Raw genomic sequence first — 288,358 nt, 5'->3', positions numbered from 1 at the left:
GACACATTTGTTACTTGAACATTTGATTTGTAGTGCAGTAGAGGCTTGACCTGGGGGAAAAAAAAGGGACTTCTTTTGATAGAAATAACAAAAAAACAAAGGACCTAACTGCTGAAGGAAGAAAATGAAGTCTTGTGTCAACACGTCAGAGCCTGAAGACGGACAGTTTGTTGGGTTAAAATGTCAATGTGGGACATTTGGGTTGTCTGCTCTAATTTCTTTATATGTGCCATTCTTTTTTTTTTTCTCCAAAGGACTTCTCTTCCTTTTATAATGCAGTCGCTCATGCTTGGACGTCACACGGGAGGACTGTCTGTGTGGTCGGTTTCTGCTTGCAGTATTCTTCAAAAAGGAATTACACGTCTTTTCATTTTGACCCACGTCAAACCCTCTCTGCATTCAGAGAGCCAAGGTTTCTTTTTTTTTTATACACAGCCACAGCTTTGTTGAGCTTCTGCAGTAACGTTAAGTAGGTGAGACTTCAGGTTTGAAACGTTTTGAAATCCTATGGATCTTAAATAATAATAATGAATCGTGTGTGAATGCTGTGTCATTGTATCTTCAACAGGCTATTCATGCAGCTCCAAACTTTACTGATCTCATTACTAATTTAACACAAACGCGGTCTGAACCGAAAAAAAAAGGTGAGCAAAATGAAGACTGCACAAGAAACGATTTCATTTTCTTTTTTCAAAGCGCGTCTTTGAAAACTTGCACTTTTACTTTTTTTTTTGTTTACTTGAAGAGCCACTCCACATGTTCTCCACTCCTGAAATGTTACTGCAGCCCTCCAAAGACTCTTTCACAAAGTGTGTCTTTGAAACACGGGGAGCACAAAGGCTCCATCTGAAACCTTTAAAGGCAGGGTTGGTCATTTTCAAAAATTTGCATGATTTTGAAAGTAGCATTCCCTCAGTGCTCCGTCTGCACCCCCCCCCCCCCCCCCCTCCCCTCTGTGCTCCCTCAAAAGCCACGCCCCTCACTTCCATGCACAAGCGCCATTGGTCCAGAAGCGGAGCTCAGCTCATGCTTTGAGTGTTGGGCTCGTGCATGCAACGTGTGGAGAACGAGCAGGGAGACAGGGAGGCGTCTGATTGGTTCTTCAGATTGGTACCTCGTTGGCAGACATTGGTCGTAGTGTTGACAGGTTTCAAACTGCTTACAGATGACGGATTTTCTTCGTTTCTTTTTCCGAGCACAAGTTATTAATTTCGGTCAGGAACTAAAGACAATTTAAACCAAAATGTGAAAAAAGATGAACCCTGCCTTTAAGTTCGAGGGGAAAGTACAACTTTGTACACGAGGACAAGTTAGGCACACAACTGTTTACCTACAAACAACATTGGACATCTCCAGCACAAACTTAAGTTATTTTATTGATAAAATTAGAAAATGCTCAACTGTGTGAACCAAATGTGACCGGCTCTTTGTATTTAAATGATTTGAGTGGATCTTTTCTTTTCTGTTTTTTTTTTTCTTTTTTGGGTTTTCTTCTGTTTGTGGCTTCAATTTTACTGTTGCCAAACCGAATCAGCCGATATGCTAAAGCATATTAAAATATTGACACAATCCAAGTTTGTTCTGTCCTCTTGATGTACTGCTCTCTATCGTATCGAGACCATCTCTCCACCCCGGTACATTACATCGTCAGAGTCAGTGGATATTACTTTGTAGACACTCCAGCTCGCCCGGTCACGCCCCACAGCTCCTCTATAAAGCACCTGTGCTGGCGTGCAATCACTGATAGTTTGATCAGAACCTGTCACTGAGCGGCCTAGCGGCTGGAGAGATAGTCCTTTCACTCAGACAACCCGAATTACAATGTAACCTTACGACACCGTACCTACATTTTCAGACTCCCACATTACCCATAATACACCTTTGGATAAGATTACAGGTCAAAGGCTCTGGTTTGTCATGTAGCAGTGACATCACTTCAAGAAAAGTATCCTAACGGCTCGTTAATCCTTCTCATACACTGTTGGGTCTTTGTCAAAAATACAACACGCTACAGATAACATTTGAGAATTTGCGTTATACAGATAAAGCCTGATGTTTTAAAATTGGTGGAGCTCATGCTCAATAAACATGTAAAGAACATTAATACTCCTGTGATACCAGAGTGAAAAAATGAGTCAAAATTCAAGCAGTCGTTGCTGTCAAGTTTTCTTTTCTTCCCAAAAGCAGTTCAAAAGAAAGTCTCAATACAATTGTCTGACTGGAAACATCATGGTACAAAGACAGGAACTGTACATCACTGAAACATTCTCACACACACACACACACATCCATGTAGGTGCTGTTTGCTCCAACCTCTCACACACCGTGCACTGGGCAGACGTCGTTTTGTTACAGCACAGAGGGAGAGGCTGAATCCAGAAGAGTTCTGTATCTGTGTTTTATGATAAGAATCTTGCAGTGCAATAGTCCACTCCCTTTACGCTCACTCTCAGCTGTGTCGCCGGGAAACAGTCACGCTGTTACGTACAGGTGTTTCATCAACAGTCTGCTCAAAAGCCTTGCGTGTCCTCCAAACTGTCTGCTTCCACCTCGATGGACACTACGTGGTGACCGGGGATCATTGCCAGTCCCAGGACTCTCGGTTCACCCTGGGAGAATGTGTCTGTGGACATAAAAAAAAAAATAATAATCACCTCATTAAGTATTCAGATGACATGGAGGTTGTTGTTGCAAGTAACAAAGCAGACAATACGCATGTTCCAGTTTCACAAACACTCGTCTCAAGAGGAGACAAGAAAAGTGAAGACGTTTGGAAAAGATGCCGAATGGAGTAACTTTTGATTTTAAAAGCTTAAATTGTAATAAGTACACCAAGAGACTACTTCATTTGAGTTTTAGATTTCATTTTGAAAATAGTCCAACACACCAACCAGGAGTGCTACAAACCATCGGATGCATCTATATCGCATGCCGAAAGGAAATGTTAAAATGTTGACCTGGCCAGTGTATTAGGCTGTTTCTAATTAGTATATTTAAAAAAAAAAAAAAACTTATTTACAAAAATAAAACATGCAGTATTGATGTTATACAGTGGACAAAAAGGTAGTTAAATATATATATACTAAAAGATATTAGAGCCTCAAAGTTGTAGCATTTGCTAATTGTTTGGCATCCTTTAGTCTTGACCCACCTGTAGATTTAAGAAATTCCTGTGCAGATCCTAGGATGACGTTGCAGTCTCTGTCTGTGCAGAGGAAAAGCCCGACCAGAGTGCGTCCATCCGTCATGCGGATCCTCATGTTCTTGTTTAGGAGCCCATCCAGTTTCAGCCGAGCCTGGGACGACGAGGACACTCCAGACTGCTCCTTAGCGTAGACAGGAGGGTAACAGAATCCAGGGCCAATACAGAAAGAAATAGCAGAACAATCGAGACACATCATCAATTATAAAATGATGAAAAAGAAAATGTCTGACTTCAAAATGTACATTTTATAAAAACAGACAACAACAACAAAAAGTTCCACGTCTGGTTTTTAAAACAGGTGTGTAGGAGAGGAACGTGTCGGGACATCTTCAATAGGAAGTGGTTACAGGCGTGCAACCAATCATGTTCGGATCTGAATCGGTATAAACAACAAATATGAGCTTCCTGACAGAGACAACACACAAACAAGTTACCTAGCGCCTAAGAGGTAATTAAAGACATTTTAGAACTCATGACTTTAATTCAATGAGAATTAGAATCAGGCATGTTTACAAGGAATTTCACTCTGATAAAAAAAAAAACCCCACAAACAAACAAAAAAAAACAAACACTTGAATTGTTAACAGAAAACAGAGACGTGACAATAGAGCAAAAGTCCTGAACAGTAAAGCAGCAACACTCCTTTTGTCCACACGAAGAATAAGTCAAGAAGTGTAGTTTACGGTTGATCGTCGGTGGATGAAACAAAACTAGATCACCTTCCTCTGGACTTCAGGAAAAAAACTAATCGTACAGAATAGAGACAACAAAACAGGTCTCTTGATTACATTGTCCATGTCTCTGCATCACTGTGGTACAACACTGCCTCTCTGCTCTTTACACGACTTATCATACCAAGTCACTTTAATCACTTTATCTTGTCATTCTCTGCAAATACTGTCTCAAGTCTCAATTCCTCCCCAGTTAACTCCATCATTCATTTTGTACTGTGTATATACCCCCCTGTTTTTATTTTTATTTATCTTATCTATTCTGTTCAATGTGTAATTTTTGAGCTTTCTTGTCTGTGCTGCTGTAACGCCCGAATTTCCTCTCTGGAGATCAATAAAGTGTTATCCTATTATCCTGTGTGCATACTTCATATGTAGGCTACCACTGTCTGCAGCTGGGTAGGGAAAAAAAATAAACATGTAGCAAAGGAAACATTGAAACTAAAACAAGATGTAACCATATTAAACAAAAAGAGGTCACTCTTAATCACTGTAGAAAGGCGTGTTTTTAATCTGAATTAAGTCTTTTTAGAGTTAATCTAAACGTTTTTACAGCAGAATTTATTGTCCCAATATATTAATATTTAAGTATTGGAAAAAGGTACATTATATGTTTAATTAGTCAACCTAATAAATCACTTGTTTCAGAGTATTCGTTAGCTACAGGCTAAAGACAACATCATGTTAGAATAATTGTTTGTATATTAATACGGCGAAGCAGTTGCTCCATAATATGGCACGCCTAAATAACATGTATACTCATATAAAGATTAACAATAAGATATAAAGTGCACATACATGAGTAGAAGGACCGTTTTCCTCAATCATTGATGCCATTTCTACGTCTTCTTCTCCAACGTTTGCTTACGGAGCAATTTGACTGACGGACCAGAAACACCGGAAACACACTGCAACACTTTTTAAAGGTGTATTAGATGTCACCGTGGTGATTTTGATACAGGTCCACTGATCCAATTATCAGGTTAAGCATGACAATTTAAAATTATGTAAGCAATTAAATAAGGGATGGATTAAAAATGAAAGAAGAGATATTGTTTGTGCCCCTCAAAATTGATGCTTTTTATTTCTTATCAATTAATCAAAATGGATAGATTGTGTAATTTCATCTTTGGAAAAGTGGATTAATGTAAACACTATAAAAGAAAACACACAGCTAAAGTTCCTTTTGCGTCATAAACATGATTTGGTTGTGTTACCCAACAAGGTGGGTTTAAATCTAAACTTGATCAGAAAGTTTACATAGCTCATATATTCTAGTTTTTGTGTCTCCTATGTTGTCATTTTGATTCAAACTGAATTGACACCGCATGATTTGTATGTTACTCTTTTAGTAAAAGTTAAACCACGTCCAGGGACGGAGTGGTTAAAGTCTTTCACATCGTTATTTTAGGGGTTGCGGGTTGAAGAGTTTGGGAACCCCCATGGTTTGACGACTCACACCTTTGTGTGTTCTTTTTGGAGTAAAACATATACTTTCATTGTCATGCTGTAGATTCCAGACACCATGATTTGTATGTTACTCTTTTAGCAAGAGACAAAAAAAATACATATCGTCCCTGGGTGGGCTCGAACCACCAACCTTTCGGTTAACAGCCGAACGCGCTATCCGATTGCGCCACAGAGACGGTGATAACGTTCAGTGAGTGTTGTTACAATTTTAACATGAACTTTGGAAGAAACGTCATTCAAGGATTTTTTTCTTTATTTATTTCAGCATTCATAGGCAATCAAAAATAATCAAAGAATAATTACAAACGAAAATGCAATTGTATCAAAGGCCTGCATTTCAATTGTAGCCTATAACCTAAAAGTAATTTTTGTAAAACCATTACAACATTTTACTTCCTAGCAAGCTTAACAGATACATAAGGACAATAAACCAATCGCCCTACAATCATATTCCTTTAGCCCAGAATAGTCAACTCACATTTAGAGTTGTCACATCTGCATAAGGCTTCTCTTAGCCTATACTTGTCATGCTGAGCCCATCTGTTTTCTCCATGGATGGATCTGTATCTTTGTAGTAGGCTATTTCATAAGGTTAAGGTATGTAGTGTGTTATATTTCGGTGTTAGGGTTGTTGTTTATGGTATCATTCATTGTAGGATTAGGAGTAGGGGGATAGCGGGTCACATATGGGCAGAGTTGTTAACTGAACTCAAACATGCACTGACGCTTCCACCCTCATCACACACAGTCCATGCATTGCAGTCCTATTCCTCTCCTTGTATGTATGACTTTTTCTACCTGTACTATCCATACACTTTCTACATGAACATGCATATAGTTATTCTCTTTTGACCGTACAAATCATGTTTTTCCAATGAAGATCACATGTTTCTTACCCTTGCAATATTTACATTTCTGCAATACATATTGATATTATTTACTTGTTGTACAATTGAATAATGACAATAATGGTTTTCTATTTCAATTACACCCTTTAAATGGGCTCATATAAGAATAATTCAGTAGTGCTGAAGTGCTGTTGCCCTGAAGACAAATCAGAAAACAGAACAACAAAAATATAAAACATTTTTGTATGTTTTGTAATTTGTCATTGTGTTTTTTTTTTATTTGCTGTTGTGTTTTATTATTCAAAGTAGTATTTTTGCACTTCGGGGGCCACTCTAAAGTATATTTTTATGTTTACCTTTTTTTGTGATGTGTAAAGCTAACTTGGAACTTTGGATCTCCTGCTGCAGGTAAAATGATTTCAGCCTCATCTTCTCTCTAGGCTGTCTGGGATTCAGTCAGCTCGGCTCTGAATGCAACACAGGCGACAGTGTCTCCTCTCTATGTCACACTGTATAAAATCTGGGTTAGCTGGAGCGCAGCACCCAGGGGAGGCGCTTTTCCCTCTCATCCTCTCATGTCTCCATGCCAAACGGACACACTGAGGGGGTGTGAGTAAAGGGGGGGGGGGGGGGTAGTCACAGTAGTGCAGTGTGTCAGGCCTGAGGCGTACAAGACAGAGTCCTGGCTAAGTGAACCGCTGCTTTTCTTTTCTTTTTTTTTAAAGTCATAAATACAGACATATCATACACATGGAGCTGGCCAGACACACATTTCCTCACACTCTCTCTTGGCCGATGTGTTGCTCTTGCAACAGGTGCCAAAGAATTCCTCTCCACTTGTTTGATGGCACCAGGGCATCAGACACCTGTTGCAGCAGAGGGGGAAATATCATTGGAATTCTTGTTTACAAAAGATCCAGGTATTGATTTAAAAGCTTCCGCTGACGTGACAGAGAATCAATCATCTGAAAAAGGGGTAACATCCAAACCCTTTAACCCCATGCCTGACATGCCTTTTTTTTTTTTTTTTAAATAAACACCTTTAAACTCGAAGGTGATCGATTGTTAGTACTATATTTCATTTATATGAAAGAACCCTCCCTCCTTAGATTACTACAAATAAGCTTTACAGAAGCCAAATATATCATTTTAGATTTGTGGTTGAAATAGATTTAGTTTAAAAGTATTTTTTTGTTTCATTCTTAGTTTAAAACAAAAAAGTGCCAGGCTTCAATATAGTGTATTAACATGCAGACAAATATTGAAAATTCAGACACTGAACTTTTGAAAGTACTTGCTTTTCTTTTAACTTAGTGGTTCCCAAAGTGGGGTCGGGGGGTCGCAAGACACTGGGAGGGGGGTTGCAAGATGCCTTCTAAAAACAGAACAGAAATTAGAAATTAGGCGACTTAAAATTGCATTTTACTCATTGTTGTGAAATAGTCCTGTAATGAAAGTAAAGCATTCGACTGTAAAAATATTTCTTCTTATTTTGTTGAATTATTTTAAAGCCCTGTTGTGTTCTAGTGTTGTTCTAATGTCAGTGTTTGGATAGACAACGTTGAAAGTTTTAACCACGTCCAGGGACGGAGTGGTTAAAGTCTTTCACATCGTTATTTTAGGGGTTGCGGGTTGAAGAGTTTGGGAACCCCCATGGTTTGACGACTCATACCTTTGTGTGTTCTTTTTGGAGTAAAACATATACTTTCATTGTCATGCTGTAGATTCCAGACACCATGATTTGTATATTACTCTTTTAGAAAGAGACAAAAAAAAATACATATCGTCCCTGGGTGGGCTCGAACCACCAACCTTTCGGTTAACAGCCGAACGCGCTATCCGATTGCGCCACAGAGACGGTGATATCACACTAAAGGCGTGGTTACAGTTTTAACCCCCACCCACTTTTAATGGCTTTTTAGGTGGACTGAGTAAATGCGCTCTCTGTGCAGCAGTGTGTAGCAGCCCCTCTCTGACATCTCTCCACTGGTGTCCACAGGTCCTGTTTGTGCATGTGTGTGATTTGGACCCCTCTGTGTGTGAGAAGCATGTCTCTCAATAACACAGTGTAAAACCAGAATGTCACTCAGGGATTAATAAAATATTTCAAAATCCAAAACTCCTCCAACTTGTGATCGAGACATATTTATTATTTAACAGGTAATTAACCCATTGAGATCAAGATTTCGTTCATCAAGGGTGACCTGGCCAAGAGGGCAGCAGCACTTCATAATAAACATTACATGATCAACACTGCAGGCAGGGCCTTTCTCAGCTTCCATAGAAAACCAGCTACAACTATCATTTAAAAAGAAATCAAACATCTTCAGTTCTTTTTTTTGTTTAATGGACTGAATTAGTTCATTGAATCTTTGTAACGACTTCAGCCAAAACTGTTAGCACAGCAGAGCTATGTTTGAGGAGGCAGGGACAAGGACCTGCACAGACATTTTGAATTTAAGTAAGAAAATGTGTTGTCACAGTGTTGTGAATAAAATGAACAACTGCTTTTTCTTTTCAAGTAAATCATGGCATTGAACTAGCACCAATATTTCTTCTTTGAAAGCTGTGCAGGTCCTAATGACATGTCCAATCCTCACCAGTGAAAAACACCTGTTAACCTCTGCAGACTATACACCACTTTTTTAGCCTTTTGGTTAAAAACAGCTTCAAACTTTTGATTTTCCTCTCAGTGCTGCTTAAAGCTCATGAGGTTGCTGCTATGTTAGGCCTAGGCCTGTATGTTTTCTTTACTTGGCAGGGTCAAGTGTAACTTTTCAGCTCTATCGCAAAAATGATTTAAGACTTGAAGGTTTGTTTTTGTCCATATGCAGGCGATTCAAAGGGTTAACACAACACAGTCATAGTGTGAATTAAGAATACTACATTTTTTTAATGAGTCATTTTCATGTTGCCGTCTGACTCATAATATTGCATTTTTTTTTTAATTTTGGTAAATGATAATTCAATGAATTTACTTTTATCTGAGCATCAATGATCGTGATTTTCTGCAAATAGCTTTTCTTCTGTTAAAATTAGAATAAAATAAAAAACATCCAAATGTGGATCCTTTTTCATACTTTATCTTTATCCTTGCAATTTTCTCCAGTTTGACCCTTATTTCAGCTTTGAATGTGAGCTGCAAATCTAAATTCTTTTTTTTCTTTTTTTGTCAAAACAGAAAAGTGGCCCAGAGCAGCCACTGAGGGCTGGGATGGGATCTCAGAACTCCCTTGCCATCCTCTCAGCCTTCTGATTTTACAGTAAGTGTGCACAAAAAAAAAAAATGCTAGTGCTTGCTTTTAAAAATCTCAGTCACAGAGATGAAGTGTGTACTTTGAGCTGTTTGAAGTGCTGCTTTTAAAAGAGGGGGGGGGGGTGTAGTTTTGCTTATTCTGAATTGTTTTCATCCCCACCACAAGTAGTTAATTTTTAAGCAATACAATCTGATGTAAGTCTGGGCATGGCTGCGGCAGATTTTCCCAACCCCCCTCTCTCAATCCCTCCCCAGCACTCACACACACCCGCAGAAACACACACACACACACACACACACACACACACACACACACACACACACACACACACACACACACACACACACACACACACACACACAGCCCCGCTGCTACAAAATACTTTTTTAATACAACGGTGGGGGCTCCCGAGAATCTAAGGTGGCCATATTTGATAGATTTGTGTCGGGCTCTGCAATGCAGAAAGCGAGAGTTTGTGGCGTGTGATCTAAGTGACAGTGACACCGGGCAAGTCTTGTCGGATTCGTGACTGATCCGGATTTTGATAGAGAGGGAGGGAGGGAGGACGGGGGGGGACACACAGAAAAGAAACAAACAAGTAACAGTGTAACTTACATGCAGCCACACACCCCTTTTTCTTGTAACAATGTGTACGTTTTAAGGAGGGAGGGGGCGCGCAGAGGGAGAAAGAGAGACGGGGAGAGATAGGGAAAGGAGGAGGGGGGTGCGCTCTGAAATAATATAGTCAGCCATTTTTTATGTAAGGGGATTTTTTTTCTTATTGGGGGGGTTGTTAAAAAATAAATATAAGAGGGCGGCCATCTTTGTAGCTCTGCCTAGTGTAAAATATTTCAAAACGCCCCCCACTTTTTTTTTTCCCTGTGCCGATTTGAATATTAAATAAATATCACACATTCGAGCTAGAATCCGCTTCTTTTTTTTTTTTTGCATACAAGGACGGGAGCCAAATGACAGGAATATAATGTCCTCTCCTCTCCGGTCTTGTGAGGAAGACGAGGGCATGGTGGTTAATTCCGAGGGAGGAGATTTTGATGAAGAAGACGACGACGGAGACGGAGACGGGAACGCAAGCGACATAAACTCGCCGGCGGCGCCTCGGGAAACTGCAACAGCGGCAGCCGCGCCAGGTACAGTAAAGAAAAGCTGGCGGACAGGTCGGGAGCGCGCACACGGGGGGATAAAAAACACTGAAAACGTGCAGAAAATGGCTTTTTAGAAGTAGCCGCAGTTTGAGCCCCGCGTCTGCTGCTTCTCCACTTCCAGTGTGGTACAGTAAAAACCCAGCGAGGAGTCGGGGCTTGCCTGCGTACAAATTACACTTGGTAGTGGAGATTTTTTAAAAACACAGGCAAATGTTTTATCCAAAAAAAAAAAAAACCCGCTACATGTCACCGTTATCGCGCCTGTTCATTTTGCTGTAGGTGTCATGGGTTAAAGCTAGCTGCAAAAACACACTTTACAATAAACTGCAACAAAAAAAAAAAAATACACAACTGGCTAAAATGTAGCGCTTCTTCTGTGTTGTTGTTGTTAAGGGGGGGGGGGCTCATTTTCTCCCGCTCCACTTCCTCTTTCACCTCCTACACATCCCAACAAAGTTTACACCAACTTGCCACCGCTTCCCTTTTTTTTTTTTTTTTTTTTTTTTTGTTTCCCATCATCCAAAAAAAAAAAAGTTGTCCCTTTTTTTTTTTTTGACAGCTCCCCCCAGTCATGTCACGGCATGTAAACGTGCTCGGTGTGCGGGTAATGAGGTCGCCATGAAGGGTATAGGCATAAACATGGACTCCGCTTGGCTGGAGGCTACATGTATTTGATACATATCATGGGCAGGAGGTGATGCGTTTTGCTGCTCAGACATGAAAGCTGGTGTGAAATTGCGGTGAGACAGAAACTTGCCCCCTCGCTACCCTCATTGTCTCCATGACAGGTCAAAATAGGACACTGCTGCTGCTGCTGCATGCTGCTCACTTTTCAGGCTGGGAAGAGGGGGGGGGGTGGGGGGGAACATTTTGCTCCCTTTTAGCTTAGCGTTTTCATGAGCTCAAGTAGGCTACCATTCTTATGCGCAATTCATCTACTTTATCTCACTCAATGGGACTGTTATTACTGCTGCAGGAGTAGCTTCTGTCTGTAGCATTGATATTGTCAAAAGGTGATCGACTGGATGTGATTTGGGAAGTTTTGCTGTGACAGTGTCAGTGAAGGGTGCAGAAAGTAAAGGGATGGTTAACCACACGCAATGATTCAAGTAAAAAAAAAAAAAACCAACTACAGCTGCCTTTTGTACATAATAACTTGAACCAATGTGGTTTGGATGCAACGCTGAGGTAGCATTCAGACTTAATTTGAAAGCCACATTGTGTGTGTAATTAGGGAGATAATATAAGATAATTATAAGCAAACGATTGGCTACGCAAGTGTGATTTTCTATATGAATGATACAGAGGAATCATCCATTGTCTGTAGGCTTTAATAAGCTCCACTCCGGACCTGCCGCCATGCCAGTGCCAGACTGATACATTACAGTCGTGTTTAATACAGAGGAGGACCTTTATAATTAACCCCATGACGACCTCCTGTGGTTGACGGTGTCCCCACTGTGGGACTGACACAGTGTGTGTGTGTGGGGGGGAAAGTGGTTTCAGTTCAGCGCAGTGCACCGAGTGACGGCCTCTGAATCACCGAGCCCTGCGTGCGTGCCGCTGCCGCCCCCGGCGCGTCTTCGTCGGCAACGGGCTGCACCGATACGCGGGGAAGCGGGGTTTATTTTACTGAACGGGAGGGGGAGGGGGGGGGGCTTCTGTTGCTGGTGGGTTAGCGCTAAACAACAAAGGCAGGCAGACAATAAAGTAAGAGAAAATGCAGCCTAGCTTACAGGCTGGTTGGTTTCACGGTGGAAACCGCAGCCCATATTTCAGTTCTACTTTAATGCTCTGCTGCAGCTTGTACAGTGAAGCAGAGGCTGTGTCTCTTTAATTCTCCAAAAGCCAGGTCAGGTAACAGGTTAAATTGTTTTCCTTGTGGTTGTGATATTGCACAGGCACCATTGGGGATAACCGGCCAGATATTTTCGCCCTACAAGCAGAGATGAAGTGATTTATTCTTGACAAACTGAGCTGGAGAGTTTACCATGACATAAGATATGGGTAGAGGCTTAACCCATGATATACATATTTCTTATATTTCATTTCTTCCTTCATCAGAAGTTTTGAAAATGCAACTGTAGGTTTTTTTCATTTTGCATTTACACATCAGGATTAAGGATTATGTTTTTGAGTAAAAGAAACACATCAGACAACATTGCCATTGTCACACGTTTAACAACCATAAACCAATTATCTCCATTCTATGGAAAACCAGCTGTCACACATACTCTGACAAGCTGTGTCTAATGTAGCTTGTGTCACAGTTCAGGAGAGGTCAGAGCCACCGTGGCTATCATGCAGCTTTTGTTGGGTAATTATCCTACAAAGGGGATTAGCAAGGGTGTTGGGAAGCATTTGAGAAGATTATCACTCATCTGATCTTTCTTTCATGATTTCTTCGTCCCCCGTCTCTTCTGTTTTTTCTTCCTTCCAGAGGAAGAACCAGAGATATCAGACAGAGAGGTCCCAATCCGGAAGAAAGGGCGACCGAAGAAGAAGAAGGACACAAAGAAGAAAGACAAAGAAGGGAAACCAGTGAAAGCAAAAAAACGCAAGAAGATTGTAAGTAAGATTCCTTGGATTATTTGGCATGTAAGCATCTTCATTACTTCAAGTGATCTCTCCCTCTTGTCACATCTCCAGGACAGCGATGTAGAGAAAGACTCAGACAGAGAAAGGGACTACGGTGAGAACTCGGACAGCGTAGCGAGCGACTATGGCTCCGGAGAGAAAAAGAAGAAGAAGAAACATAAAGAAAGGAAAGAGAAGAAAACCAAGAAGAAGAAGAAAGACGATGGGGACAGAGACAGCAGTCAGGAGGAGACAACAAAGGTAAAAGCACCTAAGACATCTTCAATAAGTTCAATATAGTTTCATCTGTTGTCTTCCTGCTCGGACTGATGTGGTTTTTTCCCCCCGCAGCAACCAACAGAGCAGAAGACCTCAGCTCAGCTGGCAAAGGAGTGGGGTCTAGAGGATGTTGACCATACCTTCACAGAGGAGGACTACAGGGAACTCACCAACTACAAAGCCTTCAGTCAGTTCATGAGGTACAGATGCTGCAAACTGTCCCTACGTACACGGTTTGAATTACGTTTGTTGCAAGGGTTATGGGCACTTTGATAGAATTTGAGCCATGTCTTATTCGATCTGACTTTCAGAAACCATCAAAAGTAGGACGTTATTTTATAAATTTTTACTTTCAAAACAGCTAACTTGGGCTTTATTCTACTTTCAAAGTAGCAGAATGTGCTGTTAAAACCTGACATACTAGCACACAAGTGTTATTTCACAGTTTCTATTAATGTTTTCGCAGTAACATGCCGATTGGTGGCTGGCCACGTATTAGCCTGTCAGAGTTACATCAGTATGACCATGCGTGCATTTTTTTGGGTACATTTTACTGTTTTTTTTTTTTTTTTCATGTTCTGGTTATAATGCAATAAATCATTTTTTAATAACATATAATTGCACAAAAAAATGATTGCAGTGATTAAGAATTAATTAATATTCTCAGTTTAAAATTGTTGCACAATCTACAAGGGGTGGGAATCACCAAGACCCTCGACTCACTGCTATTATATACTTTAGTTAAAAATTGGCTTTATTGTGATTTTAGAAAAAGAGGTAGTTACACGCACATCAGGTAGGTGCAGGGCAGTGCAAAAAGCAAAACTGAGAAAGAAGATAGGGCCGCTCAATTCTTTATTGGGATTTTAAACATTTTGTGGTACTATGGGTATTGGGTTAATATTTAATGTAATTTGATTGGCATTCATGAACATGGCATTTGAACAAGGCAACTTGTATAACCAGTATATTGAGTTTCTTCATCATCTGGGATCATTCAAAAGTTAAAGGGGACATATGATAAAAAATCCACTTCTACAATGTTTTTGAACATATATTTGGGTAACCTGAGTTTCTACAGACCCACACAATGTGAAATAAACCCATCTAGTCCTTTGTTTGTTGTCTGCATAAGTCTTACAACACAGAGAAAATGCTCTTTTTCAAATTTGCGATGTCACAATGGGATTCTGGTAAAAAAAAATCCCCTCCCCTCCCCTCCCCTGATATCTCCACCCATGGACTCCATCCCCAGCCTAGAACAAAACTTTTGCTCAGGTCGGCCATTTTTATTCTCGCTACAGAGCAGTGATGTCTACGGGGAAAATTAAGGGCGGGGGCTCATTACATTTAAAGAGACACACACACCAAAACGGAGCGTTCTGAGGGAGCTGGTTTATACAGGGTCACAAACCTCCTCTGGTGCTTGATTCATGTTATATTTTGACCAAAGCACAGCACAGATGTTTCATTTAGACCACAGAGGACTGTTTGAAAAGGTGGAAATGCGGTATAATATGTCCTCTTTAACTGATATCAGTTGTAATGAAAGCGCAAATTTGATCAAGTTGCAATAATGGAAATGTTTATTTTCAATATTAAATCAATAATGAATAATTGCACGCTTGATATACTATATCATTTGGAAAGACAATCCAAAAGGGCAATTTTCTTTCCAGTTCATAAATCTCCATTACATCCACTCCCTATTTGTTATCACTATTTTCCCTCTAAGATCTGTATCAGTCTAGAAAGTCATATCTGTCAGGCTCTTGTTTCGAGATTGACCAGCCTCCCTCTATACTTGCAGAACCATTCAACAACATATTTCCCTGCCTACAGATACACGTGTCTCATACCTGATCTGACTCTGATAACATTAGGTAAACCATAATGTCTGCTGCATGTTGATGTCAGGAAGTAATTGTTCGTTTCTGCTCCGCTGGCAGACAGAGCTTTCCTAATAAACTCTTCTAAACCATGCTGCAGATGATAAACAAACGTAGCCTTTAACCACAGCATGTGAATCTAATTTAAATATCTGCCAAAATCAAATGGAAAAAGAGCTAGATTGCTTAGTTTTGCCTGGATGTTTTTGTCTCTCTAAAACATTTGAACAATCCTTACTTTGTCGTCCCATAGGCCAATGATAGCCAAGAAGAACCCCAAAATCCCCATGTCCAAGATGATGACCATCCTGGGGGCCAAGTGGAGGGAGTTCAGCTCCAACAACCCCTTCAAAGGCAACGCCGCTGCGGTCGCTGCCGCCGCCGCCGCCGCTGCTATCGCTGTCGCTGAGCAGGTCTCTGCGGCGACGGCCTCGCCTGAGCCACCTCCACAGCTACCGCCACCGCCAATCAGAAAGGCAAAGACAAAAGAGGGAAAAGGTCAGCTGCCATCTTTAACCTTCCTTTTCCCTGTGCCACTTATAAAGTAGCTTACAATGAAAACTGTCCCCAGACCAGGAAGTTTGGCATTACTAAAAACAGAAAAAACAATCATCTGTACAGATTCTGATGGTTTGTGAACAGCTTTTGGTTGTTGTTTACAAGCTCATTTACTAACTGCAACCCAAAATTCTTTAAAGTTGTGACTTTTTGTTTATGAAAATGAAAAAGACAACTTCATAATTTGAAAGTTTTTTCATTCATTTGAAAATGATCTGCCCCACCTTAAATTTGATACCAGCAACACCTTTGAAAGAAGTTTGGACAACAACAATAGACACTTTCTATTAACGGTGGCATGTTTTGCCTTTCTTGCTTAATGTAGGATTTCAGCAATTCACAGGTACAGGGTCTCCTTTGTCTTATTTTACACTTCCTAATGCTCCAAACATTTTCAATGGGTGACAAGTTTGGGCTGCAGGAAGGTCAGTTTATCACCTGGACTCTTTTACCACAGAGCTCTTGTCTTGCAAGGCCTTTCCTGAAAATGTAGTTGCCTATTTGGCAGGATATGTTGTCTCCAAAACCTGTATTTATGGTTCAGCATAAATGGTGCCCTCACAATGTTAAGGTTACCCATGCCATGTGCACTAATGCATCCCCAGTATCATCAAGGATGCTGGCTTTTGAACTGTGCGCTGATCACAAGCCAGAGGGTTAATAAGCTGTGCCATCTAATCAGTGCATCCGCTCCCAGTACTTCATTTTTTAATTTGAGGTCACATTGGAGGCTTTCCTGAGACTGCTATCTGGATAACTTTGGTCACAAAATTCTTATTTACTGTCCTTTTTTCAAAATCTTATGTTAAACATTGCACACAATTTCATCTGTGTAGGCCCTGGCTATAAGAAGCGTAGTAAAAGTCCTCGAGTTCCAGACAAGAAGAAGGCTTTGGCTGTAGCAAAGGCTAAAAAGATGGCACCCATTAGGATCAAACTATCGCCTATTGGTGCCAAGAGGAAGAAAAGTTGCTCAGTGAGTTCAAATCTTCTGCAATCTTTTTTCTTATTTTCCCAGTTTCTGTTAATTGTTTACCCTTTTTTCCTTGTTTGGCTGACTTCCTCTCCGCTGCCTTGCACTAGAGCGAGGACATGGACGAAGACGAGTCGGAGCAGGAGGACTCTAGCGTTCACAGCTCCTCGGTCCGCTCCGACAGCTCCGGCAGGGTCAAGAAGAACAAACGAGGACGGCCGGCAAAGAAGAAGAAGAAAAGTAAGCACGGTTCATCATTTCGAGACTCTTGTATCAAGTATACTTAACAACTTTTCCAGTCATATTTAAGACCTCTCTTTCGACCCCAGATGTCTCGCTGCCTCCAGTCCCAGGTGAGGAGGAGGGCGACGGCTACGAGACGGATCATCAGGACTACTGTGAGGTGTGTCAGCAGGGCGGAGAGATCATTCTGTGTGACACTTGTCCTCGAGCTTACCACCTTGTCTGCCTGGAGCCCGAGCTGGACAAAGCCCCTGAGGGCAAGTGGAGCTGCCCGCACTGTGTGAGTACCACCTGCTCCTGCTTTCCATGTTTGACCTTATTTCCATATTTATTTGTACCTGCTTGAGTGAAGCAGGAGTGCAAAAGTGGTTTGTTTATACTTGCTCGAAGAAGCACATGAATTGTAGCTTCCTCACAAATCTCAGTGGAAAGCGAGCTGCAGTCATACATAAACACAGCATAAAGATGCATCCCTGAAGGGGAGCTGTGGATGTAGATCTTTCATTTTATGTTTCCATGACACGTTGCTTTGTTTTTATGCTGAAACTAGTCTAGATTAATCAGCTGTATCCGCACCTCCAGGAAACATTCATTGCATTTTCTACTTTGTTCTGATGGTGTAAAGTTGTATTCGTTATACTTGAAGTATGAGCCAGACAGTCCTGGGTTCTTGTTTTCCCCAAAAATGAATATACGTGAATTTAATGTGCCCTTCCCAGATGTTTGGATCTTTCTCTATTTTATTCACCTGTTCAAGCAAAATGCTAACACAGAGGAACAAGATAAAAAGACGTGTTGTAGTTCAGACCTTGTGAAGTACAGAAAGTGATGATTCATAGATGTGAGTTGTTCTATGGGCTGCAGTATTTTCTGCTGTTGCTTGAGATCATGGTGATATCATTTGTATTAAGGTCTGCGTTAATAAACAAACATGAACCTCTACATTTTAAAAAAAAAAAAAAAAAAAAAAAGAGCAGTAGCTCATAAAAATGTTCTCTTGTCACATATTTTACCTTTATCCAAAAACTGCAAATTCTGCAATATGATTGTGTAGCTCTACTAACTTAACATACACAAGCATGTAGTAAGACCAGCTGTTACAAGCAACAGTCACTTGTGAAGAAAGGGACAGCCGACACTAACGATCTGTTAGGAAGTGATGATGGCATATAGCATTTGAAACTGAACCAAAAGCTAGATCTGTTGCCTCCAACCTCATTTCCATTTAAGAAAATAAAAGTGTCTGAGGGCTACTTGCTACACATCACTTACATTTAATCTCACAACGTATCAAAAATGAATTAAGCTTGTGGCTTACTTATTGTTCCCACGTGTTTATACCCAAAGCTTACAAAGCATAAAGACACATGCTGTGCCTCTGTGTTAACACCAAACTGTACATCAGCAATAGCAAACATTTCAGTTTGACTTTCATGGTCCCTGAATAACTCAATTCTTGTTTCCTTTAAAATCACAGCACCAGTAAAAGGTTAACCTCATTGAATAGAGGTTGCTGTTTTTCAAGCGTTGCTTCAAGGTAGTTCACCTTTTCAGCTCATAGTGTTTCAAGTCAGTCCTGTGCAACAGTGGACTTCCGAGTTCCAACTCAGCACTGCTTATTCTGCTGACTCAAACGCCGATACTGCAGATGAGGCACAAACACTTCCAGTACATTTAAATGTGTGAAAAACTTTGCTTTCCCACTCTAGACTAGTTTTTGTCTTGCTCTTGTTGTGGCATCCTCACACCGTGTCCTAACAGCACGCAGGCGTTAGATATCACGCATGATTGCACATTCGCTGTCCACACTGCATCCGTTTAATATTTCAGTCTTTGCTCTGTGAATTTCAGTTTCCCCGTGCAAACATGAGGACATCTAGTGCTTTTGTGTTGAAGGTGGACAAACGGAAGTGTGGTGCTCTGTATTGAGGAGCTGTTGACACAAATCACAACACTCAAAAACTCGTCAATAAACAGCTATGTTGAACTGATTAAAAAAAAAAGTTTTTCTCTGGTGACACAAGTCAAAGCTCAACAGTTCAATCACGGATGTGTATATTATTAATGCACTGTTATCTCCCTTTTGTATAATAAGCTAACATGTTCTGTTGAGAGAAAAGGGAGTGACAGTGCCTTATAGAGCCCCCACCTTCCGTGTTAATCGTCCGTCTACTCAAGCCACAGAGAGGAAAATAAAAACAGGGCGTCGAGGTAAAAATGGTGCGCCACTTCGGGCTACTACAATAGAATCAAGCTGATTTTGACGCTAGCTTGTGTCGCATACTGAGAGTTGTCCTTAAATATGGCTTAAAGAGGACATATTATCCCGCTTCTCCACCTTTTCAAACAGTCCCCTGTGGTCTAAATGAAACATCTGTGCTGTGCTTTGGTCAAAATATAACATGAATCAAGCACCAGAGGAGGTTTGTGACCCTGTATAAACCAGGTCTCTCAGAATGCTCTGTTTTGGTGTGTGTGTCTCTTTAAATGTAATGATCCCCCCCCTGAGTTTTCCAGGTAGACATCACTCCTCTGTAGCGAGAATAAAAATGGCCGACCTGCGCAAGAGTTTTGTTCTAGGCTGGGGATGGAGTCCATGGGTGGAGATACCAGGGGAGGGGAGGGGATTCCTTTTACCAGAATCCCACTGTGACATCACAAGTTGTGATGAAGCAAATTTGAAACAGAGCATTTTTTACAGTCCCCTTTAACAGGCTTGTTAACGGTACCATGAATTTAAAATACATTATCCAGGTTTTAATCCAGCATTGCGGTGTTAATTTTGCATTTATCCGCCGTTATCTGAAAAACATATTTAACAAAAAAAGTGTTTTACATTTTGATTTTGATATCAAAATAACTTCCTATTCTCCAACTTTTCAAATGTCTGATGAGTCATCCTGCACTCAAGGGCGTTTACTGATTTTAACGACCAATTAAATTGCTATTTTGAAGCTGATGATCCAATCAAATTCATCCCAACGTTATTGTCCCGCCTTCTGTCTTGTGATTGGTTCAATCTCTTTTCAATTAATACAACAGGACAGTTAGACACAAAGTCAACCTTTACTGGACTAGTTTTGCATTAATCAGGTCGTTACCTTCAGATAAATGCATTCCTTCCTTGAGGGCATCTTTCCGTTATGATGAAGGTGAAAGTGCCAGTGTTTCAAGTTCCAACCTCAAATTGATGTTGCTCGTCCAGGAATCGAAAAGCGTCTCCTCCTCAGCTTTGAGACTTTTGCTCGATCAGCCGTCAATGTTTATTTTTCCCAGGAAAAGGAGGGAATCCAGTGGGAAGCGAAAGACGAGGACTTTGAGGATTACGAGGAGGACAGCGAGGACCGAGTGATATCAGAGGTCTGTGCGGGGCTCCCTAGCGGTGCAGGGGCCGAGGAGGAGGATGACGACCACATGGAGTTCTGTCGGGTGTGTAAAGACGGAGGAGAACTACTGTGCTGCGACACATGTACCTCCTCTTATCACATCCACTGTCTGAACCCGCCGCTGCCGGAGATCCCCAACGGAGAGTGGCTGTGTCCACGATGCACGGTTAGACGCTTTAGTTCTTTTCCTTCAGGGTTGTTTTTGACAGATTCTAGACTCCTCGTCGTCTAATTCAAATTGATCTTTAGTACTCAACAATTTAGTTTTGACTTGTTTTTCTTCCAAAATGTGCACATCATCGTATTCTTAGACAAGATATGAGTAATAAATGAGTATGTGTATTTCCCTTTTAGTGCCCGCCAATCAAAGGTCGGGTCCAGAAAATCCTCCACTGGCGATGGGGCGAGCCTCCGCCTCCCATTCCTGTCCCCCCCGCCCCTGACGCCCCACCCGACGCTCCTCTGCCGCCTCCAATGAAGGGCCGAGCCGAGAGGGAGTTCTTCGTCAAGTTAGCCGCGCAGTCGTTCTGGCACTGCACCTGGATCACCGAGCTGCAGGTAAGAATACATCATCGCTAATGCTCCAAAATGATGCTGTTTGTACGGGGGGGATACATACAACACAATGTGCAATCAGTACATTATTCATCAGTCTTGCATCACTTTTGGACACCAGATTTGTGTTGTGGTTTAGTTGTAGTTCAGCAAAATGAAAGAGTATCTCATGTTATTCATCATAATTCAGAGTCCTGTTCATGCAAGCAATGTTAGTATTACAAATAATGTTTCCACCTTCTTGCTATGTTGAAGAATTTTTCTGTACAAATACATCTTTTTAACGTCTTTTTAATGTCTTTTAATTGATTTAAATTAATAAAAAATCATTCTCTATTTTAAATGTTCCATACTGAGCTCACACAAAGAGACACAAGGTTATACTTTTACATTTAGAAACATTGTAAATAACATCTACTTGAATTGTATGAGTGAATTGTTACAAGCTTTTGTTGTTGCCCTTGTGTTCTATTATTATTTTCTATCTTTAGATATATACATGGATACTTAAATGAAGCTGCTTTTGTTTTGTTATTCGTTTACCTTGTTGAAAAAAGGAGTCATTTTGGAAAAAGGTTGGCAGCTGAAACTGAAGCATTCTAAATAATCTCTAGCTAATGTTAAGGACTTCCTCTCTCTCTCCTTCCCCAGCTGGAGATCTTCCACTCTGTGATGTACAGAAACTACCAGAGGAAGACGGACATGGACGAGCCGCCCAGCCTGGACTACGGCTCGGGCGCAGAGGATGAGAACGGAGTGGGGAAGAGCGAGAAGAGGAGGGCCAAGGACCCCCAATACGCCATCATGGAGGACAAGTACTACAGATACGGCATCAAGCCGGAGTGGATGATGATCCACCGCATCATAAACCACAGGTAGAGGGGTCTGCCTTTTGTAAAAAAGCCTATTAATACTGAGAAATAGAAAGTCATACATCATTTGTCAGACAACAGGATTCTGTTTGTTGGTTAGGAAAGGGTTTAGAAATAAGATGCTATATTTCACACATGATACAAGCACTGTATGACGCCTCTTTATCAGTGTGGATAAGAAGGGAACGTACCATTACCTGGTTAAATGGAGAGACCTGACATACGACCAGTGTACCTGGGAGAGAGATGACCTGGAAATCCCTGACTTTGGGATTTACAAGGGCAACTACTGGAGACACAGGTAGGACAAGTTGGGAGCAAATGTTACCATTACTGACAGAACAAAAGTCTTTCTGGCGTTTTGTTGATTAACGTATTGACTCGTGTGTGACCATAGAGACACGATAATGAAGGAGGATCCGGACAAACCGAGGAAGATGAGGAGCAGGAACCAGGAGGAGGGAGAAGAGGAGGAGTCTCCGGCCTCACCAGTCACTGATGTGAGTTTACCCTTTTCTTCAGTTTGACTTTCTTCAGCTGGGTTTGTGATAGAAATAAAAAGAACTCAACTTTAAACTCTTTAGATTGAACTTCTACACACAGTCTGTCTCTGTCAAAGCTGATTTTCAGCTTCTTAAAGTGTTAGCTACAGCTTTAGTTTCAGTATCATGAAGTCAGATTTATATCTACTTCCTTTCTGACTTGTGTTTTATTTGCTTTTCATCATGAGGTTAAACCACATAAACCAGGAATACAGACTGTGGTGTCAATTTACATTAAACAATTAAGCCTCTTATTAAATAGTCAATTCTCTACAGATGTTGTCAATCTACTTTTTCCATTTCCCATATCATGAAGATTGTTGTAGCCTTAACTTATGTGTAAAGTTCTCCATATCATGTAGTTCTCTTTTTTTATTTTGGTGTGATGAAAAATCTAACGATATTCCTAGAGCAGAATTCCCTCCACATTCTAGAGCTTGTATTTTTATGCTGTGTCCTACACATATCGTACCACTCTGCTTTGGGTTTTCTCTCTTCAGTTCCTTTTCCCATGTATCTCTAATGTACAGAGTTGAAGTTGTTTGATTTAACTGAAATTACTCTTTTGACTAGGCCACAGTGTTGCGGTCAATCTGTTTAATTCACACGGGGAATCCGGCCTGATGTATTTCTTAACACAATTAACTGAGTCTTGAACCCAAATTCCTCCAAGCAGAGGTATAAAAAACTTCCAGCAAACACTGTCAAAAGCTTTTTCAGCATCTAGACCAGGGTCATTCAATTAGAATTAGCAATTCTAATTGAATTCTCAAGTAAAGGTCCTGATAAAGAAAGTTTGATTCAATGGTATCTCAATGTTTTTTATTTTACTTATTTATTTTTTAATTAAGGAAAAGCATTCTCTTCACATTCACAATTTCACATAATAGCATAATAATTGCAAGACTCCTCTCTCAGACTTTCAAACATTGGAGCATGTTTTTAGCAGAACGAGATGGGTTTGAGGATTGCAGTATATTTAACAATGTAGCTCTTCCAAAGATTTTTCCATGACACAAAATTATTTTCAAAAGAACACAGGAAGCCTTCACCTTGGAGGGGTAGGGAAGGAAAATAAGAAAATGAAATACAGAGCAGGTTAACGGATGAAAAGTAAATGACAAAAATATGGAAATATCACCCGTGTTCTCTAATAAGTCAAATAAAATCCTTGTCTTGAAGGTTTGACATGTTCAGTCCATTTGGTCCATATTCTGTAGCATCTGTCCTTTTGGACTTTGAGGGAAAATGAAAGCCTTTCCATAAAATCTATTTCATATTATTTTGTCGATCTGAATGTTTTTATAAAAAAAAGTGCACTTTGATAATAAAGTGAAAGATAAAATAACAATCTGCTTAATACATACAGACGACTTTGAAAAAAGGAATATCAAATAAAAAAGGCTTTTATTTTGAAAAAAATAATTAAAGGTGTAGTTTGATTGACCTTTTCTTCTTTTTAGTAACTCCTTTCCAAACAGATTTTTTGATGAAAAAAAAAAAGGAAGAGCATATAGACCTGCTTCTGTCCATCTTATAATTTCACACTTCCTCTTAAGGGAGAGAAATAAGACGACAACTCCCAAAGTCAGTAAATTAGATTTTTACGTTGACCCAAAACCGACTTGAAGGGAACATTGTTGGCACGTTGTTGGTCAGTGAATAATTGTGTCAGGATTCTGGTGGATCAATCTTATTGGGCTCCTAGTTCATTTCTTTTGTGTCCACAGATCAGATTTGAGTTGGTAGGATTGCTGAAAAACATCATGTACTTTGTCTCATACTGATGTATGACACATGCTGCTGCATGATCGTTAGCTGTTAAATATGAGAATTCTCAGGTTTCAAATCTTACATGGGATGAAATGTATTCTTGACTTTTAGTCACATTGGCCTGTAGTTTTCACATCATTCTTTGTCTTCACCTCCTTTGTGGATTGCTGTGATGATGGCCTCTTTCCATGAGGGGCGTCGGCTTCCTTTTTTTTAAATGTTTGATTTGTGCTAGTAACACTGGGTTTAGTTCCTTTCTTAAAATGTTGTACCCTTTAGACGAAAAGCCATCACTTCCTGGGGCCTTGTTTTCAAATGTTGTCGTATTAGAAATGAGAAGTGCCACCCCTCTTTTGCTGCCCTTTCTAAATGAGCTAAATAATGTATTTCTAACCCCAAAAGTCTTTACTTTTTCATGTTCCTGTTGTGATAGGTGAGTCTTCTGCTAGCAAATGATCTGTGCTTTCTCTTTTTAAAATGTTTTTAAGACTTTGGCCCCTTTTTTTGGTGCTATTATTAGAGGGTCAAGTTGAATTATTTCCATTGTTTTGAGTATTTCTTTGTTTTTCTGACACCGATTACGACACTAATTGTCAAAGCTAATAAAACAAGAACAAGCACAAACACACTTTCTTCCAGTAGCATAGGGGTCCAACTCTTGGCCCCAAATTCCTGTTGGGCGGCAAGTGGAAAGTCCTCCTGCTTAGGAAGGGCCCCTTACTTGAGGAAGGCTCTCTGAAAAGTCTTCCTTTCCTTCTAGACAGGCCCCACATTTATCCTGCAAACTTTTCCTAAATCTGAATTTCAAATGAGGGAATTTGGATGTGGAGGATTGCTGTCGCTTTGCATCAAGTCATTGTGTTCAGGTTGAACAAACCCAAACATTTGGAAAACAAGTTGATCATGTTGTCTTAAGACAGCAAAGCTTTTTTTTCTTGGGACAAGATAAGAAACCAAAAGTCTTTAGATAAGGTAAGGATTATATGTTGTGAAACACATTTGCAACCACTGCTATATAAACTCTGTATTTCAAAAAAATATGATTACAACTTGAAAAACAATTAACTAAAAAGTTTGCTAAGTGTTACTCTTTCTTCCCTTCCTGTGTCCTTCCAGCCGACAATAAAATACGAGGAGCAGCCGGACTTTGTGACATCAACAGGTGGGACGCTGCACCTGTACCAGCTGGAGGGTCTGAACTGGCTCAGGTTTTCCTGGGCTCAGGGTACAGACACCATCCTGGCTGACGAGATGGGACTTGGCAAGACCATCCAAACCATTGTCTTTCTGTACTCGCTCTTCAAAGAGGTACCAGAGCCCCTTAATGTAAGAAGTATTCGTTTTACTCCAGCGAGTTGTGAAGGTTGATGCTGAAGGGTTTATGTGAATCCTCAGGGTCACACTAAGGGTCCGTTCTTGGTCAGCGCTCCGCTCTCCACCATTATCAACTGGGAGAGGGAGTTCGAGATGTGGGCACCTGACTTCTATGTGGTGACGTACACAGGAGACAAGGACAGCAGAGCCATCATCAGAGAGAACGAGTTTTCCTTCGATGACACGGCAGTCAAAGGAGGGAAGAAGACCTTCAAACTGAGGGTAAGGACCATGAAGGGAGAAACTGCAGAACTTTGTTGTTTATTCTTAACATAAAGATATTTCTTACTTTGAAGGGTGTTACACAAATAGACTTCCTAGACTTACTAACAGATCCATCAGATTTATTTGTAGAAAGTCCACGCTACACCGTAATTTAAAAAAAGCCCCCAATCTGACCTGTAATAATTTAGCCTTTTATTCCATAATATTCCATATAAATTGATTTCCTCGCGATTGTCCAGTTTTGACACACTACCTACAGGCCTGAAGGATCTAGGGAGGAAAAACACAATTTGTATTTGACCACTTTCAGTGCACATGTCAAAGTTCAACCATAAACACTCCATAACATGAAGAAAATAAGTCAAAATAATAATCTTGACATAACATGTGATCCAATCCTCCCTCCTTTCTTTCCCTCTTCCTCATCCTGCAGAGAGAGGCCACAATCAAGTTCCACGTGCTGCTGACCTCCTATGAGTTGGTGACAATCGACCAGACGGCGCTGAAGTCCATTGACTGGGCCTGTCTGGTTGTGGACGAGGCTCACCGCCTTAAGAACAACCAGTCCAAGGTACCTGACACATTTCTTCATGTATTTCATTGATATTTTTATGTTGACTATCAAAGAATTATGACCAGGACATGTACTGACTGGGATATTATACTGCTGTAAAATCAACTCAGCAGCTCCCTCTGGTGGACAAACTGTGTAATGGCAACCTAAATCTCTAAATTCTAGTATTGTTGATTTTTCTTTGAGAAATCACTTTGTGGTCATTTTTGTATTTTGTACGTCTTCTTAAGTCAATCTGATAAGATTCACAAAAATAATTTCCATGTTAGTCTTTAGTAGTCATATTAGATAAAACATAAACCCTTAGGGCAAAACATTTTAAGCTCTTACATTACATCAATGTATAAATGTTCAGAAATAGTGACAAATGTGATTCTACTGTACATAAGAGTTCAATCGTGTTTTTAATTGATTATGGAATTATGATAACATTTATATTGACAGCCATAATTACAATAAAGTAATTCATCAACCTCACTCTGATACTTAAACCATGCATTATACGCAAATACATGAAAGTGATGTTTCTTTTTCTTTTCTTCTGATGAAACTGCTTCATATTACATATGTAGAGAGCGATTTTCACTGTGAATTACATGATGGTGTTTTTTTTGTATTTGCAGTTCTTCAGGCGCCTGAACGATTATAAGATTGACCACAAACTGCTGCTGACAGGAACTCCTCTGCAGAACAATCTGGAGGAGCTTTTTCACCTGCTCAACTTCCTCACACCCAACCGCTTCAAGTACAACTTCACACACACGCAAACACGAGCTACATTATACACACACACACACACACACACACACTGACAGATTTTACAAGAATGTTTTCTTAGTAAACTCAAATATGAACTTTACAAAAAGGTTTTTACTTTACTCTACTAACTACTGGCAAAATAATAAAAAAGTCATTTTCAATAGTATATTGTTTTAACGTTCTTAATAAAAAAAACAAAAAACTCAGATGTTCATTTATTTGCTAAAGACGGAGTTCACTGGTTATTCACCCTGTCCATCTTTCTGCACAGTAACCTTGAGGGCTTCCTGGAAGAGTTTGCAGACATCTCCAAAGAGGACCAGATCAAGAAGCTGCACGACCTGCTGGGGCCTCACATGCTGCGGAGACTGAAGGCCGACGTGTTCAAAAACATGCCGGCAAAGACCGAGCTGATCGTCAGAGTTGAGCTGAGCCCCATGCAGAAGTACGATACACAGACACAACTGGAAAATTAGGGAAAAATTCAGTTATACTTACATCAACACATCATAGACTTATAGTGAGATATATAAATAAATATTATATATCACTTTTTGACTGACTTTGTTGTTTGGAGCTAAAAACATCCCGTTGAAATCATAAAGCTTTAATGATTCGTCCGAGTTATATTGAATTCACAGTGGATGAGACGAGGACTGTAGCCTCTGTTTGGGCGCACTACATAACCAGACCGCCCATAAGGGGGATAAAGGGGAATGCTTTCTTGGGCCCGGTCACATGGTGGGGGCCCATGGAGGTCAGCATAAAAAAAACATCGTCCTTATTTCCAAATTTAAGCAAAAATGACCACATTTTATTTTACACCTAAATACTCATCATTACCTCTTAAGGGAAGAATGTGCAACATTTTACCTATAAATCCAGCAGACATCAATTGTATCCTGTTTAAATGTCTGTGTCATGTCTACAATGAAAAAGAGGATTTTCTGGCACTACCAAGGTGCATGAAGAGTGAAAGGCTTAGAAGAGGTCAAAATGCTCCAGCAACACTTGTAGTAAGAAGATCAACTTTATTTACAATTTAGACCTAAATTGTAAATAAGCATTTTGACCTCTTTCATGTCTACAATGAGTCAGAAGCGTGAGTCCCGTAAGCTGTACTGTTGTTAGAGCCGTGTTTACCAGCTCCTTCTCTTAGACTATTTCTGTGTTGTATTCTCTTGTTGGTATTCTTTAAGCGTCTTTGAGTACTCAAGAAAAGCCTTTTTTTTTTGTCTTTGTGTTTTTAAACAGGAAATACTACAAGCTGATTCTGACAAAGAATTTTGAGGCTCTGAACTCAAAAGGTGGAGGAAACCAGGTCTCCTTGCTCAACATCATGATGGACCTAAAGAAGTGCTGCAACCACCCCTACCTCTTCCCCGTTGCCTCCATGGTGAGTGCTGTTCCACACTGTCTCTGTTCCAAGGCCCGGTGCTTTGCTTTTGTTTCTGTACACTTGCTGTTTCTGCTTTTTTATGTTTTCTTTTAGAAGTTTTTTTTATAAGCCATCAACCTCTCAGTGACTGCAGATTAAAAATAGCTTGTAAGTCTAAAAAACTGGCTATTTTTCAGTTGGCTTTAAAATAGATAGAACTTAACGAAGATACACAAAAACAGGCACCACAATAAAAGAACAGTACAGGATACAGGGGCCCGTTTCAGGAAGAAGGTTTTGTACAAACTCTGAGTCAGTTAACCCTGAAATGAGGGAAACGCTTGGTTTTCCGTTTCAGAAGAGGAGGTCACTCAAAACCGAGAAAGAGGGGTAACTCCAGCCCGTACCAGAGAGAACTGGCTTAATGAAAATAAATTGTATATGTTTAATAGCCTACCAGTCCACCAGTTTTGACCTGCAATATTATAATTCTGATTAAATATTAAATTAATAGACTTTAGGCGCTGACGCAAGCAGCCGTCTTTCTCTCCTCAGCAGTGTTACTTTTGTTTCCTTCTTAAAACCTGTTCATATTCGCCGTAGCCTGTGGCCACATGAAGATATTGATGTATTCTGAGATGGTGAAAGTACGAGGATCTCTTTTTTGTCACCTGTTGTCATGGTGAATCGTAGAATCGGGGCTCCATTCATGTTGGCTTTTTATTGTGGCGGTGCACGCACTGAACACCGAGTGGACCTACTCAGAGTAAATTTAACAAACTCAAATCTGCTGATCTGGAACCAAAAACATAGAGTTTCCCATCTGACAGTAAATCAACTCAGAGTTTTTTTTTGGGGGGGGGGGGGCTTTTTGTGCCTTTAATGGAGAGATAGGACAGTGGAAAGAGTCAGATGTCAGTGAGAGAGAGAGAGAGAGGAGAATGACATGCGGGAAAGGAGCCACAGGCTGGGCCGCCCGCTTGGAGGACCACAGCCTCCATATATGGGGCGCATGCACTAACCACTGCCCCACCAGCGCCCCGACTGAGGGTATGTTGAACCTTTGTTCAGAAACAGGCCCCAGGTGAAGCATTCCACATGTTCATCCCCTGAAACAGAAAAGGCTGTTCTACCAAGTGAAACCTTGTGGTGAATTTCAATTGTGTTGCAAATGATTTTTATTCATTGTGTATATCATCAGTGCAGCTGCAGCATATATCATAATTAAGCATTTTTTGACCATATTACACTGTGTGTGTGTGTGTGTGTGTGTGTGTGTGTGTGTGTGTGTGTCTCCAGGAAGCTCAAAAAAATCCCAATGGCGCTTACGAGGGCTCTGCACTCACAAAGGCGTCGGGGAAACTGACGCTGTTGCAGAAGATGCTGAGGAAACTGAAAGACCAGGGGCACCGAGTGCTTGTCTTCTCCCAGGTAAACACACACACACACACACACACACACACACACACACACACACACACACACACACACACACACACACACACACACACACACACACACACACAGAATCCCCTCAGCAGATTTAGAATTGTTCCCACTTCAGCACTGATTCCAGCTGCACTCACAGACTCTCTCTGTCTCTCCTCTCATTTACAGATGACTAAGATGTTGGACTTGCTGGAGGATTTCCTGGACCATGAAGGTTATAAGTATGAACGAATTGACGGCGGAGTCACGGGAGCGCTGAGACAGGAAGCTATCGACCGCTTCAATGGTGAGATACCAATCTGTGGCCTAGATCAAGGGTCGTGCAACAAACAACTTTACCTGCTCAGACCCACTTATCCACGCACGCTATAAGAGTTCAGCACATCATCATCGGCTGTACATTAACATGATTAAAACGAAGCCATGAGAAGCTTCAGTTTTGATCCGAGCGAAGGCATATCAATCGGCCCGCCCAGGTAACGTTTATGTGTTGGAAAAAAATCATCGCAAAACATGTCGAGGTTTTGAAGAAAAGACAGGACATTTAAACACTTAAGAATTCAAAACAAATGATTTATAAAATATAACATCTCTGGCTCTTCTCGCTCCTCCTGCAGCTCCTGGTGCTTGTCAATTCTGTTTCCTGCTCTCCACTAGAGCCGGAGGTTTGGGCATTAACTTGGCCACCGCCGACACGGTCGTAATCTTCGACTCTGACTGGAACCCTCACAACGACATCCAGGTGTGACACGGTGTTAGCTCAAGAGGAAAGAAAATGAACCAACTTAACGTAAACTTCATTCCTTTTCTCGTTCATCCTGCACTCAGGCGTTCAGCCGCGCCCACAGGATAGGGCAGGCCAACAAGGTGATGATTTACCGCTTTGTGACGCGGGCTAGCGTGGAGGAGAGGATCACGCAGGTGGCCAAGAGGAAGATGATGCTGACCCACCTGGTGGTCCGGCCAGGTCTGGGATCCAAAGCCGGCTCCATGAGCAAACAGGAGCTGGATGACATCCTCAAGTTTGGAACAGAGGAGCTCTTCAAGGACGAAGTAGAAGGTGAAGACAGGTTTTTTTATTTGCTTAATTCACCTTGAAGAGCGGGACGAACAAGTGAGCGCTTTTTGTCTCCTTCGTGTTCCAGGTATGAAGAACAGTTCAGGGGACAAAGTCGAGGACGAAGGCAGCGTGATCCACTACGACAGCGTCGCTATTGAGAGGCTGCTGGACCGAAGCCAAGACGACTCGGACGACTCGGACGTCCAAAACATGAACGAGTACCTCAGCTCCTTTAAGGTGGCCCAGTACATGGTCCGAGAAGAGGACAAGGTGAGAGCAGTTTACTCGTTTCTGTGTGTTGATGTCTGACGTAGAGGACAGCAGATTCTTCTTCTGAGAGTTCTCTCATTTGTTTCGATTGTTTTGTGTCAGTTTATTTTTTTGTCTTGGGTTCATGAGTAGAAATGTCGCTGAGCTCCTGATGATAAGTTTAGGATTAAAGGAGCAGTATATAAGATAATTACTGAATAAAATGATAAAGTGATCTTACTATATGATCAGACATTAAGGAAACATGCTGAAGTGCTGCTTACTTGAAAACAATGCAGCAGCCAGTATGTCCTCCTTCTAAATTAAGATTACGGTCCTGAATGCTCTGGATTTGTTTGGACCAAGAGAGTAAGCAATGTTAAGGCACCCCCACGCGGGCGTTTTTGACACCCCTCAGTTGCCGGATATGATCGTGCCCTAAAGCTTCCTCGTCCACGACATGGTAGCCCGCGTGAGCAGATCAGTTGGAAATACAAAAAGTGTGTCGTTTCTGCTGCTGAATGCTGAAAGGTAGTGCTGATGCTCTGGTTTTATTTATACTGATGATACAAATAAGAACGTTTTTTTGGAGGATTCTATATTCAATTAAAAAAAATCCATAAAATAACCACAGAAATGAAGGGAAATTAAAGTTCTAACCTGTAAGCTAAATAAACTGTATGCATGCTTTAGACATTTGTTCAATTTAGAGTAAAGAGATCTTTGCAGAGAAATCTTCAAATGTTTTTTTTTTTTTTATAACCTGCGTTTCTTTTTTCCTTTGTTGCAGATCGAGGAGATCGAGCGAGAGATCATCAAACAGGAGGAGAACGTGGATCCAGATTATTGGGAGAAACTGTTGCGGCATCACTATGAGCAGCAACAAGAGGACCTGGCAAGCAAGCTGGGGAAAGGGAAGAGAAATCGCAAACCTGTCAACTACAATGATGCTGCACAGGAGGACCAAGGTAGGAACCAGGTCTGGACCTGGTACTGTGTGGACATCTTAGTCTTTCAAAGTCAAGTAAGCCGGGAAAACTCCTTTAAGCCGTTTTATGTAATACGATCATGTCAGATTCTTTTGGGAAGCTCTGCGTTTATGAAGATTTATCTGTATTCCTGTGATCTTTGCAGAATAAGTAATTCTCCTGTTTGAGTTATTGCTTGCACAGTGGAAGTGAATGGGCCTGGCCTATTGACAGACCACCATGTGCTGTTTCAGAGTGGCATGCTGACATTTCAGATAACCAGTCCGAGTATTCAGTGGGCTCTGAGGAGGAGGACGAGGACTTTGACGATCGGCCAGAGGGTAAGAAGAGATTTAAAAAAATAGACCTCAAATGGAGCTCATGAAAAAAGAAAGATCGCCTGTTGTAGCACACACACACACACACACACACACACACACACACACACACACACACACACACACACACACACACACACACACACACACAGAGGCAGGTCTGTGTTGAATTACAGGTTGAAATTGATTTAGTTGTTACAGTTGCCTGGCGGGTCGAATAAGTTACGTTGCCAAAAATGCAGACCGCCATCCCCCCCTTCTCCAACCTTTACTTTAGACCGTTTGTGAAAAAAAAAAAAAAAAAAAATCCTTGAAGCATTTCAGGAGTTTTTACAATCTCACTGTACGGTCAAGAAAACTTCGGAAAATGAAAAAAATGAAAAATGTCATCCCCAGGTCGAAGGCAGTCTCGTCGCCAGTTGAGGAATGAGAGAGACAAACCTCTGCCTCCTCTCCTGGCCAGAGTTGGAGGAAACCTTGAGGTTTGTTGGACACCCTGGAAACAAATCTGTGTCATCATTCAGTGGATTTTTGTTTTTGAATTGTCTGTAAGCTTTGTTTCAAGTTGAAATAAAACCCATGGATCAGTCATAAATCAAACTTCCAACAACTTTGAAACCTTACAGCTCATTTAAAATCCTGCTAAAATGGACATGACTAAAACCCCCTACATCTTTTAAAAGCAAGGCTGTAAGGTATATTTAAACACTAGGCAGCCAATAATGCCAATTTAAGTTTATGTTCAATTTAAGCTTTTTGAAGTTTAGGAAACACAGGATTAACACATCCTGATACTTTTGTAAAAGCTTCACCAGAATATCCTCTCAATCTAAAGTTTACTTCAATCTTCATCAAAAGGTTTTAGGTTTTAACACCAGACAGAGAAAGGCTTTCCTGAACGCTGTGATGCGCTGGGGGATGCCATCTCAGGACGCCTTCTCCTCTCAGTGGCTTGTCAGAGACCTCAGAGGAAAGACGGAGAAAGAATTCAAGTAAGGGAAACATTTGTCCATGTAAAGAATTTTGACATAATCATTTGTATTCGCCTTTCACCAAACGACTTCTCCTTGTTCCCTTCTTCTTTTCCAGGGCTTACGTGTCCCTCTTTATGCGTCACTTGTGCGAACCAGTGGCCGATGGCGCGGAGACATTCGCAGACGGTGTTCCAAGGGAGGGCTTGTGTCGCCAGCCGGTCCTCACCCGCATCGGCGTGATGTCACTCGTCAAGAAAAAGGTAAAAAAAAAAAAAAACAGAAACAACACGAAGAGTTATTTCACTCAACATTTGGGTCCTGGTTGTTTGAGAGTTTGAGAATTACTGCTGCTAATCCCTGAGGCAGGTGTGTTTTTTGAAAGGTGCAGCCTAATGAACTGAAAGACCTTCAGTAGAAGTGAGACATGCACCCTGACAAAATGGGACATTTGGTTGACATCAGAAGCTCATGTTGGATTGAGGTCAAAACCTGATATTGAGCTGACATCATAGCTCTATATTGTGTTGACGTCCAAAATGCTGCCGTTGAGATGACGTGAACACCTGATGTCGTGTTGATGTAAAATCCTGTGAAAAGTCCGGTTGGCCCAGAAACTGCTGGTTTTAAAATTTTGTCTTAAAACTCGTTTTTATGCCTCGTCTTTAAACTCTGAATGAGAGTGGTGTGTTCTCGTGTCCTTGCTCTTTGGGTCAACAGTTGGGGTGATGGCTACACACTGTTCTGCTTACCGACAGCTATAAATAACTGTTAAATAAATATATAAATAACTGTTGACTTGCTTTGAGAAAGCTTTTCACTTCAACTTGTAGCGAGGGCTCTGCCTAATGCATTGTTTCTTGTTAATAATTTAAAATAAATGTTTTTCCAAACCAGACACATTTAATGTGAAGCAACAACAGTAAAATGTATTGTGCTGACTTCATTTATAAATTGAAGGAACATTGCAAAGTATTTAGTTGCAGCAACATGACAGACTAGGATCCTCTCCATTTGTAGATTTTAAGTGCTGATTCAATTGTAACAAAACACAATCGCTTTTCATTTCAGATGATTATATAGTGATAAGAATGTACCTACAACTACATTATTCCATTTCTTTCCATAGATTACTTTAATCATACCGATGGTGCTTTGAAACAGCTCTCATTTGTTGTTAAGAGAGCAGAAACCAACAGGGGGGGGGGGGGGGGGGCAGCACATGTGTAGTGAAAACATCATATATTTATGAGAGGAATTTTAAAAAAGTGTTGCTGCGTTATACTCTTAAAACATTCCCTGTTACTCCTTTATATGAAGGTAGACAGTTCCCCTCCACTAAGCATGAAAACTAATAAAAAAAGAAAATAGCTAAATGGCTGTGCATATGCCAACCGTGGAAAGTTACTCTAATGAAATACTCAAGGATAATCACTGCTCACTTGTTAAGTGGTAAGATATCTTTAATTTATCAATCTAAAAAGAACTTTCAGTCTTTTGGTCTTAAATATAATGTTAGAGTTATTTTAAATAACTTCTGGAGAAATCCCCCTTGACATGTTGAAATATGTTCTGATTACCCCACTACTTTCAATTTGAAAATTTAATAGTTCACTTGACTTTCTCCAAACATAAATCTGGGTTTCAGTCCAACTTGTCAAAACCTGCTGACATCCTGATCTGCTATCTGTGCCAGAGGAATTTAGGAAACACTGCCAGGTGAACAGGGCATGTGGGTGGGTGGTGAGTTTAAATAAGGTGCTATGTGGTAAAAGGAGTGTGTGCCATGATTTCCATTTCACTGTGTCGTCTTTACTGTCCAGATTCAGGAGTTTGAGCACATCAATGGCCGCTGGAGTCTTCCTGAGCTCAAACCTGAGGTCAGCATAGATAAGACCTCTTCCAGGGCCTCCTCTCCTGCTGTGAAGACCGCCACGCCCACCCCTGACGCCAGCTACAACAACACACCGTGCACCTCCAAGCCAGGTGACCACACACACATGAGCACACTCCTGACATCCAGCAGGGGGCGGCCTATTCAAAGAAGCAGAGAATATGCAGGAGTTGAATCTACAGTAATGTCTGTTCATTTTATTGTACTTCACCAGCGACCCCTGCTACCTCAGATAAGCTGGAGAAGAACGGAAAGGAGGGAGAAAAGGAGGATGAGAAAGAGGAAGGAGAGGCGATGTCTGAGAGAGAGAAAGGGATGGAAAAAGAGAAGGATGAGGGGAAAGAGGAGGACAGCAAAAATACCCCAGAAGTTGAAGAGGTGGGATACTGTTGATGAAGAACAAACACATAACTATGAAAAATATTCCAACTGCTTTGGTTTGTACAGAACCAGTGTTTTCTAAAGGCCACTATTTAGTTACATTTTCATACTGTGACAATACCACCATCAGTTTTAGCCGACTTAAAACATTCTTATTGCACAGGGAGCTTTGCCTACTTTCGAATAATCCATGCTGAAATCTTGAGAAAATGTCAATCGCCGGTAGAAGATGCATGTATGCTAGGAAAACAAACAAAACCACTACACTATACTTTAGAAAGGGCTCATCCAAGATTTTAAAGAGGACATATTAAACCAATTTTCAACCTTTTCTAACAGTCCCCTGTGGTCTAAATGAAACATCTGTGCTGTGCTTTGGTCAAAATATAACATGAATCAAGCACCAGAGGAGGTTTGTGACCCTGTATAAACCAGCTCTCTCAGAACGCTCCATTTTGGTGTGTGTGTCTCTTTAAATGTAATGACCCCCCCCCCCCCCCCGAGTTTTCCCGGTAGACATCACTCCTCTGTTGCGAGAATAAAAATGGCAGACCTGTGCAAAATTTTGTTCTAGTTGGAGTTGGAGTCCATGGGTGGAGATACCAGGGGAGGGGAGGGGATTATTTTTTTTAACAGAATCCCACTGTGACATCACAAGGAGAGCAAACTTAAAACAGATAATTTTTCTCTGTGTTGTAAGACTTGTGCAGACTGGACTGGATGTATTTATTTCACATTGTGTGGGTCAGTAGACACTCAGGTTACACAAATATATGTTCAGAAACACTGTAGAAGTGGATTTGTTATAATATGTCCCCTTTAAATAAATTAAACTGGTTGCAAAAAATGAAACAACATACACATATATATATATCTGTAAAAAAAGACAGATGAATCGTGCGCTCATCAGTCATTAAAAGTAATCAGTGTCTACGATTTATCACATTCCTATCAAAACGGATGTATGGTTGACGATTGAACCAAACACATAACACACTCAGAAAACTGATGTGTGACTTTTCGCAGCTTTCATCTTCAACGAAAGAGGCGTTAAAAACATCGTCCCCTGGTCAGAAAACCGAAGGCAAAGGAGAGAGCAACCCAAAGGAGGAGGAGAAGAAACAAACCGATGACTCTGCTGCTGCTGCTGCTGCTGCTGCGACAACAAAGGAGAGTAAAGAAGAATCAACGCAAGACACAGACGTTAAAGAGGAGAAATCAGGTAAAAGAAGAAAGTGTTGAAACGGACAGAACATATAAAGAAGATTTGTGAAGAGAAAGTTAATCCTGTGTTGTTGTTGTTGTTGTTGTTGTTGTTGTTTTTGCAGCAGGAGAAAAGTCTGTGGAGGAGAATGAAAACGACAAAGAAAAGCAAGAGGAGATACAGACGGCAGCAGAAGCGACAGACGCTAAGGATAAGAGCGACGGAGCTGACGTAAAAAAAGGTAAATCTTACTGCTATGCTGCTCTAAATACATAAGCGCAATGTTTCTGCTAATTGATACGGTGCCGTTACCCGCTACAGAGGACGTTAAAGGTGAAAAGGATGCTGGGAAAGAGGTGAAGGCAGCGAAGGAGGAGGCGCCAATTTTCACCAGGGGGAACGGGAGGCCGCCGATTGAGCGACCTCGCTTTATGTTCAACATTGCAGATGGCGGCTTCACCGGTGAGCACGGATTGACCTCTGGAGGCTGCTTGTGGAAGTGACTTAAACTGATCAATGAAGCAGATTTGGTCTTGTGCACACATACATGCATTTCTGGAGTGAATAAAGGGTAATTAAGTTACTTTTCAACAGTCACTGCTGGACAAAAATCTTCAAAAACACATTTATCATAAAGAAAAAGTAACTCAAAGGATCCCTCAAACACTGAGAAAGTTGCTTTGTTTTCATAAATGCTTTGAACTGTAGTTGATACATGACACAAGTCTTGAATATGTCCTGAAATGGAGGTCATTTAAATCCTGAAAGGTGGGTTTTTATTCTAGAAAAGATGTTTGTTTTGTACGTTTTGCCTGAAGTTTGTGCTGGTGACCCTCATTTCATTTCTGAAAAGACCTTGCCTAGACATTTAAACAATCACTTGAACTGTTTCTCAAGTCTTATAATAGAATGATAATAAGTAGCTCTACACATAAATGTAACAAGGCCTTTACATCCCATTTGTATGGCTGTTTTCTATCAAAAGCTTTAAAAACAGATTGTGTAAGAGACGAGTCGAGAAAGGTTCAAAGGTGGAAATAAATGAATAAGTCATCAAGAGAAGTTCGAAAGCAGTCCAAACAACTTAAAATTCACGACTAATACAAAAATAGCATTCCCCTCTCACTTACCAGAGCTGTGCTAAAGCAGCAGGCAGTCAGAATTATCTCCACCTTAATCACATACCCAGAAAAGCCTCCCGTGCTGCGGAAGCACCTGCAGCCAGGTTTCAGCTAGCTAAGCAGTTTGAGACAAAGCTCTTGTTCTTTTCTTTTTTTTTTTTAACCTGTTTTGGCTTCACTCCTGCAGAGCTGCACACTCTGTGGCAGAACGAGGAGCGCGCTGCCATCTCCTCGGGGAAGATGAACGAGATCTGGCACCGCCGACACGACTTCTGGCTACTGGCGGGAATCGTGATGTATCCTTGACAGGTGTACCCAGACGATGACCCGGCTCTGTTTATTTTACCATCAGACCTCAGAAGCCCAGCGTAATAAGTCAATAAGCCAGCAAGAGTTCAGTAAACAGCAAACGGTGTCTGGTGGAGACTGATGTAGTGGGTCATTTAGTTCATGCTGTTCTGTCTATTATGGTAATGAAGGGCATGCAGCACTCACATAAAACTCTGTTCATTATTTTGTAAGCTAATGCTGCAGGGTAGTTAGACTGAAATAATAAGACCGAAATGTTTTCTTTCAGGAGCTGCCTGAAACCTATTTTGTGAAAAACTTACTGCAACACGTATATTAAGACAATAAAACACAAAATAAATCTGTTTAACTCAGAAGTAGAGCTCAATGTTTTGGGGTTTAAACTGTTTTCCTTACTTGGCATTCAGATTCAAAGTGGGAGTAAAAGGTACAGATCTCTTAACCAAACCCTTTTCTGAATTTCTTTTTTTAAATCTTAAATATTTCTTTGAATATGGAGCTGGAGCTGTGAGGTTCTAGGCAAGGCTAAGCATAAAGACTTGCCAGAGCAGGAAAAAGCTTGCTTGGTTTAAACAACCAAACATCGCTTTCTATAGCTCACATTTTTAAAGTTGTATCAATGTTTTTTTCATTTATGCAAAAAAATGTAAATGTCAGTTAAAATTGGTTTTAGAAGGAGCTAAGTGCTGTAGCTTTTTTTTCCCACAGGTGTAGCCGCTCTGCTAATATCCAACCATGGCAAAGCAAATCAAAAAGCTGCAGCATGTCGACAAATCTAGCTGGAAAATCTTTTTTTCTTCCTTTTTGAAAATGAATGCAGAAATAGCAGTGTAGAAAGAGCTACTTGCTTAGTCATGCTAACAGCGTCTTGGCTCAAGCACCATACATGAAGCAAACGTTTCAGCGCAGTATCTTATCTTATCAACAAACTGTAATTGAGAAAGCAATGCTAAGTTTTTTTTTTCCTCTTTAGCTTCACTGTAATGTTAGCTTTATTGTGATACTTTAGAGCGATTAACCTTGACCCCTGTACCAGTCACGGCTACGCCCGATGGCAGGACATCCAGAATGAACCTCAGTTCGCCATTGTCAATGAGCCTTTCAAGTCGCAGGCAAATAAAGGCAACTTCTTGGAGATGAAGAACAAGTTCCTGGCTCGACGATTCAAGGTAAGAGAGTTTCACCATGACTTTCTGAAGTAGAGTCACACAGCATGTATTTGTCCTTTAAAGAGGACATATTATACTAATTTTCCTCCTTTTCAAACAGTCCCCTGTGGTCTAAATGAAACATCTGTGCTGTGCTTTGTTCAAAATATAACATGAATCAAGCACCAGAGGAGGTTTGAGACCCTGCATAAACTAGCTCTCTCAGAATGCTCCGTTTTGGTGTGTGTGTCTCTTTAAATGCAATGACTCCCCGCCCTTAGTTTTCCCCGTAGACATCACTGCTCTGTAGCGAGAATAAAAATGGCCGACCTGAGTAAAAGTTTTGCACTAGGCTGGGGATGGAGTCCGTGGGTGGAGATACCAGGGGAGGGGAGGGGAGGGGATTTTTTTTTTACCAGAATCCCACTGTGACATCACAAGGAGAGCAAATTTGAAAAAGAGCATTTTTCTTCTGTGTTGTAAGACTTATGCAGACAACAAACAAAGGACTGGATGTATTTATTTCACATTTTGTGGATCAGCAGACACTCAAATATATGTTCAAAAACACTGTAGAAGTGGATTTTTCATAATATTTCCCCTTTAAGCCTTTTTTTGTGTTTATTTTGTAACAAGAAAAACCTCTACAGATCTTTTATTTTTATGTGAGCTAAAGTTTTCAGGCATATACAGATACAAGTAGTTTGATTATAAACAGACATTCAAAGCCAACCTTTCAGCAGGGGGACATATTCCATGAAGTGGTACTTGTCCTTCAGACATTTTGCAGTTGCCACCACAAAATGATTGAGGTCCAAAACCCAGCCTACTTCCATGCAGACAAACTATTTCAGGAACAATTGGCAGCGTCTTCAATCACCTGACTTGTTTGATCGTCGGATGACGGATGCCCCTAGACCCACATATTTGCTGGGTGGTTTTGCTGACTGCTGCATTTATGGAGAATCTCTCATCCTGTTTTGACCGGCTCACATGTTTCAGATCCTGCCCTTAACATCCTCATTTACTCTATCTCTTTCTAGCTCCCTTCTTCATTTCTCCTAATCTTTTTTGGTGAATAATTTCAGGTTTTTGTTAAATATAATCATCAAGAACAACCAAGACAGAAATAAGATTCACACCAATCCCCCAATGTGTTTTATTTATTTGTAATTAAAATGAATAATGCTTGTGTTATCACAGTTATTCAATGTCTTTGTCTTTAGTTCAAAACAGAAAAATAACACACTTCAGAAAACAGTTTGATTGTAGTAACAGTGGATTACTGAGCTAACTGAGGTATAAAGTGCAAATCTTCAAAGCTGTGGGAACATTCAGAATCTAAAAGATCGCAGGACTGCTTCCATAAAATCCAACATGCACAAACGTTTATTTTCAAACGCTGGATGCTTTTTGTCTTCAGCTGTTGGAGCAGGCACTGGTGATCGAGGAGCAGCTACGACGGGCGGCCTACCTGAACATGACCCAGGACCCGAGCCACCCGGCCATGGCGCTGAATGCTCGCTTTGCTGAGGTGGAGTGTCTCGCCGAGTCGCACCAGCACCTCAGCAAGGAGTCGCTGGCGGGGAACAAGCCGGCCAACGCTGTCCTGCACAAAGGTGACGGACTGATGGCGAAAAATCTGTTTACAGAGTCATTTCAAAAAAACAAATCCAATGTGTGAGAAACAAGCAAACAGGTCAACTCATAAGGATTGTCAGACAGATAATCATAGGCAAATGTGAAAAGAGGTACAAAATCAACATATTTCACAGTGCTGTTGTACTTTCTACCGTTCTGTCTGAAGCTGACTTTGGTTCATTGAACAGATAAGTTGTTTATTGACAGCTCCAAACAGTTCTTTACTATGTTTGTATTCTTTCTCTCCACTGAGTACATCACTGCACTACTGTTTTTGATCCTGTCTTGAAAAAGTTCATAATCTTACATATATCACCTAAGATGTGACGACTTTTAAACAAACTTAGTTAAGACCCTATAAGAGATAACTACAATAATAATTAAGTCTGTCCTGTGTTTTGGATTGTATTAATTATGTCTCTTATTTATTTATTTTTACTCCTGTGTTTGTGAAAGCACTTTGTAACCGATGTCTCAGAAGTTTTGATTTTCTCACGCACTTACTTCCTCAATAAGCTGCAAAAAATTGATTGTAATAACTTAAAACCTTCTTCTTTTTTTTTTTAACTTTCGCTTATCATCACTGTTATTCCAGTATCAGGTCAAACAGGGACAAAAAAATGTATTATTTGTGATATCTTGCTTTTTTTTTACCTTCTGAGAGAACATATTCTTGTGGTCATTCTGTATTCAGGGATGTATAATAATTTTGTATCCAATTAAGTTTCTTCCTCAGCTGATGTGCTCTATGTGTTTTTGTTGTTGTCTCACAGTGCTGAACCAGCTGGAGGAGCTGCTGAGTGACATGAAGGCTGATGTCACCCGGCTACCGGCCACGCTGTCCCGAGTCCCGCCCATCGCCGCCCGTCTGCAAATGTCCGAGAGGAGCATCCTCAGTCGACTGGCCAGCAAGGGCACTGAGACGCACACACCCCCGGTCAGCAGCCTTTCCTTCCCTTTTCACAAAAACAGTACACGAAAAGATGCCACAGTCACAAGTTAAAACCTGCTCGTGCTGCCTGCGTTCAGTGGAAAACTAACTGTTGGAGGACGGCCAATGAAAATAAAGAGCCCATTATATTGTCACCCACCTGTGGTTTTTCTCTTCTCGACTGTTTAGTCAGCAGATTGTTTTTTTTTTTTCTTTTTTCAGTTACGTAACCTTTAAGAGGCTTTATTGTTATGTTTTCTGTCTCCAATATCCCTGAAAATAAAACCTCTCTTCCTCCATGCAGCCCATTCCTCCAGGACCCTACGCAACCCCTCAGAACTACGGCGCCCCCTTCACCCCAGCACCCCCCAGTGCCCTACATATGGGAGGGGCCAACTACACTCAGATGCCACCTGGATCCTTCATATCAGGTTAGTGTTTTGGGGGCTCAAACTAAGGGCGCACTCACAAGATTCAAGCTAGATTGCCCCCCCCCCCCTCCACATTCCCCCGGTGGCCTGCGCTCACACTGCTCCAGGACTAACTGTGACCTCATGTACATTACGTCTTAATACAACACATGAACGTCTTTACGTTATCATGAAGCGTGCTTAGTTTACAGTACGGGCGGAATCAAACATTTTAAAATTTTTTAAAAGGGGCTCTCGGACAAGTTGGTATTCCCACATCAGAGAAAATCACAGAGCATTTTACTGACTTTGTGGCTTATTTTGAGTCATTTTATTCCGATACAGCCAGAACACTTCTTTTTTCTTGATCATGGAAGTCCGTCCACGTTGTGTACCCCCGTGCTTGTTCTTGTGCATGAACCGAAGCACACATCAGAGAACTCACACTAGTCAAATGAACTGGACTTTAGGGGGAGGCGTGCTTAGGCATGGTACGGATTGCCTGGTGTGAGTGCGCCCTGAGTTATTTTTCTTCTTCTTTTTTTTTCCAATATTTTTCTTCTTGGGGCTTTTTTTTTGTGCCTTTAATGGAGACATAGGACAGTGGATAGAGCCGGAAACCAGGGAGAAATAGTCAGGCATGACATGCGGGAAAGAAGCCACAGGTGGGACTCAAACCTGGGCCGCCCACCCGGAGGACCACAGCCTCCGCACATGGGGCGCGCACACCAACCACTGCGCCACCAGCGCCCCGCTTAATTATTCTTCTTAACTGAATTACAGGCAAATATCTTTTTAAAAGATGCCTCAAAATTGATAAATAGATTTGATTATATATATTTTGAAGGCATTCCACAATGAGTTTAAATAAATTGGATTTAAAGTGTAAAGAATAGAGACGGAGAGTAGGCTTCACCTGCCGATGCCAGAGCTCTACCTGTGAATCTGTGAGTGAGAGAGACAGAAAGGTGAGTGTGTTGCAATCAGTGATAATAACGAACACCATGAAGTATTGAGGCGTCCATAATTATAGTGTTCAAGTTGATTTATACAACAATAAAAGTGTGTTTGAGCTGTTTGGCACTTGGCGAGCTGTACGATTTAGACCAGATTGATGCTGTTAGATGAGTTAGTGAAAGATTCCTGTTTATAAACTTCATTTACATGGTCGTAAAAGATTTATAAATGTTGTAAAGTCTATTCTGTTGAACTGGAGGAGAAAATTACCCAGATGATGTCAAAGTGACGTCATCAAAGTAGTTTCTTCTTGAGCTTTGAGGCTAATAGTTAATAGCAAAGACAGCTAATTACAAACTCTGGGTATTTGACAGATGCAGGTGTGGAGTGTCAAATGAAAGACTGGGTTGCGTTATAGGAAATGTAAGATTCAGCTTTTTGGAACTTGAACCACTGTTTGGTGCTCAAAGCAGGGATGTATTTGGCTTTGCTGCTCTGATTATGACTGTTCATCTTTAAAGCATCTTTTGAAATTCATACATGTAATGTGAGAGTGAAATACACCTTTATATATTTTAAAGCATTTAACTCTACAGAAGTCACTATTTTTATGAATAAAAAAAAGGGATAATTTCTCTAACATTCCATTATTTCTTTAAAAAAAAAGACAGGTTGCCATCTTTACAAGAACCTTTATGTTCATCATCAAAACCCAAAAAATGGTCTAAGATAATCTTTTCAAGTTACTTTTCGTTATATCTGTGAAACAGATGGCTAATAAAAGTTTTAGCAGTTAGGATTTTCTTTTTGCCAGGATCCTCTTTCCAAATAAATATTTCTTTTCACCTGGAAAATGTTTTTTTTTCATGGACCTTGGAAATATTTTCCCAGCAGAAACTTTCACCTATGAAAAATGTTGGTGGGTAAAGAGAAAGGCAGACCTTGATCACCACATTTTTTTTTTTTTTTTGCCTCTTGGGGCTACCATAGAAATGTAATGAAGAAAACACGTGCAGATCAAGCTCACTAATGACAGTTTTTTTTTTTATCTGTGTAGTTAACAGAGAAACACAAGTCCTGCTTTTGAAGTCTGGACTTGATTAGTTGGCAACTTTCGCTGATGACGGGTCAAACCAGTCCAAAAAGAGTCTTCTATTTTAAGATATCATCAGAAGAATTCCAGCTTTATTTGGTTATGTTGTTGTGGAAAAACATTTGTTCAGGCTTCATGAAAATGACTGACTCTGGGAAAGTCTATACACTTAGTTTTGTCCTCAAGTCCAGGTTATTTGACTCTTTCATTTGAAAAGTATCTCAAGTGTTGTAAAGAACTATCTGATGACTAAGAAGCAGCACCCAATTAAACACTTTGAAAGGACACTTTATCTCCCAAGCAGCTAAAGTTGTGAAACCTTAAAAACCCAGACAGGACTCCATATTGGAGAAAAACACATGTAGCACAGTTTCTGATGTGGCTGCCAGACAGACACCTGAAATAGACATTACCCAAATCAAACACATAACGTGCTGTGCTACTATATTAAGGCATTTTCATCTCTTAACATGTCCAACCTTGAAACCTCAATGCTTGGCTCAGCAGTAATGACATATTGTGCAACAATAAGAGCACAGTCTGGATTGCTATCAGACCTGTCTGAGGAGTGTTTTCTTTTCCAAGCATGTTTATTTTCTCTTTTGAAGTTCGATTGTGGCTCTCATTACTCTTGAATCGTTTAAAAAAAAAGAAGGTTTTGGCCTCCCCTGGCCTGTAGTCTATCAGTGCATACAGGAAGTTTGTGAATTTAGTTTCTCATAATTAGTTTGTTAACAGCATATGCTCACCAGGCGCGCTCTCTGCTTTGTGTGTGTATTCGTGTTCGGATATGTTTAGATAGCAGAGATAACTGGTCAAACCTGATATTACCCAGTAGCTTTGCCCTAAAAAAAAAAAAAAAAAACCACAACACCTAGCTCCCTCCTTGCCTCTCACTCAGTGAATCTTGATTTATGTAATTGTAGACCGAGACATCTGTCAAAGGCATTGCATTTTAGTGAGCCAGGGCCTATCTCTGAAAATGTCATTATGCTCAGCCCGTCTGAAGCCGGCGGTGCCAAGAAAACATTCAGACTTTGTGCCGAGGTATTTTGAGAGGGACGCAAACCACAGAAGGAGTTTGGTTGTGTAAACGTCGTGTTGTGACTTGTGAACCAGCAGAGGGTTGGGCTGCGCCGAAATAGTCGTGCCAGTTGTGTTACTTTGGGGTTTTTTGTTTTTTTTTTTGCTCCTGGGGTCCTCGATCTGAACATCCTGAACTCTGGCACGGCACAAGCATGCAGCAAACGAGGCCACATTTATGGTCCTGATTGGGGTCACAAGGTTCCTGACCTTTGTGATCTCAGCAAGGGAAGGAAAAAGAAAAACAAATATTACGGAGTTACAACAACAACAAAACTCTGATTCTGTGACCTTTTAGCTTCTATGCATTAATAACCCTCCAATGAGAGAACAAGTACAGAAAACATAACCAGAAATATGCATGTCTGCTGTGGCACTTTTTTTTTTTTACTTCACTTTCACTACTTAAGCTGCACTCTGTGAACTGATGAAAAATGTGAATGATGCAACAAATGCTCCAATAAAGGATTGTTTTGTGCTGTTTTACACATGGCGAAATTCAGCATTTGCTCTTGAATTGCATTTTGGGGAAACCTGTTTCTGCCATCAGTACTGCAAAGAGGAAGCTACTCATCTGCACACAGAAGGAGTTCCACATTCTAGACAAAAGTTCATCCGGTAGGGGCGTAGAAATTAGGGACATTGACCTTCGAGTGGAGTGAGCCCTCATGACTGCAATCGCCTTCTCCACTGAAGAGATTCTTTAAAAAGAATCCCCTACAGGGACAAGTAAAGTGTCACATTTTCCTGCCTCCCCCTCTCAGAGTCTCCACTACAGTCTGCCGCTTGTCTGCCCCCACAGAAGCCGCCGCCGCTGCCGGGGCCACCGGGGGAGCCGCTGGAGGGTCGGCCGCCGCTTGCCAGAAGACGAAGGAGCACGATGTGGGGCAGCGGCAGCGGGTGGTGGACCTCTGGAAGGATGGCAAGTCGGAGGGCGCCATTGGGCAGGAGCTGAGAATGCCCAAGTCGACGGTGCACAGCATCATTGTCAAATACCGCCTCAGCAACACGGTGGAAAACCTGCCGCGCAACGGGCGACCCAAGAAACCCTGAGGCGAGAAGGAAACTCCGAGGAAAAATCGACGACAAAGAAGAGATGAAACTTCCTGACGTTGACAAAAAAACAGATATAAAAAGGAGAGAAGAATACCTGAACTCAGGAGAAAGAGAGTCTAAAAAAGGACCCAAGGACAGAGCACAGTGACTCTGCTGGAATGTAAGGAATAAAAAGGGAGACTCAAAAACTGACTTGATGGATCGATTAAGGAGGGCAGGCCAAAAGGAGAGGGCATTAAAAGTGGCATCCATTAAAAGAAAACACTCAAAATGAGAGTGGAAAGGTGCTGGCCATGAGATCAGGCACTAATGATGCGTGGGGGGAAAATGAGGCAGAGAGAGAGAGAGAGAGAGAGAGAGAAAAGAGAAGACCTGTCTGGAACAAACAAATCCTCTTGCAGAGAGAAGACGCTGCTGAAAAACTTCTGATGTTAATGGAAAAGATGCTAGACTTAGCAGGGTAGGAAAAAAGATGGTATGTTAATGCAATCACAAGTTTGTCAAGAATTTTGAGATGAAGGCAGACATGCAGGAAAATGCAAAGGAATAAGGACTTTTTTTTTCTTTTTCTAAATCTTCTCAGACAGACTTCTTTCTTCTGTTTCTCCATTTGCGCCTAAAAAAGATTTCCCCCTGGATCAATTCTTCATCTGCCGGCAGACTGAACAAGCAGGTCCCCTTGCTTTGACCCTGTACTCCCTCATTCCTCCACACTCCTCCGTCTCATACACACATATACAGTATATATATATATATATATATATACACACACTTTGGACCTCACACACAACCTATAAACCTGAAGAGAACTTAATTTATCTGCGGAGTAGAGGCAGATGAAGTCCAAACTTAAAATAGAATGGAGCTTAGTGGACTCAGGATACCATGCAAAAAACAAAAGACTGCAAAAAAAAAGAAGTCTAAGTATAAAGCACAGCTTCCCATGGACTCCTTTGCCCCTGAATTCCTGAGCCCAAACAAAAAGTGAAGCAAGAACTCTAAATATAAAAAAGAAAGATGTTGCCTTTAACTATTACAAGCAGATTTTCTGACGGACTGATTTGGAGGATTGAAATGTATTACAAAGCATATTTACTAACACACCTTTATTACAGGGGAATCATGCTCCAATGATTTTTACATATCCTGTCTTTATGCCTCATCACATACAATATCAGTATTTAGGAGAAGAGTCAAAGGCTGTAATCTGTCATCAGGAGATAAGGAGACTCACTTTGAAGCCTGAAGAGACTTCTTTTGGTTCTTTAAGCTCCTTTTATTGTGACAGCGTGATGGATGCCACGCTGGAAAATGTCCCCCAAACTCAGAAAATAAAACACTCTGGACTGTGTCATGAGTTTTCCAGCTCTGTGTGTGTCTGTCTGTCTGTGTGTGTGTGTGTGTGTGTGTGTGTGTGTGTGTGTGTGTGTGTGTGTGTGTGTGTGTGTGTGTGTGTGTGTGTGTGTGTGTGTGTGTGTGTGTGTGTGTGTGTGCACTGTGTGTGTGCACTGTGTGTGTGCACTAGAGCTGTACATTAGCGTGACATCCCAGACGAAAGAGCTGCACAAACTCCTCTGCCTCGAGACGTGAAAAATCGGTTACACAGTTCATTCTTTTCCAGGACATCTGAGTATTTCTAAACTCAATCGTAATATTTCCCCTTGTGCTCGACGTACAAAAGACGAGATAGGTGGCCAGCAATGAGAATTATACTTGTGGGTACATTTAGGAATGCTGTGTGTGTGTGTGTGTGTGTGTGTGTGTGTGTGTGTGTGTGTGTGTGTGTGTGTGTGTGTGTGTGTGTGTGTGTGTGTGTGAAGGAAGGGCCTATATTTTCATCAAAACTTTGTAACTTATAAGCCAAAACTAAATCCCATTTTCTTTTGCAAATTCCCAAGCAGTACCTTTTGACACCTTACTTTAATGAAGACAGGCTCTTACAAAAGCTGTTTTAAAACTTCACAAAATCATCTAAACTTTAGAAATCAGTCTGGGTTTTTTTTTTTTTCTAAATTTCAGAGTTTCATCGTAGTAGAAAATTAGCGAAATTAAAACTTAAAAGTTTAACTTTTTTCATAATAAATTGGTCAAACTGGTTAATGTGATGTAAAATGAGCTGCAAACCGACACACATACCTCTGTAGTAGCAAAACTTAAAGGTGCACTATGGCGTTTTGGTGGTGACATGCAATGCTAACATTAGCCGCGCTCTGTAAACCAGTTTGACACAAATTCAACCCACAAATGCACTGTTTTTTGTTTTCACTTCCCTTGAAAACACCCCAAGGAAACAGTCAAAATTGAGCACATTTTATCTCATTGGTTTGCAGAGTGTGGCTAACGTTAGCAGGGCTAGCACCACTAGCCTTCGGTCCTCCCTGCAGGTTAACATCCATATGCTCATGCTTAATGAGGTTATGCATTGCTCCAGTAGATTTGCATTTAAACCTGATATAGCCTTCGAAAATGTTATCTCAATATCTAGAGCAAAATGTGCTCAAACATATGAGATGTGTTCTGCACACTGTGCTCGTTTACATCTGGGTTGTAAAGAGGAAAGCAGGCCTTGCCCTGTATAGTGGGGTTAGGCTGCAGTTTAACTGTCATGGAGGGCCAACTTATACAAAGATTATCAATGAGTTTAACCGACTAGTAATTCTGGTGCCAACTACTACTGAGGGTTACTACTTTTAACTCTTTAGGGCAGGACACACAAATCAATTGAACTGCTTTTGCAGACGCTAAAGCTTTGCAAATGAGAGAAAAAGATAGGGTGGATACAAACTGCGATGCTGAGCAGATAGCATCCGGGGTGCACCTGTCTCATTTGTATCAATGTAAATGAGTGAATATTGAAAAACTGAAAGTTGCTCACTTAGTATGCGTATAAACTTTGTTGTAAATACCATCTCATCCACAAAGACGCCAGTCTGCTGTGGAGCTATTTAACACCAGACCTGTATTAAAGAAATCATATTATGTTATATATATATTATATTTAATCTATGTACCTACTTTTGTATGTTCACAATAGCTAAAGTTCTAAAAAAGTGTCTGTTTTCATGAACTGCCGCTCCATGCACCGGCTCACTTCTGACTCTCTCTCTAAGGCTCTGAAGTGCCCACATTCAGAGTCCCCACGTGTGCCAAGTGTGATCTGATTGGTCGGCCTGTCGGCTCTGCCGTAATTGGTCAGTTGCTCAGCAAGGTTCTTGGAAATGCCACACCCCTTTTACCATAATGGGAATGCAGCCACTTTGGCTCTGAGAGGAGCACAAACATTAGCACCTTAGCACTACTGTGCTGCTGCAGGCTGCGGCATATCATGGGCGTGCTACAGAAGTTAACGGGCGTGCAACATGAGCTGCATGGCTTGCCACAACGAGCCAATGAGGGCTTAGATCAGTGATCTCACACTGACAAGACGTCACACTGGCAATTTTTTTTCGAGGGGGGCTAGAACCGAGCGTTACATGTGGCTAATGCTACAGCTAACAGGAGGACGTGGAGAAGCCGCGTTTCCACAGACTTTGAATTTTTGCAAATAGATGTGCCTAAACATGCACAGGTCACTTGGAAAACACACTAAAGAGCATATAAAACCAGAAAAAACATAATATGACCCCTTTAAATCGGCAAAATTTCTCCTCTTTTTTTCTCTCTCTGCTCACTCAAATAAACGCAAAATAACAGCACAATGCACTCAGCTGGTGGTAAATAACAGTACATATTAAACATGTCCTCACCTGTGAATCACTGCAGGGAGAGCACAAGGGAGCGATGGGTGAAGAGGTCAACATTTTGATACGTTCTCCCATTTAAACTTCAAATTGTATTACATTTTTTCTGTTGCTCCAGAAGTACGATGCTCTGGTTGCCGCTACAAGTTTTGCTTTATTGATACTTCACTTGGCCTGAGCAGGTACAGGGCAGCTATTAGAAACCAGGGTAAGTTGTATACATAACACAGTATCCCATTTTCTACAGGTAGCAACATCTGGATATGATGTTTACATGCACAAACACACAAACGGGATAGGCTTACTTAAACAAATTAAAAAAAATTAAAAAAAATGGGATTATCCCAGATCAAAACAGGGATATAGATGGAGACTCAATTCCATTTTAACAAAGTCATTACTATCCGATCCTAAAGAGTAAAAAATGATAGAAATTGATTAATCAAAGTTTAATGTAGGAACTATCTGATCACAGAATAAATGACCATTACTAAGTGTGTGCCTTAAAAAACCTTAAATATGTTTTTTTTTAAGTAATGAGGTGTATGCACGTTTTAAAAGTAACTACAAAGACAAACGTAGACATGTTAAAATAACCTCCCTTAAGTGAAATACTTAAATGTCAATTTTACCTCCAATCCCCTGAAGCTCACAGATTTATGAAAGTAATCTAAAATCAAGCCGGAGCTTCAAGTTCCTGAACAGTCGACGGTTCAGACCCAGAAAGTTGTTCCTGATGAAAGGTTCTGGCATAGAAAGACTTCTGCAAAGCATTGCAGCATGCAAATATGTGGCATTTCCTGCCAAGATGGCAGCGCTCACTTCTATTTGATAGTAGGCAGGACCTACAGGGGAGGGACGGACACAGGCTGTCATGTTGGCCAGGAATGATTTTTAATAACTTTCTGGCCTGGAGATGATCCCCGCGGTGAAATGATCAAGTCTGAGTCGTAATGGAGAATAACAACGAGTTAAGTTAAGAACCTTTCTATCTTTCTAACAATGTCTGCGTCTATCATGAAGCTGCAGAGTGAGGAGGAAGGAGGAAGCTGCAGAAATAAAGACCGAAGAGGAGTACGGCAGAATGGATTTGGCGTCAAAATGAAATGAAAAAGTTGAACATGCCAAAAGGAACTCTTATCTTGTGTAATTCAAGTGCCTCACTGAATTCCTCCTCCTGGTTTATCTTCACAGACTCTTTACCTTATTCGCCCTACTCTTTGTTTTTACAAGACATGTATTGATATTAAAAGTATTGTTTACAAGAGGCAGTAATTAAGTCACTTATGTTTATTTCAGATAAAGTGCAGCCAGACTTCAACAGAATTCTAAAAACAGAAAGTAAAACCTAAAAGACAATATTTATTGAGATTTAACTTCAGGTAGTCGCTCTGTACTATACTACACCATTTCTTTCAGATCCTTTATTTGTAAAAAGGTCTTTTCGATCACAGCTGAAATGGTGACCTTCACCGCAAATTAAATGAAATAATAGTGACATAATTACTAATATTAGTAATATGCAAAGTTTGGGTTCATGAATATCTGAAACAAAAACTAGTTTGATCAAAATCTACTGGCGAATTCAGTTCGATTTTCAGGTAAGGATCCTTTATTTTTTTAAACAATTATGACTTGGGAATTTACTGATTGGGATATTTTCCAGTTGAAAAATGTACTTGTGAGCGCTCTCTGATGGACAAAGTGTTTATTGTGAAAATGATTCTAATATTTATACAAAAACACCTGCACATTTTTACAGAAATGTCAGTTTTATAAGCTCTTAGACTTTGTGCTTCCAGAACACTTTCCTGTTTTTTCTAATCCGTCTTTTTTATCGGCCCTTTCTTCCTCGTCTCTATCTCCGGTTTCTGCATCTTTTCTTTTTTTTTTTTTTTACGCTTTACTCTCATAATTCCTCCTGCTCTTTCACCCAGTCTTTACCTCGATTTGTTTTGTTTCTTATCTGATTTTGTCTGGCCCCCAACACACTCAAACACACACACACTCACACACTTAATAACCCTGTCTCTCTTCTGTCTCTACATTCCCCTCTGTTGGCCTCCTCTGGCCAAATGCCATACGTTTTCCCAAAAGTGGTCCCCCTCTGGTTCTAGACACACATGCAGTTACCCCCCCCCCCCACCCAACATCTCCGGCTCAATACACTCTGTATCGTATCTTTGATCTGCACAGGGGTGTTATGACAGTTTATCTTTCCCTGTGGTGAGAGTGAGAGAAGTACGCTGTTGGTCTATTCCTGGCTTTGTTTTGAAAGGAGCGCTAAACTCGCCATTCCACTCCCTGAGCAGTTTTATGATAGCGCACAAATGTGGAAAGCACAGATTCTTTGGCTGGCCAGCTGTGCAGTTTTGTTGAAAAAAGTGAATTTTCATTTGTGTGTTTGTGACCTCATTCGCTTATTTGTGTAGGAGAGTGGATGTGTGTTTACTCACTCTCTGTTTTTTTCTCTTTTTTTTAAATCTTAACGGGATTCTGTACATGATATGTGAAATATTAATGTAGGTAATTTTCTCATTAAAATAATTATCAAAGAAAGTCTGGATGGAGTTTGTTTGCTTGTCAAATCAAAGCTTCATTTTAAAAGTGGCATAATATCAATAATCAATCATTATTCTTTGGTGGTATTATTTTATACTTAAAGGTATGTTTCATCTAAATAATGCTCAGCTTTATTTCCCAAAAACTTTGCATATTGAGGATGTAACCTCTCCTTGTCATCCGTTATCACCCCGGCCAAGATTTCAATTGATTTCAAATCATATCACTTCTTAGACTTTGATCCAGATGCTCCTAGAAGTGTTTGTGGTGCAAATACAGGATTTACACTAAAACTAGCACATCATATTAGCTTCAAATTAAAATGTTAGAATTGGGGTCTTGAACGGCCACCTTCCACCAGATGCGTGTTCAGTCCGTCTCTGCTCCGCTCCAGCAGTGGAGCTGATAGGTTTTCACTTTATTCAGTGTGTGAGCTTCCACTGGCTCCGCAGCAGATACACAAGGCTTCTATTTTTGCTGGATATATAATATATATGTGAATCTGACATTGCCTTAGTTATGCTTTAATTATGACGTAGGTCTAGCAGATGAAAAAATGCTTTTCACTACATACTCCAATACAGCAGGTGGATGTATGCACTTTAAAACACACACATAACCATTATTATGTCATCATGCATAGGCATAAGGGTGGTACGCATTTCTATATCTCTATCCTGATTGATAAGTTGTTTTGTTACGGACTTGGTAACCACAGGGAGCGACGCACTAAACTTCACCTTTACTCTAAATGGAAGTTTAAATATCATATAATGCTGTTGTTGGAGATATGAACCTAGAGACTGAAAAATATTTACTTAAGTATCAAATCATATGATAACTGGGGATATCATTTTTTCATCTTATCTTGTGAGTTGTGATACAATCAAACTTATTTTTAGAATCAGTGAAGTAGTCCCCTAACGTCCATAAGCACGACTGCAGTTTTCAGGCACATTGGCTTCACTTCTGAAACCAGGACGCTACGCCCATTTGAATATTTTATCCATCTGCAACTGTTTTTCGATGAATGCTTCAAATTAAAAAGTCGGAATCGGGGCCCTGGAAGCCCAGGGGATATGTTGCAAACCCAACGTCTGAAGGGCTTTTGTTCTCATGTCAGTTGGCTGTGGGTTAGAATCTGTTACGTTTGATTGATGTAACAGTCAGTCACATTTTGAAATGCGGTTTGTTGAGGCTGTAGGGGTCGAGTTATAGCTGCATTGTGTGCTTCTCTTATTTTCAGTATAATGGTGCAGCGTGTGCACTGCAAATGATGTGGGATTAACGCTGTTTGTGCTTGTCACTGAAATGTGCTTCTCTGAATCTCGATTTTTGTTTGTTGTTGTTTGTTTTTTTATTTATTGACACTACTGCAGAGGCAGTGAAATGTTTGCAGCACTTGAGTCCGAGACCAAATTTTCATACAAAGGGTTTCATATCATATTGATCTTCTTGTATAGTATTGTACTGTATCATATCATGCTGTTATGTACAATCTGGCATTGTATCATATCATATGTTGCCATAGTATATCCTATAGTATCATATCATCTGGTATCTTAACATAATGTATCGCATCACATTACATTTTAGTATCATATTGTATCTTATCTTAAAGGGATGGTTTGGTATTTTTGAAGTGGGTTTGTTTGAGGTACTTAACAATAGAAAGTATATTAGCCACCAGAGATGTTGTTCAGCTCAGTGCCTCTAGGGGGAAAACAGCAGGAGTGCAGACACTGAAGTTAGGCTATACATTCAAGCAGATGGGGACGTTTGCTCCATGTAGTTTGGCAAATTTTAAGGAACTCCGAACTAAAAAACATTGGGGTTACACTACTGTATATTGAAAAAAATCACAGCGCTTTACTTTTCTGATAGCCTTTTGTTATAGCACTGCTTCAGCACACACCACATAGTCTACATATTCTTCCACTGGCAGCTGTTTTGGTTCTGAAGGCTTATAATATTTTGGATTTGGATTTTTTCTGTTTTCTGTCTGCGAGAGAAACATTAAAAAAAACAAAAAAAAACTCTTTGCTCTCTTTCTTCCCCTGCAGTGTTGAACGGACCTCCCATGTCTGTGAAGAAGGAGCGGGAAGCGGAGCTGCTGATCAACCGGCGGGAGCAGCGCATGGGAGAGGTCATCTGCATCGACGACTAGACTACACACACACATAAACTGAAACCCGTCTGCTGCAAACACATCTTCAGTTCCTCTCAAGTTCTCAAACTTTTACTCTCTGCTGACTGGTACTCCATGAAAAGCTACAATCTCACACATACACACAAACATTATACACACACGCGTAACCCCTGCAGTACATAGTCTCATAACTTCTTGTGACCTTTTCTCGTCTGCCTCAAACCATTATACTCCTCATACACGGCCTCCTAACACAGGCCTCCTCCTCCTCTTCCTCTTCCTCTTGGGATGTTTCTAACCTCGTCTACACACACTTTACACACACACCACCTCAGTCCTAAAAAACCTTTAGATCTCTCAATACACCATGTAACCCCTCCTCCCCCCCCCTCTTCCTCCTCCAATCTTGACAGGAAGCTGCATGTGAAAATCATTTCTCCCTCTGCACTCCATCCCCTGAAGCATGCTCTAATCACAATAACGCTGAACGTGGAAAGGAAGAGAGTAAAAGAAAAAAAAAGAAGCTGTGCCTAATGTTGACTATTTGGAATTCTCAAACAAATACTGGACCTGTGGTCTTTGCAACTCCTGGCTCCAGCTTTTTGTGTTCAGTCAATAAACACATGCAGCAAGTCGTGATAATAATAATAATATTCAGGAATTGTTCGACCACGTTAAGTATTTCCCGCCATCCCCTCCCCACTTCTACGTTCGAGTATATGTACAGAGCTTTGAGGTATTTTTTGGGGGGTTTAGTTCCAAGAAAGGGCCTCGCGCTATTTTCTGAGGAACCTCCTATGAATGTTTATAACCTTTCATAAGCAAGTCAGTGTTATTAAAACGGATCGATCAACCCCCGAACACTCCTTCTCTCTTCTCTCTTTATCAACCTTTTTCCTTTTTTTTTTTTTTGTTTCCAATTTTTTTTTTTTCTTTCTACAAAAAAAACCCTGTGATATACTTTGCATATTTAAACCGCTCATCCGTGTTCTCTTTGTTTCTACTCTGGCAGTTATGAGTATCGTTGTCGTTGATGTTGCTGTTGTTCTCGCTATTGCTATTTGAGACAGAGCTTCTACCAAAAGAGACTTTTTTGTATGTATGACACACAATGCACCTGTTTGGTCTATAACTGCGAAAGAACACAAACAAAGAAATTGAGCTAACTTCAGAGGTAGATATATCACTACTTCTCTTTGCTTGTGTTTTAGATTTGGGGCTTGCAAATGACATATTCATGTATAGAAAATAGGCCATATGTAACCCTAGATGCTTCCCTAAGCAAAAAAATAAAAAAATGCATTCTACCTAAACTAAGTGAACATCCGTGGTTATTAATCGCCGAAATCAAAGGCTGGAAATCCATTTTATAAACCGCATCATTAATAAACGCCTTAATAAACATTGCTGAGGAAAGAAATGTAAAATCACAAACCTGATTGAAGACCCTGATGTCAACTGTAAATTGTAGCTTTAAGTTCAAGGTAAAAAAAAAACATAGGAGTTAATTTATTCCCTAAATCCCAGGCATAACGCTAATCTTTCCTGGAAATAATCAGTTCTTTTTCTAAATTACGTTTCATACACAAGTTTTGCAACCCCTGAACTAAAACATTGTGTAAAAAAAACAAAAAAAAACAAGCATTTTTTCTTTGTCCTCTCTTCAGATTTTTGTGTTTATTTCTGGGTATCTTGTGTCACCGTGTATGTAGTGGTGCCTATCAAATGAGTGGCAGTTAAAACATGTCAATGATGACGCAACTCCTTTTTGTCTTTTTTTTTTTTTTTGTTTATAATAAAACTGATTGAAATCATAAAAAGTACTGCTTGGACTGTTTGTCATGGCCTTTCACACAAGGTCATCCTTTATATCCACCACTTTGGTCGGGTTGTTAAAGTTTGTTCAGATATTCGCAGTTACTTACTGGCTTTGGTGATCCAGTTGATTTTTCCTCTATCACCACCCTGAAGTTACAGTTTGGGATTTGGAGTAAACATTTCCCAACCACATTTGGATGCATTGTCATTAAATTAAATGTGCCATACATATTATGGGCTAAATTCTAATCACTATTGTTGCTTAACAAATCCTTTCAGCTTTTACTTTGTGTTAAAAGCAAGCGGCAACCTCCAGTTGTGGACAAATGAAGCCAATGTGGAAGGACAAAAAAAACTGCAGTTCCTCAAGTGTCCACATTAGGCAGGATCCAAAAGACCTACATATCCCATGTCAACATGTACAAAAAAAAAATATTTTAGTCTGAATAGCTGATGTCTGTACTGACACACACTGTATACAGTTCCATGTCTCTGTGCGACTATATGGCAACCACCATTAAAGAGCTTCAAAAGTCCACTCCAGAGTTCAAGGGTCAATGTTACTGAGACAACGCCAGTCTATGGAAAATAGGTAAGGGGCTAACATTAGCATGCTAACATACTTACATAGTAACTAGCCCTAAGCTTTTATACCAGCTTAAGATCCACATTGGCACTGCTTAGCATGCTAGCATGGCCACCTTTGCATTTCAACCTAAGCAATGCTATGCTCAGCATCAGAATGCTAGCTTCAGCTGTACAGACTATAACCCTTCAGATATTTTTCAGATAAGGTAAGGCCTATCTGGTTTAAATGTGTTTACTTTACAGAATAAATAAAGCTGTGTTGTTGTAAATTTAAAGAGGTTTCATTGCAATGCCTCTGAAGAAACTTTTTTTTTCCAAAATATGCTCAGCTAGTCATGTGGAAGAGTATAGTGTTTTGTTGTTTTCAAAATAATAGTCTTTAACTAAAGTACCACAGTAATAGTTTAAAGGTCCCATATTATGCTTCTTCTGGTTTTATATGCTCTTTAGTGTGTTTTCCAAGTGTCCTGTGCATGTTTAGGCACATCTATGTGCAAAAATTCAAAGTCCACTCATGGCCTTTCAAAAGATTGAGACTGGGGTGCTGGTGGCGCAGTGGTTAGTGTGCACGCCCCATGTATGGAGGCTGGTCTTCCCAGCTGGTGGCCCAGGTTCAAATCCAGCCTGTGGCTCCTTTCCCGCATGTCATTTCCTACTCTCTCTCCCTGATTTCCAACTCTATCCACTGTCCTATCTCTCAATTAAAGGCTCAAAAAGCCCAAAAATAAATCTTCAAAACAAAAAAAAAGATGGAGACCAAAAAACTACATTTAATGTTACACAAGTTTTAATTAAAATCTCAAAGATGTAAATCCTGAGGAATAAAAACAAGCAATTCAATTGGCTCAGAATATTTACATTTACGAAGGATCAACCTGTGTTTGAAGCTAAGCATCTGAAAAGTTGTGATGGCTTTCGATGATGCTGAAGAGGGAAGATGTAGATGTGGGTGAATGTGAAAATGATGGAAGTGTCTCTCCTCTCTTAATGGTGATAATCCCTGTTATTTCTCTCTCAAGCACACACACACACACAACATCAACAACATCGAAGAGTAGATAGTGATTTATGACTAAGTGTGAGGAATCATACTGTTCTGTTTAACAGATTGATGCAACACAGTTCACTATTTACTGTCACCTTTCCTTTGAGTCCTACTCTTTTATTTTTAACATTTAGGCATTAAGTTGACGCTTTTATGTGTGGAAACCGATTAGGCTAAAGTAACAAAATTAAAACAAATTAAAATGTAAACAAACCAGTTCATAAGGGACTCACAAATTCACAAAAGTAAGCAAAAGTCCAGTAATCACTTTTGTTTGGCTTGGCTTTGGGCTTCACCAACTTTTGACAGCTTCATACATTACATACTCACCTTCACACACAGGCTGTTTATCTGGACTTTTTCATTATATTAGTTAGAATCACTTTTTCAAAAAAACCAACCAATAACTTTTATTTAACATGAAGAGAAGCAGGATGAGAGGAAATGAATATAAGAAATGTCCACCCATTGCATACATCATCATTTTTAAGAGAACTACTTCACAATGCTTCACACAAATTTCCAAAGTGTTAACAAAGTCATTTACAAAAATAGGAATCAGGGCAGGGAAGTGTGCAAGACTATGTGTGTATTTGTGTGTGTGTGTGTGCTTGTGTGTGTATGTGGAGGGACAAGGCATGTTTTTCCTCAAAGGCCTTCAGCTGTGTGGTTTAGGTTCAGATTCAGGAAGTGAACATTTAGATGTCTGCTGGTGTGTGCCTGTGCATGCAGAGGACACTCAGGAGAGTGAGTGTGTGTATGTGGGTGTGCAGTATGATCGGTGCTGACACTGGTATTTGGGGTGCATGGGGGTGTGGGGTTGGTGTGTGAGCATGAAGGGCACCAAAAGGGAAGAGGAAAACGATGAGGAAACGTCTAAACTTCAAAATCATACTTTTTTTTTTATCTGAAAACATGAAGGTTTGGCTCCAATTAAAAACACAACGTTCACTTCAGTAAAGTGCTGAGCTGAAAACCAATGTGGTCCGTCCACAAAAACTACTTATAAACAAGAGTGGGCGTGCATAACCCACTGCTAGAAATATACACGTTTGCATTGTAGCGGAGAATATTACAGAAAGCAGAAGCAGCAAAATACAAGCGAATGAAAGGAGTTTCCAAAATATCATAAAAATTAAAGATGCAACAATCTTCAATTCAAGATGTAACCATTACATAGTAGAGAAATTGGGGGTTTTATTCTTTCCATATTATTTCAGATAAGTTGTTGGTTTGGACAAATTATTCACATAAGATCTACTAAACGATCTGATTAAAAAAATCAAAGGTAAAAATTGGGATTCCTTAGTTATTTTTAAACCAAGCAAACAATGTCCCCTGGCATAGCAAAGTTATGTTGTTTGACAAAAAAACTTTTAGACATGCATGTAATTCACTGAAGCAATCCCAGTTACCTTGCCTTTCATTTCCCAATCATTTGAAAGGTTTTTTTCTTTCAAACTTCAGTAAATGTAATTTGTTTATGACTTTTTATCACTCTCACCACCCTCGGGTATAGGTGTTTATGGTTGATTGGCTAAAATGCCTTTAAAAGATTAGCCAGGTTAACAGTTTACCTGCAAAAATTAGCATGCTAGCTTTGCGGTCATGCCAGCTTGCTGACATTAGCATTAAGCTCAAAGCAGTCCTTGGCTTCATTGCAACCTCAGAGAGGTAGTATAGTTGTAAACTGTTAACCTGGGGAACAAACCTTACAAACCATGTTAGATTTGTGATCATGCTAGGTTGTTGACATTAGCATTTAGCGTTAAGCAGCAACGGGTTCAACTCAGCCTTAGAGAGCTCATGGTTTTAACATTGTCCTACTGAGTAAAATATTTGTTTAACTTTGAATTAATATGTTAGTCAGCAGCTAAATGAACAACATGTTGGCTTTTTTTCTATGGGCTGTTATAAAGCTTGGTCTTACTACACTAGAACTGTGACTATTTCTTTGGATCAGTTAGTAACTTTTTCCAAGTTTAAAATCAAAATCAATTTAAATTCACACTAGAGCTTAGGAGAGCATTTGAAGGCCATAAGAACAGTGATTTCATTATTTACAAGACAATTTGCTGATTGTGATTATTGGCCATAAAACATAGCCTATCAAAGGCAGAAAAAAGAGACAAAGCTATAATTAAAGATGTGTGCTTTGCTGACTATAACAAATTTCCATCATTAAAGCACACAATATACAATGCAATACCTTACAATCAAATTTCAAGCAAAAGAGCACAAATTCACATCCATGTTTTTCAAAATATACCCATTCTTTACTCCAAACTTACACATACGGAGTACTTTAAGAAAAAGGCTTAGAGTAATGTCACACTTCTTTGACACACACAGAACACACACACATAACACACACTCACACACACACATTACTGGTAATGTGGAGATCATAAAATCAGTATACAAAAAATGCTTGATTCAAACACACAGATGCTGCACTGTATAAAATATCACTGACAACTCATGTAGGCTGTTAATAGTGTCTGGATCTGACGCTTGTAGAAGCTTTGAGTTTCTTGAGGCTGTGGTGATATAAAAAGTGGAAAGTGCAACTTTACTATCAGTCTTATAAAGAGAGTGTAAGCACATTTTATGACTTGATAAGAAGGCTATTTTCTTTTTACAATTGTGTCTTTATCTGTAGAACAGCTTCCAGCCATCATCTGTTCTCTGCAGACGTTCATAAAGGCATTTTTTTTTCCACTTTGTGACTTGGTTTTAATCCAGAAGTCTGTTTTTCTCCAGTCCAAAACAGCACAGCTGTCCGGAGAAAAATTCCACAACAACTTCCACAAATGTTGGGTCTGTCTTTCAAATTAACGTCTTTGGGAAGAGGCTGTGGCACGATTTTATGTCCCCATTGCTTATGAGTGTTTTACCACATAGAAAAGAATGTCATCTGCGTAAAAAGTTAGTTTTTTGGTCCCGGATGAGACTAAAAGCTTCAGTTAACTTTAAAGATGCTGAATATGTGAGGGGAGGCTGAAGGATTTCCCACAGTATGGAGTCTGAAGGACGAGCCTGTGATGGCCTGCAGCTCTGTGCCTCTATCCAGTCGCAGCAGGCCGGACACCTGGCATGGCTTCAGGAAGTGGAAAGGGTGTGGTCCGGCGGAGGGGGTCGTCCCGTATCCCTCCATGCACTGCAGCTTCTGAGGCCTCTGTCCACTGGTCACCACGTCCAGCTTCACATACTGAGACTGCTGCTCATTGAACAACACCTACAAAGACAGAAAATATAATCCTCAGATTATCCATCAGACTTCCTGGCTGGTATGGCATTAGCGCGGTTAACTTTCCACCAGTTCTTTTGCTATCTACACAGACTGTTTACTGCATACACCACGGACTGCTGATACCTGAATGGTTGATTCAGATCTGGCTATAAATACACTACAAACGGAAACCAGAACACTTTCCATGTTGAAAACCCAGACCCCTGTGTACAGATCCTACATTTCTATGTTGAACCCATGAATAGAGATTACTTGTTGCCTGGTAAGTCTGAGCTAAAAGATGCTAAAGGAAGTACAAATTTAAGGGATAGTTCTCTATGGGTTTGTCACTAACCCATAGAGAAAACAGTAGCTAAGTAACCTTTGTGGTAAATAACTAACTTAATATTACACACATTCATTTGATCCTTTGTCAAAATAAAAATATCATTTATGCATATTTAAAGTAGAGATACAAACACAAGTAAAAATAATGTTAATAAGCTGCAATTCTCAGCACAAACTCACCTGGCAAAACAGGAAGTAGACCCCCGCTTTCTCCACTGTGAAGGTGCCTTGTTCCTTGTTGTACCTCACCGCTTTACTCATATTCAGCATCCTCTCCTCCCAACCTTTTATCACACCCCCCTCTCCAACTAAGACACACAAACAGACAAATAGCCAAGGTTAAATCTCTCATAGGTCAAAGTCTCACAGATGAGCCTCTGTCCTTTATTCATTTCACAAATCCTACCTTGTTGAGAGGAGACTTTGGTAACTGATGAAGAGGATAAGAGACATTGAAAGAGAAAGAAAAAGGGAAAGTCAATTAAGATTTTACGACTGCAATTGTATAGGGGTCTATGATTGAAACCACTTCAGCAGATGCTACATAAGACGACCATAACTGATCTGCCAAGATACTTACTCTCGAAATGAGACGCTGCTTTCTTTCCGTTTCCATTCCTCCCTCGTGCCGTCCCCCCTTCAGAAGGCAAAGAGAGACACAATATTAGTTTGACTGGCACATAAAAATACTTGTGGCTTTTTGATAAAACAATCATCCCTGTCTGTGTGTGTCTAATAACACAGTTTGTTAATTTGCTGGCATTTCAATTTAACCTGGCTCATTTTAACGCGACTAGCAGATGGATATAGGATTTCCTTTCACGTGCTTCAATATATTTCCTCAAACTGTTATTTTCAGGCAGAAGCGTGTGCCTCTTAGACTTTTTTTTCTTTCCTGTGGGGGATAATCTTAGTGCCAGCTGGTTGCAGTCATGTAGAAAATACAGGAGATGGAGAAAGAAGAGGAGAGAGATGGAGTGAAGGAAGACGGAAAGCAAGGGGGGGGAAAGTAAAAGCATTAAATGTAGCCTGAGAGGCAAAGCTAGAAGTGCTAAATAAGATAAATGAAGTGCCGGAAAGAGAGAGTCAAAAAGGTCTTTGGCTCAAGAACAGAGTGAAGCAATATCTTTGGATAAATACAATAAATAAAACACAACACTTAAAGGCCAGAGCTGCAGAAAGGCTGCTCTTGTTTCTCTCTAAAGAGCTGTTTTCTCTTCAGACTAGAGGGAGTCTTTAAACACAGATACATCTCGTATACTGTGCGAATGAACTGTGAAATAAATGCTTTATATGTTGAGTAGCCCAAATATTGAGCCCCTGCTGAAATAACTCACAGGTGGGTGACCCTGTAGTTGCAGGATTCGCTATGGGTGAGAGTTAAGCCCTCAGGCCGGCCAGAGTTTCCTGACTGGAGCTGTCAGTCATCCGGAGAGAACATAACAGCAGTGTCCTGGTGGTAAACTTTGCACAAACTGAAAAAAGCTGTTTGGATTTTTTTTCTCTCTGAATTTCCGAACTTGTTTAATGCATTTTGGAAGAAAAAGTGAGATTTCACACTCATATCTGCAGGATTTCTCGACAGGTATTTTGGCCGGGCTTGCAGATCTTAAAATGGATAATTTGTCAAATTGTTTTTTTTTTTCCTTCCTTCTCCGGCAGAAAAGCGCATCAGAGTTCACCCTCGGCCAAATGTGAACAATCAAGCCATCCCGTGATGGTGACGCAAACAGGGGCTATAAATACGGCAATGATAGGTCATCAAATATCACCGCTTTCACAACAAATCATAGCTGTGTCAGTGGTGTGCTCAGGGGGGGGTGAAAAAGAAAATCAATTTCACTGTCCAGAAGCGTGCAACAAGGCCTCGCTCCCTCGCCAGCTGGTTTTGTGGGCTCCGAGGGCCGCTTTGGTCAGACCTGTAATTTCTGAAAATCCAGCTGCCTACTTTTTCCTGTGTCAACTTTTAGCAGCGGGTAGTGCCTGCTGCGGCCCCGCTAGACCTGACCAAAGTGGCATGTGGGCCAAGAGTGGCCGGCGTTTGTGTTAAATGTTCTTCCCAAAAAAACAACACAGTGCACTTGGTAAGTATTGTGTCTTTTCAAAGCTCTGGGGAGGACTTTTAATTTGAAATACCGTCTCTTTTCACTCTTTGGCCCACAAGCAGCTCTCGCTTCTCCAGAATGAGCTGCACGATGGCTTTCCTCTGCGTGTTGACCTGTCCAAAGAGAAAAGCACCATTAACACATTTCCAATACATTTATTATGCCTTTGTATCTGGCTCTGGTCCCACACAGTCACACAGACGACAACACAAACAGGCCTGTCTTTTCCAATGATCCTGCCCCTGCTGCAGAGCTAGCTTTAGCATCAGCCCACCACTTCCTCTGAGGCTGCAGTTGCAACACTTAATGCATGTTTTTAGTGCTTTGCATTCCTCACATGTCTTTACTCCCGTTCTGATTTTTTTTATTTATTTTTTTGTCAAGGCAGCAAAGTTTTAAATCCTCTGGCTGGGGGCCCACTGAGTGACCGAAGGAGGCCTTTAAGAAGTAGGAAAAGGAGAAGCAGCTCAAGAGGGGGGAAAAAAAAAAGTGTGTTTAAATTTACTGCTACTGTGGAAATAAAGGCAGCGAGTTGCTCTCCAGACGTTAGCTTGCTGGCTCTCATCAGGAGTTGGCCAATGGTCAAATGGACAGAACGGGGGCCCTTGGGAGAGATCCAGCATCAACACTCCACGTGGCCAATCTTGGGGTGTTTGTGTGTGTGTGAGGGAAAAGGATAACATGTGTAGCTAATGTGTGTGTGTGTGTGTGTGTGTGTGTGTGTATGTGTGTGTGTGTGTGTGTGTGTGTGCGTGCGTGTCTTCTGCAACCTGTCCTCCTGATCTCAAATCCAGCACAACCTGGTTTGGAAATATCTTGAGACAAGAAGAATTTCCATCAGCTCCTTTTGGCTGCTTTTAGAAAAAATAATTTGCCCCGTGATGCAACTCATGCTGGAATCTAACATTTGCTGCAAGTGCAAGCAGCTTTAAAGCTGCACTTTGCATCACTTGAATAATGCAATGCATGTGACAGATTGTGGCACATTTAACCCTCCTAAAAAGGATAACATCCTACACGTTGCACATGATTTACACTTACTACACTTCACTCTGCAGCCTCTGTGCACTCAGTTGGATATAACATGCTCACGTGCCAAATAGTTGAGGCTTTCCAGTAAATTGAGATAAAACTGGAGCACAACTGGCACCAGACTAATTAAACATGGCGGGAGGGGGGAAGGAGAGGGGGTCAAAAATAAGCAGTAACTTCACCACAACTTGACTGCACTTATTGGTAAGCAATAAAAGTGCCAAGCAGAGAAATGGTGCAATAAGAATGGAGTACGTGCAAAGGGGGAAGGGGGGGGGGGGGTGTCAAGGAATTGCATTTTTCCATACACCCCCCAAGAAGATTCCACAGGAGCGAAGTTATTAAAGAAGTTACGTAAGGGCACTTTAAGGTTTGCAAAAGTCAAAGCGCGTAAAAAAAATTTCGACACAAATATGCATGCTATTTTTCAGTTGTAATTGTTTGTTTGTTTGTTTGTCTGCTTTAAAAAAACCTTACGAACCTGCTCCAGTCGGTCTTGCAGGACTTTAAAGGACTGCGACAGGTCCCGCGTCTGCCGCCAAGTCCACGCCGTGAACAGCGCGCTGCACGCGGCCAGGGACAGCGCCACCAGGGCCAGAGACGCCCAGACGACCCGCAGCTTGCGCACTCGCCTCCTCTGCAGGATCCGATGCATGTTGCTGCAGACTGCGCCGCTGCTGCTACTCCTCGCCTCCGCCGCAGACCATCCGAAACCCCCACTTCAACTCCATTCCAGCAGCGCGTCAAGTCCCTCCAAATGCATGCCTGTCCAAATGTCCATTTTGGCGAGAAAGAGGACACGCTACAGCTGCTTTTTTTAAGGACGCGCCGATCTCTCTGATTGATTTAATCTGACAGATGATGGTTATAAAGCAGCAAAACATCCGCTCCTTCCTCCACACACATCAAAGCCACCGTGCTCCGTGTGCGCGCGCCGTCTCCAAACAGCAGAAAAGTGTGCAACTCGCGCACATCAACTGTTGCATCCTTCTCCTTGCGATTCGTTGACTCAGCTCTCTTGTCTTCCCTTTAAACAGCGTGCTGGGGGTCACTCTATTAGGCAGGCTGAGACACACACACACACACACACACGCACACACGCACGCACGCACACACGCACACACACACACACACACACACACACACACACACACACACACACACACACACGAGGAGTCTCCGAGGGGAACTTTCCGCGTCACAGCTCTGATGTTGTGATAACAGCTCTCGCCGTGGAAATCAACGTGGGAAGCGCAGGTTAAACATTCGAGGTGCACCGGAGCTTCCACTGCTGCTCAGATCACTTTCATCAACTTGAAAATATGTGCCATTCACGCCAGTGACAGTTCCGTTCGTGACCACACGGCGGCAGTATTGTATAGGTAGACCACCATAGATTTACAACAGGCTGTTCTGCGGATAATGTGTAAACCAGGGTGATTAACAGGTGAGCCAAAAATATTAATATCAACAGCCAAGGGAAATCTCCCAAACAAACTCAAGTTATTTTAAAAATGAACTGTACAACTTTTTTTTTTTTTTTTTCATGGATGATTTCGATCGTTTAATCTACAAAAGTTATTTATCATCTGAAATATGTTGTATTGCTTTTGTAGACTTATTTCATTAAAAGTGATTCTTAAGCAACTTTAAAACAGAAAATATTTCACTCTAATTCAGGACATGTGAATTATCTCAGGAGTTTCCCAATCCTCTGTGCTTGTGATCAAGTCACACACTAAGTTCCTCGTGACTAGTTTTGAAAAGATGCAACGATTTCTGACATGACACCTTCTCTTACCCTCTCTCCCTTTTATACTTGTTAGGGGCCAAAGGGTGGGAAAGCATTATACAGCAAAAACTCAAACTTAGAATATCATCTTTAAAAGTAGCAGGTTCATAACAAATATGTTCAGGGACCTTGGTTTTTTTTAAGTTAGCTTAGACTTCATTATTTGCTGTATTTTCATTTTTCATTGTGTTATATTGTCTGGGTAAATCATTTTTTTTACCAAGCACTTGTTTTAGCCTTCAATGCATCACTCTCCTGAATGACGTCCAAGATTCCTATTTCTAACTATATATTTTTTTGGTAATCACAGATAATCACATTCATATTTAAATTGTGTTTATAAAGGAAAATATATAAGCCAAGAATCTGATAAAAAATGTTCCTCTTACAAAACAATGGACTCAACACATCTGAAAATTAAGTCTGACAGCTTTTAATCCTCAGTGCAGAAAGAGCAGAGCAGTCGAACAAGGGCGAAGGTAAACATTGAAACACGCTCCGTTTTCAGGAATTGGTGACAACAGGTGGCCTAAAATATGTGACCATCATGCAGGTTTGAGGTTCTCTACATGTGACATGGTTTACGACAGTTCTAATATTTATCACATTATGTGGAAAAACTCATAAATCCCCTTTTGGCACAAGGGAGGGACTTTAGTGGTGCTTTGTGAAGTGAGGGAAGTTGTAGTATGATGTTATGAAGCCCTTTTAAAAACTCAGTGGACGAGGTGATTTACTAGTTGACTTCTTGGATTCACAGAATTTAACCGAACAATGACCAGCTTTAACTTCAAGCATTTCAGAGACTAAATGAGACACATTAAAACATGTGAGGAATAGAAACATCAAGTCAAAAGAAACGTTTGAACACATTGATAATATCTCACCATATGATTTGAACACAGTGTCCCTATGGCTCTCCTAACAACTTCAGAAAGTTGTGGAAATAGATGGCTGTCTTTTCTACTCTCTCACACTGACACATTGTCAATTACACACACACAAATGTGAATAAGCATTTCGAATATTTAACTTTCATTTTTTTCATCATTTGTACAGAACAAAAAATGTTCTTCTCGTCTGAGTTATTGCAATTAATCGATAGGAATCATGATTGAACTTCAACAACAAGCATCACTGGGAGCAAAGTATCAAGTTGTGTATTTCATCGCTCTGGGTTGGCATGGAGTTGGAGTATTCAAACAATGGCAGCTTTAAATGTCTCTTTCTGTTTCCTTGGACTGTATATTGATTTCTGGAACATGTTCCAAGCATATAAAATGTACTTGTCTGTATATATTGCACATTTCAACAAATATACAGGAGTATTTTACAAAACAATTTCCTAAAGACTTTTAAAAACAACCCTGCACATTCTTTACTCAATTATTTTGCAAACAAAGTCAGAAAAGAAAATTGCAAAACCTCTAGAGGAGGGTCAGTGGTTCTTACTTGTTTAGAGCTAGAGAAAACAAACTTAATATAACCCGCAGCTCAGATTGTTTTCATTAAATTGCTGGAAATGATACAAGGAGTTTAAAAAAAGTATATAGACTGGATATAAAACAGAAGTGCAGACCAGAATTATTTCCCTTTTGTTTCAACAGGACAGGGTCAAAGACTTAAACTGAGAACGGTCCAAGTCTAACATTTTTTTATATCCCTCCCAGATGCTTCTTTTCTTGTCTCATTTAAAGAAAGCCTTTCTATTAAAACAGTCCTAAAGTAGGTTGAAATGGCGCCTAACCCATTTCTTCACCATCTGATCTCAAGAACTGTCAACACATAGATATAGTGGATGAAAACCTTGCTAGCAGCAGCATTGTGCTTCACAACATCTGTGCAACAACAGTGCTCCATGTCCGGAAGACGAGGGTAGAAGTGACCTTATTACTCTTTGGTCGCTTTTGTCATAGTAAATAATTAATTTAAAAGGGATGCGATATCAAAAAAACTCCCCTCTTAGCAACACTCACACACAGAAACATACAGTTTGTCTACCCAATGCATAATGTTTGTCTGGATATTTGTGCAAAAAAAGGTGTTATAATTTGTGATTCATACACAACTGTTAGACCCTTCTAACTGCCAACCTTTCGTTTTCCTTCTTATTTGATTAAACACAAAATCAAAAGGTGCTCCAAGTCATTAAGCCCCACAAGGGAAAACACAAAACACACATGTCAGCGCCTAAGTTTTGTACTATTAAATTGTATTGCATGGGCCCCATTCCAATACTTTAATTTGCATTCTTAACCCTGAAGCTAAGCTAATTGACTGTTCCTCGCCCCCCTATCTACCTGAACAAGGCAGCCTTCATGTTGAGGCTCTTGCATTAACTTCATGGTTTACATGTATTTTAAGTAGACTGTGGTTTAAACAGCAGATGTAAGCAGTCTTTTTTATTAATGTTTTTATTCGTGGTAGTATAATACCTAGGTTATAAAGCCAAGCTAGACTGCAAGAAAAAACTGCCTTGTTTTTTCAATATCCGTCTGGCTTGTAGCCTAGCTTCAGTGCTATTTTTTCAAGCCATGAATCGAGTATATATCCATCTTGGGATTTCGGTAGAGCGAGTCAGCTGGACTGTCACACAGACGTCTGTAGAAGAAGCTTTCAGCCAAATATGCAATTTAGTATCAATTAGCTAGAGCTGTCCAACTACAGCTACTAATTATGCTATTTGTTGTCATGTCAGCTGACAAAACAGTCATCACATATAAAGAGGATGCTGATTTAGTTTTTTTTTAATTGAAGACTCATATATATATATATTTTTTTTTAAGTTAACCAAATCAGTGAGTTAAGCCCTATTTCCACCAAGGGGTCCGGTTCAGCTCGGTTTGGTACGGCTTTGTGCGGTACGCATTTATTGGCATTTTCACTGTCTGAAGTTGGGAATGGTACCAAAATAAGAGATTCGTACCATCCTACTTTCATGCTACCCTTCTGTTGGGGTAAGAGTACTGATCTGATCCTGAAGGCCGGAGACACACTGCAGTCCGTCAATTGGTCGAAGGTATCATCACTCCCCGTGGGTAATAAAGGACAAACACAAAACGGGCCATGTCATTTCAAGGCTATTGTTCTTTTTTTTTGTGACTAATATCAGCACCATGGACGACTTTGGAGATTCTTCTGCGTTGAATTTATTGGCGGGCTACACTTGCGCCAAGCTACATGTGTTAGGAAGCTGATGCGGCTGTCGTCATGTTGCTCACACTTTGCTTATCAAGTAAGGTTGGCTGTGGAAACACCAGCCAGATCAGGGTTTACAAACTGTACCGAACTGTACTGAACCGGACCTGACGGCTTGGTGGAAACGGGGCTTTTAGCTGCAGCCTTTAAGCTAGCATTATCTAACTACAACTGAAAAGACTCCCAGCTGTTGACATGTTAGCTGACTAAAATGTCTCCTATCAGCTCCAAATGAGAGTTCTTACAGTAAGATCTGCATGAAATTGAAGACTCACAGTGCGAGAATTCCAGGAATTAATAAACAAGCCATTTTTTCTTATATAATGCTGCTTCTGTGCTATCATTGGAAAACAAGCGTAGCATGGGGCAGGGCGAAAACAGTCAATTATCTTTTTTTACTTGTTTTGTGCATTCAATGGAACGATTGTCATAGTTACGTTTTGGAACGGGGCCACTCTATCCCTGTACTGCGTATGTTGACCCTGTTACTTTCAAAGGTCGTGTCTCCATGAGCACGCGGTCGGGTTAGGGTTGGGCCAGGTGCTCCAGTGCTTCTCCTTTGCAGCTCATGTAGTGGTAGCCCATGTCAGTTGTGACATCGGTGCAACCCTGGTTGAGGTAAAAGTCAAGGGATGATTTGTTCCAGTCGAGGACTGTGAAGTTGAGCTGACCACAGCCAGCAGCCAGGCCGAGCTACAGGAGAGCAGAGAGACGCGCATCAGTACTGCCTTGATTACATAGGGACAAGAATTTCCTCTGATATGCAAGAAAAACAAAGTGCAAGTAATGTCCAACTTTTACAGAACATTTTAATTTCTTAACGTTTAAGTCGGATAATATTTTGGGGGTTTCACTCACCTGTGCTACCTTGCTCATCAGTGCTTTCCCAATGCCCTTCCCTGGAAAACACGAAGAGACGAAGAGCGTATTCATTAAGACTTCCTGCTAGCGCAAATCATCAACCCAAAGATACAATATGTAGAATTTTTACACTCAAATATCTAAATGAATTCAAAATGTTGTTTTAAGGGTGTACAGTTTCTGTGATCTTCTTTTCCCTTGCCATGAACATGGTCGTGAAAGCTGCTGAGGTGGAGTGTAGAGGCCCATTGGCCAACACCGGAGTGGGACAGCCCCCCCCCCCATCAGAGCCTACATGGATGACCTCACAGTCATCACACCCTCTGAACTAGGGATACTCCAAGGACTGGTCCTGGACCGGTTTACGTCAAAGACTGCTACATAAGGAAGCGAGAATCACGACTTAAAGCTGATGTGCTGGATGTGCTGCTGTGACAAAAACGTTTTGTAGATTATACTTGGATACATCGTCGGTGAACAGATTCTCTTCCTCAGGTCTGTTTAGTACGTTAGTTTTGAAGACAGTAGACTCTGGGTGCGTTTTCATTTGGGGGGTGGGGCTGGAGTAGTATAGAGAATCACTCCCATAATTCCCTGCAAGCCTCGACCTCATCTTCTGTTATTGTTTCTGTCGAGAGCCCCCTGGCGACGGAATTTACATTTCGTGCCTAAAATAACAACAATGACATGTTTATTCTGACCACAGTTCACTTTACCTCTGAACTCAGGCATCACATACAAGTCCTCCATATAAATGGCTCTGCCCGACCATGAGCTGTAGGAGTAGAAGTAAAGTGCGTAGCCTATCTTCGTATGGCCTGAAAGCAAACAGTCACAATGTTAACTCAATACATCAGAAAGACAGTTACGAATATTAACTTTAAAAAGCACTCTAAATTATGTTTATTTTTTTTAGGCCACTTGGAGGCATTGAATCCAGCATCAGCATTGACATATTATACATACATATTAAATTATAAATATGTCACGGCTAGCAAGACTCTTTTTTTCAATCAATATCAAGCATTGTCCAGTCATAGTTCTTGTTGGCTTTTTATCGTCTTTCGAGTATCTTGACTAAGTTTTGTTAAAAACTATGTTGTTGAGATCAAATGTGTTTTTGTAAGGCACCAATTTAAAAAAAAAAATGACTAAAGTTTATAGCGGATTTGTCTAAAATAATCCAGACCTTTCACTGACCCAGAACCAAAATTTAACTCGCCATCTGACCTATATAGTAGAGGGCAATGATTCACTCATCATTGCATATTACCATTTTACACGAATTATTGGCATGCAGCTTTAAGGATATCAAGCTTTATTTTTATAATCTGTCAAATAAAACAGTGAAGAAAAATCATAACATTCATGATATTGTTGTTTTTCCCCTGTAGAAATGACCACAGATATATGTGGGTTTTTTATTTTTATTTGGTGGTCTTATTAGAAGTACTGTCAAAAGTTTATTGTACAAAAGTGGGGAAGCATTTTGGCCAGGAGTCAGGTATCTGAAACCAGCAGAGAGCGGGAAGAGGTGACTGTATTTGGGGGGGAGGCGGACTGTGTCATGGAAGAAAAAGACCCAACTGGGCAGCAGAGCGTACATTAATGTTTTTCAGTACGCTATTCCGGGAGCAGTCGTGTGTTCGCCTCGTTATGCAAGTGGTGAAAGGAGAGTAGACATTAGCTTTGTGCTGTATCAGGTCGTAAAGATGAACTAATGAACCTGTTGACTGTTAAATGTAGCTGCTGTAAAGCAAAGTCATGGACTTTTGGACTCTTATAGCAATTGATTATCTTCAGTACACTTAAGAGTGTGCTACAAGTGCTGTCTAGAGATCTGTAATGGCTCTTTTTTTAAATCCATCAGGCAAACAAAACCATAAAAAAATAGTTTTTTCCTCCTTGCTACAGTCCACATTTCTTTCTTGTGTGCTAGCGTTCTCATTAATCTGTCAGGATTTGGGTTTCTTACAAGACAAAATAACAGTATTTATATCCAGTAACAGTTTGAAACAATCATTTTGTTTGGCTAGATTCGTGGTTTATCCCAAATGAGCTGCTTACAGCTTGGGAAAATACTCAAATATCAATAGCTGCCATTTGGCTGAAGGCCTTCAAATTGAAACAGTTATATTTGATTAGAGAGGAAAAAAAACAGAAATAGTTATCACAGATTTCACACTAATGGACAGAAACTGTGCAAACTATTTCTTGGCTGACATGTGAGCGCGTGTTGTACATTTACAACAGGTGTGGGATTCTGTCTCTACAACGTCATCGCTCAAACAATGAAAACATTATGTTTGTCACAGCTGAAAGTGGTACTGTTGGTCACTTCTCACCGTCTTTGGTTCTGTGCTGTTCTGGTACCTCAGCAACGATCCCATGGAAGAACGGGTTTTTGGAGAAGCCATCCTGCTCCAAGTCTGCACAAAACACAAAACACTGGTCATTTATATTGTATGGGATATGCTACATATTCCCTTCAGTTAAGGCCACACTTTTAAATCCTCTTTCCACGGTCTGAAACGTATGCTGAAGAAGAAGTGTCATTCTCTCGGTTTAACAGCTCCTGCAGGAAGAGAGCCGCTTCCAGGAGGTCGGACCGGCCTTTCCACCTGAACAATCCCAATGATTTGAAGATGCCTGTACAGCGTTGACTTATATGAAAGCCAGTCACATTAAGTGGCAATAATATTTCACAGTGTCTCATTTGGAGTATGAAATAAAAGCAGATAGGATCCGATAACGTCATAATCGCCCACTGTCTTATCCTATGCCTATGAAAACTTTTCTCATAATTCCTGAGATCCTGAGCTCATAGTTATGAGACAATGTGTCAAAAAAAAGAAAAAAAAAATGGTGAATGCAATTCGCTTCTGTAATTGTGTGACTTAAATGTTCAGAAAAGCTACTTTAATGATCTTGAGCTCAACCTGTGTTGTCTACTTTTCAAAAGAGCGTTTCAATCTCCAGTTGATTTGATTGTTTTTTGTTTTTTTTGGCTCTAAACAGAAAACACAGTCTTGTCATTCTAACTTCTCATGTTTTTTTTTTTTTAAAAACAATTTTACAGTTTTTATACATCCAGGATTTTTTACGCTTCTGATAGTTTATGAAGGTCACACACATTGAAGGGCAAGGTCAAGGCTCTGAACTCAATAAGAACATGTAGCCTATAGTATCCATTTCTGTACCTTTCTGTGTGATTTTCACGTGATCGACGATTTTCTCATATTCAGCCAATTCCTGTGAACACATAAAAAAAAGAAAAAAAAAAGCATCAGATCTTATTAAGGGCCTGAAACATGCCACTTCCTGTATGTCAGGAAACAGCTTACATTACATTGTTTGCACAGACACGCACATCTCCTGCTCTGATATTTATCCAATAATATCTGAACAATGTCGTTACAACAACGCTGTCAACGTGCAGACACCTTCTGACGTCAGCCTGTGAGTCATAGACTGTTCATGCCCTCGAGTCATAGCGGCCCCCCGTACAACCACAACCACACACACACACACACACACACTGCACACACACTGCACACACACACACACACTGCACACACACGTGTCCCCTCACCAGGATCATCCTCGCGATGTCCTTGCAGTCCTCCACGTTGGCTGCTCTGATGGAGAAGTCCATGTTGGTGATTGAAATGCTCACAGTGTCCGTGATCTCCGTGGGATCCGGCCGGCGGGAGAAGAGACGAGGAGGTATGCAGCTGTGCGGTTAAAAACACAGCGTCCAAATCAAGCTGAGCAGCGAGCCGAGAGCGCCCCCTTCCACGAAGGAGGCGAGCGGAGGAACCAGCCGTGTGTTATGAAACAGCACGTCGAAACAGAGCTTACGAGTCCCTTCTTGTGTTAATCATTTACTCTTTCTACTGTTGTCGCTCTTTCACCTGCAGGGGTTAAATTAGCCTCTGTTGTGGGGTAAAACTCACAGGTAAAAAAAAAAAAAACCGATGTGACCCCCCTTTTCGACCCCAAATTCTACACAATCACTATGAGTTTGTTTGTGACAGATAGCCTTCTGATTTTTGGACATGGCAGTTGACTTAATTTTGATTAATTTGCAAGTTAAACAACCAAAAGTGACAAATCCTTGAGCAGAACTAAAACTCTAACAAGCTTGTAATTATGATTAATATTGTGCATTTAAGGGACTTACCCTATTGACTGATAATCCAGCATCAGCCTTTATCATATTAAGTGTCACAATCAATTCATCATAAGCCTTTTAACAACTGTAAACCTGACAGATGTACGACGGACGATGAGGGCCACGTTCATTTTTTTTATTTTCTTTAATTTCGAGATAAAACTCGTAAATTAACGACTTTATTTTTACAACTTTATTCTTTATTTATGACTTTATTCTCGTAAATTAAAAAAAAGCATTTCTTTTTTAACATGGCTCTAATCCTCCGTCATATAGATGACTGAATGGCTTCTATATTTACGTTCATATTTCGTGACAATGCAATAACTTTTGCTCATGGCAATTTACAGAGTGGCCAAACTAAACCCATTTGTTATTATTGTAAAATAAGCATTAGAAATACTCTACTAACCCACCGGGGGCAATTCAGTCAAATATGGAGTTAATGTTATGTGAATCAATATTTAGACAGCTTTACAGATAACTGGAGAAAACCACTAATAGCCTATAAGTAAAGATTTAAAGCAAAGCTCATCCTCTTTAATAATTTGCTCCGGATCTTCTGCAACTCTTTTAAAAAAAAGGCATCAGGAGACATTTTTCACAATCTGGCAACCCAAAGGTTATCTGTATTAATCCATTTAAAAGAAATAAGTTAAGTAACAAAATGACACAGGATGAAATATCATGAAGTGGTAAAGTTGTGGGTTTTGTGGATTGTGTTGTCTTGCCTTAGTCACTGGTAGTCTGTGAAAAGAAAGATGTGTCAGAGATCTACATATATAATAAATTAAATTCTAATTTAATATAAATATCCACAGATTGTAGAAGACCTAAAAAAAAAAAAAAAAAAGACCTAAAGGGCACAAATTGAGTTGGACGTTTTTGTACCTTTTGTTCGACAAACTAAATGATTCTCTTGAACATAAGTGTTGGGTTGTAAGTCACTCTGTTTGTTTTTCAGCACTGGGGATTAGGGTGACAAAATAACTTTGTCCAGAATGACATGAGATGGTTTGAATAAAATAGTACTCCGGGGTGTATTACCAAAAGTAATACTGGTCATAGTTTTTTTTTTTTTAATGACACACAGCTTTTTGAAATTAAAGTAAGAGAAGTAAAGCCAACAGTAAAATGTTTGATTCATGTGATCTAAAAAGTTCTTTAGTTTTGTAGTTTGTAATACACGTTGCAGCCTCTAGGGGGCCCTAGCAAGGTGTATGACTCGAGGTCTTTTTAGTCTCTGTGCAGTTCAGACAAATGTCTGCATGCTGGCTGTGGGATGAGCAGCAGAAACGGTTTACTTCCTGCGTTTCTGAGGTTTCCATGTGCTCAGAGTCATGCTTTTTTTGATCAGTTGATTCATTTTTCAGTCCATTAAAGTACTTTTGTATATCTCAATTTTTCAGAAGTATTACTTTCTAAAATTGAGTAGAAGTTGGCAAAAATTTGAGCAGAACAATATTACTCTTTATTATGCATAATAGACAGAGACACAAAGAGGAATATAAAGACAGAGCCATCTTTGTTGGTTCAAGTTTGCAGGTGAAGTTCTGCCTCATTATATTCTATAATATTTTCTGTCTTCCAGAAATGCATCAAACTTAAACAGCTGCATTCACAGGAAGTGTCTGAGCTGGACAGGTCATACTGAGTTTAAAATGTCTCTGATGACGCACATTGTGGACATGTCATCAAACTGTGAACTTCAGCCACAGAAATGAGAATGAGCTCTTAGATTTACAGTGTTTCAAAGGCGCAAGGTGCAAATCCCCAACAACCAGAGCAAAGGTTTTATTAATTAAGAACTCAGAATTCCTTGAGAAAAAGTAAAGAAAAACACATGGAAAAATGAAATTGACACATTACTCATCTTGTGAGGATGAGTGTTTTCTTGCAGAGGCTGAAAACAAGAATACAAGAATCAACTTTATGAGAATGGAAATTACATTTAAGAAGAGGCAGCTGTATTATTATTGAACATTCAAATGTATTATTGAATATCACACAATAAAAAAAACCCATAAAATCATTTATTACACTTTTAAAAGGTGAACAAAATAGAATAAAATACAAAAAGATAAACCTGAAATACATTTTGTGTAGGATAATTTCATTAGCAAATTAAATGTAAGAAAGGAAATCAGAGTATAGAAAAGACTGAATCAAGAATTGTAATAACAGAATTTATTTTAAAGGTTTGTTTCTGGCAAAACAACAACAACAACAACAACAACAACAACAACAACAACAAAGCTTTTAACCTCTACTTACAACTCTTAATAATAAATATTATTTAATTAATTTATCTTTTCAAAGTTTACAGCACTCATGGTTGAGGGGATAGAAAAATGGATGGTATGTTTCCCAGCTGAGTGGGAGACGTTGTGATTACATGGAATGCATGTTTTACCAACGGGCTAAGGAGCCGCCCCTTAAAATAACAAGTGTTTATGTTGTATGAGACCCATATTGTGAGTCAGTGACACCTGTGCGCAACCCTTTTGAGCTTCTACATGTTTTCTTTGAACACAAAAAAACAGCCTCAAACTAAATTCAGCACAATAAAATATGGTATTCTCTAAGGTACCACAGTGATCATAAACTACTGTAAGGGTTGTGCTTTGGCTCTCTGAGTAAAATCAAACCTTTGCCTTTTGCATCTTATCACATAGAATTAAAAAGCATCTTATAGTATTTTTAAGGTATTGTATGGTTTGTATTGTATTGTATGGTATTCTATATTGTATGTTGGTATATAGTTATATCCAAGGAGCTGTACCTAGGTGAAGCATTGTGTGATTCTTTGGTTAAAGACTGGTGTAATGATTCTTCGTGAAACTACTCAAATCCACAGCTGGTTTAGCCATGTGTGACGTCTGCGTTGGAGGCAAAGGCAGTTAAATATCTCGGAGAGGGTCTGTGGCATTTCTCACATGAGGATTTTACTTCTTAATGTGTAGAAGAACAAAGGTCTATTTCTCTACCTTTGGTTGTTTATGTGTTGATTCTATACTTAAATCACAGTATAAATAGCAGAATGTGGTTGCTCTGGGCTAAAAATAACTTTATGAGAGATTTGTCACAGTACATGATATTCTGTAGAGCGCAGGGTGGGGAGGAAATGAGCAGGGAAAGGGGGGATTTTAGCCAGCTTTCTCCTGAAGAAAAAAAAAAAAACTAAGGCTGAACTGTGTGGCTATTAATAGCTCCAGGAGGACGGTGTGGCTCTGTGAGACTGACTAATGGCTCCTTTTCATACAACGCAAGCAGAAAAGGCCGAGCATTGCTGCTGTTTTCATCAGCAACCTCCCTCACTCGGCTGATGACGTGCGTGAAGCACCCCTGACAGTTTGTACAGACGCACAAGAGAGCTCACTGGCAGCTATAGAAGCAGAAACGTTGTAGGCAATATTAGTCAGTGCTGTGACTAAGAAAATGTGAGGCTTCTCGCTGGGGTTCATGCTTAACAAATGCTACAAAAATCATTCAAAAATAAAGGATTATGTCATATCTCTTCACTCACAGGCAGTGACAGTTTCTTCTGAGCTCATAGTAACGTTATTATATTGTTTGTGTGGGATGGTGTTGCATGGGAAGCAAATCATGCGTCCATTGTGAGGGTGTCTGATGTTGAAAGAAAGAAAAACCCCGGATAACTCAAGACTGATGACGTAAGAGAGAACCATTTCAATTTAAGTTTAGAGGGATGACCGTCTTTGACTTTCGGAGTTTTCCTGTTTAAAACAGAAAAAAATCATGTTTGAAGAGCTCAAACTACCTGCTCAGTTTTTGCCTTGATCACCTGCAAGGGTCTTCTAGAATAACAGGATTTGCAAGATATTCCTGAACCACATGGCATTAGTGAGTTACATCGGCCATGTTGATTTTGAAGACATTTTTTGGACCACTTACTACTGCTGGCCAATTGATGACAGTGTATGGGCTGACTCAGAGTCCACTGGAGTGGCTGATGTGAAACCATTCCATCAAAACCAATGCATTTAGTAGAAAACAGTTTATGAATAGCTGTCCAGTGTAGTGACCAGTATGTGTGGAAGGGCTAAACACAATAAAATATATGAATATGAATCCAAGCATCAGGTATATTTAGCACTTGTTAAAAGACCACTTACATAACACTGACATTATTAACACCTCCTAAGACCTAAAAAAGTGGTGTTATGTGTTCCAACTTTAGAAGGTCAATTTACAGACTTCACTTTACAGCCAACTTCTGCTAGCGTCATTAAAACGACCTCATATTCTTTTGAGTTAACTGTGCTGGCAAACTAACAGAGGGGGGGGGGAACTTATATCATATAAGTATGTCATATATCATGCTGTAATGGTCTGCTCTTATGATCTAATAGACACCCACAAGTCTAGAACAAGCCTATAATTATGAGAAACGTTATAGCACATATAATAGACTATTTAAAGGTAGCTTGGCTTAAAAAAGCCTCCTAAAACCAAATCTTTTCGTTTTTACACTTCATTTTTAGAATAGGTTAATCACGGCAGATAAAACTTGTTAAATGATAGGCTTTAAGGGCGGTGGTAGGCATATTTTAGACAGTCTTAGGTTGAAGACTTAGTCCCATACTGGATCTTGTTACTCCAGGCATGGACAGGAAGCTGCCTCCTCTTCCTGTTTAGTCTAGCTTCTGATTGGTCACTGGGCTCAGGAGCATTTGCAAAACAAAGCAGTCAACACCACATTCATTAGCTGCTAAAAAATACTAAAAGTGGCAAAAAAAAAAAAAGAGGATGTGGAAGGGAGTCAAAATACAGAGAGATAGCTGCTGATAACTTCCAGTCTCCTTCTGCTTCCATTGATACCATTTTAGGACATTATTTCACTTTCAAAATAAATGGCCACCATAATTAGCTACGAGCTCTGTCTTAATACAAAGCATTGTAATAACAGCTGAAAAGTAGCTAAAAACGAAACGCTCGCTTTGGGGATACTGTAGCCATAAGAGAATAGCACATTTTTGTATTTATATCTGGATGTTATTTTACAGGCGGGGCTCTCTTTGGCATATTTTCTTGTCCAAAAAAAGCTGTAATAATAAGAAAACCTTTATCAGAATGAAACCACAACTTGAAAATAAGTCGTATGATTTGAGGAATTCCCCCAGACAGACCCTTCCGTCTGTCTCAGAACGTACTAGCCAGCTCAGGGAAAAGGAGGAAATTAGCTCATCAGCAGACTGATGCAATTCTCCTATAAAGATAACTTAGAGAAAAAAAGCAGACACGCTGTCATTCCCTTAGCTCCACATGGGCCCATTAACATGCCATATTAGGACATCTGCAGCCAGAGTGTAGGACCAGTTAGGGTTGTTTTCCTTTTTTTTACTGCTCTCACTGCCTCTTAAAACTTCCCAGTGACAGTCGTTATCATGTGATTCCTGTGAAGGTCGGGTCACTCAGACACTTACTCACCACGGTTAAGTGGGATATGTAGCAGAAGATTAAACAATAACCCTGCAGGTACTTTTTCCGTAAAGATAATAAACAACTAGCTTTCCCGTGTGGACAAGTGAGGAGTTTCTAATTCTGGCTCAGCTCCATGTCAGTGTCTACACTCCAGGTTCACTTGTTGTAAGATCAGTGTGTCTAATCATAACTCAAACACGACTGATAACACATCCACTTGAACACAAAACTTCCCTTTTTGATCTAAACATTTACCAGTCCTGAGTCCTGTAATCCTTAAGGGCTCGTTGAGGTTTACACATAATACAGATTTATGTGTAAACGTATTGCAACTGTAAACATGCATTACCTCTGCATTGTCTTAAAGTGTAACAGTACTCCTTAAAGCCTAAGGGCTACTTAGTAGATGAGCATCTGGTGAGCATATTTGCACACAGTTCAGCACACAGATCACTATGTCCTAACTGGTTTGCTGTTTCTGATATGACATAATGCAAATATGGAGCCAGGAATTCCTGAAGCAACAAAAAAAAGTCAATAAAAGAACAAATTTAAGATAGCGATATGCTTGTGAACTCTGAGGCTGCATTGTACAGCTGGGCATTGATACAAGCAAATAAGCAGACTAATATGCTTACAATGTCAATGTCAGCATGCTAATATAATGTTAATGTTAACCTTCTTAACTAAGCATACAAGCACGCTAGCATTTTCTCTTTAGTACTTATTCAGACCATGGATTGAGAGTGAAGATATACAGACATAATTCTGGATTATTAGGCACAAGGCCTGGTGTACAACTTGTAATTTGCATGTTGTAATTATGACTTGGAAAGGAATATAATGTTTTATTAAACAATGTACACAAGTTAGAAACTCAAAAATGCAATAATCTGAGATGACATGAAAGATCTAATTTGTTATACACATTAGGCAATTTATGTGGGAAACAAGATTATTTGTGTCACATTGGATTGCAAGGGAGGCTTCAGGGTGGTGCGTTGGTTAATGTGGTTGTCTTATTTCACAAAAGGTTCCTGGTTTCGAACGCCCTGTCAGAAAAAAGTAATTTCTGTGAGGAGTTTGCACGTTTTCCAAGAACCCTGGCTTCCTCCCACAATCTAAAGACATGCTATTTAAATGTATCAGTGACTCTACATTGCCCGTAGGTGTGTATGTGAACAATTTTTGTCCCTGCATGTCCGTCCTGTGACTGACTGACGATGAGTCCAGGGGTCAGCCTGCCTCTTGATCAATGAAGGGATATAGATAATGGCTGGATGGATCATAATTATGTACCAACTTGGAGAACCATGCAACCGTCCAATAACAGCAGACAAAAAACAAAACAAGTAAGAAAAAACATAGAATGTATGAGTACTAAAAACTCAAATCCAAACCTAAAAATGTGATAAGAATTGTAATAATTTTGTTGGTGGAACAATTGCACTTCACACATAAGAAATGTGATATTATTTATCCATGCATGGGTCCAAGAAACTACACTCCCAGTACCAATGGAGGTCTAAATTTAATCACATATTGTCCCGGGGCTGTTTAGCAAGCAAACAAACTTCTATTTTCACTGTACACAGACACTTAACAAAGGGCTTTAAGGTGTATTACATCCACTCTGACCCAAATTCCTGTATTACTACTAAGCCAGCCGCCTATGAAGTGAATGTAGCATATCTAAGAATCCAAACACAGAGAAAACCGTATTGTAGCAACATCCTGAGGAAACCGCCTCTCCCCTAAAGCTTTGCTGTAATAAGGCATAACAAGCTTGGGCTACCAATAGATATGGGATGTAATTTTTAAGTGGATATATAAGCACTCAGGCTATTGATTCTTAATCACAAGTATTTTAGAACTTCCTGTTTATTAAATGCAGCAGTCTCCTAGTTCTTCCCTTTCTCTCTTATGAAGTCATATCCTCAGATTTGATTCCTTTGAATAAAGGTGAATAACAGGAAAACCTGACTAGAACCCCTATTGATGGCTTTTCTTTTGAGCAGCTGAGCCATTTCCTTCTCTGAAACCAGAGGCCTGTTGTACTTGTTCAGGAAGGTGGAACCAGAGAGTGGATAACGACCTGGATTTACATAATTCAATCTGTTCTCGTGGGAAAGCAGCTCTTTTTTACTTTAGACAAGATTTATCTCTCCCATTCACTCACATTCATGTCTGTCTTTCTAACACTAACATGCTGTATTGTTTTGGTTATGTCATATTTCTGACGCTGATGAACGCTCTTATCTTATAATCAAGACCTCTATGTACAAGCGTTCTTTAACCCACCTACTTGCTGGAATTTCAGCCTTTTTTCCCCCGCTGTATTTTTCAATTAAAAAACAAGAAGTTATGCTTACAATCAAAACAAATAACTGCAGAAGATTGACACACAAAGTTATGCATTGCACGTTTGTTGCATTTACCCGACCCGGTTTGGATGACACTTTAACACACCTGTACGGGACACATGTCAACTACTCCTATCATGTTCTCCACTCATAAATCTGCATCAGCCATTCCTGTTTTCATATCTCCACGACTCATCAAACTTCCTCTTACAGGTTAGCCATGGTCATAATGTGCATGGCAGTCAGGTAAACAACAACAATAGCTGGTGTGAGTACAAATTATGAAATCTGAGCGTTTGGCTTGTATGTATATTGGATTGATAAATGACCAAATCAATGTTTTTTGATATTCATGACGAGTTGTTATAGTTAATGTGTATATGTTATATTTATAGTAGTAAAAAGTAACTTAACAAGGTTTACAAATGAAATATTTATAATCCATCAACTATGAATTTGTTCAGTACGTTTTCTCACATGACAGGTCTATAGCTCTTAGACAATGCAAAGTTGAATTGACAACTAAATGTTAAAGTCAACATCCTCCTTACTGCAATGCAAACATGCTTTTGCAGTTATGATTATGTACATAGAATACATGAAGGTGTAATGTTCAGCGTATTGGCTAATTGTGTTAGCATGCCACCGTATGCTAGGCTATCTAGCGCTGAACCCAAAGTAAAGCTAAAGGGGACTGTTTCTGTTTTCTGTACAAAACAGAAGTATCGGACATATCAAGTAGGTCACCGTACTATGGAACTGAAAAATGAAAAGTTAAGAAATAATGAATAGAATTCATGGAAATGAGGAACATGGCCATCTGGTAAAGGATGTCTGAGATATTTTGCTTAAGGCCCCAAGTATTAGAGAAAGGCCAGGGCATTGCCAAATTCAGGGAGGACCATGAATGATACTAAAACATTTGTGCCAATTCAGCAGTTGTTGAGAAATGTTAGTTGGGGCCAACTGGGGCCAGCCGACTGACTGACGCGTACTGTATTCACACTGGAATACTACTAAAAAGTGATTGATGGTTCTGATAATTATCGCCTGCAGGTAAAGAGTCAGGACATCTTTTTATAGCACAGGTTGTGATGGTTGCCAGGGACAAAATGTTACATGCTTTCTGCTGCGATAGGACTCAGAGATATCGACTGGAATGCTGCTTTCATTGTTGACAAGAGTAACAACTGTAGATCAGCCACTTTGATTTACAGCAGTTTATAAAAAGGGAACTGGGCATAAAACATTGTTACAACAAATGGGTGGCAACCCAAGTGGTGTCAATTTACTTCCTAATTTTTTTTTACTTTTTGCCATTTTCCCACAATAGGAGTGTTTCATCAAAGCCTGAGGTCACAACCCTGTTGATCAAATGACTTTAAAGAAGTATAACCTAACTCTGTGAACCTCCTTTGAACAAAGCTCCTCATGGACTCTCAGGTTCACTAGAGTTGTAATAACCTTTTCAATGCAAAGCTAATCTCATTAACAAAAGCTTTGTTTTCGCTTTCCCCCTGGCTGGCTCTTGTCTTGTTTAAGGCACTGTGATTTTGTCCCTGCAAATTCCCAAATTTCCTTGCAGCTCAACTGTGAAATGTTTTGACTTTTGACCATTAAAGGAGCTGTTTTGTCATGAAGTTTAAGCGTGTGCTTTCATGATCCAACTGCTTTACTTTCTCCCTGCTTCTCGTCTCGCCTTGTCTTGCTTTCTCACACTGACTTGTAGCAGTCTTCTGAGAGAGTTGTGGTTTCAATCACAAGTAGCAGTCAAAGCACTGAATAAGTGGTTGGCAATTAGTTTCTGAACAACTGGGTGTGTCTCTAATGGCGGCACACCCACAGATGATAATGTCTTTTGGATCACTGTAGCTAAAAAAAAAAAGTTTTTCGCTCTTTGAATCAAAGTATCTCAAATTGAACTTTTTATACACTTCGTTCTCAAGGAAATAAACAGGACCAGCAGTCTAGTTGTGACATCTATGAGGCTGTACTTCAGCAGAGCAATTCTTTTTAATTAATCTCTTCAAGCCTTTTTGAGATGTAGGGCACACAAGAATGTGGCAAAAAATGGCAGAAAGGAGTTTTTCTAAGACAGCACGATACCTCAGTTAAGTTGATTATATGTTTAAAGGGTTACAGCAGACCTTGACCTTTGTCCTTGAAAAGCAAAAGTTATCCGTTTGTCCATATTCCCAAGTGAACATTTGGGCTAAATTATGGATATACTGCCTCAGCGTTATATCAAATATTGCTTTCACTAAACTAGAAGGATACAAAATGTTGTTTGCACATTTTTTTCATGCTGTTTCTGAATAATTAAGGTTAATCTCATGATAAAGTCAGTCCCAAATTAAGTGGGATTCATGATATGGTGACCATGAATGGCGGTACCAAATTTCCTGCCAATACATCAAATAGTTTTCGACCAAAATCTATACAAACAACATTATGAATAGTGAGTGTTTTGACTGTACTTTTGTCTGAGCAGGGCTTTAACCCTGTAATCTTTACTTTAAAAGTGGTCAAATGAAGACATCAGTCTACATTCATATAATGAATGGCTCTCTTAATGGGAGCACTGAATAGACTATACCTGGAAAGCAATATGCCACAACATGCTCTCCCATGCCCGAGAACCACAGCTGCACTTCTGCCTATACCACAGTTTGGATGCTGACTCTGTTTCTGGTGGCCGTTGTGAGGTACGTAGGGAGGGTGTGTGCCTGTCTGAGATGGTCCATTATGTCACCGGTGACCCAAGAATAGTTCCAGTGTGTCCTGTGAGGCAGTGAGGCGAGTGTGACGTTCAAAAACTTAACTGTTGTTGGGCCAAACCCAGAGAGAAAACAGGGGCCTTACTGTTTCCCCATGTCAGGCACACCCCGCTACACACACACACACACACACACACACACACACACACACACACACACACACACACACACACACACACACACACACACACACACACACACACACACACATGCATGGACTACAAATGTATATAGGACCAAACACACATGGAAACATTTAGGCTTTTTCCTCTGCCACTGTTGCCCCCAGAATAAGCACTAGAAGCAGATCTGAACCAGTGAGGCCAGTGATCCCCATTAGAGACAGGCTGTGACGCAGTGTTTTGGTAATGAGAGGTAGTGGGGTTCAGATGTTTTCTTTCCTCAGCCCTGTGTTGTACATGTAAAGATAGGAATGTGAAAATAACAGTAGGTACAGCTTGATGTCAAGGATTTGTTTTCAACATATATTGTCATAAACAACTATTGGCTATTTTCTGATGTTTCAGTCAAATTTAGAACCAACTTGTTCATTGATTTTGGAAAACAAGTTGGTTTTTGCAGCTCTACTAACAAGATAACAGTATTAATGGATATAAGTAACGGCATAATACAATATTTTCCAAAGTTTCTACATGTTTCGTATCATTCTGATCTCTTACTAAGGTTTTTTTTTTTTGTTTTTTTTTTACTGATATTGGTTAATTAAAAAAAAAAAAATCAATAGCCCAGTTATATTTTGTACAAATTTAAGTTTTAACACTATAACAAGCATTGGCCTACTGCTACGCCTTTCATTAAAATGTGCAGTCAAAAATGTTTAAACACACATTTTATTTAATTTCACTGAAGTGTATAAGTTAAAAAAAAAAAGTGAATATTTCAAGCTATTATGTTTTTTTTTTTTTTTAATCGCACAAAAACCTGCACAACATACAGTACCATGACTGAGGTTACTCTATTCTCTTAACTTAAAGGGACAGCAACAATTAGACATTTTATCATGACCAAAATAAAATGCAAAGTAGTATTTGTTCATTTTTTTTTCAATCAATCTGAACAAAAAATGTAACTTTTGTTCAGGTGTGCTGTTAGAAAACGTGCTGTCCTTTAACTTGTTTGTGTAGCCTAGTATTTATATTAACAGGGCACCATAAAAAAAAACATATTTCACTCAATGTAGCTTTAACATCATATTGTATTCAGAGAAAAGCAGATAGAGTTTATATAGTAACGAGATGAAAGGAGATGATTTACAGCAAATTAACTAGGCTTTGTAAATATGTACACGTGATACCTTTCCCGTAAAAAAAAAACAAAAAAACAATGTCAATCAATCAAACATGTTGATTAATTGTTAACCACCCTCTTCTCTTCTCCCACACAGAACCTGCCTCCTCACTGCGCAGGCGCACGCGCTCGTCCGCGTGTGACGCCGTGACGCTGTTTAAAACGCTCTTCCCCACGAGCCGTCTGAATCACTCACCTCACACAGGCACCAGCGAGAGGAGAGCATGATCCAGTGCACACTTCAGCTCTCTCTGACTGCTCGCAACGTCTCACTGAAACGACACATATTCTTTACAGGCAGATCTATGTGGGTGACGTCACTTCACCGCCGGAGCGGGTTTGTGTGAGCAGACGTCCACCTGAACCTTTCAAATATCGCCAAACGAGGACGTAGTTTGCATGAAACTGTGGCCAGGTAAGACCAATTTCAGGACATTTACAAAAGCAAAATTGAATAACACGCCTTTTTTATAAGCTTTTTTTTGTAACATGTTTTACCTGCTGTTTCATCTTCATTCTTTTTTGACTGTGTGGAAGTTGTTTCTCCCCCTGAAGCGTGGAGTCGATACATGGCCGAACCTCAATCTAAAAACTATCACTTTTTAAGTTGTCTGTTTTTTTTTTTGTCATGTTTTTTTTTTTCTTAGAAGGGAAGGCTACACAACCCACTTTTGAATATCAACTTTTTTAATTTAGCATCAAATTCAATTATAACAGAAATTAAACAATATACATGTTGGCCATTACTCCATTAGTTGTTAAACGAGATGAGCCAAGTCCTTTTCTTTTTCTTTTTTTTTTGTGGTCATCGAAATAAGTTCCACAATGAAGATGAAAGCTTTTTGCTGCTGATTTAGTGTCTTTTGTAACACTCTTTTAATCATATTTGGTAATAAGTGGTCAAGGTTAGTACAAGCAGAAAATGTTCTGTGGACTCCCAAAAGGAAAGTCAAGTGATGCAGGGTTTGGACTTCTTTGCACATGTCAGAAAACTGAAGGGGTTGTTTGTTCAGCTCACAAGACGTGACTGTATTTTTCATGCACTTGAGACCTTCCATGTCTGCCAATATGGATTATAGATGTTTGAGTTTTCAGCTTGGCCCAGTGCCCACTGACAGGGAGATCCAGTTTTTTTTGTTGTTTTTGTTGTACAGGCCATTTTGTTATCATAACTGTGTTGCCACCTGTGCACCAGTTTCCAAGTACATTTAGCATCCTCCTGCAGTACTTGTTTGTAACCCACACACGTGTTGTTGTTGTCCGTGTCCATGTCCTGGATTCAGCTCTCAGTCAATTTGCATCCCTTATGTGATGTGACACACACTCGCAGAAGCATGCTATTGTTTTGTGGGAGAAATATTTAGCAGGGAATGCGAAGCTGTTTCCTGCACAAGGGCTTCTGAAGATGGAGCTAGGATGTTAAAAGAATGGTGAAACAAGAGAAAGGGAGGAAAAACTAACATTGAACACAATGGAGAACAGGCGGTTGTGTGGGTTTGTAGGATGGGAGACAATAGTGGTGGTGGGGGTGGGGGGGGGGGGGGCAGATGTGGTTGCATAAGAGTTGAGTTACCAAGGTCACGGTTTCCTTCAAGTCCTGGAGGGCTGACCGTAACATGTTGAAAGAAAGGCTATGCGCTTGTGATTGCGTTTGTATTAACAGTGAACTCTCACTTATCCTGGCCTTTCCCCCAGTCCGTCTGTTAGTGTGCGTGTCTGTCAGGAGTCTGTTTCTTTTTTTTTTGTTTTTTTTTTAAGGGCAAAGTCAACCTGATTGTAAATATTTAATGGGCAGTGTCTGCGGTGAATGAACACACCTTAACCAAATGCGTCACATTTTGTAACCGATCCTGTTGGGTGGCCTTTTGCGTTTCCATGCCGTTGGACGAATTGCGCAGACTGCATGTTGTTTTTCTTTTTTGGAGTTTAAAATCATTACATTGCAACAAATGAGGAGGCTTCAAATCCTCAGTAGAAAAAGAATCGGTTATTTAACTCCGGACAAAGCCTAGGTACCTGTACACGCATCCATGAAATGGGTCTGCTAACCTCTTATCTCTCTATCCAGATAAAAGCCGTGGATGCAACTGCGCTCCATTCATAGAAGAAATGTGGAAGGGTGACAGAGGCTCTGAAGAGGTCCAGCTGACCACCGGCTCTGCTAACATTTCCCCAAAGCCCAGCCCGACGCGCACCATGTCCCTCAGCACCTTCCACCTGATGCAAACCCTCAAGAACTCCCCTGCCGCTCTGCGTCGACGCTTCCGCCGCGACCGCACGGAGTCCTTGTCACACGGGGACCCTCTTTTCAAGGTGCACTACCTGGGCACGGAGAAAATCTTCTCCCTGGACCGAGAGCAGGCGCAGTACGCGATCCGCCACCTGCTCGACGGCATCGCTAATGGGAAGAAGCTGAACAAAGATCACGCTCTGGTGGTGCGGCCGAGGTACGTGGAGGTGAAGGAGCTGAGCACGGGCCGGCAGCTCACCAAGACGTACCTGCAGGACATCGCTTACTGCGCAGCGGACGCCAACCGGCCTAACGTCTTCCTGTACATCTGCAAACATCAGGGCCAGCAGCTGCAGTGCCGGGTGTTCTGGTGCAGCCGGGCGGAGCGGGCGCGGGACATGACGGCTTGCCTGGCGCACTCGTTCCAGCGGGCGCTGAGCGACTGGCAGCAGGACGGCTCGAGCACTTTGCAGCCGGGAGAAGTGACGGCGAAGCTGCTGGAGGAGTCGTCCAACTCGCCCGCGAACAATAAGAGTTCCACACTGCCTGGCAGTCTGGGGAAAGGTGAGAGCACGGCACGGCTTCACGAGGGCGGAGAGGCAGTGAAGTTTAGCTTTTGCAGTCATTATCAATAACTCTTACCAAACTACACCTAAAAAAAAAAAAAAACCTGAAGGTACAGCTCCGTTGTTTTTTAAATATTCAATATTTAAGGCAGCTTGAACACACTGAATCCTTTGAATCCCAGGTACAGCACCCTGCTAGCATAGGCTAATGACTTGTTAGCAGGAATTTGCTGTTTTAAGTCAGAATTAGTTTGATATAAAATTGACTGCAAATCCACATTACAAATATTGACGCCCTGTTGCGAACATAAGTACTCACTTTTTCAAATGATTTGTAGTTCTGAGAAATGCTCGAAAAGCAGTTACGCATATCATTTAAGCGAGCTTGAATTTGCTCGAATGTCAGATTGGAAATAGTTCTTTTCAAATGAGATAACTTTTTTCCTCTAGACAGAACACATTGCAGAGTCAAAATTTAATTTCTAAACTGATGTGAAAGTTTCTTAATTGTGACTAGGCTGAATTAACTAGCCAAAAATATCAAAGCACTTTTTAATTTATTTAAGATATAAGACTTGTTAAATAACTTTAGCGCAGCGTAGTTCAAATTTTATAGCCTGTTTTCCCCCTCTCCCCCCAATGAAATGTTTTAATGGCAAAACGTATTTTAACATGTTAAAATCTCAGACTCTGGTTTAGGAAGAATTTTATTCAAATAAGCAAATCTGATCCAAGTTGTTTTGACAAAATAAGATAAAGCAAAATCATTAAATAACAAAGAGTAAGGTCTGTTACCTGCTCCTTTTTTTGGAAAGTGTCTCGAGATAACACTTGTTGTGAATTGGTGCTGTACAAATAAAGATTGATTGAACATTCAGTAAAATGAATTGATGTAGTAAATGAGAAGCCGTACCAGGACACTTTGGAGTCCAGTATGTAAAGACTACTGTTGGAGTTGTGTTTGCTGCTGTTATGCTAACATCACTGTCTCTTTCTTTTCACTCCTCAGTTCGCTGGAGGAAGAGAGGCTCGGTGTCTCGCAGCCCACTCAGGGCCATCAGCAGGCGAGGGTCATCCTCTGACAGCTGGAGCTGAACCGCAGCTTTAACCCTTTTTGAACATGGGGACTACTTTAACCTGACGACTACCTGAAGGACGGCAGCACTGACCAGAGGGAGGGAATGTTACGACACCGAGGGAATGACAAAAGGGGATAAAACCAGGAGGTGGTGGTGAACATGTGAGGACTCTGCTTGTGATGGGACGACGTCATAATCAGCGAGCGTATGGACTTGAAGGTTTTTGATGCATCAAAGTTCTCTTGACTTTTGCAGGAGTGGCGTCGATTGTGGCACTAAATACTTGCTGACAGCTGCTACACGTGAGGACTTGTAACCGGCTGCAGGCCATTTCGAGGAGTGGACTGGTTCATTTCCTTTGCTCTGTTTTGGCTGCTGGAAATACAGTTGATGATAAAACTGACATCTTTTGAGCTGTTTCTAAACTGTTTGACAGATTGACAACCAAAAACTGGAGGAAAAAAAAAAGACGAGAGTCTTGATTTTTATTTTATTTTTATTTTTTAAAGACTGACTTTTATTTAATCGATGTTTGTGATAGGTTGCTCGATTTTATTTCTAAGCATGTGGCACTAGCAAGCATCATCCCCTCATATGTTTTTAATGTAGGTTGTGTGAGAGTTTTGGCCAAGAATACGTAGATGACAAGCCACAGACGAGTGTACGTTAAACTGGTCTGAAAAGCGAATTAATGCAGTTAATATTTTCTGGGCGCTTTGTTATTTCCCACCTGTTAAATGTGACACATGAACACAACACAAAATGTAAAAAAAACATCAGAATTAAAATCCTCCTCACACGCACCAGAGCAACATCCCCGCAATAAGGGACAGATTCTGACTGTCCTTTTTTTTTTTTTTTTTTGAAGTGAATTATTTGCATTTATGTGGAAAAAAGCACACCCGGCCATGACTTGCAGGGTCTGTTTGTGTCCGCACACTGGGAACGCTGTGTTCCTCATGTGGAGCCTCTATGTGGAATGCGCGGCCATGCACCTGCATTCCAATGGAGGGAAATTTGAGTCGCAAGATCTTCTCTAAAAAAAAAAAAAAAAGACACAAATTCTTCTCCATGCTCGGCTATGACTCTGAATATTGAGCAGCAAAGTCAATCGGTGCTTGTAGCGCTGCACCCTTCACTCAGGCACATAATAAAAGCTATAAAAGGTGCCCTAACTGCTTCAGTTAAAGTCGAATATGTGCCAGGTTGCATAACAAGCTCTCCTGATGGCACACTCTGTCTTAAGGTTTACAAATGAGAGAGTTGAAGACTAGTTGTGCGCCCTGAGGCTAAAATTGCTAACCAAAACGTAGCTAGGAAAGTAACTTTTTTTTTTTTTTTTACATTTTGTTTGTGCCAGGAAAGTGTTTTTGACTGATGTGCCAATTGTTATCTGCACATTTTAACATTTTAAACTCTTAATGTATTTTTATTACAATTACAAACGGCACAGCTCCTTTCTCAATACGGGGCCCTAAAGCGCCTGCTTAAAGCGTGTTTTATAAATGTGCTGTTTTATGTCATTGTACATATTTAATTAAATATGTATTTTATGGAGTATTAAAACTTTTTTATACAGCATTTCATGTGTCTTAACATTTTCTCTCGCACAGCTGCGTTGTTTAAATGACACGTTTTGAGAAAAGGCCTCCGCGTCTTGCAGCTTTGACCCTGATGAATGATTCTGTTTACAGATTTGCTGAATGTTATATTTGGCCCGAGGAAAACAGAATCCCTGTCTGTTTGTGAGCGGGAGGGCAGAATTGAAGGATTCGGGGGTGGCAGGGCAGGAGACTTCCAGAGAGGTCCTGGGATGCTTAATCTCAGTCATGTGATTGGTTTCCCAGGGTTGTTTCTCTGCTGTTTTCACATTCAAATACATGTGACTACCACTCATACTGTAGGAATGATGCAGACACGGCTCTTAAACGGAAAGTGCAGCCTTGAGAAAATCGGCTTGTAGAGTCGGTATGAGGGAAACTAAATCACAGAAATCATTAAAGACAAACAAAAATGCCTTAAACAGTCCTACCAGCAGGTGAGAGATTGTAATTACATTCTCTCTTTCTGTCTTTTTTCTTTTTACGATTAGTCAGTAAAAATGCACAGAATGTCTCCTCTTAGTCTTTATTTACTCCTCTCCAGAAGAGTTCTGTGCTGTGGGGACAGACAATCCAGTGCTCTCTCTGTGTCGCTGTAACTCCAACAGGGACTGGACATGAAGACGCCTCAGAGGCTTCACCTCCTCAGTTACTGAAAGAAGAAAACAAAACATTTATTACTTGTACCTTTTAGAAAAAAAAAATGTAACTAGAGCAGTGGGAAGGCTCTGTCTTCTATCATTTGTTACACAGCTGAAGAGCACCACCTACTGGATTTATAAATACTTGAACATAAAATATGAACTCTTACCTTTGTCATAGTGCATCTCGTCCCGGTCCCCATACACCACATACATCTCCAGAAAATTTAGAAGCGCACCAGTGACCAGGAAGCGTTCAGGAAGGGGAAGGTTTTTGATGTAACGCATGTCCAAGGCGAAGGGGTTGGAGGGAGAGGGTACGGTGCACAGACAGACTAGTTCACTGACCACATCCCAGACACGAATACCTTTTTTTTTAGAAAAACAACAATGAAGAAACAGATAAAAACACAGAAAATTGTATGAAATATTTGTGAAAAGTTGAGTACTGTAAGTTAGAGTTTTAATCATAAGCACCTGGAGCTTTTTCCACAAGCCTAATCCACTTCTAACAGACTTTAAAGCCAAGCATCTGCATCTCGTTAAGCTCATGGAAAGTGGTGTAATTATTTAATCCGTGCAGTGAAACAATAACTTTCTCCTGTTTGGATTCCTCACATTGTTTCCGTACCTCTTGTCTGCCAGTCCCCGATGGACTTGAGTTTCATGGGTGTATCCTTTACCATCGAGTCAGTGCCTCCGATGTTGACAAGGCGCTCGTGGTTGGAGCGTATCCAGGCGTAGGGGCGGCCGTACTTGACGTAGCCAGCCAGTAAAAAGAGAGTGCAGTTCACCTCCTGATGTAGGGGTAAAGTCGAGGTTAAAGTTAGAGGCTTTCTGAAAATCTGACTCACTGTCTACAGGTTTTTCTTTCTTGTTGAAGTTCTTACCGGCACTGCTATCTCTCTTTCACTCGGGGACGCTGGAAGGAGATGCTCCTCTCTGCTGAGTTCCCTGAGGGGACAAATGATGCATTTTAGTGTCTAAAATCTGCATCAACAACAGACAACATCACACTCCTCGGAGTGAAAAGTGATGACGGCGACATAAAAAAAATGAAAAAATTGTGTAGCGGGCATCACCCACCGTGTGTGCGTCTGAGTTTTGCTGTGCGTGTGCAGGCGGGGGTCTCGAGGGCCAGCGGGCTCCCCGGGCAGGGGAGAGCTGCTGCGGCTGTCCAGGCTCGGGGAGCTGCTGCTGGGGGAGACGTCGCTGCTGTTGCGGCTGTTGGTGGACGTGAAGGAGGAGGCTCGGGACACCGCGAAACCCGGGGAGCGCCAACCCTGCAGAAAAGGGTGGAGGGGACAGTGTCATCATCTATTAACTCCTTGGGAATTTGTAATAAATGCTAAATGTGTTATCTCTAAATAAGCGTACCAGATCCTCATTAACTACCGTCAGGAGCAACTCCTCCTTCCCTCTTAGCCAAGGCTGGAAGTATTTGAAGCCCTGCAACAGAAACGAAGATCACTTGCAAGAAATAGGAAACAATCACCACTTAAAATGTGCTTGAAGTTGAATTCACTGACCTGCAACGATCCAAGCAGAGCCAGGTCACTGAGGAAGTGGTGTAGCTTCCTCCTCTGCTCCCTCTCTCTTTTCTATTTGAAGAGAAACTACATTGATTTAAAATGCAAGCAGCTAACACCATCAGCACCTTCCCTGTATCTTAGCAACGCAAAGAAACGCCCACCCCCCCCTCCTCAGCATCCCTGTTCACAACAAAGGCATCGTTCATTTACACTACAAGATGCCAAAAACAGGGACAATGTAAAGCTGCAGCATTACATCTCATGCATCAAAACAGATTGCTTCCAATCAATTAGTCAAAAAATATTGCAGCTGATTTAAAGAGCAAATGATGAAGGAGACGACTCACACTGCACATTCTGTCCCAAATTGCACTCGTCGTCTTCCCTGGCAAACATGGCGTGATACAAACTACAACATGCCGTCACTTAAAGAGCTAAACATCGTCCTGTTTCTCACGTCGTCGTTATCTTGTAAACTGCTGCAGTGACACACACACAGGACGAGGGTTTGTTGTTCTTGCTGGGTGTTGCCTTTTGCATGCTCACCAGCCAGTCTGTTGCAGTGTGAAGTTGGTTTAGTAATGGGTATTTGAAACCCCCTAGCGGCCACTTCGGTGAACTACCATAAAGCTGCAATGTGACAGCAAAAACTATACTTTGAGGATATGCTTTAAAACACATAAAGATACAGATATTAAATGTTTCAAGATGAAGCTTTAAGTAAACCACATGATTTTATTATTTTATTTTAGACCTGCTCTCATTCAAATCTAAGTCGGCAGGCTACCAACGAGAGAAACTAAGACCAAGTGAGAATCAGCCCCTTAGCCATAAACATGAAGTGTTTGCACAGGTGTTGCAGTCGTAGCCTCCAATCTTTTACTTTAAAATAATTCAACTACATCATTAAAACCAATAAATATAATATTAACTTATGTAGCCTACTAAATGTTTTGTAAATCATAGCCTACCTTTAAAACTTTGAATAAAATTTGGCACCCTATTTAAACCAGCTTTTGCTCAGCTAAGAACATTTGCCCATCTACAACTATCAAGTGGGAGGACTTTTTTTATTCAGTGTTTTTGTTGTGAAGGTAGATATTATTATTTGTCATGTTGCTGTAAGTAAGCTTGTCAGGCAACATGGTTTTTTTTGGGGGGTCCAAACAAATATAAATGAAGGGTACATTTCTGAGTATCCTATTGTCCAAGGTTGAAAAGGGAATGAGACAATACTCAGTATAAATCTAACAAACTCTTTTAAAAGTATAATTTTTTGTTTTAAGGTCTGTGTGTGCCTGAATGCACACAACATGTGTCCCCTGGTTTGTGTTACATATGGACCAATATTGGTGCTGATATTTTGTGCAAAGAGAGCCTATTTAACATATAACTTTTATCTGTTCATAAGGTATTTTGGGGGCCCAAGGCATGATTTCTCTGAGCATTGTGAGAGCTACCTGAGAGCAAGCTAGCAACCCTGGCTAAGCTAAATGTCCCTTTGCATTAGCCTTTTATTGAGGATAAATGCATGATATCAATCTTATGTTTGTGCCTGGTATGAAAATGATTTGTATATGTTTTTCAGAAGTACATTACACATAAGAAATCTGGTCATTTTTCATTGAGCTGCAAATGCAAAGTTCACAGGAGCGTCCTCCCTTCTGTTCACAAAAACATTTTAAAAATGTCTCTCGTGAAGAAATTGAGTGACTTTTAAAATGCTTTTATTACAATTATGTGGGTTTCAGTCAGCCAGAGTTGGCTTTCATTCAACAAGGCTAAAATTTCCTTAGAAATAATTCTCCTTTACATTAGAAGAAGAAAATGCATTGATGGTACATTTATTTATTGATTTTTTCACAAATGTTACTGTGCTGGTGATTGGCCTGTATAATTGAATCAGATATTCAAACACAAATAATCATGATTTTAGTGAGAGTCAACAGGGACTCCATATTGGAGCTCTAACAACATTATCGACACATCAGCGCTTGTTCACAAATTACCAAAAGGTGCAAAAAAAAAGCATTAATAAACAGTGCAGCAAAGGTTTAAATCTTTCAAAAATAACTGTCATGGTGTTTCTAAAGATCTTCATAGAAGACAAAAAGACGGCTCAGTCTAAAAGATTCTCGAGGCAAAGTGGACAAAAAAGGTCCTGATCTCTTTGGGTGAGATGCTGACAGTGAAGGCATCATCTCCATAACTCCAACACCCGTCTTCGTCTGAGAGAGAAAAAACGAAACACAAGTCATGTTAGAAAGCTATTTCACAACACGTGAAACATATTGTCATGTTTAAATCTATTAAAATGCCCATGCCCTCATTTTTTTTGGGGATCTCTTACTTGTGTCCAAGTTATCTGTAGTGTTCCACTTCCACCTCTGCAGACTCTTGATGTCCCAGGTTCCTGTTAGAGAACGCTCCTCCAGCACTTTTACTTCTCCTACCCCCTGCAAAACTTTCTGTTTACACAAGACAAAAAAAACATTGAAAAAAAGAAAGATAATGCAGAAAGCATTTCAAAATGATGAATATTGTTGCTGTAACACTTGACAATAATATGTAGAAATGAAGTTGTATTTTATGAAAAACACCTTCATGTTTATGGTGACCGGTTTTGATAGCTCAGGGTCTTCTCCCTCCTCGAAGAGATGCATGATTCTTAACAGGACTCGATTGTAGTCTGGCTCAGAGTGCAAATCTTGACCTAGAAGTTCATTATAAGTATTACGTTTTCTGTATTTCACTCACATAAATCAGCTTTGTGCGAGAGGACAGGTCTCACCTGAGTGAATGTGGCCGAGGTGAACATTGTGGTTGGAGCTGTAGTTCCATCCAGGGACACTGAAGCTGAGCAGGTGGAGGTTGGGTGGCAGGACCACTAAGCGCACAGAACCTCCTTTTGTTTTCTCCTCCTGCCAGGGCCTCTCTTAAAGTAAAACAAAAACAAAAAAAACATTACAGACTGATAAATTGGATGGCCGATAAATTGGATGGCCGATATGATAAGCCGATATCGGCCTTTTACAGATATATCTGAATTGGCGTTTATGTTTTCTAATGTGCGAATACGACATCATTTTAAAATATAGTGCAGAAATAATGCTGAGTAATGGAGTCATGTAGTTTGTGAAGTATAAATCTCGCAACACTGTAAAGTCATATGTAGCAGAGCAACACGGCTAAGCAGTCTGTGGTCAGCACTAGACTTGGTTTAAAAACTGTTGAAGTTGTATTATTATAATACATACTCTTTCATTTGGTTATTTGTTTTAGAAAATGTACTCAAGAGTTCAGATGAATAGTCATATCAGCGTACAATCCACACAGAAAAGGTCTGTTTTCATTCCCGCTCAAGAATTCAAAGCTATCAGGTTGCTAGGTAAGATCAGAGTTTGTATTAAGCACCCCCACTGTGTTGTGTTAAGCAGCCCTGAAAACGTTTGATTTACGTGGTTGGTCTATTGGCATGACGACAGGTCTGTGCTGCAGCTCTATCGCCTCCCTGTGGTAGAGCTTGGTAGTGGTACTGATGGAGCCCAGCATCAACCACAGAGTGGGCCTCACGACCGAGCTGTCGTTTAGCGTCAGGTTGTAGCCGAGGTTCCAGGGTAAGTTGTTCCAAAGACGGCGATGGAGCATAACCTGGGTGGAAAAACACATGATGAAAACATTGCTTCTGGTGTGATTCAGCATCTTTAGATATTTCGCTTTACCTCTAGTTCTCCGTTAGCTTGGCTTGACACGCCATGAGCTCTGTCACTAACCAGAACCAGTCTGCTGAGGCGGTCCTCAATGTAGGCAGCCCGAACCATGGGGAAGTAGTTCTGCAACAAGCACATCATGTCACCGACATGTTGAGTAAACACCAGGTCAACTTTAATGGATTTGAATCTCAAACATTGATTCAAACTCTTACTCTCGCTAAAGTGTTATTCGTGAACTTCCTGTATGTTCTCTTCATCATCTGGTAGCCGTTGTCATCCGTGTACAGAGTCCTGTTGTTCTGCAAGGAGGAGCCGGTTCGGAGGACGACCTCAGTGTTGAGATGGAGGGGACCCAGAGAGTACGTCTGCTCCAGCCTGTGACACCGAGGCCTGCTCCCAAAGCATTCTGGGACACGGGTGGTGATGGAGTAAGCGTAGTCTTTATCGTTTTTCTCTCTGGAAGGAAGGTTGCAACAGTTGAGTTTTAATGTCAAAATATGTATTCAAAAGATAGACAGATAAAAACAAATGTTAGCCACCTGTAGAAGTGTTGCCTGATTTCTGTCACGACCTTCCCGGGGACGATCTCCATTTCGACGGCCTTGTACGCCCGCACAGCTGAACCGTTCGCACTGAAGATGTAGTTATCAGAGATGGGTCCTGCTTTTACATCTCCGTTAGCGTGGTACTCCCAGAAGTCCTGCGTCATCCTGACTGTCGTCTTTTCTGGACTGCCCAAGAATGAAGTAAAGAGTGGAAAGTTAGAGAGCCAAAGAGGGAAGAGCCACAAAGGGGGAACGACTAGAATTTACAAGAACAAGATGCCAGTTGGGCTCAAATAGAAGATTTCTAATCTTTTCATTCGTTTGATTTGTTGTTGATCTTTTCATAGTTATGGTTTCTGAATATAGAAAAGAAAATGAAAGTTAGCTAGTTAGTAAGTTTAATAGGCTAAGATAATTTACTGCCAAAAAAAGAAGGAAGAAAAACAGCAGAATTTCAAACTTGATAGAATACATTTTTGATTGAACATAGCTTTTATGCTAAATTTATATTAATTTACTTTCTCTCAATTCAATTCAATTAAATGACTAATAATCAGCTCTAGATTCATCTTATAACTCAGAATTAAAGTGTCATGTTCATCAAAATATCTCATATGAATAAAAAGCATTACAGTGTGTTACCAGGAGTGTTGCAGGTAGAATAAGCTCAATAATGTTTCCATCTTCAGAAACGTAACATAATTAGTAAAAGTCTGATTAACTTACAGATAGGTTGTGCTGTAGAGAAGATTTGTATCCTGGTCAAACATGAGCTTGTAACAATCACTCAGAACAGGGAGGAGTCTTCTCCCGGTTTGCGTCGAGCTGGGGGTGAATCGTCTCTCGAACTGGACCGCTTCAGCCTCGTACGTCCAGTCGCACTCCAGCCGCCTCCCGGAGCATTTCTTCTCCGAGAACTTAATCAGGTATTTCCTGTGCTGAAGGCCTCCCAGTTCAACCACGATGAAAAGATCATAGGTCACGTTGGACTCTGCCGACCTCTGGATCTAAAACAGAGATGTGTAGAATAGATTTTGAAATGCGTAACAAATGATTTTTGAATTAATATTTATAATTATCTGTCACCTAATCATTGATTAATTAAAAATAATACATTTTAGTATGAAAGACACATCAACTGTAAACTGCCTGCACAACAAAGTAAGATATATTTCACATATTTCAAACTGCTATTTGAATTAATGGGTGATAAACCACACTCTTGCTTATTTTAATACAGGCAGTGATACTATTAGTATAACCTTTCTTGGACTGGTAAGAGCAGCAGCTAGCCTAATGCTCATCTTTAGTTTAAATGCTCTAACTTTAGGCTAGCAGTAAAAAGACATTGCTGTAAATCTGTCAAAGTGACAGTGTTACTGTTGAGTAGCTAAACCTCGAGTCCGAGTCTGAGTCTTGACTCCTAAGTGTTCAAGTCAATGTCAAAAAAGAATCGGAGTCAAGCCTTCAGTACCTGCTCTCGCATGTGCTGCAATATCTTTGAAAGCAAAATGCACGACTTGCAGTGTCTCTTTAGGCATTCTGTCAGGAACTATTGCTGAACAAGACGGAATGAGCATGCAGAAAAACAGATGTGCCAGTCCTTTACTCGAAAAGAGAGTAAATTATTCGGAAACAGCCCAAGTCCTACTCTCCATCTTCCAGAAGAAGTCAATGCTCAAGTCTTAAACTCGAGAACGACAACACTGCAGATTGAGACGAGCTATCATATCGTTAAAAATGTGTTCCTTTAATTTTATTGTTAAAACAACAGAAAGTGCAGTACCTGTGCAGGCACAGGATGTCCTTCATCATCAAAGACAGCAGCTGAGGGGAAAGTTGCATTGACGTTGATAATAGTGGTGATGTTCCACGCTAACGGGTTGTAAACGATGACGTGTTGCTCCAACGTCTGATGACCACCTGTCATGAAGAGATACATTTAAAAACGAATATCAACATTTTTAGAACTAATAACTATGAAAAAATAAAAAGGATTTGACATGTGTTTTAAATTCTTAGTTTGACACATGTCACATCTGTTGGGTAGGGTTTATAACTATACAGCAGCCTGTCAGCGGTGGGAGCTCCAAATGTTTTGGCTTCACTCTCAGGAGACTTTTTCCATGTCCATTTTAATATACAGTCAATGGTATAATGCAAAACACAGGAGGTAATTAGCCTACTTAGCCAAGCCTTTGAAGAAATGGTAGATTGTTTAATCCCTGTAAAAAATAAAAACAAAAATTAAGTCATGATTTTGAATTTTAGCTGCAGAATCTACACCTTTTTTGTGGTTACGGCTGCCAAGGATGCTGGGTGAGTTGAGGTTGTGAGGCAGCAGGAAGAGTGCAGCTAGAAGCTCCTCGACCCCCATCATGGCCTGCATGAGATGCTGCAGGTACATGTTTTCCACTTTGGGAGACTCGGTGCCAGTGATGCCATCATGGTGCTGGACCTAAAAAAAACAAAAAAACCATGTACAACAGCGTGAAACATTTTGTGTTTAGAATAAAGCAAAATGTTAAGTATAGATTCCTGATAAGATACGTCAGGTAAAGGTGTTAAATATGTTATTTGTTTTACCTCTGAGACAGCCCAGCGAAGTGCTCTAAGTTTGTCTAGGGCCCAGTCTTTAGCCACAGGTCCATCAGGGAAGCTGATTCTGTACCGGGTGAAGAGAGTCTCTGCTGCGTGAAGCTGGGAACTGGCCTGTCTTGCCACTCCTTTTAGGATGTTTCTGGAGGCGTAAAACCCTGTCCATGCCTGGTACGGCTCTGGGAGAAGAAAATAAAACACAGGAGAAAATGTAAACAAGAAAACTGACAATGCCTTGTTCATATGTGTTGTATTTGTTTTGTTTTTTTAGGGATTCATACCAGTGGAATACGGTAGAAAATCTTCACTCCCACGGAGGTCCCAGACCTGATTTGATTGGTAGATGGCTTTGAAGTACTCACTCAGAGTGGCATACTGCACCGTCACACCTAACTCTTTACTGTTCTGGTTGATATATTTCATTAGAGGGTCCATGTTGTTGAACTGGACGGATGAGTTGTAGAACTGCTTGTCACAGCCCTGAAACAAAAGCAGCACAGAGGTGACGAGTGACACTGACGCGCCGTAACTTACTCTGATTTGTGTAAATATTTCTTGTACTTATTTCTTGATATCTTACTCACATTCCTATTCTAATTGATTAATATATTTTTTTTTTAGGATTATGATTTATTAATTACATACTTTCCATCAAAAAGTCATACTTACAAGTTTTTACAAACCAGAATAACCTTTAAATGAGTTTACACTTTTCAAGAGTGAAATCAGGATCACATGAGATATTTACATTTATATCCCAAGACACAGACAAGATTGATTAATATTGTATCACTATATTTCTACTGCTATATTTTATATTTTGGAGCAACTGTAACGATCACATTTCCCTCTGGGATTAATAAAGTATTTCTGATTCTGATTCAATGTGAAACCTCACACTGGAACAACCAATATTACACCTTAGAGTACACTCAGTTTACTGCACATTGCACAAGTTTACAGAACTCTGGATTAATAACTCTGAAGCTAACTATTCAAAAGTACACTCAGTTTACTGCACATTGCACATACTGCACAAGTTTACTTTTTCTTTAAATTTTATTTTATTTTATTTACCATTTTGTACCTTTTGCACAATTTAGAATGTATTACTGTAAATATTATTTATCTTATTTTTACCTCATTTTTATTTGATCTATTTTACCTTATCTTATTTTACCTTATTTTGATTGTATTGCACCACGGGACGGAGACAAACGCAATTTCGATTCCACTGTATGTCTGGCATATTTTGAAATTGACAATAAAGTTGACTTTGACTTTGACTTTGACTTAGAGGATGCACTGTGGACGCACAAAGGCATAATGATGGCGGACCTCATTACTGAAATATGCAGAATCTTCATCTGTAAGCATCTTCTCACAACGTTAAACTAGCTCTACTTTGAAAAGGAGCGTCTTCTGAATTAAGATAGAAAGTTAATTGCTGGACCACTGGTACAAAACTTATTGGATTTGATATTTAAGAAAATGATTTCTGTCTGCTCACCCAAGGCCAGAGCACATGCTTGGTCCTGAACCACGCCGCTCTCTCTTTGATGTTCTCCACCATGGTCTTGGCGTAGGCGTGTACGGTGTCCTTGGTTACAGGCAGGCTCATGTTGGGGTACGCTCCGTTTTTAGGAGGATCAGGAAACAAGGCGACCCCATTCCAGTAGAAACCAGAGCTGAAACGTAGATGTTCTGCTTGTCTTATTGAGCAACACTCATTTCTACCAAGAGCGCCCAGAACACAAACTTCAACGGCCTGAAGATGAGGCACATACACATACGCTGATTCTGACTCACAGCAGAAAGAGAGAAAAGTGCTCCCAGTGGAGGTACCTGCACGGCTATTTATCATTTTAAAATACATGATAGCAATATGTATCTTTGTATGCTTACAGGAAATGTGTAAATGGGATAATCACTATCATTATTTTATGTTGGATAGCTTTGATTAGTTTGTTTTATTTGCACATAATATTCTTTTTACTTATGTATTTATTTCTATTGTTGCAATATTTATGTATTGTTCCGTATTTATGTACTTTGGTATATGTTTAATTAAGAATATATTTTTACACACGTGTTTCATTTGACCTCTTATTTTTTTTAATTGACTGAATATTGTTTCCTTTTCTTGTTGTTGTTAACATGTGGGTGAATACCTAGATGTAAAATACGCCGACCTGCCATGTTGGAGGTCTTGGAAGAAAACAACAGCAGTCCTGTTGAAGCAGAAAAAGAGAACCTGACGTGGACTAATAAAGTGTTTCACATGGTCTACCTGTTGGAGAACGGCAGGTGTGATGGGGTGCAATAGCTAAACTGGTCCATAGTGTGAGTGAAGATCTGCTGCTTCTCTTTAAGAGAGGGAGAGCCTCTCCAAACAAACTGTAGATTCTGGACAAAATGACAGAAACACAACATGTTCTCATTTTAAGGCTGGATGTGAAGATAAAAGTGTGTAATGAAACTCTTTTTTTTTTTAGGGTTGTCATCTTATACCTTGCTTTTCTGCATCGAGTCTTTGAGGTCATAGTCAATGCGGGAGATGAGGTGGGCGTTGAACCCAGCCAGGGCGAAGAGGACCGGGGTGGTGGCTGAAGCTCCGAATGGATCCACGTGCCAGGAAAACTGAGGACGCACCCCGAATGTTTCATACAGGAAACCGTGTCCCTCTAAAAACAGCACAGAAGAAAATGAAACAGGCGACATACAACCCCCCCCCCACCCCGACTACAAAACTATTCTCTCAAAGTGAAATGTGCAAGCGCAGGAAAGTGTGTGTTTGTACCTGTCATCTGTAGTATCTCATCGTTTAGGTCAGTTACAGCCTCGTCATGCATCACTTGTCCCCCGATGATGAACTCAAGTCGACCCTCTCTGACAAGCTGTCGCACCTGGATAAATGGAGACCACTTTACTGGGTTTTCTTTCTTTTTTTTTTTTTTCTTTTTTTTTTTTTGTGATGCCAGTGCAGTTTATTGGCCTATCATGTGTCTCTTACTTGTTTCTTATGGGACTCTGTGGCCACAGTGTCCCACCAAAGTCGAAAGAACTCCTGCTCCACAGCGATGAACCTGCGCTCTGGAGCCTTTGACAGCTCCTCAGTCACTGTGGTGTAAACATTAGCAGCATAGGCGTGCATGCTCTCCTGTTGGAAAGAGACACATGTGGGAACCATAGACTGTAGATGGTGACGTCATGAATACAACTTTAACTCATACACATATGGGTAACACTGGTGTGTGTTTAAAAAAAAAAAAAAAGAACAAAAATAGCACACCATATGATTTACAAGTTAAATCCTAATGAAGGAACAAGGTGCCATAGATCTACCTGGATAGTGTACACCCAGCCAACATCCATGTGACTGTGAGGGATCACAAATGTTTGAATGGGCTCGTTTTCTCCACAAGAGAAGAAGAAACAGAGTAAAGACACGACCCGGGCCAAAAACGTCATCTTTTTAAAAAACCCTTAAAGGCGACTAAGCAACTTGTCAGGTCATCTCTCAAACTTCCTTATTATTGTTGTTGTTGTGCCGCAGCATGTGACGACGACTCACGTGTCTCGACTACGGAAGCCCTGAAACGCCAAGCGAACCCTGACGCCGCTTTTTGTGTACGCATGTTTTTTTTTTTAAGCATAGGCGACCTTTAAACCGGAAGCTCTACACGTAAACACTGCTCGTTTGGAGGTGAGAGTGGCGCTTTCAAAACCCAAACTTCAAAAATGTCAAAAAATCAGAAAATAGCCTTGATATTTGGAGGGTTTGTTACGGCTATAGCTGCTGCGTTTTACCCGATATTCTTCTACCCTCTCACGCATAACAACGAATACAGTAAGTGACCTCAATGTGAATGTTTCTTTTACACAATGACACAGTTTACTATGTGTTTTCATACCACCTGCATATGAAGATTAACTAAACACCTCGTCATTGTTGAAGTAAGGTTGTAGTTTAGCTAGACACATTTAAACACACGTAAATAATTCCACTTTCCAAATCCAAGCTTCGTGTAAGTAGTTTTTTTTTTTAGTTGCAGGTTTTCTGAACTTTTATGTTGAAGCTGGAAAGCTGCAGTCAGGACAGACAGTGGACTGAGGATGAACCTCTTCTGACAGTGCAGACTGAAGTGTACGTCTTTTAAAAATGACAAGCTTGTTGTTCTGTCTTTGTTAGGACAAGTCCAGAAGATGAACCGCACAGGAATCAAGCAGGCAGATGTTCAACCTGTGGGTAAGAAGAGCACAAAAGCAAGCATGTTCATGGGTAACCACACCTGGTGAAAGGTTCAACTTTTGTGACAGTTAAATAAATAAAAACCTTATTTCCAGACAGTGAGGATGCATTAGACCTTCTGTGATGGTCTGTTTGTGTTTATTCCTCAAGAGTTCACGTTCATCTTTTTATATATCGATCCTCAATTCAGCAGGCCAGTTGCACTCTCCTTTTTGTTGATTGTTTAGCATAGTATTACAACCATAGCGTATAACTCGACTGCCATTTCCATCTAATTAAACACAAATATGTACTGAGCTTACATTTGAAAGCAGCCTCTACGTTTGAAATCCCTCTGAGATAGTGCTTAGTGTGTCATGAAGTGAAATTGTAGTTCAGTTGCACAACAGAGGCGCAATAGAAGTCAGCGAGTCGTCAAAGCCAATGAAAGAAAAAAGAAAAATTGTAGCATTGTACTGGTTTCCGCTTCATGTATGTTAGAATGCATCGATTTTCTTTGTCAGTAAAAATAGTTTTAAAGACCAGAGACTTTTGGCTTTTGTATTTTTGGTTAGCCAGTGCAAAAAAAAAAAAGCAAAAAAAAAAGTGTTTTTTTTTTTCTAGAGCCCGATATTCAGAGATTCTAGAGTACTTTGAGTTTTCTGTTGTATCTTTCATCACTACACTGATTTACACAAGTATGCCAATATTAGCATATCAAGTGAGATGTGCGCCTATGTTTGCAGATTTATCCTCCAGTCCAATAGCATTTCCTTTGAGTATCATGGTGTTATCTTAGCAGTTCTCTTTGTGGCTGAAGCGTGATGACGCTTGTCGTAATCCACACAGCAGAGTGTCAAACGCTGCTGCACGTACAGAACATGCACAGTTACTTTCCAGTTGTGTTGATGAATGCATTTGAGGGATCAACCGGTATATGTGTATGTCTATATCTACGAATCGAGGATAGATCTAAGAAAGATATCGACAAATATATCGGTATCTGATGGTTTTTCCCCCTAATATCGATATCTGTATCGGGACCCAAAAATCCCATATCGGTCGCATCCTATTCCCCCCCCCCCCACAGATTTCTTGAAAATTGATTGAGCTTTTCACAATATTTGAAATGTTATGAACCACAATAACAACAAAAAAGTTAATATACTACTACAGTACCTTTAAAAGAAGTGTAATGTTGGCGTGTCATACTTGCTGAAATGTTTATATCATGTTCATTTGTTTATTTCTGTAGGTGTAAAGACGTGGTCAGATCCATTCAAACCTGCCGACAAATGACGTTCCAGTGACTGTTTGAGCCTTCACTGATTCCACAAAGGGATGCTGATGAAGACTATGAGGAGAGAATGCCGGTCATTTGTGTGTGTGTGTGTGTGAGTGAAGCTTGAATGTGTTTTTGTTGTTGTTGATTTTTTCTGAAATGAGTCCTTTAAATACTATAAATAAAAACTGAAAGCTCTTATAACTTAACCATGATTCTTTAAGTGACTTGGGTGATTTATTCTCATCTGAGAGAGAAAATGAATCTGAGAAAATGTCTGATGGCCTTTTCTGCCATAAAACCGCTTGTCGGTTCTCTTTTGTCCACAAGGGGGAGCTCCTCACCTTTCTGTTAGGACCAAAAAAAAGGCCCTGAGTGTGTTAGTTTTGTTTGTGCATTTTAGATATTTTGGAAAAACTTTCGTATTTCCAAAACCCTTCCTCTGGTATGCAGCCTGTGGGAAATTATAATAAAATACAGTGGTTTGTTTATCCATCCATATTCACAAGAATCTGTTTTGACATTTTATTTTGATTTAGCTGGTATGAGAGACTTAAAAACGGTTCAGCAGATGAGGGACAATGTCCAGTAATGTGCGGTGTCCTCTTCCAAAATGGAAACAGTGGAGACGGAGTTATTCCAGGACACATCACTCTGTATTATCATCTCCCCGTCACAGACACAGGCTTTAATTGTTGCCCGGCTCTTTAAATGGCATGTGACTCTTTTTGTGATTTGCCCATAGGCCGAGCTCGGCAATTCTTTGAAAAAAAAAAATCGACTCAATGTGATCCAGACTCCCCTTAGGAGTCTATGGGTGCTGTAAAGCTTTTTTTTCCTCCCTGTACTTTTGCGGTCTCCTGACATTGACCAGTATCCTTTTTTGCAGAGTTCGGTCCATCAGAGTCCAGTTTGGAGGAAAGATAGATTAAGAAAGAGCTAAAGCATGTGTTTATTGTCCTTCAGAGATGGTGCATTTTACAAGTTACTCTTAAATGTCTCTGCCCCTGATCTAGCCTGTGCTTTCAAACTTTTCGGAGCATTGGTGAGGCTCGCTGCCAACAAAACCAATCGCACGGGCCAGCAACGGCCACTCTCCTTCTCAACCCCCCAATCAACAATCCCCATTGTTTATGAGAGGTTGTTATTGTTGGGCCGCATTCAGAAACAAGAGAAAACTCAAGAGCCCGGCTGTGCTAGAGGGATCCAAAGTAAAGAGAGAAAAAGGGGTGGGAGGGGGGTGTGGGGGTGTAGGGTGGGGGGGGGGGGGGGGCTGAAGGGGAGAAGAAAAAAAAAAAAAGAAAAGAAAATTCCTCTCATTCCCTGCTGGTGTTTTCCAGATTCCTCAAGCTGCGACTTCTCGGCAGTGTGAGTGAAGTAAGCGAAGCAGAGGGGAAATTGAAGTGAGCGAAGAGAGGAAGAGAAGCACATTCTTGAGGGGACGCGTCACCTACACACAGAAGAGAGAGAGAGAGAGAGAGAGAGAGAGAGAGAGACACTCAATCTCTGCTTGTTTGCCTGGCAAAGTATGCAGCAGGTTGTGCAGCATGGCCCTCAGTTTTTATGTTTGAATCACTGTGACGTCCCAAGCTTTTACTGTTCTGGGCTGTCTAGCCGCATTAACTGTAGCTGCATGTATGTAGATAGACACCCTTCACTATAAAACCTTCAATAGGGTCACATCGCTCTATTAACCAACATCAGCTCAACAATGTCGCCTCTGAAGGACTTTTACGATCCAACCATTAACCTATCACACAAATCTCTCCAAGCTGTTGAGACTTCTTTTTTTTTGGAGAGTTGTGGCACATCGTCAATCCAGGCGTGTGTTCAGGGTGCAAAGGTTGCTACCTCATTTCCATGGGAACAAGGGTTGACAGACAGGTCACGGAGTTGGAGTATCAGCAGAGAGCATTCGGGAAGGGGTGGGATGAGCAGAGCAAACGCCTATTCCCTCAAATGTCAGTGTGGTATATGCTAACAAAACAACATGAACAAAAAAAAAAAAAAAAACTTTCAAGAGCTCTAAAGAGTCTTCATGATGACACGTGCTGTAATTAAAGGCAGGACTGTGGCTTCATTTCTATTTCGAGAAGTGTGACAGTGAAGGGGGAATTCTTGTTCTTTTTTCAATGTTAATGTCAGTACACAGTTAATTAATGAGCTGCACGCTCACATGGAAACATCAAACCAGAAATAACGGATGCAGCACATGTTTTGGTTACACATTAGCCGATTCCAAAAAATCAAATCAAACCAGACCATCTTCTCTGCCTGACTTGTGCAGAGTTACATTCATGGCGATCAAAGTCGACAAAAACATCGATTACACCCAACAGAAATGTCCCTAGCAGCTGATAAAGGCATGACAACAAAACGTGTGTGTGTGTGTGTGTGTGTGTGTGTGTGTGTGTGTGTGTGTGTGTTGGGGGGGGTGATGGTCATACATTTCATATAATGGCATCACTCCTAATTTAATTCTGTTTCAAAACCAGTTTAAATCTCCCCACAGGGGCTTTACAGTCCTAATTGTTTCTTTGGTGTCTGTTCTGTGTTTCTAATCAGTGTCATCTAACAGCAACAGTCTGAACAGTTCATAAAAGCATTCTTGGTCGTAAGAAGAGGAACATTGTATCACCAACCTCTGGAACTAACAAACTTCCACTCGTACTAACAGAATTAGCATTTGAGCTTCTGTTAGCGTGAGAAAAAAAATAATGGGAAAAAATATCCGACTTAAAACAAGCAAAAGAAACTGGATATAATAACAATGAGACAGAACCAGAAATCAGCTAACTACTTTACCTCCAGTATAACTAAGCTCACCTGACTGAAGTGACTTAGCTGTAGCCTCAGACACAAAGAGGGAGCATACTGCAGTCAAGCTGACTTCCTCCAACAAAAGACTTTCTTTTAAATCTACGCTTAAACCTGACCAATGCTGACTCGAGCGACATTACTGAAGGCATTACATTTTGCAAAGCTCACTCTGGACCCTGTGAAGGCTTTAGAAGTGTTTACACAGTGTGTTTGGATGAATCTCTAAATCAAAGGAGTTCGAAAACACCAACATCTTCATTCTTCATCAGGATGACGCATTATATTGACAGTTCATTGTGTGCAGCTCTGTGAAACGATGACTACATTTCACCAAAGATGCAGCCAAAAATGAAAAAACAAAATCAAAGAATGTCACAGTTTGTCTCTTTAAAACAAATTCATCACTCAAGGGCAAACACACACACACACAAGCAAAAGTCTATATCTCAAACTCTCTGCTCAGCCTTGTAAAACAATGCACCGGAGTGCTGTCCACATTCTTGGGTCAGCATGCTCAAAGCTGTGGAAACAGATAGTATAAGTCTGAAGCAATGTCCAGGAAAAAAAAAGGCACAGGAGTGTGTGTTTGTGTGTGTGTGTCATTCAGGAACGAAAAAAAAAACGTTCATAAGAGGAACTCAGTATCCCCTGGAGCCTGAACTGTGGTTGTGGAACTTACTGGAACTCCAAACATCGTGTGTGTGCTGTTGTATTATGTTCATGTTTGCCTGAAGCGGGACCACAAATAGATAATTATGGTTTGTTTTAGGTTGCATCTCTGTTGCCCAGTCGTGAAGGCATTGCAGTTCATTGCTGTGGTGTGTCAGTTCGTAGTTAGAGCTGTGTGTGTATGCATATAGAAACAATGCTAAACAGTAGATGATGTCTTGATGGTGTATATGTACTTTGCTTCTTCTTAGATATCATTTTCAGTCGTAATCAAGAGGTAGAGATATTTAACCCACCCAGCCATGCCCGTGATTCAGCTGTGTTTCACATGGCATGGTATTCGGTTTTTGCATCTTAAAATCACATTTTAGCCGATCTTATTTCAAACGTAAACCTTTTAATCAAGAGTTAAAATTTCTTAAAATCTTTTTTTTTTTTTTTCAAGATTTAAAATGCTAGTTTATGCTATTCTTGTTTTTGATGAAAGTGAAAACTTCCACGTGCTGACAAACTTTTTTTTTTTTTTTTTTTACGTTGGCATGTTAGGATGTTCTAACCATGCTAAAAGATACAGATAGTCATCAGTCTAAGGATGACAGCATAGGTCTCTTAGTGGCTCAATCAGGTTTTAGTCATGATAAAATCAAAGCACGATATGGTCTTCATTATAGCGTACGTTTGTCTCTTGGTTGAAGAATTGGCCCACACCTTTGCTCAACTATGAAATTACCTAAACAACTTTTGGATGGGACGCTGGTGGCCCCCCATGTATGGAGGCTGTGGTCCTTCAGGCGGGCGGCCCGGGTTTGAATCCGGCCTGTGGCTCCTTTCCCGCATCTCATTCCCAACTCTCTCTCTCTCCTTGATTTCCGGCTCTATCCACTGTCCTATCTCTCCAATGAAGGTACAAAAAGCCCCAAAATAAATCTAAAAAACTAAAATCTTTTGGATGGGTTGCTACAGAATCTTAAACTGACTTGGTCTGCCCTTAATAGATCTGTTGTTCCATTAACCTTCAAGGTCCTCAGCGTTTGAATTCCAACATCTACCTAGTGTTTTAGAGGAAACTTCTGTGAAGTATCCTGATGGCCTCGGTGATCCTGTTAGCTTTGATTTACGGCAACGAGGTTAACATTTGTGTTATTTTGTGAAAAATGTCTAAAAATGTACAATGGATAACCATTAAATTTGGTAAACATATTAATCTTCCATTGGCGATCCCTTAACTTTTAATTTAGTCCTATTTTGTCCACCAGTCTGCTCCATACCTAACTCCTTTTAAACAAACCTGACCTTCTGCTTGTGCTCTTTAGCCGATGTAAGCGAACACGCTGAACAAAGATTCTGCACACGGGCACAGTTCTCCTGCTAAAATCCAGCATTTTTGACCATGTTTGCATGCTACTGTTAGCATTTAGCCCAGCGCATTGTTGTGTCTAATCACAGCCTTACAGAGCGTCATGACTGTTAGCCTTGTTTACCGCATTTTGCTGCCATCACTTGGGAAGAAGACTTTCACACAGAGGACAAATTGAAATATTAATCTAGGGAGAAAATTCAGCATACTTATTTGTTATTGCCCACACTTCTTTTCCTGCCTTTTATTCCAGAGAATGCCTGATCCAATGAAATGTCTTGTAACCCAAACACTGTTGGCTTACTTCGTCTTTTTTTTTTTTGGCTTTTCGAAATAGAAAAAAATATAACTAAGTACAATAAATAAATACAAAACAAATACCACAAAAGCATACTACAGCAGTGAAAAGTCAAAATGGTCCCTACTTTGTTTTTTGCCAAACTCAACATATCCTTCTTTCTCCTTGGCTGTTCAGGCAGCCAGTGGATGTGATTAAACAACACCTCTGAATGAGGTGAGTAGGAAATTCTCAAATGTTTCTTACCACTGCCAAAAGGACTGGTGATTGGCTGATGTTCCACTTGTGATCAGTAGAGGAAAGTTCTAAGCAATTAGTTGGAGTTGAAGGCTGGAAAAAAAAGTTATTATTTTATCCCCTCAGTATTTTTTAAATGAGGAGGAAAATCTTTGTTATGGACCGACCTCATCATGCTAACCATCTTTTCCCCTCTTTGTCCCACGTTCCACTGATTCTATGGAAGCAAAACCACAATTACATCTACTGTTTAATTAACAGAGACCTACAAAACCCCATATACACATGCACACAGACTGATTGAAATAATACGGTCAAAGATTCTAAACGCATGGCATTACACCACCACCGTCTGAGCCTCAGCCGTCAATCATGTTATACAGCAGGTTTCCGTTTCACAGTCCCATTATAACCTTAAAAATGTCTTATATGCACTAAAATAGCAGGGAGGCTGTTGATTTAGGCACGCTTACTGACAAAGAGGGCCAGAACTGTAAGCAATCATGCTGTCCTTCCAAACCTCTCAGAAAGGCTAAGAAAAGAGTGCAGGAGAAAGTGATTTACAAGGCACCTTACTACTTGACACGTTTGTGAAAATACGTCTGCGGCCTATCAAAGCCTTTGCTAGCATTAAAATAAGTATGGTAAGCTCTTTAAAAAAAAGGTTTCTTATACTCGGCAGGCCCATTTTCATGTATATTTCCTGGCATGGGGCTTTATTTCCCCTTAGTCTTATAGGGACAAAATCAAAATAAACACTTTAACCCCAAGGCAGCATTTCAATGTTATATTATAGTGAACAATACAGAAGGTATGCAATTTCAGAGAGCTGTTAAACAGCAGGCGATGCAATAAAAGATTGATAAAAATGCATGATATTATGATCTAATAAGACATATGAGCCGTGTTTTAGTTGGACACAATGTACAACTGGGCTGTATGATTCACAGTGTTGAAAATACCCATGATACCCTGCTATTTTCATGGCGCTAGATTAAGTGTTTCCTATCATTAGTGGTTTATACACAGGGTAAGTTAATTCAATAAGTCAAACCTATAGCCTATGGCGTATCCACAGCTGTATATGAAGAAGTATTTTTGATGGATATTTAGCATCCAAAAGTAGTGCGGGATGAGTCATGTTTGGTGTGCATTTTCACTTTAGTGTAAATGGGGTGTGGGTGAGCAGACACTGCGTGCCTCCGGGTTCCTCGTGGGTTTTCATTAGGGCCTAGTGGATGACAACTGAATATACGACTTGGCTCGAGCAGGGAATTCTGGGAAAGTCGTGGAATTTTGGACGCCATGATGGAACACAGGCCGTCCGCTCTTGGCCCGCTCACCACTTAAGAAAGAGGAGGGATCCTTCTGTGCAGTGTGTGTTTTTGTGTGTCTTCTTGTGTTGTGTATGTGTGGGACTTCAGGACATCCTGAGGGAGCTGACCCAGAACAATGACAGGTTTATAGCACAGCAGCAGGCAGCCAGGTTCACATGTGGCTAATATCAAATAGAGACAAGGATCATTCGGAGCACCAGAGCAGATTTGTCACAATTGAATTGTCCATTTTATTAGCGAGGCTGTTTTATTTTTTTATTTCAACTGTATCTGTTCAATGCATTAACCCTTCTCACATGTTCAAAAACTCTCAAGGCTCTAGAAAGGAAAATCTGCAATGAGTCTCTTAGTCTCATGTATTTTTCAATGGGTAGCCATTGCATTTATTGATTGATTGATTTTTGCTGATGAGCAACATACAAAGTGCTTCAACTCCTTTGGAATTCCTTTTGGAATTTCTTCTATTAAAACACAGTGTTATACAAACGTGGAAAAATTATAGTCACAAAAATGAGGACATGGCGAGATTTTACCTTGGCCGAAAAGATAAACGTTCAAGTCCCTAATGTTGGTAAAATCAGGGGAAACTGGTTAGTTCATGAAGCAGTACTGGAGGAGAAAAAAAGACACAATCATAAAAAAGCGAAGTTTCATTTGAACTTATCCTGACGGACTTGAGATGATTTAAAACTTGACTTACAGTGCCTTGAATTACTTTAAGCTTGGTCTCTAGACTTGACCTTGGCCTGTCACAAATGCTTGAGAACTGACTGGGACTTGTCTTAAGGCTCGGTATTAAAAGCCATGACAAATCAAGCTGATTCCTCAAATAATGTGAGACTTGATTTTTGAATCTTGCACGTACAAAGATTGAGACTTGACTTCTTCAAAATGATGTATTGATGATGTATTTAATATTTAACTTGCAAAAGTCTTAAATGTCTTGTACTTATTTGACTTAAAACCTTCCATAGGAACTTGGAACTTATCAGAAGGTGGCACTTTTTGATCCAGTAGAAGTCGCCCTTGAGCACCAGCAATAAACCAAAACAAAGCTGTTTGGCAACACCTCTGCCATACTAAAGCCTCCGCTCTCCTCCAGCGACACCCCTCCAACCCCCCTCCAACCCCCCTCCACTCCAGTTTGCATGAAGGAGTTTAGCTCAAGAGCCGGACAAAACTGTCCTTGGCTTGAGATGCAATTGCCTTTGGCTTGCATTGTTGTGTTAGCAGGCTAAGGTTAGCACACTTTAGTTAGCTCGTAGCTTCACATTGCATATAAATTGATACGGAATTACCATGATCTAAAAACACTAACACAGCAGAAAATCAAGCAGTCAGTAGGCTATGTTTTTTTTCTAGTCCTTGACTAAAACTGCTTTTATACGCGAGAAGAGTCGGCCGTCCCGTCCATGTTAACCTGACGTAAACACAGCCAGTGGGACTCGTGCTCCTCACTCATTGTCGACAGTAACGACTCTGAGAGACATTTACAGTGCATATACTTGATTTCTGCTGTGTTTATGTGTAAAATATCTCACGGTCTTCCTTTAACTTGAAACCTCATGACTTGTGAATCGACTTGTGATTTGCTATTGAAATTTCTGAGACATGATAAAGACTTGTCTCAAATGGCATAAATAATTTGAGATTTTGACTTTCATTGTGTCAGATGTTAAATGAATAGGTGTGGTCTTGCATGGACTTGAGACTTGCCATCAAACGACGTTGAATCTACTCTCAAATGACTTAGGATTCAACTACCAGTAGCCTCACATGAGCTGTAATTTTACATGAACTTCTACATTAGGATATAAAGAGAGGGACTTGCTATTGTATTCATTTTGATTTGTGATTTTCCATTAAAAGCTTTTGTACAAAAAAAGACTTGACATGGACTTGTTTTGAATGAATAGTGACATAAATTAGACACATCCTTATTTAGATTTCATGGAATTTTTGTTACCACATGACTTGAGATATTGATTTGATTTTCTAAGCAGACTTAAAACTTTTTCAAATTACAAGACTGAAGACCAAACGTTTTTTAAATGACTAAAGATACGACTCAACTGACTATTTTTCATGGACTTTTTCATAAAGATGAGCTATTGACTTGTGACTTGTTACAAGCTTTAAGATGTTATTTACATTTCTGTCAAATGACTTCAAATTTGACCTGTAATGACATCAGAAACAGCGCCTGCTTGCTCGGTTTTCACTAAGTCTCAGCCTCTCAGGGCAGCAACACAAGTTAAAGTTAAGCGTGTGGAAATTGTATTATTGTATTCATTTGAATCGCTTTAAAACCTTGGAGAGGATTCTCTTTCCACCACTGTTTCAGAACTTCATTATTTCCTACATTTGTACGTCTCCACTGTACGTGCAATTGCGGGTCAAAAATAAACCATGGCCGTGTCGTATGCATAACCCTAAACCTAACCACAGGATTAAATAGCACCCATATGCACTGATGTCAGTAGGAAATTTGCAGAAACGATTGAGTTGCATTTATGAACCTCATCCTCATATAATGCCCAAAGGGTCTGCTTTTTAACGCCATCCACACATGAAATCCACCCCAAGATGAAAGCAAAATCATATCCCACCTGAGCTACCAAGATCTCTCCCTTTAGGCTGCGAGCTTACATTGTGGTCTCCCTTTTTCCTGCTCTCCTCATCCATCCATCCCTCCAGTGCCTCTCCATTCAGAAAAGAGCGAGCGCAAACCACATGTTTCAGCAGAGGCATCCTAAACGGGCAGCATCCCAGACCAAAGTACCTCCAGCTCTCCTGCCCCCCCTGGCATCACTTAGCTCTACCCTGTCATTAAGGACAGGGCTGGATGATTTGTATTGGAACACTGCGTTTTGTTCGAGTGGGAAGGGTGCGGAGGGATAAAAAGACAGGGAGAGAAGGGGGGAATAAAAGGATGATGTCATGTCAGGTCGGCACTAGAAGTGAGTCAGGACCTGTCGTGGCAGGAATTCATTATATTAGCACGGCCGCTATTTTCCACTGACATGCCGTGTATCTGGTTTTCAGTTTTATATGGAGAAATAAAAAATAAATGATTGTGGTAATACTGGTTCTGATTGTTCGGCAAAAAAATAAAATATTTAATAACATACCTCAAACCTTAATTTAAATTTAAACACTTTATTTATTAACCCATTCACCGTATGTGATATGATAGTACAGCTGTGGACTCAGAGCCTAAAGTATACAATGATGTTAGTCCTAAATCACTTCCGAGTAAGGATTATTGTTTGATTGGAATTAATGCTATGCCTGTTTTATCATTTAAATGTTCTAGGCTAGGAAGTAGTTGAATGCTAAAATACATTTTTGAAAACGTATCATACATTATAATAAGAAAGGGATACATTCCCAGCTCATGGGAATGTAAGACCAGAGCTTGAGTACATTCAACCACTTGCTAGCTAACATCAATGTTAGCTTGGAACGTATGGCTTTCTTATCATACAAAAAATGATTTGTTAGCAACTAGCCAAAACAGCTAATATTAGCAAGGAAGTGGCCAGATACTAACATTACTGTTTTAAAAAAATAATTAGATGAGAAAGTGAACATCCGCTGGAATATCTACAGTATTTTTAAGTACTGATCATTGACAAGCAGTGAAGTAACATTTTGTCAGATACTCTATGTTTATTAAGTGAATCACATACTTTAATATTAAAACAACAAATTAAGCTTCCAGCATGCAGTGTTATGGCCAACATGTGAAGATGGTGAATGATGTTGCCATAGTGAATTTGATAAATAATCTCGCTTTTGTGAATTTGCTGAATGATGTTGCCCTGAAGGCGTCGCTGCAGGAAACTCCAGATGTCGATGGATATTGTGGGATACTATGAAAAAGAGCATGTCATCTGGAGTATGTGTATCTGGATTAGTGAATACGTGTCTTTCTATGTTCTGGACTGCGGGTGCGCAATACTTGACTACATGTGGTTCAGGAAAGCACAGGCTGTTTAATGTAGCGAACTCGCTCTTTGTTTCAGTGTTTCTTTAGTGGGTGGATGGTTGAATGAATCATTTGGACAGAGGCTGAGGTATCAGAAAGAGCGGTTTGGCTTGGGGTTGAGGGGTGGAAGACAAGAGAGAAGGAAAACCAACATGTACTTGTGGTTTCTGGATTCCTAATGCACTCTACTGCACAGTGTTGTCTGCCTCCTGCCTGCTACCTACAGTGTAGTGTGGAACATGTCAGATACACCACAGACAGCTAGGACTGAAAGTAAATATCCAAATTACTACTGTTCTAAAGTAGCGCTGAGCTGATAAAGCGTATTTACTTTCCTTGTTTGTTGTAATAATTGTGTACTCACATACATGCCACATTGCCATAAAGAAAGTGCAAAGTAAGCAAAACCTATTTGAATGAATCCATCAGTCCATTATTGATACCGCATTTCCCGTTCCAGATCCAATCACATCTGTCATTGGGCTCGAGACGGGGTACACCCTGGACGCCAGTCTATCACCGGGCTGACATATTGAGACAGACAACCAGCCTACGGTTAATTTAGAGTCACTAATTAGCCTAACAAGCATGTCTTTGGACTGTGGGAGGAAGTCCAGAGTAGCCGGAGAAAACCCACGTATGCACGGGGATAACATGCAAACTCTACACATAAAAACCCTGTCAAACTGGGATTCAAACCAGGAACCTTCTTGCTGTGAGGCAACAGCGCTAACCACTGCACCCTCGTGCAATCGTCTTGAAAAAATTATAAATAGCATAACATCGAGCTTAAGGTAAAATTAGTGATGAATCTTTTGGTTGTACTTTTTTTTTTCGTTGATTACACCAATATTGTTCATATTTTGTCAAATCATCTGCAAAGTTGAGATGGAAATAACCATTAAACTCCTAAATGTAAGTCACAAAACCAACAGACTCATTGGCTCCTTTTGGTGCCAGCTGATCTGAGAAGATAAATGCAAAAGACCACCGTTAAACATTTTTAAAGAAATCATTTCACATCAGACTTGACGTTAACGGTTTACTCAAAATAACTTTGCTTCCTCCTGCAGGTCTAAAGATTGTTTCAGGACTTGGGTCCCAAATCAGCAGTTCAGAACCAGCCTCAAGGGGTTCATAAAATAACTGTAAGAGTCACAAGACGATAAATAAAATAAAAATAATAAAAATAAAAATCTCTTAATGTTTTTTCAGAGTTTTTGGTCATTTTTGCTTTTTTTTTCCTGCAACCTTTTTCAACATTAAAATGGTATCTTACCAAACAGTTTGGTTTGGCAGTCATAGCTTTTGAATGCACAAGCTGATGTCAAACCGCATAGCCACCACATCAACCACCAATTTTAGGAATTTTAAACTACATGTTATTTTCCCCTGCTGTACAGCTACATGTTTACGTTATTTCTGCAGGTTACAAATTGGCTTTTCTGTTTTTATCCATGTGACTTCTGCATCTTTGGACTCTCTGCCACGTTTGTAAGCAAGCAATCAGATCAACCATATGGGCCGTGGACAACTAAGCTTGACGGGTAACTCTCTGGATGTTAGAAGAGTGAGACGAAACACTCTATTGTACGAGAACTTAATTGATCGTTTGCATTTCATTTCAGCCACATTTAACTTCATCTTCCACAGAATTTGTATGGAGTCTTTATTTTCATATATTTGAGCAGAGATTCCATAAAATTCCATAAATTCATCAATACATTAGTTTCAAATGTAAAGTGAAAAGGAGATAGACTTCTTCTACACTCCTGATGTTATTCCACATATTAATGGCATCTCTTATTGTCTCTGCCTCCAATAATATTTAGATGGAAGAGGACTGATAGGAGCCGAGTTCTAATAACAGAGATTAAGTGCTCTGGGGGTTGATTGTGCAGCACTTTTTGAGGAGCGAGGAGTCTGCCTAAGTAAACCCAGCTCAACACTGAGGAATTGCGCTCTGGAACGTGGTGGTGTAACCGGAGCGCAGGTTTGGGAATAGCCCAAGGGAACTGGGCTCAGTTTTCCGAAAACCTCTATCTTCTCCTGCGATATGTAGTGTGATGTGAGGAGAACGGCTAAGTCAGGAAAACAAGTATTAGGAAACCCTATACCTCGCTCTGGCACCAACACAGACGTTCTTTCTTTCTCATTTTCTGTCTCAGTCCCTCTTTCTTTCTTTCTTTCTTTCTTTCTTTCTTTCATTCTCAATGCTCCAGTCTTGCCGAATGTCTCTCTATTTTTCCTGCTTGCCTATATAGGCCTACCCTAGAAATTGGAGTGCAAGCAACAGCAGCCAGAGCAACAGGAAATTCAGCACTCATTGCTGTTAAGGTCACAAGGATGGCCTTGTCCTTGTTGGGATTTCAAACCTCTTTGAAGGGAGACTTTTTCGTTCTTTTTTTTGTTTTTGTTTAGCTGATTTTTGGTCCCTTTTTTTGGATCAATATTCAAGTCATATATATAGTCAAGTCAAACAAACATCGTTCTTTTCTGTGATTGTTGCAGCACAAAAGTCTAATTATGTGCTAGCTTATCTAAAAGTTGCAATACAAGATTGAATGTTTTCATGCTTAATTATTCTTCCTGACACAGCATTTACGTTGATCTACTGACCTTTCGACTTTGACCTCTACAAGAAACACCCCACCACCCTCCACTTTGCTGGTGAAAGGATTGAATGGACATTGGTCAGTATTCATTACAAAATGAGATAAAGTCATTTTGAACCTTAAAGATATCCAGTGCAGCAAAAAATAATAAAACATGAACGCGTGAAACATGAGGCGTTAAGCAAATATGAAACTGACAAAGACAACTGGTGGAGTGAATAGTTTGTCTTCTGAAATAATTAGTGATCGATTTCCGTGTCAAAATGCCAAATAAAATATGTAATAACGGAATGAAACGAAAAACATATAGCCATGTAATGCTCATTTTGCACTTGGTGTTGTACTGTTTATGTTATCAGTAAAATAGATTTTACCCTTTTTTTTTGCTGCTGTGCATGTCATTTTTGGGTGCATTGCTAGTATAAAAACCAATGATAAGAGACAGGGAGATTGTCATGTGATTAGGAGATTGACTCAACCTCATGCATAATGGGATGGCTAAGATGACAGCAAACTGTTTTCAACTTGGAAACATGGATAAATAATCACAAGGAGACTTTAAGGTTGTGTTTACTGTCATGGATTTACTGTAAAATGTCTAAAAAAAGAGACTTTTTGTTTCTAGATTCTTGCCTGTGTTGTCTGATGTATGTCGCTTTGGATAAAAGCATCTGCTAAGTAGCCATGTTGTAATTTCTTTCAACATGGCTACTCCCTCGAGGTATTCTTTAATTTTTCTTTGCTATCTCTCTGCTTCTCACACATATCCTCTGCCTGCACTCATTTTTCTTATCCACTTTCCAGTCGGTCCCTCCCACCCATTTTGCCTTTTTCCACAGCTTTTCTTTTCCTTTTTCTATCTTCCCCCCTACGGATGACCCCCCCCCCCTTCTCTTTCTATATCTATGAACCCCTTACTGCACCTCCTACAACAAACACAACACAGCCATCTTCTTGTCCCTATTTCCATTTTCTTCCTTTTCCTTAATTATTTCCCTGTCTTTCTCGTCATTCTGTTCACCTCATTATTAGCCTCCCCCCCCCCCCCCCCCCCCCACACACACACACACCTTATCAGCTGCCTCCCGCCAACTCCAGCTCTTCCCCCGTTCTCCTCATCCTCTCTCCTTTCTTTTTTCACCTCTTACTGTGTACGCAGTGTGTCTGCAGTGGCAGCGAGTGGTCAGACCTGCCTATGGGCATTGACAAAATCACAAAAAATGTGTGTGTGTGTGTGTGTGTGTGTGTGAGGTTGACTGGCACAGTGCCCAGATCCACCTCGTGTGGTAACTCACTCCTTTTTCTCCTTAGCAGTCTGGACTACTGCCCAGACTGACCCTTGCGCACACACACACACACACACACACACACACACACACACACACACACACACACACACACACACACACACATAGCCTGACCCACAGAGCAGAAAATCTCGTCTTTATCTCTGTCAGTTGTAGTAAATGCATTTCAATGTGTTACTATTTGCCTCCTCTTGTATAAATTCATGTATACGTGCCTACATTTAGCATGTGTGGGTTTGTGTTAAAGAGTTTCCTTGGCAGTCAGTGTGTGCACACAATAGGCCCGATTTCCAGCAACTCTTATTCCTCAAATTGTTGTGTATATAATTTAATTTAGGATGTTTGTGTTAGATCAAAACTGTGCATGCCAAAAAGGGTTCTACATTATAATGAAGGAAAATTGCACTTAAAAATAAACAACACTTGTGCCTTTTGGTTTCCAGGAGTTAGTTTCCAAGTAAGGCCAGACTCAGACTAGAGTTTTTATAATCCGAGATTATTGTAAAAATGGATTTGCATCATGCACATAAGGAAAAAACATGTCCGTAGTTCTTCCAATTAATCTTGAATGGGGACACATAACAGATTTTATAAGATTGGCACATCATTCATACAGGACAATATTAAGATAATCATGTGTGCTGGAGGAATTGATGTACTTTACCTGATATGAACGCAAAGGGAAGCAGAAGTACACAAAACTAAGACTGACTATAAAATTTTGTTTTATAATGAGTAAAAATCAGAAGCAGACAGCGATACATTGGAAGTCAAACTTATAAGTTGCAGTTCAGCGTTCACACAAAAACGCTCTCAGGCCTAGTCCACAGATGAGTTGATTTGAAACCTTGAAATCTCCTTCTAGCAAGCTCCGCTGCACTCACGTTTAAGAAACAGATCCAGTGGGGCAGGGCGCGCGCCGTCCGACGGTGCAAAACCGTGGCGATGACGGACTGCAGCGTAAAAACTATTCAAAACAAGGACTAGGGGGCACTGGTGGCGCAGTGGTTAGTGGAGGCAATAGTCCTCCAAGCGGGCTGGCCCAGGTTCAAATCCAACCTGTGGCTCCTTTCCCGCAAGTCACTCCCCACTGTCTTTCCCTGATTTCCGACTCTATCCACTGTCCTATCTCTTCATTAATGCCCCCAAAATACATCAAAAACAGGACTTGGCCTCGGTGTTAGCTGTTTTTTTTCACTGCACTCACCACCTTCATTTGAAAAAAAAAAAAAGTCAACTTTTGGAATAGTGCTGTGCTCAGCGTTGACGATCCTATCTCACCGACCAATAAAAATCAAGAAGAGGCGGGGCTTCTGATATCAGCTTCTTTAACAACAATGGTGGAGCAGAAACTTACCTGTCTTTTTAAGGGTCCATTATTTTCACGTTTTCTTGGGGATATTTCCTTTGATAAAAGCAAATATTAAGCACATGGAGATACCTAAAACATGCTTTTGATGTAACATACTTGTGATGAAAAACTTTTAGCATCTGCATCTATGTAAAAGTCCACAGAAACTGTATTACTTTAAACTTGAACTACTGGGGGAGAGCAGTTGGTGTTTCATCAGTCCTCTAAGACATCTTGCATGACAGTGTCACTCTTTCCAAGTCATGGTCAACTAGCCCGTAGCTGCTGGCCACAAATAGCCAATTTGTTCCTTGACACAAATGAGCCAAACTCTGCTGTCTTTTATCATATATATTTTTTTTTTTCCTTCCCCATCATTTCACTAAGCTTTCTCACTTATGCATCCCTTCTCATTTATAGCTCCTTAGAATAATAGATAAAGGGTAATAGATAGAAAGACAGAAAGAAACATTGAAAACCACCAGAAATTTTCCCGGATCCTTTCCCCAGATGTAATGCTAACAAAGGCTAGCAAAGGCCTGGCTGCTTGTTCCCTGACACTTGGATGCCAGCGCTTCTGTGGTTTCATCCAATGAGCTCACCCGTATTGAAAATAACAGTGACATCACTGTTTTGGCCCATCGCAGCTCCCACCCAGTCAGGAGTCCGAGGTAACCCACAGCGAAGGCAGGAAAAGGCTAAAAATGAACAGAAAGAAACAGAGAAAGGGGAAAAGATGGGAAGATGTTTTTATTTAAAGGTAATAAGGTTGTATTATTGGCAGAAAAGGGGGAAGAAAGAAGTGAGGTCAGATTAAATACAGACAACCAAGACACATATGCATGTATATAAATAGATTCACATTTCACTTTTGGCTTCAGCTATATTGTGAGTCTATCTTCGTCTATGTCTCCTAACATTTAACATCTGTTGGGTGGTTTTGTTTAAGTGAGTTTTTATCCTAACCTCTACACACAGCTTTTTATCTTTCAGTCTTTTTACCTCAAGGTCACAAGCTGACATACAAGCTGCTCTTCCTGACAGAATAACGTTGATCTACTGACCTTTCGACTTTGACCTCTGCAAGAAACACCCCACCACCCTCCACTTTGCTGGTGAAAGGATTGAATGGACATTGGCCAGTATTCATTACAAAATTAGATAAATGCATTTTGAACCTTAAAGATATCCAGTGCAGCAAAAAATATTAAAAGTTACAGGATACAAGTAACAAGATATTATCAATGTATATGGAAAGCAGCAGAAGCCCTAGAATACATCCCTGGGGAACACCTTGTATTTCCATAAGGAATAATGCAATATGACATCAACAAATATGAAACAGTTAAACCGTAACAATATCTACATCAGTTGATATCTTTTTAAACTCAAGAAGAAAAGTCCTCTTGCAGCTGATTTAATTAAACCAGGTGTTAAGAAAGAAGTCAGATGACATTTTAGTCATAGTTATATCCATTATATAATTTTTCATATCTTGTCACTGTTTATAATTGTGAAAAACTAAGTTCAATTTGAGATGCCATGTGCAATATTAAGAATCCATTACACTTATTAAGACTATCTGCAATATTACTTTTACTTCCACTTTCATGTGAAACCTTACTGAATGGAAATACTGCACTACTTGTTTTCTCATAACCATAGACAATGATTAATATCAGTTTTTATCATTGGAACATACTATAATAAGTAACATTATTTCTCTTTATTTTGAACATTATGTTCAAATATCTGCATTTTGCAGACTAAACAAAGGAAGAAGACAATTTTCATTCTTGATTTGGAGAACAAGGCTTTTTCAGAGACATTCGCTGTTGTGATTTGAATTGTCAGCCTTGAGGTCACAACCTCACTTCATTAACCTTGAGTGGGTTAATGTCAACCTCTCCTCCCAGTGATGTCATGTTCAATGATGGGGCTCAGGTCGGGGGGGAGGGGGTGGGGGGGGGGGGGAGGTGGCTCAAGGGGGATCTTTATTCATGTGTGTGTGTGGACTTGGCGGTAGAAGGGAGGAGGATGACGAGGGGGATCCTATTTGTTTGTTTTGCCCTCCAGACGTGTCCGAGAGCAGATTAAGGGATTTAGCTTTGTGGGGCCTTGCATAGGAGGGACTTAAACTCCTCACCCATTTACATCTCTACGACACACACACTCGCTCACACACACACACACACACACACACTGAAGAGGGCAAGAAAATGAAGAAGTTTTCCTTTGTTGAAGATAAAATGGGCAGCAATGGATGGATGGATGGTTTTAGACAGTGAAAGAGAGAAGTAGAGAGGAAGTTGTGTGTTGACACAGTGATACCTCTTCCAGCCGTCTGATCTTCTCTTGTTTTAGGGCTAATCCCAACATTAAGCACCAACAGAATTAAAGACCCCAGAGCTGGTGGCTTTGCCAGGTTTTGCACGCGATGGTCTGCATAGAGAACAGGAGCTTCTCAGTTCTACTGCGTTTATACAAGTATTTAATTTGGGATTTGACATAAGAGGACTTGTGGAAAGCATCACTAAGTGCATTTTACTGTCCCAAATATTACTGTGAGTAGTTAAACACACACGTTAACATAAACAGAGAAAAAAAAACACAAAACAAATAGCGAATAACGAATAAGAAGACAAATAACACTAAACCCCATAGAGCAGATAAAGCATAATCAAGTTTAAGTGGGGCAATCTCAGAATTTGGACTCATAGTTAGTTGAAACATGCTTAATAGGCACAAGAGACTTATCAGATCATGCCATAGTGACATTCAATTTAAAACTTAACATAAAGGAAGGGGAAAAATTATGGAGGTTTAATAACTCCCTCTTGCTAGATCAAATATTTGTAGGTAAATGAATAATTTACTTAAATAATACTTAGAGATAAATGATACTATGAATCCAATTACTTGGATGGAACTAAATTATATGCCCATGTTACATGGGCAACATCATACGTGGCGTTTAAAATATTATAACATTATAGAGCAACAAATGCAATGTTTGGAAGAAATGTAAAAATAACAATGAACTAAAGTTAAAAATTGAGTTAAAAAAGAAATACAAAGAGTTTGGATAGAATCCGAACAGAGGAAGTGGGGACATTAATTACATGTGCAAAACAGAAAAATTATGACGGTGGTCCAAATTCCTTAAATTTCTGGCATATAGACATAAGAAGCAGAACAAAACAGCATAAATCACTAAACTGAAAACTGGAAGTGGGCTAGAACTTGTAACAGAAAAAGACAAAATAGCTGAAGAATTTGCTAAATATTATGAAAGACTCTATAAAGGAGAAGCAAAAGATACAGAGTTTGAACAAATTAAAACATTTCTAGATTATTTAAAACAGGTTTGAGAAGATAAAACTAACTAACGAGATAATTAGGGACATTACAGCAGAAGAGATATCACAACAAATAAAAAAACTAAAAATGGGCATAACACAAGGATATGACGGATACACTAATGAATTCTATAAAACATTTAAAATACAGCTGATACCATTACTTCTATGGGCCGATATAATTATTGAATACTGACCATAAAATACTAACTTCAATTATAGCCAGATTAAAGGATATTGTACCAGATAGACAATGATCAATGTGGTTTCAATCCTTGATAGGTTGTTGTCAGATAATATCAGATGGACTTTGAATGTTATAGACTCTGCAAAGAATTATGACATAAATCTTTTACTTGTCACACTGGATGCTGAGAAAGCATTCGACCAAGTTCTGTGACCATTTATGTTTGAGATCTTACATTGTTTTGGGTTCTGTGAAAAAGGTATTCAAGGAATGTATAAAAATCAAATGTCAAGAGTAAAAGTTAATGGCACACTGTACAGGAAGTTTTCAGTCCCTAAAGGGACAAGACAGCGAGATCCTCTCGCCAATTATATTTACAATTTGCATAGATATTCTTGCAAAAAGTATACAGGAAAATGAAAACATTAAAGGAGTAAGTATAAAAGAAGAACAGCATAAATTGCCATTATATGCAGACGATTTGATTGTTTATCCCCAGACCAATCTTTACCTTACCTTACCTTAACTTAATGGAAACAATATTAGAATACAGTAAGCACTCCTGCTATACGTTAAATGAAAGTAAATGTGAAGCACTGAAGTTTACAAAACAGATATCTGCAGAACTCAAAACTAGGTACAAATGGAAATCGGACTTAAAGTATATTAAATATTTAGGAATCTACCTTGCTGGAGACATACAAACTCTATAAACAGATAGTTATCAAATTTTAGAACATAAATGAAGACGATGAAGATTTAAATAGATGGAAAACTGTACCAGAATCAATACTCAATAGAGTAGATATAGTGAAGATGATGATTCAATTCCTGTTACAAGACTTATATTAGGCTTTACCAGTACCCATCCCACAAAGCAGTTATTAAAAAAAAAATGGATAGAATGCTCTTAAGTTATATTTGGAATTACAAAATGAAATGGAAAAAAACTTAATATGTTAACTCAACCACCGTTAATAGAAAATATTGTAATCTTACTGCATGACATCTGAGACCTATGGTTGATTTTAAAATCAAGATTTTTCATTTAAAATCAATCTATTTGGCTTTTATAGAATACACCAACCAAACACTATTAAAAAAATGCATCGCCATATCGCAGCTATTTCCCTTATTGCTTTAACCAGTGGATATCTGACGCTTTGCCTTAAAAAAAAACCTTATCAGCAATTCTAATTGTTGCTGATTAACTAAACTAAAACTTAAGTCAAGGTGCAACTCCTCCATCTCCTGCATCTAACACCAGCCTGCCACGCGCACATATGTGTGTGTGTGTGTGTGTTTGTGTGTGTGTGTGTGTGTGTGTGTGTGTGTGTGTGTGTGTGTGTGTGTGTGTGTGTGTGTGTGTGTGTGTGTGTGTGTGTGTGTGTGTGTGTGTGTTTGTGTGATTTGGGTGGGGTTTAAGAGGAGGGAGGTTGTGTTGGGTTGTGGGGGAGTTCAAACTGCAAACAAACGAATGAACGAACGCCAAGCTCAAATTCAACCGCAGGTCGGCGGGGCCGGGCTCTGGGCCTGCCTCTTTTGTAATGTATATCAAGTTCACCAGGGGCCTTTTCATGTGACAGGCCATTGTTAAAGAGAGGCTAGTCGGCGTTGCACTCCCTTCTTAACCCCGCCCACCTGACACGGGAGCAGGTCGGCCCACAATTGTTTTATGGAAATGCACGCGGGCCAGGCCGGGTGTCTGCCAGGCGAGGACGGAGTGGAGGGACGAGGGGGGGGGGCAGTATCTTCTGTATAAGTGTGCGTGCGTGCGTGTGTGTGCTGATGGGTGGGGGGATTGGACGTGACGCCGACCCCTTCGAACGCCCCTGACCCTGAGCAGATGGCGAGGCAGGGTCTCTCCGCTGAGCCAGAATTAATAGCGTGTGCCATGTCACATTGTCTGAGAAGGGTCTGCCCCCCCCCCCCTCTCTCATTCCCCCCTTTCTATCCTGATTTTTGCTCTCCCCCTCCCCGTCTCTCCCTCCATTTACCCCACCTTTCTTCCATTTCTCCTTCTTTTTCTCATCCCCCTTCTTTTTCTTTTGCCCATCCCATAAATCCTTCACCTGTCACTAGCCTCCTTCTTTCCTGATTTCTGCTCCCTCGATTCCTCTCTCATCGCTATCTCTTTTTTTCTATTTTATCTTCAAATGTTCTCTTTTTTCTTATTTTGCCCTGTTCCCTGACATTTTTTAAATATTTTTCACCACTCTATGCATCACCCTGCTTCCTCTCATCCTGATTTACATCCCCCTCCTTGCCTCCTTAATCTCTCCCTTATTTCTGTCCTTTTTTTTTTTTTTAATCTCAAGTGCCTTTTCTTTCAGTTTTAATTACCATACATACACATAGCCTGTCCCTCCCCTCCTTCTTTCCAGATTTTGCCTCCCTCCATCCCCTTTTTCCTCTCCTCTCTCTCCCTCTTTAACCAACCTTTCTTCTATTTCTTTTTATGTTTCTTTGTTTGTTCCCTCCCTTCTTCTCTTACTTCCCATCTTATCACTTCTTTCTTCCCTTTTGGGTCCCTCACCACTATTTTTTTTACTTTTCTATCTTACATTCTGTTTTAATTCCAACTTTACATCACCTTTTTCAACCTTCCTCAGTCCCTCACCCCTATTTTTTTTATTTATCCTGTAGTCTGCTACCCGCCCCCCATCTCTTCCTTCTTCCTTTTCTTCTTCACCATTATCTATTTTTTTCAGTCCCCCTGCTCTTTTTTCTTCTTCTTTCTACCTCCCATATATCACACCAACTGTCTCTTCTTAAGTCTCGCCTCTCTCCCACTTATCTCCTGATTATGACTCCCTCCACCTATCCCACCTCTCTCTCTTTTTTACCAACCCATCTTCTATGTTTCCTCACTTTTTTTTTTTTACTTACAATACATACATTACTTTCCTCCCCCCTCCACGTTCCTCCTGCTTCCCCACAAAGTGCTCACTCTTCCAGCCACTCATTCCTCTCATTCAGTCACTCGTTCACTCTTTCATTCATTCACGTGCCGCCTCATTCATCCCTCTTTTTAACAGACACTCATTCACAGGTTTGCCCACTCGCCGAGGCTTTATGGGAGGACAATTAAGGCACCTGCGTTTCTAAAGCTCCCCTGCTGAATGCCTTCCACCCCGTTTCCTCACCCGTCTGTTCATACTAGGGCCACTGTTCACTCGCTCACTCCTTCCAGTATCCGGCCTTGCTCACTTGCTCATGTACAGAGCTGCTGGCTCAGCACAATCACTCCATGTCACTTAGATAAAGATGTCTTTTCTTCATTAGTTTTGGTCTATATTCAGAAATAAAGCGGCTGTATTTGAAAATCCTGGGCTCACATAATATTATATTATATGTTTGGGGATTATTTTTTTGCATATCGGGATTTATGACTTTATGATGTTGCATTTTTTTGAGCTGAAATAGCCACTTTGACGTGTAAATTGAACTGTAATTTCAATTTTGTCTTCCATTTTTTTCTTTGCATAAAATAACCCATTGACCTGCGTGTTAAACATAGTTTAAGTTGAACATGTCCCTAAGTCTTAAAGGCAGAATGTGCAACATTTTGCACATAAATATAGCAGAACTATCTCTCGGAGTCAGGCTGTGATCATGTCTTAGCCGTATTTACGTTGTGCTATCCCCTTTGCGTATCAAAGCTGTTTAAGTGAGGGACCAGAGAAAAGAAGAATATCAAACTGTACTCACTGCTTATTTGAATGTCACGTTAGTGTTTTTAGATCACGGTCATTCTGTGTAAATGTACATGCAATGTGAAGCTACAGGCTAACTATTGAGCGCTACCATTAGCATAGGAGAGCGGTGGATTCAGTGTTGCTGAGGCGTGGCCAAACAGCAGTTTGTTTTGGTTTCATGCCGGTGCTCAAGGGCGACATCTACTCGATCAAAAAGTCGCACATTCTTCCTTTAAAGTGATGAATTAAAAAACGAACTGGTCTTCTGCAATGGCTCTGTTAAGCTGCATGTTACATGTTAATATTATAATGCTAATAGTGAAATGACCCTGCTGATACACTGATGCGTATTAGAGGATGAAAAGTTTACCATGTGTGCTAGATTTTTAGCAATATTGAATCCAACAATTGCCCCCATGAAGCATCAGAGGATCACTTTGTTAAACAGATTTATCCTCAAGGGGGACATACATTTCTCACAGCTTTCCACGGAGCACCTAGTTGTCTTACTTCTTCTTACTGGAGCTCTGTGTGCGAGTGTTGACGTCCACTATCTAATCTGTGGGTGTGGATCCTGTTCAAATATTTGCCAGGCCTCCCCTCTCTCCCTTCTTTTCCTCCTGGAGTGGCACGATTGTTGCCAAGAACAGGGTCAGGGGTACGTTCGCCCTCCCTGATGCCCCCCCTCCCCCCCATCCTAATCACCAGTCCTCTTCCTGCCCCCCTCTGACCCCACCTCCTTTGCCTCTATCTGCCTCCAGACAGACAGCATGGAAGATGGAGGAGGAGGCAGGCGCAAAGGGTCATGACCTCTGTGGTGCAGTCACTTGGCCAGAGTGTGTGCTTTTGTGTGTTTGTATGCAACGTGTGGGCGTTTGAGTTGTGTGTATCTCACTGTATCACCTCTTCCTCTCGCAGAGCATTTATTTTTCGCGCACGATGTAGCACTGTTTGTTAGTGTGTGTACATACATTTGTGTGTGTGTGAGGATAGAGAATGAGTGTGTGGGCGTTAGGGAAGTAAAGGTCAAGGTTTTAGAGGTTCACTTGGCTGAGGATTGTCCTCCCCCACCCCAACACCACCCCCAATCAAATACGCTGTGGTTAAAGTGAAGCTGTCTATCTAAAAACTTTGTTTTTTAAGTGGCAACAGCAGCCTAGAACAAAAAAATAATTATAGTAGTAAAAAGTATCATGTTTTACAAGTTCATGAGTGCATTATGTGTGTGAAAAACTAGAGGAAACTTCCTTCAGTTTCAGAGCTCAAGGTTCAAAAAAGTGTTTCTTTCAGTTTTCGTTTGAGCCTACCAAAGTGTTTTGCACCCACTAATAACTGTTCATCATTTTTTTCAATGAGAATATATAGCCTGTCAGCCGCTCTTGTTAAAAAAAACATTAACATCCAACATTGTAACATTATCAGTCTGCTTCTGCTCCGAGCCTTCACTGAGCTTTGGCTTTTTTAACTGACAGAGGCAGCAGGCCAAGCTAAACGAGTAATGCTCTGAGTGTACTAGATGTGAAAAACCATTGAGGGTTTTTTTTTTTTTTTTTTTTTTTGTATTTGCAAAGTGGCGCTAAAAGCTACTTTTGTTTGAAGGTTTCATTGTCTTGACATTTTGACCCTTATTCCTGATTAGTCTCCTAAGGCTCTGGATTTCCGTTGTGCACTTTTTTAGGGGGGGGGGGGCAACTGACTGCGATATCGAATCTTTAGTCCCAGAAGATGATGTTTCAAACATATTCTGATAACAAACAAAATGCCTCAAGGGTTCTTGAAGCCAGCAGTCCTTTTAGCTTCAATAAATCAAGATTTGAATCCATGAAATTAAAAAAGGGATCAAGAAAAGGCTTTGTTTTGGGGCTGCATACATCGGCTCAGATTTTCTGTGCTGAAACCTTGACACCACTCACAGTAACGCACAACTGATGAAGCATTTCAGAGACAGCTAGAATGCCAACACCATGTCACTTAATAAGAAAATAAAATCAAAAATCCTATAGCCTAATATATTCGACCCTCTCTGATTTATCAAATGTGTTTGCATGGATTACAACATCTTGTCACTTACTAAAAAATCAAATCAAAAATCCTACCCTGTTAAGATTGAGTAGTTATTGTAGGTTCTTAATATGCAGTGACGTTTCTAGGGTCTGTTGGGGCCTTAGGTAAAAGTTATTTCAGGGGCCCTTTCACCAGCGCTCAGTGGTTAACCTAGTTTAGTGAGAAGATGGAAAGCTGGGGGGAAATAAGCCTTGCTCTGCTTGGTACAAAAAGTTACCATGTTAAAATGCTCAAAGATACCAAAATTGCTGACGTAGAGCTGGTAGTTTACTTTAAAAAAAAGATGTAAATATGAATTAGCTGTATTCATTTATAAATATTATTTAGCCGTAGCTTCGTGTTTAGCACGAGACCAAAGTTTAGTTTCTATCTTTCCTTCTTCCTCTTGTCCATACAGCAATTAGGGGTGCTTATTAAAACATATAATACGAACATCTATAATGTTAGCACTGTATGTTGGATTACTATTTACCTTAAGGACACCCTTCAAATCCTCATTATGTACTTTAAAGGCTTCTTTACAATTCTTTAGATATTATTCTTTATCGGTGAAATTGTGTTATAAGACTTGTTTCTTTTTAAAAGAACATATATACAGATGTAAGACATCAAATGTAAGATTTCATTTAAGCTCACCAACTTACTTTAACTCCCTCGAACGATGTCATTTTTTTTATAGGAGACAGTTTGCAGGGGAAGATAGATACAGGCTGCTTTAAAAAAAAAAAAAAAAAAATGTAATGCATTGAACATATTTTCAGAGCTCATGATCAAATCTGTATTTTTAATCAAGGTACAAACCCCTAAGGCAAAGTCAGGCTTAAAAAAAACAAAAAAAAGGTACAGACAAATCAGCAATTATGGAACCTTTCACAATAGCTCCCCGTCCAGTCATTTCGGTTTTTCTGTTTATCTACTCCTTTTCTGTTGATAACCATCGTTCTAATGGATTAATGGCTCCTTGTTGTGATTGTGTCTTGCATGTGAGAGCCTATAATCTAACTCTATTATTACCGTATTTAAAGCTGTAACATATACTGCGGATTGATTGCTCTTGATAATAAATTTAATGGAGGTGTTATCAGTCATCAAAGATTGTAAAAGGCTTTCATTGAAGCCATAAACTGTCAGATTCTTCTCCTGAAGTTCGACTCCAGTCAGTCATCTCATATTGCTTATTTTCTGATGTCATATACCGGCTGTGTAAAAGCTGCCAAATAGCGTGTTGGAGCAGCTCATGCCGTGTATACGTTTGGCAGCTTGAACTCACCGTGAACCTCTCCGGTCCAGGAAAAGGGGAAATGTCTCTTTCCTCATGACTCCAAGTCGCCTCTCTTTCAAAAGAGAACGCTTGCAAAACAGGCGCTGTAGTTCCCTGGACAGTCTGCAAACTTATCACCCTGTCATTCTTTCTTTTTTTTTTTTTTCTCCCCCTCTAAGGCTCTGTGATGTCTTTGGGACATAATTGAAATGACAGTCATGTGATAAAAGTGGGAGGCTTTGATGAAGGGGAGAGCGGGAGTGAAGGCGTGCACCCTCTCGTCCTTTCCATTTGTCAAGCTGTCTGCGTCGTCCACCCCTGGGTTTCCCCTTGTGGTTGGACAGATGGACATAACGAACGGATGGACGGGCAGGGACGCCCTTCCCTCGGCTGTGAACCCAGACTAACACGAGCCAGACTTGATTCATTCCTGACTTTTCATCTTTTTATGTTCACCAAGGGATTCATGATATAAAAAAAATAAATAAAATGTTTTCTCCTTCTTTTGAAATGTTTATTTGCAGCTTAGAAGTTGCGCTTTGGATTCTCATTTCTTGCTCTTGTCTGCTGGCACACAGCCAGTCCTTCAAGTCAGCGTTATCGGCTTGTCTGACATCTGACCCAGTGTCTCTCGACCCACCTTTCTGTCTGTCTCATTTCAGGAAGTTTCACCACACTCACGATGAATCAAAAGCCTTTGAGTCAAAGAGCTGCTCATCAGACAACTCAAACTTCACTTCCTTTATTCACTCCCTTTCTCTTTACCTTTTGTCACTTGTTGAATTGGCAAACATAATATATCAAATATATATTTTATTTTCATAAATGCAACAGTGGCCGTGCTTTTGTGGGACGAGCTCGATGTGAAAATTGGGGGAACAAAACTTGCCAGTTTAAAATTGGACAAAAGGCTGCTTCATTTGTGACCCTGAAGGCATTTGATGACGAACAATACATTGGAACCATGTGGGTTTTGAAAGCCGAATCTTTACAGATATAACAGAGAGTGGTGATCTACTGTTGGGGGGCGCACATAGGAGCAAAGAATCGTTCTATCTCAATCGCTCTCTCCGTCTGAGCCACAGGCTTAAGCGGTCAAGTGAGTGGATTTATAGACCTGAGGCTTATGGCTCAGACACGATTGCTTGAATTGGCTTCGTCTCAATTAAAATAAATGGTTTTAACTCCTAATGAGGGAATGGTACAAGAGGGCAAGAGTGAGACAGTGGCTCCCTGCCTTATCGATTAAAAAAAGCAAAGAAACATAACTTTTTATCAAGCTGACGGAAGAAAACTAAACAAAGAAAAATCCAGTTTCTAGATGCAAATAAAAATTGTCATGGGGTGCATCAAGGAAGCCTTAAAGTATATGTTTGAGTGGTTTTTAATGCATGTTGTATGTTTTGCAACAGCCACTAAGTGTAATAGTTCAAACTCAAGACTGCTCTTAATATAAAGGGTTGACAAAAAAAAGGACACCTCTTCTTTTCCATTTCACCTCCAATTTCTCTAAAAAGCTTTTGCACTTGTGTCATCTCTCCTCCTCCTTCTTTTTCTTTTTTTTTCCGAGTTCAGCTGTAAAACATTTGAGGAAACTTTATGCTTCCCCATTCAGCCCAAGAGTGTAACTGGAGGTTATCCGACGACGATAAAAAAGAAAGGGAAAGGAAAAATGGTTGAGGGCAGGATGAGGTCCTCGTCTTTGTGTCTTCATAGCTCGGGCCGCCGGCCAGGCACACTCTCATGCAAAACCTCATGCATAAAAGTTGTTCCCCCCCCCCCACCCCCCCTTTTTTTTTCTTTAAGGCAGAACAGTGAAGCTCCATGAAAATAAATTACACCTGAAAAAGTGATTTCTGTAGTGTATTCAGGAGAGCATAGTATCCACAAAAAGTACTTTGACCCATGCATAAAAACAAAGTTTTTACACTTCGACTTTGCCCGGTCTTTTTTACTGCCAGCCCCCTAGTTAATGTTCCATGTGAAGTTGGGGTAAGCTCATGTGAGAAAGCAACAGGAAATATTCAGGAAAGATGGAAGATGATGAAATGGTTATCCTGTGATCAACTGACCATAGACTGTATGCGTGTCTGGGGCCTTTTTTCAGGAGCGTAAGGAAACTGCTTGATTATGTTTTCTGTTCTCTGCTCCAAGTATATACAGTAAGTGCTACATGTAGCTCCACAGATTCCCTGTGTTGATACAGTGAATATGTTGAGCTACATGTAGCACTTGCATATAAAGGCATGAATTATCATCATAGCCTTTGACTGTGTTGCCTCACCTGCGACTTCCGCGTTACTGTTTTGACTATCATAGACTTTTTCAGGAGTGCATGTGTGAATATGGCTAACGTTTTAATTTCCTAAGTGCTCTTCTAAGCTTTGTTACTGAGACATAGATGAGAAGTTTTCTACCTTCATATACTGTATGTAATGTATGTTATGTATATGTCAGAAAGGTGAAAATAAGAGAACAGCTAGCATGGCGAAGTCCAAGTTACCAGCGACCTCCAGGGCCACACGCAAACCGAGGCAGATGAAAAATTGCCCAAAAATGCAGTTCCTACAGCAACATGAGGCTGGCTCTAAAAAAAAAAACAGTCAACACCAACGAAGCCCAGTATTCAAAAACCTGCAAAAATAAAAAAGGTACAGTCTGGATTTACCTTTATCAGAAAACTACACAACCATGGTTTTTTTTAAACACCAGTTTCATTTAAAGTGCTGCTTGAAATAATCCGTCAGAACATGATCGTCATTGACCGGTTAGCGCTGCTAGCTGACTTTTGTGCTTCAATTTGCTATGAGTGATTGAATTTGACATATTGGCTGTATTTGTAGTGTGTATTTGTCATATCAATATTGGTGTCTTGTTGTAGGGTTGAGTGTACTTTTTCACCGTCCAAGAAGTCTGAGTTCCCAAAGTTTCAGTGAGCAAAACATCATTTTAAACGTTAGCATATATTAGCATATCTTTTTTCTAAATACCTGGTCAGTTAGTTAAGTATTTATAAGGCTAGCTAAGAAATGGCTTTGTTCAAAACAGACTTAAACTATCATTTTGATATAGCTGCTTTTTTTTTTATTCCTCTTACAAAAACTGAGATTTCCGCTCATCTACATAATGTTTACTTCCAGCTACAGCCAAACCAACATGGCTTCTGTGAAAATGCAAAATTAAAGGCGTTTTAACAGCATTTCATGTGAAAATAGGTGACTTATGGTGGAATATGCATTTTTTTAATTTAGTCTGTGATCCAAAAGAAACAACATATACTGTACAGGCACGCCGCTAAAGGCTCTCTCTAAAAAAAAATGTGTTTTATTTTTTTGTATCCATTAAAAACTGAAGTGCCAGCAAAGATTAAAAAAAGAAAAAAGAAAAAAAAAAAGTCAAACACTTTAACCAGTCATGTTCAAAATATTGACTGCATTTTAACATTGTGATTTGTATTTGACAGTTTTGTCTTTTCACTCAGGCCACAGCCTCTTTTTCCCATATGAAACGGCTGCAGGCTGATCACACACACAGCATCTAACAAATGAGAGCTTTGACTCTCATTGACTCGCAACAAGTGTGGTCTCAGAAGCCTTCACTTTTGCTTTGAAGTTGGAAAAACTCCCACTCGAAGTCACTTGAAAGGTGAACAAAGATGCCAAACATATTGAAATGAAGGCTGCAGAGGCAACAACACACAGACCTACATGAAGGTTTGTGGCTTTCTGACCCCTCCCAGATAAACAAGTATGACCTGACTCGTTTGCAGAGGTGCTGGTAAAGCACGCAGAAACCTTTGAAAATGCTCTGTGGCTAGGGGAGAAACTGAGGCAGACACAAACAGAAGGGCTTATAAATCCCATGCTACATTTCCAGGCATGATCATTCTAAATAATAGCCTCCCTTGTGCTTAGACTGAGGTCTGGGCTGTGTGGAGGGTGGTCATGGGGCTCCCCAATGTGATGGCGGCGCACTAATCTGCCCTGTATGGCCCATTCACATGTGTTCACACCATTGTTTCCACATTCTAAACAGGAACTGCTATGTTACCCAGAGGAATTATAAATTTGGTGTGCAGAAACCCTCCATTAATTCCTGCTCTTGTTTAAAGTCGGCGTGTCCTTGCAGTTTTATCACTTCTTGTGCTTGTTGACGAGAGGGGAGACCACGCAGTTACAACACTTTAGAATTCAGAGACTATTTAGACACTAGTCCAAGTACATTTGAAAATACTGAACTTGTCTATTTTTCATTGAGATGTTTAAGTTTCACAAATTGTGAAAAAAAAAAAAAAAAGTTATGGAAAAAGACTGACGTTGCAGTTAACATTGGGTTAAGGTTATTGTTATGCTGATAAGGATGTTTGTACATTTAAAAAAAGCTTCACTACTTAACCTGAGTATTCGTCAATATGGATAGTATTGTAAACATATATTCTGAGGAATAATCTTAAAGAATAATCCAATAATATAGTATTATTTAAGCATAATACATATTGTATGTGTAGGCCTAACATGTTTCCTTTTTAAGTTTTGTTTTTAATTCACATTAAATGTAGGCCTTGTTTTTATTTGATTGTATTTTATTGGTCGGATGCCTCTATATCTGCTTGTGAAATAGAAAAAAAGGGACAATTTGCAATTTGATACACCTTTATTTTACATCAGTGGTACATACAATACAATAAATCACATTGCCCATTACATAAGTGTTGTGTTAAGCTAACTTAGAATTTAACAAAACATAAAATGTTATGCACCTCAATTACAATTAAAGAGACAAATAAGAATTTAACAAAAAGATGGATCCAAAGTGAATCATTTATGTTTGATTTAAATGAAATGTTGTACATGAACAAATACAGCTAATCAAAAAAACGTTTATACCTAACTATAAAGAAGGGGCATTTGGGACAGGGTTTGCATGAAAAAACAACTTATCTAAGCCTGGGAAAAACGTCCCTTTCTCTCTCCAAACCAATCGGTGCTGTAATTTATTACCCGGTAAACACGTGGGAATAGTATTTCAGCACCACAAGATAAACAACTACTCCGCTCCTAGCAAGTCTCGCGATAGGGGACGCTCCCTGTGTGCTCGCCTATTGTGAGAGTTTTCCACCTCTCGCGCGATGTTGGAAGTTTCCCACGCCTGTTGTTGTGGCGTCTGCCCTTTTCGCTCACTCTCTCCCTCTCTTGCTGCCGCTAACCCGCCGCCTCCCCCTTTTTTTTTTTTTTTTTTTCTCTCTCTCTCCGTCTTCCTCACCCACCCCCTTTCTCTCCGTCTCCCTCGTCCCTACACCTCCAGTCTGCTTCTGTTGTCTCGGCGGATTGTTGGTCGCTTGTGGGAGAGAAAGGATATCGCGAGTATTGGAGTTTTGGTGAGAGTTTGTTGAAGATGGCGCCTGTTGTGACAGGGTGAGTCTGAGATTCGGGGCTGGTGGTGGGGAGCAGAGTTGGAAGAGAATACAAGTTATTGACATGAAACTGCTTGATTTGAGTGTGTGTGATAAACGCGTAGTGATGCGGCAGTGTTTTGACCTCGGGTCCGGACGCTACAACTCATTTCTTTGTCTCAGTGTGTTTGCGTGTGAGTGTTTTTTCTTTGAGCAGTGAGCGATACTTGGGGCTGACTGTTGCTGCAGTGTTGTGTGAGCTAGCCCCCTGCTAACACATACTTCACCCTCGGTGGTCTTCTCCCTCCCCCGCCCCCCTCCCCAGACAACGGAGAGCTATCAGCTATCAGCTAGCCACACAGCGAGCCACTGAAGCATGATTTTAAAACAATTTAGCCTCAGTGAAAAAGTGCATTTTCTCTCTTTGCCTGGTAGAAGGTGAAAGCAGATTGTTGTATTCCTGCTGCTGCATTTGTTTTGTAAACGCGCTCACCTCTTAGCCGGGCAGCACGCTTCACATCGGGTTAACACAGCTAGCTGTCCGATAATGGACGCAAGCTAGCGATATGTAACAGAAACACGTTGCGGCTTTGTGAGCAAGGCATCCCTCCTGGCTGTGTTTAAAAAAAAAAAATGTTGACTTTATTTACTGATTTATTTATTGAAGCTTGTATGTAGCACATGCACGTTAAAGCGTGTGCACATCCGACTTCAGACAGTGCAACGATACACAGTTTACTTCTCACTGCTGCAGCACTGTGACTCTGATCGTCCACTGCTCATCTTTATATCTGCGATACACACACACACACACACACACACACACAGCCATGTGAACTTAACACTCTCATGACTGAATCATGATCTTAAACAGTTTCGTCTCCCAGGTCCAGTCTGAAGAATATGAAAGTCACCACATATGCACTGAAGAGCTTGGATTTATTCTCCCAGATGAGCTCTACATTCAGATAATAACCAGCTATTGTCACAAAGTCTGAAAATACACTTCCCTCTAAATCTAAATTAAAAGTTTTTTTTTTTATCTGTAAAGATGGTTTGCATTTTCCAACTTTCAAAGACCCAATTAGGCTTAGTGGCCGTTCTGTAATTGCTACTAGATCATACATCAGTGATAAAGTGTTTCAGCAGAAGCTTTTATGGGAAAATGGTCTTTGTTAACATTTTCTAACTGCCCATTGAATTTGACAGAAAATGTCAAGGACATTTTTTTTTTTTTTTTACCGAGTAAAGTGCTTTGCATCATCAGTGAAGTGACCATGTTAGTCAACATAAATGCACTGTAGTGTGAAACCCGAGGCATTAAAGGAAGCGTTTGTCTCACTGCATCGGTTGATCTCGTTTGAAATGATTTGCCTGCACACCAGCGAGACACAGATCTGTTTTTTTTTTTTTTTTTTTTTAAACTCTTGAGGCTGTAATCCCCGCAGACAGCTCAGTGGGTGACAGACATTTGCTGGGCTTGTTGGAGGTGTGTGTATGTTGGTAGGAAAAGGGGGGTGGGGATAGATGTGCATGTTCATTTGGGGCTTTCCAGCAGACCTGAACTGATTTCAGTTGGGGTGGGGAGGGGGTTGATGAAGGGAAGGAGGGAGCAAGCTAGAGGGCAGGCGGGTCAGGTCTGGGTGGCTGGCCACCTGTCCAGATGATATCTCCAAATTCATGTTGTTGTTTTTTTGCTGCGGGTGGAGGTTGGGGGGAGGGGGGGGGAATTAAAGTGCCATAAGGGGTCTTTTTTGCCAGAGGCAGGCTGTGTTCGCAGTAACGGTTGGAGGCATCACTGATCCTGACCACAGCCTCCATGTACTCTTTGAATGGCTTTAAACAGGGAGGGGCTCCACAACCAGGGGCTTGTTAGTGGTATCATGACTCTCTGGCAGAAGTATTACAGAGAGGCTGCGTTTCTTTCTGCCTTTTGAATCTTAAGTTGAAGCTTCAAATTCACTTCACAGTCAATTAAGTCGCAAGTTTATACTTTCTAGAGCTCGTCTTGTCTCCGTGTTTCAGTTTAATGCGTCTGAATGCCATTCTTATTGTGGCAATAATTTCTCTTTGTGCACAATTGCTATTGCGAGTTAATAAATTGTTAAACACCAAACTTTTGTAGAGAACTGTATTTAACTGCCTAGAGACCATTTGTCATTTGATTTGATGTCAAAAGTTTCAAAGGGCAGGTGGTCTGCAGGTTAGGTGACAAGAAGAGACTGCTATGATACCCAATCTAAAAAAAAAAGTACTGTCTTTATCAAGTATCAAAAGTTGTGTGTGGGTGGGAGGTGTTACTTTTTTTCACTAGCTGATGATAAATGTCAATATCAGGTTATTTTAGTCTGAGGACAAATGCCCTCTTTACTCCGTTTCATTTCTCACACACACACACACACACACACACACACACACACACACACACACACACACCTGCTCCTCTCCTTCCTTTCTTACACACAGCGGATCGTTTTGTCTTACCTCATTCTGTGGCTTTGTTTATTGTGTGTTTTTGACAATATTCGCCAGCAAGTACGTTAAGAGACGCTCAAGTTGAGCACATTACTCCCTTTTCGAAAGCGCTTGACTCGATATTCTATGAATCACGTCAGGAGGTCGTTGCTCATTGAAGATGAGTTGTGTGCCGCGCATCACAACAATAACCGCAGCGGAAGGAAAATATGAAAACAACATTGTAAGAAGCTACAGTCTTAAAATGTGACGTTCTGGCACCACAATCAAAGGATGGACTTCTCACTCTGTTTTTTTCTTACTCTCTCACTCTCATGGGTGTTTGTCTCGCTTGTCTGCTGTGATTTGATGCATAGACTTAAAGAGTTTGGAAATATACTTGGATGGTCATAAATACTGCCAGGTAACTAATTACTATTAGTGTCTACTTCCTTAAAGTGAATTCTATGCGTCATGCTTGACAATACAAAAACAGGGTAATTATCCATAACCCTTTTGATCATGGTAACAGTTTCGCACAAAGTATGTATTGTGTCCAGCCAGTCCAGGAATAGAAAAACGTTAATTTCAGTTCCCAAGACCCCAACGTGGCGTCCTCAAACACAAAATTCTCACATATGATAAGCCCTAACATTTGACATTTTGCTTGAAAAATGCCTGAAATTATGAATTAACCCTCTAGAACAGTTGGCAAACGTGTTGATTCCGTTGACTTGGCTTCTGCTGATCGTAATAACCTTTAAATATCATCATCATGTCATCATTTTGCTTATTTAAGAAAATGGTGTTTTCTTATCATAAAACAGATTCCTTATGTTCCCAGTAATGTCAGCACTGTTCATTTCCCTTAGAGGTGTCCTTGTTGGGTTGTAACTCTTATTGTGTTGTTGCATCTCGTTCTTTAGGGTTGTCCTCTTTATTGTCGTCGTCGTTGTTGTTGTTTTTTTGTAGGGATGTTAAGATTAACCGTGAGGCATTTCAAAATCGATTCAACGGAGTCAAGGTTCACATCGGTAATCTGAAAAAGGAATCGTAACAACAAGGTGAGCGTCAGCAGCTGTAGAGCAAGATTTTGAAACTGAGGACGCACCGCCGTCTTTTAAATCGGAGCTGTGGAAGCGTTTTGACTTCCCCAAGACCGAAAATGAAAGAGGTGAGAAGATAACAGACGAGACAAAAACTGCGAATAAGAAGACAGGGAACTACACAAATGGCACAACCTACGTGATGCAGCATCACAACGAGACGCTCCAATCACCTCCCTTTGTTGTGAGGAAAAAAAAAACCATTAAAAGGCCAAACCACACTGACAAGTGGGTCTGCAGCCCTGCTCGCCCAAACGAGTCCAAGAGCCAAAGAGATTACGAGATGTCTCATTTTGTCAGATAAATCGTGTGAGAATCGTATAGTGAGTTGAGATAATCCTTACACCCCTAGTTTTCTTGTGTTTTGTTTTTTTCTGCTTGCTTTGTCTCGAGTGTGTTATGTATTGTCTTTTTGTATGGCTGTGTTGGTCTAGGAGATCATCCTGATATAATAGATTTTACAACTGTAGTTTTAAATTAAATGCAATAACCAATAATGTTTCCAGAGCGGGTCAGTCAGCACTCAAAATACTGCAGAAGAGTGCTCTTGAGTGTTTCTAAATCCTGTTCTTGCCCAACACACAAAGAAAACACGGGCGAATCCGAGAATCTTCTTCAAAAGAGGCCCATTGTTTGCAGTAGTAAACACATTTTCTGGTACAGCGTGGTCTTCCTCAGGTTAGTTGTAGTGTGGCACAATAACAGCAACTATCAGAACCCTCTGAATCTCCACCCTTCATGTCGGCTAGTTATGCGTTTTTGTAATTTTTTTTTTTTTTTCCTCCTCTGTGCCAGAAAAAACTGATGAACCCATTGCTGAAAGAGCAGCACTGTTCACCTGGGATGATAAAAGCATGAATCACTTATTTCAACACCGCTCTGGCTTTGCCGTGCCCCTGGGGGATGGGATTCCATTTGGCTCTCCCCCTCCATCCCTCTGCCAAAAAAAAAAAAAAAAAAAAAGGGGGGGGGGGGGGGGGGGGATTGAGTCTTTTAGGCCAAAAGCCGAACGTCTATGTGCCGGTGTAATGATACCAGCAAGCTTTTTTCTTTGCAAATGTTGTGTTCTTGCATTTGTCAGCGCCGGTGTGTGGTTTTAACTCGTCGGCTGTGTGGAAGGTGATCAAGCCTGTGTGTGTGTGTGTGTGTGTGTGTGTGTGTGGAATTTACCTAGACATAAAAGTTGATCTGTGTGTTTAAATGTGTGTGTGTGTGTGTGTGTGTGTGTGCGCACGTGCATCCACTCCCCAGGGTCCTCTCCTCTTCCCCGCTTCCTCTTATGAAAGGAGAGGTTCAGAGGGAGCAGCAGATGTCGAAGCGCTGACCTTTATGGTGGCAAAGGCTGGGTTGGAGTTAAAAGACATGCCGAGTTACCCCCCCCCCCCCCTCCCCCTCCCCCTCCCCTCCCCTCCCCTCCCCTCCCCCTTGGCCCTCAAAGCGGCAGCTCTGTGTCCACCAACACACACACATGCACACTCTGCTACCTTGCTGGATGGATGGTTGAAAGCCACCTGATCTGTGTGTCACCTCAGTATCCTGAAGCGACCAGAGCTTTCCTCTATACACACAGAGCTGTGAAAAGCTTCAAAGTGTGTGGCATGTTGGGCTGTTTTTTTTTTCTTTTAGTGATGGTGGGTGGGTGGGGGGGCTGTACAGAAGTCACAGGCAAAGCACCAAAGCGAATGCGCCACCGCCAGACATCTTTTGGGGGGGATTTATTCTCCTGCGTACAGTAGCCTATTGTTTTGGAAGTTCATGCATATCCATTACTTCACATGATTGAAACATCCCCCGGAGCCTATAGTTGCATTCAGGGTTCAGATTCAACTTGTTTGCTCGAGTGACGATGGGCCTCTAAAAGCACCACACACGCCCTCGTTGACTCAGTTGCTTCATTCTCTTGTTTCCTGATTCAGGCTGTGTGTGTGTGTGTGTGTCAGTCTCAGGGGAACAACCACAGGAGACACCCAAGGGGATAGAAATGCACATTTCTGGCTTGGGTGGCTTTCAGTTTGGCAATCCCCGTTCTTGGTACACAGCCATGTGCTTTAGTGTTCATGAACCAGTTAGCGTTTACCTGCACAGCATAATGATAATACAACATGTATAAGTGATGAAGCAGGCTTAATTGTTGCACAAATGACTGACTTCTGACATCTTGTCTTATCCTATTTGTCAAAGCTTCGGGCTGGATAAGAGAGTGAATTTTTACAGAACAACCGACAACAAGAAAGTCGTGTGTTCACTTGTTCTAGACTTGAAATGCATTTGAGTGAGTTCATCACTTTTTTTTTTTTTTTTTCTAATCTCTGGCCCTTCCAGACCTCTTGCTGCTGTTTTCCTCTGCAAGAATAAGAAAGAACATTCTCGTGTAAATCTAAAACCAGTGCGGTTTTGAAAACAGCCCTGGCGTCATGTTTGATAGAGGGCCCAAGTTCTCTCCGTGTTGTTGTTGGCATCCCCTCCGCTGCTTTGCACAGACACGAGAGGCAGAGCGCTTACACGAGGCAAACGCGTCAGCCGCTGGAAGGACGTACCTACCCGCTGACTCTTGTTTTGGAGCGGGGTCATCGTCTTTCTCTAATCATCTCCTCTTTCCAAAAGTTTCCTTCGCTCCGGCTATGGCCTTTCCTTGCCCCCTGTTCTTCTGCTGTTTTGTAGCGATTGCAGCTTCGCCAAGGGAGCTGTGGTTTTCACAGTGTCAGCAACTTTTGCCCCCGCAGTCCCTCTACATTCAGGATGTTTCATTCAGAAAACATGAACTAATTCCCTCTGTCTGACTTCTGTTTTCTTTCATTCAGCTTCAGTGAGCACACTCTTACCTACTTCCTATGTCGGGGGCAGCTGAAATTGAGAGGGAAAAAAAAATATGAAAACACTTGTGCTTCTTCCGCTTTCCTTTTGTTTTTCCTTCATGTTTTTTTTTTTTTTTGGGTCTCCTGTGCGGAGACAGGAGGCAAAGAATGAAGAGCCAATAAAAGAGAGAAAAGCTTTATTCTCTCCCTCTGTCGGCACAGATAGTCGCCTTGTTATTCTCAGCCATGGCGGTGAGTGCTCAGAAGCATTGTTTGAGTGTCTCACTGTTGTCAGAACGTTCTGTCTGTTCCCCGATAAGCACACAGGACGGCTCATCCATTCAGAGGGAGGTTACAAACATACACAGGATCTCCCGTGTTGGGAAAGCCCCCTAACCAAGCTGCTGCATCCCACGCCTGTAAGCCACCAGCACTTTTACTAGGGCTGCTCCGTTATGGAAAAACATCATACTCAGGATTATTTTTGATTGATATTGAGATCAAGGTTATTAAACACGATTACTCATTGATTTGTAACTTCTGGATCCACTTGCATTTATGGAACTTGAAACCTCCCAACACTTAAAACATGCTGAGCACTTCGAAAAAACATGCAATACAGGAAAATAAATAAGGGAAGTATATAAGGAAAAACAAGGTGATGTACTCTTGAAGTCCAGAATGGAACAACTAACACTTTGAAGCATTTCCCCACACATGACAAAACCTCTGGAAAAGACAAGCGAAACACAGCGATTTTTTTTTTTTTTTTGTCTTGATGATCTTGTTCTTACGGTCTCGGGAAGACAAAATTGAAAGTTGATCAATAACTATCCTAACTATCACTGTATTTGATAAGAAGGGAATGGTGAGCAGTATGAATGTCTGAAGTAGAACATTTCACAATCATAAGCACAGTGTTTTTGTGAGTTTTTGGTCGTTTCTTGCTTTCGGGGTGATATTGTTTCAAATGGTGGGAAGGGTTTCTTTCATAGCCCGTTTTAGCCTCAAATGTCTCTAGCACAGTTTGCAAGGTAGGCAGCTTTGTTGTCCCCAAACTCCTGAAGTGGAGTGGTCTTTCTTGTTGACAATATTTCCTCCCTGCTTCGCGCTTCAGTGTTGCTATCGCTCATTTTGGCTTTGTTTTCATTCCGCTCAAAGCATCTGTCCTACCCGTATCCCTGCGACATGATTGGCTGTTCATTGTCTTCTTCTCCTTCTTCTCTGTGATGTAGGATGGCAACTAGCATTTAAGGCATATGAGCCCCTCCCTTTCCCACTGTTTGGGTGGTGTAATTACAGGTTAAAATCAAACTTTTATCTAACATTGTTATATTTACATTCTGAAGAATAATACCGCGATACAAACGATGTCACCATAATAAATCATATTGCGATAATTATCGTGATCGTTTTATCCCCCAGGCCTCGTTGGAGAAACTGATTTTTTTTAAAGTTGTGATACATTTTACATTACCTGCTAGCCACACCCTGCTGTTGTGTGGTTTGTCACATGTTAGACCTAAAATAAATGCACTATGAAACATGATTTACTTCAAGGTATCAGGTAGACTTGCCTTTGCTACGAATCAATCTGGTATTTGGGTGCATCAAAGGCATTTCTTTGTGTGCTGGTTGTGGTATCAGAACACATCATATTTTAAACCCAGACACAATATTTCAGCTGCAATGGTTCCTGCAAGCTCGCAGTCTCCAGGGACTCCACCACTGCAGCTGGCTCTTGCCCAGACAAGTGATGGCATCCCGGGGGAAGACAAACGGCATGAATCCCTCCCTCTGCAAGAGAGAGAGAGACAGAGAGAGAGAGAGAGAGAGAGAGAGAGGCGTCAAAAAGGAGCAAACAGGAGTTATCAAGTGTCTTGGAAAATATTTGGGGGAAAGAACAAAGAGAGAGAGAGCGGGGTTTGGATTCCTGGAAAGACACGCTGTTATCTCCAAATGTTTCTTTGCATTGTCTGCTTGTTTAACTGCGGCTGCCGGAGAGTTTTACTGAAGAATCCGCCTGGTGGCATTCCTGTGGTTGTTGACGTCAGGAGGTTTTGGCCTCTGCCTTAGAATCACAATGAAGTAATAGACATGTGTGTCATTATGTGGAACAAGTCTATCGATTGTGGTTAAGGAAACAATGCGTTTTTTTTTTTTGGTCCCGAAGAGAAGATTGTTCATGTTGCGGTCGATCATCTTGCACTTCTGGCTGCAGTTTGATGTTCCCCAACGTCGCTGGAGATGATCTGTGAGGTTTAACATGAGCTCATGGAAGGAAACTAACTCGAGTCTTTTCTATCCGCTGGTCCACACAAAAAAAAAATCACCAGAACAGTTTCCTCATTTATCAGTCTGCTTGTCTTGTTAGAAATGGCCTTAAATAGTCGTACCTCAACTTAGGGCGGGGCGATATGACCTCAAATCAATATCACGATTAACTGAACTTTTTACCTCGATTACGATTTCTTTTTTTGCCCTCATAGTTCACTGACATGGTCTCTACTGTAAATATGCTCAAATATTAAAGCTGGGATATTTTTTCTAAGCAAAGAGTGCACATCTGATGAACTACTTTCTGGTTATTTATTCAATTCAAACTGAAGTAAAAGTATCGCTTTAAATGAAAACGCCACATTTTGGTTTGAAAGTAGAAACAAACGTCTCGATTGCAGTAGAAAATAAATTGTTAAAAATAAACTGTTTTTCTGCAGTGTTTACATTTGACTTCTTTTTGTCCGGTGTCGTCTTCCCTAAAGACAAAATGTGTCCAAAAGAAGGGCATTGCTTCCTAGTCGAGGATTGGACAAGATTACTTCAGTTCAGAGGTTCTGAATGTCGGCTTCGATTCATTTTTTATTAATTGGCCAGCCCTACCTCAACTGCAACTCAACAAAAGTGTCTGGTAGCGCTGTCGCGGGGAAGGAATTTTCTGGTGGAAAATTTGGTGTGAACTGAAATCGGACGTTTCCTAGTTTCACAGCGATGTGTTCCTGCAGATTTTACATATTGCGTCATCTAAACTAGCTGGTTCTCTTTTTTGTAAAAAATTGGATGAAAACCTAAATGTTCCCTAAAAGTTACATTTGGTTTCGGCGCCAGTGTAGTTGCCTTTCTGTCTGTCTAAGCTTTAGGTGGGGTGAGGTGACTTAAAGTTTGGTTAGGACGGTTGCCTCTGTTCACCGTGGTTGGCTTGTTTATACCGCGCTGATTCATTTTTGCGGTTACCGTGACAGCCCTACTGGTAGATGAACAAACGGAAAAATTTGCCACAATTTACTCGTTAATTATTCGGTAAGATGAGAATGTGATTTGTCTTTGTTGTGTTATAAAGTGTTCTAGCCCAAAGTCATTTACGTATGTGTGCTGTTAAGATTGAGTAAATCCCTGTTTGTTTTATATCTCATTAGTGTCAGACTGTTTAGAGAAGGTTGCATGTTTTGAAGAGGAACAATCAGCGAGAACAACTGAAACCAGACAGCACTGCTGCACGCACGGTCATTGCAAAACAACACACACACACACACACAAGCACAAAGCGTGCTGTGGTCTATACTTTTTGGTTCGTGGAGGATCATCTCACAGCATGTGGGTTAAAGGTCATGTCTCACCCCTCTCTGTCTCACTCTCTGTTTCTGCCAGGAATTCTATTTTTCATGTCTTGGTGCTGAGCAGGTCGTCTTGGTGGTTTTTTTGAGGCGAGGGCAGGGCAGGACGGTGGTTAGTTTTCTTGAGCTGAACGAGGTCCAGAGAGAGTGTTCAGTAGTTAGAACAGTCATGTTGTGCAGTAAATGTTTGACAGCTATCATCTTAATATTGCACAGTTTTAATGATCAGATCATCAATATGTGTTCACTTTCTATGTTTCCTGTAATTGGAAACTGAATACCTTTGGTTTTGGACTGATGGCCAGATAAAACAAGATATTTACAACAAAAAGTTTTACAGACTAAGTTACATTTAGATCGATCAAAAAGATTAATAAACAATAAAAAAAAAATCTATCTGAAATGTTATTATATATTTAGTCACTATTATTTGATCAAATATTGTATGCTTCCTTTTTTTTCAAAGAAGTATAAAATCATTTGGCTTTCTGAAACGTGATTATTAAAGATGCAGCGATTGAACCAATAACAATACCGATGTTTATGATAACAATTGAACAAAATGTAGACTGAAGGTTCTCCCCCATTACTATAGTATAATATTACTAGTATACTAGTCATTTTTTTGTGTTGGTTCTTCAAATACGCGATGAGATTTGATGTTTTTAAATAGTTGCTTGTAGCCCCCCCCCCCCACACACACCTGAAATGTCAATGGAACATGTCCTACACACTGCATGTTGCTGATCTTCTGTGAATGAGCAGCAAGGTTTGTAGTTTCAGAACTACAAATGGACAACAGAACACTTATTATCATCAATTAGCTTTTTAGCAAACTTAGGCAGTTTACTGGATATTGTCACTGTTATGTTGGGGGAGGGGGAGAGCAGGGACATTATTAATGAGGCTGGCAGCAGAGGGGAAGAAACTGTTCTTGTGGCGAGAGGTTTTGGTCCTGATGGACCGCAGCCTCTTACCAGAGGGGAGGGTCTCAAATAGCCCATGTGTGGGGTTAGAGGGGTCGGCCACAATCTTACCTGCACGCCCTCAGGGTCCTGGAGGTGTACAGGTCGTGGAGAGATGGCAGGTTGCAGCCAATCACCTTCTCTGCAGAGCGGATGATAGGCTGCAGCCCGCACTTGTCCTTTGCTGTGGCTGCAGCGTACCAGACTGTGATGGAGGAGGAAGAGGATGGACTCAGTGAAGGTGGTGTAGAAGTGAACCATCATGGTCTTAGGCAGGTTGAACTTCTTCAGCTGCAGCAGGAAGTGCATCCTCTGCTGTCCTTTCTTGATGGACGGAGGTGATGTTCAGCTCCCACTTCAGGTCCTGGGTGATGATGGTCCCCAGGAAGTGGAAAGACTCCTCAGTAGACACCTTGGAGTCGCACATGGTGATGGGGCTGGGGGCGGCTGCGTTTTTCCTAAACTCCATTGTCTTCAGAGCATTAAGCTCTAGATTGTTCTAGTGCAGACTCATCCCCACCAGAGATGAGTCCAATGAGGGTGGTGTCGTCTGCAAACTTTTGGAGCTTTGACAGACTGGTGACTGGAGGTGCAGCTGTTGGTGTACAGGGAGAGGAGCTGATGGTCCTGCTGTCCGAGACACGCTTCCCCAGCTTCACCTGCTGTCAGACAGGAAGTCTGCGATCCACCTGCTGGTGGAGTCAGACATGTTCATCTGGAAGAGCTTGTCCTGTAGCAGAGCCCATTATTGTATTAAAAGCAGAGCTGAAATCCACAAACAGGATCCTGGCGTAGGTTCCTGCTGAGTCCAGATGCTTGAGGATGAGGTGGAGGGCCGGGTTTTGAGGTCCTGGGTGATGATGGTCCCCAGGAAGTGGAAAGACTCCTCAGTAGACACCTTGGAGTCGCACATGGTGATGGGGCTGGGGGCGGCTGCGTTTTTCCTAAACTCCACTGTCTTCACTGTCTCCACTGTCTCCACTGTCTTCATCATCTAAAGACCTGTTGGCGATGTAGGCGAACTGCATGGGGTCCAAGGAGAGGGTCTGTGATGTCTTTGAGGTGGGAGAGCACAAGGCGCTCAAAAGACTTCATCAGCACAGAGGTCAGGGCGACGGGTCTGAAGTCATTAAGTCCTGTGGTCCTTGGTTTTTTTGGGGACAGGAATGATGGTGGAGGTTTTGAATCAGGCCGGCACGTGGCATGTCTCCAATGAGGTGTTAAAAATGTCTGTAAAGACTGGATGATTCGGGTGTCATCTAGCAGGGAGGTGTAAACAGTTTAGTGGACGCGCACATCCCCTAGTTTCTAGGGATGTGCATTCTCGCTTCTCAAGTTGATAGACTGTTAAAACTGCCAATGGCAATACATGGAAAAGAATCTCTGGATACAGTGTGAGCCCAAAATAGTTGGCATTGCTCCTGAAAGTTATATTTCCATGAGACAATTGGTTCCAAGATTGGAAGAAATGCAATAAATAATCATAGTGACATTTTCATATCGGAGAAGCTGTAATTGTCAGTCCTTTTCAATTTTAATCTTAAAATAGTGAAATGAGGATTGCATAGATTGTTTTGGTTTCTTTAGGGAGTCAATGATTGTCAATCATGTTTTTTTTTTTTTTTTTTCACAAGGACTTGTGGTCTGTGTTTGTGATTCAGGCTCAGGCTAAAGGCCTCGACAAAGCAGCCATCAGAGTTATCATACCACCTGCTCCCTCATTGATGACTCTTCTGCTACAGAACGCGCTGTGGCAGTGTAGCTGTGGTGCGCTCGATCTCAACTACTTCCCCCCCCCCCCCCCCCCCACATACACACACAACCACCTCTAGATTCCCTCTCGTTCCAGCGGTGAGTCATCGGCTCAACAGCATTGAGAAGGGGGGAAAAAGGGGGAGTGGGAAAGGGTGGTTCATTCAGGGTTCAAGGCTCCCTCGCCTCGTCCCCTCGCTCTTCTCTCTCTCTCTCTCCTGACAGTTTCCCCCCCCGAGCACATGACCCACTTCAACCCCAAACCCTCGCCATTCTGTGCATGTCTTCAGATACAGTCACACCTGTCACTTTAGTGCAGCTTTTTGACTCTGAATGTCTAATTTTACGAGATCACATTGCTGCGTGTCTTTGCACTTGCGCTGAAACGTTTTCTGTTCTGCGTCTCCTGTGGCTGTGTTTACTTTAAACAGCCCACGCGACTTTGTACTCTACCTCTGTCTTTTTTATATTTCTGATCAGTGTGAGCAGAAAATCAGGGAGCAGTTAAAACGTAATTTTACGAGGCAGCACCTTTGTCTGATTTGTCCTTAAACTCCATACTGTTGTAGCTTGATTGACCTGATAATTACCCCTATAAGTTCAATATGAGCTAGAAATGGGACACATCCAGTCTTATAAATCGGTATCAGGATATCGGATAGCTTTTATGCATTTTCATTTATTATTATTTTCTAAAAGGCTCTTTTCTTTATACATATAAAGCCAGGTTAACTACAGCTTTGTTTAGCCTTACACATGATACAATTAGCATTAATACCAATGTCACTTATGATGAAAAAAATATCGGAGTCAGTATCGGTATAGATTGGAACTGAAAAAAAGTTCATCGGTGTATCTCTAATACAATCGTATGTTCAGACATGTTTTTAACTGAACCAGCTATTTAAAAAGGCCAGTAGGGAATGGAACAAAATATTGATACAGCAATACCGATATGAGATTTTTGGGGCTGGGAGGGGAAAATAGTCACTGGATATGTCAAAATTGGCTATTATTATCAGCTGGCCAATCAATCGGTCGGGATCTAATATAATATAAAAGATGAAACTGACTCTGAATTGCACTGATACATCAAACCTGAACTTGACCTTTCAGGAGCATTCTGTTCTCTTAAGTTCATCAGATACTGTGATGTAATGGTATATGCTTGTCCTGCGATATATAAACTATCACAGAATGACACTATCGTTATTTTATCCTCCTCGTTGGCCCCATATTGTGTTGTGTGGTCTTGTATAGTGTGGCATGGTAGCATCATTATCATTGCACTGTATCAAAGAACGTTGCACTCTTAAACCTCTGCAGGTGATCCAAAGCACGACTGGTTTTCAACCTGCACATGTCACTCCACTGCTCACCTCCCCCCTCTGCTGCTCGCACCAAATTCAAATCCTCGCTGCTCCCTACGCTCTGCCTATGAAAGGCAACTAGACGGTTCTACTCTGTAATCCCCCAGAGGTTAAATGAATTACCAAACTCCATTCGATCAGACGCTTCCCTTTCCTTTCCACCCATTCTGCTCTTTCCTTTACCTTACCTGCACACTTTATAACCATGCTGTGATGATCGTGATGACGATAATGGTGGTGATATTGAGGATGGTGTTAATGCTGGTAAGAATAGTCAAGATTATTTTGATGATGAAGCTGTTAATGTTGTTGTTAATGAGAAAAAAACACACAGAGAACCAAACGTAAAACCAAACACTCCAGCCACTGCTGTCAGCACCTGCGCCTGAGACTTCAAGTTGTTTGTTGGCACTAACTGACATTTCTCCTCGTGTTGTAATTACACTCAGATGAGGCTTTGGACAAAAGCGTCTAATGAAATACATTGTAGTGTTATAAAAAAGTTCAAAAACAAAGAGCTTCCCTTTTTTTTTTGTCTGGTATCTTGAAAGTTTGACTTTATTACCAACATTTCAACTTCATTCCAAACATCTAGACTTTGATACTGACATTTTGACTTCCTTCTTAACATGCAATATGCTTTTTTCTTATGCCTAGCACTTATGCCCTTCTTTATAAAACATTTTAAAAGTTGACTTAAACCAGTTCTTTGCTGGCCTGTTTTTTTACACAGTCACCAATACTTTCAAAGTTGCAGAATTGTAAATTAGTCATTTACAGCCATATTTGCGTCAGTAGAAAGACAAATGTATATAAGATTTTCTCTCCCATGTGTTTTTTTTTTAGATATCATAGTAAAACGCTTCCTCAGCTGTCTGATGAGTAAAACTGAAATGCTGAAAAGCCTTTTTATGACGTCTGAACAGAAAACAACAAGTCCACTCATGAATTGTAGCCTGAAAAGTCCTCCTATAGCTGAAACGCAGTGCTCGTGCTGTATTCCAACCTTTTGTGAAGCGATTCAAACTCAACTTTAATATCACCGCGTTCTTTATTGATTGTAGGGACATGCAGGAAAAATCAGATCAGCTAGGACCTCTTTGTGTAAGAAGTGTAGGACTATCTCAGGACTCGGGAGTGTTATCGGAGGACTGAATGGAGCCAGGTGGCCGGCAGCACAGGGCATCACAAAGGAGACTTCATTAAAGATAGAACAGGCATCAAGTGTGGGTTTTTGTGTGTGTGTGTAGGGCTACACACGGGAAATTTCATTACTCCAGACGTATTGTGTATAATGTACTTGCTCCGTTTGTTCCAGCTCCTAAGCCAGATTACACTATGTACAGACGGTGTGCGGGCGTGCGACGTCTAGATGTCTTATTGATTTTGTGCCAGACCAAGTTTTTAAAAAGTCCGAACATATGGAGCCGTTGATGTTGGAAGTGTGCGGTCGAGAGAGGGAGAGGAGAGAAGGGAAGGGAAAGGAGGGGAGAGCAAGGAGGCCTTTTTTCTTTGGCTTTTCTGCCTCTGTCATTAAGCGCTCCCATGTCAAAGACAGATGGAGCTGGTGCCCTTGGTGTATGTGTGTGTTTGTGTGAAGGCAAGTGCAGACTGATGTGACCCACCCAACTCTACACACACACACACACACACACACACACACGCACACACACACACACACGCACACACACGCCCTTGATTCTGCCTCCAGCGGGGCATCTTGGGGCAGCTACCAGACCTCTGCCATCTGCAGCCAGTCAGCCTTTCAGGGTCGGACAGCTCATCAGCAGCCACGTACAGACGTCAAAGTTTCTCTCCTTCTGCTCATGCGACATTGAACTTCGTATAAAGGATCGTTTTCTAGCTCTTTTGTGAGTCCAATCACATCGTCCTTTCATTCGTTTGTTTCGCCCTTCTTTCAAGCAGTTTTTAAGTTAACCATTGGGGATTCATCAGAGGGAAAAATAGATCCTTTTTTTTTTTTTTAATAAATGATTACAGCTATCTGACTCATTTTCACTCTGTGGTTTGGCACACCCGCCTCAGAGCAAAGAAATCTGAGGTGTCGTTTCACAAGAGGAAGAGGAGTCAAACAAGGTCATGTAGTACAAAGTTCAGGTAGTTCTTGAATTATTTGTATTGGACAAGGTTTAAAAATACTTATTAGGCACTATTATACCCTACAATATAGATTCAGAAGAGTCTTTTAAGCAGATAATTAAAATATCCTGATTCAATTTGAATCATGGTTTTTTCGTCATATATGGGAGTGTATTTTGGATCAAAAGTCAGGACCCTATTTTTATTCTAAGGAGTATTAAATGAATTTATCTGCCACCTAATTTTTATTTTCATCGCATTTTTTTTTTTCATGGAGACTGTGTTGTTTTAAAACACAAAGGCATCAGACTTACTGAAATTCTGACAACCTTAATTTCCCGCGACTCGGTCAATAATAAGAAAGATCAGTCTCAGTGCTGCAGTCTAATATCAAAAGCTGCTTGTTTTCAGTATCAGTAACTGTGGTGCCCCACTTTAAAAACAAACAATACAAACACAAAGCATAAATCCTTTTGTGGTCCATTGAGCTGTACTCTTGAAGAACAAGTTACACATAGCAGATTAGGCTCGCACAGTTCATTAGCTGACGTGTTTGGGTCTAAGCACTGTCTGCACTTTGCAGAACACACGAGTCAAACACAACAGCAAGTTCCACTGTCGAGAAAGATGAATAGGATAACATAATCAGCCAAATAAAAAAAGGACATAGTGTACAAACAATATATAGATTATTAATAAATATAATCATACTTAAAGGGTTTAAAATGTGATTAAATGAGATTTAACAATACAAATAAACAGTGCATATAAGTTAAAACTTCAGTTTCCTCATCACGTCACACTACATGTATTAATAACTCTGTCGCTCTTGAATCTAAAAGTATTTAGATGCAGAATGACCTTTTTCCCCTTAAAGGATCTTAATCAACCACAGTTTCTTACTCTCGTCTCCTTCCTCACGCAGTGTGCTCGCTAACCTAGCAGTTTTTACCATATGGGTTATCGACCTTATTTGCTACTACAGCTACTTGTAATATGTAAGAAATGACTTTGTCGGCCTGCAGCGTGGCTATTCTTCAAATGATACCTTTGAAAAGAAAAAGCAAGAAATGCATCCTGTTTTCTTCCTCTCTTGTTGTAAGCTTTAAGGGTCTTTGCTAATAGGCCAGATTGAAAGGGTATTTGTCGTGACTCTGCCTCCTCCTCTCCTCGCTTGCTGCTGTGGTTGTTGGCATGCACTGTGGCACATGGCATGCAGCGGAGCCAAGCAGGGAGCGAGCCTCCAACTTCAACCACATCTTAGCTGCAGTAGTCCCCACTTCTTCCTCTTCTTTTTTTTTTTTTAAAAGGTTTTTCACATTGTCCCTCCTGCCTCCACCCCCTCCCGGGGTTGACTTAGGACACGAGTTAAGTGCCCAAACTTGGCTGCTTCCACTGTGACAGTTTTTTTTTTTTTCTCAATGATTAAATACGTGCCTGAAAGATGCGTGTGTAATACGCTGACTGCAGGCCACACACAGCATGGCACGCTGCTGCAGAGGAAGTGTATGTGTGTGTGTGTGTGTGTGTTATAAAGGCAGATGTTTATGCTTTCTGTGTGTTATAACAGTATTAAAAAACCTATTGTGGCTGTGACATCAGTACACAAGTATTTTTTTCCCGAAAGCCTGCCAGGCTTGATTCAGCTAGAGGATTTGAATTTCTAATGGTGTCTCCACTTTTTTCCTGACTCGCTTGGTGAGACTCGTTGCACATTTTTCTTTGTCCGATCACAAAAGTTTTAAGAACACGTCATGCACAGGTAACCGAAACAAGGAGCAACACTGCTGGTTCTGTTCTTCACTTTTAAACAACGCCGGCTGTTTGCCGAAGAGCTTTCAGGAAGTAGTTTGTAGGACTGAAAAAAGTTAACAGCCTTGCAACTGCAGCCAGAAAGTTTTTTTTTTTTTTTAAATTGATTTTGTGTGGTGAAAATCAACAAGCCTGTTGTCAGGTGTCAGCTCATGGAGGCTGTGGAAAAGGTGGTTTTCAGCTTCCTCCTTCCTTTACTTCAAAAAAAAAAATGCACATATGTCATGAAAGATACTCTTGCACACCTGCTTTAAAAAGTCTATGCTTTTGCAGAATGATGCTTTATAACTGTAAAAAAAAAAATGTATTATGACTTCATATAATCTTAAATTCTGTGAGGAAGCCCTACCTTACACTTTCTGCTTCAGTAAAGTCATCAGACCAACAACATATCGGCTCCACTTACACCGGTGAATCACTAAATCAGAAATCTGACAAAGGACACCTAAACTTTAATGCAAAACTGTTGCTGAAGACAGGAGAAAGACACTTGTACACTGCCTCACAGAAAAAACAAACAGTTACTCATATTTTTAAAGATTGATAAGAATTTCGATGAACAATCCTTAAAACATGTTCTTGGACCTCGTGTCTTAGTGCCTATTTTCACACTTTTCAATCTTACCCACCTGTATTTAGCTGCATTTCAACAGCGTTGTGAAAATATGGCTGTTGTTCACTGTTGACAAATTGCTCTACAAATCGTAAGAAAACATGAATCTACCATTGGGGGAAAAAAAAAAAAAAAGCGCTCTGTTCCTATCCCCGGTCAGAGCGAGGTTCAGTGTCAGCGCGATGGCCTGTGGCTGTAGAGGCCGGTGTAGCCGTGGGGGTGAAGCTGAGCGCTGTGTTGATAATGAGGTGTACAGCCACTCGCAGGAGTTGTGATATCTGCTATCAGCCCTCAGGCGGGGAAACCAGACACCTTTTTATAGGCCCTAATCCCTCTTCTTCCACACACACACACACACACACACACACACACACACACACTGCAGTTTGTGTGCTCTCCTGGAGCCCTGTGTGTGTGTGTATTATGTGTGTGTACAAACCACATACACACACTTGTTATGTGGTTTCATATTCACACGGGGGCCTGTGAGTGCAAGTAAGCCACCATTGTGCGTGAGATGTGCAAACTACAGTTTAATTAGGTGCAGATGCAAGCTCGCACTCATCAAACGCGGCATATTTTACATCACAGTGTTATCTCATAGTTAGTTATAGAGTGCGATAAAGTGGGAAGACCAAGGCTTTTGTGCCATATTTTTCCTGTGCATGAGCCCCAAACATACTCAATGCTCATTTTCAGTGTGTCCAAAGAAGTGGAAAAATACCAACGATTGGATTGTTAGGCCAAATCTACAAATGCAAACACGACTGGTGTGTGAACACTCTGCCTGCAGGGTGACCTCAGGGGTCACAGCCTGACCCTAGAGACCCCGAGCAGATGAACGATGGCGTCTGGTGTCTGCTGGTTGTGTTTGAGACGCCTGGGAAGCTCAACATTAACAAAAGATAAAAGGAAATATTGTCTTTTTTTTTTTTTTTTTTTTTTTAACATGTCAAACCTTTAATGATAAATTGGCATATTCCAGCTGATTAAAGCGAGATGTTTTGATCAAAGGGAGTGTCAAAAATGTCCAGTTTTTGTATTTTGTCAGACCACAGGCCATCAAGTCATTTCCTTTAAGGGGATGATGTATTTTGTAATCGAACACACAGAAGATGCTTTTCACTAGCACGTTAACAGTTTTTCTGACATCAGTTGTATTCTTGAGCAACAAAGAAAAGCCCAGTCACTGCACATCAGTTTGGATAGGAGCATTCAGCTGTCACTTCCTCGTATCTAAATGTAACCTGGTGCACGTACATGATGTTTTACTGGGATCAGTCATTTTTATTAAGAGTTATTTTCATCAACTAGTAGCATCAGTAGCATTCCTTATGCTAACATAGATGGATAAATGGATGTTTGATTGATTCCTAAATTGGTAGGTAGTGTACAAAGAACATGGAACATCATAGTCAGAGGGGGGGGGGGACGCTTCTTCCTATTTGTCAACTTTGGCCATAAAAAGTCAACCGTGCTGAAGTTGACAGCGAGGTCACAGTGCCTCAGTTTCCTGTCAAATGTCGCTCTGCTTCCATTAAGAGCGGGGTTTTGTGTAGAGCCTGCAAACACTGTAGTCATCTAAATAACACATATTTTAGTGCTTTGTTTATTGTTTGACCGACTGCTGTATGACACAAGTTCATTCTTTTTGTTGTTGAATTTTTTTAACCGGAAAAAATTACCTTTTTTTTTTTATTACGGATCAAAAACTAAATGAAAACAGCTAAAAAAAAAAAAAAAGAACAGTCATGTAGTGAAATGTTTGACGTGATAAGGAGAATATTGTTTTAGAATTGTCGGGTGAGCTGTCTCAAGGTTTTTTTTTTTTTAAATGAAAAAGAACCATTCAAAAATGCAGTGGCGACGCCCTTTTTTCATCCCTGTGGCCACAGGGAGACACTGTGGATGACTATAAAGGCACAAAATGTGATTAATAGTGATTAATAATAATGGATGCATTAGTTTCAGACCTTTTTTTTTTTTTTGATTAACTAGTAAAAGCTGCACTGCTGAGGACATGTCAGGGTGTGTGTTTCTGAGCCTTCGGGCGTTGATGTGTGTTTTTTTTTTTTTCCCCTCTGCTCTGTTTGGACTGTCAGTCACAGCTGTCAAACACATCACCGTCTGAGTACCCCGGGCCGGGTTCACTCTCTCAATCAGAGCCCCTCCCCCCCCCCCCCCCCCCCGTTGCGCGTGCATGCGTTGATGTGTGTTGGTGTGTTCGCATGTGGATGTGGGTGGTCGATGCTCTATTCATAGCTACTGTCACCCCTCTCTGTCACTAAGACCTCATATGTCAGAGAGTACCTGTCAAAGAGCGAGAAGGCAAGACTCTGAATTTCCCCTCCGCCCTCCACAGAGGTTCATTTTCATCTGATCAGTTCATTTAGTGTGTCTGTGCAGAAGAGTGCCACAGATATTGCACTGCACATTATGGTGATTTTTTGTTCACTTCTCCTGGTCCCGGCTGAGCTGAGACATGCGTAACAGACTTTTCTGTGTTTGTTGTATGCTCGCTCGACTTTTGGAGTTCATTTATGCTCTTATCTCATATTTATGCTCATATCTTAATCTCCTCTTATGTTTTAACTTGGTAATTTCTTATCTTACTTACTTTGTCTATTTATGTTTCATATTTATATTTACTTTTTCTTTTTATTAATATTATAGTTTTGGGTTTTTTTATCCTTTAAACACTTGTTTGTATTTCTTTTACTGCTCTTACCTTCTTATTGCTGTTCTCTTTTTATTTATTTTTTTCAGCTCTTTTAGTTTCTTACATCTTTTTAAATCTCTGGTCCTCTTGGTCTCAGCTCTTGTTGTTGGGTTCTTGTGTTTCCTGGGTTCTTATGATGGTTCTTGTGATGGTTCTTGTGTTCTATATGTCTGGTTGTGTATCGTGCACTTTGGTTTTTTTTCTGTTGAATTGTATTTAGCGTCTGTTATATTCTTACTGTTGTTAATGTTCTTCTGTGTTTGGTTTAGTTCGCTTTGTTCTTGTTTGTCAAAGCACTTTGTAAACCTGTATTTTTAAAAGGTGCTATATAAATAAATGTATTATTATTATTATTATTTGTCACTCGAGTAACTGTAGGTGCTTTAAAGCAGTTGTGTGTGTACGCTGAATAAAACTGAAGCAGTGGCTGGAGAAGTTAAAACTCTGTGTACCGTTGATCATTTTATTACCAAGTACATTTATTTAGATCAACCCAGAAAGCTTGGCTACACGTGTAATACTCTCATTGTCCAGAGAGTTGAACTGTGGTAGCCTAGAACAACATTTGTGCAAGTTCCAGAGTTTAGATATACTTTAATTAAATACATGAACAGCCAGGACTCATGCCTACTTTTATGCAGATCTTGTGCAATATCGGTAATATGCGATACACAGTGGGGATGTAACGATTCACTCAATGCACCTCGTAATCTCTTTGGCTCTTGCAATCGTTTTGGGCGAGCGGGGCTGCAAACCTGCTTATCAGTGTGGTTTGGCCTTGGTGTTGATTTAAATGCTGCATCATGTAGGTTGTGCTATTTGTGTAGTTCCCTGTCTTCTTTCAATATTTGCACACAGTTTTTGGACTTGTCTGTTATCTTCTCAGCTCTTTCATTTTCGGTCTTGGGGAAGCCAAAACACTTCCACAGCTCCGATTTAAAAGACGGCGGTGCGTCCTCCATTCCAATATCTTGCTCTACAGCTGCTGACGCTCACAATATTATTGCCATTCTTTTGTCAGAGTTCTGATGTGAATCTTGACTCCTTTTGAATCGATTTTGAAATGCCTTGACATCCCTAAAAGTATGTTGTTTGTGGTTCACATTGGGCTGTTCTTCTCTGTTTACATGTGGATTGTTTTCTGTTTTTCTGTCTTTATTTATTGATTCTACTGTCCATGTGCTAAATGTGTGCAGCGCTGGAGTCCACATTTCCACAAGGGAAAAAATTAAGACGACACAAACACTTGAAGGAATCTTGGTGTTCATGCGCTACTTTTAATGACAGCTGTCCTTTTCTATCGGAAAGGTATCCTTAAATGACTTCTTTCCCTGATTTCCGACTCTATCCACTATCCTCCCCCCTAATATAATGGTAGGGGAAACACTGCCATCATTGCTGCTTACAAAACATCAGCGAATAAGAGCAAATTTGCTCTCACGCCAGGTCACCTGCAGTGTGAAGATGAAGGCTGTACTTTCAGTCATGAAGGCGCATGTCTCAGCATTCAATACCAGTAAAGTGGTCACACATGCACAGCCCTCCTTTCAAATTTGTTTCAAGTCGATCTTCTATACCAAATGTCACAGTAATTTTAAGAACTGATATTTGATTAAACATAAACAGGTGCCATAGTACTAAGCTATGGTTGTATTTACATTTTTGACACTGATCTGATCTTACCAAGCAGCCTGTTGAGCCTAGCTGCCATCTTCTAGTTTGAATATATTTATTTTCTGCATGTTCTTTTTATAGATTTGTAGAAATGATAGTTTTCAGTCCAACAGGGTGCCTGTGCATGTCAAAAAAGACCAGTGAATTATGGAAATGTTATAAATGAGCATGCAGATTACGAGGTTTACATGAACTTTGTTGGAGGTGAACTCTTTAACCGTAAGGTAATTGTGGTTGTCATATTGTTGGCCTCTCTGTAAATGTTAAACCACTGGCCAAAATCTTGAGTAAAGATAAATGGTTTTGAAAAGGAGGTATTTTATTCATTTAAGTGAAGAATGTCTGAGAGCTCCCTTCTGATTTCTAGATGACTGGATGTCTGCGTCGTATCAGCCTGCTCGGAATTTTATGAATTCATTTATTTATGTATTTTTTTTTTTGCAAAGAGAGGCTTACTATGACCTCAGTGTTTGTGGCTTTCGGTGTGTGTGTGTGAAAGAGGCCTGAGGGGAAGTTTGGTGTGTAGTTTATCCCGGTGTCTTTATCTGCTGTACCACAGATATATGGTGCATCATCACCCGATGGCTGGTGAGCTGTGGTTGGTTTCTGATAAATTGTCAGTCTTTGTGTGTGAAGTTTGTGAAAGTAAAGTTAATTCAATTAGGAAATAAATCCATAGAGTTATTTAATTAAAACATATATTTTTTAAAAACTAGTATTGGCAAAATTGTAAAAAAAAAAATAATAATCTGAAAAAAAATCCCATTAGGTGTGCTGTTAAAGTCATTAATAAAATATATCTATTGGATAAGACTATTTGTTATATTTTCATATTTTAAACTTACTTATGTCAAATAATATTACACACATTTTATTTTCCCTTTAGAATTTGGTTGTTGGCAGGATGGAAGAGCTTTTATCTCTTTTCCCATGACTTCAAGGATAACGTTGAGCTCCAAACAGCATCAGCCAAATCCATCACTGTGAAAGTGAAGCTGACAATCTCGGATTGGAAAGTTGCATCAGAGTTCAAATCTCTGGCTGTAAACTTCTACAACAAGAGGAACGCTGCCTTCACTGTCTCCGATTTAGGCGTGTGTTCAGGCAAACAAACGGGGAACACAGTGTGTGTGTGTGTGTTATTTTACTTCTCACATTTTCCTGTGTCGAAAAAAGATTTCCTCAATTTGTCAGTCAGCAGTCAGTCGAGACTGAGGTACTGCTGCCAACCACAGTGTGTTAAATTGTACAGAAGAAGAGTTACAGGTTCAAATCTAATCTTTTCTGTTTTCATGAAATATAGAATATTTAACGTATAGTTGTGGGCCATGGCACAACTTTTCATTCAGTGAAAACTGTCACAGTACAAAGATGTTGATGCCCGACTAGCTCAGTGGAAAAGTGGGTTATTTTTCATCAATTGGAAGGATGGTGGTACGATCCCCCGCTCCTGCAGTCGACATGTTAAAAAACGTATTTGGGCAAGACACTGATCCCATATTTGTGTGAGATTCTTATGAAATGATGATGGGCTGTCCATGGCATCAGTGTGTGTGAATGTATGAATGTGACATGTAGTGTAAGAACACTATGAGGGGTCTGAAACTAGAATAGCACTATGTAAGAGCAGTCCACTTCCCATGTTACATTTGATAAGATTATTATCTCTTTTCATTGATTAGTTTAGACTTTGAAATGTCCGAAAAATCTGCATGAGATAATATTCTGTTCAAACTAAAGAATAGTCAAGTAGAAGAAGCTGCAGTCGAAGTAAATGAAGTTCTATTTTAAAATGATCACCACAACTGATTAATCAACAACAGTTGCAAACTAGTGGATTCGTTGAAGCTACTTGATAAATCGTTAGAACCAAAGCGGGCAAGCTACTTGTTGAAAGAAATCACCCTTTAAATGATAAATGAATTAACAGTGTTTGTTATGGGCAAATTTGACTCCATGAAAACCGAAGCATGATGAAAGCATCAAATTCATATGATGATTTTTTTGTTAGAAAATGCTGAAAACATTTCCTTTTTTTTTTTTTTTTAACGAAGGGCTCGCATATATTTTTAGTAATTGCTTTAAATGATTGATTTTTTTTAAAATTTGCACACTCATTTTCTCTAGTGGTTGTAGCTGCATGGGTTTCTTACACTTAAAAAAAAAAATTGACATACAGCAAATCTCGGTCTTGCTTTAAATTACCAAATTTTGTCTTTGTTTAACTTTGGCCGTGCCAGCCGTGACATCACTCTCAGTTCCCAGTGAAAGCCTCGAGTCAGGACTTCCTCTGCCGCTCACATTGACTGTAAATGAAACACTGTTTGTGTGATCCCACGCACTGCTCCGGCCTTGGCACACTTACCCAGTAGTAACCATGCCAGGCTAAAGAGCTAGAGAGCTGGCTGAGCTGTTTGATTCACCTCTCAGGTTCCTAATAGGATTTAGTCACAGTAAAAAAAGAGGGCCATTAAAGGGTTCCTAAACACACCTGAGAGGAAGAAGAGAGGTCTGGGAAATAAGTTTGATCATTTTCAGGTTCATTACAAAAGGTCGATGTATCTACATTTCAAGATTTGAACTTAAAACACTATTTAGTTAAATGTCCTTAAATTCAATGCATAAAAACCCTCCTGATGAAAAGGTATTTTGCTTTGGTACTGAATCATCTTAGTTATTTTTTTTATATTAAAAAAAATGCAGTTGAAGGTGGTGATGATGAATGAAAAAGTTTCCAGTTGTTTTGTAAATTACTTAAAATGTTCAAGTGTCCTCGAGTGAGAGACGTGATTTTCTCTTGGGTTGTTGAGGGGGCTGAATTGTCCTCAAACTCTTGTTCTCTGGTTTCTTTCCTCTCTTATTGTAGAATAAAACCAGATCTATGTGCTGTACATCTTCATGCTGATCTCTCTGGATGAATTTGTCATTTCCTTAGCTTCAGGCATGTGCCTGTGTTTTGCTTGCTGGAGTAACCTCCCCTTGTATCTCATCACAGTGAATCATCCCTGTTGTTTGATTTCTCACCACCGCTGTTTGTCCGCAGTGTTCACCGTCACTCCTCCCTCTCCTCCGGAAAAAAAAAAAAATCGATGATAGTCAGCAGGAGGAGGAGGAGGAAGGGAGACACAGCTCTTCTAACTGTGCTTCCCTTTTTCCTGCATCCACCTCCAGCCTCCTGTTTAGGTTACTGTGTGCACGTTAGAGACATGATGAGTCGTAGTTCATTATGGAAAGGATGAGACTACTTTAAAAAGGAGTGCTGATTGTCTAACTTTTTGTTTTGCACTTTTGCAGAGTCGTGAAAAAAATGGGATTTATCTGAGGGATCACAATTTAGCGAACAAATAGGAAGTTATAAAGAATGCATTAAGTGTCTATAAAGGTAAAACTACAAAGCTTAGAATGGAAGACAAAATGAGTAAGGTTATTAAGATGCTGAAGATTGTCTTAGTCTTCGTCTAGATTCTAAAAATGATATTAAGTTGCAGGAAAAAAAAAAAAGACTTTTCTGCCCATGCTCTCTGTTGAACTTCTTGGTGTTTGCCATTTCAGAGCATCAACTCTTACATATTCATCTGCCTGTCCTTTGTCTTTGCAGTTTTCTTTTCTGTGGTTTCCTGCGTGTGTTTGGTCCTCTTCGTGTTGTTGTTTGCGTGTTTCAGAAGTGTTAGATCTTGTGGAGGTGGATGCAAGGTGGCGGCTTTGAATAGAAACTTGCCGACCTGAATTTCTTACACTTCTGACCACCTTTGTTCGTCTATATACACCTCACCCTTTCAAAATAAAACCAGGCGAGGATTTTGGAATTTGATTCATGATGCTAATGGATTTTATATCTGATTTTTGTAATGATGTATGTTTTAAAAATAGCTTTTAAATGCAGCAACCATTGATTCATGTGTGCAGACTCTCCTGATATTTCACCTCTTTTTCTCCCCGTTTATCCCCCTCTAAATCCTCACTGTTCATCCCCCTCTTCACATCACGCCATCCTCTTCTTCTCGCCTTTAATCTCACCCCTCTTTCCCCGCAGTATCCTTTACTCCTTCCTCCATCGCTCCCCAAACGCATCGGTGGGGGGGGGTGCAGTTTACAGGAGGAGGGGGGGTAGAGAGCCGTCTGGAATCCATTAGCCAGTTGAGGCATCAGTGTTTCTCTGTGGGAACCTTATTGATCGCCCTCCTTTCTAATCATTCCTGCTCTGCTCCATCCTTTCTGCCTCCTGCACCGATCACACTTCCATTTTTTTTTTTTTTTTGGGGCCCTCATCTCCTCTCTGCATCTTTTTTTTTTTTCCCCCCATATTTACATCCCTCTACATTTTGTGTTTGCCCAGTACAGACAATTAGGACAGTTTCTGTTGATAGCATGGAAGATGTACTGACACGCTGATGAGCAGACTGCAAAGCTGCCACCTCATACACAAGGAGGAAAATGTGACTCATTGACACTCAGTTTCTCAGTAAGACACATTTACACACACCCTCACAGCCACCTTCACGTGCTGCATACATGCACAACGCTAAATGCTAGCCATGTCCAGCAGACAGATGGAAAGTGCTTATTCTTCATTTTATTTCTTTTAAACCCATCACCCTAAAGTTGCCATAAAAGTGGAGGACTAAAAGCAGCAGGTATTTCTGAAAGAAAACCAATCAAAAATCTTCAGTCTTCTAACTTTACTTCAAAGCAAACATGAGTATGTTTACGTGATGTAAAAAAAAGAAAAGTCAATTTATGGTGTTAATTATGCATCAAAGATTGTATTTCTTGTCTTCTGGTGTGTTTCTAAGTGTCGTCATTCACCTGGTATTCTAATGATCAACATGAAAGACACAGACAGAGGTCAAATTCTTCACCTTAGTTTAACTCTCACCTTACAGAATTATAAAATCTGTTATCCCTCTGCGGGCTTGAATTGGTTTTGGAGATCCCCGTAGATTATTTACATTTTTGTACACATTTATCAGTAAGGAAAACTCCATGGTAACTGTTAAAGGTGGGGGGGGATTCGATACAGCATAGAATGGCTATATTTTGCACGTCGCATTGCATGTACATCGTGTCATGCCCGCCACGTATCGCTATTTCTATTATATCAGTAGCGAATATGCTTTTTGAATTTTCAGTTGCTGTTGAAAGTGAAATGAATCCTCGAAACGTTTTTTCAGTCACTTATTTCGCCCCTTTAATAATAATACTAATCGTTGGGAAGCCTGATTAGTCACCTTTACAACGAGGTATAACTTGTACGGATCATGCATTCGTGGAATGAGCAACAAAGCTTAACGTGTGGGTAGCAACCTAATTTATTTTCTTTCTTTTTTTTTTTTTGCCAAAATCCCCTTCAATGCTCTTCTTGTGGTATTCACTCTGAGTGTTTCCCCTAGGTTTACAGCGTTGTGTTCACGCCAACACGAACACTTGAAGGAATCTTGGTGTTCATGTGTAACTTTTAATGACAGCTGTCCTTTTCTATCGGAAAGGTTTCCTTAAATGACTTCTTTCCCTGATTACGGACTCTATCCACTATCCTATCTCTACAATAAAGGCACAAAAACAAATCTTTAAATAAATACCCCCTAATATAATGGTAGGGGAAACACTGCACTCTTGGTGTTTTGAGGAGTTTACTAACAGTTCAGATAGAGAGTTGCATGCTTCCTTTTTACAGGGTTTTACTTTCATCACTGTGTTTGTCAGTCTGTCAGTCGGCTTGACTCCCATTGTATAAAAATGAATGAAATGAAGGAAGTGAGATGAACAGACTTTTGAACAGAGATTTGTTTTCTGCTTTTGATTCGGACATAACACTCCGGGATTTCTCGATAACGATGGCTGTCCACATTGTGTAACTGTGCTAGTGCTCGTGCATGAACCGTACCATGTCGAAGCGCACCTATTCCTAGCGTGCCAGGGCCGAAGGAAGTGTATCGTGCTTGAGCAGCGGATTGGAGCGCTCACTAGTCAAACGAACTGGACTTTAGGGGTGAAGCGTGCTCAGGTACGGTACAGATTGCCTAGTGTAAAGGAGGGGCTATCATGCTTAAGCACCGTACGGGGACAACTTTGCCCAGTGTGAGTGCGCCCTAATTCAGCGGCATAATCAAACTGTTAATGGAGCTCAACACTGAGTTTGTGTGCTGGATAAATATGATTGTCTATGAGAAAATGTGCTCTTTATATCTGCAGGGTCCACTGTGTAACGTTCTTTTATGGCGTGAATCCAATCCATGCATTAACTGCAAAATAAAAGATTGCTGCTGATGTTTCTGACGATGACCCGTCTGTTGAATAGCAAAGTAAGGAGTGCAGAACTGCTGGACTTCAATCATTTTTAGAAGCTTGATAGGTTTTAATTTGTGGAATGCGAAGGGTTTTCTTCTACGTTCATGAGTAATGACTAGGGATGTAAACGATTCACTCAACGCACGATACGATAAGATTCACGATTTATTTCACAAAAAAAATGAGACTGAAGACAAAGTATGAGATGACTGAAAAAGATTCCTTTCATTTTTGTCATGAAAACACTAATGCGCATTGTAATCTCTTTGGCTCCTGCACTCGTTTGGGGGGGGGGCGAGACCCAGACCCACTTGTTGGTATGGTTTGGCCTCCGCAGCTGCCATGGTAACGCCTGCCTGTTACAACCAACGCCTCTGCTCTACAGCTGCTGATGCTCACGATATTACTGCGATTCATTTTTTTTCAGAGCTCCGATGTGAACCATGACTCCTTTTGAATCGATTTTTTAACTGCCTCACGATTCATCTTTACATCCCTAATAATGACATCTGAATAACTCAGTATGCGCTACCAGATGTTCTGACTTTTATTGTCTTCTGATGAAGTTTGCATGTTGTGCTTTTATACACTGAGGAATAATATTCAAGAGTTTGAGGTTGACTGTACTATATGTGTACGTCACTGCTTTACCATCATAATAAATAGGTTGACCAGAAAACCTGAGCTGTGATATATGACACGTTGTCTTTATGTGGTGTTGGAGGTGGTTTCTCTGCAATCTGCTGTCTATGACTAAGAGTTTCAGTTCTGACTCAAATCAGTTTTCTGATACATAAGGTGTTCAGCTGGCTGAATTAAACCTAAAGTTTAAGTGAATAATTCACTTTTTCTTTTTTCAAACAAAATAGACATTTGTGTTTGAAAAGTAAGCTGATCTTTTTGAATGTGTCTTTCTCTCAGAGTTTCCTTTTGTAATAGTTCGGTTAAACAGCAGAATAGGTTGATCTGAAAACTCAGCGGAAAGATGTTCTGCCTTTCTTCTGTGTCACGCAGGGTGAAGCTGTAAAACCACGAAACAGGCAGCACACACATTGTGGGTTTCCAAAGTATCTTTCCAAGCAGGAGAACGAAACCCCGAAAAGTTCCCAATAACTCAAAGTTTTGTTTTCCCTTAGTGAACATTTTAAAAGTCTTATCTTTTACGGTCTTATTTAAGTGTCCCCCCCCCCCCCCCAAATTTTCCTTGGTTTGAAGTTTATCCTTTTCCACTGTTGCTTGACAAAAGCTGCCACATGTTTTGCTCATGGTCGATTAATGTAGACTCTCTGTAATTAAAAACAAAGAGGACCCTCTGGACCTATGACTTTGCTGTTTGAAGAGTGACGCCTGCCTCTGGGGTTTCTTTGATCCCTTCAGTTTAGCATTTAGATAAAAACTGTATCTCAGGTGCTAGACACATATCAGTGGAAGAGAAGTCCAAACATCAATAATAAGACCCTAATACAGATTTTACAAGCCGTCTATTAGACACAAAGCTAATGGCAAGAAAGGTAATGATTCAGAATGGGTCCAAATAACGTCGTCCTCCCCCTCCAGGCTGTGATTGGGAGGCCTCTGGTTTCTTTTGGCCAACAGTTATTCACTTAGTAGCTGCTACCTAGCTAACGTTATTTAGTGAAAGTGGTCGTGAGCTGTGTGAAACAGGAGAGTCATTCATTTATTGCAGAGAACAAAATACATGTTGTTTTGGCAACAAACTTTCCCCCGTTATATCAAAGCCTCACATTGACTGAAATCTGCCTTGAGCTGTTCAGTGAACCATCCTGAGCTGCACACATGATGCCTGAAACTCTTCCCGTAATTATATGTTCATTAATATTTTATTACTGTTCTCTACACTTGTGAATTTATTGCTGTTTTGTCAGACAGTGACGTCTGTATCACTACTAAATATACAACTCATTATCTGTTCACAGCTGCAGGATGAGTGAGATTACTGAGATAGTTGTGTGGTCATCCTCTGAGCACTCTGTTAAACCACCACCAAATCATGCTGTCCATTACATTCAGTTTAAATTGTTGATGCATGCGTACAATGTCTACACGAATATAAAAATACACCAACGCGTTCTGTCACCTTCCTCTGCCTCACACTGTCAAAAGCCAAAGTGTCAAGTATGTGTTTATGTGCGTGTTTAGGTGCACCGCTGTTTGCAGCCGTGTTTACTCAGTGTGTTTGTGGTTAGTAACCAACCCACTCATGTTTTTCTTCTCACTTTTTGTCTTTGCAGGAAGTTCGGGGAGCGCCCTCAGCCACAGCGCCTAACAAGGTGAGTTCACATAAACTACTACACTCAGCAGATTCTTCCCTCAACACCTTGTTTTACTGCCGTTGTGGCATTTGTATGGTTACCTGTTACGAGACCATACACCATGTTGTGTATACGCTGATTCCAACAAATCCACAACAAATGTGAGCAAAAAGTACCTTTTGAGAACACTACAAACCTCTTAAAGCTTCCTTTTTTTTTTTAACCTAAGCTTTTGGAAGTAAATATCAACTTTGTGTGAATTAGAAAAGGACTATGTGAAGCATAGTCAATATAAAAGGACGTATAAGTTTTCATACAAATGATCATTTGGTTTGGTGTTCACTACACATCAAAATATATCCGCCTATTAAAAAAAAAAAAAAAAAAAAAAAAAAAACTTTTCAGGTGAGGGTTTTTTTAAAAAAAGTAGCCATGCAGATTAGAGTCATATAAATACAGGATATTGAAAGCAATGAAAGAGGAGTAAATGTCAATTACCTGTTTGTCTGCCAGTGTAGGTAATTCATCAGCTGTGATGGTAATATACTTTTACTATGGAGGGTTTGCACTAGCAGTTATTCAAAATAACTCTGAAGGCAGCTTTCTTCAACAAATGATATTTGTTCATTATTTTACCCTTTCAACTAAGACAGTTTCTTTTTTCTGCATTATAGGATCTGTAAAAAAATATCTCTATATATAGTAAAACAACATGTATGCCTTCTGGTATATCTTTAAAAGGCCAATATCGGGCTACTGACACATCAGTCAGTCTTTAAGCTGCAATATGAAGTCATTTGGTTATAGTGGTTATAATATTCATATACCAAGCTGGATATGAAGCTCAGGATGCCATGCAAGATTGAAAAAGGTTTGAACATTTTTAGTGAAATTAAAACACATTTTTCCTACAGTCCAAAAATCTGCGATCAGCCAAATCAGCCCAATAATATTGCCTGACTGATATTAGTCAAGTTTCTACAAGTAATCAGAAAGACAGGCATTTTGTAATGACAACAGAAGATAATATTAGTCACTTTTCTGCATGTTGTTGCCATAGCAACCATAAAAACAGTATGTTTGTGTCGACTTTCTCCATCCAGAGATGTTATCTGATTACCCCTGCTGTATAACACCTTTTTTGTTCCGCTTTTGACTGTTTACTTGTAATCTGCAACTCAACTCTGAAGTTGTGTTACACGTGCTTCAGCGTGCCTTGTGTTGAAATGAAAAACATGCCTCACAGTTATTTAAAGAGAAGCAAACCGGGAAAGCGATGATTCACCTTTTTCTGAGGACTTGCTGTCTTAAGTTGCACTCTGTATGCTCCGCTGTGTGCTCCGCTGCGCTGCAAGTTTTTCATTATCCTGCTCCTCTTATGTGCGTTCCAACTCATTTGGAGCAACGTTTCGGGTGAACACATAATGTTGATGGATGTTGTGGCTTCTGGAGGTTTTGGTGTGTATATGTATGTGTGTGCGCACTTGTTTGCTTGTCGTTGTTTCTTCTTTCTTTTCCTTCTTCAAGGCACTGGTATTTCTGTGTGTGTGTGCGTGCTCGTCTTTTGCGCGTGGTGCTCAGCAGGGGAAAAATGAGGGGTTGTATACTGCTTGGAACGGCCAAGCATGGTTTAGGGGGAAAAAAAAGGGGGCCCCAGCACCTTTTGATGTGTCCCCCTCTTCATTCATGTGCTGCCAGTCCGCTGGCATCTGTTTGTACATTGGATTCAGTGGCCAGAAATATGATGGACACAAAACAGTCTTTACCCGGCAGGCGCGAAAGGCTCAAATCACAACTGCTCTGCCATTTTTTTTTTTTGATGTGATATATTCTTTGTTTTGTGGCTCTCTGTCCTTATGTCTTCACACACCCACTTGTCCCCCCCCCCCCTTGTTTCTGCAAAAACCACCTCACAATTTTCTGTCAGGCAGTAAACACAGGCAGCTAAAAGGGCTTTTTAAATTTTTTTTTTAGGGCAGCTTAAGCTCCGGGTCCTGCAGGGCCGCCCTGTCAGGAAGGCTACTCGATTGGAATTACAATACATGACACACATACACTAGAAATGCACACACACACATACACTTTACACACAGACAGAACACATGAACGTGCAGGCTGCTTCTTCTTTATCAGAATTGCTGGATTAAGATTGAAATGAAGCCTGTATGCTGCAGTTGCAATATTACAAATTCCATTTTATGTTTGAGTTATAGAGTCCTGCTGGTTTTTCCCCCTTTAATTTTTTGGGTGATATGCGGTTGATTGACAAGTGAATGAATTGTCTGCACTGTCACAAAATTAGCTTCTTTTTTTTATTACCAAGTCATAGACAGTTGTTTTCTTTACTGGTGTTGAAACTGAACACAAAATACAACCCCTCCCCCCCGCCCCCCCCGCCCCAAAATGAAGACAACACACACGTTTAGTCACTGTGACAGAATACAGTGCTATTTGTTTCAAATACTGATTTTAAAACCCAGAGATCTTTTACAAGATGCTGCACGATCCTGTTTGCTCTAAGCCGTACTTTTTGAGGCTTACATGAACGCCTGGAGGTCACACATTAATCACCGCACATGCTCTTCCTGTCAGTGAGTCACTTCTACATTCATAAACGGAAGAATGGATTTCTTTTTTTTAAAAGGGACGGAGAGCAGCAGCCATAAACAGTTGATTTTTAACTGTGTGTAATCTGCCTTTTTGTGATTCACACGGGCGCACACTAATTGCAGTCTGATCATCTTAATTGAGCTCTTTCACTGTGCACGTGTGTGTGTGTGTATCAACATGCTCCACTGTGTTCTTGTGTGTGTGTGTGTGTGTGTGTGTGTGTGTGTGTGTGTGTGTGTGTGTGTGTGTTTGTGTGTTAACAGGGGGTCTTGTGACGGCCCCCGCTCTGCTGTAGACGCTGTGGCAGATGTACAGGACAGATGCCTGTCTGCTCGGCTGCATCTGTAGCTTGGCTTAACCTACCCCCTCTGCATACACACACACACACACACACACACACACACACACACACACACACACTCACACTCACACGCACACACACACATGCCGACCCCCGTAGTGCCTGCTGTTGAATATGTGTCTCTTTTTTTATGAATCTGTCTGGCTCGTTTTTTTTCTCACTTGTCACGCATTTTCTTTTTTCAATGTCTCTGGTATCTTTATTCCTGTTTCTTCTTCCTGTAGCTTACTCACTTGACACCTCTGTTGCCGCTTCCTCCTCTTTACACTCTACTTTAGCACGTTTCTGAACCTTAATAAAACACACACAAATAAAAGTCAAACCCGTTGCTAAGGCGTCACTTGTTCATGTTCACTTTTTTGCTGTGTTTCGATGCACACATGTCCTGAATAACCAACTTTCTTTGTTTTGCACGGTAGCAGTTTAAGTCCCTTGTGTGCAATTTTTTTTTTTATACGCGTTGATCTGGTTTTGTGTGTGTGAGTGTGTTACGATTGATTTGCCCATTACCCCCACTTCCTGACTGATGAAATCTGATGAAACAGGGGATTGATTTCCACCACTTTTTGATCCTGCTTCTGTTTGCATTTGAGCGTTGTCCGTCCTATTCTGTCCTATGAAATGTGTGTGTGTGTGTGTGTGTATAATTCTTGTTTGCACGTCTGAGTCTCAGTTTTAGTCGTTTTGTGTGTCTGCACACTACTCTTGCCAAGGAAGCCAAGCCGTGCCCTGGTCACTGTCTCTCTCACTTCTGCTTCCTTTCAGCGCTCAGGAAGAGACCTAATCTCTATTTTGTGTGTGTGTGCGTGTGCTTGTGTATTTGTGTGTGTGTGTGTGTGTGTGTGTGTGTGTGTGTGTGGGTGTGGGTGTGGGTGTGTGTGTGTGTGTGTGTGTCATGAGGTTCAGTATGTGTAAGAGATGAGTGATTACCCAGACGTCCCTTTTATCCCCTCCAGCGTCATTGATCCCTGCAGTTTGCCTTCATGTTTCCTCTTTTCCTTTCTGCTAGTTATTAGAGTGTGCAGCATCACAATCCTATCTTTAATGAAGTCATTAAGTAGGAATAATACGTTTTGGAAATATTTTCACTCACTGAGCTTTTCCTCATGTCAGTTGAAATCACAACATCTTGTTGGCTTTAAATATGTTGACATTGTTGCTCTTTCCTTTAACCATCTCTCATTTAGTTTAACTGTTTTATCACTGTTCTTCAAGATTTTCAACAACTTATTATTAGCTCTTGATGTCTTAAAAATAATACTCTGCTATATATTACCCCTAACCCGAGTGATACATCTAGGGCCAGACATAAGGAAAAGACAACATCCATGCTTTTTGGATGACATACTTTTAAAAGTAACTTTCAAATAACTTAAGTCATTTTGACTGCTGAATATTATTATTATATTTTTACATTATATATATTTTTAGTCATGAACAGTGATTATTGTATACGTTACTGTTAAGTATGTTTCATGTGTCTTCCTCAACTCTTGATTTCATCCTGATTTATCCCAGAGTCTCTATTTTTAAGGCATTAAAATGAACTTTTACCCGCTTATAGGCGTTCTTATATTTGTATTTATCACCCAACGGAGTTGAGGGCAGATACTTATGTCAGATAAGTATCACAGATTACGTCACTGATATTGGGGGAATTTTTGCACAGGAATAAATGTCTGCGTGAATTCAATGAATCAATATGACATTTCCGGTGCTAAAGATGTTCTTGGTGAGACCTCCAGACCTCCTACAAAGACATTTTCAAATAGACGAAACTTTTCTCACAGTTTCTCTGCATTTAAAAACATTATACAGGGAAAGAAGTTTGGTTGAACTGGTCAGTAACCTGCAAATTAGTCTTAAGATCAGTATGAAAAAGATCGTGATAAAATCGGGATCGTGATTTTTGCCATAAAAAATCGTGATATGATATTGTTTCCATATCGCGCACCTCTAGGTTGAACGTGTGAATGATTATGAATGGTGCTGTTCAGCGGTCGGGCACTTTACACAGCAGCCTCTACCATCAGTGTGTAAATATGTTGAGAATGGATGAATGTAGGGTTGGGAATCTTTGGGTGTCTCACGATTCGACTCTATTTTGATTTCTTGCGGTCACGATTTGATTCAGAATCTATTTTCGATTCAACACGATTCTTGATTCTTGATTCTTGATTCTTGATTCATGATTCATGATTCAAAGTCTATTTTTGAATCAGTACATACTTCAGAATCTACTCCAGTCCTCTGTGAGGCTGAATTTCCTGCTCCACTTGACATTCAGAAAAAAGAAGTCTACTTATTGGAGTGTTTTGCCACGATAGCCGGCACCAATAACACTTCCTGCCCGGGGTCCACAGATGTAAATGAGCTATACAGCTATCTCTGACCCAACAGTGTGCAGTGCATGGTCCCTGTCAAATAAACTAAACTAGTGATAGATGGAAGTGAAATATCTGTCTGGGTTTATTGTTGTTTATATGTGCACAGTGTCAAGTCAACATTTTTCACTGTTTGTCCGTCTTTAAACAGTTCGTCTCCCAGTCAAATATTTGAGCTTAAAGGCCTTTGCACACGGAGTCCGTTTTTTTTTTTTTTGGGACCGAGGAAATAAGATCCCATGTTGTGTCAATCATGTTTGCACACTGATGCAGAAACTTTCATCTATCGTTTGATTGTCTGTGTTTTTTTTCATCCATCCCTGTGTGTCTGTCTGCGTCCACACCTCAATCATCTACTGCCAGCGGCTGTTCGATTGCTTCCAGCACATTGGTGGACTTCTTTTGAATGTGTGGTTCCAATATGGCTAGCAGTGAAACAAAGTAGACTGCTGACATCCTGAAATACACCAGGAAGCGATTAGGATCATTATGTAGCTCCTCCTTTATCAGCAGGTAAAACTCTCCTCACTCTTGCTTCTTTTCAGGAGTTGACAAATCCTCTTTTTTTTTAATTTCGTTTTTTCATGGAGGGAATGAACCACTTAATCATCTTCACTGCTAGATCACTTTGCACGATGAGTAGCCTACGAGACATGTTGTCTCGTACTGCAAATTTTCCCAATGAATAGAAAAAGCACTGACCTGAAAAACACATCTGAAAAAAACAAAACAGACTCAGTGTGCAAAGGCCTCAAGATGTAACGACTTTAATGGCTGTAACTGCATCAGATGGAAATATTTTAGATCTTTTTACACATTTCCCCAAAACTCATCCTGGCATATTTGGTATCTTTGTAAACCTTGGGTTACCCTCAAGATTTGAATATAAAACTCTGCGGTTCAAACAATGCTTGGCAGAACACGACTGGTTTGTAAAGATGGACCCACCGCTGGGTTTTTGTTCTTCGTTTGATTCGGGGATATTCTGTTTCATTTGATTGTTACCACATGCGAGGCATCTTTGTTATCTATTCAGAGGTTATGTGGAAAGCACTGATTACGAGGACAGAGCGGATTACAATGGATTCAGACCGACTGTGAGTGAAAGCTTAATGTTAGGGTGAAGAAAGTATGTCTGTGTCGCGGGGGGGGGGGATGGTCTCTCCCTATGTTAGCCTCAGTGGTCTGGAATGGTTTGTGGAACAGTGTAACAGTGTTAACCACAAGCCAGGGCTGTCGCACGAAACCATCCCAACACTACTGTGAGACTCTGCTGTCATAACTCAACTATGAAGCAATGTTTCTGGATATTTACTCACAGTCCTGGCCCAAACATAAAAACTGGCAACGGTTTTAGAGTCAGAGGTTTGATCTGTTTCAATTTAAGGGCCGATTTATCAAGGTAGAAAATGTTTTTGAAAGTTTGGAAAACATTGGTCAAAGTCATACTCTATTATTGGAAATATGTTATTGGAAGAAGATGTTCAAATAGAATTTTTTCTTGATACGGATACTGATACCTAAATCATGTTTTGGCCTGAGTACCATTCTCATACCAGTCCTATAGGGGACATATAAAAAATCCACTTCTACAATGTTATTGAACATATATTTGTGTAACCTGATTGTCTACAGACCCACAAAATGTGAAATAAATCCATCCAGTCCTTTGTTTGTGGTCTGCATAACTCTTACAACACAGAGAAAAATGCTCTGTTTCAAATTTACTCTCCTTGTGATGTCACAGTGGGATCCAGAAAATCCCCTCCCCTTCCCTCCCCTGGTATCTCCACCCATGGACTCCACCCCCAGCCTAGAACAAAACTTTTGCGCAGGTCGGCCATTTTTATTCTCGATACAGAGGAGTGATGTCTACGGGGAAAACTCAGGGGGGCTCATTACATTTAAAGAGACACACACACCAAAACGGAGCGTTCTGAGAGACCTGGTTTATACAGGTACACAAACCTCCTCTGGTGCTTTATTCATGTTATATTTTAAACAAAGCACAGCACAGATGTTTCATTTAGACCACAGGGGACTGTTTGAAAAGGTGGAGAAGGGGGATAATATGTCCTCTTTAATAAATGGCTGCTTTGTTGTACTGAAACTGTATAGTACCAACCATAACATTATAGACTATAAACTTTATCATTTTGATCTAGTGGGACAGTAAGTCATCAAACACATCCAGGATTAAGAAACATTTCTTAACAGGGATTTTTTAATGAAACATTTGCTTCCAGTGAAAAGTTTACAACAGTTACAAGTTTGTGCTTTCTTCAGTGCTTTTTACTGGTTTTATCTGCAGGTCTGTTTGAAAGAGAGAAAGAGACCCATACATGATGAATACTGAGGGAACAGAAACACAAGCTGAATGACTATAGGGACATACTTTATGAAGCTAAAGCTAGCTGCTGCTCAGTTCAAAACCCCACTAGACGATACATTACTACACGTTATGATACGATCAACTTTATTGTCCCTATAGGGAAATTATTTCTTGCACGCTAATGCTCTGTACATTAAGCTGGTTTCATGGAAGTGTTTGGGAGAAATACATTTTCTCTCGGGGAAAAATATCGACCTGCTTTATTTAGTTGAGCTCTGACTTTAGCTTTACATTCTTCGCTAGCACAGTGCTGCCGTTTATGAATGTTAAATTTGAATTGCCTGACGTCCGAACGTTCTGGAAAACATTTGAAAATGCTGTTAAGTTCCTTTTAACGTCATATGATGCTTTCACATAACTTACCTTTTACCAATCTTTCTCAAAACCACATATATTCAATATTCTGTCACGTTATTTAAAAGTGAATCATTGAATTGCCCTCGCTGAAAATCTAGAACTCTATTCTATTTGGCTTTATTAAAGAACCTTAAGGGGCTTAAATGCAGACCAAGTAAGCACAGTGTCTGCAGTGTGAGTCCAAGTTTGTTTGTCTTCATGTCTTACCTTTATGTTTAAAGTCTGTTGCACAGATTGGCACATTTAACTAAATATAATCCATCACAGCTATAGAGCCTCCTCGGGGGTTATTGTTGGCGTTTACAGATTGTCACTGGATTCAGGATACATCAGATTTAGAAACAGAGGCATAATGATGGAACACTGTGGCGGTGTGTAAACGCCAAAGCCAGCAAGGTGGAACATCGCGTGTGTGTGTGTTTATGTGAAGCAACAGCTGTGTGCTCGCAGGCCGTGCCTCTCGCGCTCCATCATGCATTGTGAATTTACACACTTGGACACCAATATTACACCAATACGGGTGCAAATGTGTAAGTTCAAGGGCTCATTTCACGTATTAAGAACTCAAGCAGAAATTATTTAATCAGAGGAGGACTGTTTGAAAAGAGTTGCCGGCTTTATACGGTAAAACTTTCTCCCTGTGGTTATTTAGTGTTTTAAAATAGCTTTTGATCAAATAAACCTTTAAAATTCTATAAGTTACAGTTTCTGGCAATTTAGCAAACTCTGAATAATCAACAGAGTTTAGTTTAGTGTGAAAGAAAACATATTTAAGTAATCAAGAAAAAAAAAATAATAATTACAAATCCATTGTAAAGTGCATAAACAAAACATTTATCTCTGCCTTCCTCCTTTCTACTCGTCTGCGTCCCCTTTCCTCCCTTTTACACACACACACGCACACACACACGCACACACACACACACACACACACACACACACACACAACCTCTCCACTCTTCATATACCCAATACTAGGCTGCACGCTCGGGTTAGACAGGGCTTTTGTTATGAAAAGCAAGGGGCCCCCTCACTCTGTGTGTGTGTGTGTGTGTGTGTGTGTGTGTGTGTGTGTGTGTGTGTGTGTGTGTGTGTGTGTGTGTGTGTGTGTGTGTGTGTGTGTGTGTGTGTGTGTGTGTGTGTGTGTGTGTGTGTGTGTGTGTGTGTGTGTGTGTGTGTGTGTGTGTGTGTGTGTGTGTGTGTGTGTGTGTGTGTGTGTGTGTGTGTGTGTGTGTCCCTCTGAGCACCCCGACGTGTCAGGTGTCACTGACATCTGTGCGTTTGTGTTGATCTGCTCTTCGTTGTGCGTCTTAGGCTCAGCTTTATACGTCTTTCACCGGAAAATTAAAAACAGTGTTGGGCAAAAGTGTTGTTTGTGTGAAGTAGGTGTGTGTTCGTGTGCGGCGCAGGAGGTGGGAGGTTTTGGCCAAGTTGACAGAAGTAACTGGAGCGCAGACCTTGCAACATTTTTGACACGAGAAGGAATCTTTGCTGGTGATCTCAACTCTGTTATTTCAGCTCTAGTGTTTTCTTTTTTTTTATTCACTCTTCTTCTCTTCCTCATATCTGCCTCTTGTCTCTCTCTCTCTCTCTCTCCCCACCCCTCCTCTCTCGCTCCTCACTGTCCCTCCGAGCTGGTCATTAACGGTTCAAACACCCCCCCCCCCCCCCTTGTCTCAAATGGACCCAGCTGGGGAAGAGGAGAGTGTCGATTTTTTTTGGCTTGCAGATTGTGCAATGCTTTCCAGAGGTCACCGCAAGTTCGCTGTATGTGTGCATGTGTGTATCTGTATGTTCTCATTCCACACTTCACACTTTTTTTTTTTTTTTATAACCCGTCGGCAGAAAGACACACACACACACACACTCACACACTCACCCCCACCCCCCTCATCCCTCCACCTCATCTGCTGCTCCGTCAATAAACGTCCCTATTTCTTTTTGTTTTGCAGAGAAGCGATGAGGAATTACCTGAAGGAGCGAGGTGACCAAACTGTCATGATCCTGCACGCAAAAGTTGCACAGAAATCCTACGGTAATGAGAAAAGGTGAGTGACATCATGATGGCAGAAGCTTCTTCCTCAGACCTTGATAAACTACAGACATTGTTGGATTGTTGGCTGGGACGATTTAACCCTATAAATATGGAAAAATGCTGCTATTGGAGATGGTTCATTCGCTCTTCTAATCTCTTGCTGTACTGAAATGTTGTCTTGTTTTTGTTCTTGTGAATCCAAAGATAATTTTCCACATTGTGGAAGAATAAAGTTCTATTCTATTCTTCTTTACATGGTCGGTATACAGAAGTTTGGAGGTTCGATCTCCAGCTCCTGTAGCTACATGTCTGTTGTGTCCTTGGGCAACACACTTAACCCCAAATTGCTCCCACTACTTCGTTGGTGGTGTATGAATGTGTATGAAGTGGATTAGTTACTTCTGATGGTCACTTTACATAGCAACCTTTGTCATCAGTGTGTGAATGTGTAGGTGTGACATGTGATGTAAAAGCGCTTTACAAGCTCCAGTCCATTTACAATTAGTCCATTTACCGTCACATTTTTTTATTTCCATGGTAACATTGTTACGTTACTCGCAGAGTAAAACAAGACAATGAACACCGGCTACAATCCAGCAGCTGCAGATGGTTGTTTGCATTACTCTTAAAATTGTTTTAAGAAATAGAGAGAACATAAATTACATTAAAATAAGAGAAAAGTGAAACATTTGCAGAGAGAACTGTGAAAATGCCACTGTAGTCATCAGAAAATTATCGTAACCTTAATATAGAATAGAATAGAATAGAATAGAATCACTTTATTGATCCCAAACTGGGAAATTGTGGCGTTACAGCAGCAGGTTATCCAACACACAATATGAGTGAAAAACACAATGTTAGCAATCTAAACACAATATAATATTAACTACAAAGTGAATAAGTACTAAAAGATATCAAAAATAAGAATGTGAATATATACAACCAGGATTTAACTAAACATTACTAGTCTTAAATAGAAAGATTAAATATGGAAGATTGAATGTAAATGTGCAAAAACAGAGTCGTAGGTGATTATAAATTCAATATGAAAGATTGAATGTAAATGTGCAAAAACAGAGTCGTAGATGATTATAAATTCAATATGAAAGATTAAATGTAAATGTGCAAAAACAGAGTCGTAGATGGACAGTATTGACGTAAGCTAAAGTGCATGGGTTCAGACATATTATAAGCAGAAACTATACAATATAACGGCGAGTAGACAGACAAATGAAGTGAACATGAGTGCAGGGATAATTTGTAAATTTAACATGTGCAGAACAGATTACAGTATGGAGAGACAGATATTATCATGCAGATATTATTCAGCAAAGGTTGCACAGATTCTATGGATACAGAGCCTTTAAAGATAAAGAATTACTATTATGTTCTTTGTTTAAGATTTCTTTTTTGGGCTTTTTGTGCCTTTTAATGGTGAGACATGACCGTGGTAAGAGTCAGGTATCAGAGAGAGAGAGAGAAAGTGGGGAATGACATGCGGCAAAGAAGCCACAGATGGGATTCGAACCCAGTCCGCTGCCTTCCAGGACTACAGCCTCTTTACATGGGGAATGCAAACTAACCACTCAGCCATTGGCTTCGATGTTTGTCAACGGATGTTCAGCTGATTTATCGCTGCCTCCCCAGGCTTTAACAGATCAAAACCTGGAAAACGCAAAAAATGTAACCCCTTGAATCCCAAACCTCTCCTTAAAAGTAACATATAGAGGCCTTTCTACACACTAACTTATCATTTATTGAAGGTCAGCTTAATGAGGAGTTATTCACATGGAGGAACACAAACCTGGCCTTGTTTATGAAACTTTGTGCACGCCCACTTTCAGAGGGTTTTAAATTGTCCCCCAAAGTTTCCAGGCCCTAGGAGTGAATGAAAAACTCCACACACTCCAGCTTGCCTCTGTGCAGCATCTTGACCCCTCTGACCTCCTAAAGCACATGAGGTCAGTGAAGGAAGTGAGCTGTGACCCCCCCCACACAAGGTCACACTCAGGTGAAGCCCTCATACTCTTATTCTTCATCTTACTCTTCTGCTCTGTTGAACTCATCTTCTCTTCCTCCAATCCTTCCTGTCCCTCTGCTCTCATCTTCCCTCCTCTCACTCTCTCACTTTTATAGCTTTTCTCCCCCCTCCTCCCCTCCTCCCCCCTCTTCTCTTCTTTCTTATTATGCAACTTCTTCAGCCCTCCATCCTCCGACTGTTTTCTCAACTCCCAGAATCCTCGGAGGGTTGGAGAAAAAACAGGAGAGAAAGAAGTTGAGAGGTTGAGACTGAGATGAATTCCTCTGATAAACTTATCAAATATACAGACTCAAGAGTTTCACGAGCCCTTTTGCCTCCTTAAACCCCCCCATGTTCACGGTGTTTGCATCAGTCTCTCACCTCCGATCATGTCTGTCTGCGTTGTCACAAGGGATTCAAAAGAAAGTAGGCGCACGGAGAATGCAAATGTGCCCTCTTCCTCCTCCTCCTCCTCCTTTCATACCACCTCTTGTCTGTCTGCGCTTTTTATAGGAGTGAAAGTAGACAAACACCCACAGAGACAGACACCGGTGTTGCGAAATAGGTCGCTTTCCAGTTCCACACTGACGCACACAAGTTTATCTGAAGCGGTTCAGAGATGAGTCGCTTTGAGGGAGCTTGAAGTTGTAATTTTTCTTCACTTGACTTTGAAAGTGTAACAAAGGAGAAGAGAAGGGGAAGTTTGAAATCCTGGAATGAAAAAGAGTCACTTTTTGTTTGTAGTTCTGCTTTGTTTGAACAGATCAGGTTCATGCTGAACAACTCATGTTAGCATCTGATTAATGAGGCCTGACAGCTTGAGGAAAGACTGGTTGTATATAAACAGTATGCTGATTTAAAAAAAAAAGTGTCCTTACTCTCTTTTTTAAAGATCAGTTCAGGTCTGCCCTCTAGTGGTAGAAAATAGGAGATGCATGTCGATCCATGTTTGAGCGATGATACATGATTTATTCTTCCACTAAAATAAATTGCTGTTGTGTCCAGGAAGCATCATTTCCATCTGTTGATTTAATTAAGTTTTTTTCAAGGCAATCAATGTCGACATTAATGCCAGACAATTTCAGATTTCTAGTCCCATCTGTTGTTATACTTAAAAAATTCTTCATCAACATGTCCCAACAACATTCTGAAAGCTCATAAAGCCACCAAACGTTCTCTTAAAGCCACCAAATGTTCTCCTAAAGCCACCAAATGTTCTCCTAAAGCCACCAAACGTTCTCTTAAAGCCACCAAATGTTCTCCTAAAGCCACCAAACGTTCTCCTAAAGCCACCAAACGTTCTCTTAAAGCCACCAAACGTTCTCCTAAAGCCACCAAACGTTCTCCTAAAGCCACCAAACGTTCTCCTAAAGCCACCAAACTTTCTCCTAAAGCCACCAAATGTTCTCCTAAAGCCACCAAACTTTCTCTTAAAGCCACCAAATGTTCTCCTAAAGCCACCAAACTTTCTCTGAAAGCCACCAAATGTTCTCCTAAAGCCACCAAATGTTCTCCTAAAGCCACCAAACTTTCTCTGAAAGCCACCAAATGTTCTCCTAAAGCCACCAAATGTTCTCCTAAAGCCACCAAACGTTCTCCTAAAGCCACCAAACGTTCTCCTAAAGCCACCAAACGTTCTCCTAAAGCCACCAAACGTTCTCCTAAAGCCACCAAACTTTCTCTTAAAGCCACCAAACTTTCTCTTAAAGCCACCAAATGTTCTCCTAAAGCCACCAAACGTTCTCCTAAAGCCACCAAACGTTCTCCTAAAGCCACCAAACGTTCTCTTAAAGCCACCAAACGTTCTCCTAAAGCCACCAAACGTTCTCCTAAAGCCACCAAACGTTCTCCTAAAGCCACCAAACTTTCTCCTAAAGCCACCAAATGTTCTCCTAAAGCCACCAAACTTTCTCTTAAAGCCACCAAATGTTCTCCTAAAGCCACCAAATGTTCTCCTAAAGCCACCAAACTTTCTCTTAAAGCCACCAAACTTTCTCTTAAAGCCACCAAATGTTCTCCTAAAGCCACCAAATGTTCTCCTAAAGCCACCAAATGTTCTCCTAAAGCCACCAAACTCTCTTAAAGCATTCATTAAAAATGGACTAAACCCATGTTATATATATATATATATATATATATATATATATTTTTTTTTTTGTAAAGTACTTACATTACCTCTAATATTTGCAGCAGTTTTCAAAGCCAGGGTGGGTAGCAGAGAGAACTGACATGATTCCCCGCTAGCTGACGTCCTCTTTTGTGATTGTAGTATTGCTCGAGAGCCCCCTTGTGGCAGAATCTACATATTGTATCTTTAAAGCCACCAAACTTTTTCTTCAAGCTGCTGAATGCTCTGAAAGAAACCAAATTTTTATTAAAAGTCACAGATCTGTATTTTTAAACAAACAGGCTTTCTCTTTAAGCCATTACATTTTTTTGATATATCTTTCCAGTTATGTCGATCTTTTCTTCTTTTTATTCCAGGAAAGTGGATTAAGATCAAACTGTTAGAAGTGCAACAGGCTGCCAATGTAAAGAAGTGAAAGGAGGGCAGAAAAGAGGGTTTCATGGTTTTAATTACAAACATTCTTAAATCAGGGATGTGAGTCTTCTGGATTTATCCGTAACTCCCAGAAATTAAATGTTAACCCACAAGACTTAAATAATCAATGACAGTTTTTCACATGCATAGAAGTTATTTGTCATTTACTGTATAATGTCGGGTTTACGAGATCACCATTTAAGGTTGCTGCTTTTCTGTCCCTTTGCTGATCTATATTGAATATTGAATACTTACTGTCTGTGACTCTGCACAGGTTTTTCTGCCCTCCCCCCTGTGTTTACCTGATGGGCAGCGGCTGGAAGAAAAAGAAGGAGCAGATGGAGCGAGACGGCTGCTCCGAGCAGGAGTCGCAGCCCTGCGCCTTCATCGGCATCGGAAACAGCGACCAAGAAATGCAGCAGCTGAACTTAGAGGGAAAGGTGAGACACACACACACACACACACACACACACACACACACACACACACACACACACACACACACACACACACACACACACACACACACACACACACACACTCACACACTCTCTTACTTACCTGCTACACAACTATCCAAAATGCCACCCATTATCTGTGATAACAGTGTTAATAAATGTTATGAATAAAATAAAGTTGTCAGTTTTTTAGTTACTGTTCTGACTCATAGAATCAACTTGCAAGAAAAAGACTTGGTCTAATATATTCTGTTTTGTCTTTCTACCTGCCCCCTGATCACATCCCCCCCCCAGAATTATTGCACAGCCAAAACCTTGTACATATCCGACTCCGACAAGAGAAAGCACTTCATGCTGTCCGTCAAGATGTTCTACGGCAACAGCGCCGACATCGGTGTCTTCCTCAGCAAGAGGATCAAAGTCATCTCCAAGCCTTCAAAAAAGAAGCAGTCCCTCAAAAACGCAGACTGTAAGTCTCTGCTCGAGTGTGTCTCACACACATTTTGGTCAATTTGGGTGGAAGATGCACTTTAATTGACTTTATTAATCAGAAGGTTGATTTTAGCTCTAGACTGAATATAGGTATGTTGAAGCTAAGTTAACTGTCCATTTTTATTTGACTTAAATGTATTATATAGAGCTTACATTTGTTTGTTTTTTGCTGCTTTTTTGTGGAGAATTAAGTAACTTCTAATACTTCTATTTGCTTAACAATCTATGAAACCTTGACTTAATTTATCTTTTGTTTTATAAAATCTGTTTTACTTGTTTTTCTCTGTTAGGCTCTTCAAAAATAAAAATAAATCAGTATCATTTTTTTGCCACTAGAGGGTGGTGTAGCTGAAGTTGAGTTCCAAGTAACCTTGATTTGTCCCATGTAGCACAGAGCTATAAGACCTTTAAGCAACACTTCATGTTGAGGTCATTGTGTAACCTGTGTGTGTGTGTTTGTCCAAAGTGTGTATCGCATCAGGGACCAAGGTGGCACTCTTCAACCGGCTTCGGTCCCAAACGGTCAGCACACGCTACCTCCACGTGGAGGGCGGCAACTTTCACGCCAGCTCCCAGCAGTGGGGCGCCTTCTACATCCACCTGTGTAAGAAAACTCCACCAGCTTCAACATTAAAGAGAAGAGAGCGTTTAGAGGAACAGCAGATTGTACAGAGGAACTCTTTTTGACAGCTTGTCTCTTCTGTTCATTTCAAAAGTAACCCACGCTGTAGTAATTACACGCCTGACTCACTGACAAAGAAAAGGGATTGATTGATTGATTGTGATTATAGAAAATGTCAAAGCTCGAAGCGTTCCTGACTTGTTCTTTCTTCTTCTGTGTTTGTTTTTTTCGTGCGTGTTGTCTTCAGTGGATGACGAGGAGTCAGAAGGAGAGGAGTTCACTGTGAGAGACGGTTACATCCACTACGGTCAGACAGTCAAGCTGGTGTGCTCGGTCACGGGCATGGCGCTTCCCAGACTGGTAAAAGAAACATCTGTCGTCTCTGTAGAATAAATGGTTGTTAATAAGAAGGGGTGTTTACTCTGGACCAGTTCTTTGTTTTATTACGATGAAAGATCCTAGTAGATTCCCTGAAATCCTGAAATCTGAGTATGACCAAAACATTTACAGTGTGTGTGAGACATTTCTCCTCAGTTTATTGCTTTGTTCTTTTAGTTGTTGTAATGTTTAAAGATTGTTCTGCTTGATACAAAAAGACATATAAAAATGTGTCATGTTTTATGGTGGTCCTGGAGAAAATAATCTATCAATGTCTTTTTTTTAAAACATCCAAAAAATTAATAAAACTCAAGAAAAAAAATGAGATTAGAACAGAAAAAGAAAAGGAGACTTTAATGATCTGATTTGTGGGAACGGATTGACAAAAGTAGGACTATAGTGAATACAATACACTCAAATAAAACTATCATTAAAAATATGTAAAAGCCTTCATTAGATAAGCAGAGGTCTTTGTCTCATCGGTATCTTAAAGGAATAGTTAGGGTTTTTTGGGGGGGGGGGGGGGGGTAAATATGCAGAACTATTTCTTGGATTTGCAGAAGACATCCCTCAAAACAGCAACTTTTGACAAGAAATAGAACTTTTAAAAGTTATGCTCCCCTTGTTTAGTCTTAATGCTAAGCTACGCTAACAACCTCTCAGGTATTAAATAGGAAGTTTTTTTTTTCCATTTCCTCATTCCCCTTTCATTTCCTGTTTTTGTTTCATTCTCCTGTACCCCCTCTTTCCCAGTTTTTCTATCTTCCTATTGGCTAATCTCTCTCTCGGTCATTTTTCTCTTTCAGATAATCCGTAAAGTGGACAAGCAGACGGCGCTGCTGGACGCTGACGACCCGGTCTCCCAGCTACACAAGTGTGCCTTCTACCTGAAGGACACAGAACGCATGTACCTGTGCCTTTCCCAAGAAAGGATCATCCAGTTTCAAGTGAGGGAAACATGCATCAATGCAGGCCTGAGGTCCCTTTGCCTCCACATCTGGTTTACCAAAGCTCAATACTGCATCTATTTCTCACCTTTAATAGCTTGTACAGTTTCTTATTAGGACGATAGTTAAGCTAATGTGGGATGTGTAATTTCAGACTTGAGGAGAGTTAAAGTTTATCGTCTCCTTCTCTCCTCATTCTTCCAGGCCACTCCATGCCCAAAGGAACCAAACAAGGAGATGATCAACGACGGCGCCTCCTGGACAATCATCAGCACAGACAAGGCCGAATACACTTTCTATGAGGGCATGGGCCCCGTGCACTCACCTGTCACCCCTGTGCCTGTGGTAGAGAGCTTACAGGTACAAAAAGGACACAGCTACTTTCCTCACTGAACTTAACGTTGCTCACAGTGTCGTTTTCAACCAGCAAGCTTACTAAAATTCCTCCTCCTCCTCCTCCTTTTTCCGCAGCTTAACGGCGGTGGAGATGTCGCCATGCTGGAGCTGACGGGACAGAACTTCACTCCAAATCTGCGGGTCTGGTTCGGAGACGTTGAGGCAGAGACGATGTACAGGTGGGTCTCTTCTTGGGCAACATTCACACTTTCTTTTAAACACTTTTTTTTTTTTTTTTTTCGACCTGCCTCACTTTTATATTCAGTCGGATTTCCTGGCACGACTTGTCAAGATGAAGAGTGGAAGGCTTTGAAGAGGTCAAACAGCTCCAGCCACACATTGAAGATCAACTTCATTAACAAATTAGACCAACGTGTTTCAGCTTGTGACCTTCATCAAGGTCATTAGTCCACAAGCTGAATCACGTCTATTTGTTTATAAAGTTGATTTTCATACTCCCAAGTGTGGCTGGAGCTTTTTGACCTCTTCTAACTTGTTTTATTCACACTCGACTTTACAGAACACATAGAAGTCCTCTTTCCATTTCAGAGCCAAAATGAGATCCATTATCTGCACCAGCCCTGCTTGATTTTAGTCCTATTAGCATACAAATTGTCAATTTCAACTTCATTTAAAGATTTATGGTGGATCTTAGAGTCGCAGAAAGTTATTGGCTTTAGGTTTAATGAACATGATGGAGATTTGAATAAGTTTGAAATTTGAATTATGAAACGCTTTCAAAATGTTCTCTGAAAGCTAAAGCTCCTGGAGCCTAATTCTCTCTCTCTCTCTAAATTAATCAGTTCAGCCCGTGATGAATCATGAGTCTTTACTTTTTCTTCATTAAGTGCACTGCTTAGTTTCTCTAAGAGCTAAATTACATTGTTTTTTTTTTCTCTTGTGAAATGTAGCTGTCCCTTTGTCAGGCTGAGATTTAAGGACTGATTAGATCTAGTGTGTTTATCAGAACCACCCACCGAGCTGTGAGGCGGTCAGACCTCCCTGTCTGCATGACAACACTCCTCTCAGATAGTTACGTAGGTCGGTTTTCAAAGTGATATTAGAGATACTGTCAGAAAAGAGGTGCATCCTGGTCATTGCAGTCTTTCATTATGTATCTTAACCCCACACACATTGGCTTCAGCAACAAGTTAGAATCTCTGATCTGCTTTGATGTCTATTCATACTCTTGTATTATTGGGTCTTGTTTAAGACATCATTTCCCTTTTAGGTTGTGTTCTGCATATGTTCTTAAATAGAAAAGGATATGAATGTGTGATGAACTTAATTGTTTCTTCAGCAGTACATTTCCTGTATTATCTAATCGTAGACTTTCTTTTATTTTAACAGTTAACAGTTTCTCTATTGATTTCCCCGACATCTTGAGTACCGTAAAATACCGTGAATTCTGGTCTAGGGGGGTATAGGGCAGTGAAGGTCAAACTTGATTTCCTGCATGACGAATTCCATTGCATTCAATTAAGTCCTCATGCAGTTTCTGTGCATCTGTGTAACACTAATCTTGTATCATCTGTTTTCACCATGGGGAGTTTGTAATTCCGTAGTTGAGCTCTCAGCTTCCAGCAGTGTTGATAGTTGTGAAGCACCGAGTCACAGGCCGCCAGCAGTTTACCTAGCACATAGGGCTGGGAATCGTTGGGTGTCTCACCATTCGATTCGATTTCGATTTTTTTTGGGGGGTCACGATTCGCTTCAGAATCGTTTTTTGTTTCAAAACGATTCTGGATTCATTGAATCATGGATTCAAAGTCTGTTTATGAATGAGTACATACTTGAGGAGTGAGAGTGGCTGAATTTCTTGTTGCTCTATTTGGCATTCTACTGAGTTAAAGAGCTAGCCTTAGCACTTAACAGGGAGTGACTGATAAGCCCCCTTCATAACTTCCAAATTAGATATATGGAAGTTATGAATCGACTTTAAATCTTAGAAGAGATTTTCCCACCTTTGATACATGTGCAGATCATATTGGGATTACAGCATTTATCCATCCGTCTACATGAATGTTGTGACCAACCCATCAAGGCAGATGGCTTTCCAACTGGACTTATTTGTCCCGACGTTTCTGCTTCTAGAAGAAGGCTTTCCCTTTTCATAAATGCTAATGCTAGCTGTAGTGGGCATGTAGGATCACAGGAAATGTTACCATATCAGCTTGACGATATAGACCTAAAATACATCCATTCATTCAAACGTAATGCTCTCACCATGTTCATAGCCGTAGTTTTAAAGTGGATTCATTTCTTTGTGTTGTTCCTCCAGGTGTGCGGAGAGCATGCTGTGCGTAGTGCCCGACATTTCGGCTTTCCGCGAGGGCTGGCGCTGGGTGCGGCAGCCGGTCCAGGTGCCCGTCACGCTGGTTAGGAATGACGGCCTCATCTACTCCACCACACTGACCTTCACTTACACGCCGGAGCCAGGGCCGCGGCCCCACTGCAGCGCCGCCGGAGCCATCCTGCGGGCCGGAAACTCCAGCCTGCTCAGCAACAGCAGCAGCCAGGACGCCGGCTCTGGCGTCTACGGCCCCAACAGCACCTCCAACGCGGGAGTCACGTCCTCGTCCTCCACCGCCGCGGCCGCTGTGGTCTCCTAACGCACACCGGGGGGGGCCACAACACAATATGCCTTGAGAGGAAACGTATCGCAAGGCGTATAAAGACTATGGGAAATTATAAACAAAACAAAAAAAACTGACTCACTCTTTTAAGTGCTGCGTTTGGATTTTGGATACAAAGGAGCTGAAATTGGCAGGAGAAGGGAGCAAACGCAGGGAAATATCTGAAGGAGGAGCAACATTACAACGTTTTCAGCGAATGGGAATACGCGGAAGAAAGAAAATAAAATAAAAAAGTGCTCCTTGCCACGCTCCCCTCCCGTGGTTACTTTAGGGACCTGCCTTTCCAGTTTGTGGTGCTTAGAATGAGAGAAGTTCCTGCAGGCTCAGAGTACCAGCACCTTTCTACGGGGGGGGGTGGGGGAATAAACCACAACAACAATACATCCATTGTGTACAAAATATTCTCTTGAGAGGAAAAGTATATTTTTTGCACCGCCCAAAGCCCCTCCCACTTTTTGTTTATAAATATTTCTTTTTGGTTTTTTTTGGTTGTTTTGCCTTCTTTTGTGGTTCCCTAAAGGGCGGCTGGATGTAATGTTGTTGGAGGGAGCGCAAGGATGCAGAGGGACACACAGAAAACATGACGATGAAATAGTTTTTATGGACCAAGGATCTTGTATAAGCTTTAGTAAAGGTACATTTTTCTCCATACCTTTTTTGTATTAAACATATAGTACACTTTTGTTACCAAATAGTTTCTATTCTTCCTCTGAGCCCGGGCTTTGTTTCCCCCCTTTTTCAAGGTCCAAAAAACCCGGCCTGTATGTTATTGTGACCTTACAAAACGCCTGCTTTTTCAGTCTTTGGACTGACCTTTTTGTTGTTTTGATACTCTTTGCTTCTTCTTTTGGGGAAAAAACAAATCTGAAGTCTGGGTTGTTTATTTACATCAGCAAAGTTTTTTTTTTTTTGTTTTCTTTTTTAAATGGGGATTAACCTCAGAGGGCCTATGTTTTGTTATTGGTTTTTTTTATGAAGTCTTTAAAAAGAAAAGCTTTAAGCAACGCCTCTGCCTTGCCTGCAATACTCAACATGTACGCTACGTCTCCTTATACACATCAGTACATCTCACACGGAGCCATAGCAACGTTTGCAGAAAACGTCAGAAAGTAGACTTCCACGGTTACAAAAACAAGTCATCTTTAATGTACTTCAAAGATAGCCTTAGTACTGTTTATTCTTACTGTGCACGCAGTCAGAAGGGTCACATATCTACAGTCATATCCTGTAATCTGTCGCTCTATTGGTCACTGTTAACGCATCAGATAACGTCGGGAAACCTAGCGAGGTGTCTTCCAAGTGTGTGCTGTACTTCTTCTGGCATTTAACTCCAAAAAGACTTTTCAATTTGATGTGGCCTTACTGATAACTTTAATTACTACAAAAAAAAAAACATCCTTCATGCTCTCTTATCTGCTGTTTACTCACCATGGAAGAACCTGTGCATAGCACAAAAACAAAAAAACAAACGCCTCGCTTCCTATCACAGGAGCTCTGCTGTTCCCCGAGCTCATCGCTGCAGCTTCACTCTAAAGCAGCCTTCTGAAGGACATCTACGCCTTCTTTTGATGGTGTACAAGTACAACTACACCCGTCTTTTTTTTAATTATTATTCTCATGCGGTGCCCAGCACCTTTTCACTTTTGGTACAACGTCTCACGAGCGCCGTAAAAGCTCTTTTCAGCCTTCTTTTTTAAGAAAACAAACAAACAAAAAAAATCTCCTGTAGTTTTATTATCTTTGCAGAAAAAAAAAAACAAACAAAGCATGTGTTCATTGTTAAACTCGCTGTCCGAGTTAGTTGCACTCATTCGTATCCATGGCGACTGCTGCGTGTCCTGCAGGAGCATAAAGGCCTTTAAATGTGTATTATCGAGGATGTGCGTTTCCCAAACATAACAGCAATATTGTACATGTCATTTCATTGTCTTAGTCCGCCTGAGCACTAGTTCACCAGCCAGCAAGTGTGCGTGTGTGCGTGTGTGTGTGCGTGTGTGTGTGTGTGCGCGTGTGTGTGCGTGTGCGTGTGTGTGCGTGTGCGCGTGTGCGTGTGTGTGTGCGTGTGCGTGTGCGTGCGTGTCATATGTAGTTGCTGTAATGGAATGAGTCAGACTCGCTCCATTTTAAAGAGTGCTCTCCAAAAACAAAGAAAAACCTTGAGATTCTTCGGGGGTTTTCTGTCTTCCACCACGATCCAAAATGTCTGATGATTTTGGATAAACATTTTAAGGCAATACTTGTGAATTTTGAAGTATTACAGTACGACTGTATACACAACCGGCAAAACAAAATGAACAACGAGACTGTAACTTGAATGTCTGCTGAAAATGAAGTATTTTCTTCTTACAAACAAAAAAAAAAAACACCCCTTGAAATAGGAACAAAAAAGGATTCGCTTGCACCCTACCAATGTAAAAGAAATAGATTAAGTTATGCCCCCTTTACACTACCCTCGCCCACCTGTCAGTCATTAATGTTAAATGTTTTATATTGTAAAATTGATATTTTTTAAATTATTGGTACAAAGTCTCCCCCTTGTCTTATGTCAAAAGAAAAAAAAAAAAAAAGAAAAGTGCATTATCGCCCATGCTGCCTAGGTCGGCCTGGGAGTGTATTTAACAAAAAAAAAAAAAGAAAAAAAAAGAAAGAGGCCACTGCCTGTCTATCCCGGAAACCGTGGAGGATGTCGTCGGTGCTGCAGCGACAAGTGTAGCATCCAAATAAATTTCTGCGCTTCTTCCTGAACCCTTTACTCTGCAGGATGGAGGTCACAAAATCTTAACTGTAGATTTCTAACTTGAGTGTTTTTATCCTTTTATTTTTTATTTTTGTTTGTTTACTAGCTCTACATTAAGCGAGTGTTTTTTTGTTTTTTTTAACAAAGCCTCTGCATTTGCGTCACACACACCCCCTCCCACTCTCCCTCCCTAGAGCCCCGATATTTTTGGGTTTTTGTTTACAAGTCGAGACGCCTCTTTACCTCCCCCCCCCCCCCCCCGCCTCTTCATCATCTCCTCACGCGAGTCTGAACAGAGCGGCTTTGTCACATTTGCTCAAGCTAATAAAGGGGGTGATGCATGCTGTTAAAAAAAAAATGAATAAAAAAAATGTATCGCCTTGACAATCTGAGCTAGTTTACAGTTTGTTTTTCTCTCTTAAAATAATGCTTTTAAGAGATTGGGAGGATACAGAAAGCATCAAAAGTGGTCAAAAATGTTACATGACTTCTTCAAAAACACGCTACATTAACCTAGCAACAAATAAACGCTATCACATTAGCGATGCTAACTGGTTTCTTTCTCTGCGTGTGTGTGTGTGTGTGTGTCTGGTCATATTTTGCTCTTCCAAAAGCAGCTGTTCTTTTTGTGTTTGTGTTTTTTTTTTTATAATGAGCTCTGAACAATGTATGTATCCTCTAATATGCCAAATGTCTTTTTTATAATGTAGTTTTCATGCACTGCTAAACAAAAACAGGGCAGAGTGAGAGGCAGCTTTAAACAAATACAAAAAAAAAAAAGGAGTGTGGAGCCCTTCTCTGTCGCACTCAGCCTTACTTCTCCTTCAGACTATTTGGCTGTTTGCACTACAGAGCGCTAACCTTTCTCTTTTTTCTCGTACACATTTCATCCTCACTCTTTATCGCTCATGTTTATGTTTGTACATTTGGAGTTTCCCCTCCTTCCTCCTCCTGTTTTTGTTTTGTTTTAACACGCAGCCTGTTATGCTAGCTTTGCTACACTTGGATCATTTTTTTTTGTTGTCCCTCCTCCTCCACTACTTCTTCTCCTTCTTCTCCACTCTCTTTCACTCTCACTGTATCTGTGTATTATTCTAGTAAATGGTAAGCAGAGGTGTCATTGTGGTAGTTATACTCAGTGCTCAAAGGGTTGCTGATGGTAGAAACCTGTGCCGTTTGTAACATTTAGCAATAAAATACAAAGGGGACGTTGTTTTTTTTTTTTTATAACATAACATTAGTTTTGTTTTTGTACATATTGCAGCTCCAGATCATGCTCAAAAATCTGTATGTCATTAAAATAAAAAAAAGGAGAAAAAAACTTGCAATATTGGCATAAAAATGAAAAATAAAAAAAGTGATATCAAATCTCACGTTGTGTTTTTAATTGTCACCAGAGGCATCAACTGATTTAAGAAAACAAAAACAACAGATGTGTCCTTTTTAAGCCATTTTCTTCTTCTTCTTCCTCGCAGTTACAGTTGAGTGTGTCCCAGCGGCTGCAGGGTGAAGAGGATCACGTGTTTGTCCAAATGGATCTCTTACCGCTGGGAAGGAGTCCCAACAGATTTTCAATCTCTCGCTCTCTCTCTCGCTTTTCTTGGCTCTGATGCCCTCTGTCCTTCTTGACTCACTTTTATTAAAAGCCGTTAAAAGCTCCAAGTTTCTCTACCATGAGTCACTGCCGACAGTAACAAACCGGGAACTCGAGGTCTTACATGTTCAAAAAGACAGTATGTTATTCAGAATTGAGCTGTGTGTTTGCACATGACAAAAAGAAAAATCACAATCATATGTGAAAAGTCTCTGGGATTACATTCAATCATATGTTCAACAGGATCTCTGTCAAATTAGGCACGGTATGCATTTAAAGAAATCTTTCAACAACAAAAAAAATACAAAAACACATTTGCTACATAAATGCTGTTTTTTTTTAACTGCTAGAATCACTGGAAATGAGGAGGGTAATGCCGGGAATTCACTCTTTTGAAGAGAGAGGATACAGGTGGGAAAAGTCTCACTAAATGATAAGGCCTGTCTCCTTGCCACAGTAAACACACGCATACACACACACACACACACACACACACACACACAGATTAGGTCAAGGACAAGGGCAACACTGTTTGTGCGCTTAAGGACTGTTTTGAAACTGCCGAGTACAGATAACCGCAGTGTGACAGGCAGCCAATCCTGAAAATAGCAGAATAAGTACTCTTTAAAAAGAACTTGAAAATAAATATATGGAACCAATCAGGCCATTATTTTTATTTTTTTAGGATAACTGATGCTCATTTCCTGTTAACATTTCTTTATGAATCTGTTTCAACAAATAGCAGATATTTCTATAAAGAAGTTTGATTTATGTAATCCTAAATATGCGACCAGGGAAAAAAGCTAAATAAAATAAATTGCTTTCGCTCTCCACTTAAGGTGGAGCTCGATGCAGGGTGCTATTAGCTTAGCTTAGCATACAGAGAATTAACTGATACAGCTGAGCCTTTTTCACTGCCTCTGTGTAAATGAGGATGAAAAAAATATATGGAAAATGTTAAAGGTCCCATATTATGCTTTTTCTGGTTTTATATGCTCTTTAGTGTGTTTTCCAAGTGTCCTGTGCATGTTTAGGCACATCTATGTGCAAAAATTCAAAGTCTGTGGAAACGCGGCTTCTCCTACGTCCTCCTGTTAGCTGTAGCATTAGCCGCATGTAACGCTCGGTTCTAGCCCCCCTCGATAAACATTTGTCAGTCTGACGTCATTGTCAGTGTGATATCACTGCTCTAAGCCCATTGGCTCGTTGTAGCAAGCCCTGCAGCTCATGTTGAAATTTCCGAGACGCGTGCTGAGCAACTGACCAATAACGACAAATACAATAGATACATAGATTAAATATACGAACCCCAAAAAGGGCATAATATGGGCTCTTTAACACTTATCTTTAGAGGTTAGCAGCTATTAGCGAGTAGTTTCCTGCCAGCCACTCTTGTTTATCGCGACGCTAAGTCCACCTATGCTCTAGCTAAAAGACATGATAGTGGTATCAATGTAATCACCATGTTCTTAAAAAATAATGAAGGCATTTATGGCTGCCTTAAAAGTAGGAAAATTACATAAAAAACAAAAACATGGGCTGGTCCTCATCATAGCAGTCGTTGGTTTAGTCGGACTTTGGCGCTTTGACAAACAAACAAAGCAACAAAAACAAAGGCAAGACCTAGGAGTAAACTAGCTTCATCGGAGTTTATTTACACCCTTTGAATTGTATTTTGATAAGCTGATCCTTGAATAAAGGAGATCAGGGATGGTTGTAACAGTGTCTTTCTCACAGCCAAACTACAGGGCGCTATTTCATCATGTCTACACTTACAGAATTACACCTGGAATCTTTTCATTTGCTAGCTTAAAAAATATTGCAGCTAAGATAAAACCTTTAACAAAGTCAGATAGGGTTTGTTTTCTATGATGGGGAATACACTTGGTGGTAAAATAATTGATGCTTCCTGGAGTATATTTTTCACCCTCTTGTGGCTGTTGTATTCATTGTCCCTGTTTTTCTGTTCAACAGGTGATAATGATTGTTTTGCTAATGGCCAAACTTCAGAAAAGACTGCTTGTCTCCTGCTGTATTTGTCAGAAGATGATCTTTTCGGATCGAAACGTTGCCCTTAATAAAGTTGCTCTTTGGGAGCTGAATAGTGGGCAGACCTTTCTCTTTTTTTTCTGCAGGTAAAATAATTTATACAAATAAAATCACAATTTAACCCATTACTTAAAGCTTTCCAACAAGCAGAAGAATGGCTATTTTAAGATTTAGATTTGTATTAATAATGTGAGAGTAAAACGTGTGACAACCAACCCCTATCTCCCCTATATTTTGCCTAATGCATTTTGTTCCATGAAAAACAAACTGTATGGAAAGACAATTGGACCTTTATTCAGCTCTATATGCAGCTCTGAATGGTTGTGGTAGGGGAACGACTTCAAGTGAGTTAATGAGCGTCAAACTTTTTACTTTTCTGCTTCCTTGCAAGGCTTCATATTTACTGACTCCACCCTGGATTCTGCAGACGTTTGGGAAGTATATTCAATGTGTGGATCAGTTGTCAAAGCACTGTAAGTACAGCACTTCTACTCCACTTCAACTGTTGTACCCATGTCATGTCAAACTCCAAGCAAAAGCGAAGTAGCTTCTCATAAACGACTATAAGCACTGAGAGGGCTTTACCTCGTTTTCACCCAGGCCTATCCACTCGCAAACACACACACACACACACTCACACACACACACAAACACACACACACACACTCGCAGCAATCCATTTTAAGTCAGCTCACTCCAGGCTGAGGCTCGGATCCCGGTGTAGGTGAAGCGTGTGCTGGCTCCGCTTGGCGGGGTATGACCGTTCTGCTCATTGGAATTCCCCCCCACTCTAGATCTGTCCCCTTTAGCTGTTCCAGTTCCCGTTGACCTGCCTAAGTCTCCACTTCCTCCGCCTTTCCGCCTCAAACAGCTGCAGCAGGTGAACGTAGCCAGCATGCCCTTACGGAAGCGCTTGTTCATGAAGCAGTAGATGATGGGATTGACGCAGGCCGAGGTGTAGGAGAGCAGGTGGATGAAGGAGATCGGAGCACCAGTGAGGCGGTAGGCCGAGCGCCTGTCGAACGCCTGCCAAGCGTTGACCACAAAGACGGGAGTCCAGCACAGGAAGAAGAGGAAGACAATGACCAGGAGCATGCGGATCACGCGTTTCTTGGCCATCAGGTTCGCCGTAGAGCTGCTGCCGCACACTCGGCTCATCATGAGCTGACTGCTGGAACTGGGTAAGTTGCCTGTGATGCTCTTTTTTTTGGTCGGCGGCAGATAACAGCCGTCATTGTCACCGGTTTTGATGCTGCCAGTGCTGGATTGTCTGTCTGTCAGGGGAGAGGGAGTGAGAAGAAACAATATAGAGTGAAAGATGCAATTGTATCACCATTAAAGATCAAACGCAGGCAATGGCAATCCTAGAAGCAAAGGCTGCTATTCATGAAAGTATTTTCCTGAGTTACATTTGCTCAAATCTTCTGTGATTAGTTTTAGTAAAGATAAACGTCTCTTTGTTGTGGCCTTATGTCCTTATGTTTCAATTAGATTATCCAAAGAAAAAATACCAAATAATTCTGGCTTTGCCCTTAAAAAGAGATTCTTGCTTCATACCTCTGCTGGATTTCCTGTTGGATAACTCAAATTTGATGCCCCGGTACAGCTCTAGGGAGATGAGTCCATAGGCAGTCATCATGACGATCCCAGGGATTAGGAAGAGCAGCAATAACAGGGACACATACCTGCGAGGGGGGAATTTGGGGGATGTAAGTTGATGCATCAAATTATAATCAAGCCCCGAGCAAAGCCACTCTGCTAATATTATAAACCTCTGTCCTTGAATTTAAAGAAGAAGATGAAAATATGGACAAGACTTTTCTTATTTTCAGGATGATAACTGAATATTTCTTTTTACAAACTCAAGACATAAAGAACGGGTCAGTTACGTCATGCTTGAAGTCTTTCCCCACGTGGTCGTCTCACACCAGCAGAACCAGACAGGGAAAATCATTCAACGGGGCAACTGAGTGCAAAGACACCCTGCTGGGAAAATAAATGTATGAAGCTCCTTATTGCACTTATTTGCAGCTCACCAGGACTGCTGGATGACATCATTGGGCCAAACCAGGCGGCACATGTGCCCTGTGCTGTTGTTGAGGCGGGTGAAGGGCTTCAGGGTGCTAGAGATGGGGTAAGGCAGCATCAGGATGAAGGATACCACCCAGGTAGCAGTGATGACCTTCGCAGCGTGGGATTTGGTCTGCCACGTCCTGGAGGTCAGTGGGTTGCAAATGGCGCTGTAGCGCTCCAGAGAGATGGCCACCAGGTTAAATGTAGAAACACTTACCGAGACACCTGCACAGATCAGAAAATCCAAACATAGATTATAGGCAATATGTCAGTGTTGAGATCTGATTGGCTAAGACATGTGAAGTATACAGGCTTCAATAACTCACAAACAAGAAAATAGTTCATGTTAAACATTTAAACCAAATCATCATAAATAATTTCACATATTTAACACAAACACCATAGATACTTTTTTGTTAATTCCTTGAAGAGAGTTAGAAGAAAATATTGATATGACTCTCATTTCTGCACAGTAAATAAGAATGTACAGCCAGGAGATAGTTAGCTTAGCTTAGCATAACAAATGAAAACTAGGAGAGAAGCAAGTCTAGCTCCGAAGATGAAAAATTACACTTATAGACAATTCAAAATTCACCAAACACACATGTTGTTTCAAATTCACAAGAAAAAAAAGTCAGAGCCATAACTACCATTTACACTAATGTCAGTCTTAATAAGCTAAGCAGAAGTAACTGGATCCCTTGCAGTAGCTTCATAATAATCAAAAACACATGTTAATGTGTTTACTAAACGGCTATGGTACATTAATGTCTGGTCACATCAAATGTAACTGCTGAGCAGTGACAGCATCCTGTGCTGCAGGTTACTGAATCAGCCTAAACACAGACAGTAACAAAAACAAGAAGAGCTAAAAATACAAACGATCACATCACGCAATCTGAGACGAGGGACACATAAACAGATAAACGTATGAACAAATGAGGTAATTATACTGGATGACAGCGCTCTGATCTCACTGAGCAGTTAAAATGAGCAACAGGAAGTGCTAAGAACATTGAAAATCAGATTTCCTGGCGGAGTTGTTATTAGATGAAAATCTAATATTGATAAAAGAGTATCATCTGTATGACTACATAGTAGATCTTATTACAAAGCTCCGAGCAGAACCAGAGGATTTAAAAAAAAAAAAAAAAACCCTTGTAAAACATTATATTATGATTTGGTATAAAAATTGACAACTGCAATGGGCATCATTTTTTTAAAGTTTTGAAGCAGATCATGAAGTGTTTTTACTCGTAATAAGTTGTCTTACATTCAGCATCTTTGTCTAGATGGCCTGCAGAAAAGCTTTTAGATTAAGGGTTGAAATGCTAATATTTTTCTGTTACCATTTGCCCTTAACACAGTTTTATTACACGGATTAAAAGTCCCATATTATGCTTTTTCTGGTTTTATATGCTCTTTAGTGTGTTTTCCTGTGGGGTATGACCGTGACCGTGACCTGTAGGCACATCTATGTGCAAAAATTCAAAGTCTGCGTAAACGCGGCTTCTCCACGTCCTCCTGTTAGCTGCAGCATTAGCCGCATGTAACGCTCGGTTCTAGCCCCCCTCAAAACAAATTGTCAGTGTGACGTCTTGTCAGTGTGATATCACTGATCTAAGCCCATTGGCTCGTTGTGGCAAGCCCAGCAGCTCATGTTGCACGCCCATTTACTTCTGTAGCACGCCCACCATATGCCGCAGCCTGCAGCAGCACAGTACTGCTAAGGTGCTAATGTTTATGCTCCCCTCAGAGCCAAAGTGGCTGCATTCCCAATATGGTAAAAGGGGCGTGACATTTCCGAGAACCGTGCTGAGCGACTGACCAATTAGCGCAGAGCTGACAGGCCGACCAATCAGATCAGACTTGGCACACGTGGGGACTCTGAATGTGGGCACTTCAGAGCCTTAGAGAGAGAGTCAGAAGCGAGCCGGTGCATGGAGCGGCAGTACATGAAAACAGACACTTTTTTAGAACTTTAGCTATAGTGAATGTACAAAAGTAGGTACATAGATTAAATATACGAACCCCAAAAAGGGCATAATATGGGCTCTTTAAAAAAAACACACAACATCTATCCATTTGGCTGCACCAAAACTTCAACATACCGTATATGCAAATGTTTTCATCTTGAGAGTTAAACTACTTGACACAAGATACTTCCAACATAAATGTGCTTTTATCAGTATGTTTTATATGTGAGGATATAAAGAAAGAGTGACAACATGAAAAAAAAATCAGCTAAATGGTAAATGGACTTGAGCTTGTGTATCGCTTTTCTAGTCTTCTGACTACTCAAAGCGTCACACCTACCCGTTCTCACCCTGATGGCAGTGGTTGCTATGTAGTGAGACCATCAGAATGAACTAATCCCATACATATGCATTCATACACCGATGAAGCAGCGGGGGATAAGGGTAAAGTGTCTTGACCAAGGACACATCGGACATGTGTCTGCAGGAGCTGGGGATCTAACCAGAGACGATGACAAGCTCAAGACTATAGATTAATATCCCGAATCTCTCACATATTTTTTTATTTTTTTTTATCAAAAGAAACGCTTAAAAAAATTACAACAACAACAACAACAACCCCCGTAAACTACCTCCAAAACTTATGCTTATAGGGAATAACATAGGAGCTGGTTGAGACCAAAAACAAAGCAAAAACAAAAAAGAAGTCTAAAAGAGAATACTACATTTCCCCAGAAACAACGACTGCAACTGCTTGCTAGTTGGCCATATAAAGATTCAATCGTTTGTTGTTTTCAGAATGTAATTGGTCAGAAAAATAAAGTTAATGCAGATAACTGTTAATCACTTTCACCACATTTTTGTATGCATGTTGGACCTAATTGGATTGTGTGTATCGCTTTAGAAATCTGCACACAAGTTTGACTGTACAGCGAAAAAAAACCAAAAAAAAACCACACAAGTCAAGGGAAAACAGCACATATTTTTCTGGAGGGGCCTTTATACTCCTCATTATGGTTCCATCTGATTTGGAATAAATTGCATTCTTTGTTCGTTAGCTATGCCAATGATGAATAAATATGGAAGTATTTCTGAATTGATACATCCTGGAATAATACATGGACACAACGGACTATGGGTTGCACAAAAATAGGAAACAAAGTCAACTGTGAAAAAATTTAACTGTTGCAATAAATTTGGCCTCAGGTACAACGACGCGTTCTGACAACACATGTTTCCTCTGACCTGAGTGGTTTATTTTTAGCTCAGGCTCATTAAACCACAGGAGCATTTGGACACGCAGTGATATGCATCTTAAGCACAACATGGCCTGAAATGACTTGAATGTTGCTTCTCTATTTCAGTGCAATTATAATCACACAAAAAAAACAACAATTGTCCAGCTGATTTATTTTCTTCTGAAATGAGCATGACATCAACCACAAGAGAGCCATAAAAGGGTTTCAGTGAAGCATCAGTGAAACATTTTTACATACTTACGTCACGCTTTAATTGCAAAATTGGAAAGAAATGTGGCCTGCTTTCAACTGATTTCATGTTCCTTTATAAAGTTGACCACAATCAGCTTTGAGGGATAATGATGAATTCAGGAATCAGTCAACAAAATGGTCAAATTTGGGGTTGGTTAAGGCTGATGTGGGACCAATGTATTTTAACTGAAAGACCCCTGAACGCCCATATGATGAATAATCCTTAAATTCGCCTCACCCATGAAGTACATGACCAGCTTGCAGATCCCGGTGCCAAAGATGAAGTCCCTCATGAGGTTGGGGATGAGGGTGAAGGGGATGCAGACCAGGGACACCATCAGGTCGCTGACGGACAGGGACAGCAGGAACAGGTTGGTGACGGTCCTCATGCGCCTGTTCCTCACCAGGACGGCGACGATGAGGCTGTTGCCCAGGACGCTGAGGAGAAAGATGAGGCTGTAGAGGACGATCCGAACCGTCTGGTTGATATCTGAGAGCAGATTAAACAGGGTAGCAGTGGGGGGGGGGGGGGGGGGGGGAAGACTCTTGGTATGTTAATCTGTAAATGTGTCCTATGTTGACCCGTGTTCTCACATAAAATTGAACTCTTCTGCAAAATATCTCCAATATTACCAAATAATTGACAAAATGCAAGTTGAATCTCTTATGTTGCCACAATGAAATATCTGAATTCTTACGTTCTTTCTTTTAGATTTAAACTAAACAAATGCGCAAAAATGTGTTCTCTATTAATTCTCTATCCTGTTGCCATAAATTGCGTAATGGCACTTTTTTTTTCTCATGACATTGGCAGACCGAGGGTGCAGTGACAACATATGTGTCACCACTAACATAACACTGCATTAGCCTTCTGGAGGACTTGGGCCATGTGCGTAATGCGCACTGACACACAAAGAATGCCCAAAGCAGTGGCTCTTTTCTTTTATTTGCATAAACTGAAGATAAATGGTTTGATTAGGAACACGGTCTACGCCTATATCATCGTATTTAAACACACCGATCTACTATAAGAAAAATATATTTGATAGCATTCGCTGGTGATGTAAAATAAATTGATTCACTGTACCTTTAGGCTCTGGTGAAGGGTCCTGCTCGCTCTCACACTCCGAAACATTCCTGATGCCCAAATGACATAAAATCTTGTTTAGGTCAGTTGAATTGAAGATATCAGGCGGCGTGAAGGTCTCCATTTCTTTCCCTTTGCTACAGACTCAAGTGCAGTAAGGCATACGGGGAGAATTGGGCATCATACTCTTGTGAGAGAGAAAAATACTCCAACTTGAGAGTGGATGGATGTTATTTAAATATTCCTCCTCTGTCGGTTAAGGACAAATAATTCAAAGTATTCTCTAGTGTCTGTGCCGCTCTCAGGCTGTTTGTCTGGTGCGGTGCGCTCTTCTCGTGCCTAACATTTCTGCTGACAACATGTGGACGGGTCGCATTCTTGAGCGCTCAGCCCGCCTTTAGATTATGTGGAAGTCCCCCCCCCCTCCACCCTCCCCCATCCCATCCATTTTCTTCCTTTGCATGCTGTAGTTGACTTTAATATGCATACCTGACTCATGCATAATATACTTAAAGGTGAATCATAACATTGAGGTGCATAACCAACACTTTGGTGCACATCAAACTTTCCGGTGCATAGCTGATGTCATGAAGGTGCATTAGTGACATTAAGGTGCTAAACTGCATTAAGGTTCACTACTGACTCTGAGATTCAAGTCAACCAGCTTTATGTCACATAACTGAAATTTAAGGTGCACAATGACTTAAGTTTGCATCATTGACTTTTAGGTGCTAAAAAGACATTAAGGTGCATTACTGACATTAAAGTGCTACACATTAAGGGGCATGAAGGCATTTAGGTGCATAACTAATATAAATATATATTCAGGTGAATATCAAACCTTAAGGTGCATTATTTCACTTTAAGGTGCATAAACTTACATTGAATAGTTTTTAAATGTCAGATGATCATTTTATCAGCAAAAGCCTCCGTTTTCAGTTCTGTATTACTGTAGGCTATGTTTCCATGTCCACCAATCCCCCTGACCCACTTCAGAGCATGATATCGCCTGCTGTGGCATCTCATGTCAGCACGTCAGCAGCGATATGGAGTCTCGTTGACTCTGCTGTAATTGTTCTGATGGGGGAAGAGATGGGCTCTATTTAGTGCCCAAAACAATGTCAACATTGATACTTGGGAGTCAGCCACATGTCATGCATCAGTGACTTTTACAGGGTCAGATAAGTTATGGAAGGTGGTAAATTCAAAGGCTTTGTGTGACTAATTTTAATCAATCAAACAAAATAAATTAGTGGCAAACATAAACAAATACAATCTAGCAACAAAATATAAAACAAAACAATCTCAGTTAAAGTGTATTCTAAACAAAAGTATGAGAAAACACTTATTACTTGACTTAACGCCTTTTACAACAGAAATACATTTGGTGCCTTTGCCTCGAGTCGAAATCTCTTTGATGAATACCTGTTTTTTTAAATCTCTTAACCTACCCTTAACATTAGGTTAAGTATTGGGATATTTCCTTTTGAGGCCAAATACAAAAATGCAAAAAAGGTCTTTTGATTTTTCATACAGGGTAATAAATAATCAGGTCGTGGAAGAGTTAACTTGAGTCTTTCCTAACATGCTACCAGAAAACAAAACCACGATTTCAAATCTCACTAAAGCAGAAATAGTCCATGTATTCAACAGCATGTCAGCAGAGTATTGTAGGTTCAACTATCATTCTGCAGAAGAAAAAACAATTTATGAGCTTATCTTATGTAGCCTAATCATTATTGTAATAAAGATTTTCTTTAGTCTGATGGGGGGGGGGCTATATTGAATATATATATATATATTGGCTTTATTAATAAATAATGCATATAGTACATCAAATGATAATGTTAGGAAGTTTTAACTATTAGAATATTTATTTTATTTTATTTATTTTATTTATTTTATTTATTTTATTTATTTTATTTATTTTATTTATTTTATTTATTTTAGTAGATTATTTAAGACAAATAAATCAACCAAACAAATCGAATTACACAATTTCAAAACAAAATGAAATATAAACACATATACAGTAACCTATACACGTGTTCATACACACACACACTTAGACACATACATACAATAATATTGACTTTAATCTCATAATAGGCCTAAATACAAGGATTCTTAAGATATCAGATGAATGTATTATAGTAAGAATACAAAAAAAAAACTATTTTTAGACGTATGTTTACAGTAGAGAATAAATATTGATGATTTTCACTGACAAAAACAAACTTGTAATTTTCTGGTAAACCGTGAAGTAAATGTCCCCCCCCCCCGGAACCAAAGCATCCCGTCCTTGTTTCCCCTGCGCCTCTCTGTTGCTAGGTAACCTCTGCAGGGGGGCGGCTGCCGCATCATCCGGTGCTGCTGGAGCTCATACAATCCAACGGAGCCGTTTGACGCTCATATCTTAAACGTGTTTGAACGAGGAAGATGGACGGGGGCACCGAGTTATCTCTGACCATCGCTCACATCGTGCAGCGGCTCAAAGGAAGTCATTTACACTCTCAGATAGAGAGGCAAGCCAAAGTGAGTAAAGGATGTTAGCATGACGGCTAACGATGCGGAGTGCAGCAGGTCCGCAGTCTGTATCAAGAGTGTCGTGTTTCACATTTATTATCATGTGAAAATACAGCACGCAAGCAACGTCCTTCAATACATGTCAAACATTATCGTATCGTCTCCCGTTGTGTCTTTCCAGGACTGTTTACATCAACCTGAGATTAAATTGGAGTCCCTCAAAGATGACGTACGCAGCTTTCTGAAAACATCAGGTGGGCTTGTCTTCATTTATGACTCTGAATCACACATACAGGGTTAGCTCAGTATTTATTAATATTTATATATATATATATATATATATATATGTATATATATAAAACTTATTTTCATTTGTTATGTATATAAACATTTTAAATCTTTTTTATAGGCTGGGAAAGACAGCTACAGAATGCTGTGTACAGAGAACTACACGTGTAAGTTACATTCAATACACAGCAGGAAGACCCAGGTTATCTGCTTCTGTTTGTTCTCAGTTGAGGCTTACCACACTGGCAAATGTTAGTTATAATATATGAAATTGTAAAATCAGTTCATTTAGATTGCCAAAATATGCAAATAGTCTCCTAAATGTTCTCTGTAATCGGTTAAGTCAGTAAATAAGAATCAGAAAGGGCTCAGTTGACTCCTGTATCATTTGTGTGGGGACCTTGTTAGGCATAGAGCTCTGTTTGTGCTCTGTGTTTGTATTACACTGTGTTTATGTCTCGTACTGTGAAGCACTTTTCTTGATATTTTATTATCTCATACGTCATAGAAACGACAGGTGTCACAGACTTGGCCGTGTAATAACACCGTACAGTTTGTGATAGTGAGATTGCCTTTAAATGGGGATTCTTAAATAAAAAATCGTATTCACTTTTTCATTTAGCAGAATTGGCTTCATTTGTTTTTCTTAGTTTTTTTGACAATAAATATTAGACTTGGGGCGATGGAGAAGTTGTCTTATCATGAAACACATATCACAACTTAAGATAATGCTGATTTGTGTTCCCATTAGTTCCTTTCTGCCTGTTTAATCAGAATCGTCTAACTGATGAGCCGGAAAAACTCTTTGAACGTGAATACTCAGCTTTGGAAGGTGTTCCTTTGGGGCTAACACACTCACTGCTCTCACGAGGCTCCGACTGAAACACAGGATGCTTCAGGATTTGCTTTTAAAGGATGACATATAACACTGACTAGTACCTTCTTTGCCATTAGTCAGCTCTATGAGCTCTTTATAGGTGTTTAGATTAAGCTGAATATCTTTTGACGCACTGAGACCTTGAGTCATTCGGTTTGCCTCACACATGCTTAGTGGAGATAAAGACAGGAGATCATGCTGTTCCAGCTCTTTTAGTTCAGTCCCTCAAATCTGTTGGAAGTATTTTTAGGTTTGTCCTGTACTTCCTCAATCCCCTCACTCTTGTGTTTGCTTATTCTAGCCAGCTGCCCCCGAGCCATCCCATGGCTCCTCCAGAGCATCTCAAAGAGCCACTGGCCTACATGCGCAAGGCGCAGGTCAGTGTGTCTACTCTGATCTCCATCACTTCTCCATTCTTCTTCTTCCTCACATAGTAGCCTCTGTTATTTTAATCACCTTAGTGCATCGCATCTGAAGCCAAGTGATTCTATCTGCATGTGTTCTCTGACACAGGCCAGCTGGGAGAAGCGTGTCCTCAAAAGCCTGAACAGCATGAGCACAGAGCTCGAAGTGCCTCTGGCTCGCATGGTAAATACAGTCAATAAGGACCGATGTAGCGTAGTTAGAAAAGCCTTTCATTCAGATTATCTGCTGCAAACGCCTCTTGTTATGTTACGGTATTTCATTAGCATAGTTTTTGCAGAAGGGAACTTATAAATACTGTTATTATCATATGAACCCAAAGCTAACTGAGCTGTGGCTAAGTTTGACAAGTAGCCACGAGCTATTCTAGCACTGCTTAGATCAAATTAACCATAATTCCACACCTATAGACTCAGGCTCTTTGGTTCTGTTTAAGCTTTATGCTTTGTTATTAATCCTTTATTTCCACCCCCAGAGGTCGGCAGCGGAGCAGAAAGAACTCGCCAACAAATGGAACGAGATGGGCACAGATGATCCAGGTCTCTAGACATTACCCTGGGGTTAGGCCCCAAGTGTTCTGCCTTTTACAAGAGATTAGTGTTGACTCAGACACTGGTGTATTTTATATCTGCTTAACACATACAAGTTCTACCTCTGTTTTCTTTCCTTTTTTAGTCTGTATCTAGATCATTTCCCTACAGGGACTAGGCCGCTACTTCTTCAAAGTATAAAAGTGATGTTTTTAGATGTATACTGTGAATTCATGTTGTCACAGGTAGGCTTTAAAGCACAAAAACAATACCAGCCTGCTACCACTGACTGTTTTCTTTTCTGCAGAAAACCAATGCAGTTAAGCATTTTCAACACTCAGTTTCCTCAATGCTAACGCTCCTTGGGCGTCCCTCTGTTGAAGATAGTTCTACTTTCGGTAATTTCCCGATCTAGAGCTGCTACAAATGCTAGGACAACATCCCTTCCCATTGCTTTTATGCTTTCTGTGTGAAATTACCTTGAATAAAAGCAACTAGAGCAATTTAAAACGTTCTTTAACGGTCACTGACAAGAATGAATAGATACCAAACACTCCTCTTGAGAATTTTAAATATTACCCATCCATCCTCTCCACCTCAAGTTAATGCTAAAATGACATTATAGCATTAATCGCTTCTGTTGTCGGCTGACAATAAACCAACCATTTGGACTTTAAGAACCCGCTAACCTTTTGTCCTAACAATGCTATCAGCCTCAGAAGCGAATAAAAACATTCAGAACGTGCCGTCCCCCGGCTGTAAACACTTTGGACTGTGAATATAGAAGCTGTCCAGACTCCTACGATGGAACTAAGCAGCACCCCTGCTTCAGTCCAAACCTCCATGAGCGCTCATTGTGGGCTTGACATAGCACTTGAATTTATTGCCCGGTTACAAATAGGGTGGTTGGATATTCCACTTAAAGTAGTTGAAGTTGAAGTAACCCTGTAGTGCTCTTTGGATAATAAAGCATAGTTTTACTTTAATTATTATTGATGTGTGGTCTTATTTAGGTTTTATAGCAGTTTAAACCTGTACCCAAAACAACACATAAAAACAACGTGTAAATATTGGAGCTGGAAGTGACTACTTGTACACTGTAGAAAAACTGAAATGTCTTTGTCTCTCGACAGATTTAAGTCGCTTCAGGCCTGTCTACGCCCCTAAAGACTTTCTCGAGGTAAGCAGACCTTTTCAGCCCACGGTATTCAGTGAAACATATCTCAATTATAGAGGAGCCATTATTATTATTTATTACTGCTCTCAATGCAGGTGTTGATCAGCCTGCGAAACCCAAATCATGACAGCAGTGAAGACGTCAGTGCCAGGAGCCACTGGGGTCTCATCCAGGTTCCCGTCAACGTCAGGGACATCCCGCAGCTGGTAGGGACCCACAAACACGTGTCGTTAAATGTGTTTGCTTAGATGTGTGTTTTTCTGCTTGTGACCAAGTGAGTAAAACGCAAAAAAGCCCAAGCTAAAGCAGAATGGATTTGAAATCTGTGTATTTACTTTGGTTGTTTTTGTGTGTGTGTGTTTAACTCACAGAGACAGGCCTACTCAGAGCTGAACCTGATCACAGGACAACTAGGGATTGATGACTACGCACACATCCACCCAGGTATTCACACAAAAAAAAGTGCACATTTTAAATACTTTATAAATCCCTGAGGGAAATTCTGGTTATTTTAGAGACATGCTTCTCACACACATAGGCTCAACTCACACACGTGCACAAACAGCACCTGTGGACATGCGTCAGTGGAAAGATGTCAGAGAGGGTGCTGCTACAACACTGCTGCACAGGGAGCGCACCAGAGCGGTTGGTGTTTTGGTGCCTCGGTAGCGCACTCGGACCTCTCTAGCCACCAGAACAACTTCCGTATTTTTGGTGCGCACCTGGACTTGAACCAGCGACCGTCCGGTTCCTAACCCAAGTCCCAAGTTTGCAGAGTGTGGCTAACATTAGCAATGCTAGCACCACCAGCCTTCTATGGTCTTTGCAGGCTGGCTGACACCCACACGTCTGTGCTGAATGTGGTTACACATTGCTCTGGTTGAGGGGGTTTATACACAATTTTAACCTAAAACAACAAACATAACTTTATCTCCATTTTCTATATTAAAACGCTGTTAAATCATTCTGCGCTACCGGATGCCATCTGTTCACTGTGCTGGTTTACATCTGGATAGTGGTGAATTATGACAATACGCCAATAGCCATTAACCGAGGGGGAAAGCCCCTGCTAGTGGCACATTGGTGTATTACAGCTTACACACAACATTTGACCAGCACTGCGAGTCTGAATTCATACAAACATGAATCATTAGTTGGTAAGTTATGGTTAGTGATTCTGGTGCTGACTAATTCAGGTGATGATGTTTAATAAGTTAGTCCACTACAAAGGCAGATCTCTAGTTCATAACAATCTCATGCCTTTTTCTGTGTGCACAATACTTGCTGGAACCGGCTCCAGTTGAGCCTAGCTTAGCTTAGCTTAGCATAAAGGCTGGATATGAGGGGAAACAGCTAGCCTGGCTCTAATCTGTCTAGCACCTCTGAATCTCATGAATTTAAATATTATGTCTTGCTTGTTTGGTCCAGACAAGAGGCGTTTTTTTTTAACATATTTTATATCTTTTTCATGTTGGATCCAACCTGATGATTGATTCTAGCAGCAATGTGACAGAAACACTCTGAAATGAATGTGTTTACCAAATAGACACTGGGCTTTAATGGTGTATAATAACACTCTGGCCTGATATCTTCCTGTGTTCCTCTCCTGTGCCACACTGCTGTCTGGGTTTTCTCAAACTATAACTTTGTTTCATCCTCATACTGACATTGTTACAGTCTGGTGTTTGGGTTTGAAATAGAATCCTATCCACCGTCTCTGTGTTTGTAAATGAAGAAGACAACACAAGTTCAAAAGACGATGACTCACCACCAGATGATAATTGATGCATCTGTTTTTTCCTTTTCTCTCTCCCCTGTACAGATCTGTTTGAAAGTGAGCACGTGCAAATCGGGAAAAAAGGTGAGCGTTTGATTCTTGGTTTTAGAGAGCTCTGAATGTCTTTCTTTAAACCGTCTCTGTTATTCTAGCTCGTGAATCAAGGTGTTTTGTTTAAGTAGAGCACAAACACTTGGCATAAAATGTGAGTCTTAAAAAAAGCGGCAGAGGCTATCATTCGTATCATCACGTTATCCTAAATCATCTTTTATCATTGAAAGTTCTGCTTTACTCAGACATTAGACCCATTGACTCCATGCTAAGTAGATACACCTCTGTTACAGTTCCATCCTTGATTCTGTCTGGTGTTTATTTTTTTGTGTTTTATATTTCTAATTTATTTAGAGCATTGGTGTCCGGTTTTATTTTTACATTAAAGAGTCTTTTTATGGAGATCAGTGTCAAAAGTATCTAATAATATCCCATGTGAACCATTTTAAAGAATAAAACAATAAAGAAAGGTACTGAACACTTATTTTAGGCACACCATATCTTTGTCTGTTTTATAAAAAAAGTAAAAGACGTTGCTAAAGTTCATATTCAGTTTGTATGCATGACATAAGACATCTGGTATTTTTAGAGTGATCAGTTTGACACACTGACTACTTCATATCCTCCTAGTCAACCTGAGAGAAGCTTGAATTTGATCTCATTGCTCTGCTATGAGCGCAGCGTAAACACCGACTTCATTATGAACACCAATCAGAAATCATTCAACACAAGTCTTCAAATGAACAAACTTTTATTTTGTTGTTATATTTTACCCTCGGCCAAGTCCCAATCCAGGTCTCAGCCTGAGTGTTGAGTTTGTACAAATATGACGTTCTAGAGGCGAACAGGGTGTTAGTTTATGTCATGACTGTCAGCCCCTAAATTCAAATGAAGTATGTTTTTGGTTTCTGTCACATCGTAGATTTAAGGCGTAATAGGGATATTAATCGTTTCCAACAAGTGTCTGAGTGTTTTCCTAAAATGACGTCATAATCACCATTACGGTTGTGTGTCATATTCTGATGTTTATACATATTCAGAGGGACAGAAGGAAATTGTGAAACAGACACCCAAAAGCGCTCATGTTACCCTTCTTTAAGATAAACAAATGTGACATATTCGTGGTTTCATAGTCCCAGATTAAAAATGTTCATAGTCCGTGTTAATAAAGGTCACCCTTTCTAGGTCTTGTCAAAGAAAACAAACCTGCTAACAGATTTAGAGTTGACCTTCCTTCCTTGTTGTTGTGCAGGTGTTCGTTTTCCCAGCTGATACAGTTGGCTGTGTACCGTCTCTCATGACTCTGCTGTTTGTACAGATTATGTCATTCTGCCCGAAAAATCAGAAACAAGTCAGCGTTATATGAGTGTTTCTCTTGCAGCCGTCTTTTGGTGACATAAACTACAGTACCATTAGCCTATATATAACAGTAACGGCTTTTTGCACATAAATTCAACTTTCAAGTTTAAAAGGGAGAATGTATCAAACATGAACAAAAAAGAAGTAACTTTAAAAAAAAAAAAGAAAAAAGTTAAACATTGTAAAAACAGCTTTTTTTCAGTGCTTGGAAGACAATGAGAAAAATGTATAGTACTTTTATATCTGTAGTAAAGATATACAGTTACAGCCAGAAGATAGTTAGCCTAGCTTAGCATAACGACTGGAAACCGGGGGATCACATAGCACTGGATATGTTTCTACAACTACAGGGTGTTTAGCATGTCGTAGCATAATGAACGGACACACAGGGGGTCAAGCTAGATTTGCTATATCTTGACATTGAGAAGTCAGTTAGCCTAGCTTAGCATGATTATTGGAAACAGAGGGATGACTCAACAAGGTAAAACAGTCCACCTACTTGTACATCTAACACTCACTTAAATATTCAAATGTAATAGAAAATATGTGTTTCATGGGGTGTTTATGCAAGTTTACTTCTTGGCATGACTTCTAGGATTCTTTTTTATATGGTGAGGTTGCCATGACATAAAAGGAGCGACAAAAAATTAAGTGCTTCATCCACAAAATAGATGTTGGTGTTTTAAAAAAACAACACAGAATCAACAGAACCAGGTGAGCTATTTCCACCTGCATGAAGTCGTTGGACTGATCTATGCTAATCACCTTGTGGCTGCATCTACATATTGTATTCTTCATCTTTCCTCTATCTTTCATGCTCCTCATAACGTCTTCAGGTCTAAACTTTAGTTCCCTTTTGTTTCAGTGCTCGTGGAGCAGGACAGTGCAGCAGCGCAGCAGTACAGCCGGCAGGGCTGCCCCACTGGGCTCCGCGCAGACCTGTGGGCTCTCATCCTCAACTCTACCAACCAGCCCCCGGTACGACATGCAACACACACACACACACACACACACACACACACACACACACACACACACACACACACACACACACACACACAGACACAGACACAGTGCACAGTGCATACCACGCAAATGCACCCAGACATACAACCGAGCTGCTCCCTGGTGGCTTCTGTCTGCTGTCACTGTTTGTTGTGAAGCACACACAGCTGCACTGATTCCCAAACTGCATGTACAATTTCTAAGATAATCAAATTCTAGAAATGTAGCAAAGTTAGCCTCAACACAGCAGCCGTCTGTCTGTCTGTCTGTGCGGCAAAGTGCTGCTAAGTTAATAAGCCAATGGTTGTGACAGATTAATGTCTAGAGAAGAGCTACAGGGACAAACTGAGGGCTGAAGAGTGTTAGCGTGACTATGGGAAGCACCAAGGCAAACATATTAAAACTTTTTCTAACCTAAAGTCTGTTAACTGCAAAAAGCTTCACCCACTGTTGCTATAAAAACACCAAAATTAAAATATCTGACACTGTTCATGTACCACTGGTTTTAGTGTTTTTCCCTCAGCTGTCAAACTGACTCTCTTTTTTGTTTCTGTTCTCTCCACGTCCCTGGCATTTATCATGGCCAAGGTGCTTCAAAACTGTGACAGCGGACGATTTTATTGCTCCGTCTCGTCCACCCTGTCGCCTGCTCTCTATTTTATTTATGAGAACCTGTCTCAAACCGGAGACACGTTTGAGCTTAACCATGTAGTCGGGAAACGCCACATTCAGCCTGGTTTAGTCTTAACTGTCATCACTGTCAAAGTACTTCAAACTGATTTACCAGTGTCCCGGAAGAGGATGATTCTTTGTTTACCTTTTTACAAGAAAGAAAAGACTTTTATTGATAAAATGACGTAAAAGAATGTAACATCAACACTAACATTTTCTCACCTTTTCTTTGTCCAGTTTGACTTTCTTAATGCAATATGTTGACTCTCTGCTGTTTCAGGATGTGATGCATTATGAACAGCTAACAGCTGGAGTTATACAACATGCCCTGCTGGTGGACCATCTTATCTATAAGGTAAAACACTCCTTTAAGCTCAAAGTGCTCACATTTATAAAGCCGGATAGCGGAGATGTTTAAATATTTGTCCTCCATAACATAATTTTTGATGATAAAGATGTTTTCTGATAAGTTCTATATTTGTGCTACTTATCCTTTGTTTCATTTTCTAACAAAATGATTACAACTTTTTTTATTTTAAATTCTCTTCCTGGCAGGATGTGAAGCTCACTGCCAGTAATGACGACTACTACTTTGTGTTTGAAGATTTCCTCTACCAGGTACTGTAGGTGTCCACTCTCTCCAATACAGCCCTCCATCTCTCATAACTTTCCATACCTGTGCTCTACTGTCTTCTTTTTCACAGACATAAATATCCACTCCTGAATAAGAAAAATCAATTAGTGATCAAGTAGTTTACCAAAATATTTTTAAGGTAATTATTGAAGAAGTCAATTTAACATCATTGGGTAGCTCAGTCTGTAGTGACTTGAGCTGGGAACTGGAGGGCTTTTGTTTGAAGTCCTGGTACGGACCAAAGTGTGGAACTTGTTCCTGGAGAGATGCAGCCCCCCCCCCCTCAGTCTGACATCTCTCCAGTGATACATGTCCATGGCTCCTGTTTGGCGGCTTTGGCTTAGTGGTAGAGTTTGTCGTCTCTATACCGAAAGGGTTTCAATCCCAAGCAGCCACGTGTCCGATGTGTCCTTGTCCAAGTCGCTCCCGCTGCATACGAGTGTGTATGAATGGGATAAGTTAATACTTCTGGTGGTCTCTCTACATATCCGCCTCTGGCATCAGGGCGTCACTACTCTGTTTGCATTAGGCTCTCAGCTGATCAATGGGTAAATATGCAGAATATTCTCAGCAGCTGGTTTATTCAGGGTCGTCATGCTTACTGATGAGTACACAGGTGTAGCAAAAGCAAAGCTCCGGCATCGCTGTCAATGTTTACCAATGATAAACTCAGCAGGCAGTGACAGAATCCACTTTTCACAGGATGAGTGATGATTTACAGATTGTGTTCAGGAATTAGGCAGGACCTAAAAAGAATTGCATTTACCCAGACAAGACACGTTTTTCGAGATATGTTTTCTCTTTCAAACTCCATACAGTCGATAAAACATACACCAAGTCGACTATTTACACTGACTATGTGTAATCTTTCAGGATGAACTAAACTTCGCCCTGATTAAATACCTCTCTGTATACTACCTCTGACAAACACACGTCAGCTACGAAGGAAGACCACCCTGTTTTTGTACCTTTACATAACACATGAAGGTCACAGAGAAGGCAGCCTGGACACATGCGTCTCTCCTTATTCTCATCCTTATTTTTACCCTGATGGATCATTTTTATCCCTTTTTAATAAAATGTATCTGAAGGAGGAGATGGAAATGAAATTGGTTCTGAAAATGACGCAGACTTTTGGGCTGTAATGGAAAGCCCCCCCCCCTCCACTTGAACTGTCATCCTGTGACTCAAGTAGCCACTCCAGGCTCTGTTACAGTCTGCTTCAGAAACTTTGGAACATTTGAACCAGGTGCACTGCGTTAGTAGAATTAACTCAAGGCCATCATCACCTTTTCAACGTAAAACACTAAAAAAAATACAGTCTATGTTACCCCTGTTGTCAGGGGAGGATACTTTTACATGTTTGGCATGTAATAGATACATTTAGTATTTTGGGGGGAGGCTTTTATTCTTCCATCATTTGGTCTTTATCTTAGGTTAAAACTGATACTTTGTGTCCTCAGGTGTTGCTGTGTTTCTCCCGGGACACTGCTGTCTTGGATCACTTTAAATACAACAGTGCCACTCCGCCCAAATCCTACATCCACGGTGAGATGATTAATGCACCCTCCACCAAGGACACACACTCACACACTAAAAGACACCCATCCCATCGTTGCGCAAAAAAGCTCACGAGTGCCACTTCACCCAGATGACCTTACACAACATGTCTGCACGTTGATACCAAGCGACAAACTCCAGTGTTGAACGATGAAGCCCATACAGAAGTGCATAAAAGTTCAGTTCTTTGAGTGTCCGCTTGAGGCTGCCTCCAAAAGCCTAAGAAGTCAAATACACACCCATTCTAAAATGTCTGTTTTGTCAGCAGAAATAACATGTTTACAGCTTTGTATTAAAAAAAACAACAATTTTGATCTGATTGGCTGATGGCTTTAACGACACACCGTGTACAAGGATTGATTTTTAATATCACTCGTAGGTTTTTGAGGGTAACTGAGAGTAACTGGTGTGTGTGTGTGTGTGTGTGTGTGTGTGTGTGTGTGTGTGTGTGTGTGTGTGTGTGTGTGTGTGTGTGTGTGTGTGTGTGTGTGTGTGTGTGTGTGTGTGTGTGTGTGTGTGTGTGTGTGTGTGTGTGTGTGTGTGTGTGTGTGTGTGTGTGTGTGTAACAGGAAAGGTTGGAGATGAGGAGTGTGCTGTTGTGTATCCTCCTAACGGTGAGCCTGCAGCTTTACACTCACATCATGTTATTTAAAATGCACTGATACATACAACTAAAGACTCAGTGTATTTAACATTTCATGGTCGTGTTTTGCATGGATTTCTCTGGACATCATTTGTATGCTCAGCTAAATTGATACACATTTTAATCAACAAACACAATCTAATTCAAGAACTGTTTTCCTTATTTAATAGAGATAGTCCGATACTGATAAGAATACAGACACCGATACTGATAGCGATACCTATATCGGTTTAATAACCATCCATCCCCAAATAATCACCAGTGTGGTATAAGTTTTGATGTGACTTTAACAGACAACAACATCAAATACTAGCAGAGATTAAATATTGAGTTGAAGCTTGCAGAATGTAGAAGAAGGTGTGTTAAAAAAACAATATTATGTATGTTTTTTTTTATATATACATATTGGAAGTGTACTAAGTATTGGCCCATGCTGAGTCAAAGTATTGTAATCAGTATCTGTAAGCTAAAATATCCTTTCAGAACATCTCAATTATTGTTTTTTGGTAGTTCTGGTACATTGGATTTTTCTGTCTTGTAACTAAAATGTATGTTGCTTATCTAAATCCTACTGTCATTTAAATCTAATTATAACAGGCGTGATCCCTTTCCATGGCTTTTCAATGTATGGTGAGTATGCTTTGCACTCTTTAGTTCTCACGCTTCATTTTCAGGAGGAACCCCCTGCGACATGTACAGTAACAGGGAGTGTGTGTTTGTGTGCGGCTTTACAGTGGCACCTTTGTGTTTCTTGTACAACGAGCCGTCCAAGCTGTACAGCGTGTTCAGGGAAATGTACACCCGCTACTTCTTCAGGTTGCACTCCATCTCCTCGTCTCCCTCGGTGAGCATGCAGTTCTAAACCCTTTCGCGTGCTGCGTCTGACCTCATGCCCGTACTCAAGTTGTGCACATTGTGCTCCCGTAGGGTATTGTGTCTTTGTGCCTGCAGTTTGAGCGGCTGTTGCAGACCCATCTGCCGCAGCTTTTCTACCACCTCAGACAGATCGGGGCGCAGCCGTGAGTACCCTCCACACTGCTACGTCCCCCCCCCCCCCCCCCCCCTGTTTTTGTGGTCCTATGTAGACACTTCCAAGCTTAATTTTGCCACAGACATTAACAGTGTGTTTAGTCAAAGCAAGAATTAAAGTGAGACAGAGAACAACAAAACATTCTCTTATCTGTTACAAACGTTTCTGTTTCTTTCTTGCTATTGTTTAATATTTGTCTGGGTCATTAAGGTGCAATGTGACTTCTGTGTTTAGCTATTCTTTATGAGAATGTATGAGTTACATACATACACACACACACACACACACAGATGTTGTAATTATAGTGAACTGCTGCCATCTAGTGTCACATTACTGGAATCACAAAAAGAAAGCTGAAGCCCTGAACACCCATTTGACAAGAGGTTTAATAGTGTCAAATACAATTACATGATATTACACCCCTTTTCCTTTCTTCAGTTCTATTGAAGTTTATCTATTCAATCATATTCTTCATTGTAGATATCTAGATCTAATCTTAAGTATATCAACTAACCCTAAACAGAAGGGATCTCTTTGTTTCCAGGTTGCGTATTGCCTTTAAGTGGATGGTCCGTGGGTTTTCTGGCTATCTGTCCACTGATCAGCTGCTTCTTCTCTGGGACCGAATACTTGGCTACGACTCACTGGAGGTAGTTGCAGGTAACAGGTGTTTCAGACTTTGCAGTTATATCTTTATCGTAGCCCATTTTTATATACAATGTATGTTATTTCGCCCATCCTTGTGTGTGAATCCTTTTCCCTCTGTTTCTTATGACCGCTCTCCTCCAGTCCTCGCCGCTGCTGTGTTTGCTTTCCGCGCCGAGAACCTGATGGAAGTGACATCACTGGCCTCAGCCGAGGTATGTCTTTCTCACATTAAACTCACACTCTGTGTGTGTGTGTGTGTGTGTGTGTGTGTGTGTGTGTGTGTGTGTGTGTGTGTGTGTGTGTGTGTGTGTGTGTGTGTGTGTGTGTGTGTGTGTGTGTGTGTGTGTGTGTGTGTGTGTGTGTGTGTGTGTGTGTGTGTGTGTGTGTGTGTGTGTGTGTGTGTGTGTGTGTGTGTGTGTGTGTGTGTGTCTTAAACTCCTCCTGTCCTCTCCCTGCCCCCCCACATACCCCAGGAAGGCTGTAAATAGCTGTTGATGAGCAGCCAGTACCAGTAACCCAGTCTTCTGCATGCACATGTCTGAAAAAATGGCTGGCTGGACAAATATCAACCATCACACTAATCCTGCTAAATCCTCTAACGCCATAACACAACTTACAATAATAATATATTAATAACTTTTATTTATCCCACACTTTTCTTCACAACTTTACAAAGTGCTTCACAGTTAGCGTAAAATACATTCAAATACAATTTATATACACAATACAAAGACAACCAAAATACATTCAAATGAAAACAAACAATACATCTAAAAATGGAAAACAATGATAGAGATAAAAGCCTTTTTTTTAAATAAAAGAATACTTTAAGAAGAGTTTTAAAAGCTGAGACAGAGATAGTGAACCAGATCTCAGCAGGTAGGTCAGCACAGAGTTTTGGAGCCTGGACTGCAGAAGCCGGATAGACCTTTATCTTCAAACGGGGTCTGGGTACAACCAGTAAACCCTGATCAGCTGATCTGCGGGGGGCGCCCAGGCTCATTAGGAGTTAATAAGTCGTTATATAACTAGGGGCCTGATCAATTTGAGTTGTAAAAGTTGGTAAAAAAAATGTCAAATCAATATGGTCATCTGAAGCCAACGCAACGAGGCCCGGGTTGAGGTTATGTGATCGTGTTTTCTTGAGCCGCTTATCAGTCTAGCTGCAGCATTTTGAACTAATTGAAGTTTTTTTTAGTGGGAGCCTGAGATATCCCTGATTAAACTTCACCCTACAAAGATTAAAAAACATTTTATTTTAAAGGCTTACATTCATTGTTGCACAATCCATAATGTTTTTCTGCTCAGAATTATGTGAATAACGTTGAAATCTTTCCTGAATTTTCGCTAAGAGTGTGACCTCTGTTAGCTCCGCTGACTCTCATGTTGCATTATTACAGTAACATGTAATGTAAATCTTGTAATGTAAATCTACATGCCTGCACTGTACACCACACCCATACTGCGCTGCCACTATCGTATAACCAAAACCAAGAGTGAACTACACAATGACACGCCTCTCTCACTCCCCCTTTCTTCTCCCCTTACCGTCAGGGCGAGGGCTTTAAACTGTGATATGACGCACGGGGCGACAGCCTGATCTCTCCTGCTCTTAAGATGCAAACCGGCACCATTTGCTTGCTCATTTACCACCTGCCCCAAGCAGAGAAGAGATATCATAATGCACTGCTCCTTATCTTTATATTTAGAACTGAAATATTAAACCCCCCTCTCTAAACATGATAGGGCCCCTAAATTTAATCTCCCACCGATCCCAAAAGGACAGAGCAAGGGAAGCGGTGTACTCTTAAGCAAGGATTGTCGCTTCCCAAGGATCCTGCATCACCATCATGCATGTCTTTTTTTAAATCCTGAAATATGTCTCCTGATGAGGGGGGGAGGGGGAGGTGGGGGGGTTTGCTTGGCTTTATAGCCCTTCTCCTGGGCTAAGGTAAGGCTGCTTCAGTCGGGAGGGGAGTGCATTGAGATGACAAATGTTATTTTCTTTTTCTTTGACATGCAGGCCGTCCTCGCAGACCTTTCAACTCTGAAGGTCATGCCGCTCATCCAGGTCTTTCTGTTTGCCACCTCCATCTGAGGAAACTACGGGATAGAAGTCGTACCCACGGACGGCTGGAGGATGCTACATCACAACGTTATAAGAACCAAGCTAACACTTACTAATAACCAAGAAACAAAACGCTAAAGTGTGCAATATCAAGGAGTAATGGACACCTATACAAGCAGAACATCCTCCATCTTGCACTACTCCGCAGCAAAAAGCCAAACCCCCCTTTAGCATGTGTGCACCATGAATAGTGAATCCCCCTGTATCATATTATAAGATATCATACATTATGTACATATAGCCACCACACCAATAAGGTTGAACTAACCTCCCTCTTAAGCCATATGCGGATCGTGTTTCCTGCAGAGCAGCTCTGGGATCCGCCGAGAAGCTCGGTGACCGTGCCGCGATGAGAGAACAACAGCAGCATCTCCAGGCTCGACTAATGAAGTGTTAATTAGCCGCGCGGCTCTCGCTCGTTGTTAAGCTATTAGATGACGCTGTCGCTGATGAGTGAGGAGAATGGAAGCACCAGCGTGTTGAGGAAAGGACGCTTTAATATGTAACCTGTAGGACTAGAAGCTGCTGCGTACACACATTTATTCTATTTATGAAGAAATATATTACAACTGCACTCTTAAAGGACCTCCAGTGCCAGTGTTTATTTTATTTGATCATTCTATGGTTTTTTATTTTATGTATTTACTACCTGAATGTAATAGCTTACTTTGTATTGCTTTAAAAGAAAAAACAACACAGTGTATGTTCACTGTGATTTTAATGCAATCAAATCATTGTTTCTTTACAGTAAATATTATTGTTTGTAAGTCAGTGCCAAGGGTTTCATCCGACACATGTTCCATGTTTATTGCAACCTAGAGAACGATTTTTTTTTATATATATGAAATAAATGAACTTATTTGTTGAATCGCTTGCTTTGGTTTTATTGTGTAAAAGCTTAAAGTCTCAGCACACTGCTGCCTGATCTCTCCTCCTCCTCCTCCTCCATGATGGAATATTTCCCAATGTTTATTTGAGAAGGTAAATATTTGGACAGGGAGGACTGTACTTTGGAGGCTTATCATTTCAAGAGTAATTGACAGGTAGCCGTATGAAGGGACTTGACCGCCTCCTCGTCACCCTCCTCCCACACGCAGCATCTGCTCTGTTCCTGCCTCGTTGTTGGCTGCCTTCCTCCCCGCTGCCCCCTCTGTGGGCTCGTATCGAATTATGCTTGTCTTCTCTTTCGCCTCTCTCTCTCGCTCCCGCTTCAACTGCCACCTGTTTACTGGTCCTCCCACCACCTTTATCATGAACCCCCCCCCCCCCCCCCCCCCCCTCCGCTCTGGCCTCCCACCAGTCTGTTCCTCCTGAGACAACACTTACCTGCTGTGCAGATTACTCTTACACAAACCCAGGTCACTCCTGCTGCTCCATTTGTTGCATTAATGAGATATGGACCTTCTGTATGTCCACACTCTGATGTTGGGCCTCTGAAAGATTTCTTGCACAAAGACGTGCAGTGACTGAAATAAGGGTTTTGAAAAGTTATTATTATTATTTTTTAGATCTCTTTTTGGGGCTTTTAATTCCTTGAGATAGGACAGTGAACAGAGTCAGAAACCGTGGGGAATTGGGGCGCTGGTGGTGCAGTGGTTAGTGTGCGCACCCCATGTATGTATGGAGGCTGTGGTCCTCCAAGCGGGCGGCCCAGGTTCAAATCCCACCTGTGGCTCCTTTTCCCGCATGTCATTCCCTACTCTCTTTCTCCCTTATTTCCAACTCTATCCACTGTCCTATCTCTCCAATAAAGGGACAAAAAGCCCAAAAATAAATCAAAAAAAAGAAACTGTGGGGAAGCAGTCACAGGTCAGACTCGATCCCAGGCTTCCTGCTGCGAAGGACAACTAATCCACGATCGAAGGAACGAAGGAATTTCTTCTTGTTCAAGATGATATCAAATGACACTACTACATTTACACCAGTATCAGATTGAACATTTGAACAATGAGACAACATTGTATAATGCCTCAGTCTTAGTTGTTTTCATTCAAGTAAAAATAAACTACACATTCTTGCACGACTTGCACTTAAGTCAAGCTCAAACCTTCATTGAAAAATGAAGTTAATGAGGGATTGCTACAAACATAATTTCCTCAAGTGGCCACTAGAGGCTGGCTGCAAAAGCCAAGAAATCCCCATTACAGTATTTATTTCAGTAAAGAAATAAACACATTTTCAGACAGGTTGTTAACAAAATAGTATTGATAGCTTATTTCTTTTTCGGTTTACAGTGTACAGGGGATACTTTTTTATTTTTATAACTCATCTGTTTTGATTAATGAGTTTGGCATACATTATTAGTGGCATTGCTGAGGTGACTGACAGGTGGGCATGTGTAGCAGACGTAAGATGGTTGCTTGTAGGGTGCAAAGGAAGGCACCGACACAGGATCAGGATTTTACTTGTAATTCCTGTAATGCAGGAAAGGGGTACAGAAAGGTCGCTCACACAGACACGAGCAATGGCGTGGTCTCTCTCCCCATCACAGAACTTTCCCACTTTTTTTTCTGTCTCTCACAATACAAACAAAACAATTTCACTACTTTCACCCACAGAAAGGCATACAAAAGAAAATAAGTACACCATACAAAGTTAAAAAAGTACTTGTTGCAGTAAAACCAAAATGAAAAGTATATTGCTTTTAAAAGGTGTGGCTGTTATCTGAAAATAAATATCGTAAACAAGACAAGAACAAACATATTAAACAAAGGCTAATATTAAAAATATTTAATGTAATTAGCTTAAAATTGCATGAAATGATCTCATAAAAGTACAACAAACATTGAAACATCATAACGCACCATGCAGCAAAAGGGCACAGAAAAGTCCCACAGACATGAGCAATGGTGTGGTCTCTCTTCCCTGCAGCGAGAGCCAGATATGCGAATGAGGCAAAATGTCCGACGAGTTTTTATTTTTTTATTTTTTTAAGATTTATTTTTGGGCCTTTTTGTGCCGGGGAAAAGAGAGCGGGAAAGGAGCCACAGGTGGAATTTGAACCCGGGCCGCCCGCTTGGAGGACTACAGCCTCCATACATGGGGCGTGCGCGCTAACCACTGCGCCACCAAGCGCCCCATCTCTGACGTTTTTTTTTACATCATTTTTCCGTCTTTGTCGACTAAAAACAATAGTAAAGCTAATTTCCAAATTCACAACATACTACCATTACGTTATTACACAATTTAGAGCAAATTTCACATATTTCACAGTCACTAGCTTAAAACAAGAAGAGAGCATCACAACACGTCTTACCTTTACCGAACTTTTCCCACTTTTGCCGGGAAAGAGCAACTTTGTCACAAAAGTGTCTGAGTGCATCATTAAGTAGAGTCCCCTCACCTTAACCCCATGGAATAAGTTTCAACTTTTGTGTCAGTAATTATTCCAAACATTTCTGAGAAGGTTCACCAACATTAACAAATGATTAATTATAAAATATTTACTCGGCTACACATGTTATAGCTGTTTGTCAAGAGGCTTAAGGCCCACCTCAGCTCCAACCTGTTTCTAAATTGATCGAAGGTTTGGTTCAGTCAGCATTTCCAATATGGTGACCACCATCATTGGGCTTCATACATCTGTTCAGAAACCATTGGGTGACCTCACAGAGACCAAGTCCATACAGTTTTACGATTTAGATGCATATCTAAATCATGATATAGCCTAAAGTAAAAACCCATCATGAATATATGTACGCTACTGTTTTTTTATTGCGACAGATAAAATCACAATTCAACCCGCCTTGTACAACAGAAACTGATTAACAACAGTAATAGAGGCCTGTAACTATGCAACACATGCCATTTGTTGGGTCCAGTTTTTTGTATTTACATTGTCAAATATGCCTCCAACTGAATATCTACTTTTAAACCTATCTTCAAATGACCTTCAGATAAGAATGTCATAAAAGTAATATATTTCACTCTCTTACAGTGACATCTATTGATAGTAACTTCATTGGTAGTTTAGTTATTAGTGGTTAATAACTGTAACAATAACTCCACAATGGAATTAGGTTTTTATTTGTTATTCTAAATATTTTTTAGGCCCACTGGCAGTTGTAGTCATGCCCCCTAATAACCAATAATAACACTCTTATGGTCAGAAAAATAGGTTGAAAAGTGAAAAAAAAAAAAAACATGGCATGTGATGACGTTCATCAGACATTATGATGAACTATTTTTGTTATTTCCCGCGACGAGTACCTTCAAAACAGAAAAAAAAAACAAAAAAAAAAAAATGCTGTCTGAACCACCCAATCAGGCTCTGCCATGTTGGGACACTCCAGCCAATGAGAGCGCTCAGCCTCGGAGGAGAACTCGCATGGGCCGGCGTGCAAGTGGAGAACAATGAAGCGTGTATCATCGTGTGCGTCACACTATGACGGAGGGAGAACACTAACGTGAGGTGTAGGAGGATGATGTTTCTACTTTTTTTCCTTTTTGGAACAGCAGCCTTTAAATAGATTGACAGCAGTGGGTAAAGGGGGCCCGTGAAACCCCTGCTTGAAACCCCGGGGGGGGCATTGTGGGAGTGACACCCTGCTGGCTTTACAAACCATTATAGCCTACTGAATCCCCCCTCAAAACAAAAACAAACCCGGTCAGCGACAGGAAAGTAATCACAGCCAAATTAAAAGTCCTGCCCCCCCCCGCCACCTCCACAACCTCCACAACCTCCACCTCCTGATGTCAAACATTTTGCATACCGACTTCCGCCCCGCTTGGCTCCCTCTCTCTCTCTCCCTCTCTCTCTCTCTCTCTCCCTCCCTCCCTCTCTCTCCCTCGGTCGGTCTGCATCAGCCGGCGAGCAGCTAATATGACAGGCGGGAGGATACAGTATCACACCGAGCCACGACACGCTGACTTAAAAACTTCATTTGGAAAGTAGGCGGATGTCGTGTGCTGTCGATAGATGGATTAGGGGAAACGGGGGACGAAGACGCGGCTGTGTTTTTTGATGCAATGGGATTTGCTACTTTCGTGTGAAGAGGCGGACCTGTGAGACGCTGCGAGTTCAATATGCTGAAGCTGTACCCGGTGTTTGTATACTGTACGTGGAAGTACAGGGACTATATTCTACAAACAAACAGGCATACGTAAAGGATATATAACATTTATTCATTGTAGCGTGTGGATACCCACGCTTTAAAAGCTACTACCATTTTTTGTCTCTTTTTTTATTTATTTATTTTTGGACAGGGAATTCCTTCAGATAGGCTGCATGTCTGGATTCACTACACGTTTTTTTTTTCTTCTTAATTCTTAATTTAAAAAAAATAAGACATGGGGGTCTCATTTGGTCTTAGCTCCAAGCAGCTCTGGAACAGCAGGTAAACGCATTAGAGACTATTAGTTTTGTTTTGAGGGTGGTCTTCCGTAAGAGTAGTTTAAACTTGCCTTTGACCCACCATGAACTATTCTTTTATCGGCATTTTTCACGCTCCTGTGAGGTTTTCTGACAGCAGTTAGCCGGTACGTTTAAAAACCACTCTACTGCGGATTTTTTTTAATTTTTTTTTTAACAGTAAATTTGTGGTGCATTTTTTTTTTCCCCCACTCTAAAAAAAAAAAAAAAAATCATATCTACTCTAAAAAGACTGACATATATATATTTGTATCTCTTCCCCTCGTGAACCTGACATTTTTCGGGGTTTCCTCCCCCTCCATCAACTATCCCAGTCCTACGGATACGACTTGCTTTATTTTCACCTTGTATTTTTTTTTCCACCATGAGTAACATGCACATCGTATTGAATGTATTGCTACGTGGACTCGTCATCTATGCGGTACTGGGCTTGGAGTGCACTTACTCGAATGATCTAGCCAGCCACTCGTCTGATGCTGCAAATGTAGCCACCACAGGTAAGCGCATGTTGGATACAAAGTGTCTCCAATGTAATTACGCATGTTCAGTCCCCCCCTCCCCTTTTTTTTTTTTTTTTACCCACATCCTTTTTTTTTTTTTTCCCGGTGGCTTTCTCGGGGAAAGCCCTGCGCAGGGGGGGGGGGGGGGGGGGGGGCCTTAATGGAAAGTGATGCATTTGGTGTCGACAGTCACCTTTCTCCCACCCCCTCCCCACCCACACCTCTGTACATTGCCGAGGAATGCGTGACATGACAGGAATGCAGGATGCATCCATACTGAGGGCAGGACTAATTACTGGAACACACATTTTGCCTGATACACATCTTCAGCATCTGTAGCATCAAATGTCCTACAAGCCACAAGATAGTCCTTTCCAGCTAGAAGTCCACCTAAATGCTCTGTTTTTACATGAGTGTGTGCACTGAGTGGTGCTGATCGTAGCCAGAAGGCCACAGGTACTCCCCCCCCCACCCCACCCCCACCTCTGAAATTCAGCTATTGACATAACCTAATGAGATCAGGATTTCCATCTATTTGTATCTGCTTTAACCCAGCAGTATCGATCGGCCGTTCATTTGACAGGCTTTTATACATGACCTAAATCGACTAAGTTCAACAGGGACCCACGTGTACAAAGTGTGGGTTCTCTCCTTTTAAAACGCTTGGTGATTTCAGTTTATGAACGTGTCACTGAAAATGTAGAGCTATCTGAATAACTTGAATCTAAAACAGTGAAGGTTGTTGTTTATAATGACATTTTAAAGGGTTACATTTACTCTCTGTTTGCCTACGTGACAAAACCATTTGTTTGTATGCAGTCAGAGATTCCCTTCGTTATCGTTAGTAACATAGACAGATATGTATTGAAAGTGACATTAGGCTACAGTATTTACAATCCAGGACTGCATATTCATATATTAACAGAATCGTGCTCATCTGTTCTAATGAAGAGACCATGAAGAGATCATTTTCTCTCGCTATCTAGATGTATACAAATTAAAAAAATAAAGTAATCCTTGAACACGTAGTTTTTGCACTTAAAGCGGTGGAGTATTAACCTCCAGCAGATGTCCTTTACCTTACTCCCCTCACATCCCATTAGAGGCAAATCATCAGTCATGACTCACACAGGGCGCCACTAATGCAAATATTCAAAGGGAAAATCCCATAAAGGTAAATGAATTATTTTTAGTTTAAGTGTTTCGTTTTAGGCTGTCGGCACATCCACTAAAAGAGGTGTGTTGTACTTTTAACATTGACATAGGGAAGTTAGGCGCCCCAAGTGTAGACACAGACACACACACACACAAAAAAAAAATCTGAATGGAGGTGTATGTTCAAGTAACGCATTGGTCCATTCCCGGCACGTCTTTTACTGCTGCTGGAGATCGTGATAAACGTCGTCTCTGACAGCTGTTAAGCATTCCTGATTGTCTGTATACGAGCTCCTAAAAACAAAACCTGATAAACCATGGACAATATGTTGATCAGGACCAACGTAAGCTCAGCTTCAGATGCTGCAGACAGTGCTGAGAGTACTCTGTAAAAAGTTATTATCCCAATAATAACAGCAGACCGATACATCAGTCGGACCTCCTCAAACCGCTCAGTTCGAATGCTCTAAAGTGAGACTTGGAACATCACTGTTCAGTTCAAAACTCTAAAGGTTTCTGTTGCTACAGCCTTTGTTGATCTGGTGTGACAAGTAGCCTAACTCCATGGTACAATGTTGCTGTAATACATAATAAAACTAACGCTAACGCTTGATAAAAGCTCCGCAAGTAGAAATCAAACACAGCTCCATCTGCCGATGAAAAGTTCAGTCCAAAGGGAGTGAAGTACATTCTTAAATTCAGCTCACCCACAGGCTCTGTTGCTTCAGCCTCAGTAGGTGTGATGTCACAAGTGTCTCTTTGTGACTAATGTTTGCTAACTTAAGGGAAACGTCTCCGTGTGACATTCTAAAGTTCATGTTTCTCTTTGACTGTAGCTTAGCATTTTAGCTAAAGGCCAGAACGGCACTGATTACGCACTTGCTTAAAGATATGATTTATCATAACGTCTTTGTGGGATGTTTGCACATTCAGAAATGTGGTTATGTCGCTGAGGGATGCCTGTCGTTGAGAGTTACTTCTTGCCTGCAGACAAAGATATTTATTTTATACACATAAACCTGTTTCTGTTGATTGGTGTAACTGCAGTGTTTATTCAGCATGCATGATTTTTTTTGTTTTTGTCCTAATCATTGAGGTTAAGCATGAAGCTATTGTTACTGAAGCGGTTTGGGGTTCAAAGCTGCCATTTAGCATGCTGTGAGTGGTCAGGGGGCGAGACTTAGGGGGTTGGGTTTAACATTTGGTGTGTCAGGCAGCTCCCTTGTGATTTAGGATCTTCAAAGGATCGGGCTAAAGCAAGACTTTTAACAGAGGCTGGTATTTAGGTTCAGGATAAAAGCAGGCGATGGCGATGGAGGATGATTACGTAAGTCTACAAAGTGTAGACAAGTGTACAAAACATTTGATATAAAATCAAACAACAAAATAGCCAAAAGATTCAGTCTTTTGTGAATTCATTATGTCATACTTTATTTTTACCTGACAGAATATTGTCTGATATCTTAAAGGTTGCAGTCGTTTTTTTGCAGCTACAGCTAGTTGTCAGAACTTTTTGCATTGCCCAAAAACATCTTTATGGAGGTCTAGATAAGGCATGTTATCTTAAAGTAGTTATTTCTAAATATCTTTCAGGGTCTTACTTCATGTTGGAGGAATGACAAAGAAGAATCAGGCGCTAAAGCGGTCATTTGAAGTCTGTGTTGCAGAAAAGAGCATGCTGCTGCACATGATTTGTACTGAGCCCAGAGCACATGATTTTCATTGTATTTGTAACACACATGACAATGATTTGAACTCAGTTGACCCTGCATAGGGTTGTTTGTGTGTGCACTTGTGTTAAAGTCATTTCACACTCTGTGTGATCAAAATAATTTGACAGGTTTTCCATCTTCACTTTGTCTTGTCATCAGTTGTTTGTCATTGTGTTTCTCGGTTTGTTGCACTGCAGTATGCATGAAACTGTTATTTCTTGTAAAATGGACCAACTTCCTGAGCATATTTTAACATTATATCACCTCGATAGGAGAGGATGAAAAGGTAAAACCTACAAAAACCTACAAAAAACATGTGATGTGGCATTTGTTCTGGGGGATGGGCAGTGAGTGAGGATGTGAACGTGGTCTTCCCCTGTTTTAATAGTGCTGTGTATTTAGCTTGTTTGGCGTTTCAACAAACAAAGCCCTTCCCCCTTGTCTGCAAGGAACATCCAGTCCTCAAATAACGTGCCTGCTTGATGATAGTCGTCTCAGATACGCGGCCCCCATTTAGCATAAGCTTTACATAACTTGCAGATGCTGAAAGTGGCTGCTGTAGGTTAAATTACACAGGCTCAAATGTAGCAAAGCAAACAGGAGTAGATCTTTCTCACACCCTGCATGACAGAATTTGTTTGTGTAGCTAAATCAGAGGGTACATTGGCTTTCCAATAGCAAAGTGACTGCACGTATTCAGGGATTTGTTTAGAAAGGAGGTTCATCATTTACCTCTCTCACCTGTGCTTGCCTTACTGCAGGGAACTCTGGGATTTGCATGTTGTGATACTTCCGTCCCTGCAGGCTTTGCCCCCCCGTACCGTCTGACTAACAAAACGCTTGAGGAAACCCAGGCTTTCCTACTTGCTGAAGTGTTGGAGAGCTTTAGGTTTGCTCCAGGGGGGGCTAATAGTGACGGAGTGTCAGAGTGAACGTGAAGCGAGTCGCAATGTCCTGCTTGTGTGGTGTTCAGCTCAACTGCGAAGCAATTTCCTTTTTCTTTACTGGAACTGATGCTTCTGAAGGGTTCTTCATGAGTGAATTTAAAAAAAAAAAAAAAAAAAAAAAAAAAAAAAAAGGGACTGTGTGCTTCAGAAAGAGTTGAGATTTAACAGATGTTTTAAAAGTCACTTTTTGGAGAGAAAGGAAATGTTGGGAGGAGAGAGTGGGGGATGACATGCACCAAAGGGCCAACGTTGGATTCAAACCCACTGCCGCTGCGATGACAACTACAGCCTCTGTACATGGCGTGTACAATATGACTGTTCGGCCATCCAGAACCCCAGATATTGAAACATCTATGACAAATAAGCAAGTTAAAATATATATATAATTTTGATATATTTGCACATCATCGTTATGTTATTTATGCCGCTTGAAGGCCTTTCAATTAAAAGAATTAAAAACACAGATTGATCATTTTGCCGTCAGGTTCAGATGAAAAGCCAAATCACAAACATTGTCAACAAGCAGTATTACCCCCTGCCACAAATAATTTTGGCACTATGTAGTCCATTTTTCACAAATTGTTAGAAACATTTGGGATTATGAATATTTGTAGAATTTAGGAAATAGTAAAATTGCATTGGGAAATATTCACACAACGGCAAAGAGAATTTTGAACAGACTTAGCCATTTCTCTTAGCTGAGTCATGCTAACATGCTGAATAGCTATCGCCTCTTTTAGCTGGTTTGCGCTTTGGTTTTAGCATCGGAAAAGTACATGTTTCTGGCTTTCAGCTCAGTCTTACCTTTCAGACTGCTGTCAGGTGGACCATGTACCAAGTGGAGCATTGTGTTGCTGAAAAGCCAAATATTCCCCCGGCAGTTGGTGGGGACCAAAATTGAGCTTGAGGCTGAGTTTACATTGGTGGGTTTTGGATGACCAAAAACCTGGATTCAAAATAATGTTGCTCTTGAGATGGTTAATTAAGCAACTGTTTGGAATGGCATTTGCCAAATCCACCTTGTATGATGTCAGTGTTGTGTTCACAATTCATTCCTGCTGCTCCCAAGTGTCGAAAATAAAACTCAATAAATACTACAAAATAAAACTGTCAAATAGGAGCATGGGTCCAGCCATAGATCGTTAATTATCCCAAAGGAATCGTCACTTAGTTGCTCTGTCGGCTACCCCCAAAAAAGCAGACAGCTGGTGTCCATCTCAATCGGGGGCTTTAGGGTCAGGCCTTTAGGGTCGACCTAATGGGACCGGTCACCAATAAGAACCCTCCTAGTGTATTTATAAAGTCACTGGTGAAGTTTTCCATGTGTATTTTCCATGACTGCTGACCCAGTCCTGACATTGATGCGGCAGGTTCAGATTGTTCCTTATTATTCTGGAGATCAGTCGCTGGCGCACTGGGCCAGTTGTGCTTTGAACATGGCTCATGGGGAGATAATGGGGCTTTATTTAATGGTTTACCCTGCTGTTTCAACTGTGGCAGATGATTTGCCGGCATGTGGCATTATGACATCACTAATCCTGATAGAGCAGCTGTATTTAATTTTTTTTCCATCATCAGGATTTCTTTTTTGATACCTCCCATTCACAGTCTAATTTGAAGTTTCTGTTTGTGATTATGGGGACGAGACGGATCCTTGTTTTACCTTCTTGTGTTGCTAATGCACGGCAGTGTGTTGGAGATAATTCATTCACAAGGCAGACCACACAGCAGACAGTAAGCTGATTCACTCGTGCAGAAAGCGCCACTGTAAAAGATGTAGGTCACTGTGCTCAGCTGTAAACTGTTTCCTGCTGCGTGTAGCCTACAGTAGCAGAACTGTCTGGCCGCGTCCAGTCCAGAGGGGGGCTATTGTTGTCCTGCTCCCCCACACTCCAAGGTGTTGATCCCCCAGGCTGGCAATGCATGGCCGCTTGGCTGGGTGAGCCCTATACGTGGGCTGGCAACACAAGAAATACCACAAGAAGAAACAGGAAAATTCACTCGCAGCAATGCGTATATGGAAACACAGTGGTAGAAAAAAATACCAACTTTTATGTTTTCAGATAGAAAGGCACAACTGAAACGAGTAGCTGCATTGGAAGTTAACCCTTTGATGAGTGAAAAATGTTGAACACAAAAAGCTTTCCAAATGTGTTAATGAACTATTTTTTATCTGGTTAGTTAAATTCAAAATACGTTTGATGAAAACAATCTACATGAGAATGTTAGCTGTGACTTCAGTAACATTTGAGTGCTATGGTGAAGCAAACGATGGATGAATGGATGGCTGGATGGATTAGTGGGTTAATGGATGGATGGATGGATGGATGGTTGGGTGGGTTAATGGATGGATTAGTGGGTTAATGGATGGATGGATGGATGGATGGTTGGGTGGGTTAATGGATGGATTAGTGGGTTAATGGAAGAATGAATGGATGGATAGATGGATGCACACATGGATGGATTCTCTATTAATTGTTGACAAGAAATTATTTTTTGATAAATTCTCAGCAGCTACAATCATTGACACCACATCTAACATGAAATATAAACACATTTAGGTGCAAACAATACTAGACACAAAAAAAGGTTAAATAAATGGAAGTATTGCAACAATCACTTGCAACCTCCAAATTCACTGTTCTGGCTCTACATGTTAGCTGAATAAGAGCCTGATAGGGGTCACAGCCTCGTCCTGTTATGAGAGTGTCTTCCCACTGTGATAATACTCGTCACCTTAACACAGGAAGAAGCCAATGCCATGCCCTTCACTGAAGCTATAATTGTTACTGTGGCTTTCTTGCTTTGCATGCCACTTCCTCACTAATGACATGTATTTACTGAATCTTTATTTCCTTTAATACATTTTAACCTAAAAATTAGTTAAATGTTTTGTTTGTTGCCCGTCTGAGATTTGGAATGCAAGTATTTTTTAATTCAAGTAAATGTTGGCATATTTGGAAATAAGGTAAATACGTCTTTATATTTTTGACTGGCAATTAAAATTAGATATTGTACGTAAGGAGCAGTCCCCTCTGATTTCAGGGACTTTCCCCCTGGCCAAAGGCACGTGATTTGGTGGCCTGGGCAAGAGGGGCAGAAGGCGGTGTGGATTTCTTTGGTATGCTGTCCCCTCTCAAGTCTGCATCCACTAATATTTAAGCTCTAACCTAGACTCATGACAAACTAATATACAAGTAGAGACCAGAGATGAAATACGTTTAATCTAGAAGAAAAATGTAGAACAGCAGCACAAAAATGTATGATTTATTTCTGTCAGTTTTCTGTCAACTAATTAATCTTCAAGCTGCTGTAACCTTTCATTTTATATTATAGCTAGGCCAAATACCTGTGTAAGGAGTAGGTGAGTGCGATAAACCATCAGGGAATAATAAGAGTAAATCAGAAGTCTCATCACAACAAGATATATCCATTCTATCCAAAAAGTAACACTATTTGCCAATATCTTGGATAGTAGGGATAAGATTTTGATTTAAATGTAGTTTAGTTTTCACTTCATGGGTACGTTTCATACAGTCAGTAACTTTTATATCAAGGCAAAAATAAAACCACAATACTATTTTACGATATGGAAAAAAAAATGTATGCATGTATCAGTTCCAACAATATATGTCTGCTTGTAATTCAACGCTTTACTTTGTATGAAGGACATTGAATTGATCGATCAAGCCATACTAGATACTACCACACAACTACATTTCAGTGTTTTGCATCTTTCAGCTCAGCGTTTCAGTTTTCAAGCTTTCAACTTTAATGTTGAGAATCTCAATGTTATAATAAGAAATTATTTTCAAGATACGGCAGGCAGCTCTTTTTAGGCAATTGGCCATCTTAAAAACAGTCAAATACATTTATACCAACCCAGAAAAATAAGAAACAAAAAAAGGACTTAACAATTCTTAATAAGTTAAAGAATGTTTGTATGTCTCTATTCATCTACCTGACACTGACCAGTTGGCCTACTGAATATTTAATACATATTATTCAGGTTATTTAATCCTTGATCATTGAATCGATATACTATATCTATACACCTTTTTACGATTTTTTACACATCTTTCCCCCTGAGCTCCACAGTGTTTTGGGGTCTTTCAGCTTTTTATTTTGGCCTGTATGGATGGCAATCGTACTTTTTTGTTTTACTCTCACTGCTTTCATCAGTGTCGCTTTCAGATGTGACAGGCATCTTTTCAGCTTTTAAACCAACCTTATAGGACAGGATAGTACTTTATTGCTTATGCTAACTATCACGCACCCAACATAAGACAGACAAAGTTATCAGGAAGCATGTGAACTTAGCATAGCATTTAGCTAATAAAAGAGCCAGATGTCAGGCCTGACAATCTCTGGGTGTGAGATTAAATAGAAGTCAAAATAAAAAATAAAAAAGACATTCCGCTAACAAGCACACTGTTCGTCTGGTTTGTCCTCCATGTCGTGGTCGGACGGTGTAAGGCTGTGATTACTTGCTAATCCGTCTGCATGCTGCCAACGGTAGCATGTCCGGACCAACAGGTGGGTTCTCAGGAGCCTCTTGGCCTTCCCTTGATCTGTTCCAAAACAGGCCCAGTTTGTATTACACATCAAAGGACTGATAACAACACACTGACTTTCATTTGCTTAATTCTCCTGAAGAAAGTCAGCTAAAGGTCCATCGCTGGTTTAGTCCATCCGTGTGCAGTGCACATGATTTCATCTTCGTTTCACATCAAAAACAGTTGTTTACATTGTGTCGTAACATGCAGGCTGTTGTCCACCTTTTGTAAGTACTTACCGGTAATTGGCGCTAATAAATGTAGCGTGTTGACATTTGCCTTTGTGCTGCCACAACTAATCCTCTGTAATTCATCACTTGCGTAACTCAGCTGCCATTCTTTTGTTAAGATTTGTGAGACGTCTTTATTTAGATTCTACTCCACAAGTTTTCACTATTGTCTGGAGTGTGTCGCTTATTCTTAGCCTCAACGCTGACGTCCATATATAGGAACAGCAAGTTTTAAAACAAAAAAAACACACACACACACACACACACACACACACACACACAAGGATCCTGTCAAACAGGAAGGTAAAATACACACACAGGAAGCTGGCAAAGAGCCAAACCTGCTGTTTTCTGTCAGCCTCAAATCCTCAGACCGAGACATTCCCCTGCTAACGCTTTTGACGGAAATGTCCAAAACCATTACATTCATCTTTCAGGCCTACATTTCAAAGTGAAACTAAAAACGTGTATCCTTCCCCACTGAGCATGCAGACTTGTTTTGACAAACCTTGCCGGTTTAAAGGTAGAAGTGAAACTAGAACAGGCTGTTCTGGATATTCCTCTCCTTCACATAAATGTCATTTTAAATCTTTTCCAGTTCAAGGCCATGCTGAGGTCTGAGCTGTGGATTTTGACAGTCTGGATATTTTACAATGTCCACACATCTTGGATGATGCTGCGGTGATGTAAGATCCTACAAGATATAAACGTTAGTAATAATAAATCTTTCACCAAGTGTTCAGGGTTCCGTTTCTTTAACTGCTCTTCACCTGCCTTTTTTCATGGTGCAAATATTTCCCCTTCAAGGTTGTCATGCAGTTTATGAGACCAGGCTTCTCCTTTTACGACAATGTACTTGTAATATGATGCTTCAGAATAAAAGGGGGCAAAGCAGTTAATGCAGCGGTTAGTGCCTTTTATACAGTGATGAGATTTCTATTTGCAACTGAACACATACTTGTTAAATTGATACACCACTGACAGCTTGTCTTGAAATTCACTGTAGCTATAACAGCAGGTTATTGATAAGAAACCTGCAGTCCTTTCATTTGCCAGCAGGGGTGACTACCCTGGTTGTAGAATTAAGTCTAACTATATTAAAACAGATTAAATAACCCGACTATTTAGCTTATTTATTACCTCAGTAAGTTTCAATGATCAGTTTCAATACCACAGGAAGTTCATTGTTCGGCAATGGTCTGCTCTGGATTCAAATCTACAGTTACACAGAGTGTGCTCTAGGGGGCGTAGCTTTCTGTGACTGATGAGTAGCTTCCTGTCTGTTGCTAATATTGAGCTGTAACAATGCACATCAACCCAAGAAACCAACGTGGCGCCGGCTGAAACAGTAAAGTCAGGGCATCAAAACAGGATTATACAAACCACTGGGTGATGGTAAATAGACTTGTCTTTGAGTAGTCTTCTGACGGGGGGGTAAGTGTCTTGCCCAAGGACACATCAGACATGTGGCTGCAACCTTCCGGTTAAGAGATGACCAACTCTACAAACTGATTGTTCTTACTCAGGGGAAGATTTTGTTGTTGATTTTGTGAAAGGTTATTTTTGGCCCTTTTTGAGACAGGACAGTGGATAGAGTCAGAAAGGACCGCCTGGGGGACTGCAGCCTCCGCACACAGTGTACTTACCACCAGGCTACATGAGCACCACTCGGGATGTTTCAAATAATTCCAATTAGGGTTTACGGTATTTATGTGGATCATGGGATAAGTAGTCAAATTAGTTATTCCAAATCAAAATGGATATCTGTGCTGCTAAGAGGACAAACAGTTAAAATTGATATTTGTGTGTACACACATCTGTTTTCCATTTTTTTGTTGCTACTTCCCTTCTGTTATTTGCTAAACCAACTCTTAACAAGGTCAGGGAATATGGTGTACCAAACCCTTAGAGAGACGTTTCGTAGAAGTTCAATGGGAAACCCTTAACCTTTAGATTTCCTTCCATTAAGCTTTGGTAGCAACATGGAACGTTTTATCCCAGTTCGTTTTATCCAGGCTGTATGTTCTGTACATGGCATTTGGATTTATGAATCATTCATTTGTCCAGTATTCAAGCTAACAAAGCTATTTAAGCCGATTAAGCTAGCTGGGCTTTTCATTGTTCATTGTTAACTTTTAAAGCGTGGTGTGTGATATATTCCTCAGTTCAGCCCCCTGCTCTCGTCCTCTTTTCTATAGACACACAAATCCATTAACCTTTAATCCAGAGGAGCATGTCGGAGTCCGGCGAGCTAATTAAACGAGTGTTCGGGCCTCTTCTTGTCTTTTTGTCCTGCTTCCCTTCCTCAGGCCAGCCGCATATATCACTCATCTCGTGTTTGGTGCTGTTATTGAAGCATTCCTGGGACTCCCGGGCGCAAGGAGAGTCTCCTTTTCTGGAAGTTTTGAGATCAGATTCAGGGGGCCTCCATGCGCTTTGCTCTAGTTGCCCCCCCCCACCCCCTCTTTAAGCTGTGGCCTAAGCAGAGGATTACCGATGCCCATTAAGGAGGTTTAGATGAGTTAAGGATACACTGCTTCGATTGGGTTCATCAGGTCAAAGACAAAGAGGTTCATTATTGAATGAAAGATAAGGGAGTAGAAGGTTTTTATTTTACTTTTGCAGCAGGGCAAATTTAAAGATACCCTGCAGAGTTTACATTTAGGATTTCTCTTAAAGAAAAAAACACTTGTAAAACATCGCTCCAAGCTTCAAAGGCTACCTTTAGCCTAATCTTTAATAAAGCCTAGATGAATGAGTCAGATCTGTACTCACACACTACAATCCACACAACAACTCTTATCAGAGCAGATCCACCTCCACCTGTATCCTTTGCACAACCGATTGCTCCTTACAGTCTGCTGAATTGTGACAAACATAATACACTTAAGGGTGGATCAGGTTTTGTTTGGGCACGCCTGGAGCCGGGACACATGTAGCTCCAGTTTGTGCGTGGGTTTTTGAAAGACTTTGCTTTGGCTGGGAGTTGGGACTCTGTCTCCATGTTTCTTAAGAAATCTGAATCATGATCATCGACACAGGTGGATTAAAACAGTTTCTAAAAAATTCTGTGCTTTTTTTTTTTTTTTTTTTCTTTTTCGGCTTATTGATGATTTTATTTTTTTCATTTTTTTCCCCACGATGCCCTCGGCACCTTCGTGAGTTCAAAAAGTCACCTGTCAACAAATGAGGAGCCCAAAAAAAAGGAAAGAAAAAAAAAAGAACCCAAACAGATAAACAATACTTCTATCTCTGCGAGACTGTCAACTTTGAAAAATCACTGATTTCTGGATAGAGACGTGAGCTGTCAGATTCTTTCCCTCCTGCTGGCCAACTTCATTAAAGCAACTGTGAACTTTTTCCTTTTCTTTTTTCAACTTGACGGATTTATTTACAAACACTTTCTGGATCTCTCTCTCTTTCTCTCTCTCTCTCTCTCTCTCTCGCTCGCTCTCGCCCTGTCTGCGCTATCTGGTGGCATTTGTAGGCGGCTAATGATATTTAGTGTCTTATTAATGGCTGCTGATGAGCTGAAATGGTAGACTCACCACAAGCTTTATTTACGTACCTTTAATACTGACCCGTCAGCTTGACTTATTACACTGCCATATGGGCACTGGTTATGGGGGACACATTGACATCACATTCCTCTTCCCCTCCCTGATTTTTCACGCAGTTTTTGGCCGTTAACTTTTGCATTAAATGCCTTAAACTCATGATTTTTTTTACAAGATTTACATTTGACCTTTCAGTTTTTGCAAGACAAGCTTAATTGCAACGGGAGCAAATGTTCACTAACATACGACCTCTGAGGCAAGTCATAAAAATGCCAGAATTTACAAGAACATACTCATCCTATATGGTAAGTGCATACATCATAAATGTGTGAAAGTTGATAAGGTGCCTGGTTGTCTAATGAACTGCTGACATAGCTGACATGTTTGGAGAAAGGCTCACCTCTGGGTGCACCTGCAGCGCTGGGTGACATACAAGAAACTTGAAGTGGCTGATAAGAGTGAATAATGAGACAAGCTCAATGAAAGGTTCGAGGCTGAGTGCAGGGCTGAAGAGTCCATGAAATAGACGACAGCTTTAAGGAAGATGGAGTGGATTTGCGAGGCAGGAGCTTCTCAGTGACATTGATCAGCGGCTTTGATACTCTTTGAACTTCATGGCATAGATAACTTTCAACCATCAGCCCTTCAAGTCTCAGGACTGATTCAAATCAGTGGACTGTGTTTTGAGTCATTTTCAGGACATCAAATTTCAAATTTTGCGAGTCAAGTTTGGTTAGAAATGCACAGTGTTAAAACCAGCATTGACATGTTTTTTTCATTAATCTGTGTTATGCTTATTCCCACAGATATGTAGCATTTAAAACAGAACTAAAAACACATCTTTATTTGCCTTGGCTAGATACAGCGCATAACACATCACAGTTCAGTCTTTTAACTTAGTTTCCAGACTGTACTGACTTCTTTATTTCATGTGACAGGAGATATTTTCATTTCAAAATGTGACCTTCTGATGTGGTATTTCACCTTCAGCTGTATTCACCTGTTGTAAATGGGATTTTAGACAGGATTTTTAGTCTTTGCTGTCATGATAATTTGATAATTAATGAAAGTTAAAGATAATACCTTATCAATATATTGAATAAAAATGACTTGACATTTGACTCCTGTGAGGAGTTCATGCAGCTTAGGAAACAAACTGAAAATAATATTGAAGCCTCTTTATGACCCACAAAAGCAAACCAGACAAAGATTTAAAATTGCTATATAGTCATTTTTGATGCTTGCAACCGCTGCCACGGGGTAGGTGTCAGGTGATTTGAGCTTGAGTATACTTCAGAAACAGACTTTGTTTACATTTTCCCACACCCGCCCGATTTACAGTGCGTGATATGTCTGGCTGTTAAAAGACAACAGAAAACACTACGTACACATACAGGAAACGATCTTTTAACATGATGCAAACCTAAAGTTTCTCACAGGATCTTTAAAGCAACAGGATGTAGTGTTTGCTGGCTTTTGACGCAAACTGATGTTCTCTGAGTGTAACTGACCTGTCATAAGTAACACAGTGCTGTTGCCTCCTGCTCATAGACAACGGGCATTTGTACACAAACAGAGGTCAAAGATATGATAAGCTATGACTGACAAGCTTCAGTAACATTACTGGATTTTCAGCAAATATGACAAGCGTCTTCAGCCCATAGCTTGCAAACTATTTGCATGTGTAGTATGTTTGTGTTGCCATGATGTCTACAGTCTGAGGCTAAGTGGCCTCATTGGAGAGTCTAATTTGTTACATGCTAGTTAAGATATGTTTGCACTTCTTGCGGACCACGGCCAAAAGTTACATAGTGCTCATAACAAATGACCGGGCAGCACTGTGGACACTTTTCTCCCTGTTGAAAGTCATTGTTCTATTAGATTGACTTTTAACACTATTATTTTAAGGTGGGAAAGTTAAATATTGGTGCTTTTAGTAACTTCAGATTTGGGATAATTATTGAAGAGAAAATTGAGAACATTTCTTTGTGCCTATAACAAGAGATGCCTTATGATGGCCTAAGTACCTTTTACTGTACAAAAAGGAACTCTTAATTGCAAACTGAAAATCTAAACTAAAATAAATCAGAGTAAATATAGTTCTAAACTGGAAATATGGAGTGAAACCCAACAAAGCTCAACTTGGCTATGACTTGGAGAGTCATGTGAACAATTGGGTTTTGGAAAATGTCGAATCCTAAATGTATTTAGAAAATTAACAAACAAACAAACCAACAAAAGAAAACATTGAAGTCTTTGGGCAAGTGTTGTTGCTACATGCTGGAGATTCCAGATGAAAATCTAACACACGTACGAGGTCATTGTTGTTATCGTGAGGTTGGGGGTGTTTCTGTCGTAAATATCCAATGATGAAATCTCGAAACACAGACTGTGGATTATCTCAGAATTTATTTCGTCCGAGGTCAGACAACATTTGAGAGCACGCATGGCTGACAGACAGTCTTCTTTATATTCTGTTAGCAGGCTACTAGATGTCTAACACATACTGTATGTATTACAGCTTCAAATACCTGAAAGAAGAATGACCCTAAGTTGGTTTAAAATGATATCCACGATATTATCAAAATACATGACTATGTGAAAATACATACTAACAGTTATGTTTGGTTTAAGGAGGTTTAAGGAAACAAGTGCAACTTCTCTCTCACTTGATCTGCTGTTGCTTTCAGTTGTTCTCTTTCATATATTGTATTAAATTGATTGACCTAATTAAATCAACTGGCAGCTTTTCAGAGAGCATCTAAAATGTGCTCGCTGTCAGGAGACTGAAACATGAAGAGGTGGATCTGTTTTAGCGTGCAGCACGTTTGCTGACTTGTGTTCTTATCTGCTTTTTGGCACTTCTTGGTCCTGGTCTGCTCTTTCAGTGTGCCTCCCACTTACTACCATCTCAAAGTCAGACACTGGAGAGCGTGTATGAATAGGTTGTGTACGTCAGCCTTGGCGTCTTATTGTGTACTTTTGTGTCTGTAGTCAAGAGAGAGAGAGAGAGATGAAGTCAACGCGAGAGCAGGTAATAGCTGAGGACACAAAGATATCTCAGGCAGTTTTGCCGGGTAAGGAGAGGCCACTCGGCTCCCGAGAGTCGCATGTCAAACCCATCACATCCTGCTATCTTAATTCAGTGTCGCCTGAGCCTGCATCCACCCGCTCCCCTCCCTCCACGCAGATACTCTTACACTGAATCTGGCTTCTCATCCTATATCAGGTTTGGACTGGGGCAGTGGTAGAGGGAGTGTGAATCCTCTTCCTCCCTGGACGAGAGCGCTCTGGAACATTTTCTTCTTTGGGACCAAACAGCGACACGGCTTTGTGTTTGTAGTCGTCTGCTGCTGCGATATTGAGGAGAAAAAGTCATATGAGTCTTATTTGTTGAGTGCTTTTAAAAGTTATGCTCCCGGGGCGCTGGTGCTGGTCGGTGCATGCGCCCCATGTATGGAGGCTGTAGTCCTGGGTTCAAATCCAGCCTGTGGCTCCTTTCCAGCATGTCATCCCCTACTCTCTCTCCCTGATTTCCATCTCTATCCACTGTCCTGTCTCTCCATTAAAAAGCCCAAAAATAAATCTTAAAAAAAAATATTTGCCCCAACATTTGAAGATGGAACATAAAGACACAAGCCTTTCTCGTGAAATATGTCCAGAATTCTCTTGACGTGAGTGAAACAGAGACACCTTGAAGGCATTTTGTTTCTGTCACTCATTTTATGCTGCAAAAATATTCCTTCTGGTCTGCAGGAGTGTAGAAATACTCTTTATGGGCATATTCTGTAAAACTCGCCTTTTTATTGAACCCTCCCTACTCTTTGTTTCCCTAATCGCAGACCGAGTGTTTCCTAATCAAGTTGCCAACCTTTTCCAAATGGAACAATTATATGTATTTTTTTTTTAATTCAAAGTAATACATAAAGACAACTGGAGTACAACAGAGGTATTTAAAGATTTGGAGTCTTTTGTGTAAAAGTTATTTCAGGCTTGTTGGTTGGATCAATTAGTTGTGTTTATTCTGGACATGTTTACTATAACAAAGTAAAAAAAAAAATAGAACAGAAGTCAGACTTTCATTGTATTGTTGAGAATACATTCCTGTCATATCGTCGATCTTGAGAAAGCACGTATGAGGAAAAAAAGGGAAGCAGAAAAACAAAATTTGACTCCCGGAGCTGTCACTTCTGTCAAATGAACCCGCCTCAAACATGCACCAGAGAAATGTTCATCTGACACTTTGAGAAGATGCCGTGCTTTTTTTTTTTTTTTTTTTTTGCATTTGATCACACACACCCAGAATGCACCGGGGGTTAGGACGCTGGGTCTGACGAACTCTCCATTCTAGTTTGGATGAATTTACAAGATCTCAAGGGATCACGTTCAAGGAAGTCCCCTCCCGAAAAGACACCCGTGAACACATCAGACGTAAACTCCTCGCTGTCTTGAGTTTTCTGTCACCTCCTGAACAGCTTTCTTTCGAATGCAAAAATAAAGAAACGTCTTCATTACATACACATTGTGCTTGGGGAAAAAAAAAGAAAAAAAAAGAAGCCTCGGGATTCACTTTGAAGGAAGTAGCTGACAGCTAAACGCTTTTGTTTTCAAGTTCTTTTGATCTAAACTTGCCGCCCTCTGTGACAGCTACCTAGTTATGGCAAAGTGAATTATAGTAAAACTGCTTTTCTGCATGTGTTTCTGTGTGTGTGTGTGTGTGCTGAACGTGTGCTCGCGCATGTGTGTGTATTTTAGGAGCAAGGGAGACCTCTGCCATTGTTGGGCTTTTACATCCTGACAGCCGGGAGCCTGATGAGGTTTAAAAATAACCCAGCGCTTTCCAATTTTGTCATCTTTCGGGTCCACGGTTTGGATTTTGCGCGCGTCCCCCTGGAACGCTGGGAGGGGGGGGGGGGGGGGGGGGGGGTCACAGACGGCCATTTCCCGTCACATGGTCCCTCATTGTAGTTTTTCTCGACTGTCCCTAAACGTATTCAACCATACTTGAAAAATAAGCCACTAGGGAGGAGAACGCTTGTCATATTTTTTTTTTTTTTTTTTTTGAACCGCACACCGGGTGGCCTAGCGTTAATGCTGTCAGTGAACGACAGCATTTCTTTTTAGCGTTTTATCTTCAAATTATCTGTTTCTCTCTGATCTAAAGAAGAGAAGTTGGTGTATGAAGGCTTTCGCATGAATGCAGAACAGAATTAGGCCACCGGTATGAAAAAAACCAAAAAAAAAAAAGTACGATAAAAAGTTAAACATAATTGTTTGTAAAAGCGTGCTGTTCATTTGGATGTCTCTGTGAAACATTTAGGGTTAGACAGGGTTTCACAGCAGGAAATGCAGCGCCTGTAGCCTAAGTGTGTGTGTGTGTGTGTGTGTGTGTGTGTGTGTGTGTGTGTGTGTGTGTTTATGTAAAACACAAGTATTTGAGTATTGCCTGTTTAAGTAACCCAACAGCCAAATAGATATGCTTGCTATGCAAACAAAAAGGCCATGTAGACTGCACTGGCAAGCTAAGCAAATGAATTATGCAACTTGTCCTCAAGCATCAGATGTTTGGCTGGACACACACACACACACATACACACATATAAGAGCCTTATTGTGTAATGATTATCTTACGTGTCACTGATAGATGTGCTTTTTCGTGATTATCATAAAGAGAGACGCTGAAAATGGAAGTGTAGACTGGGTTCCCCCTTTTTTCTCCCCTCAGTGTTCACTGTTTCTGTAGTGCATAATCTTCAGAAGAAACATGTTGTGTATTGTATACATCAGAAATGTTAGAAGTGGTCAAACTGGCCGGTTGTTAGTGTTTTTCTCTAAAGAGTGATACGCTGGAGTTTCAGGGTCATATGTTATGTAGTTTATCAATTTCAAAAAAGCAACCTGTATTTAATTTCCACGCTAGCATATATCTAAACAAAGAGCATAGGCTCATAGGATGACTGGCCTTTGCTCTATATATATTAGATCATATTCTGAATTGGTAATAATTTATTCTTCCACATTCTTGTCATTCACCCTGTAGTAACATGGCTGCCATTTTCCTTTGACGTCATGGTCAGGGTGGGAAGCCTGACATTTTTAAATAATGTTTATCTGTTGTCTCCCAGGATGCTAACATGAGGATGTCTAACAATTATTATCTATTTTGGAACTCTTTATCTGGTGGGACGTCTGGTTATATATTGCGCTTGAACAACAGGATGCAATGATAGCATTTAGCTCAACCTGCGGCCAAGTGTTGCAATCTAAGCAACAAATCTTAGCCATTATAGCGAGGAAATCCCATTAGCGAGGAATTAGCCATTAGTCATGTATTTAACTAGGAATTACTGCCTTTTCAGTGGAGAAGCAACTGACAATAATCTACATATTTGATTACATATTATCTTGTCTTAGAACAGTGAATGTAAGCATTTGACCACCTCCTCCCTAGCTTACTCGGCGGTACAGTGTTGCAACTCAAAGTTTTGAATTCCTTGCCATTGCAAGGAAATCACCGTTATCCAGGTGTTTGACGTTAGCTAGAAGTATTTCCTTCTCAAACTGTGTAACCTGCAGTTTGTTTTACATCCCTGATCAGGAATTTGACTGTCTTTGTAATATGCCCAATTTACAGCCCCATGATCTTATTGTGCAAGGAAGAATTGCTTTTCTAGTAGAAAACATCTTAGTTGTACCAAAAGGAGAATAATTGGAGTTTTTTTTTTTTTAAATCCACTCTTTTACAAACTCAAACCAACCTGCTGTGTTATCCAACCTGTGGTTCTGTATTTGGGATGAAGCCCTTTGCCAATGCTGGTATCTTCATTGGACATGGGCATTCTCCCCAGTGTCCTCTCATCCAAACTTAGCCGCGGGCATGCCTCCAATCAATGTCTCCTTTTGCTTCTTCTGTGGACTGCCAAGTGGCAGCTCTATGACTAACATGTCAAGTCTTGTGTCAGTAAACAGATCCTTCGTGAAAAACAAACAAACAGAAAAGGTCACACGGTCACCTTTACATCTGATTGTGCGTGCTTTTAGATGCTGATAGATAACATGCATCCAAAGAAGTCAAATACTATCCTGTTTTACAGTTGTACATTTTTTTTTACAAATATGATGAATGTCTGGCTATAGGAGCATAAAGACTGGAAACAGTGGTAACAGTTTAGCCTGTTTCTGCCCAAAGGTACGGTAGGAAAGTACAATTTGCCCTTTCATTTAAAGAATTCAAACTTTTCCACATATCTACACACAAACTGTCCTCAGGGGAATATTTGGTTCCTGGAAAACTGTCAGAAGTTAAATTCTACGCGAGAAGTTATGGTGAGGGGGCTGCAACAGTGAATCGGAAACTCTCCTGTTGCTTTTTAGCTTCAACCAATGTTCTTGGAACACATTTTTTCCTTTGAATAACGTTTGTGTATTTAGTTCAGAAAATATAACATAGAATTGTTTCACTTCTCCAACTTTCAAATTTCACCTCCAAATCAACAGAGTGCACCTTTAAACAGTTGGAATTTATGAGTCCTTACTAATAATAACTCTCATTAATCAATGTTTAGAAAGCAGTTGAAAGCACAATATTAACACCCCTGTGATGTCTTGCCTTTACTATAAATCTCACAGAGGCGTAAGGGTGGGGGGACCAACTGAGCCCACCTCTGTGCTTTAATGCAATATCATATCACAGACTGGCAAACCAATATTCTGCCATTTAGGAATCAATATGAAAGTAGAAAGGTGTAGAAAGGAGCTTCATTACACCATTTTTACAGAATCGCAATCGGAAAATGTACTAGAATTGACCCAATTACACAGTTTTCCAACCACATCTTGTTCAAGTTTTTTGTGTTGCCTGGTGGCCTTTCTGCCGTCCACATATTTCCTCTGATAGACAAACACTGCTCACTGCCAGCACCAATTAAAGCCTGAAGCACATGTTTGGGTGTGTATGTCCCTGTTCAACTTGTTTTGATTGTGTTGTTGGGTTTCCCTTGGCTGCTCAGTGGCTCAGTGGCTTTGTCTTTGGTCTGAAACTGAGGGCCAAACAGGGACCATCGTTATCTGTGGGACTTGGACACGGCCTTGGCTGTACTTGTAGTGACATGAAACACGTTTATTGGTTGAAACAAATAATTTCTGTGATTTTATATCCAATTTATTGAGAGTTTTATTTATGTCTTAATCTTCTTAAAATGTGCTTTTGATGTCTGATGTGTGGTTTTTGTGTTTTTCGTTTGTGTGTTTTGTGACTTCACTGAGACCGTCTGGCGTCTGGCCAGCTCAAACTGTCCATGGCTTGGAGGGCTGGAAGTAATGGGCTCAATTCCCAGGTTGGACTGGAGGGGGACTGAATAAAAACAAGAGAGGGGGAAGCCTGGGGACGCTCAGGGAAATAACAACAGTCCACCAGGAACACACAGAGAGAGACAAACTCATTTGTTAACTGCAGTGGCTCGCTTTTTAATAAATGCTTGGAGGGCAGGTGCGGTCACTTCACTCGCTGCATTAAAGCTTTAAGGAAAGTGAGTCCTCAAATATTCTTCTACTTGCAGGTCATCTGCATGATAATATTCTTTCCAGCAAAACAACCTTTGTTACCTCTTCACAAACTGTGTTTTTATTTTTATTTGACCATTTACTTACTCCAAAACATCTGAAAAAGTATGTACATCTGTGAGATCAGTAATGTCGTGTGAGTGTGACAGTGTGTGTGTGTGTGTGTGTGTGTGTGTGAAGTTCAAAACAAAAGGAGCTTCAGGTAGGGAGGGAGTGCTCGCTGAGAGTCACATTATGTAAATGAGAGAGAGAGAGAGACAGAGAGAGATAGAGAGAGAGAGAGAGAGAGAGACAGAGAGAGAGAGAGAGAGATCTGGGTCTGCAGCTTCCTTAGCTGCGTGGGAGCCAATGAGCGAGCTGTACTTGATTGTCCTAACGGCCCCTTTATCCACTCACAGTCTGCAGGTCTATGCTGCATTCATGTGGGGTTGGACATATCGGGGAAAAAAACAGTTTCTTAGTTGGAAAATGCTCATGAACGCCTGCTCAAGTTGGAGCAACAACTTGGGAAAGAATTGGGTGCCTGACTTGCCGAGTTGACGTCATATTCAGCATCAACATGGGGGTCAAAAGATGTTTTGTTATTGTTGAGATACTTTTGATGAATTAACATATTGCATATTTAACTCGTAACAGAGACATTCACATGTCCGCTTGCATGTCAACTTTCAGACTTTCTGAACTGAAATCACGTGAACACACTGACGTCGGAAGAACGACATTTATCAACCCGGAAACCAATCAGGACGACCTCATGGGTTGTCACATACATTTAGAAGTTTTCTTTGCAACAATGTCGTACCTTGACAGCAAATCACTCTGAAAGTTGTGTGGGTTAAACTAACTAGCTATAACTTGCTAATTAGTGAGCCAGTGAACCTGAGCCACGCTAGCTGTTTCCCCCCTGTTTCTGGTGCTTGTGCTAAGCTAAGCTAGCGGTCCTTCTTTTTTTTCCTCTTCACAACTATGTACAATCTTAAGCGTCTTTTGGTTTCTAAAAGGTAGTATGCGTTAAAGAAAAATGTAATTCATATGAAATTAAAACAGTTGAATCCCCATAGAGCAGATTATTTTTTTTTAAAGTAAATTCATTCATTTCTTTGTCAAAAAAAAAGAACCAGAAATCTGTAAAAAAAAACAAAACAAACAAACAACAACAACAAACCCTTATTTCCAACACCAAGCCCGTTTATGTTTCTCTTTTGATTCAACAGCCTAAACTCTAAAGGCAATCATTTTATTGGAATAAAAAGTAGCATGATCTCACTCTTGAGAAGCTGGTACCTCCACATGTTTAGCCTTCTTGCTGGAGAAAAAACAAACAGAAAATGCTAAACCCATTGTCGATAGTATGATAAAGATTTGAACTTATTTGCTTGCTAAAAGAAAGCATCTCCTTGGCTCATCACACATGCTATATTAAATGGACTGCTCTCTGTCAGTATGTTGTCTGGAATGTAACCCTTCCTGTACATGTGAACCCGGGTATGCAGTTTGAAATGAATCACACAGCAACAACTCTTGGAAGTCGTGGTATTTTGAAATTGCATCTTGTCTATATGTGTTGGAGCTGAAGTTGACTTTGACATTCTACTACATGTAGTTCACCCCTGAAGCCAATGTTTGCTAACACTGGCTGCTTCCTAACCTTCTCGTTACCCTTCATCTCTGACCTGAATATGCTTTTTGTCCCCTGCAGACGTCTGTCTTATCGTGATGCCGCCATGCATGGGCGAGGACGACCGCTTTAGTCTGGAGGCGCTGCGGCACATCCACAAACAGCTGGACGACGACAACGACGGGGGAATAGAGGTCAACGAGAGTGTGGAGGTGAGCTTGGTGGATTCATCGAAAAGATTTGGGGTTTCAGCTGATGCCTTGGGCATATGACAAATCAGTAGACGTAAACAAAACCCTTCAAGAGGGTGAAAAGTTGGACCTTTTGGTTTTTAGTTTTGGTTTTAGAATCTCCTAAAGGGGGTCCTCAAGTAACTTTGAGAGGTGAGTCAGATGATATAAGCAACAAAAGAAAATGAATATTTTTATTACACTAAATATGTATATCTTTTTTTTTTTTTTTTTTTTTTACTTTTTTCATTTCAGCCTTTGCTTTTGAATTACAAAAAAGTGTCAAACATCTCCTTTATTTGTCTCCACTTTAGACATTTTTTACACTTTCTGAAAAATCAAAAAGGAAAATATTTGAAATAATTGTGCCTTTAAAACATACGTTGAACAGTGATTTTTATGAAATATAGTTCATGTAACGCAGAGGTTTAGACGTGAAGATTGAAACTATTCTCATGTGTACATGTACATGGCAGCCTGAATAAGAAGCTGAAGGCGGTTATCTTAGCTTAGCATAAATACTTAAAACAAGGGGAGACAGCTAGCCTGGTTTTTTCTAAAGATAGGAACATGCCCACCAAGACTTCAAATACTTCTTATTCATAAATAATGTCTTATTCTATTTTCTTACCTGCACAGTACAACAAACAGAGCAAAGCTAAAATGATTAACCCAGCTTCTAATCTTTATGCTAAGCTAATTTAGCTTCTTCTCTTCTGGTCAAGTGAAGTATTTTAACCTGTTAAAGCTTCTAAAAATCCATCAGGATTTAGAAAATTGGATTCTGAATTGTTGACCTTAAAACTGTCCCAGAAATAGACATTTTGAAACTTTTAACGGCTGTACCAGAAACATTTTGAGGAACTGATGTGCCAGAGAAACAAAAACATGAAGTCATTCTGCTCTACAAACGTTGTGCAAGTGAACTTATCTGGAACTTAATCTGTGAGAGGAGCTTGAAAACGCTATCTAAACTACAGCATTTTAAAGCTCATTAGGTTAACCAAATCCAACCTGCAAATAAATGTTTCTTGTGTTGACACAAGAATAGCTGCCTGTCAGCTCTGAAAGCGGATCGCCTCACATCAGCAAATATTTAGTTTACAAAACCAACAGTGAGAAACACCTTTTGGCGGTCGGCTCAGGTGTACAAAGATGGCGCGGGAACATCTAAAGGAGTGACACATCTGGAAGAGATGAGGCTCGTTTCTAAAGTGACAAGAGGGGTAGAGAGTGATACCTGAGAGCGCTCTGACCCGCTGTGCCCTCTGCGTCTCTGGGTAGTCAACGACCACGGTCACATTCTGCCTGTATGTGTGAGTGTGTGTTTGTGTGTGTTTGTTTGTGTGTGTGTGTGTGTGTGTGTGTGTGTGCTGGTCGGAGTCATTTATAACTGGCTGAGAAGGACTGGTGTAAGAAACAGTTATACCCTGCAGCCCTCTTTGGTGGCCCCTCAGTAAAGACCTGGACGTGTATAAGTCCTGTCTTAAGACCCCAGAGATGTTACATCTGGCCCCCTGCCCAGATTAAGTCCCTGCATGTATCCCTGATTCCTGTATGTGCCGTGCCGTACTGTAGCGGAGTGTGTTACAGTGCCCTGTTTTCACCTTTTGTCTTTATAAGGGCAACCAGTCGTGTCTGTTTCTTCACAGCAGAAAGTTTCGGTTGTTTTTGGCCAACACTCGTTTTCGAGGATTGTCGAGCTATTCTCTCTGCAGAGAAGAGTTTCATAACTGGTTGGATGTGGCTTTCCCCAATTAGTGACTATCAGTTTGTTTCATGATAAAAGGATAGTGTCACGTTACCAGAGGAATAAACCGAGGGATTATCTGAAGTAATCTGATCAGATAGGATCAAAAGAAGGAAAAGGGTTTGTTGAAGAAAGAAACCTGATATGGGATTAGAATGCACAGGTTCTCTGGTTGATTTTGATTTTGGATGAAACTTTGATATGATGTTGAAAACTTTGAGGTAGGATTGGAATCCCTTTGATCAAGAAATTGAGAGTATTTGCAGAAGTTTGCATTCAATAGTTAATCAAATTTGTCACACAAAACCTCATTTGTATCATGTGGTATGTACCATATACATGTATTGATATTATACATTTGATTATTCTCACTGTTACAGTGACCTTTGACCTAAAGCTCTACAAATGAAAGACTGTTAACCATAAAATAAACCCCCAAATAGATGTCTGTATCATACGAAATGTGTACTTTCATTTATTACTTTAACAATAACACATACAAGGTCAAGTGCGACTACAAATACCGTACTGAATCCAAGACCTAATGCACATTGGAAATGCATATGCCTTTAGTATAACCAACTTGCTTTAGGTTCAAAGCTGCAACATTGTTGCAAGAGTAGTTATCTTTGACCCTTAAATTCACAGTTTTTAAATAAGTCATGCTAAATGGTAAATGGACTTGAGCTTGTATGGCGCTTTTCTAGTCTTGTGACATCTGACATGTTGCTGCAGCAGCTGGGGATTGAACCCTCAACCTTCCGGTTGCAACCGACCAATGTGCCACAGCCGCCCCCCGTCATGTGGCATCAGTTTCACAATGCATCATGTCAACTGATGAAGTGGTACCATAAGTTATCAGAGGAAGGTATGAAAAATGCTGTTTCAGTTGATCAAACATAGTCACATCCCCCATTCTGTCACTTTTAGTAAATTGTCGTTCTCTTTCTGGCACTGATGAGTTGAAAGGCGTTATGAGGCAGGGTGATGAGTGCGGGGTTGGAACCCGACCTCGTCACCCCCTCACCCCTTTGCCACCTGGCTGAAACCTTACACCCAGACAACAAAGATCTCACTGGCACTTCCTGTGTTTCCTTCTGTTCTTCCTCCAACCTTCCAAAACATGTGTGAGCTATAGTCCGATGAGGTAGTGACGGTCATATGTTTAACATTTGAGCTTTTCTCGACTAGAATTTCAGAGATTCTTAAGCTGATAATTAAATTGGCATGTGGGGATTTAAGGTGACAGGGACACTTGTGAGTTTCGACTTGCCTGTTTGAACACTGTTCCGATACTTTATATACATTTTCTTGGTACTTTTTCTCACTAGTGACACATCAAACAAGCTTTTGACTTTGGTCATTTGTAGATTTCTACAAACCTTTTTTTTCCTTTCAATTCAATAGGCTAGTTAATAAAGTAATAGCTACATCTATAAAACGTAAAGCAGTAGAAACAATCTCATTACAATTCCCAAGAGCCCAAAGTGATGTGATAATATCTCTTTAATCAACAGTTCTAAACCCAAAGACTGTTCATTTAATATCAGAAATGAAAAAGACATAGTAAAGCCTAACATTCAAGAAGGTGAAACCAGATGATTGTTGATTGAAGATGGCTTATGTCTGAAATTATTCATCTTTTGTCAAATTAATTTAAAAATGCAGTTTCCGTGGAAGCTTTAGACTGTTGTTTTGTGCTTTCTCGGTTCCTAGGTTCAAGGCAACATTAGATTTTTTTCTTAGACTTTGCTGACCTTGCAATCATCTTCAGCTTATCTGATTTGGCGTCACTTTTTTTAATGCTGTTTTGACGGTAGGTAATTTGTTTCGTCAATATTAGAGTAATGAGAGACAAAAGCAATCCTTCCAAGCTTTTTTTCAACGCTAATGTAAATGAATTATTGTGCTATTTAAATTTGAAATACAACCTACAGGCACATAAAGGTCTCCCCACAGTTTATGTCATCAGACATACTGTTGATTTATTTGCAGTTCACATAGACATTAACATGAGTTGTTGGTTCACCATGTTGAAAAAGAGAGATCCTGAGCACTAAACACCTCAGCACAAAAAGAACACCCATTTACAACAACAAGGAAGTGGTGAGACCAACAAGTCACACAGTCGCAGAGTTATCAGAGAGGTTGCTCAACAAAGAAAGGCTTCGGCTGCTTTTGAAATTGGTCTTTGGAGCAGATTTTTGTCAGATTCAGTTGCTTTGAATACGTTAAAAGGTAGACTTTTTAGAGCAGTTTCACAAGAATTTACCATTTTTTACAAACCTCCATTTTGTTGAACAACAAATTGATCAATGTGTTGCTGATTTTTTAAGTGAGAACTGACAAGATAATGGAGAGTGAAACTCAGTCGAGAGTTAGGGCATGTTTGATAGCTATGGTAGGACACCTGGTTGGTTACAACCTTCCAAGCTCAAATTACCAATGTAATATTGTTCAATAGAAAAGATTGAAATCCATGGCTAATGGTAATGCTATTTAGCTTATTTATGTGAGGTAACGTATGATTTGATAACACTGGCTAGCGAACAATACAGTAAACCAGTAAAGTTAGCTAGAAATAACTGTTAGCTGTTCCGTCTGAAATATTTTGTTTTGTCTTTAAATTGATTTGATCATGCTAACAATAGTGGCTATGTTCTAGCTGTCAGTAATGATAGCTTGCTCATAAGTTATCAAATAAGTTGTTTTATCTTGAAATATAGCTGGATGTCCCAGATATTCTCACTTCCATTGAATTTTGAGGTGCCTATAAATTGGAAAGCAAAAAAATTAAAGCATTTTTTTGATTAACCCTATGTTTTTTTAATTTGAGAAACCAAAAGTATAGCATGAAATGTTAATACAGCGTTCTTCCAACCCTGAGTGTAATGCTAAAGGGAAAATTCTGTATGAATACGGAATTGCTGCAACCTATATTTTAAGTTGTGTAAATAATATGCAGGGCTATACTCCTTGTTGATGTTGTTGTTGGTCTCAGTCAAATGTCTTTCAGCTCTCAGTCTCAGCAGCATATATAAATATAGACCTGAACCTCTTGACGATACATATTTATAGTCTAAAAATCACAAGTAATCACATTTTTTACAGTCTGGTGTAATTTGACAACTGTGGAAGAATTTTATTAGGAGTCAAATCTAGCTTTAATCCTGTGAAACGTAAGCCTGTGTCGGATTACCCTGTGATCCTGGGTGTCGTCGTCTGAGGAGTTTTGAGTGACGTTTGGGGGTCTGTTGCTGAGCACAGTCACAGGGGAAGGCAGGTGCACGCACTCTCCTCGGGGTGCTGGGCTGTGTGCTGTCGGCCTGCCAAGAAGACACTTGGCTGGATCATGTTGCATCACTTTGAAATTGCAAGAACCAAATCCACGTCACAGATAGCGGTGATTGTACCACTTCTGTGGGACGTGGGGGGTTCTTTCTGAAAAATGTAGACTAGTCTGTGAGTTCTACGTCTGTGAAAGCATAGTGTATGACTAAAATGTGTTTAGGCGTTTTGAACAGAAGAAATTTGAGGAGGCACGAGGAGTCTTGGTTGTATCTTTAGAAAGACGGAATCTCAGAAGGTTCAAGAAGGTGTTTGTTGACTTGTCTAGGAATGTTCTAGAGGGATCATTCAAGAGAGACCTTTATTAATGACCTACTGCTTGGTATTGAGATGTCAAACTTTTGAATTCATTGATTGGTACAACTTAATTACAAAAATTGTCTTATTTTATTTGTCTTATCTTGGTTGAATATGTCAGTTGTAGAACATTTTCATAAACTTGCCCATTTGTTCTCTAGCAGAAATGTAATTGATGCTAAAGCCTCAAAGTAATTAGCTTAGCTTTGCCCAGGATGTAGAAACGCTGCCCTTGAAGAATGGTGTCAGAAAGGAACTAATATTGGTGGAACACTTGCTCTTTTGGAGAGGAGTCCTTGCATTGAAAAAGCTCATGGTCTAAACTTACCTCTTCAGAGTGTTGGCTGCCACCTTGAAACTGTATCTCATAGCCATGGGAATTCTGAAAACAATGATAGCAGAAAGCAGAAAGGGTGTCGAATTTTCAAACAATAGACATCCAGTGTTGTGTAAGCAAAGTCTAGAGACCCTGAGTCAGACCAGCCTGGCTCTACTCAAACCTCAGAACAGAAGTAAATATCATAAAATATACATAACTGAAGACAATTTAAGTGCTTAATTTGTCACCTTTGTATAATATAACCAATTCTCAGAAACTGTATTTGTAGCAGCAGTAAAACATGCAAACACTGGCGAGACTACCCGGAAGAACAACAGGAGTAGAGGTGATTTTATTTGTTTAAATTGGACACAGAATAATTCTTCAATGGCTATGTGTGGGGCTAGCAATCTCAAATACTCAAGGGCGCAGGAATATCTCCTTCGCCTGAAATCAGTACTCCGGAAAAGGATGAGATGATTGACAGCTTTATTTCCATAGCGGCCACCGAGTCAAAGCATATTTCCTCAATCAATAAATCATTATTTGTATAGCGCCAATTCATAACAAGTGAGACGCTTTCCAAGGAGCAGGTCAAAGACCATACTTCTTGTTAAGAAAAATGGGATACGATACAGGAAGGATTCCTCCTTTGTATTCCTTGCATTCCTGTTGTCCACACTTCCTTGCCGCTGAGGTGGAGGTCGGAGTAGTCCGTGCAAGAATACTGAGTTTCCCATTACTGATGGGTTTGATTAAAGATGAGGTACAACTTTTATATTAAAAAATAAAAATCATTTAGGCTCCATGGCGATTGAAAAGCACTGCATGTTATAACTTTGAGTAGAATGAGATGATCAGTTGTGGACAGATTGACTGATACGGGAAGATAACGGGGGAGGGAAGGGAGTCACAGTCGACTGTTGGATAGAGCAGAGGCTCATGGGTAGTGTCTCGAACTTGAGCCAGCTCCCCCCCCCTAATCTGGAATCTAATAGGAACAAATGTGTCTTTGTGTGCCTATGTGTGTGTCATACCCTGCCTGTCCTACTCTGTATAGATACGTGCACATATTATCATCTGTTAAGAACCGACTGCACTATTTTTGATCTCTTTGTCGTGTTAAAAAGCCAATGACTTTTACAGGTTTAAAAGTATAAGCATGATATAAACCTGTTTTCTTGCAGGATTCTCTTCTGCTTTGGCATCTCAATTTTCTGCAATTATCAAGGCTGTCCCACAATCCAAAGCACAGAAACCACAGGGCTCCCATAAAAAGACCTATCTTTAAATGAGCAGCTCACCACATGTTTATTATCAGTCCATAAAGCAACACAAAACTGTCTTTGACCACATGCAAAACTGCTTCCCAAGTACAAGTTTTATGATAACTTGATTCTCTGAGTAGGCAGCTTTTATACCGTAAGTACAAGTACAGTAATGTTTATCGAACAAATACTTAGCTTGAATCATTCACATGTTATACATTTTTATTGTATTTCCTCTAAAATAGTGATCATGTGTTGGACTTTAAACAAGAAAATTGTAGGCCAGTAATAATAAACACATCTACCAAACTGTTACCCACTAAAACATGAGAAATAACAGATCATTTAATTCAAGTTATTCATCCATCTGGACTTTTTTTTCCTTCTCTGTGTGCTCTTCTATTCGTCATTTAAATTCACATCTTTGCCACCAGATCTTCTCATAAAGCATGCTGAGCCTTGCTGGACATCTGTTCATAGTATTGCACACCTTGTTGTCTCTGCAGTGACTCAGCAGATAGTTTGTTCTTTTACTTGGATCCTGGCTCTACGTCACAGAGAAAAAACTCATTTGCATTTGTATTGTGTAAAAACCCGGTGGCCAAGCCTTTAAGACTTCTCAGAGTATTTTGTCCGCTGTTGATGTGCTGAAAGAGCTTTTCAGACACAAAGACACTTATGTAATCAGTGAAGAAAGACAACATCTTAAGAGTTTCTATGGGATTATTTAGGATGCAATATAAATGTGTCAGTTCATTCACCCTACAGTGTTTTAAGCTCTCTCAAACACAATTCCCAATGTTCAAGTTCTTTTCATGAAAAAAACGCTGATGCATTTATCAAAACTATTTGGTATTAGAGATGTTATTGTCTATCTCTTCTAGTCATGATTTTGAACAACTTTAAGTCTTCAAAAAAACAGACCAAAGAAAAAAATCCTTGCAGCGTTGGTAAATAGTTGACTTCTCATGCTGAACCACCTAAACGTCAAACGTTAACTTTTTCTGTGGAATTGGATGGAAAGCACAAACCTGTTCTCAGCGGGGGGAATTATATTGACTTTGGTTTTCCCCTGTTTCAACTTTGAGCACCACATTTGTGATATATTTCCGTTTATGAGTGAAATGTTTTGGCAGTGATTTAGATATATGTGTTGACATTTATTAAAAATCGAATTCCCTTAAGATGAACAGCCATTCATTTGTTAGTCACTTGACCTCGTATCTGTTATCTGAGGTCCAATACATGGGTTCATTATCTGCCGAAGTAATGACTCCAATCAGCTAGGTGTAATTTGGGTTAAGCTGAATTGGTAAATGTTAGCATGATACCTGCATGAAAGAAGTTGGTCAAAATGGTCTGTGGACTCAGTCTTGTTGATTTGCTTACAGGTTGAATTGAATTAGTTACCAATGTTAACAAAAGTAGATTGTGTATTTTTGTCTTGACGTTGAGTCCTTTAATTTCAGATTTTGTTTTTTGAGTCTTTTTCTCAAACTTTCTAGGTTTAGAGACATTTTTTTTTACCTTGCAAACAATTCAAGCAAGGGTTTCTCAGGGTTTTGTTCTTGCCAGTCTAATGCAATAAACCAGTATAGATTTAATTATTAGCTGTTAAAGCTTGGCCATACTGAAAACAACATGGAATTGCCATAACAACAGGCAAACAGTCACAGCTGTGGACCGAGGTGGTGTTTGAGTTGCCACACCACCTGTGTTTCCTCATGACTCAGTCATATGCAGGTTAGATATGTAATTATTTGTATTGAGGTTTAAATGGACTTCTGATTAAAGCCATTTACATCACCAGTTGGCACACCCTAATGCCATAGGCTAGGGTTCAGGTTCATCCTCCCATAAACATGGGCGTTAATAATTTATCCAAGCATGAGTCATCCAGAAATGGAACAAGCACCTTACATTTTTCTCTCATTGGATGCCCATTGTTCGTTAATAACACTAATTGCTGCAGTGTCAGAAATGTAAAATGTTTCATTCCACAAGCATTGGTTGTCTCCTTCACTCTGACAACATAACTATTATCTCTTTTCAGCAATTTGTGAGGATTTTGAATATACTAAGTGCATATGCTAGAGGTCAATCTCAAAGGGAACATTTTCAGGCAAAAAAATTGTGATAACAGAGAGAGTATTATTCCCTGACAGGAAGATGTGTTCAGTACTTAAATCAGCCGACGGCCTCTCCAACACCAACTGCCATTAAGCATTCAGTGTCAATTTCACAGCAATCCTCCAGACAGTTCACACTATGTAGATGTAGAAAAGCACTGGTAGTCAGGAAAAGTCATGGCCATCTCTAGTTTCATGTGTGAGTCATGATAAATACAATTATTCAAGTTGTATATTTGAATACTTTTAGGGTTTTTGTGCAGTCTAGCATAGAAAAATAAACCCTGTTTCAGAGCTGCCACATGAAAACTTCAAGCTGTGTTGGAAACTGGTTCAGCTTTTCTATCAAGTCACATGTGAAACTCATTGATCTGTGACTATTGAAATTTTAAAATGTTATGTTTTTGGATTTTCTGGCTTTTGACCACCTCTGATTTGGTTGCATCTTTTCAAAGTCAATGACGTGTGCACACAGCTGTATGCTAATGCAACAACAAGCACATTCAACTCCCCTCTGATCACAGCTAGGTTAAAAACAAGGAATTTTGAATTCACCTGTGAAAGACACTTTCTCTTGAGCATCTTTACTGTTGATTGTACAAAAATGTCGGACCAATAATTCGATTTTCAAAAGAAGACAACGCACTGAGGGATGTGTGAATTAGCGTGAGGCCTGTAGCGCTAGCCTAGCTGAACAAGACTGGAAGCAGTAGGAAACAGCTAGGCTAGCTCAATACAAAGCTGAGAACCTGAACTATATTGTATGTGTTTCTAGTATTTCAGGTAAGTACATGTAGGTTGCATCCTTGTCAAGGTATTTACCAATCAAAGTGACACGGCTAACAGCAGTAGGCTAATATCAAAGGCTACTTTACTATTAACATGTAAGACAGGAAGTGTTATGTTTTAACTTCATGCCAAGGCCACACACACACACACATATTGCTACAAGATGAATGCTTTGAGTTGTCTGGTTGTCAGCCATGGTCTTTGTTGTTTATGCTGCTGGTTTTCTGGCAATCCTTTCTTTGGTGAGTTCCTTCACTGGGGCTTTCTCTGCAAGGGGCATTTAATTCTGAGCTACCAAAGGAGGACAGCCGGAAACCACACACACACACACACACACACACACACACACACACACGCACACACACTCACATGCATACACAGGTGGAAGTGGTGCCTCCGCCGTGGGTCTCTTTCTCTTTTCAAAGTCCCTAAAAGGAAGAAAGAGGAGAGAAAAGAAAGTGTGTGTGAGTCTTTTTTGTTAGTGAGCCAAAGCTAGACTTTTAGGCAAAGCCAACTCTCTACAGCAGCACTCTCTTTCAAAACCACACATGGACATGCACAGACACAGATACAACCTTCTGCATCACAACCCTCAGTCACTTTCTAAAATGTTAAACAACAGGAACACATACTCGATGATATGCGTCCTAAAAAAAAAAAAAAACATGTTCCTCTCTGTGTTTCCTATAGTTCATAATAGAAGACATGAAGCAGCAGCAAACCAACAAACACAGCAACCTGCACCGTGAAGACCAGCACATCACTGTGGAGGAGCTGTGGAAGGGCTGGAAGACCTCTGAAGGTAAACAACGATGAAAAAAAAAAGAGATAAAATCATCAATTAGAAAGCAAAACTAACAATAAATACAAACTAGGGCTGTCAAAACAACATTAATACCAATTTAGTGCAGAAAAATGTGTCAAAAAAAATGAACGCAGATAAAAAAAACATCATATGTTACTGATCATACAACCGTCCACAGGTTTTTTTTTTATACATGATGAAAACACTATGTAATTGAATTAATTTCTCTGTTATATCCACATTAGAGAAACAGCATCAGCGATCGATTTATAAATGGACATTAAACTAGCCTGCTAGCCGGATCCAAGTCATTATGTATCCCAGAACGTTTTGCGTTGGGAAGCGGCCGCTTCAGTACACAATGAATAGGGGATTCTTTTGAATCAATGCAATCATGGCTGATAGTGGCGGCTTCACTTTCATTCATGATGCTGCATATCTCAGCCTTTTTCACTGATGTATTGCACATAAACTGATGTATTGCACATAAATATAGGATGTAGCCAATTTTTTGAGATTTTAAAAGTAGCTACTGAAAGTGTGACTTATGCAACACATTTGATCTTAATCAGGAGCTTGTAACTAATTAGATCATGTTTTGAATGGCTTGACAGTTCCAATATAAACAGAATTTGCAATTTGTATGTACTGCAAAAGCACAAGTCAAACACTTACACTTACTATATAAATACAGAACAAAATCACATGACAAATGACAAAGGTGTGGTAAAACATCCCTTTCGACAGGCTGATGTACTGGTTCAACAAGCCTGTGGGTGGATTTTTCAACAGGCCACTGTTGGGCAAATGCTTTCAGAATGTCCTCATTATTAATACTTTAATCACACAAACATAAATGACACCTTTTGCATTGAAACCCTTAATTGCATTTAGCAAACCTTCAAGAAGCTGTTTCCTTCTACTTTCTCCTCTCCAGTTTCATTATCACATGGGGGAAATATTTGACCCCTCCTCTACTTTTAAAAACCCATCAGTGGTTTGTTTTCACACACACCTCAATCTGTCGTTCTTCGCCTGCACGTGACCTCGTTTGTTTATGACCATGAAAGTATGTCTAAGTGGTTTTAGATAAATGTCTAACATGTTCTCTTTCTTTCTCAGCCTTTGAAATAAATACAGCCGAAAGTAAATATCCCATCTTTTCAAATATTTGTTTAAACCTTAACAAGGTCTTTTAGTTACCTGCTGTACTCTGCTGCTGGAATCATTACGTGTTTTATAAAGAATAATATATTTACAGTATATAATGCCTAGTATTCATGTCCTGGTTTCAGAATAATGCAGGTTCTATAGAAGACAATTTTAAAAATTGTTTTTTCTTCTTCTCTACTCATCTGTTGTCAAATGTTAAACTCGGAATCGTTACCGGTTACACTAAAGAATTATCCTTTTTTTTATATTGTTCAAGGCTCAAAATGACAAATGTAATTATTTTGTTAACAAAAAAAAGCCATTTAATGTATGAAATAATGTTGGTGTTAAGAATTATTTTTCTGTGCTCCTGTCAGGTCAAAAATTAAAGAAAACTTAAAAGAAAAAAAAGATTAAAACTTTCTAAACAAATATATATTTTTTTGACAAGCATCCAGCAAAAACCTCTCTTTATTATGGATTAGTTTTTACAACCTTATGTTAAATTCACAGAATATAAATATGTATCAATCACAGGTTTTTTTTCTCCATTACGTATATTTTTATTTTGAAACCTTGACTTCCTTTTTCTACAATACCCACATTCATTAACTTATAAATGAGTTGAAATGAAGGATTTCTTGTTTTATTTGTATTTTTTTTGCACAGTATTGGTCTTTATATTTTACTAATACATGTTATCATTCCCCTCACCCTCTCCACATCCTCTCTTCTCACCCAGTCCATAACTGGACGATGGAGGACACAGTGCAGTGGCTGACGGAGTCGGTGGAGCTGCCGCAGTACGAGAAGAACTTCCGTGACTTCAGAGTCACAGGGAACACTTTACCTCGGTGAGTACGGCTCGCCTCAAAAACAATCCTCCCCTCTTCACAGAATCACTACACAGCATGTGCTCATCTGTGCAGTGCATCCCTACTCTCCTGTCGCTCTTATTCTGTTTGTGTTCTGCACTTTTATGACTGATAGTCTCAATATCAGTGACTCTAATGAAGATGGTCTTGTGTAGCTTTGCCCTGCATGAGCAGTGAAGTGTGTTTATGAGTATTTACACTATTACAGTCTTTGTTACAATACACAAAGGCAGCTTTAGTTTTCATTACTCTATTAAATGCTGCCCACTGCTGGTCATAAACGGTAACACAGGAGGAAAAATGCTCATGAAACAGGTAGATTCTCTACTTCACTATTTGCCCCCCCTGTTTTTACACAACTACTAAATGTGTATTGTGGTAAAGCTAATCCCTATATGATGGTTTAACTCTTTAAAAGCTGAAAATATTCCCAGAATTCCCTCCTGCGGTGCAGTCAAGATGAAAATGTTAACAAACGAGTCCGAGTGTCGACATTAAAGAAGAAACTCAGACGTCGCAGAGACACTTGTGGAATGTGACGCGCTGCGAACTGCATGTATGGCATGAGTAGACAGAGGGGCGGGGGGTGTTTTGAGATGGGGGGGGGGGGGGGGGGGTGTACTGAGGGGTTTCATGTTTCTCCTCAGGCCTGATGAGCGCTGCCATGTTGTCTGGGCCCTTTAAGATGGAGATGAATTCACATCAGATGTTTTTCATTCAGTTTCCCTAACTGTAACCTTTATAAACATTTATGCATAAGGTTAAACAACAAGCCCAAACTCTACCTTTTAGAAGGGTTTTTCCAGACCAGCCTTTCTTTCTTTTATCTTGACACAATGGACACACATGTTAAATACTAATAAATCAGTAACGCAGACTCGCCCTCAAATCTAACTGTGTAGAAAGAAATGTTGTATTTAATGCTGATTTTCTTCTTCATATTTCAGATTAGCGGCTAATGAACCGTTATTTATGTCGATGCAGCTGAAGATATTAGACCAGCGGCATAAACAAAAATTAAACCTAAAGGCACTAGATGCAGTGCTTTTCGGGCCTCCTCTCCGTGAGTAAAACATATTTTTATGACACGTTGTGCACATTCTCTCAAAAGATGCAGACAGAGAACCTTTAACTGTGACTGTAGTCACCCATCTTCTCCTCCTGTCGTGATCTCCTTCTGCAGGTCCACAACATAACTGGATGAAAGACTTTGTCCTGATGGTTTCCATAGTGATCGGTGTCGGGGGCTGCTGGTTTGCCTACGTGCAGAATAAGTCCAGCAAGGTGCACATCTCTCAGATGATGAAGGACTTGGAGAGCCTGCAAAATGCTGAGCAGAGCCTCTTAGACCTGCAGAGCCGGTACGGACAAATCCCAAAAAAAAGAAAAAGGAACATTAGTTTCTCCGCTTTCTTATCTTTCCTTTTGAATTTATGCTTGCTTGTAAAATCTTGATTCGATCTAGACATTGCCAGACTTTTAAGTGCCATGATGGCATTTTCTCGTGTATTTTTCCTCTCATCTCCCAGGCTGGAAAAGGCTCAGGAGGAGAACCGCACTGTCGCCGTGGAGAAGCAGAACTTGGAGCAGAAGATGAGGGACGAAATCAACGGGGCCAAAACAGAGGCTCACAGACTCCGAGAGCTGCGAGAAGGAGCCGAATGTGAACTCAGCCGGCTCAAATACGCAGAGGAGGAGCTCGTACAGGTACGATTTTAACCATGGTGCTACTTTATTTGTGTTTACATGCTCAGTAATACACAAAGCAGTCCATGGATAATTCTGCTGCTAAAAACAGATTGAACCTAAACCGTTTAGGTGCGAAAAGCTCTGAAGCGAGCGGAGAAGGAGATGCAGTCGGAGCGGTCGGTGCCTGAAGCTCTTCAGAAGTGGCTCCAGCTCACACACGAGGTGGAGGTTCAATACTACAACATCAAGAAACAGAACGCTGAGTTTCAGCTCTACATCGCCAAAGATGAGGTAACAACATTCAGTCAATCATATCTTATCAATCATACGATAGGCAGAGCTGGTCAGCAAAGCTTTGCACATCACATAATGTGTTGATCGGATTCATCTGAAGTTCAGAATGTTGTAGAGAGGCTGACAGAGATTTTACTGCCTTTGAATGACACTGATTTGAAATCATCTTCCTCATAAATGATGAAGCAAATAATCTGAAATCTGATGTTTTTTTCCAACATGGTTTTTGGATGAAAGTAGTTGCTCTGCTTTGGAAATTTTGAAAGATTGCCATGCTTTTATTTGATTTACGACTATTAATAATGTTTTTTTTTTATATTACACAACCGTCATAAAGATACTTAAAGTCCTGGGTTCTGACTACCAGGAAAAAAACCTGCAGGAATTAGAACCTAGTAAAAGTGCCTTGCTGATCTTTTTGAGTCATTAGAGCTGTATATCATGTTTACGACTACCACAAACATTAATAGTTGTGCAGGGCTGCAGAGAGAGCTCACTCTGCACTCTGAAAGACGGCCAGTGTTGTTTAAGTGCAGTGCAGTGCAGCCCGGCTGAAGTTGCAGTAGTAGTAGTAGTATCGGATCCTCCATAGCAGTCGCAATCTTCTGTTAAACTCTTGGAGAATGGAGAAATGTGTAGAAGTAATGTTGAATAAGGGTTTAATAAAATACCAATATGAATATAAAGTTTGAATACAACAATGTTTATTACAGTATTTAATATTTTTAATAAACTACAATAAGTAAGTAAGTAAGTAAGTAGGGTTTTTATGATTAAAGGGTTCATTAATTTTTTTTAATGTGGACAAAGATGCTAAAATTGTATCTCTTTTTTTGCTTTTGTTAAATGCATTTTGCCCAGCAAATTTTAGGCTGCTGCTATGGGGGGGGGGGGGGGGGGGTCCATAGCAGCAGGCAGTCCTCACCAGCAATGCACAGAGAGAGAGAGAGAGAGAGAGAGAGAGAGAGAGAGAGAGAGGGATAGGAGCTCAAGGGGCCAGTTCCCCCGGTAGTCTAAGCCTATAGCAGCATAACCAGGAGCTGGTCCATACCTGAGATCATTTGATCATATTTGGGTTTAATTCAACGTTTGACCTTCAGTCGTGCCTGTTAAAGCTGTCAACAATCCTGAGGTTACAGTCAAGAACTTTCTTGGACGATATCTAAAAAACAAAAAAATGAATACTGAAGTGTGTATGCCACTAAGACTAATATTATGACATGTTTTGTGTTTTCTCCAACGCAGGCAGAAAAAATAAAGAAGAAAAGAAGTTCTCTGTTTGGAACTCTTCATGTAGCCCACAGCTCATCGCTGGATGAGGTGGACCACAAGATACTAGAAGCAAAGTAAGTGAACAACAACACACATCCAATGTTTACATTACAGGAAAAGAGGAGAAATAATTATTCTTGATCAGCAAATTGAGTCATGTCTGTTTACTGATTTATAACAACCAATCAAGTGCAAGCTGTTGAACACTTAACAAGGAAAGTCATATTGTTCACATTGAATACCAATATGGAAGTCTTCAGTCAAAATAGGTGAAGCAGCCTTAATATTGTATCGAGTTTATATTGCTATGTCTATATACATTTATACACCATACATGTGAAGGGAAGCTGGAAGCCAGGAGCAGATTGGGCAGTGATCCGGCCACCACTACCGGCCCACCGACCAGGCAGTATTCAAACACTCAGTGATGGTTGGGTACCACCTGATGACATCTGCTCCTGGCCTAACGCTACAGATACCTCTTAAACATGTTTTTGTTTGTCTTAAGGTATCTGGAGTTTGCACCCATATAGGTGTGTGTCACATGTTGCTTTGATGTTACATACAAACACACGTTTTTTTACTGATATAGTAAAAATATTCAGACCTCTTGTTTAATCCAGGCTCTCTTTCAGAGATAAATAAATCCTTTGGGTTTAAAGGCTAAAAAGGGATGACATTACAAAAAGACAGAACAAAGTTAAATCATCTGCATGGCTGCATTAAGTCCAATATCATAATATCACCAGCTTGTATACCAAAACTGTCTAAATCCTGAAGCATCAATACAGGGCAGCTTCTTACTGGGTGTTATATGAATATTCTTCCTCACTCATGTGTTTTTATTTCAGAAAAGCCCTGTCAGAAGTGACGGCGTGCCTGAGGGAGCGGCTGCACCGCTGGCAGCAGATCGAGAAGCTTTGCAACTTCCCTGTTGTCAACAACTCAGGGCTACCGAGTCTGACAGCCAGCCTCTACTCGGAACACAGCTGGGTGGTCATGCCACGGGTTTCTGTGCCTCCGTACCCCATCGCGGGGGGAGTGGACGATCTGGACGAGGACACGCCTCCCATCATTCCACAGTTTACAAGTGAGTCAAACTCATTTTCAAACAAAAAAAAAAAAATATTGAATGCACATGGGGAAAATACGAAAGCATTTTTGTTGGTGTCTTAATGGCTTTTATGAAAGAGAATAAAAACATACAAAATTTCATGTAGCTCTTGATTGGTATTTAAAGACAACTTATATGTTTTAACCATATTAATTAATCTAAGAATTCTTGACAATATTATCTTATTGCAGTATTTAAATCTACATTTCAGATTTAAAGGATGGTGTTGTCTGCTAAAAGTAAAAGAACTCTAGTGTTTGATTCTGCAGCGAAACCATTTTTATTAATAATAAATATTAAAGGTCCTAAAATGGATCCTTGAGGAACACCATATTTGATAACTCTTATTTGTTGACTGTATTCTAACTGAAAACATTATTGACCATACCAAGCCACTAATAAAAAATTCAGAATACTTTTGAAAATAAAAATAAATTCTGAATAAATATTTGGAGAAATAACTAAAGCATCACCATTTCTTCCATTCCACAGCAACCACGATGATCCGGCCCCCGCTGACCCGCAGCAGCAGCCTATGCCGTTCTCGCCGGAGCCTACTCAGCCCGCAGTCCTCACTGATGTCCCCGGACCCTGATCTGCTCTCCATGGCCAGCTCTTCCCTCTCCTATCGTCCCGAGGCCGAGGACGAACATATCATGTTCAGCTCGGATAGGAGGGGGTATGTAGCGGTGGCCGGAACGCCGCGGAATGGTTTTACAGTTTGGACTCACAGGTGTTTTATACAAAAAAATTTACACTGATGCTTTCAGCTTGGGGATTGGTGCCTTCTGGTGTTGGGTGACGTCTTCTATGTGGTGGATGCATGAACTGAGCCTGACCTTTATAGGATTTTTTAAACTGATACAGATAACAATTTAACCAATTACTGATATTTTACCAATAACCAATATAGCATTTTTTTACATTTATTGTATTTTACTTTGACATTATTGTGTTATGACAGTCAGAAAGGTTGTGTTGAAAAATGACGCAGGAGTGCAAAAACTGCAGTTCCTAAAGTGTCCACTTGAGGCTGGCTCCAAAAGCCACAGTACTCACATACACACCCATTCAAATAAGCCAATTTTTACCGCAGAAATTAACATGTTTACAGCCTGGTACAATAAACTATTTTTGAAACGTAATCATTTTCATTTTATGAAGGATTCAAGTTATGCATGGTAAGGGTTTTTCCGAGAGGCTTTAGGCTCACCTAAGCTAACCTGTTACCAGGTTGACTGAAAGTTAGGTTGAGATATCATTCAGCCATCATTCAGATTCAAAACTCTCATTCAGTAACCAATAGGTGAGGTCACTGAGACTATCTCCATGTTGTTTACAGTCAGACTGAGCAATGTCACAGTCTGGGAACTGTCTTACAAGAGTAATTTACACTCGCTCAAGTTCACTTATTTGCTTTTATGCCTCTGTTGACACCCCGCCTCCACCAACTGCCCTCTGTGCAGTGTGCAGACAGACACAGCAGACTACACTGTTGTTGGCACGCTCATTATATACCCTTAGATTTATTTGACAGCTTGATTAAGCACAACTTTACTTAGGGTTGTTAGATTATTGATTAACACATTAAAAATGTGGTGAGCTGGATGGCCTAGCGGTTGTGTTGTGGTTCCCATGTACAGGGCTAATTGTCCTCATCGCAGCAGTCATAGGTTAGAGTCTGAAATAAACATTAGATCTGTTAAAGTAGATTAAGACAACATGGCCCATGATCCTTTGATTTAGTTGTTCAATGTGTACACAGTTTTCATAGACTGGCCTTGAGTAGTCTGTCAGTGTTTGAGTTGTGACTGAGCTTTGTCTCCTCTCCTCTCAGGGATCCGGCTCAAGAAGGAAGCTCAGACACCGACTCCCTCAGCTCCTCCATGGGCCGAAAGCAGCTGCACAACACCGACGCCCCGTACCGTAAGATCTCCCGCGAGGAGCTGCTGCTGTTCAGCCAGACCACAGAGCTCCCTGCATCCACCCCTGCCACCTCCTCCTCCACCCACACCAGCAGCAGCAGCAGTCTCAGGGACTCCACGCCTCCTCCTCTGCCCCCAACCCCGGCCACCACGCCTTCCGGCCCGCCCTCAACCTCCCCTTCCCCCGCATTGGAGCACCACTCGTTTGCACACAGCGGCTCGCCTGACCTCACCCGCATAATCCCTGAGTCACAGAGCGCGACCTTCTCGCAGGGGAGCGCCACCTCTCCAACGGGCAAAGGCGTGTACAACGGCATCCTCGAGAAGTCGTACAGCTTCGGCCAGCTTCCCGCCAGCATGCTCCCCAATGTGGGGCGCTACCCGTCCCTCACCTCCCTGGACTCGGAAGGCCGGAGCGTGGGAAGGGAATATAAGCTCCAGAGCACCTCCTCCCAGGACTCCAGCGATAATGGAGAGAAAATGAAGCGATCCTCATCCAAAATCAAAAGCTTATTTAAGAAGAAAAAATAAAAACTTGCAGAGTGAAATAGTGTAAGAGGGAGATAAAATAGAAAGAGTTGTTTTAGCCCGTATACTTAAAAAAAAAAGGACATTACTGCAAGCTAAAACAGTTCATTGTCTCTCTTATTTTCTTGTTTTTTGTCTTCAAAGATGGAATGTAGCTCAGTCTGGGTGCCTTTTTAAAAAAAAAAAAAAAAAACTCGGACTGGTAGCCTTATTTTTCAATAATGCCTTTTTATTTAGTTCACTCATAGCCTCACAGGGAAACCTGCAAAGGTCAAGGAAAATGTCAATGAAAGGTCAAGGGTCATGATAGTTGTCATCCAGACTGCAAAAAAAAAACAAAAAAAACAAACACGTGACCTCCTCACTGTCTTCTGTCTGTTTTGGTCTTGAAAAGCCACTATGTGTAAGGGTCTAAAGGTGCAGTCCATACATTTATTCTCAAGCACACAAAGTCCAGATCTAAAGTCTGCTCTTCCTACTGGACGGATTTTTAATCACACCATCAGTAGTGACAGCAGCAATAAAGATATTTCCTTCTTTAAGTGTCCAAACTACTTCTCCCTGCTCATATCGGGGATTGCATCTTATGAAGTCTAAACTACTTGATTAACCTCCTTTGAAACTAAAAAAAACAAAATGAAATCCTGCTAAAAGTTTGTTGCACTACTGCTTTCCTGGTGTTTTGGGGAAAGAGCCGCTGCTTGCGGAGTACATATTGAATAAAGATATAGAGATGAGAGGTACACATGGGCAGCAGCAGTGAAGATGCAGAACAGAAAACTACAGAGCCAAAATGATCTGATGCGTCTTCACTGTTACTTCTTATAGATGCCTCGATATATATAAGTATATATAAACTTTGTCTTCACATTTTTATGTTGTTATAGATGTTTTGAAATAGATTTATATGGGTGGGGCTTCCTCTAAACTGTCATTTACAGATGAAAGTTGATTGAATATGCAGATTTAACTCCCTGTAATGTCACTGTCCCTTATTACTTGATAGCGTGTTAACTGTAGCCATACCAATATCTCATTTTCTTTTTTTTTTTTTTTTTTTGTCTTAAACACCCTAAAATATTTTGTGTCACTACCAGATTTTGATCAAATCGTCCTGTGCAAATGATTATTTTGTGCCATATTGACGCCAGATTTAAGGGTAGATGAGTGCCAGGAAGTCTAAGGAAGAACTTTTTATTATTACTATTATTTTTTTTAGCATCTCTCTACGTCGACGATGTGACCTCTTCCATCAATATTTCCAGGCTTTTAGAAAAAAAACGCGAAACACCCAAGATTATTTAAAAAAAAAAAGATAAAAAACAAAGAACTTTTTGATCCAGATCTGATTGATACAACCGTTTCTTTTACCCTTTCCAACACACACTATAAGCTCGAAGCCGACCCATGCAATACAGCCCCCGTTTCCCCGTTCCTCACCTTTGGGTTTGCACCGAGCGCACTGATGTCAAGACTCCTGCTTCACACTGTGATTTCTGCCTTCTACCCTTCATCCTTTGTCACTGCAACGCAAAAATGTCATGTACGACAAAACGACACAAGGATCCAGTAGTTTTGATTTTTGAAATTAATATATATATATATATGTATATTTGGATGGTTGTGGCGATACAGCACACAGTGAAGGAAATAAAAGACAGAGCTGCAAGACGAGGAGAACATGAATGTTTACGAGACATTAGGGTTTGTTTTTTTTGGAAAACATTTTGTGCGTGAATATTTGTATACTGTAGAAGAATTAATAAAAAAAAATGGAGGCATTGGAGACGTTTCAAAGTCGTGTTTGATGCTTTGTTTTTGTGGTTGGTTTGCAAACTGCTTCCTCGATTTGCATAAAAGATCGTTGGTCAAAATTGTTTCCGAGTACTTCAGAATGAGGGGAATCCAAGAGGCTGCATTTTCTCTGCAACTTGAGCTCTAAACTCGACTCCTCTCTTTTTTTAGAAAACAGTCCGGGACCCTCCTCCTCCTCACTGCAGAGCACAGAAGTGTGGAGAAAAGAATCATTCTGACACACCATCAGTCTTCCGAGTGGGGGAAAGCGTGATGCGCAGAAGAAAAGCATGCATGATTGCTTTATCAATATAAAGTGAACGTGATGAAACTTTTGTTGATGGCTCATCAATTCAGCACACTGGGAGAGGAGTGGGAGGGGGGGGGGGGGCGACGTCTGCCTGTGATAAATGTGTTGTTTGGGCTCTACTGTACACAGCAACAAATCCCAGCCTCTCACACAGGCCTGCCTTTAAGTATGCAGTTTTTGTGATGGCCACATGGTGTCAGCAGAGCTCCAGAGAAAACAGAACACAGCAGCCACTCCCTGACAGAGAGAGACACATTCAGTGAGTGATGTTGAAGACAGATACAGAGAAAAAGACTTGATTTCATCCCCCAAGTCAAGTACAAATGTTTTGCTGATGGATTTAAAACTAGCTTCTTTCTTTACTACTCAGCGTTACAGTAAGAGCTTTCCTGGACTTTGGAAGGTAAAGTATAGCAGCTAAAATATAAAAACATCCTAACACGTTCCCTGAAAATCAATTTCGAGTTTAAAAGTACAACATATCTTAATATCTAAAGAAAGGCTTTCATGTGCAGTTAATCCATAATCTCATACTTTCTCTGCCATGCGCCCTCATGGAGGAGGAACATATGTTGTTTAAAAACACACAAATCAATAGCATTTATTTACCCGTTCTATGTCCTCTAATCACATCTACTTTAAATACCAACATTTAAAATATTTCATTTACTATGTATATGTTTGTAACTTTAAATGTAACACGACAACATTCAAATCTTCTAGGCTTCTTTGAGGACTCAGAGAGAGCACATACTGTATGTCCGACGTCACAATTTCAAGGTGCACTATGTAGAGACATTTGAAAGTTGGAGAGGTGAAACAATTCTATGCTATGTTTTCTGAACTAAATACACAAAATTTATTCAAAGGAAAAAAAATGGGTCCCTGGAACACAGTTTGGAGCTAAAAAGCAACAGAAGAGTTATGGTTTCAGTGTTGCAGCCCCCCACCATAGCTTCTCGTGTAGCATTTTATCTTCAAACAGTGAGACAGGGAACAAATATTCCTCTGAGGACAGTTTGTGTAAGGAGTTATGAACATATATCACAGAATCTGTACACTTCTCCAACTTTCACATTTCTCTATGACAACTCCATAATGTAGTGCACCTTTAAAGTTCTAACTTAAGGAAATGGGTCACATTTAAATACAAAGACAGCAACTGACAGCCTTTTGCAAAGCTGCACAAAAAGTTGATTTTAACATCAATACCACCACTGACAAGGCAAATAGCCGTCATTGTTTAGGATTTTTGCCTTAGCAGCACCTGGAGTGGCCAATCAGATTCCAAAGGAAGGCAATTGGTCACCGCCCCGGCCTGGACAAACTCCCTTCATGTCGCCCTGTGAACTGTTTTCCAAACCTTTAAATTAAAAAATTCCAAACTCAAACCAAGAAGTGGAAATTCCAAACCTGTTAGACGAAATTCCACGCATGTTCAAAACCTGTGCGTACAAATTTCAAATGCGAAGGAGGAGGACATTTTAAACCAGGAAGTGGAAACTCCAAACCAAGAGGTGAAAGCAATATCCAAAATAGAGCCTTCCTTTCTTATTTATCATGATATGGACTATTTTCTTTTGTCACTAGAAACATATACATACAGGCAATGATAACTTATGTGAAAATTAATCAAATAAGCAAATGTAATTTTGAATACTGCATGCCTTTAGAAACAGTTTTGCATGTCTAATGATACATTTCAACCAAGCGGATGTTCTTCACCCTTCTGTTGATTAAGGAACCGGTAAGGGGAAACGGTGAAGATGAGCATATAGCATAATATGCTGCAGCTTTGCACAGTCGATCTACCAATCTGCATGTTGATCAGTTCATGGATTCATACATTCATTTGTGCAGAACGCTATTTGAATCAGTTCTTTAACTTGCATCACAGAATGATCCTCGATTCTTAAATTGCTCTGATGCCTCATCCTCACAACCCCTTCACCCTACTACAATGTAACATTTCTAAAAGCGACACATTTAGAACAGCATGCAGCTGCTCCTTTGTTCCACATTGTTTTCCTCCTTTGCTTCCTCCCTTCCCTCTCAGGAGCAGGCTGCAGGTTGGGGACACACAGTGGATATTTATTGCCCCTCAAACCGCACCGCAGTGTAGTAATTGGCCCCACAATGGTGCTAATGCTCGGAAAGGGAAGCAGAAAGTGATGCAAGAAGGCGGCAGATCGTCTCCTTAATGACTGCTGCTAGGTGAGGTAATGAATAGACTGAGGGGCTTAAAGGCAGAGCATATATACATAAAGAGGATGTGCATCTGCAAGGATTCACCCAGTCTGCTACTCTGCTTCAGTATCCCTCTCCTCCCTGCAAAAAGCAGCCTCCATGCTTTCTTTATCCCATTCACTCTGCACCCTCTGCCTCTCTCGTTTGGATCCCATTCCTGTGCAGCGTAATGGCTTTATTAGTGTGGTTAATGCAGCGTGACCTACTGGGGCCTGTCTCCTACCTTTTTCATGTGCCAAAAAAAAAGAAGAGAGAAGGTGGACTGTTTTCAAAAGGGAAGCAGTGCAGGAATGAACTATAAAAGGGCAGCACTAAAGAAAGAGAAAAGGCACATTTTAAGGAACAAAGTTAGAACTAAAAATGACAGAAATGACGAAATAATAAAGGAGAAACTGATCAAAATGGAAACAATCGCAACACATAGCAGCAGAGAGTTGTAGTCCATGATGTTAGCAGTCATGTTTAGCCAACAGGGACAGGTCAAAATATCAGCTTTGAATCAGAGGTGCTCAGTGGAAATGAATGTGTCTGCTCCAAAACTCTGCCAGGGAGACTCACTGGCAGTTTGAGGTGCAGGATGATGAAGCTGTTGTAGTCATGACAACGGTGTAACAACGGAGCCAGACCAGAAGTTTGCAGTGTGGAGGCTTTATCCGAGTGATTACGCTGTACATGAGAGTTCTGTTTGCAGGGTCGTTTTGCTTCCCCCAAGTGGCAAAATGGTAAAGATCTGTTTCTGATCCAAAGATCATCACGGCACTTCTTACAAAAATCTAAGTTTTCTGATTACGTTTGAAACATTTTGTTTATCCAGTTACCTTTCCTGTCAAATTGCTTTAAAATGTAACAAAAGAACGACACATTGTCACCCTCGCCCTGCAAAAAAACAGCAGCTTGGTCCTTAGCCTTGAGCTTTAAAATGTGACTCTCTCTCGGTTCCACGCCATCAGTTTTGCACCTGCAGATCTCAGCTGGTAAGTGAGCAATAAAAAAAAGAAAAACATCTGGTTAGACTTTCAAATAGAGCAGTGAAGTGGGGGGTATTAAAGAAGAAACATAATTTTAATCTGAGAAGACCTTTGAGTGTGGAGCGGTCATGTTACATTTGGTTAATGTTGCCAAGTGGTTCAAATTTGGTTTGTTTAGGGTCTGTGTCCACAGACAGCGCTGACAGAGCCATTGTTGCTAAGTTACAACAGTTGACTTCTGCTTCCCTCTGTAATTTCCGTTGTGCTTAATATTTGCTTGAATTCAAGGGAATATAAATCAATCAATCTTTATTTGTCCCGCTCCTTTTTGACTTTGATTGGTCGGTGATGAAGAAGTGGCTTTAAACAGCATGGCACTGTTCTTAAGGTTGAACTTCGACTTTGAATGGAGCGACAAAAATCAGCCGACACAGAGAGTGTTTCAGCGCTCAGGATGATGAGCGCTGAAAAACGCTGAACTACATTCTGTGGATACAGGCCCTGATGCTCCTGTGATAGACTTTCAGGTTGCGTTGTTTTAAGCAAGCTGTGTACACAGAGGTACCCAGTATGCCTTGCTGATCCAGTCCTGGACATGTGTAGGAGATGTAGTAGAGATGTAAAGATAAAGACTTACTACAAACCGGTCAATGGCCCGGTTTCAAAAGAAACGTTCCAAAAGAAACGTTCCAAAAATGTGCCCATCTGTATGCTCTGCAGAAACAACAGAATAAAGAACAAGCAAAGCCTGTGCTACAGTAAGATGCTAACATTAGCAATCGCTTGCCCAAGCAGACCTGAATATTAAACACCGTCTCCGGCCACAACATGCCGAAGGTAAGTGTATAGAGCCTGTTGTGTGCCACGAATTTGAACTCAGGTCCCACGTAATACAGTCATGTTTATCTCTTAAACTCTTTTTAAAGTTTGTGATTTTGCTGCTGAAAGACGTCTTAATATAAGAGATTTTGTCCTGTAGCTTCAGTATCAGCCACAGTGTCATAAACACTGGTTGTAAGAGGAGTTATACATCCGGAAGGTTGAGTTGGAGTTCACTATTTGACAGCTCTGTTGCTCTGTGACATTGCTGCAGTGACCCGCATCACATTATGAGCCCAGCTGACACTCAAAGTGGCTGCTGTGATCGGAGGAACGAGTCTAGGGGTTTAGTTTAATTTACTTTAGTTGATGAAACAGGACGAACTGAGACAGAAGATAAAACGATGACAAAGGAAAGAACAAAAAAATGATTTTTTTATTCCCAGATTAGAATTAAAACCTTAAAAAATTAATCATTTAGAATTCCTGCAAGGCTCATCTCCTGGTTTATTGAGCAACTTATCGAGCGACGAGACCTCCCTGGCAATTACTGCGTCGGCCAATAGGAAAGTAAAAGCGATACCTGAGATTTTTTGCAAGTCACACTGAACCTCTGAAACTGAAAAAAAAAGTATTTGAATTCCTTTGACAGCATGAGATCAGAGTTGGATGGAGGAAGGATGGAAAAATCTGAGAGCAGAGGGAAAAAAAAAAGAAAAAGGATGAAAGAATCGCAACAAAACAAGTGAATCAGCGGGGTGCCAAGGTCACATGAATGTGCGAGCGGCTGACTTGTCAAGAGACAATGCTGGAGCAAAAAAAAAGGCAGAATAAAATTCAGGATTCTTGAAAAAGCACACTTTTTGAACAGAAAAATACATTCTTATGTATTGAAAAACATGTTTCTACTTCAAACTAAACCTTAAAAAAACATCACCCTGTCCTCTACTGAACTCCTAACTTTCTCCCGCCCTTTATAAGTCGTAGAAATCCAATCATTTCGATATGTGTCAAACCGCGAGCTTGATCTCTCAAACAAAGGCGGGCGAATTTGATTTGAGCGAATTCAGGAGCTTTGTGCCGATGAATAAAACATTACCTCTCCTTGATGTTACCCGGACTTATCGAGTCTCAGATTCTCCCTCCTTTGAGCTCGGCGGTGACACGGAGCATGGAACCCCTGCGCAGGATGAGATGGAGAAGATGAAGGTTCTGCTGTATATCTTCAGCTTTGGTCGCGAGGAGAGATAAGTGCACCAACGTGGAGATGTACAGGTGTGGCTATGTGGGGCACACGGAACAAGATGGAGGGTGACTTTTGATCAGTTTTTGATGAATAAAACACTCAGTGATCGAAAAAAAAAAGGAGAAAGGAAAAAAGTAAGTCGATCCTTGCTTCTATTTCTTCAGCCATGTTCAACATGTAAAGACGCTTTAAATATGCAGAAACTGGAAATGTAAGGATTTAGAATTCTGCGTGAGAGTACAATACATATATACATTCTTTAATCCACAGCTTTACTTGCAGCCTCACTGTGATTAGTGACTCTGTGTGTGACTTGCATACATAGTTTAGTACGCTCAAAGCTGCTGTGGGTCAAATTAGTAATTGAAATGGGATTTTCTTTTCCTTAAAGTAATCAATCAGAATTGGAAAGAACAGCTTCGGGGCTGAGAAACACAAAAGGCACCCACAGAGATTTATTCAAACTGATATTTTTCACTCTCTGTACTCGCCTGCTTGTTAAGTACAGAGACTTGATGAGCGTTACCTTTATGTAAAGCACGTACATGCGGTGCTGCACAAGTAAAGGTGATTAAATGCTAGAAAAACACAGTGGAGGGGGAAATAAAGTCACTGAATATCTATGTTCTATTTTTAGTTCCAGCAAGTTTCAATTCCTCTCAAACCGACACTTAACTCCCATTTTGTTGAACTCTTAATGGTTTATTCAATAATCTTACAACTATAGAAGTGATACATGAAATATAATGGATAAAAAAATAAAAAATACAGCACCAAACTTAGTTTCAATACTTATATGGTAGCAGATGTTTTTACCTGGCGTGGTAGTTTCAGGTATTCTGTATCAGTTTTTCATCATTTATTCTTTATCATCTAAACATGTAACCCTGTGTCAAAGACATTGATATTGGGACAAGCCTTGAATCTCCAAGAGGAAGAATTGTACTGATTTTGGTGAACTACTGACTTCTGCTGAAGCACCACCATGAGGTTCACATGAATGGTTTTCACTGTCTCAAAAGCGCCTTTTGGATGCCATGAATTCTTACAGAAATTCCCGGCTGTGGCTCAGTTGGTAGAGCCACAGCCGAGTCTCAATGTGAAGGTCGAGGGTTTGATCCCCAGCTCCTGCAGACACATGTCCGATGAGTATTTGGGCAAGACACTTAACGCCAAGTTGTTCCCGCTGCTTTGTCGGCAGCGTATGAATACGTTTAAACGGGATTAGTTACTTCTGATGGTCTCACTACACAGCAGCCTGCCATCAGTGTGTGAATGGCTGTGAATGAGTAGGTGTGACATGCGGTGTAAAAGCGCTTTGAGTAGTCAGAAGACTGGAAAAGCTCAAGTCCATTTACCATTCAAGTCAACTGAAGGGTAAAGAAATAACTTTGGTGTTCTATAAGTGAAATTTGCCCAAAACCTTTTTGTATTTTTTTGTATTTTTTAGAAATTGTATGATATTTAAAGAGCACAAGGAGAAAATGTAAGAACAAAGGAAAACTAACAGACAAGAAAAAAAAAGTAAAAAGGAAACAAGAAAAAAAGCAGATTACATAAATCTCAGATAGCTGATCAATGGTAGATGGATACAATAGTATTATTGTATGAATGGCGACTAGGTTTTGTATATTCATGTGCCTCCATGCAATAGACATATCTGTGATTCACATGCATCTAAATACAAATTGAGTTCATATGCACATCTGTAAATATCTGTGCTTCAATGGGAAATTACTAACACCCTTAAGCTTAATGCCTTAATATTATTTAACCAGAGGATCTTTAAAGGTGTAACAAGTTGTGTACCTCTCCCATTTACCCATCTCTCTTCAAAGATGTGACCTGTATTTCTAGTTGTCATGGTAATTTTCTCCATCCATATATTTCATTTACTAGATCCTTCCTTTAAGTTGTCATTTTTTTAATCAACTCTTTGTTTTTTTTCTTTCTATAATTGCTGCTCAACAGCAAAACAAACTTTCCTTTTATGTCACCAGTAAAAATAATGAAATTCAAAGCTGCACTTTGTGTTTATTGCCACTTAGCGTATCTTAGCTTGCTAGTATGCTAAACTGAAGCATGTAAACCTAATAGATATATAAATATGGACGTAGTCTCAGTGACGTCACCCATTGGTTTCTGAAGCAGACTTTTAAAGCCCACCGGTGGAAACCATATGGAAATGATGTCTCACCCTCACTTTTGCTCAACCAGGCGGTAGAGCTGGAACGAAGGCCTTTTGTGTTCATCAGTCAGATCAGCCACACGCCTTATCACGAATAACTCTTATCCTTCATAAAATCAAAATAGATGAGGTGAAAAAAAAATTCAGCCCACCTTCCCTGCTTTTTCATCCTTTGCAGTCACATCCCTTTCACTGCTATAGTGTAGCTGCCTTTAGTTGAGATAGAGCAGGTAACAGCTTTAAGACACATCAGGCAAAACGAAGAAGAATATCTGCATCACAATACACACGCCTAACAGGAGGTGTGGAGGCTCCTCTCTCTCTTTCTCAGTAGATGGCAGGCTTGCCCCGCGCTGCTGTCGTCCTCCGATAACAGGAAACCAGCTCCACTCAAGATTATCCACACTGCTTGTATGTCTGACTACCACAAACACACCACCTCCTATGTATGTGTGTGTATCAGCGCCCTGGAAAGACAATACAGTGAGAAAGAGAGGAAGGACACTTCAATGAGGACTTTAGTCTCCATACATAGGTGTGTCATAGCCACACTATTATTATTATTATTATTATTCTTATTGTAGATCAGAAGAAACACAGAACATTGATTCATGACACATTCATACAACTCTGAAATTGAGCTGATTTTTACCCTTGGGAAGTGCTAGAATTGGTAAATGGTAAATGGACTTGAGCTTGTATATCACTTTTCTAGTCTTCTGACTACTCAAAGTGCATGTCACACCTACCCATTCACACACTGATGGTAGAGGCTGCTAATGTACGCATAAAAGGTCGAGTCTGATAGGTGTCAAAAAGTAAAACCGTGAATGTGTTCATCACTACTCTTTGGTTTTCATACATTTGGATGGATCATTTTCAAATTCTCACAGTGCAACTCCTGTCGTTCCTGAAATATTTAGCTTTCCAATAACAGAGTAAATGAGCATCAACAAACATATACATTATATATATAAACAGTATATAACGACTACAGAAACATTTGCCAAAGTGCCTGGGTTGTTAAGTATTCTTGATTAAGAAACTTATATATTCCTGATACACTTTTACATTCCACATTGTACAACTCAACCCTTCCAGTGATTTGTTACAGCAAGTACAGATCTACGTTTAAAGATAATTAACACTGTTAATTAATTTGTCTACTGTGGAAATTACAGGGTGCAGTTCATGGTTCAATAAAATATTCTGCAGTGTCAATTGTGTGCTACATTTACAATTTTTATCAGTCAAAGTTGAAGGCGGACCTCAGCAACTTGGGATCATAATTCCACAATGTTATGGAAAGATGAAAATAATATGAAACAACAATTACACTACTTTCTGAGATATCCAGACGTTTTGTAGTAACATTTAGAAACCTGCGATTCCCAAAATACAACCACAACCTTTCTGAATCTGCCATTCTTCATAGATTATCACAGTTTTCTTTGCAACAAAAATCCTCTCTGCCAATCCAATGTGTTAAGCTGGGCATGTGCTGTATGTGCATACACCTATTTCTCAAGTCGCACAACTGATTTGAAGTCAGGCAGAATTTCAGTCCTATGGTATGTCGTACTGTGTACAAGGGGAATGAGTGCCATTCACAGCATGACCTGCTGCTCTTGACCATTCGGAAGAGTTTCTGGTATGTTAGAAATTTTGGTCGTAGGCCTGAATACATTCACAAAGTCAGAGCAAAGCCAATAGCAGATTCTCAGACTTTTTCATTATGATTGTGCCTCAGCACAGGTATGCCTGTCTGATGTGTCTCCTAACACTAAAGATATCAAGGAGAGAAACGTAGGCAGGAAATAGCTGCTGACCTTCAGCTGCCAGGGAACATTTGTTATAGTTTAGCTGTCTAGTTAGTGTATGTGTGAGAAAGCAAGAATGTTTTCCATGGTATTTCAATTTGTGCCCTGCATATGATATGAGAGAACTGAAAGTCACACCTCTGTCTGTGTAAGCTTCTCAAGGAAACTTTATGAGGACTTTAAAACTCTAAATAAAACATGTCTGTGTTAAATATCTACAAATAATAGGAACTTTTTTCCTTCATCACCTGCACACCAGTGGACCCTGCATGTTTTCTCATTATCATCGTCTTTTAAACAGCTGCTGCTCTGTGTATATCACTCATACAATATATCTGAATGTATACTCGGTGGCGAGTCTGTTGGGGCCCTAGGCAAAAATGCAACCAATCTGTTCTGCCAGTCGCTTACTCTGTCTCATTTTTCAGTTTCTTTTCTCTCCTATAGACGGATAAGTTTATCTTTGTTGACTTTCATTCACAAACTTTGGTGGCAGTAAACATAAAAATGATCAATTATTAGCAATGACATGACTGAACAGTGAAATGTGATAACCTCACTTTTTCTAATTGTACGGTAACAGTCCCATGAGCCTTTGCTCCACAAACTATCCAAACTCAGTTTGGTCCATTTTGGGTCACTAGAAAATGTTATAAAAGGCCTTTTAATGCCACACCTCCACATTTTTATGCATACTTCCTGTTTTAATTTCTCATGCTCAAGTAGAAAAATCTGAAGAAATCATTTTGAAAACTATTTGAAGGCAACTATTTTCACAGGCTGTGAAGCTACAGGTGACTGTACCAGGTGAACTGTACTTCAACTGTGAAATTGGTGGATTATCCCTTTAAAAAGTTAAACATTTGAATAACTGTTACCTCTAACAGTTCCTCTGACTTTCATGAAGTCTGTTTTTACTATTCAGGCCTACATTTTTACATTCAACATCTTCTTGTGTCTGTTCATGTCAGTACACACACCTTCATTTTCCATAGTACATACCTGTAAATCATCAGCTCTCACAAAAATGAGAACTTCTTCTTACAGCCGTCTAAGTTAAAAAAAACTGTTCTGCTGAAAACACCCCACTCAAGACCAATCATCTAGTTTGACATTTCCTTTTGACTGCGCTGTGATTGGGTGCTGCTTGCACCAAAAGACTGCACCTCACTCGAAGGCTGTGTGAAAAATGGGGAAAGTACTCTACTTTGCATGAACTCAGGCAGTCCAGGAATTCATGTTAGCATAAGGCCCAGTGCTGCAGAATATTTTTGAATAATCTCACGAGTGGAAATCTCTCAGTACAACTCGGCTGGTAAAGCGTGACAGTAACACTAGCATGGTTAGCGCTTTGATTCATTTTGGGGCCAAGCATGATAAACTGAATGTATGCTAAAAAGTGATAAAGCAGCCAGTAGGTAGCATGAGTATTATATGCTAATCTCAGCTGAAACAGCAGTAATACATGTAAGCCTTTACATATTGGGGCCAATGTCTTAACTTGCGCAGCAACAGTAATTAAATGTATGCGTAATGCAGCTTAAGTCCTTTTTGAAGATAGAATATCAGCCCTATTACTGCTGTCAAAATTACCATTGCACCATAGTCCATTTATTAACCCCTCAGAGTTGACAAAGAAAGAAAGTAGGACAAAGAAACACTCACACCAAAGCATGTAAGAGTATTGTTGAGACAAAAATAACACTTTTAAAAGTAGAACATTTATTGGGTGATGTGGTGGCGCAGCTGTATTTTTGAAAAGTAAAGGCACTGAATAATGGAATAAAGGAACTTTATTTTTTTGGTATAAGAAGTGAATAAGGTGTAAATGAATGATGAGAAGGAGGTGAAGAAAAAGACTGACACAAGTGAAAAGCAAAGTAAATGTTAAATTTGCCCTTTTTTTAGTTAAGACCCTATATCAAAATTTAGGTTGAATTAAAGAGGAAGATTAGACTGTCTTTATCTTTTAATCACGTTAAGTGCACAAACATTTAACAGGAAATACTCGAAATAGGAGTTAAGAAGGCAGAGCTAGATTAAATTGCTCCCTCAAGGATCTTAACACACAGCGCCCATTTAGATACTTTATGTTTTCCACTATTCTGTCTGTGTAAGTAAAGGCTGCCATGTTTGTACACTCTCCTCTGTGATGAAATGTTTTCAGGAGCAGAGGAGAAAGCACTGGGTGGCGCCACTTGAAACCACTCTAGCTGGCACTGTTTTATAGTCTGCAAAAATTATAGATTTCGGTTCACTCTCAGCTCATCGTTTAATTTCCAGAAACAGAAGGCAGCTGTTCCAGTGTACACTACCTGCACAGCATCAAACAACAGACATTTAAAGTTACCAACTAACTGGTGAACACAGTGAGGATATGGCAGAAGAACTGAGATTATTATCTCAGGGGTTTAAGGAGGACAATAACAAAGCAAATAATAGAGTTTACTTTGTGGAGGTAACTTCACTAGTTGGCCATGATTCAATGTGAGTCACAAATTACAAAAATTCCTCCTGAAACAATATATAACAAAAGTTAATAATATCTCTTGTAAATGAAATAGGACCCATGGCAGAGCCTTGTGGTACACCATCTTCTATATTTAAAATACTTGAAGATAACCATCCTCTTGTATGATGTACTCTACTTCAAGTATACTCCATTTAAGCAAATATCCATAACAGAACAGCAATGAACTGTGTTGAGGGCTTAGATAATTTAAGTTCATGGGAAAAGTGCATTTTAACAAAAGAGCTGTGTTATTTCTCGACTGCAAGTCATTGAAAATGCCACATCCATATCCCTGCTAGCATTTTTGTAAAAGTCTACTAAATTAGTCAGATTCATTTTGCTTTAGCTATGCTGCCAACTATATCAAGTGACATGAAAGCATTAGTAAAAAAATAAGCTAACTATTGCATGATAAACAGCTTTTAAAGCATATAAGGGGGTTAGGGGGAGATGGGTTGAAGAAGCATGTTTTTTTTTTACATCCATCTACACAAATAAGGTTTCTCCTTCAAATCATTACAATAGTAAATGGTTCACTTTTAAAGCTAACAACATAGGACATATGTTGTCCACGACATGGGCATTTCTTGATTTAACTGCACCTTCTTGAAGTATCTATATTACCCTAAAACTGCTGACTGCCCTACAGTGTCTGAACCGCTACGCACAAAAAAACAAGAGTAGAAGATTAAGGGGTGTTCCATGTCAAAAAAGTCATGGGATTCCACAATACCATTCTTCTTAAGTGAATGCAGATACAAATGCAAAACACTGTTTAAATGTGCCGGAACATCCATTCATAAAATTATTAATGTGATTTACTACATGCATACCCAATACACTCTGCTCTTATGTCTCTATTCACTTGGTTTTTGCATGGGCATCCATTTATAAGTTCCGCTATTGGGTTTTTTCTTTGACTGAGTTTATTGTTTTGAGCTTGTTACCCTGTTCGCACTGTGTTAACACACTTGTGCTCCATTATTCCCACAAAGCCTGCTCTTAAATCATTCAGGAAGCCCATTCAATTTCAAAAATGAGCTCCACTGAGGTAATTTAGGGGCTCATGCATCGACCCACTGAGGATTTTTCAACATTCTGCTTCTTCCCGCACTCCACAGACCCTAAGCTGAGGATTTGAAAAATACAAAACATTTAGACCCAATGATAGCAGGTAATTATGATGAAAACCTCCAGGATTTAAGCAGTTTAAACCCAAACTGGTTTATATCTATTACGGGTTAAGAGTAGACATGTCAGACATCTATCTGTACCTTTGGCATTATTGAAGCTAGAACATCTTTTAGCAACTATATGAAGTGACCTCTTTCTTTTACAAAACACATGGAACTTTCATAAAACATTTTAAAAACATTTCCTCTTGAATAGTTGAATGAATGTGTTCGTATAGCTAAGAGAGAGCGCAACATGTTTTCAAAGTCTTTATACTATTTCACCCTGCTCAGCTTTTCTGTTATGTCTAAGCAGTTAAACTTGAAAACAGATCTTTAGTTCACATGTCACTGGTTTGATAAAAGACAAATAACACAATTTAAAGACATCATTTATCACCATAGATTACCATAATTTGGATGACTGCATCACAGATGACTTGAAATCTACTCTGGTTTCCAGTAAAGAAAATCCACTTTTAATTTGATGTCTTTACACTTTTACCCCATTGACACCTGGTTTGAAACAGGCCTTTGCTCTGGGTTTTTTTTTTTGGATAACGACAGAACTGTTTTGCTTTGTGTTTCCATCTGCACTTTAAAGCTTCTGTTTTCAGGGCTCCTCATATGGAACTCATCCCTGTTCTCCAAGGAAAAACCTTCCGTCATGCGTCAGAGCAGAGTTTTGGGCGTAGGTCTGATACTGTTGTATAGGGTGCACACCCTAAAGAAGAACTTAACAGAGTTTGAGCAAGACTACCTACAGATGTGATCTGATAAAAATGTAAATTACGAGGCATTTATACCTTGCATTAACATGAGTTATTTCCTTATTTGGACAGCTTTACTAAATACAGATTAAAATGTTGTCCTGGGTATAAAGGGGGTTCTTTAAATTATAACCATTATTACTATTTGAAACAGAAATGCTCTATATTTGTGCTTTACGTTGCCAAGTCCTTCTACAACCTGTCCATTTTCTCTGCCCACCTCAGAATCCTCTCTGGTTGGATCTGCTCAACCCTAACTCATACCTCACTTACATAACCTCCTCAGCAGCATATTGTAGTTAATGCAAAAATAGTTGTCTTGAGGAAAGCGTGGAGAAAAATGTTGTTGTACATTAAATATTCAACACTGACATTTGCCTGCAAAGCCGGTTTGGAGGACTTTTGGAAGAAAGCAGAGGCACTCAACAACCAAACAATTGTTTTTGAAAGGAATAATGCAGTCTGCCTTGTTCAAGGTAAAATAAACACTTTAAAGTCTGCTAAAAATACTGCCGTCACACGATCCATTCATTAACTTTCAATAGAGACAGAAAAAGAGGAGGAGGACAACAAGAAATCAGAAACACGCAGGAGTTTTGTTTGAGGGGTTACAAGAAAAAGAGCAAGAGGAGAATTTCAATGTGTAATGTGGTTGAGAAGTGGTGTCTCTGAAAAATAAAGCAATGAGAAAGGGGAGAAAAGAACTTTAAAAAAAAACTTCACCGAGGGTTCAAAGAAGGCTTAAAGACGGAATGAATGAACGATGAGACAAAGATGAAGAATGGTCTTTTGGAAAACTATTGTAAAAGTTAAATTACCCTTTTGAGTAAAAGTCTCCGTCAAATTCAAATGCGTGAAGTGTGAAGTATAGAAGGTGAATATAACAGTAGGTAAAAGGTCAAGATCATGCTGTCTTCATATTAAAAGCAGGTTAACTTCAGGGAAATATGAAAAAGAAAAACATAAGAACAAAGAGGTCAAGAGATTCGAGCAGCTTTATATTGCTCCCAGGAGACTTTCCAGCCTCGCAGCTATGTAATAAAATGTTTTAAAGGGCAGAGGGGAAAGCACTGGTTGGCAGCACCTAAAACCGCTCTAGCAGATACTGTTTAATGACCCGCAACTTTACTGCAGAGCAACAAATAAATGCAGTACAGAAAGCCGCATTTAGCAGACTTATAAAGTGACTACAAAAGGATTTAACATAAAGTGAAAAAGATTGGCTTATACAGGACATCAAATAAAAGTTTGTAGGGAGTCATTAGTCAGTACAAAAAGAGAGATATTAAATGATTTGTATAGAGCTCAACAGTGTGGTTCCGGAAGTAAAAATCTGATTAATTTTCTGTAGGAGAAACATGTTCGTATGACATCAACCTTGTTTTAAGAAAAACAAGTGTATTCAAGATATTGGGGCAAAGAACTACACTACCCACGACGAGAGTGTCACAGCGACGTCTCTGATTGGTTGAGCTTGCTGTTACCATGGCAATGTTTTCCCCCTCTCTGAACAGATAAGTTTCGCTAGCAGGCTAGCTAGTTAGTTAGCTAACACGAAATATGCTAATAACCTTGTCATGCCGCAGTGAATGTAGTTTATATTTTCCACAACACAGAGTACAACAGTAGTACAGCACTTGCATAAGCAGTATAAACACTATAACAACGACAAAAGTTATTTTAAGAGGAAACAATATAATTCGCAATGGATTGTGGGATGGGTAGTTCCTTGACTCCGGACGAAAATTATGTACACGTTTGTCATTTTGGCTTTTTTTTTCATTTTTTAATGCAGAATCAAATGTCCAATAGTCTCGATAATTAGGGTAGCTAGCTGTGTTGGTTCCAGGCGCATATCTCTTGATATAAGGATTTTTTGAAAAATCAAGGGAGGAGTTGAATGGGGAAATTGACTTCAGGAACCACAGACTGAAAAAGTAGGCAACCACTGTTGACCTCTATTTCAATGTCCTGGCTTTTGAATGGCTCCTGATTGGCTGAAACTACGTTTTTGGGCTCCTTATTGGATTCTCCTTCTTTTAAGTTTGACAGTGGCCTGTCAATGATTGGCTGGTGTAAGGGAAGTTTGGCAAACTAATCTTTACAACAGGAGTAATTAAGAGCAACTAGCTCTTCATCTCATGAGTTCCTAGACTGTCCTCTTTATGACCTACCAACTGGTGATTATTATCTTTAAGAGAGGTGTGAGTGCCTTCAAGCAGATGTTCTGCTATTGATTGTATGCAGGTGTGGCTGCTTTCTGAAGTGTTTTATTGATTTAAAATGCTCTTTGATGTATTGAGACTGTAAGAGGGCTTTTCTCTATTTTAGATCAATGTTAAGGTAACAATCAGGAAAGAAACATGTTCAATGTTTTCCTGAATCATATCACATGGTGTTCGTATTACTTCTGAGAACAAGCTATTCTCATATTTTTGGAAGAAATTCTCTCACAATGGACAGTGTCCTAACATCTAATTGGTTAGGATAATGTATTGTTAATTTGTTGGCCTAAAAAGTACTCTGGCTCTTGATTGTTTCAGATTGTTTCAGTCTCAATTTTTGTGGTAAAAAGTGCTGACCTGACTCAAATTTCGATTAAAAAAAAAAGTTTACCTGTGACCTGACTTAC

The 288,358-nt window shown here is 40.4% G+C and overlaps 13 protein-coding genes and 2 non-coding genes across 21 annotated transcripts in view; 7 read left to right on the top strand and 8 right to left on the bottom strand.

The window, feature by feature from the left end:
* Positions 1–1,574, top strand: part of dnajc3b (DnaJ (Hsp40) homolog, subfamily C, member 3b) — an 8,100-nt gene extending 6,526 nt beyond the window's left edge. Inside the window, exon 12 of the mRNA XM_020629177.3 lies at positions 1–1,574. This exon is cut by the window's left edge and continues 234 nt beyond it. The gene's annotated coding sequence lies outside the window, so the exon portion shown is untranslated.
* An 836-nt stretch (positions 1,575–2,410) lies between these two features.
* On the bottom strand, positions 2,411–4,850 carry naa38 (N-alpha-acetyltransferase 38, NatC auxiliary subunit). 3 transcript variants are annotated; one of them, XM_020629180.3, is made up of 3 exons: positions 4,735–4,850; positions 3,152–3,323; positions 2,411–2,623 (listed from the first exon to the last, which is right to left on the bottom strand). In XM_020629180.3, exons 1-3 carry the CDS (start codon positions 4,771–4,773, stop codon positions 2,511–2,513), a joined length of 324 nt encoding a protein of 107 aa, XP_020484836.1. In that variant the 5' UTR covers positions 4,774–4,850; the 3' UTR covers positions 2,411–2,510. The 3 variants fall into 3 exon arrangements, with proteins under 3 accessions (XP_020484836.1, XP_020484838.1, XP_020484835.1); XM_020629182.3 differs by having other exon boundaries at positions 3,152–3,320; positions 4,735–4,849; XM_020629179.3 differs by having other exon boundaries at positions 3,152–3,326; positions 4,735–4,843.
* A 658-nt stretch (positions 4,851–5,508) lies between these two features.
* Positions 5,509–5,582, bottom strand: trnan-guu (transfer RNA asparagine (anticodon GUU)). Its single transcript has one exon. It is a non-coding gene; the product is annotated as a tRNA-Asn (tRNA).
* A 2,456-nt stretch (positions 5,583–8,038) lies between these two features.
* Positions 8,039–8,112, bottom strand: trnan-guu (transfer RNA asparagine (anticodon GUU)). Its single transcript has one exon. It is a non-coding gene; the product is annotated as a tRNA-Asn (tRNA).
* A 2,112-nt stretch (positions 8,113–10,224) lies between these two features.
* chd3 (chromodomain helicase DNA binding protein 3) lies at positions 10,225–57,165 on the top strand. Of its 4 annotated transcripts, none has more exons than XM_065950212.1 (40): positions 10,225–10,659; positions 13,115–13,242; positions 13,324–13,512; positions 13,603–13,730; positions 15,673–15,917; positions 16,814–16,953; positions 17,061–17,190; positions 17,280–17,473; positions 20,470–20,745; positions 20,934–21,137; positions 21,786–22,009; positions 22,176–22,307; positions 22,404–22,506; positions 25,438–25,629; positions 25,717–25,917; positions 26,354–26,491; positions 27,118–27,239; positions 27,525–27,698; positions 28,508–28,649; positions 29,931–30,062; positions 30,249–30,366; positions 30,698–30,822; positions 30,909–31,140; positions 31,226–31,410; positions 32,180–32,357; positions 32,633–32,698; positions 33,092–33,177; positions 33,554–33,687; positions 33,785–33,929; positions 35,490–35,652; positions 35,775–35,938; positions 36,968–37,163; positions 37,270–37,386; positions 37,467–37,607; positions 38,454–38,562; positions 39,612–39,744; positions 41,147–41,342; positions 42,138–42,301; positions 42,600–42,726; positions 46,641–48,245. In XM_065950212.1, exons 1-40 carry the CDS (start codon positions 10,494–10,496, stop codon positions 46,889–46,891), a joined length of 6,390 nt encoding a protein of 2,129 aa, XP_065806284.1. In that variant the 5' UTR covers positions 10,225–10,493; the 3' UTR covers positions 46,892–48,245. The 4 variants fall into 4 exon arrangements, with proteins under 4 accessions (XP_065806284.1, XP_065806283.1, XP_065806285.1 ...); XM_065950211.1 differs by having other exon boundaries at positions 32,612–32,698; XM_065950213.1 differs by lacking the exon at positions 46,641–48,245 and adding an exon at positions 55,260–57,165 and having other exon boundaries at positions 10,227–10,659; positions 32,612–32,698.
* A 2,025-nt stretch (positions 57,166–59,190) lies between these two features.
* Positions 59,191–66,816, bottom strand: tnfsf12 (TNF superfamily member 12). The gene is made up of 6 exons (XM_020629143.3): positions 65,995–66,816; positions 64,513–64,594; positions 62,957–63,013; positions 62,783–62,806; positions 62,557–62,684; positions 59,191–62,034 (listed from the first exon to the last, which is right to left on the bottom strand). The coding sequence occupies exons 1-6, from the start codon at positions 66,166–66,168 to the stop codon at positions 61,759–61,761; spliced, it is 741 nt and encodes a 246-aa protein (XP_020484799.1). The 5' UTR covers positions 66,169–66,816; the 3' UTR covers positions 59,191–61,758.
* Positions 66,817–67,722: 906 nt separating this feature from the next.
* Positions 67,723–75,140, bottom strand: sat2a.1 (spermidine/spermine N1-acetyltransferase family member 2a, tandem duplicate 1). Its single transcript, XM_020629198.3, has 6 exons — positions 74,957–75,140; positions 74,565–74,616; positions 73,710–73,793; positions 72,081–72,182; positions 71,362–71,402; positions 67,723–71,196 (listed from the first exon to the last, which is right to left on the bottom strand). Exons 1-6 carry the CDS (start codon positions 75,017–75,019, stop codon positions 71,029–71,031), a joined length of 510 nt encoding a protein of 169 aa, XP_020484854.2. The 5' UTR covers positions 75,020–75,140; the 3' UTR covers positions 67,723–71,028.
* A 12,467-nt stretch (positions 75,141–87,607) lies between these two features.
* On the top strand, positions 87,608–92,368 carry si:dkey-19b23.8 (low density lipoprotein receptor adapter protein 1). Its single transcript, XM_020629247.3, has 3 exons — positions 87,608–87,846; positions 89,500–90,225; positions 91,237–92,368. The coding sequence occupies exons 1-3, from the start codon at positions 87,831–87,833 to the stop codon at positions 91,320–91,322; spliced, it is 828 nt and encodes a 275-aa protein (XP_020484903.1). The 5' UTR covers positions 87,608–87,830; the 3' UTR covers positions 91,323–92,368.
* Positions 92,369–93,419: 1,051 nt separating this feature from the next.
* On the bottom strand, positions 93,420–95,634 carry si:dkey-19b23.7 (uncharacterized). Its single transcript, XM_020629246.3, has 8 exons — positions 95,428–95,634; positions 95,078–95,149; positions 94,926–94,997; positions 94,635–94,831; positions 94,439–94,502; positions 94,180–94,345; positions 93,719–93,916; positions 93,420–93,559 (listed from the first exon to the last, which is right to left on the bottom strand). Exons 1-8 carry the CDS (start codon positions 95,434–95,436, stop codon positions 93,438–93,440), a joined length of 900 nt encoding a protein of 299 aa, XP_020484902.2. The 5' UTR covers positions 95,437–95,634; the 3' UTR covers positions 93,420–93,437.
* A 1,156-nt stretch (positions 95,635–96,790) lies between these two features.
* Positions 96,791–105,518, bottom strand: man2b2 (mannosidase, alpha, class 2B, member 2). The gene is made up of 19 exons (XM_065950270.1): positions 105,282–105,518; positions 104,950–105,096; positions 104,737–104,842; positions 104,448–104,620; positions 104,227–104,342; positions 103,447–103,624; positions 102,218–102,416; positions 101,925–102,115; positions 101,625–101,796; positions 101,125–101,261; positions 100,065–100,345; positions 99,333–99,524; positions 99,006–99,249; positions 98,803–98,913; positions 98,539–98,731; positions 97,872–98,015; positions 97,681–97,793; positions 97,431–97,548; positions 96,791–97,308 (listed from the first exon to the last, which is right to left on the bottom strand). Exons 1-19 carry the CDS (start codon positions 105,405–105,407, stop codon positions 97,205–97,207), a joined length of 3,045 nt encoding a protein of 1,014 aa, XP_065806342.1. The 5' UTR covers positions 105,408–105,518; the 3' UTR covers positions 96,791–97,204.
* Positions 105,519–105,591: 73 nt separating this feature from the next.
* smim20 (small integral membrane protein 20) lies at positions 105,592–107,664 on the top strand. Its single transcript, XM_020629243.3, has 3 exons — positions 105,592–105,786; positions 106,129–106,185; positions 107,423–107,664. The coding sequence occupies exons 1-3, from the start codon at positions 105,678–105,680 to the stop codon at positions 107,464–107,466; spliced, it is 210 nt and encodes a 69-aa protein (XP_020484899.1). The 5' UTR covers positions 105,592–105,677; the 3' UTR covers positions 107,467–107,664.
* A 31,589-nt stretch (positions 107,665–139,253) lies between these two features.
* rbpjb (recombination signal binding protein for immunoglobulin kappa J region b) lies at positions 139,254–195,516 on the top strand. The gene is made up of 11 exons (XM_020629233.3): positions 139,254–139,414; positions 170,904–170,942; positions 180,981–181,076; positions 185,900–186,065; positions 186,378–186,552; positions 187,042–187,179; positions 187,445–187,557; positions 188,382–188,522; positions 188,727–188,882; positions 188,994–189,097; positions 191,200–195,516. The coding sequence occupies exons 1-11, from the start codon at positions 139,395–139,397 to the stop codon at positions 191,528–191,530; spliced, it is 1,479 nt and encodes a 492-aa protein (XP_020484889.1). The 5' UTR covers positions 139,254–139,394; the 3' UTR covers positions 191,531–195,516.
* A 145-nt stretch (positions 195,517–195,661) lies between these two features.
* On the bottom strand, positions 195,662–204,905 carry cckar (cholecystokinin A receptor). Its single transcript, XM_020629220.3, has 5 exons — positions 204,561–204,905; positions 203,712–203,963; positions 199,971–200,232; positions 199,492–199,619; positions 195,662–199,208 (listed from the first exon to the last, which is right to left on the bottom strand). Exons 1-5 carry the CDS (start codon positions 204,682–204,684, stop codon positions 198,616–198,618), a joined length of 1,359 nt encoding a protein of 452 aa, XP_020484876.1. The 5' UTR covers positions 204,685–204,905; the 3' UTR covers positions 195,662–198,615.
* A 1,980-nt stretch (positions 204,906–206,885) lies between these two features.
* tbc1d19 (TBC1 domain family, member 19) lies at positions 206,886–222,761 on the top strand. The gene is made up of 21 exons (XM_020629131.3): positions 206,886–207,095; positions 207,268–207,340; positions 207,496–207,541; positions 208,553–208,628; positions 208,765–208,839; positions 209,150–209,213; positions 210,338–210,384; positions 210,477–210,587; positions 210,753–210,825; positions 212,204–212,242; positions 214,434–214,546; positions 215,526–215,600; positions 215,801–215,863; positions 217,343–217,427; positions 218,009–218,053; positions 218,680–218,712; positions 218,817–218,926; positions 219,010–219,101; positions 219,657–219,772; positions 219,902–219,972; positions 221,784–222,761. Exons 1-21 carry the CDS (start codon positions 207,000–207,002, stop codon positions 221,856–221,858), a joined length of 1,578 nt encoding a protein of 525 aa, XP_020484787.1. The 5' UTR covers positions 206,886–206,999; the 3' UTR covers positions 221,859–222,761.
* Positions 222,762–226,660: 3,899 nt separating this feature from the next.
* Positions 226,661–271,666, top strand: stim2b (stromal interaction molecule 2b). Of its 2 annotated transcripts, none has more exons than XM_020629208.3 (12): positions 226,661–227,756; positions 250,178–250,308; positions 260,917–261,028; positions 262,926–263,037; positions 264,006–264,121; positions 264,242–264,419; positions 264,588–264,765; positions 264,877–265,038; positions 266,287–266,387; positions 267,165–267,403; positions 267,920–268,106; positions 269,265–271,666. In XM_020629208.3, the coding sequence occupies exons 1-12, from the start codon at positions 227,624–227,626 to the stop codon at positions 269,881–269,883; spliced, it is 2,268 nt and encodes a 755-aa protein (XP_020484864.2). In that variant the 5' UTR covers positions 226,661–227,623; the 3' UTR covers positions 269,884–271,666. The 2 variants fall into 2 exon arrangements, with proteins under 2 accessions (XP_020484864.2, XP_065806584.1); XM_065950512.1 differs by having other exon boundaries at positions 226,662–227,756; positions 267,920–268,160.
* Positions 271,667–288,358: the final 16,692 nt, after the last annotated feature.

This window comes from Labrus bergylta, chromosome 22 (assembly GCF_963930695.1).
Source record: "Labrus bergylta chromosome 22, fLabBer1.1, whole genome shotgun sequence".
Lineage (NCBI taxonomy): Eukaryota > Metazoa > Chordata > Actinopteri > Labriformes > Labridae > Labrus > Labrus bergylta.
Note: the sequence above shows the minus strand (reverse complement) of the source record. Positions and strands in the feature narration are given on the sequence as shown.

Bases quoted from the DNA above. Each gene is read 5' to 3' on its own strand.
- si:dkey-19b23.8 (XM_020629247.3), top strand. The intron at 90,226-91,236 runs GTGAGAGCACGG...TTCACTCCTCAG, and splicing joins GCCTGGCAGTCTGGGGAAAG to TTCGCTGGAGGAAGAGAGGC.
- si:dkey-19b23.7 (XM_020629246.3), bottom strand. The intron at 94,998-95,077 runs GTCAGTGAATTC...TTTCTGTTGCAG, and splicing joins CTCTGCTTGGATCGTTGCAG to GGCTTCAAATACTTCCAGCC. The intron at 93,917-94,179 runs GTACGGAAACAA...CTAAAAAAAAAG, and splicing joins CGGGGACTGGCAGACAAGAG to GTATTCGTGTCTGGGATGTG.
- sat2a.1 (XM_020629198.3), bottom strand. From the start codon at position 75,019: ATGGACTTCTCCATCAGAGCAGCCAACGTGGAGGACTGCAAGGACATC. The intron at 73,794-74,564 runs GTACAGAAATGG...TGTTTTGTGCAG, and splicing joins CGTGAAAATCACACAGAAAG to ACTTGGAGCAGGATGGCTTC. The intron at 71,403-72,080 runs GTAAAGTGAACT...CGTGTTTTCCAG, and splicing joins TGTGATGCCTGAGTTCAGAG to GGAAGGGCATTGGGAAAGCA.
- naa38 (XM_020629179.3), bottom strand. From the start codon at position 4,773: ATGGCATCAATGATTGAGGAAAACGGTCCTTCTACTCAT. The intron at 3,327-4,734 runs GTATGTGCACTT...GTCTACGCTAAG, and splicing joins AAAACGGTCCTTCTACTCAT to GAGCAGTCTGGAGTGTCCTC. The intron at 2,624-3,151 runs GTGGGTCAAGAC...TTATGTCCACAG, and splicing joins GGAATTTCTTAAATCTACAG to ACACATTCTCCCAGGGTGAA.
- tbc1d19 (XM_020629131.3), top strand. From the start codon at position 207,000: ATGGACGGGGGCACCGAGTTATCTCTGACCATCGCTCACATCGTGCAG. The intron at 207,542-208,552 runs GTAAGTTACATT...TGCTTATTCTAG, and splicing joins GTGTACAGAGAACTACACGT to CCAGCTGCCCCCGAGCCATC. The intron at 210,826-212,203 runs GTATTCACACAA...TCCCCTGTACAG, and splicing joins CTACGCACACATCCACCCAG to ATCTGTTTGAAAGTGAGCAC.
- rbpjb (XM_020629233.3), top strand. From the start codon at position 139,395: ATGGCGCCTGTTGTGACAGG. The intron at 170,943-180,980 runs GTGAGTTCACAT...TTTGTTTTGCAG, and splicing joins CAGCCACAGCGCCTAACAAG to AGAAGCGATGAGGAATTACC. The intron at 181,077-185,899 runs GTGAGTGACATC...GACTCTGCACAG, and splicing joins TCCTACGGTAATGAGAAAAG to GTTTTTCTGCCCTCCCCCCT.
- man2b2 (XM_065950270.1), bottom strand. From the start codon at position 105,407: ATGACGTTTTTGGCCCGGGTCGTGTCTTTACTCTGTTTCTTCTTCTCT. The intron at 102,116-102,217 runs GTATGAATCCCT...TTCTTCTCCCAG, and splicing joins TTTTCTACCGTATTCCACTG to AGCCGTACCAGGCATGGACA. The intron at 98,732-98,802 runs GTAAAGCGAAAT...TTTTCCACCCAG, and splicing joins AAGCTAACGGAGAACTAGAG to GTTATGCTCCATCGCCGTCT.
- chd3 (XM_065950211.1), top strand. From the start codon at position 10,494: ATGTCCTCTCCTCTCCGGTCTTGTGAGGAAGACGAGGGCATGGTGGTT. The intron at 13,731-15,672 runs GTACAGATGCTG...GTCGTCCCATAG, and splicing joins GCCTTCAGTCAGTTCATGAG to GCCAATGATAGCCAAGAAGA. The intron at 33,688-33,784 runs GTAAGGGAAACA...CTTCTTTTCCAG, and splicing joins AAGACGGAGAAAGAATTCAA to GGCTTACGTGTCCCTCTTTA.
- cckar (XM_020629220.3), bottom strand. From the start codon at position 204,684: ATGGAGACCTTCACGCCGCCTGATATCTTCAATTCAACTGACCTAAAC. The intron at 203,964-204,560 runs GTACAGTGAATC...ATCTGCTCTCAG, and splicing joins CCCTTCACCAGAGCCTAAAG to ATATCAACCAGACGGTTCGG. The intron at 199,209-199,491 runs GTATGAAGCAAG...CTCCCCTGACAG, and splicing joins CAACAGGAAATCCAGCAGAG to ACAGACAATCCAGCACTGGC.
- stim2b (XM_065950512.1), top strand. From the start codon at position 227,624: ATGAGTAACATGCACATCGTATTGAATGTATTGCTACGTGGACTCGTC. The intron at 264,122-264,241 runs GTGAGTAAAACA...CTCCTTCTGCAG, and splicing joins GCTTTTCGGGCCTCCTCTCC to GTCCACAACATAACTGGATG. The intron at 264,420-264,587 runs GTACGGACAAAT...CTCATCTCCCAG, and splicing joins CTCTTAGACCTGCAGAGCCG to GCTGGAAAAGGCTCAGGAGG.
- tnfsf12 (XM_020629143.3), bottom strand. From the start codon at position 66,168: ATGCATCGGATCCTGCAGAGGAGGCGAGTGCGCAAGCTGCGGGTCGTC. The intron at 64,595-65,994 runs GTTCGTAAGGTT...CTCTTTGGACAG, and splicing joins TGCAAGACCGACTGGAGCAG to GTCAACACGCAGAGGAAAGC. The intron at 62,685-62,782 runs GTAGGATTTGTG...TGTGTGTCTTAG, and splicing joins CAAAGTCTCCTCTCAACAAG to TTGGAGAGGGGGGTGTGATA.
- smim20 (XM_020629243.3), top strand. From the start codon at position 105,678: ATGTCAAAAAATCAGAAAATAGCCTTGATATTTGGAGGGTTTGTTACG. The intron at 105,787-106,128 runs GTAAGTGACCTC...TGTCTTTGTTAG, and splicing joins CACGCATAACAACGAATACA to GACAAGTCCAGAAGATGAAC. The intron at 106,186-107,422 runs GTAAGAAGAGCA...TTATTTCTGTAG, and splicing joins GGCAGATGTTCAACCTGTGG to GTGTAAAGACGTGGTCAGAT.